The sequence below is a fragment of the Fundulus heteroclitus genome, chromosome 11, assembly GCF_011125445.2.
Source record: "Fundulus heteroclitus isolate FHET01 chromosome 11, MU-UCD_Fhet_4.1, whole genome shotgun sequence".
Lineage (NCBI taxonomy): Eukaryota > Metazoa > Chordata > Actinopteri > Cyprinodontiformes > Fundulidae > Fundulus > Fundulus heteroclitus.
The window spans coordinates 8,046,004-8,273,038 of record NC_046371.1 but is presented as its reverse complement, the minus strand read 5'-3'; the positions used below and the strand labels follow the sequence as shown (position 1 = coordinate 8,273,038).

Below are 227,035 nucleotides of genomic sequence, written 5' to 3'. Positions count from 1 at the left end.
GGCTACATGAGGAAGTTCTGGTCCTCACAACATTCAGAGACAAGGACACCTTGACCTCCACCAGCCACTAGCTGCGGCGGCTAATGCTAAGTAAGCTAGCTATTTTATCAATGTCTGCGGCGTTAAAGATTGTCTGGTATGTCTGCTTCACTTGTTACTAGTTTGAATTACCAGCATTAGGGATAGGGTTTTTCTGAAACCTGAAAAGAAAGCCAAAACAATGTGACAGTCTGTTGCACCTTGACATATCTATTTTTATTTAATCAAACAAGCGAACTAACTTGGGTAGGTCCCTTCAGACCTTCACAATAAGAGCCTGGTATAGAAACAGTGTTTTCTGAAACAAATAAAAACGTTAGGCTCTACGTTGTGCGCTTCAGCTGCAGATCCCTGTTGATACGTTTTCAAATGAAAACATACAGAAAACCTTGTGTTTTGTTTAGAGTGACAAAGTGATAAGAATGTTAAATTGCATTTATCCTGACAACCATGATAAATGTATAATGTAGTGAGGGTAGAGTTTACCCAAGTGATGTTGTCATCATTTACCTCTAAAGTTCTACCCTATTTTTCGGACCATAAGGCAAACCAGATTATAAGGCGCACTAAATATTCTTCTCAAGTGTGCAATATCACTCCGCCCCTCCGCGTACACAGCTCTCTCCTGAGAGGAAGCGCTATCCGTCTCTGTCAGGAGGACAGAGTAGTTGGACTACACTGCCCTGTTTCTAAAATAAGGCCAAAATAAACATAACTTTTATATTGAATTAACTTACCAGGTTTATTGTTGCTAGTGCGTACTCCAGGCGCTGGCTGCCTAAAGGCTCACACATACTCAGGCGTACTGGGAGCTTGGAGGACTCTGCGCTGACTCTCCGTGGATGTTTTACCCTTCTTAGTCGAGCGTACTGTTGCCAACATTTCTTGTGGCAAATTCCTACAATCTCCACCCTTTCTGCCAGCGGGATGAAGCGGTGGAACGGATGGTAAAATGTGTGATTGTTTTAATATTAACACTTAACGGAGGATCATTTATAAAGCTAATAAGCGAGAGTGACGACAAGAGGCAATAAAGAGGTGTTCAAAGGTGTTTAGGCAAGAACAGGTGACATTTTTTCACAAGCAACTGAAGTAATGATCATACAAAAGAAATTGTGATAAGTCGACTAATCGAAAAAAATAAAAGATAGATTAGTCGACTATAAAAATAGCCATCACTGGCAGCCCTACTGGCAAAAAAATACTTTTTGAGCTGAACGTTTGAATTATTCAATTTCAAGGGGCATTTACAGTTTATTATGCTGCCCCAGCTCTCATCTGGTTTAGTTTAGTTCATATAATTCAAGAACAAGATTAGATTAGATTAGATTCAACTTTATTGTCATTACACAGGTACAGGTACAAGGCAATTAAATGCAGTTAACAAGACCTGTGAAGGTGGGAACAGCAGCTCCAAATGTGAAATTGACAGCAAACTTATATACTAGCATAATCTCTTTAACCAAACCCTTAAAAATCTGATAAAGCAGTAACACTGGAGTCATATTAGAGGGTGGACCATGATTTGGCTTTGCTGTTGCTTGGCTGCTATAACCAGTTGTCCTTGTTCTGCACACGGCTCTCGCATCCTGTTCCACAAACCAAGACAATGCCCACCAGGATCCCTCCCACCCCGCCCCTTAAACATGTATATGGCTTAGAATCATTAAAAAACAAAGATTTTTTTTTTTAAATCAAGCTGTCCCTCATGGTTCTATCAGAAAGCCACAAATTTCAATCTCCTTGCTGTTGAAGCTGAAGGGAGGCCTCACAGAAGAGACCATAATCAGCCAATGTTCAGGCTTTTGCTTCTTTTCCATTACTACAGTGGTCTGTCATTTTTGTGTGTGCTGATCCAAAGCTTTGTGTCCTGCTGGTGCTTTCTCTCCCCATGGGCTCCGAGGTGGCAACAATTTTGTTTTGTCCGCTTCGGGCTGTGTACTAGCTCGCTGTGATCAAAACCACTCAGTGTTTCTCGCCCAATAAACTCGCATGATGCACACGAAACACTCAAAGTGCAGCGATTTCACAGAACACACCAGGAAAAACAGTTCCATGGATAAATAAGCATGCACCACTGAACCCTGCGATGAAATGACTCTTAAAATAGCAAATGCATCAGGCTTAAGGCCATCTATTGTCAGGATTCCAGTGAAGTTTCCATCACTCATTTATACTGTGGAATCTCATTAAAAAGACAATTGTGTTTTCTTCATCTTGTGTTTACGGCTCCTTGATACATTTCCTATTCCTGTGTCCTTTTTAGTTAAACTTCTATTTTTAATCTAACCACACCAATTGAATATACTATTTGCATTGGATAGACAGTGATATGTCCTATCTGCACTTTGTCATTTCTAAAACTTTAGGCCATGTCTCCCGCCCCATGCATGGAGCTGTTGCAGAGCTGGAGAGCTCTCTGAGGCTACGTTCACAATGCAGGCCTTGACGCTCAATTACGATTTTTTTGTGAAATCGGATTTTTTTGCGTGGCCGTTCACATTTCAAAATATATGCGTCTTGTATGTGATCTTCTGTGTGAACTGCATTCATACGCCTAAGTGTCCCGCATGCGCAGTAGAGGACGCGATGACGTCATATGTAGCAAGCGTGCTCATTGTTTGCGGACATAAACAGGGATCGTAATGCTGCAGTGTATCTTGCATTCTTTGTTATTCTCCAACAGGAGCATCACATTACCGACGCAATCCTTTGAAGAAGATCGAAAAGGAAGATGGCCAAATTTTAGCAACGTGAGCGGCTTTACTGATACAGACTTCATTCATAATTTTCGAATGACAAAGGCAACCTTTATGTGCGTCTGAACGGATCTCTTTAGCGCTCTCACGTAAAAACACACATCTTCGGCAGGCCATAGCAGCGAGTAAACACGTTGCTCTGGGGCTGTATGGACTTGCAACAGGTGTTTGTTACCGCACAATAGCCAACCTCTTTTTTTTTCATTTTTATTTTAGCCAACCTCTTTGGCATAGGTCCACCGTTAGTGACGTTTGTCAAGTATCAATGACGTACAGGTCGTATGAATGCGACCTGCCCGTACAGACACAGGTCGCATTTGAAAAGATCAGATACGTATCGGATTCAGGACCACATATTCAAGTGGCCTGGGTCGCATATGAAAAAATCCGATCTGTGTCGTTCAGACTGTCATAAAAATATCAGATACAGGTCGCATATGGGCAAAAAAATCGGAATTGGGTCACTTCAGGCTGCAGTGTGAACGTAGCCTATGGCCTCCTTGGTCTTGCTGGTGTTCAGCATGAGGTTGTTCCTGGGAGCGCCACTGTGTGAGTTTCTCTCTGTAGTGGCTCTCATCGTTGTCGGATACGAGACCCACCACAGTGGTGTCATCTGCAGACTTGACAGCCGTGTTTGTGGAGTGGATAGCAGAGCAGTTATGGTTGTAGAGGGAGAAGTGAGCGGAGCTGAGGAGACAACCTTGAAGAGGCACGTTTCCTCATCCTCACCACCTGGGGCCTGTTGGTGAGGAAGTCACTGATCCAGGAGCAGAGAGGTGTGGATAATCCAAGGCTGTGGAGCTTTGCAGGCACCAGGAAAATTTCCTCAGGATTTTTTCTCAATGTCATATGTGTATTAAGCATTCAAAGATGAACAAATTCTCACAACGCTTGAGCTTGGATCAGATTTCCCCCACAGTATTTACGCCACATTTTAATTGACATGGGACCGCGTCACAATAGAATGTGAATTCGTAGGTTTGAAATTAAAACCTCAGGGTTTCGTGTAGTTGGGTTCTATTCAGAGTCAAGTGATATGAAGTGTGGCTCTCTGGGGAGAGTCTCTGAGAGTCGGCGCGGCCATCCTATGTGGCTGTTTGAAAGATGGCCCTGATAATTACAGCCGTTTCAGGCCTTTCTTTGAGCTGAAAAACAGAAATCACATTTAAAAAGGACACAGTCAGGACCCTCACACGCTCAACATTATGTTTACTGTAACAGGCCGTAAATTATACAACCATCTAACTGAAAAAAGCTGCAGAAACAAAGGAAAAGAGCAGGCATGAAAATGTGTTGCAATAAAAAGGGAGCAGAAATTGCAATAAAAGAAAGTATTACAGACCAGAAATGGGGCTATAAATATGATCTAGAACTCTGCAATAACTGGAGATCTTTCTGTTTTGTATAATTAAGGACAGCCCTGAATTTTGTTTTAATGTCTCCGATGCACTTTGCTGCTGTGATGGGGCGAGAAAGTCATGGTTGTGAAACAGAGTGTGAATTACTCGTAGCAATTTTGTAATCCGTGTAACCTAGGTCAAAGTTATGCATCTGTCCTAACAACCACATTACAAGGCCATTACTGGCCCACAGTGGAGTGCATTAGTTGGTTCGGGAACTTTCTGGGAAAAAGTATCAGTTTCAACATGTACCGTGTTGAATCGAAGGTATTTTTTAAAGGAAAATAACTGTAATTAACATTGAAAAAGAAGTATCCTAAATGAAACGTCAGCCTGACCTGCTGTCATGGCAGTCACAAGTGTCCTCTCAGAGCAGTTGTTTTTTAAAATGTAAATTTTCTTTTTTGTTCAAAACATGCAAACATTAAAAAAAAACTGTCTCTCAATAAAAATATACAAAGAAACCGGAGCTAATTATTAGCTTTGCTACACAATTGCAAATACCTTCCTGAGCAATTCATAAGCATTTTACGGTCTAGAATATTTAAAGAAATAAATATTTAGCACACGATTATAAAAGTAATTCAAAACTATTGTCCATGATAAAACATTTACTAAGCTTTTAAATTTTTTAGGTAATAAATTGTTTTGAAATGGGTCTTTACACACATATACAGCCTTAAAAAAAGTCTAGGAAAAACAATTCACCCGCTTCAGATAATTTATTAAAACCAACTCTCAATTTTCATACATCAACCAGCGATCATCAAAATAATTAGTATAATATTACTACTAGCATGAACTCAAAAAAGGACGTCTTTGAAGATACAAATTTTTGCCATGATCAAATTATACTGAGCTATTTTCAGACTGGGGCCGTGCGTGGGACTACTCAACAATCATTACAATTCATTAAGTATGTTTTTTGTTTGCTTTTTTACATCAGAACTTTGAGCTCTGTTTAGGTTATTTGAGTGTTTTATAGAAGCATCCTAACATTTTTAGAGTCCTAGTTTCAAAACGTATAGCCAAACAGATTTTTTTTTACAGCCTTCATTAAAAACTTCTAATCTGTGATGCTGAGGGTTTCTGGATTGTCACAAGATGATGAATATTTCAAAAAGCAGCTTCGTCTTTTCAAATATCCTGTTTGCTCAAGGTTACTAAGTACTTTCAATTAAACTTTCTGGTATTATTCAAAAGGAAGAAATCCAGACTGATTTAGGACAGATAACATTTTAATTACAGCCTGATCATCTCTGAGCCCTGAGCTCTGTTGGCTTGTAAACAAAACTGAGATGAACACAGAAAGGGAGAGGAAGTGGGCAAGTCAGAGCGGCCGGAGTCGTGAAGCTAATATTCACAGAGGGGTCCTGTCTGATTGGGATGTAAATATGGTCCTTACATAACAGTTGACATTAGCAAGCGTCTCATCAACACTGCGTACAAACATGAGTCAGAGAGCAAATATATATTTCAAACTGAATTAAGTTCAGTGAACAAAATGGGAAAAAGTAGCCTGAAGTTATAGAACCAATGTCAGTAACATTTTACAGTGCGTGTATGTTAATTAAAAAAAAAAACACATACACGCCATCATACCCGGAAAAAGTATTTATGTAACACGAGTCGTCATGAGGGTCAAGTTATGAGCAACTCACACGTGGCAAAATGCAAAAACAACATATTTATCAGTAAAAAAAAAATGTAATAATTAAAATGGCAAATTATTAATTTTGTCTTTTTGGATGGGTGATTTTTGTGCATTTAATGGTTACTTTTATACTTTCTTTTTAAAGGGTAACTCACCTCCAAATCACCTTTTTTTTTTTTTTTTTTTTTGCTAGTTTTGGTCTTATAGTGCCGTGTACATATCCTGGTCATTATTTTTACAAATTACTGCAAATTTGTTGAAATCCTGATTTTGTTTCTAAGGCTACGTTCCCACTGCATGTCTTAATGCTCAATTAAAAAAAAAAAATTAAAGCTTAATTTTCTTGCAAGGTCATTCCCATTACTTTTAAAATGCTGCCTATATCTGACTCCAGAGTGAACTGTTTGCGGCTCCAAATGACCCACATGCTCAAAAGAACAATATTAATGACTTCATGCTGCCCACTTTGGTCCAGCAAGCATGGAAGAAATAGGCTTTATGTATTAAAGTGTCCAACGGAAGCTTTTTACTGTGTCAGCGGGTGCTGAAGGGGCAATAAAAAGAAAGTGATACTCTGGCATTTTGCAAAGTTTTAGCTTAACACGGGTCTGTTTGGCTGTAGAGATGCAGCCAGGACTGGTGGGGCAGAAATTTTAACAACTTCACAGAGGCCGACTTTATTCGTATATATTTAATATCGCTTTGCAACGGTGGAAGATTATGACACGCTGCCCCCATTGAAATGCAATACAATGGATTGAGCTGAGCGAAAACCTCCTCAGCATTGCAAAGTCCTCCATGTGCAGGATTGTACACACATTTTGCACGGTCCCTCATCCAAACGGTTCCTATACAAGCTATCTGGAGTAGAAGTTTTGCTAAGGTCTAAAATCTTGCTGTCCCCCAACTGTGCAGCTGCCATGACGTTGGTCCTGCTAATGGTAACTGCTATCACTTCCAGCTGCTGCTGGCGCAAAGTTTTGACATGTGTCGATTGAAAGTTACGTCAAAGATGCATTAAATCCGCCTTGGTGGTTCCCAGTGGAGTCACATTTAAAAAATATCAGATATGAATCAGATTCAGGACCACATATGGAAGTGTATGGGGTAAGATTACTGTCAATAAAAACGTAGGCGTGGATGTCTGAATTTGTAAATATAATTCAGTAAACGTGAACAAGTTTAAAATTTGTATTTGTTCCTTGTTGTCAACTCATACATACATGTGAACTCAGATGTTTTGTCTGTGAGAATACAAGTTTGGAAGTTACAAGTACAAATTACAAAGTTACAACTGTGCAACAAAACAAATCACAAAGTACGAATCAAATTTACGAGTACGAATCTGAAACTCTTGATGAAGCTGTTACACTCCTTACCAGCTGGTGGCGGTAATGCACTTGAAACTTGTTCGCCAGCTGCGAAGAAGACCATTGAGCTAACCTTTTACTGCGCATGCGTAGAAAATGACATTTCAGTAAAGATGGCGGTAAGAGGAAGGTTACCTACACATATGTTTTTATTGACACTTACCTTACTCCATAGATGTGGCTCAAATGTGACTTGAAAAGATCAGGTTTGGTCCAGATGTGCGCATTCCCACTGGTTCTAAAACATCTGACCTGGTCACTTGACCTGCAAAAAAACAGATTAGTGTCACATTTGCCTGCAGTGGGAACAGGGCCTAAAACAGTATGTGCCCTCCTAAGGTTCAACTGCTGTCTTGCAGTGAATTTCAAAACTGTAATGCTATTGGTTCAAAAGTTTTTGTGATGTTACCAGGAGAAACTGACATTGGGAAAAGCAGCAAAGTCTTAAAAAATTAATAAAATGTAGCCACGTTCACATTTTCTTTTTCACATTTGTCTTTGAGGATTTACATCGAGGGTGGGTTACCCTTTAAATACTTTTTACATGTTTTTCCCTTATTTCTTCCCTATCTCTTCCTGTCAAATTACGGTGTAATAATGGCAAATAAAATCTAGATCTAATATAATTTTGGATTTTATTTTAGAAACTTTATTTTAGAAATGCTAAAAATTGCCTAAAGATTAGATTTAGGCTCTATTTACAGAACCATAATCTATTCAAAACGGGACTTTTGTTCTGCTTCCGTTAACACAGAGTAATTCTAATTACAAACCCTGTTCACACAAGTAGAAACTTGAAAACGGTGTAATTCCCATGTTGCACCACTAGTGGTGCTATGTTTTTTAAAACGCAACATACACATGCTTACTGCCTAAAAGCCACCGTAACTAATAAACGTTCGACATAGCAAAGAATATAGTTTTCCTATAGACAGACAGCGAGGTTAAACTGTTGCTCAAGGTGACTTTGAATTATGGCCGCGCCCAGCTGTGGTTACATCCAGAGTCAGCATTTCTCTTCTTCTGTGGTTTCTAAAATTGTAGGAGGCAGTAATGTTGTGTCTGTGAGCATTAATTTCCACCGATTTCTGTCATGAGCCAGAGTGAAGGCTTGCTCATGACCAACAATTTGTTTTTGTTTGTTGACAGAATGAAAATGATTCTAAACTTAAATGTGCCAGGGGTATTAATAGTTTTGGTCTTAACCGTAGTTTAAGACTTATTTTCTTTGTCTTACTGGTTTTTGTTGTCGGGCAGATTAATTATCTGTGTTCGATGCTGATAAGAAAGTAACTTCGATTCTGTGTTTCAGTTTTGTTTGACAATGACAGAGACGTTAAGTAAAGCTTAAAGATTTCTTTTTAATCTGCCCGGCTTTAGCTGCATCAGAGAGCCGTTGGAGGAAAAACGAGACCTGTCATTTTGTGCGCCTTTAATCACTTTTCTATGACTCAGACAACTTATAAAGCCTTAAACACCAAAGCTTTTTACAAGGTCAAAGAAAAACATTTTAATTGTTTGTTAAAACTAAGCTGAGAAAGGATCTGTGCCTCTTTATGCGTCAGACACAGTCTCTGTTATGTTGTCAGTTCAGTTTGTGGGTGGTAAAACCACTGTCGTTTGATGTTTTATGTCAAATCTTCCTAAGATATTACATCCCAATGTGTTTTGTTGCAGTCTTCTAGTTTTTTTTGTTTGTTTTTAAAAACAGCCCTGAAGTCATTCTTGCCTTCTGTGAACCTGTAATATAAAACAGAAAGATGTAAAGTCAATTTAATATAGCAGTTTTTTTCTGACAAGATTGAGTTTGTTCTTGTTTAGACGGATGTCACTGGAGAGAAAACAGTTTCTAATGTGAATAGGCAGAAAACGCTGACACAGCTTTTCTTTTTCTCACTGACATAAAATGTACATTATGTAGATTCAAAGTGCCATTTCCTCGTTCAGTCAAAGACAGTTGCATAACATTTCTCTTCATGGTAATGCTGTCATTTGAGACGTTCCTCTTGGATCTTGGAGTCAGTATCCCGCTGAAGGACACTTGTGACGGGCTCTCTACAATCAGAGCCTGTTTTCATTCCCAGCACGCCACAGCATGCTGCTTTATCAGAACCCCCTTGAAGCCAGATTGCAGCGTACTAAGGCCCGGCTGCTGGTTTACAGCATGTTTAAGGTTGTAAAAAGGAGATAGAAACCATTTTTAGAGCTGTCCCTGAACATGTCAGAGCTCATCACTGGGCTTTATAAACACATCCTCTCAGTGAAGGGATATCTCATCTGTTAAACCTGCAATGTGCTGTGCTTGATGCGGCCACCAGAGGGTTGTGCCTGCCCTTTGGAGCCCCATCAAGCCCCTCATCAGCCAGCACTGAAAGAAACTGTGAGATTAAGCTTCTTGCTCTAATATATGGAAAACACCATTTGGTTATAGGGATTTCCTGGTGAGGAAATCTTAAATTGACTATTGTCACTATTTATTATTGTTAAAAATGAAAACAAATTTTCTGTAGTGTCTTATTAAACAATTAAAGTGTTGGTTATACTGGTAAATCTTAATAAACTGCAATATAATTGAAAATGAAATATGGTCATTTAAAAGTGAAACACACATCTAAGAGCTCTGTCTATCGAACACAGAGGGATATCATTGGTGAACTAATGTTATGATTATGGTTTATAGCTAATGAAAACCCAAAATTCAGTTGATTAGAATATTACGTAAAAACAATTAAAGCAGCACTGTGTAACATTTAGCCACATATGTAACTTTCAGGTTTAGCGCCCCAGAAGGCCACTGGCAACACTGCGCTGTTGCAAAATTAAACGTCTCCTGCCGTGTTTTGGAATCTGATAGCAGACCCTGTGGACCAGCATGTTGAGAAGTCAGCCATTTACTTGCAAAGACAAGGCCACGTTCACCCTTCTAGATTAAATCCTACATGAGAGAACAAAAAAATGTCTAATCAGGTGTCATATCAGTTTTGTTTTTAGTTAGAATGGGTAATGTGACCTAGAGAGCCGCTCTAGGTCACATGACCCATTCAGCAATGAATCCAGCCCTCTCAAGTAGGGCTGTGCATAAAAATCGATATAAAGATTAATATCGATATTTTTAAAAACGATTTAATATCGATATTCTAGCTTTCAATATCGATATACCTCCCAACCTCTAGGGGGTGTTATTGCAGCGCAACCATTACAGTTCACAGCGAAGGAGAGCAAGTGAGACGAATTTGTGGAACGGCCGACAGGATTTTAGAAGCTCCTTTGTCCCTAAAATCAGATGTTTGGGCACATTTTTGGTTTCTGTGACACGTTAAATGCATTGAAGCAAATGCACTTTATTTTCCTGTTAATATGTCTGTGATCAATAAATAGAACATAAACATAATATTTGGCTGATTTTGGTGATTGAATCACTGAGCATTAATTCAAAGTAATAAATATCGATATTGGAATCAAAGCAAGCTGAGCTATGTATCGAGAATCGTATCGTATCGTGAGCTGTGTATCGAGAATCGTATCGAATCGGCTCATCCTAGATGATACCCAGCCCTACTCTCAAGTTACATAGGCAGCCCACACGACGCATTTATAAGCACCAAATGCTGCATATTGAACTCATTTATCATTTAACATGTCTCAAATTAAGCTAATACTTGGGTGAAATCTTACGCGGTGCTGCTTTAAAGAGGATTTTTGATACAGAAATGTTCTGGATATCTTGAGGTCTACACGATCTTGTTAAGGACGTCTTGATAGTTGGGCAACAGACACCCTCTGCAGGCATGTTACGCCAAAAAAGGTCATTGCTAAAGAAGCTGGCTGCTCAGAGTTCTGTGTACATGCAAATGAATGGAAGGTTTAGTGAAAGGAAAACATTTTTTTTTACAAATATAGAAACAGCAGCAATAGCTGTAGTTTTAAGAGGATATGAAATCAAAGCCCATTCAAGAGTTTAGAAAAGATTCACATGACGTGGACCGCAGCAGGAGCTGCAGATTTGAGAACCACCAGACACAGATGTATTCAGGACACAAGATGCAACTGTCACATTCCTCGTGGTAAGCCACTGCTGAACCAGAGAAATCAGAAATGTCTTACCCTGGGCTAATGAGGATAAACACAACAGGACTTTTGCTCAGTTACGATAACCATTGGATTTGGTTTCAAAATCAAGGTCTCAGATTCTGCAGTAAGAGTGGAGAGGTCCAGGGTCCAGGATTGCTTTCTTCTGCCACCAAGCTTTATGAAAAGGCTGATTCAATTTTACCTCTGGACTCTGCACCTGCCCAAACTGCCAAAAGTCTGTATATCAGCTTTAAATGACCAAACTATACATACGACCCATAGTCAGTGTCCGTTGCTGTGGGAAGGGTGGTATGAAGCAGCTGCAAGACTGCAGTTACTTACATGTACATTAACCAGGCTTAATATTGTGACCAGTGACAGGTAAAATGATTATCACTTATTGTTTTATTGTGGCACCCATTAGTGGTGGGGATGTATAGTGGAGTGAGTGAAAGTTTTGTCCTCAAAGCTGCTGCTGTCTTAGGAAGAAAAATGATGAGCGACCAGAAAGGTTTGACAAGGAATCAAATTGTGATGACTAGACAATGAGGCTTGAGCATCTTGACAACTGTCTGTTATATCATTTTCTTCACATGTCCTGTCACGCCTTTTCAGATGTACCATTTGTTAGATTAGATTTGCTTCTGTCTTCAAAGTAAACAGGTTGCATTAATGATATAGGAACCTGTTTTGGGATGACCTTCAACCTAGTGGCGTGGATTAGGTGTACGTGTGCGCTAGTTTGTCTCCCAGAGTTACAAATGTGTTAAAATGGTGTGAGGAAGAGCAGCAAGGGGCAGCTAGCCTTGGCTCCCAGAGACTGCAGAGGACATCAGGCACCCCCCACAGCTCTGGCCATGTTTCTCTGCTCCTGGAGTTGTTTCGCTCCCCACGACCTTGTTGCCAAATTACCACTGCTCCTTTCGCGGACCACTTTGGAGATGCTCTGACCCAGTTGTTTACAGCATCACAATTTCCCCTGCTTCTAACACGTTAAATTGTTGCCTTACTGCCCGATACATACCACAGACCAACAGGTACAATGTACAAGAGATAATTGATTTCTTTCACTTCACTTCTTTGGTCATTGTATTCTGCCTAACTGGTGTATGGCCCCGTGATGCAGCCGCAAACAACCTAGATTTTCACTCATTGCAAGTTTGAATTCCCATTTCAGTTTGGGAAAATTGCCTTTTTTTTTTTTTTACATCTCGTGGAGCCTTGGAGCCTGACTACTCATTAATGCATCCCAGTCTCTCATCCTGGCTCTTCAGTCTGAGTTGGTATGTGCATCACTATATGCCAAAGCGTGTTTGTGAAGTGAGCCCCTCAAACTGACAGCTGAACTATCCACCCTGCCATAATTGAGTTCATGCTCACATTAAATTTAGGAGCGAAAAATAGGGAAATGGGAAAAGAAAGGAAAACACTTCTCACGGCATAATCCGTTACTTCGTTTTTGCCTCCTGACAGCAAGAAGATTGAGACGCAATATTTTATAGAGACTATGTATGAGTTTAGAAAAGTTGTTCTGGTCACGTCAAGCACTTTTAAGATTAGAAGATGACGAGACGTTTCTGCGTGTTTGGAGGCAGACAAATTTTGTTTGGAGTTAGAGGGGGAAAATCTTTCAGGAAAGACGGGACTTCGGATGAAGGAAGCCCTTTTAGAAGTAAGAAACGAAAAGGAAAAGTTTGTTCTTACCTGTAAATCATGCATTTGGGTCATAAATCCAAAAAAAACTTGCTTATGAAGACCATTTGTGGCTCGTGGCTGCAGATGCACATTGTATACGGCTGTCTGATCAGAGCCAAGTCCTTACAGATATACTCGGACTTCCCAAAACAAATAAAACCAGATCCAATCCTAGATCTGTCTCATATCAGATCCAGTCATTAATAATGCCAGTCTGCGCAGACTCTTAAATTCAGCAAGCGATAAATCCAAATACTTGTTTGGGGAACTGAGTATCGCAGCTACAATACCTGTCAAAAACAAAACTCAGACCTAAAAAAAAAAAGTTTTTAAGACAGATATGGAGATGTAGACAGTTACAACCCTCAGGGGAACTATTGTGCCAGGGTTAATAGTATTGGCACAGATCACTCAACTAATAGTGATGATCCACAGTGGATTTTGATTCCCTCTTAGCTGTTCATCCGATTCCTCACTCCATCGCTGCCGGGAAACTGTTTCTTATCTTGTCATGTTGTGTTTTATTATTATTTTGGGGGGTGGGGCATGTTTATGTAACCTGACCCTAGCCAGATTGATATCGCTCTGCCTAGCTTCGCCTAGCTTCACTCACATCCATCTGGGACATCTCCCATAGAGAGTGATTTCTCCAACCAATTTCATAGATGTGACATAGTGGAGAAGTGACGGCTTGCATCGAGGAAGCAAGCGTTAACATTGATGCTTTCTTCCGTGTTGTCCAATCTACCTAATATTGTTTCATTAAAAGAACATCAGAGAACGGCTCTGAAGGCTTTTGTTGGTGGAAACGATGTTTTCGCCCTTCTCCCGACCGGATTTGGCAAGTTTTGTTTTCCGGGACGCGTCCGTGGCGGAGCGGTTAGCGCGAACCATGTTAGGAGGATTTTAGTCCTCGACGAGGTCGGCCCGGAATCGACTCCGACCCGCGGCGCTTTGCCGCCTGTCTTCCCTCCTCTTCCTGTCAGCTCACTGTCAATAGAACGTGTGCCACTAGAGCCGCAAACACATAAAAATAAAAAAAGTTTTTTTTTCCTGCGTCGCTCTCATCAGTGTCACGGGTTAGCTTCGGTGTGAGTGGTTGAAATAGGTCGATAAAGATGACAGACAAGTGACTTATCCAATCATATGCAAGGATTTTTGATATCGCCCAGCCTTCTGAAACGCCGTTCCTTTGGATCTGTTCCAGATGGATGAGTGGAGCTAGGTGGAGCGAAATTCATCTGGCTAGGGTCAGGTTAATGTTTATGCTCAACTTGACAACATTTGTTTCCCAAGGTGGGGTTGTTTCGCTGCTTCTCTGGATGTATTCCCATAGCGTAGTGCAGCTCAAGGGGGCTGTTTGATCAAGCTAATAACAGCTAGCGTTAGCTTATGTGTCCGGAAGGTTTATAACTTCACTGATGCACGTTCAACAGGTTGTACTGTCTTTTCTACGTTGCTTTCAAAACATTCATGTCATACTGTCCTGTGACAGACGCTCTAATTTCAGCGCGTTTTGTCATCTATCAGTGTAACAGGCTTGTCACGTTGAAATGCGCTGGCAAGAACCCTGCATTGATGTAGGCCGCTCTGGTGATACAGTTGTAGGCAGAAAGGGGAGTGGTCTAAACCATGCGGCTTTGTCCAATATCATCTCCCCCCAATGGTGTAAATCATACTCTTAATTCTCTGGATAGTGGTTAAAATGATGGTTCTCTCCATGGTGTGGCTCCTCCTCCCATGTGTCCATCATTTTTACGACACTCCAACGAACACGCGGGGGAGAAATCCTTCAGCCGACACTTACTAACAAATTATATTGTTGGCGCCTGCTGAGTCAGTAGATCGGCAGGAATGAAAGAGGCCTCGGTTTGTGTTTTATTTGCAGCTCATGATACCTACACGAGCACAGAAAGCTGCTGCAGTCAACACAAAGCTGCCCAGAGAGCAGTTAGATGGATAATCAAGATGGTGGTTGGCTTTACAGCTCAATTAGGAGCTGTAATTAAAACACTCAGTGAAAGACAGATAGCATAGATCTATATACTCCTCTCAAACGCAGCAAACCACTGCACAGTGGTGCTCACGCTTAACAGTGATAGATATACTGCTAAAAATAATTAAGGGAATACTGAAAACACATCAGGAAACAAACCCAGTTGGATATCCAAACTGATGTTCAATGGGTAAGGTGTTAGGAACAAAAGGTTGCCGCACCACTTGATGAAAAGGAAAGTAATCAAACCACAGAGGGCCTAACTCTTTCATGTTCTTTAGACTGTGCTGGCAGACACGACAAACCTTCTAGCAATGGCACATATTGATGTCTTATGGTACCAGTGAGGACTCTGACCCTTGTGAAATGCACAACTACTGAAAATCAGTCAAAAAAAAATGTATGTGGCCTCCACCTTCAAAACCATTGCTGTTTTTTTAGGTTTGTCTCATTGTTGCTCCTTTAGTGCCCTTTTTGGTAATTTCATTAACACCAAAAACAGCCGACGTTGATTATTATTAGTTTAACAATAGTTAATTTGAATATCCCATGCCATAACGAGAAAAACGAGCTACTATTAGCCGGTTAATTAGTTGGGCTTTCTGCACAAGTAGACTCAGCTGAATAACAGACATTCTGCTTGTACATTGTCAATCATAGCTTAAATTCAGCTTTCCCTTAAAAGCAGAGATGGGTAGCGCTTCTTCCTTTCTACAAGTGAGGAAAAAGTGTCTTAGCCTTTCTGCCAGCAATGCAGCCGTGTGCAGCAGCAGTTGGGGGTCGGGCATCACTGTGTCGCTCTGTGTTTCTTAGGGCGTTTTCATACATATAGTTTGTTTACTTCTGTCAAAATCAGTTGATCAGTTTATTAACGTGTAGCTTTTTCTAGTGGTTCGGTTTCTTTTAACATAAAAAAACTCCATGTGAACCAGAACCTGTCCGTACAAGCTAGGTTAGAATCTTTTCGTCCGTTTTTTTTTTTTGGTCAGATATTTCCAAAACGGGAGAAGCAAATGCAAACACATGAAGCAGATGCTGCGCTATGAACAAGCAGAAAGCGAGATAATTTAATTGTACCATTAGCTTGTTTCCATCTATTTCGGGCAGATTTACCCAAGAAGTATACTGAATGGATTTAAGAAGATGTCATAAAAGTTGCACAGGGCTTTATGCCTTAATGAGAAGATGCACGACCTTTACACGTTTCTTTAGATTTTCTCTGATGCATCCCACAATGCAGCGCTACGGTGAAGCGCGTAGATCATGCGTCGCTGTAGGTCGTTTGGGAACGTACCGAGATCACCTCCTCCTAACGGTCTGTGACACGACTGTTGCCGCCCGCACTGTATTGCGATTTGCTGTGTTCACATCAATACTAAATAATAAACTGCACCAAGGGCAGATGTGACCTCGTTTGTTTTAAACTAACTAACACCCTCACTGTGACAACACCTATATAGTGGATATAAACACTCCGCACCCCTGTTAAGATGGTTGGGTTTTGTGGTGTAAAATTAGAGAGATAATCTGAGATAATATTTTGATGACCAGGGTTGAATGCCTTGAAACCAGAGGAGGAAATAAAGTAGGATTCACTCTTAATGAAAGGAAGAAGAAAAAAAACAACAACAACAACAGTACCAGGCCTGAAGTGTCTCTGTGCTGGAGGTTAACAAACTAATCAGAGCACGTAGCATGTAGCTAAAACCAAGCAGTGGAGATGGAGCATCGATGCTACTGATGGATGGAGTTGGCCATCACTTCGCTGCTTCACACGGGGAGTTCTTATCGTGAGGATTATAAATAGCCGAAGCCGCCGCAGAGCCTCCTGAATGTCACCCGCTTGGTAAATTGCTCTCTTTACTGCTAGAGCAACAGAGGCATGCAAATAAGTAATTCAAGCACGTCTGCATCCATTATGGATAACTGTGGAAATGAGAAGTCCAACAACAACAGAGATTTATAAATCAGGACCGTGTGCGGCTTCAGGAGGGCCACCGTTTGCATACATTTGCTCTGTGTGTGCTGAAGGCGTTGTCTGATGGGATGATTGCTGCAGTAGTTTGTGGCTAAAAGTGAATTTGCCGGGGATGAAAAGTACAAATCTGTTGGGCACGGTACAATAAATATGTGACTGAAAACGTCATCAACTGATTAAAGTGAATGACTCTAATATCGTCATTTTTATTTACTATTCTTACTCTTTGTTCGTTTTCCCGTCACAGTTCTCTGGTGTTTTTACCCCTTTTGTCTCCTTTCTAGAACCTTTTGTCCAATTTAATTTGAAAATCCTGTCAAACTAAGTCTTTATCACATTTCTCTGAGAATAGTTGTTCATTACTGTGCGAGGTAACCCTCTGACTTTTCTGTAAGATATGATCAAGCTCACTTTAGATACAGTTTTATCCTGTAAAACATTATGCCACATGTAGGTTCTCTCTATTGTTATATTTCACTGCAAGTCATTCTTTATTGTTTTTTTGTTTTTTTTTGCATTTCATCCATTACCATCACAAACCTCCGAGTTGGTTGTTGGGATTTTATTTATTCAGATCAAAATGAAGTGAGTCAGTATCAGAAATGGCTTTCGCTTCGATTACGCTTGGTAGCCTTTTGTGGACTGTCTCTGCCAGCATTGTATTATATGCTGGGGGAGTGGTGGCCTAGTGGTGCTTGCAATTTGAGAAAACTGCAAGGACCTTGGAGCGGTTGGACCCATAGTGGGTCCAATTGCTTGACAAATGGTATGTTACACTGTCAGGCACCTTTTTTTTTTCCTCTTAAGTTATGAGAAATGCAAGACTGGAGTTCAAACAGAGCTGTCGGATGTGGAGTATTATGCATTGACAACGGACTTGTGGTCCAGAGTTCATCTTGCAGTTGGTATGTTATGTCTATGCTCTGCTTGCTTCACTACTTTGCCAAATAGTTTCTAAAATCATTAGTTTTCTTAAGTTCAATCCGATTATAGTTTTAAAAGGAATTAACAGTCAATATCAATTTATTGACACACTCACTTTAAGTTAGAGCAGCTTACATGTGTAATTTGTACATGAGATGTCAAACTTTTGAGATTCAAGTTATGATTAGAGAATTAATCATTGTAATTTATGTAACATGTAAAGAACACAGCTGTTACAATTCATGTTTAAATAGCATAGCTTTATAAGTTGTAAAACATTAACCTGCTATTATTCAAAATATGCATGAATTGATTAATATACAGTTTTTATTACAGCATGGAAAATGCAGTCAAACATAACGGATATATTATTGAGCGTGTCCTGGGTGCCTGCAAGAAGCCGGTCGGTCACTTCTCTCACAGCTGGGAAGTTCAGAAGTGCTCTTGAAAAAGCCCAGAAGGACCTCAATCTACCAACTCATTCCCTGCTTTCAGAATGTAAAACAAGATGGAGTCTAGACAAGTGATGATCAGTAGGATACTGGAGAAGCAGAAGGCTATAAGTCAGGTCCTCTCAGTGGCATTTCATTCCAACTTAGCAAGATATGTCCTGGAAAGTGCTTTACTGATGCACTTTCAGTAGAACCCTGTGTGTCATATATGAAGGCTGTTCTTCACCTACTAAACAACTCGATCTTGGTTGTGCAGGAAGAAGACACTGACCTAAGAAAGCAGGTGAAGGATGAGATGTTTAACTACCTCAACAGGAAATATGGATGAAGCTGCTCAGGAGCTGCTTCATTTCGTCAATGCAGACAACAAGTCCCAAGTCACTGCCAGGGTGACATCGGAGAAGGCGGCGACCCAGGAGACACCAGCTCTCATGGTCAAACCTAAAGTTGCTGCCACATCCCAGGAAAAGAACACTAAAAGGTCCTTGGGCAGTTTCTTCAAAGAAAAATGGAGCAGAGCTGCAGAACAGGATGATTGCTTGTGACCTCTAAAGGATGCTGTGAAAGCAGAGCTTAACAACTACCTTCTAACACCTTCCATAAACAAAGGGAAATCCACTTACTGGGTGGAAAATACACCAATATCTTAGCAAGCTTGCCCGCAAGTATGTCTGCATTCCTGCAACAAGCCTCCCCTCAGAAAGGCTTTTCAGCACAAGTGGAAACATTTTCACTTGCCAACGTTCCTCTTTAAAACCTGCAGCGGTAGATAGACTGGTGTTGTAGGCCAAAAACCTCAAAACTTGAGTGAAGTTTGCACACACACACACACACACACACACACACACACACACACACACACACACACACACACACACACACACACACACACACACACACACACACACACACACACACACACACAAGTTAATTATATTTAATATTCTTTTCACTGTGATTAAAATTGTAATTGACAATATTGATTGATTGATTGATTGATTGATTGATTGATTGATTGATTGATTGATTGATTGAAATGTTCAGATTTATTTAACTGCCTGGTGCTCTGTTACAAAAAAGAAAACAGAAAAATAGATTCCCTAAAATGTTCAGATTTTTCAAATTTGTTTTGTATTTAAGACACAGACGGTGTTGTGATAATTTAAAGGATTAATAATTTGTGAAACTAAATAGCTTGAAGTTAATCTTAAAGTTATAGAACAAGTTAAACTTTTTAAAGTCTTATTACAAGTTTTTAAAGTTGTGTATTGTAAACCACTAAGGAAACTGGCAATTTGCTAATATATGTTTGAAAATATTAATATATTGTGTTTACTTATTTTCTGCTAGATTGAAAAAGGGGATTTTAAATTGCCCAATTATCTGGATGTAGATCTACTCTTATTTTTATAAAAAAAAAAAATTAAAAAAATTTCTGTGAAATAATTCAGTTGATGGATAAAGGGTTGAATGACCTTTTTTCTCTCTCATCGTTAGCTACTTATGTAATTATGAAGCTAGAATGTTCCATTTTAAGATGGAGTACTCATAATTTCTTTGCTTTTTTTTTTTTTTGCCAATGGCAATAAACAAACCTTTGTGGTAAAACATAACTCCCATTTGCACATGATCGAACAAAACGTGTACTCTGGTCCTAGCATCATAAAATATAACTCTTAAATACAGGCAAAAAGGCAGCATAACTAAAACTGTTATTCAGGTCATCTGTTAAAAATTCTTGTATTTATTTCAAATCACAATCGCAGGGTTAGAAGAAGGTCATTTTTTTCCAATATCGTGCAACACTAGTTTCAGCTATTCATCACTATCCCTTTTTTATTGTTTATTGTTTTGTGCGTTTTTGTTTTTTTGTTGTTGTTAATGAATTTGCTCATTTAGTTGAATGCTGCATACTTAGTTGTAGAGTTAATTGGCTCTCATGTTTTGACTGTAAGGTTTAACTGTTGGGTAAAGAAATTCTCAAGTTTTGGAGAGAAGTTGTTTGATTTATGGATGAAGCAAAAGAGGACATGAAGGTAGTTTGTGTGGCAGTAGATGTAGGGGGTAGAGCTAAATGGAGTCAGATGATTCGATGTGGCGACCCCTAAAAGGGAAAAATCTAAAGAACAAGTAGTTTTTTTATTCTGTGCATGTGTGCAGTGCTTACTGTTTGACAACGCCAGCGCACAAATTCACTTCTTAACCTGTTGTTCTGTAATACCACCTAATAAAGCTGGTATTCATTGAACAATGCCTGACAAAGACTGATAGATGTTTTACTGATGATTCTACATAATCAGCTGGGGCCCCAATATTCAAACTTACTAAATATTTGTATTAATGGTAATTATAATTATTAATAGGTACTGATTGCTAAACTAAATGTTTTTTACCTAATTTTGCCTCGATTAAGTTTATGAATCAAGGTCCTCGAATCTATCTATGTGTGTATGTGTGTATATGTATGTGTTTATATATATATATATATATATATATATATATATATAATATGTGTGTGTGTGTGTGTAGATATGTTTGTATGTAGATATGTATGTGTGTATATATATATATATATATATATATATATATATATATATATATATATATATATATATATATATCTGGTTTGTGCACAACACTTAACATTTGAAAAGAAAAATTCAATTCAATTCAATTTTATTTATATAGCGCCAAATCATGAAACATGTCATCTCAAGGCACTTTACAAAGTCAAGTTCAATCATATTATACAGATTGGGTCAGATTATACAGATTGGTCAAAAATGTCCTATATAAGGAAACCAGTTGATTGCATCAAAGTCCCGACAAGCAGCAGTCACTCCTGGGGAACCGTAGAGCCACAGGGAGAGTCATCTGCATTGTACATGGCTTTGCTGCAATCCCTCATACTGAGCAAGCATGAAGCGACAGTGGGAAGAAAAACCACCCATTAACGGGAAGGAAAAACCTCCGGCAGAACCGGGCTCAGTATGAACGGTCATCTGCCTCGACCGACTGGGGTTACAGAAGACAGAACAGAGACACAACAAGACAGACAAACAAGCACAGAAGCACACATTGATCTAGTAATCTGTTCTACATTAGATGGTAGTAGCGGGTGAGCCGTCTTCTCTGGATGATGTCACAGTTAACAGAACGCCAGACCAGGTGTACCTACTATGAAGAAAAAGAGAGAGAGCAAAAAGTTAAAAGCTGAAATGACGACAGTCATTTCAATGTAATACAATGCAAAACTGGAGAACAGTAGACTGAAGAACAGTAGAAATCAGTAGAGTGAGAAAATTAGACCCTGATGTCCTCCAGCAGCCTAGGCCTATCACAGCACAACTATAGAGATAGCTCAGGGTATGAGCCACTCTAACTATAAGCTTTGTCAAAAAGGAAAGTTTTAACATTAGTCTTAAAAATAGATAGGGTGTCTGCCTCACGGACGAAAACTGGGAGTTGGTTCCACAGGAGAGGAGCCTGATAGCTAAAGGATCTGCCTCCCATTCTACTTTTAGAGACTCTAGGAACCAGCAGCAGACCTGCAGTCTGAGAGCGAAGTGCTCTGTTAGGAACATACGGGGTAATCAGAGCTCTGATATATGATGGAGCTTGATTATTAAGGGCTTTATACGTTAGAAGGAGAATTTTAAATTCTATTCTTGATTTAACAGGAAGCCAATGAAGGGAAGCTAAAATTGGAGAAATATGATCCCTCTTGTTGATTTTCATCAGAACTCTTGCCGCAGCATTTTGAATCAGCTGAAGACTTCGAACTGCATTTTGTGGACTTCCTGATAGTAAAGAATTACAATAGTCCAGCCTTGAAGTAACAAATGCATGGACTAGTTTTTCAGCATCACTCCTGGACAGAATGTTTCTAATTTTGGCGATATTCCGGAGGTGAAAAAAGGAAACTCTGGAAACCTGTTTAATATGGGATTTAAATGACATGTCTTGGTCGAAAACAACACCAAGATTTTTAACTTTATTACCAGAGGCCAAGTTAATGCCATCCAGATTAAGGGATTGATTAAGAACTTTATTTTTTGAAGACTCTGGCACTAAGATTACAACTTCTGTCTTGTCAGAATTTAAATGCAGGAAATTTAAAGTCATCCAGCTTTTGATGTCATCAAGACATGACTGCAGTCGAAGTAACTGATTGGATTCATCAGGATTTATGGATAAATATAGCTGAGTGTCATCAGCATAACAGTGGAAATTAATCCCATGCTGTCTGATAAATTTGCCAATCGGAAGCATATATATAGTAAATAGAATTGGTCCAAGGACTGAACCCTGTGGTACTCCACAAGTGACCCTAGAGTTTGAGGAAGATTTATTATTAACATGAACAAACTGGAATCTGTCCGACAGATAAGATTTAAACCAGCCTAATGCTTTTCCCTTAATCCCTACAGTATGCTCAAGTCTTTGTAGGAGAATATTGTGATCAACTGTATCAAATGCAGCACTGAGATCTAACAGGACAAGTATAGACACAAGTCCATTATCTGAGGCCATGAGAATATCATTAGTGACCTTCACCAGAGCTGTTTCAGTGCTATGATGAGCTCTGAAGCCTAACTGAAACTCCTCAAGTAGGTCATTACTTTGTAAATGTTCACATAGTTGATTAGCAACTACTTTCTCAAGAATTTTAGATAAGAAAAGAAGATTAGATATAGGTCTGTAATTTACTAACTCATCTTGATCAAGAGATGGTTTCTTAAGTAAAGGTTTAATAACAGCTACTTTAAAAGCCTGTGGTACATATCCATTTACTAAGGATAGATTAATCATGTCTAAAATAGGGCCACTGATCAGAGGGAATACCTCCTTAAACAACTTGGTTGGGATTGGGTCTAACATACAGGTAGAAGGTTTAGATGAAGCTAAAATTTTAGATAGCTCAGAAAGCTCTACTGCTTTTAAACAGTTCAGACACTGCGCAGGTTCTAAGGATTCCTCCAATGCTGCCTCACTTACTGAGGATGAGGTAATCATGTTTGGGAGGATGCCAATTATTTTATTTTTAATGGCATCAATTTTATTTATGAAGAATCCCATAAAATCATTACTACTAAGAGCTAAGGGAATGGATGGCTCAACAGAGCTGTGGCTGTGGGTAAGTTTGGCAACTGTACTGAAGAGAAATCTAGGATTATTCTTATTCTCCTCAATTAATGATGAAAAATATGCTGCTCTAACTCTGTGAAGGGTCTTGTTATACAACAATAGACTGTTCTTCCAGATTAAGTAGGATTCCTCTTGGTGTGTAGAGCGCCATTTTCTCTCCAATTTCCTAACATTGTGCTTCAAGGAACGCAGCTCTGAATTAAACCAAGGAGCCAGCTTCCTGTGAATAATCACCTTCTTTTTCAAGGGAGCTACATTGTCTAATGCAGAACGCAATGACGAAGTCATACCGTTTACAAAGACATCTATTTGTGAATTGGAAGAAACAACATTGCTGCCATCTACAGGGCATTTCTGCAATACGGAGGATATTAAAAAGGGGACAGACTCTTTAAGTTTTGATACAGCATTATCCGATAAAGATCTACTATAATGGAACCCTCTTTTTGGGGTGGAGAACTCAGTTAGATTAAACTCAAATGTTATTAAAAAATGATCAGATAGGACAGGGTTGTGAGGAAATACTGTTAATTCTTCACAATCAATGCCATATGTCAGAACAAGGTCTAAAGTATGGAGCCGAGAGTGCGTCGGTTCATGCACATTTTGAGCAAAACCAATTGAATCTAGGATAGTTTTAAAGGCTACACTAAGGTTATCACATTCTGTGTCAACATGGATGTTAAAATCACCCACTATAATAGCCTTATCAGTATTTAACACCAAATCAGATAAGAAATCTGACAACTCATCCAAAAACTGAGTGTAAGGGATTGTAAATCACTGAGCTTTATTACATTGACTTACGGTAAATGTAAAACTGGAGGGATTGACAAGCAGGATTCTTAGAAATACGACAGCTAAGACAATCAGAGGAGGGAAGTTATTGGTGAAGTGGTGCAACGTGCTCAAACTATCTGCTGCTGAGTCACATCATGCCGCGGGATTAATAATTAGCTCAGGAAGCCCTAATTGAGGATCTCATTGTCTTAAACAAGCGGGGGAAATCCAGCGGCCAAGCACACGAGAGGAAGTGCTATTTCTTCCTCCCTTTCTGCTATGTTGTCATCAGCTACAGAGCTAAGCTGATCTTTACCTTTCAGAAGAGGAAGATTTATAAATAAATAGATACCCAAATGGTGACTCACCACTGTATGCATTTAGTCTGATTCTTTCATAAATAAAATCAGTGTTGGTTTGTCTCCAGCCTGTGAACAAGCCCCACTCATTATGTATTTGGGTTTATCCATGTGCTTAATTTGCTGATCACACAGGTTTTTGGCTTTCCAGCTTGTTTGCCTCCGTCCATCTGGACTGTACCAACAATAACACGAATGTGATCACAATTTAATTCCGCTTTAATTGAACTGGAAATTGTTGTTCCGCATACAGAATTCTGGCTTCATTCGAATCCAAATGCAGGACATTTGTTTGAAAATATTCTTATTTTGTGTAAAACTTTGCATCCTTCCTCTGAATGCAGGGAGAGAATCTCTTTTTTTTTAGCTTTCAGTGGGGTCAGTATTTTAGCTGCTTTATGGCTTCTGTGCAGTTGTTCTGCAGGCCGAGGCAGATGCATGGCTCCCCGGGGCTGCAGAGGCATTGTACAACGCGCACGTTCTGCGATGACTTCCCAGCGGCTATTCACCTTGGGAACAGAACGTATTATCATAACATATGTTTTGCAGCCGTAGATCTAGAGCAGTTCTCTACGAATACCTCAGAGATGGATTTGATAGATCCTGTTTGAGGTTTATGTGTTATGGCTCGGCGTTCAGCCACAGTGGATGTTCAGTCAATAAATACAAAAACACTTTCTTTATTCTGGCCTCTGCAGCGTCATTGTCTGCAACTAACCCTGACGCAGTGAGTCTGTCGTTCATCACCTTAAGGCAGGGGTGTCCAAACTTTTTCGGCTTGAGGGCCGACATTATCAAGTCAGAAATACTCAAAGCCAAAAAATGAAGAAAATTTAATAATAACAAAGAAATGTATATATTGTGGTTTCTTTTTTCTTACCTACTCTAACAATATATAGTCATTTGAAATAAACAAATTAGTCAGCTTTTCTGTAGTAAAAGGGACGTGTAAATCACTGTAGGTCCAAAGTTTAAAACAGGTTTGCTCTTTTGCTTTATTAAAAGATATTCACCCAATTTGCAATTTTTTTAGGCTCAGTTATAAACTAACAGCATTCCTTTTGGTCTAGCAAGATAATAAAAGGACTTGGGTCAGTATTTCTTTTGAAAAGACTTGCTGTATTTAGTAAATTTTAATAAATCAATTCAAGATGGATTTTAGCGCACCACGTTCTGCGTTTGATTTAAAGATCCCGGCGAGATGTAGTCCTATTTACTATGAAATTAAAGAAAATGTAAGAAGTCTGGTTATTAAGAGATGAATACCTTGGGTTGTACCTAACATTTTCAATTGTATGATCTTAACCTTCTTTAATAATTTTTCCCTAGTTAAAAATAAAAAGTTTCAATCTGCATCAGCCATTGTGCTGGTCTTTAATGAAATATAGTTGGGGGGGGGGGGGCACACACAGTCAACCCAAGGGCCACAAAAGGCCCCCGGGCCGCACTTTGGATGCGCCTGCCTTAAGGCAAGGCAGGCTTTTGTTTAGCACCATTCACATAGAGTAATTCAGAATCAGAATCATCTTTATTTTGCCAGGATTGCACAATCAGTTACAGCGCTCACTGTACAGACATTTATTATACATATATGAACAGAACATTTATTTTTATTTTTTATACATACAGAGAAAAGAAAGGGGAGGTTGTGAAATGTCACCTTTTTTGTTTCACAGCGGTGTAGCGGACTACTCGGGCTGTAAGGTGACCACTGTGTTCATCAGTGAGACATCCTGGGGGAAGATGTCTCTGTGGCGGCTGGTTTTAGCAAACAGCGCTCTGTAGCGCCGACACGAGGGTCAAAGTCTTCAAAGGGCTTTACAAGAAAACAAAGGAACAGAAAAAAAAAACAGCGAAACCGTCAAAATACCTGAACGAAACATCACATAAAAGCATAAAAACACAAGACCTAATCACAGAAAAAGACAAACAGAAAAATCATCATGTTAGCAACTCAAAAGCTGATACATCACTAGAATAAAATGCAATACCTGGCCTTTATGAGTAGGCTGCAGTAGGCTGTAATATTTTCAGTCCTGTTGCAAAACGAGCTGACAGTTTCTGTTGCTTCCAAAGCTGAAGGGTTTTGAAACTAAATGCTACCTTCTCTTATTTAGTTGTGGTCCTCAAAACACTTAATGATCAGGCCTCTGATGACCTAAGGCAGGGGTCTTCAACTCCAGTCCTCAAAGTTCAGTGTCCTGTAACGTTTTATATGTCTCTCTGCTTCAACACACCCGAATCAAGCAATCCGATCATTAGCAGAATTCTAGAAAATTTAAAGAATCTTTGTCATTATGCCACCATAATAACATTTTTATGAGACACCAGCTCAGAATTGACAAAGATTCACACAAAACGCATGTAAGCTAAAAGCGTGCAAATGGTGCTCAGCTTCTGATAAGTATTAGATATTGGAATCAAAAAAGACGGATAGCAGTGACTTTGCATTGTTACTTGACTGCATACCAAGGAGGTAATTCAGCCTTTTGATTCATGTGTGTTGGATCAGGGATGCATCTAAAAGAGGACTGGAATTTTAGACCCCTGACCTAAGGGGACTCAATGTATTTAGTACCAAGACCTGTCAGAGGCGTATAGTCCATTAACATGATTTTAAATTCAGTCCGTTTACAGAGAACCACTGCATAGATTTAAGAGCAATTGTGATAATATTCATTTTCCGGTGATCAGAATTCTGACAAAAGCATTTTGGATGAGCTGCAGCTGCCTCATCGAATTTTATGTTTTTATTGACACATACCGGTTTACTCTCCATTACAATAATCTAAGCTGCTGAAAATAAAAGTATTCACCAGTTTTTCTATGTCCTGTTTCATGAGGAAACCGTTTATTCTGACAATATTTTATTAATAGGATTTAATAGATGGTTAAAATTCAGGTCTGAGACCGTGATGAACCCTACGTTGATGTTTTTTTGTTTGTTTGTGTTTGGGGGTGGGTGCATGCTTTGAGATCTTTTGCCTGATTGATTTTGAACCTTCAATTTCTGGGACCAAAACAGAATAACTTCTACATTAATCTGGAGGAGATTATCACTTATGAATATTATGGAGACACAGACTCAGTTACTGTTGTTGTACTGTAGTCACTGGGTACTATTGACCTTTTACACTCTATAGTTCTCCATAAACTCCACAGGTTAACATGTAAAAAAAATCTCCGACCACTCTGCAATAGTCTGCCTCATCACGACTGAGGATGACTCACACTGGAAAAAGGCAACTAAAAATGAGTCACATTTTAATGAAATGAGTGTATTTGTCCTTGATTTAAGCAGGCCAGTTTAAATGATCTGACAATGGAATAAGATTTTTTTGCATTTAAAATAGGAACAAGTCAACTCCGTCACCTTATTTCAAGTGCAGTATGTCTAATCATGTTATTTTAGGGGTAAAAATACTCATTCCATTGGCAGATCATCTTTTTTACCTGCTCAAATCAAGGACAAATACATTAATTTTAAGAAATCTTTACTTAATTTCACTTCTTTTTTTGCAGTGCAGAGTATAGGCCATGGATAAAGGACTTTGTGGACTGGTTCCAGCGGAACCGTCTCCTGATTAATACAGAAAAAAAACCAAGGAACTGGTGGTAGATTCCTGCAGGCACAGACTCCTATTAACATCCAGGGAATTAAAATCTGAGATAGTGGACTCTTGTAAATTTCTGAGTGTTCAGCTGAACAATAAAATGGACAGGAGTCAGGAGATTTTTCATCAGCCATCTTCTCAGGTGGGGTTAGTTGGAGCAGCAGCTGACCTGCAGCTAAGAGGAATCAATTAGATGAGTTGATCAGGAAGGCCAGCTTTGTCCTAGGATACCCCTAGAACTAGTGCAGGTAGTGGGAAACAGAAGGACTCAGGCAGAAATAACGTCTCTGTTGAACAATGTCTTCCACCTCGTGCATGGAGCTGCTGCAGAGCTGGAACTCTCCTTCTCAGAAAAGCTGCTGCATCCTAGGTGCACAAAGAGGCGTCATCACAGATCCTTCCTCTGTAGCTGTTAGACTTTATAACCATCACTGCTTGAACAAACCCAATAAGATTGACTTCCCTGCTGTTTCTGCAGTTGTTTTTTTCCTTTCTTGTAAATAGTCTGTTCTAAGCTATGCATACACGTTTTGCACATTTTTTAAAAAAAATCATCCTACTTAATTGCACACTTCTTTGACTCTGACTACGCTATTTTTATTAACTATACAGTAAATTTGCTCTTACTCTAGTCTCTTATTCTCATTTTTTGTTATTAACAGTAGTACCCTTGTGTGAATTGGTGTGCTTTCATTTAGCCTGTCACTTTGTTGCTGGTACATCTGACTTCCTCTACTGAGGGACAATAAAGAATATTTCTATTCTACTTCTACATCCATGCCTATGTTTGATGGATAGACGATGAAAGCGTGGACACAACAGTAGTTTGAAGCAAAGTGTTTCTGACCTTTTAACAGGGTCACAATTTAGAGCGTGGGACATCATCATACCTAAAGCTCAATAATCAAGGGGTAACATCCAAAGTGTTTACAAGGCACCATCAAACCATAAAATGGCTCTGTAACCTGTTTAAGCTTCGATTGGTGTTTCTATTGTAAAGAATGACTAAGCATTTTTAAAAGGTTGCGTTTTCTCACCCTTTTGTCAAAACTATTAATAGTCTGGGGAAATATTTGTTCTGTTTTTTTAACAAAGACAGATCAAGGTTTTTCAAATCAAGTGGGACGTTTTGATGTATTATATGTATGGGTTTTTTCGATATAGCAAATGAAAAATGTTACAGAAATGAATACAAACAGGTGGGCTTCTGTGCTTTTAACTCAACCTAATGGAGTATTGACAGAGTTACCGTTGTTTTAAATTCCCCCTCCCCAACTCTTTTCCTCTCTTAAAAGTGACTAAAAACTTATTTGTGAGAGGCCTCACCTCTGGGGACTGATGGATTATTCAGCGAGACACCCGGAGGTCATCTCCAAGAATGTCTTATAGTATTTCTTTGAATCCGACTTTGTTCTACTGTGCTGTCATATTTTTTCAGTTGTCTTTTGTTTGTTAAAGGTCAAATCTGTGAAGTCAAAACCCTGAAGGGCATCCCCCCGTTTGACTGTTTACATTATAGAGTTTATGCTTGACAGCTCAGACACAGCCTGAAACTAAAGGCTTTGGTTCAAACTAAGCTGCTGTTTATTCACACGTTTAATCTTTAAACGAAATGTTTAGGGCACAGAATAAACCACAGGGTGTGATTTTAGTTATATTGTTGTTTGTAATTTAGATTTAATGATTTATGACCTCCATCCATCACTGCTGCCAAGACACAACCTGTCCATGATCATGTCTGATCCTCCTCGTCTCTCATCTTGAGAAATTCTAATTACTGTAGGTGTGACTTTCTGCCTGTGGTGTCTGTTTGTATTTGCCGCATTGGGACTGCAGGTTTTCATGGTGAATGCAAATATAAAAGTCTCTTTTATATTTTGAAAAACTAAGACACTCCCTCATACAATACCTTTCAGTTTCTTTAATATTAACATCTATGTGGGCTTGGACATTTGCAGCTTTACAAGTCTATCAATAATCTTCAAGGGTCAGCTGGTTGATAAATAACACATTCAGATTGGTATAAATAATAGCTAGTGGTCCTGAGAACCGAAAGAATATGCAGAAGAAATCAAAGATACTACCACTTTGATCCGTTAGTCATGCATCCTGTTAAATTTGTCCTCCGTCTTGCTTGGATCGCTTCTCATTTCCTATTGGGCGAACTGGGGAAATTAAGATTTAGTCTCCACCAATGGCCAATAAGGATTTACTGTAATTACCTGAACAAGAAAATTATTTCTCCAGGGCCTGAGTGCACCCCTCTGCAGGTGTCAGCTGTACTTCTTAACTGGAACACTACAGATACTTCAGGTGGAAGATAACACCTCTAGTACAGGCGTCCCCCAAGGTTGTGCTTTCTGCCCCCTTCGGTTTACCCTGATAATCCATTATTACACATTTCCCTGTAAGGTTTGCAGACAACATGATTGTTTGGGGTCTCATTACCAGCAATAAGGTGAAATGTGATGCACTGAAAATTGTTTTTTTTTTTTTCTTAAACATCAACGCTAAGATAAGATAAGATAAGATAAGATAGGCTTTATTGATCTCACATTGTAGAAATTCACATGTCACATCGGCTCAGTAATCAATAATCAGAAGAAGGTGCCAAAAGTAGGACAAGGTGCATTGGTTATATACAGTGTGTCCTCGTTTATACAGTGGATAAAAAAAGAAGTGGATGAGAAAAATAAGAATAAAAATACAAAATGGAAATAAGGCAGAGGATGTCTTATGTGCATTCACGGTGACTTATATACATATGTATAGATCATTATATAAGATTATTATAGTTGACCTTTGCAAAACAGTCGTCCATCAGACTCTTCTGGTACTATGATACTTTCTTAAAGAGGATCCATTGCTAATAAAGCCCAACAACGAATCAGTTCTTTCCCAGAACAAGTTTAGAGTTCAGAGTGAATGCCAATAATGCACTCTTTCTTCAAGTACTGAGGTAGCTTTGTGGGCATGCCACACTGCTGCCTATGTTTAACTTTGCAGTTTTGACGTTGCTTCACCTTCAACAGAAAAAAATATGTGCACTGCATGATGGAAGCTGAGCAGAACATCGGTGCCTTGTTTTCCAACTGGGTTAAAAAGACGGATAAATAACAGCATAGCTAGCCTACCAGTCCACTTTATGCTGGTGAAGATTCTCAGTCATCCAGGTCATGGTCATTCCAAAAAAGAGTAAAAAACAAAGCAACTGGACTTGTTTTCCGTAGTTGAAGACATTTCGTCTCCTCTCCCGGAAGCTTTCTTAATTCAAAAAGTCTGGAGTAATGTGGAGTAACAAGATTTATACCATTGCCAAACAAATGCCTTGTAATGGCTTAGATAACATGCAAATTCAACAGAAACAGGTCCACCCCTTAGTAATGGGCGGTCGTTAAAGCCATTAAGCCAGCAGATTGAACTGAAACTGGTCCACTCCTCTGTAACGAGGAGTCATAAGAGTTGTTATTGGCTTGGCTTAAAGGAACAATGTTTTGATCACTCGTATGAGGGTGAGAGTTAAGGTGATGGTTGGCCGGAATTAATCCTATAGCTGTGTTGTAAGTTTTTGAGAGTTGGAACCTAAGGCCTTCTCCTCTGTTCAATGTTGGTCTTTCTCTCTTAACGTAGATGGCTTCCTTTACACCCCTTTCAAACCATCTGTCTTCTTTGTCCAAAATGTGAACATTTTGGTCCTCAAAAGAGTGTCCTTTGTCCTTAAGGTGTAGGTGGACAGCAGAACCGTGTCCTGAGGAGGTAGCTCTCCTGTGTTGAGCCATGCGTCTGTGGAGAGGTTGTTTGGTTTCTCCAATATAAAGATCAGAACATTCCTCACTGCACTGAACTGCATACACCACTCAGCTCATCTTAGGTTTGGGGGTTTTGTCCTTGTGATGCACCAGCCTCTGTCTGGGGGTCCTGTTTGGTTTGAAATGTACTGGGATTTTGTGTTTGGAGAAAATCCTCTTGAGTTTTTCAGAGACTCCAGCAACATATGGGATGACGATGTTTTTGCGTTTATTCTTTTCACTATTATGTTCTGCAGCGAGTCTGTTGTCCACTTCCTCATTTAAAACCAATGACAATTCATGTCGGCAATAACACCTCCAGCAGCATTGCACTGAGTACAGGGTTCCCCTAAGGATGCGTCCTCAGCTTCCTGTCATTAACCTTATTAAACCATGATTGTACTGTAGAGTGAGCACAGTACAATAAATCTGTAAAGTTTACAGATGTGATGGACTTGGGTCTTCTTGTTTTTTGTTAAACGTCAACAGAGCAAGACATTACCGTTTTCTTCCTGGGGAACACATACCCGGCATCTTCTTCTGATCATCTGTAGGCTGCATGTGAAAACGTCCTTGGGTAAGGACTTTTTAGCCAAAGCAGAAGTGCGTCAGTAGTCTGAATAGTGCCGTCAGAAAGGAAGGAGGTAGGAAAAGGAGCCTGTATGCTTCCTCTCACAGCTGCTTTAGCATAGGAACCTTGTGATGTCCCTTACTGGCACTAAGGAGCAATAAGGAATTCCACAATCCTTTGCATGACATGACGTATAAGCACATGCCACCTTATGGAGATCCACGAAAATGTTTGGAGAGAAGAGAGCGTGCACTTTGTTCTTCATTTTCGAAAGGCTGTACGCCCCGATTTGACTAGAATACCTTTATTTGCGCTTCTTCTGCCACCTGTTGTTGGATGCAGAAAGATGTTTTTTCTCTGCAGTGCCATCTACAGTTGGAAAAAAGACCTGCGGAACCTCAACAGCGCTTCAAGCCAACAAGTTAAAGTCAAAAGAACAATAGATGCATCCGAATTCTCCTTTACATCACATAGTGGAGACAGCTGGAAAGATTGTTGGTGCCTCACCCCTTCCTTCTCAGTCATCTATAATACTTTTTTTTTTTTTTTTTTTTTTTTGCAAAGCAGTTAGAATAGATGATCACCCCCAACCAACCAACCCACCCAATGGTCTATTGCCATCTCAGGGGAGGTTCTGTTGCATCCAAGCCTAAGCAACTAGATGTGAAGATGGTCAACTTCATCCACCTGGACATCAGGTACCTGAACTCTCTCCCCCATGGCATTTAGATGACCTTATTACACCCTCTGCTGCCTGTGGGACTAAAAAGACCTGGCTGTCGCCCCTCTACCCAACTACAGCTTATTTCAAGTTATTTCAGAATAGGAAATGATTCATTGTTAGGGAATATTTTGCTGTTCACAAAAGACCTAAGCGAGTAGTGAAGTTGTGAAGAACAAAGGTCATGTGAAAGTTTTTAAGAAGTCTAACTTCATGCAAAATGAAGAAAGCAATACAACCAGAAAAAAACTTCTTGAAGTAACGCTGAAAGTTTAAAAATGTTATAATGAAGAAAAAGGGCAGAAATAAATGTCAGGATTGGTGTTAAAAGTTGATGATTTGATGAGATACTCCTGTATGGTTTGACAATAGGTGGGACTGAGACATCAGAACTATGCTACAGCTTGTGTAGATTTAATATTCAGATTAATGAACATAAAAATATCATTCAACTGACAGCTCTACTATTAGTATTAGACACATATGGCATCACTTACAAAAAAATTGCCATAAGTAACTTGACCTTTCTAGAGTTTCCAACCATTTCCACAGATGTCAGAATACCAACAGGATTTAGATAAAGGTCATTCTGAAGTCCTTGGTTTATTTTGCTCTGCAGTAATGCTGAACATTAACTCCACAAACTTTTGCCACCGCTTGGATTCTCACAGGATTCATTCCAATTCTGCACACGGCGATCTTCTAAATATCTGAATATAAGCCAGCTTCCCCTTGTTGTTAAAGAAATGACAGGAGTGGGCATTCATTAAACCTGCTAATAGTCCACGTGTGTGCAGTTCACTTCAGCATGATGGAATACAAGCTGCCAACAGAGACTGCCATCAGCAAACACAGCGACAATGCTCATCACTATTCATGGAACAGGCTCCTATATAGGAAAAAAAAAAAAACTGGTGCACGTCAGGCTGTGGCTGCTTCCAAGCTGCAACAAGCTAATAAAAAATCTAGTCTGGAACCGAGAAAACAGACCAATACTGTGGTGATGGATATTAGTTTCTGTGTTCCTACAGCAGAGCTGCTTTAACCTCTGACTTCACTGTCTGCATCAAGTGTCCTGGTGAAGGAGTGTGTAGCATGAAGGGTAGCAAATACACCGCCACGGTAACCTGTCAAGTGCAGGTAAAATATAGCTCACATATAGTCCCCCTCCCATCTAATGGTTTACAATTTTAAGTCCCCAGCTGCCGTTAAATTAAGAGAGGCGTAGGGCTGGGCTGGTAAGAGATTAAAGTTTAGATGCGTTTCCTGGTCGTCAAAGAGCCAACGGTTTTTAATTAGCTTGTTTAACAAGCAAAAACCTTCTATTGGGTTTTCACTTTTTCCGCCGTCATACACAGCTGACTGGCTTCTTGTAACAGCTGTGGGAGAAGGCGTGCTGCTCTTCGTTTGACCAAAGAAAACTGCCCACTGTCTCTGGAGGTTAACAGAAATGTGCTGTAAACCTTTTACAGGTCTGGCAAACATCACTGTTGCATTCTTATGCAGTCTGTGTGCTGAGTGGCAGATTGGGGTTTATCAGTTTCATAATCACTTAACATCATGGTCTGTGGTTGTTTCAGTGTACCAATATTAAAATTTGGGGCGATAATGATATCAAATAATAATATTGTTGTTATGGCTGATAATTAGTATTTACCACTAATTATATATACATTATCCTATTCTTTAGGCACTGAGTAAAAACAACCGCATTGCTGACATTGCTTTAGTTAAACACCCCACAATCCTGCGTTGCGTCACTATCACTGTCACATGACCAAACAATTGCCACATGGCCCCCAAAACCCTGAAACACATACACAACTGGCAACAACATGGATATAACCATTATTGGTAATATCACCCCAGATTTACTTATTGTACCAATACCAATACATTAAAACATGACTAACATGAACCCCTACCTATGTTACCTATAGATGTATATGTATGTATGCATATATATATATATATATATATATATATATATATATATATATATATATATATATATATATATATATATATATATAGATGGATGCATACATGGATGGATGGATGTGTGTGTGTGTGTGTGTGTGTGTGTGTGTGCGCGCGTGTCTCATCAAAACCTTTATTATGGTAGCAAATAATGACAATAAAGATTATTTATCGTACATTCAGAGGTTTGGGATCAGGCTGCTGTAGCAGCAGGTCAGTAGCTGGATGTACCAACTAGTAGCTAGCCGGAAAGCTTTGTCGAATAAATTTTTGTCTGAATTAATTTTGCAGTTTAATTTGTGGAGGCAGCCTATAGTGAATCGCCAGATTAATGATCCATGTGATGGAAACCCGGGCTCTGCGAAACAATCCCAATGATTAGTATATGCAACAGATAGAGTCCTACTAGGGGTGGTGATAGACTGAACAAACTTTACCAGGGAGAATTTTTGGGGATTTACTACCTTTAAGTAACACAATTTCCAGGTGAACTGGACTTTTCCCCTTTTCTTTGAGGATTATAAATTGTTTGACCATTTTGAAAATGTTTTGTAAGTTATCAATTTATTGATTAATTATATTGTAATGTTGATCAGATATGGGTTATGTCACCAGGTGACAGTGGGCCAGCCCCCTCTGAACATGTGACTTACCAACAGGTTTAAATACAGTTCCCTGGCAGCCATCTCGAGTTTGTGCTGATGAAGGCTTAAGAGTTGAAACGTGTTTAAATAAAGGCTTTTTTAGAAGAATCCCCACTTTTTGAGTTCTTTTCCTGCCAGATCTAATCAATAATTTAAAGAGAACTAAAATCATGTTCGTTATTCGGCAAAATAAATGAAAAATAGAGCATTTACATCATTAAGGATCTAAATAAATTGATTTCTTCTACACTTTTGTTGGGGGGAAAAAAACATATCTGGTAAAGCATGCCAGCATTTCAAATGTAAATCTGGATTACATACAAGCTGCATTCCATGAAAGTGTGGAGAAGAAAAGCCCCTGCGCTCCCAGCAGTCCCATTCTCCCCTGGTTATTTCTGAAGCATCTTCTCATTCAGGCCTTTGCTGTTTTATTCCAGCAGAAAACCCCACGTGAATGGCCAGAATGTGAAGAGGGTTTGTGTTTGTGGACCCAGGGGAGTCTGCTGACAGAGAAGCCTCCTATTTCACACTTTGAAAAGTTACCAGGCCTCGGTTTTGTCTGGTCCTGAATAATTTAGCGATCTCTCCACCCTGTTGTCGTGCGTGTTAGCCGTCTTAAAACCGGCACTGTCTGGCTGACCTTGTGGCTCAGAAAACATTCAGACTCCCAGCATGCCTCAAGGCAAGAGAAGCATGTATGGACATGATTCGTTTTCTGATAATAGCTCAGTTCCTAAAACTGCCTGATTTTTGTTCCTGTTGTACTTTTTTTTTTAATTGTCTCTGTACCAGGGTTAGTTATAACACATGCAGATCAAAAATAATCCAACCTTATTTTTCATTTGGAAGTTTGGGTAAACAGTAACTTTAAAAAATATAGCAGCTTTGGCATTTATCCTAACCTTTTGCCACATTAACCCCACAAAAATCAAATTATCTATTCATTCAATTATTTATTCATCTATCTGTCCATTAATCCAGAGTAAGACCCTCCACACTGCCTTCCCTTAGCTTCCCAGCAGCTGCTCAGCGATCATCTGCTGCTTGAAGTTTAAGTTCTGCTAACAGGTCAAGTACATCCAGAAAAACATATGCAGCCCTCTTTATCGACAAGACAAACACAAAAGTGCTGTTCAGAAGAACTTTCACTGTGAGACAGAAAAACTAAATGTTCAATGATTCTACATGCTTTTTGGAAAAAGAGGACAAAATTTGCCCGTGCAAATTCTCAGTTATCCAGGTCATCGCAACAGCAAATAGGTCTAAGTCGGAGGCAATTGGACTGACATTTAGTTCTCTCTAACCCTAACCTGCGGCGACTCCCAATAATTAGAGCCGCCGCAGGTGTAACCGCTCAGATCCTGATTGCCGGTGCAGCACCAGAAGCAGGGATTGACGGGATGGGACTGCAAACAGGTGCTTTTCAGTCAGGACTCTGGGAAAAGAAAGGAATCAATGTTTTTCTTTGTTTATGGACTGCAGAACTATTTATTTTTTTTGTCATTGTTGTTCGGCACTTCACATTGTGATAAGATTTTAGCGGACAGAGCAGGTTAGTCTGTATTGAAAGCTTTAGTTTTCAATACAGACTACAAACAGAAAGCCTATAATTTATTTATTTATTTTCTTTCACTTTCTTTTTTAAGGTATCACATTACACATGTCAGCTTAAATAATAATACATTTAGCACTGGTATCAAGGTGTTACTCGATTGTATCTGTTGCTTTATGTCCGTTGGTTGTGGTGATGGAGCAGACAGAGGACGTTTTATCATTCTCTTCCTTTTATCTCTTCTTTCTTTCACCTCTTCTCTTTCTTTTTTTTCTCTTCTTGTTCTTCCTTTACTCTCCCACTTTCTCCCACCCATTGTAGTGTCCGTATAATTTGAAATTCTCCCTGCAGGAATCATAATAAAGCTATTTACATGCTCAAATCAAGCGGATCATTATGGCGAAAGCTGTTTGCTCCACTTGTGAAAGCAAAATCTGTCGAGCTCTATTTGGCATTAAGATATCAATTCTTATTGCCACATTGCTAGACAGGACACTGGGGGGGAAAAAAAAAAAAGAAAGCGTTAGTTTTACTAGTCAGGCCAGGAAGATGAGTGGCAGGGAAGACAGTCGGACTAAAGTCACTTTCTGAAGATCTTCCAAGTCTTCTTTACTCTGAAAGGTTTATACACTGATTCATTCAATTATTCAGAGTTATTTGAATGGAGACAAGTACAAGCTATTGATTAAGTGATTAAAAGCCCTTTGTCTTACTGATGGAAGAGAAATTCACTCTGCAGGGATTCTTTGTATTAGCTTAGATATGCCTCGTAGTTCAGCTCAGCTTTAAGTATATCCACATGGTGATGGCTGTGTCTCCCATAGAGATTTTAAATAAAAGCATTTTACTATTCCCACTGGAGTTTTCCACCAGTTGTAAATCTGTATTCATAGCCCTTCACTATTTTACAATAAAAAAAATGTTTTGCAACCTTATTTAAAAAAAGGTTAAATTAATTTCCCCCCTCAAAAACTACACACAGTACCTCTAATTACATAGTCAAAGTTTGTTTAGATGTTTTGCAAATGTATTAAAAGGAAAGAACAAACAGTCACAATCACAAGTATCGTCAGCCTTTTTCATCTCATCTAAAACTGAGCTCAGGTACATCCTGTTTTCATTGGCCATTAAGAACCTTCTGGCAATTTGCTTTGATCCATCTGTGGTGCGTTCAGGTAATTTGACATGATGGAGAATGAAACGCACTTGTCTATTGACGGTCTATAATCCAAGCATAACACAAACAAAGACATTAAAGGAATTTGCTGTAGACGTTTAAAACCAGATTGTGTCAAGGCATTCATTTGGAGAAGCACAATAAAACAATTTCCGCATCACTGAACATCCCTAAAAGCTCTGGTGGGTCCTTTATTCAGAAATGGAAGACGTTTGGAACCACCAGGAACCCCTCCCACCCAAAAACAAAGAAATTGTGGAAAAAATGTTGAAATAGAAAAAAATCTTACTGCCCAACCATACTGACAAAGAAACCAACATCCCCCTATCCATCGATAGTCTTAGGACTTTTTTTTTTTTACCTGGGTTGAAGGAATCCTGGATAATTTTGTGCTTTTTGTTTCCACTGCTCTGAAAGGCAGCAGAATTTTTTTTTTAGATGGTGTATGGGAAAGCTTTGAAAAAGCCCACTATACCTCCTGACACCAAAAGCCAAACAAATAAAGCCTGTATCCCACCATTTGTTCTCAAAAGAAGATGGGGTACACACAAATGGCATATGTCCTCTTCCTTTGGTCCATTCTGGACCACAAAAATGATGCTACAATTACCCCGGGGATCCACTGAACGCAGAAGCCTCCCAGAAGCGCAGACGCTCACTGATTCTCTAAAATACACGGCTGTTATATTTTCGACGCTCGTCACGCTGGCTCCACGTCAATCTGGAGCAGAGTGAATCATCCAGGCAGGAAGTCAGTTGATGAAAAGCGAAGTGGATCCAGTCTAGTTTAAAAACAAAAGACATGTGCAGAGTTTGGATTGCATTTTACAATGAAATGTCATAATGTCTTTACCTTCAGGTTCAGCACCAAACCAGAGGATCTCACTTAATACTTGACACCATGGACGACGAGACGTTTATCCTGAAGGTGGAAAATCTCACCATTTTATATGATACCATGATTCCTTTTTATAAAGACATTAGCTAAAGAGCAGACTGAGACGTGGGAAGTATTTGCCTTTTCCGCAGCCTTCATAGAAAATCTACTCAGAAACAAATTGGACATTCCGACATCTTTCGACCTGGGTATTGAAAGAGCTCATCACTCATTGGGACCCAAAGCTCTATCTGATGCCTAACCCCGTTCAATAATAGTAAAGTTAGCCATATTTAAAGTCAAGGATGAAGTAATAAAACAAGCTTGGCAAAAGAAAGGCTTTCTTTTGCCAAGACATGTTAAAACGTCATTGTGAATACGTTGAAGTAAAGCAGGTCCTCAGACAAAGGAAGATCAAATTCCAGACCCCATTCAATGCAATGCAAAATACGAAACCAAAAGGAAATGTGTTTAAACTTCTGAAACCTCAAAAGAAAAAAAAGAAAAAAAACTTCTATAAGGGTTACTTTTTATAATTCTGGCATTTTATGAAAGGGAAATAATGTTGGTAATCCTAACAGACGTAGAACAGGAAAAGTTTAGTCGGTTTTAGTGAAAAACTGTATTTTTATGTATATAGATGTCTGGGCTAAATTGTATATTTAATTTAAAGAAATACAAATTAGTAGTAAAAAGAAAAATATTAACATATTAACAAAATATTGGACTAACTTTCATATTAACCAATATTTTTTTCCAAGAATTATGATATGTTCCATCTCTGAATTTATCCCAGCACTCATTAAGATAAAGCATGGGATACAGATGACCCTCAGGAGACTGGCTTTCCCCTCTGCATGACTCTGTGTTTGATCTCCATGGAGCTCTGCACCAATAATCGTCTTCAATCACACGGCCCCTGAGCCACAGATCAAAGGTGACTGAAGCTGAGTGTAACGGCCAATCATCTCCTCGCTGTCTGTCCAACTGACCGCCAGCACTCTATGACCTATAGAGAAAACTGCATGCTTTTAATCATCGAACATGTCCAAGAAACCTGAAAAAGGTCACAATATGTGCACCGGCCTGAAGAATATGCATTATTCCAAAAGTTTGCAACGTAACAAACACAAATGATCAGATTTCTGGATTTATTTTAATGCTTTCTTCTTTGTCAAATGCTTTCCAAAATATTGGAATACCTTCTGAACCTCTCCACATTTTGTTTCATTACAACAAAGAACTGCATTGTCTTTTATTTGGATTTTCTTTACATATCAGTTTTGACACAAATTTTCTGTTGAATTAACATCTAGATCGTGAGTGGATCACTTAATGCATGAGGAATCTGCTTTGAGCTAATGTACTGAATTGCAACTGTGGCTCTATATTTAGGGCCAATGTTCTGCTGTAAGTTTAACCTCAGCCCAATTCTGAAATAGGTTGCACCAATAATAGGTTGTCTTTCCTGCCCAACTTTGACCAGATTTTGTCTAATCATCATCGATCTTTCATCAACTTTGACTTGCTTCCTTTTCTCTGCTGAAGAAAAAACATCCCTACATCATTAAGTGGCCACCACCATATTTTAAACAGAAGACTGAAGCTCTTTAAGAGTTACCATAGTTATCTTCTTTTTCAAGCTGGAGGAAATGATCAGCAATTCAATGTTTTATATCACTTACAGAAGACATGAAGCTTAAAAAGAGGCTTTAAAAGATATATAATTAGGTACCACACAGTTAGAAGGGTTTTTAAATGTCTTTGAAAGTGTTAGAACAGTGTTGTAGAGATAAAATTACAGAAGAAATAACAAGGGCCCCAAAACAAACCCTGAAGTACACCATAATTAAGTCCACCATATAATAGTTTAATTTACAGTTGAACCATGTGTGAGTACATTTTATTGTATATAAATATCTGATAGACAAGTCAGATAAAACTTTTCCTGTTTTAGGTCATTTAGTTACTTGTTTATATTTGCTAAATTCCAGAAATATTGGATATCTTTTATGACTTTGTTCAAATTAAGAAGTTTGCATTTATTTACTTGATATTCAGTAGATATGCCTTTAAAAATGACATCCTGGGTTTCCTTCCTCACAATACCTGAGCTTCTAGCGCTTATGCAAATCGAACTAATTTTAGTTAACCTCACGGGCCTAATTTAATGTAACATTGAGAATACCTGTATGTACAGTGTAGGTGAAGTTCAGGTATATATATATATATATATATATATATATATATATATATATATATATATATATATATAGATATAGATATAGATATATATATATATATATATATATATATATATATATATATATATATAGATATAGATATAGATAGATAGATAGAAAGATCTATAGATATAGATAGATAGATAGATAGATAGAAAGATCTATAGATATAGATAGATAGATAGATAGATAGATAGATAGATAGATAGATAGATAGATAGATAGATAGATAGATAGATAGATAGATATAAAATTGTTGTTTTAAGCTGTGTCCCAGTGCACAAATCTGCACTATGTATGCTAGGAAGTTCTGCCACATAAACATGTTTGCAAGAGTTTGATTCACTTTTGCAACCCATGTGGATCTCGAGTGACGGTCTGATGTCGCCGGATCATCTCTGTAAACTGAGAAGCTGAAAATGGACCAGATGTAGGATTGGACAGCAGCAGAATTGAGGTGTTCAGAGGGCGAATGTATCTGTGGAGCTTCATTCATCAGAACATCTCTGCAGACTTCTATATGTAAAAGGCCAGTGAACCAAATCTTTTCCAAGCTGGAGCAATCAAAACCGAAGCAAAAAGGAAAATCCCCTCCAGGATGTGGAAGTCCCGGTCAGCTCCAGGTGATGAGCAGCTGTGTAACACCACATTAACTATTTAAATGGGAGGTGGAGCTCTGTGGGAGAGAGAGAGCTGAGAAATGCTGCTGTGTTAATGTGAAAGAACTGCTGAAGGTGTTTTGCATTATGCAGCGTCAGGCTTTAATTTGCCTGCAGAAGCAGGAGCAACAGGAACTCATTGAGTTTGAGGTCAAATTGACAGCACGGCTTCATTATTCTCAGTTTTCTCTGAAGGTCTGAGCCGATTTCAGCTCACATTTAATAATATTCAGTTTTACGTTGCTACTGAAAGCTCTTTTTAGGTGTGAACTTCATTTATGTTAGAGTTTCATCCAAGGAATGACACCTGGGTGCACCATTTTTTCTTTGTTAAAAACTTTAGTTTTTGTGAATACATAGACCTTTATCAACTACATTTTACATTTAATTAATCTGTTTTTGAACTTGGAGTAACCCCAGCCTGCAGGATGCTGCTGGATACACCGTGACGTGTTTTGTAATGTTTTTACAAATTCATTGTCTTTAAAATGTTTATTTTTTCCCTGCCAAGTTACTAATTTACTGAATCGAATTGTATTTAAGTGATGTATGGTTGGATTTAACTAAAATATATTAGCTTCAAATGGTGCAGTTCTGCGAGGAGTTTACGTCCACTCCTTGGGGACATGAATGTTTGACTAATGTCAATCTTATAATGATGCATTTGATCAATCTCATTCAATTCAGTGCAGATTTCTTGTATATTTTCTGTATATGACACAAAGTCAAAACAGCACAAATACATGTACATGTCAAATACACATGCAACATTACCACAGCAACCAATCTGAGAATGTCTAATGCTTTTTTAACATGAAAAATAACAACTCCAACACTATACACTTTGTTTGATAGAAATTAAGTTTTTATTATAAAATATTTTATATAAAAACAGAATTTGCAGTCATTTTAAATGTCCTTTAAGCCAAACTCCTCTGCTGTAAAGAAAAACGAAATGGTAAAATGATTTATCTGCTCAGCAAGAACAAAAGATAAAATAAAAACTTTTACAAATTAAAGCAACAGCAGTTTTTAAATCTTTTGGACATATTTCTTGATTCAAAAGATAACAAACTGCATCCCTGTGTTTTTCTTAATGATGAATTTAGCACTTTCCAAAGAGGATACATTAGCCTATGCTAAATATCTACCTATTAAACCTGTCCTGTTGCTTTGTTTGTGTTAGTTGTTTTGATAAATGTCCGTGTTTAAGATAATTGCTGAAGAAAATTAGTACAACAGATTGTGATCAAATGTAATGAGACCCCTGGGCGTTAGGGGGCAGTGCAGTTCCAGGTTGATTAAAACTAGTTCAGGTCAAAGTACTTCACTAATGAGATGAACCTGTGAAAAACGTTACATTAAACCAACATAAAAATAAGTCAGAGAAACTAACAAGCTTAAGAATTAATTTTCCAGGATCTGAAGAGACGTCCCAGCTGCTGATTTCTGCAGCCAGGAGCCTGAATTCTGCTCTGAACTAAGAGACGGCTCATCAAGCTGTGAAGAGCTCCTGGGCAGGAACAGCTGCACCTGAAGGAACCAGAACCGGACTCCCATGCTGCAAATTTGGCCTGCAGGCAGAAAAATGGACAGGTGAGCAGAGAAGATGGGTTAAAGAGCGCTGTTGGTTCTCCTGACAATCACAGTATTGATTGGCTCTGAGCAGAATCAGCAGTGAAGTCAAATTTGGACATGTATCTGCTTTAGCTCAAGTGAACAGTGCAGATTTTTAAAACCTTTAATAGTTTCAGGCTACTTAGTCCTAAAACGTGTGCAGCAGGTTCAAAAGACCCAAATCAGATTGCAGCATCACTTGGTACTCTGACTTTGGCTTGTCTAGGTAAGCCTGATCTAATTATCTAATTATCCACAGAGTCATTGAACAAACCGTAAAGAAAATTGTAAAAAAAAAAAAAAAAAAAAAATCATTATCATTAGCTACGTTTACATGAACAAAAGTAATCAGAATAAAGGGCCGATCGGAATAAAAACAGCGTCATGTAAACCAGCCAATCAGAATATGATGATTGGTTTAAATTTAATCTGAATGAAATTGTATTCCAAATGTGAAGGGAAGTTTATGCCGATTGATAATCTGATCAACATGCATATAAACGCTTGTCAGGCTCAAGTTATAACCAATGTGGCAAACTGATCCAAGTGCGCCCGACGTAATTGTGACGTATTTCCGTGTTGGTGAGTGGCGGAAATACGTCAGGAAGCAAATACATGCACATTAAAATCGGATTGATTGATTGTGCGGCCGTATAAACGGTACAATCCGTTTATTTAATCTGAATCTTTTTTAATCCGATCGTGAAATTTTGTGCATGTAAACATTGTGATTGTCTGGATAAATCCAGATTCTTATCATGATGAGAAAATGTCCATGATAAACTATACAATAAATGCCCACTGTCAACCAGAGTGAAGTAGCCTTTCTCCTAATTTAATGAAAAGACATGACTAACACTGTTATCAAAAATTCAACCAGTTTATTGACTGATCAAGGAATAAGGTGGATAAATAACTGAAAACTTAATTATTTTTATGATTACCACAGAGGTTGACCAAAGTTTGAGATTCCGACTCAAGTCTCACTTTACTTGTAAAAAAAATTAAATAAAAATATCGTAACTTAGATGTTTGTCCTGAAGACTTTAGACTTCACTGGGACTCGTGGTCTGAGACTAGAGTCTTATTGACAATTATTTTCCTGTGTAGTTAAATGTTAGAGGAAACTAGTATGTGAGCCAGACTGCAGCTGCTGCAGCATGTTTTACTGTGAAAGGATGAGCTTGGTTATAAACCTATGATGTTGGTGGATTATTATGGGATGTTATAATCTGTTAGCTGCAGCTTCATAATTATGACCACATGAATGTCAACAAATGAACATTTAAACTTGGATAATTTCCAAACAAAACAAACGTAACTTGCCTCCGACATTCTCTCACTGCTAAGCTAGCTGCTCACTGTGTTGTAATTTATACCTTGGATTTGAACATCTTTACTATTTAGAACTGAGAAAAAGGTTTTAAATGTGGATTTAGATTCCCCCCCCCCCCAATGTTATTAAAACTTCTCAATCTTAGTGTGAGGCCAAGAACAATTTTAATCTCTTTGTTTCATGAGCATAAAGACCTATATATATTTGTAGTAGGCTAAATCTTACAATCGATCAATTAAAAAAATATATAAATTAGTTTTCAGGAGATTTTTGGATGGCAAATTAAATGATAGACAATTATTACATAAAATGTTACTGAAAAATTATTAAATCATGTAATAACTTAGGCCTCGGTTTTAACAGGGTTTAGATTTCTGACCTGTAAAAAGTTGACCTAGATGCCATGGGTTTGATAATTAAATGATTGCTTCAGTCCTTAGACACTTGAGAGTTAACTTGGCAAATTTTTCAATATTTTTCTGGAACTAGGAACTTCAATATATGGACTAGTCAACACTGGACGGTCCTCGAATTATAATTTGTGAAAACTTGACTTTATTAATGTAAACTAAGAAAACGGGGGAATATTAATTTTACCAGAAACATTACTGACATCTTGTTTTTGTGAACCAAGGATCACCAACATGGTGCCCCAGGACCATATGTGGCGCCCTCAAGCCTGTTCAATAAAATAGCAAAACCCTCAGATGAGCTTCATTTAAAATATTTTTTTCGGTTGCTCTTCCTTTTTTTTTTTTTTTTTTCCTTTTTTTTTGGGGGGATTTTTTTGCGGCTCTAGTGGCTCGCTTTTTCCGAAAGTAGGCTGACAGGAAGGGGGGGAGAAGAGAGGGAGAGACATTCGGCAAAGGACCGCGGGTCGGATTCAAACCCGGGTCGACCGCGTCGAGGACTAAGGCCTCTATATATGGGTTGCGCTACCCGCTGCGCCACATGCGCGCCCTGCTCTTCCTTTTTAATCAAACTTGTATTTACATGGATTTAAAAGCATTAAAAACATGTTTATATTACATGATGTTAAGGTGAGCTCTGACTCTTTACTTGTAGCTCTTCGTGTGACACGGTACTAATGTAGTAGCTCTCAGTTTCAAAAAGGCTGGTGACCCCTGTGTGAACCAAGTAATGTGTATTATCTGGTTAAAGTTGCATTTTAGAAAATATCCTTCAGGTATTTTAGGACAGTCGGCGTTGTTCACCCGCAGGTTAACCAGATATTCCTAATTTTAATATATCGACAGTGTCTGAATTGGTCTGTTTATGTGTTAATACTAATAGTTGTGATTTTCTTTTCTTTACATTAAAGTATCTTGTTGTATTATTATACCTTTTTTTTTTTTTTTACACAAGTTGTATTTTTTTCTTTATCGATATGTTTTAATATATATGTTTGACCAGCATGCTTTCTCTACCCCGTTATTTAGTTATTTTTGTTGATTTGCAGTCATTTTTGCGTTTTTGCTGTTATACCTGAGTCACGGAGTCTGTTTTTCCAATTACAGATCATTTTTAAAACCCACCATCTTGGAGTTTCTGGACCTCTCAAAGATCCGATATTTGACCTGCTAACCGCGGTGAGTCACTTTTTTATGTGCGTGTCAAGACGTGTAAGGCCGTGCGGTGCCATTTAATTACCTGCATTTATAAAACGGCTGGGATTGCAAGTAATTTAGGTCTCGTTTGAAGGGTAAACATAAGGTGGAAAATGTCTCGGATCGGCCTCACAGCAGAGGAGAGTGTGGAGGAGGCGGAGGCTGCTTCCTATCACAGATAATTTAATAGCTGTCTGAGAAGTTCTTGGAAGAGATTAAAGGCATTCAGAAATGTGACGTTGAATGTTTCTCATCCCGCCGTTGTGCAGAGAGGTTTGTTTCCCCGTTACTCGAGGCTAACGGCTGCGGAAACAAAAGCGGGAGACTAATGAGGGGAAAGAGCTTTGCTTTAAAAGTAATCCTGCAGGTTTCGGAGACCGTGGAGGTTTTGGCTTCATGCTGACTGATTCCTTTTGCTGAGGGACTTAACACTCATCAGGTGGCTGATGTCTAATTATAGAGAGGCATGAGTGTGCGTTGTATTAATGTGGACAGTTGATTTTCTGGTTTTACTGTGACTGAATTACAAGCCAGGACCTCAGGATGAATATTAAATTGTTGCTCAGTTTAGCATTTTTAAATAGATAAACCCTTATAACACATTTTCTGCTGGCTGACTGTCTAAATGTACAGAAGCAACCCCTGCAACACTGATTAACATTAAATATGCCCTTCTATGATATAAATACAATCGGCAATGACACAAAAGATGGCAGGAGACAAAATGAGACAAAACAACGACAACATTCAACTGCATGTTGAGTATATTTCAAAATCATATCTTTATTTGGCCACCGGATGTTTTGAACGTTACAAAAGCTCGCTTGTTTTCCCAAATCAATTGTTGGGCGATATGGGTTAAAAATAAGATAAAAAATAATGCTTTATAACCAAATCTGATCAATCAGTTTTGTTCCCTTTTGTTTCATAAAAACAAATTGCAAAAAATATAAAAAAAAAACGTAGTTTTATGTCAATAACCTCAGCTGGGAATTTACCTGAATTCAAGTGGAACATATTACAAGCTTTAAAACGTGCTTAGAAAAGAAGAAGGCAATATATTTTATATATATTCAACATTGCATGCGATTACCAAAACCAATCGATAAAATCGATTTATCGCCCAGCCCTGCTACCAAATGATTTGATCTCTTGAACGCTACATTTGGCATTGCTACCCAAACCTACCAGCAGGAATGACCTAATATGGTCGTATTGTCGGTATTTCTCCAGATCAGTGGCGACGTTTATGATTTGTCTTCAGGTCCACGACTGACCCAGAGGGATTTCCCTGATTATTTCTGTGAGTGTTTCTAAAATGTCCGTCTCTTTTCTTCCTTGAGGTTTTGCTCAGAAAGATTGTTTGAAATTCAAATTGCGGACAGTTGCTTATTAAAGCAAACTGCCGTATCTGAAATTGAGTTAAAGGTTTGACCAAAATCATCCCCACTGTCAATTTGCGGGAGAATCTCGGTGAAAACGCAGACTGAAAGCATTTCACAGTGTGGAAACCAGTATAAAGGCAGAGCAAGGAAGTCTGCTGAAAACAAATCTGGTTAAAATTGGCTCCCAGGTGACCAAGGGGAAAAAAATTAAAGCCGTTTCAGCTGCTTACGTGCTGCATGTTGATGGAGATAACAGCTGCTCCGTGATCATTAAACTGACTTATAAACTGAGAGCGTCGAGTCGAGGGAGCGAAGCACGCCTGGCATTCTGGGAAAAACGGGTGGAAAACCTGCATCAAATAAACAATTTTAAATTAAAACAATATATTCATAAAGTCATATCTTCACTTTCAACACATCAGGTATTTTTCTAATAAATGTCTTGACAGTTTCTCACAGGACGTGAGGAACTTTATTAAAGCAAGCAAACAAGAAAGAAAACATCAAGTAAATCACTTGGCTTGTGGTGTGACTTACACTGCAGACTAAACTTCTTCCAAGAAATTAACACTTGATGTAACTTTGGTTTTATAAGCAATCAACTTGACAAAAGGAGTGTATGTAAACCTCGGTGTGCCGCATCGCAGCAGAGCCGCTGCTCCGCCGGATGAATAAGTCAGCCAAGGGGGTTTGGGAGGAAGAGAGGGCTTCTTTAAGTTCAGCTTTTTATTATTTATTATTTTAGTTTGAAACTGAAGTCTCTTTTCTTTCTTTTTCTGAAGCTCATTCAAGAGAAGCCATGCCACCTACCAGCAGTTAAGTGAACTATGCTTTGCCCATTAAAACCCCCTATACATTTGTTTAAAAAGTCTGCTTCCGGAGCAGTTTTCAGTGGTTTCCTTTTTTTTTTTTTTTTTTTATTTCTTGGTTCATCCCTATATAATGTCTTGATGTGATCCCCTGAGCCATCCCTAGATTACATATCACTTCACTATCACTTCCAGTGTTTGTTTAAGCCTTTTCCCTGGAGAGGAAGTGTGTTTGCAGAGTCTTTGGCATTAACGATGATGACTGTGATAAGATGATGGGTCTTTACTGCTGGGATTTCCTCCAACAGCCGCATCTCTGCTCATATCTGGTCACTTTGGCTTAAATCTGTCTGAACTCTCCATACCAGCTCTGCCATTCCTGATCTACTCTGTGTTTACCTACCAGGCCTGGATCAGAGTGGAAAAATGCTACTATTACAAAGCAATCTGTTTGACCGTCCGTCCGTTTTTATCCATGCATCCCGCCATCGTTTTTCAGGCTCCGTGGCCTGACCTCTGTAGAAATACTTGCAGTAAACTGGTTATGACTTGTTGTATTTGCACTTTAAAAGTGGTTAAAAAGTGTTCTGAGAGCTCTGTAACATTCAGTTAGGAGTTTTATATGTAAAATGCATAGAAACCCTGGTTCCAACTTATTTTATGTATGTATGATTAACTGATCTATAATAAGTTTTTAAAAATTCTATATAATTCTATATAATCCTGGTGATAATTGTCGTGGGGGTTACAGGAGACGAGCGAGGAGCTGGGGGTGCACGCAGAAAGGCGGTACGGGGAGTTAGATGTGCGCAGAGGACTGCAGCCCAATAACCGGGTACGGCAGTGTGCATCAAGCTAACGACGGCTAGCGTTAGCTTATGTTGACCGGGAGCTTTTCTCCCAGACGGGAACTTTACTGACCGTTTTATCTTGCTCTCAAACTTTAAAATATTTTAAAATAAACCAACGATGCTTAGCCTGGTGGAGGGCGAGTAAAGCCTAGCGGCGTACCAGGTTTATAATACAGTGGGGAGGAAAACCTGATTTTATAGTCTTCAATACCAGATTTTACACGCATGTTTATGATAAATTTCAGGAGTCTGAACAGCTGCTTGCTTTAGGTCACTTTAATGCTTCTGAAATATGCCCACACGCACCCAATGGGGTGCGTGTGGGCATTGCAGGGAAGGGAAATACAGGCCTTTTAAATGTGACAACAGCACCCCCTGCTGTTTGGTCTGTACCTGTGGTCAGTAGTCTGATGAATACTATTAATAAACTCCTAAAAAAGTACAAAATTTATTGTAAGTGAAGTATGTATTTTAATATTAATGGCTTGATATTATTTTTGGCATATGAGGTTCATAGCTAGTTAAAAGTTGACTGCAGGTATGAGTCGGGCTAAGAGCTGTTTATATTGTTGGTAATATTATATAGTTTTAAAAAAAAGTGTGGCAAAGTTGAAACTTTGTTGTTCTTATTGTTAGAAACCATTGTTATGTTATAAACGAACCCATATGTGTTATAGATTTTAAAAGGCTTTCTGGATTATCTTCAGAATGACAGCTTAATTAAATTACATTTTTGAGGCATTTTGTTGGGAGGGGATGGGGGGGGGGGGCTGTTTCCTTCTTCAAAAGGGGCACAACAGAGAAGATTTGAGAACCAATGTGTTACTTCAACACGCTGAAGTATATAACATGTCAGTCTCAACTCAAACCAATGCAGGTCAGAATTAACTCACTTTACCAATTTAAGACAAGCTTCCAGTGTTTTCTGAAATTAAGTTGAACGGTCTGTGCAGTTCATTCAGCGAAACGTTGGGGTTGCAGGTGTCTTAAGGTTATTTCTGCAGGTCGGACACCAAAGTTACTGTGGAACTATTGTAAACAGGGGATCATTGCTCAGGTCCAACAATCCTGTTCTCCAAGACTACTGACAGCTGCACAGTTAAAGAGATTAAGGTTTGAGGTGTTGGGTCATCTACCCTGTTCTTTACTAGCTTAATGCTGTTCAGGCTCTCCAGCTGTTTAGAAGTTCAGATCAGTAAAGTCAGCTCTGACGTTCCTCTGTCCCTTAAAGTCATCTGTAGTTTCCCATCACAGGGCTTAAAGAGCTTTAATTTAGCTGAGGCCAAGGTTTTTATTTTCCAGAGAGAGGTCTGAAACATGTCATGTGTGCGGCTGTGCAGCGTTCCTGTTCGTGAACGTTTGTTTGAGCTTTTGTTTATACTGCGAGTGTGCATTTGTGAGTGTGTGTGTGTGCGTGTGTGTGTGTGTTCTGCTGGAGTCTCTTAACCCAGAGTGGATGTCATTTCCTTTCTATAACTTCCCACGCAAACACACACAGAATAAATATACTTATCAGAGCTTTACACACACTCTGTCTCCTTAGAATCTGAAGTTTTCTTGCTTTAATGCTCCTGCTTGTCTCCTATCACCTCTTTATTACTCTAACCCCACTGCCTGCTGGAGTACTGCTGCTGACCAAGTCCACCTCTTTGTGACCAGAGCGTCCCCATCTTCTGATGGCTGCTTCCTGCAGGACAACGCACCTTGTACCAAAGCTCAAATCATCTCAAACTAGTTTAGTTTTGGCCTCCACAGCCGGTCCATCAGCACCTTCAGGATGAGGTGGAACCACAGGGTGCATCGTGGATGTGAACCCATCAAATATTGATCGGCTGTGTGATGCCTTCGTGGCAATACGGCCCAAAACTTCTGTGATATGTTTGACATCTTCTTGAATCTGTGCCAGGAACGATTGGGACAGTTCTGAATGTAAAAGAGGGAGAGACAGTCAGTCCAGGCCTAAAACAAAAAAAAAAGTATCCAGTCGGTCTGTAATGACTAATTAAAGAATGTTTGATAATGAGTTCAAGATTAATGATCAGGATTAAAGTCGTTGCAATGGCCCAGTCAAAGTCCAGGCCTCGACCTGATTGAAACAGTGTGGGGTCCTCAGAGAGCCGTTTAGTTTAATGAACTGAAGCAACAGCTGTGTGCAAAATGACAGCTAAAGAGTTTGCGCTGCTAAAGGTGGCATTGGACGGACTCGGTTTGCCATTGTAACCTGTGTGCAGACCTTGTTTGTTAAAACAGGTGGATGCTGATTCATTTGCTCTCAATTTCCTCTGTCTTCAGGACAAAAACCCAAAAGTGGACTTCAGAAAAGCAGATGAACACCCACACACACGCACGCACAACAGTCCGAGCCGGCAGCTGTAAGGAAGGAGGGAGGGAGGGTGGGAAGGAAAAGTGCCGTTTCACAAATTGCATACAGGCTTTCTGCATCAAGTGTCAGCCCCTCTGCCTGGTCGTCTTCCTCCTGCGACTCGTTTCAACCCCGAAGTCCGGCGCAGCCTCTTAATGTGTCGTGGCGGAGCCGACGCTTCCCGAATGGATTAGAAACTGTCTGAAGTTTTTTTTTTTTTTACCCGCGAATGTCCTGTGATGCTTCAGCGTGTGGAGTATGGCTCAGACGTCGGTTGTTAAAAGCCGACTGAGGAGGTCCCTCAGCGAGCATGTGAAGGACTCCACCAACAAGGCTTGGGATGTTTTCTGGAGGAGCCTGAGGGAGAAACGGCTGTGGGGTGAGTCTGGAAAGTTTGCTTGAAGCAGGTCAATATGAACTGGTTCTGTTTTTGCAATGCAGAAAGAAGGTACCCACTGTCCGCTTCATGTCTAATATGTGTTTCCACAAACATTTGAGAAACAAGAAGTGCAGAAATGGTAAATTCCTCTTAATTGTTCAGAGAAATGGTCCGAAGACAGATCGGATCAGTCTCTATATGATGCTTTAACCAAAATGTGTGTTTTTTGGGGTTTTTTATCGTGCTGGAGTTGGAAAAGGTCAATAAATACGAACCCTCAGACAACTTTCCCCAAGCTCTCCAACTTTCATGTTACAGCTAATGCTTGTTCAAGTTAAATTGCTTGGAAAATTCATGAAATTAAAATTGCCCTGCTCTATCTAAAACCTTGTCTCAAAAAATGAGCAGATACTATCTGTGCTGAGTAACAGCCTAAAAATTTAATAATTGATGCACTCCAAAGACCAGAGATTGGGATAGATGGGGAGAGTTTTAGAAAAAATCCAAATCCTCTTCCATAATTCATCAGCTTGTAAAACTACCTCAATAGGCAGAGCAGAGAGAGAGAGAGAGAGGGAGAAGATGTACATTAAATGGCCCAGGGTCAGGAATTGAACCCGTGACATCTGCGTCGAGGACCATAGTCTCTATCTGGTGCATTTGGTCTACCACTGAGTAACATGCTGCCTTATTAGCACTCATTTTCTATATGATTCTAACATTCCTATTGATGTTTCCAGGTATGGAAACATCAATTTTTATGCATTTCTTTAAATGTCCCAACAACGTATTTTAAACAGGTTGACTAGGCCCATTTCAACATCTTTATGCTCTTCTTTTTCAGTCATCCTGCTGTAGATTGACGGCTCTTTGGGGTCGTTGTCCTGTTGATTCTGTGGTTTGGGCCAAGCTTTAGTTGTCCAACAGATATCCTCCCAGTTTGACTCATTAAGGGTCGACTCGGTGACAGCCGGGTGCCCAAATCCTTATCACTCCACCGCTGCACGCGACAGTCGTTAAGAGGTTTTTATCATTTTAGAAACATCAGCAAACTAAGCTACATTGTTTCATGTCCTGAACTGGAAACAACAGCAAATGCCTTTTGTTGCATCTGCTTTGAGTTATTGTACTGCTCTCTACCCATGCTGTGGTTGCAAGTTGTCCAGATTGCTTCTGCCAGAATCAGACAGGTTTTCACATGAGACTCCAGTCTTTTCCTACATATCTTTACATCTGTAGGTTCTCCTACACATTTTGTACACACATTCCTACACACATTGTCTCCCAGACACATTTTGAAAAATGCCATCAATGTGGGCGGTTCCAAAAAACGTGGCAAATTGTGGAGATAAGCGGTCGGGGTCAGGACGAGGGAAAGTGACATCTGGAAACATGGAGTGACAAGGGCAACATCTGGTGGTTTTGCCACGGATCTGTCTTTTGAGGCGGAAGATATTTCATCTCTGACAGGTGGACCCATCTGAAGTCCAAACTTTAATACTTTTAAACCTGCTTTTGAAAGATTTCTGCTGGGTTTTGTATGCGTTGTTGGATCTTGGGTTGTTAAATGGATATATTGTGAAGCACTTAGGGATTTTTATATCTTGAAAGGTGCTATATAAGGTTTTATTTACTTGTTTGTGCAGATACACATTTGGTCATAATGCATTCCTCCATGTTTGGGGGGAAAAAAAACATATTTGTCCAAAGGATGCTGTTCCACAGGTCTTGTAGTTAAACAAAATGAGCTATTAATTTCTTTATAACCCTTCTTAGATTCACAGGCAGCCACAATTACTTCACTAAGGTTATTGCTGTTGTGTTACCTTGGCATTGTTATCACAAAGCTGTATGCTTTGAGGCGATAATGAGAATACATTGGCTATATTCTATTTAGCGTTCGCTTAGAGCCCTTTCTTATTTTGCAAAAGTAAAATTATGTTGGATTTTGAAACATAAACTAGTTTTTCTTCACTTATACATTTGATTACATTATTTCTCTCTTGATCTTTTTTCTTTATTGGAGTTATTGAATTTTAATCCAAATACTGCTAACAAAGAGTGTTTGATGTTTTTCACCATTGTGGTCAGATGCTGCTTCCTTCTGTCACTCAAACTGTGGTAAAACAGCTCCGAAGTAACCACACACATCTGAACTTGACTTCTTTTTTTTTTGTAAAGAGACAATTTGTGTGTTCACAACATGATGTATAAAGCTGATTCTGATTGCAGGAAGCAGTTGATGTAGATTTGTCGCTATCTCGCCGGGCTAAGTGTCATTTGTTTATTTTATATCCCTTGATGTTTGAGAGCAACATAAAATGGTAAAGTTCCTGTCTGGGAGAAAACCTCTTGGTCAAAAAGCTTGCGACATACTATGGTACCTGGGTAATGGGCTCCGCCCCTCCTTCGAGGAGGCTGAATTGTTAATACAAGGCAGGATGGATCCATGTTTTATTTAAACTACAATAACTAGCTGCTAGCCTGTACATGAACAGGAACAATTAAGTTTTATCTCCATCCATCATGACAGCATCACAGTAAACATTTCTTTAGGATCTTGCCAGTCCTGCAACATTTAAAGGATGGCTCGTAATATTTTAAACTGCAGGAGCTAGCTGTCTTTCAGTGCTACTGCTTGCTAGCTTGTATGTGACCTAGAACAAAAAAACTGACACTTTTGTGTTTTATTTCCATCCACCATGACAGCATCACAACCGTTTCTTTCAGCATCTCACCTAGTCCTGCTACATTTAAAGCACAGGCTATAAGAATCTTTATAAGATTTTTTAACTGGATTAGCTTAAGGTGACCAGGTTTCAGTAAGGAAAACCGGGGACATGTCCGACTCGTATTTGTAGAATTTGCTCGTTGCCAACGTGTTACACTGACAAGGCTGGTGGTGGTGGGGTGTTCATGGTTGATATTTCCAGGGACAGCTTTTGCCAAGGACAAGTCATCCAAAATGAGAACTGTGCATGGCAATCAGGGACATCTGAGCACTCTACAGTAGCTATAGCTGTCTTGCAGTGCTACTGCTTAGTGGCTTGTACGTGGAACAGGAACCTAGAATCTGTTCTGTTTTGTTTTCATCCACTATAACAGCATCACAGCAAACATTTCTTTTAGCATCTTGCTAATCCTGTTACATTTAAAACCCCGGTGTATAAGAGTCACATTCATCTGGTTGTGCGTTAAATTAATTACAAATGGCCTAGCTGTTAACCACATTACTGCTACAGAACCCCCAGAGTGTCATAAATTATGTGACTATGTCAACAAGTATGTCTTCCATGTAATTGGTACCAAGCTACTGCTAATGGCTACGTACCGTCTTCACTTTTTGGGCATGTTTCTGTACGTGAAGTCGCTTATTTGGGCTCTAAAATAAGTGACTATAAACACGAGTTATAAAGAGACCCACTTGCGCTGCTGTGCTACAGTTAAATGAAATATCACTCCGCCCCGCCGTGTACACACATACTCCTTGAGAGGGAGACGAATAAGAACAAACTAGCCATCTCTGACTGGAGGACAGAAGTTGCTGGACTACACTGCCCTATTTCTAACATAACAGCAAAATAAAGTCCACTGTTGTACTGAATTAACTTATCTGTCCAGCAGAAAGCCTGCAACCTTAGCATTCGTTCTGCATTCCCTCTCCCTCTTGAATTTGTCTCCACCTGGTAATAATAGCTACGGCAATATAGACTCTCGTTTGCTTCAGGTCATTACTTCTTTTCTTTTTTTTACGTTCTCTTCCCTCTCGCTGAGCAGAGTATGGGTGGTCCTCCATTTCAACAGAAAATGGCAAGTAGAATGATCTACGGTCGTCTTTGCTTGTTTATACTCCTCCTCCACTGACAACACGTCCTCATATAGAAGTCAGATAGGTACAACGCATGAGGCTGACAAGTTTGTCCCCTTTCGGCTACTGTAATCGAACAATGGTGGCGCAACATGGCATCTTCCATCGGGTGTGCTGTCACCTATGTATTTATAAACTACTTATTCTAAGGTATGAGAACGCTTTAATTTTTGATGCAATTGTTATTAGACTTTGGCAGAATATGCCAGATTTTTGCTAATGAAAAGCCAAATTAGTTACACACTGTCCTTTTTAAAGTTCAGGCGTATAAGAATTTTAAACTGCAGTAGCTAGCTGTCTTTCAGTACTACTGTGTGCTAGCCTTTACGTGAACAGGAACAAATAAGATATTGTTTTACTTCCACTGGCTACAACAGTGTCACATTTATAAATATTTGTTTTAGAATCTCAACAGTATTGCAACATTTAAAGTGCCAGCTCAGCAGCCTAAAAATTGTGCTTAAATGTTTACATTGAATATGGTGTTTAATATGCTGTTGGATCCTAATTTCCGAATCTTAATCAAACATACTCATCAGCTGTCACTTTCAGCTGGTGAATGATATGGCATTACTTGAATTTTCATTAAATAACTAGTTAAAACTTGGTTTCAGCTAATTTCAGCAGTGTTAAAGACACTCTTATAACATTTATATCAGGAAAACTAGCGTTGCACACAGTGAATACAGTTAAAATACATGCTAGAATGAGATCTGATTGTTACATTAATGAATAAATAGTATAGTGTTGAAGACCCTTTTTCTCAACCGTCAGTTTCTGTGCTACGGGAACATCTAAAGTTGGTCCTCCTCATCAGCTTCTTTTAATATTTACTTCTTTAAAATAATTTCATAACTAACAATCCAAATAAGGCCATCCATTCGAACTGTGCATGCAGCGTTCTTCCAAACACAGCATGTGCCAGACAGCCTCTGTAAACCTCTTCCTCATGCCTGAAAGACAGATCACCATCAGAACAAAGTAAAAAGTCTGCAGAAACTGGCTGCCAGGTGCAAAGCTGAAATTAAACCCAGGAAAGGGGGAATTTTTTTTCTTTCAGAGGCTGAGCTCCCTGAAAATATCCACTAGTAATTTTTCATTCTGAACCTTAAAGAGTATTTGCAGATATGTTGACATCCACCGTTTGTAAACATTATTAAAGCCCATCACATCAATATACAGAGTAGGGCTGGACGATATAGGAGAAAAAAAAGCATATAGATAAAATGGAAATCCTCAAAACATTCTAAATTTATATATTAAGTGCAGCCCTGGCCATTTTATGATGTTGCTTAAAGACATTTTTTTAAATAAAGAACACAACCCTTTATTCAACCAACTTTTTTACCAAAAGTGTAAGTCTTAAAAAATTAAAAAAAGTACATTTGCTCTCTGAACTCTTTGAAGCTTGGTAAGGGAGCCTCTGGGTCTGTGTTTGTGATTGGTTGGGAAGGTGTAATAACTAGTATGAACCTGCATGATAGCCTTGAATGCAAAAGGAAGGAAAACTTTTCTATTGAACTTTTTACTGACCCCTTTTTTTTCTATTGAACCACACATCAATCGATCAATATATATCGTTATTGGATTATCATCCAGCCCTAATGCAGAGTGACAAATGTGCTTTTACAATTGATGGTTGTTGGTTGTTTTCAGAATGACAATCTAAAAACCCAGAAGTTGAAAAAAAGATGTCAAAATTTTAATCATTGCTGAAATCAGGGTTCCTGTGCAATCATGAATTTGAAATTTGATAATTTTCTGAGTGCAGAAAATTACACTTATTCTATATCAAAATTCTACTTAGATGAAAATGTAAAAATTCCTGAAATATAAGTGGCTTTTAACAGTGATTTGTAATCATCTTGAGTCTTTGTCAAACTTGTTGATTATTTCAGCTTTTGTGTTACTAACACAATCATTCTAAACTTAAAGTGCAATTACAAGGCTTATTTTTGGACCCCAAATAAGTTTACTTTAAACCCAAATCTTCTTGACCTAGGTTGAGTTTGGATGTCAAACCTAATTTTGGAGTGTTGTTTTAAATGACCTCTAGTTGATCCAGGATAAGCAAGCCTAAAATGTAAAATGTTATAGGTTTTAACTGATCTCACCTTGTCCAGATGTGGAAAATAATGTGAAATGGCCCTTTTTTTATGCTTATTAATCAGAAGCTCCAGCATTGTGTTTTTCTGATTTGCAAGACAAAAAAGAAACGATAACAAAATTCATAAAAACAAATGGTTTGCATTCAAATACCCAAAGAGACATAGAAACTAAGTTCAGAAGAATGTGGTGTTTTGAAATAGTAAAATAAATCATAGGAACCATATAAAAACATAAAATCTTTCTGGTTGTTTCAGTCTTTAAAAAAAAAAAAAAAAAAAAAACAGACAAGGTTCATCATTTAAAAAGTTGACAAAAAAGGTCCTCACTGAGTTTCTTGGACTTTCCACTATTCTTGTTGACAATTCCTTTTCCTGCTGCAAAGAGAAACAACATAGGCTCCATTTCAAGCCTTTTGTAGCATCTTACTTTTTTTTTTGTTTTTGCTCTTGTTGGCCTGTACTCTGTTCAGTCAATCACACAACTTCTGACAACTTTTCTACCCCAGCAAAAGAAAAGCATCCCTTATGCATGATGCTGCCACCACCATTTGTTACCATAGGGCTGTTCCTGTGTTCAGGATGCTATTTGTCCACCACATTTAGGCCAGAAAGTTACATTTTGGTCACGTTCAACTAAACTAAAGCTTTATAAAAATAGAAAAAGCTTCCAATTTTCCATAGTGTTGGTGAATGTTGTGATAAGGATGTAACTTGCAATAAAGAAACACATGTTTCTTTAAAATTAAAACATGCGTTTTAATTCTATTCTGCTTTGGGTTCATTGCAGATATAAACCTCTGAAAGGGAGAAGTCTATTCAGCTGCTTGAAAACAATGTCTTGCAGGTGGAAATGGCCACAGGAACATTGCTGCCCATTCCTTTGCTTGCATCTCAGAGTGGCTGCCTCCGCACCTGCCAGAACCTCATTTTCCTCTTCATGTCCCTCCCCCTCCTTTTCATCTTCAATACAAATGATTGTTCCGCCAGATCATCGTCGAATTCCCCACCGTCTGCCTCAGCGGCGGTGCCCGCTGTACGTTGTCTTCACATCGTCTTTCACAAACAAAAGCCACAAATCTACATACAAATTACAAACTGTCACAAATCCCTCAATTATCAAAACTCGCTGTCAGTATCGATATATCTCTGTTCTCCCCATCACTCTCCTTGTTGCTTTGTTGTTGACATCACTTGAGCAACTTTACTCTATACCTCATCCAGCAAAATGCTGCCCATTCCTATTGGATCAATATGTGAGATTTCCGCCAATAGCAAAGGGGGGTCTCTGTTCACACATTCCCTTTCACATTCTCACAGCTCACAGTAGAGCCGGGGTTTAACATTTTTCTTTGCAATAACATAATTCTGAAAAAATAGGGTTTAATATTTAGCATTAATCTTGAATTACTTGGCTTATTATCACAGTTTTAAAAAGATGGTGTATAGTTTGTGAGTCTCAGTCTAGTAGCTACGTCGTCCCAAATCAGATATGCATCTTTAAAAAGATGCATATTTGTGTTCATGGACCCTCAAGAGCTGATTAATTTTACCAGAATATCTTAAGATTTTCTGTGGCCCTAATCAGCGAGCATCACCAAATATCACCGCAATAGAGAAGTTGAACACGCTGTACTTGCCTAGTTGGAATATTTCTTGCAAAGCAGTTTTATGCAATTCATATATTATTTAAGATTATATTGTGAAAATTATAATCTGCAATATGTTGTGCAGCCCAGCCTACTTATACCTGCTTGCTGTGTCCCTTATGCAGCTTTGTGAACATTTAGCTGGACTCTATAGCTTTTTTTGAACAAAAACCTTCTTGTTACCATCCCATACAGGCACAGAAGTTAGAGTTGGATTCAACATGACAAAATGTGAAGAGCCTTAAGCCTGATTTATGCTTGATGCGTCCGCGAGGTACCTGCGGCCATATTTTGTCGTTTTTGAAAACTCCTAATCACGCTGACAGTCCCATGCGGGAAAAACATGGCGGATGAGCAAGAGCGCCTTCAGGCGGAGGTTCGTAAATATAGACATTATGATTCAGGCCATAAAGATCACTCTGATCAACAAATTAACAATTCCTGGACAAAAATCGCTGTCGCTCTTAGAAGAAAGTAAGAGGCTTTAACATGTTGGAAAACACTGTTTTCTACTTTTACATTTAGTGGGGTGTAGTACGCTTGGTGTAGGAGCAAAACGCTGCCCTCTAGAGTCTAGGAGAATAGTGCTACTTCGGAGGAAAAGCCCCGAGGATCATAAATGCTGCAGATATTGTGTCTACAGATATAGATCGTGTCTGCACGTCTCATTTCCACACAGAACGTACATGCGTCAAGCTTAAACCAGCCTTTAATCCAGAAGAATACTTTTACAGTGCACTAAATGACTGATGCACAGCATACTAGTACTCCTGCAACATGCTCTTCCAACATTGATGAGCAACACTGAGAAGCTTTTCCATTAGTAAACTTTTTTCCAGGGACTAGTAGAAACCTAATTAATGAAAAGCAACTAAGGATCTTGTTAAACTTGATCGTAGGAATACAACAAATTTTATTTTTTTAAATCCCCTTTTACTGTAAATGAATTTCATTACCAAAGAAGTGTAAGAGGCAGCTCGTGTTATAATTAAAAGCCGGGTGAACCTGATGGCAAAACGTATTAAAGCTAAAAATAATTTGGAAAATAGTGACCCAGTTGTTGTTGTTGTTGTTGCTTTTTTTTTTATAAATCAAGCATTTCTACTAAAGAGGTGGATTTTTTTGTGTAACTGTATCTGCTGCGTAGAGAGGGAAGCAGGATGAATGGTTTGTGTTATCTAGCTTTGAGCTGCAGAGCAACATGAGGAGATGTGTTTGCGAGAGAACAAGCCACAACTTCCAAACATGAGAGAAGATGATAAACAGCCTTTACTCTCCCAGGAAGGACCAACTCTGAGTTTTTCCTCTAACAACTTACACATTCAAAAAGTTTACTCCAAATGAAACCTGCAGTTTACATCCTCCCTGAGGAACATGTATGCCACACTGACCCTCAGCTGAACTTCTTGGTGTCATACTTTGTTTGCCTCGATGTGGACATAGTTGGAGGTAAATATTCCCGCGCGGAGGAGGTTGCTGAGGTAGAACATGCCAGAACACTGAAAATCAACAATATTCTCCTGGCAATAATTAAAACCTGAGCCACTTTTTTCCTACAAGTTTCTCCAACTTGCATCTGGTTAGCTTTTTGTTGGATACAGGAGCTAATTTAAGGAGATTTAAATTTACACTCTAGCTGCTACTCTAGGTACAGTAATGATTCTTGCTCTTGACCTTTATCTTTTTTCTTTTTGCTATCTATTTTTGTTTGTCAAGAAATTTGAACAAAGTTAGTTTTAAAAAGCCAGTTTTTGTCAGTAGACAGATCTTATTAGCCGTGTTTTTTGCTCAATGGATCTGGTTTGAGATATTAACGTATACGTTCTCAAGTACAAGAGAGAACATCCGTAACTTTTGTCTTACAAAAATATTTAAATGTATTATTCATTCTAACACATTTACTAAGATATTGCATACCAAAATAGTATCGGCCCATGTTATATTTGTATAACACACTGCAAGATAATGACTTTGCGGTGTACTGCTACACAAAAACACTTCGGCTTTAATGTTGCAGTTCGGTACCTTTTTGATACGCCCAATCAAGTGAAAGAAAAGCTGCTTTTTTTTTTTTTTTTTTTTTTTTTTTTTTTTAAACTTGACTTATTGCTGGAACTGATTAGCTTTTATAGTCTAAAACAAATGTGGCTGACCAGATTTGGTTTGATTTGTTTTTTTTTTCCTTTTTCAGTTAATAAAAATCTATTAGTTATATCCAATGCCTGGACAGTGGTATTATACAACAATGAAACCATTCAAATGGTCAGTGTTGTTATTTGTGAAGTTTTTAATAAAATTGTACCAACATTTGGAACACTGCTCTAGAGTCCAGTGACGGCATCTGCATCTGATGCCTTGCATTGCGCTTGATGTCTGGCTTGTATGCAGTTGCTTGGTCATGGAAACCCATTCCATGACCAAGCAACTGCACACTGTTCTTGAGCTACTCTCAAGGCCACATGAAGTTTGGAGATCTGTAGCGATTGACTCTGAAGAAAGATGACGGCATCTGTATGCGCCTCATCCTCCACTGCCCCTGCTCCTTCATAGCCTCGTGAGACCATCCTGATCTCGCGAGCTTTCAAGGTTTCACTCGCAGATCAGTCTGGATACTCTCCGTTAAAGAAAATTTGGAGCCGTTCACCAAACGAACGTCCAATCAGCGTTGGCTTTAAGGCGGGTTGAGGTGTGACGCAACGGGAAGCGACAGTTCAGTCTAAAGACATGGCGGCTTCAGCCGATGAAACTAGCGTTAGCGCGGCTATCGAGCAAGTTTTATCGGAATTACAGAGCATTTCTTTGCTGAGCTAACAAGCCTTTACCTGCAGCAGCAAGAGTAGCTTGGCTTGTGGTTGTGTTTTTGTCGTCGCTCTGTTACGAGCGACGAGGAATCTGATTGGTTTATTTGGCCCGTCTATCACCAACATAGGCCAATCAGCTAACCAGTATTTTCGCCCCTTCCCAAAATTACTTCAACGGAAGGTTTCCAGATGGATATGCGGAGCAAATCTATCTGGCGGAGTCAGGTAAGCTCCTTCAGCTTGCCTTGTCTAAAACTTTGTGGCTGAGTTGCTTGACTTTATACACCTGTGGCCATGGGAGTGATTAAAACTCCAGATTTTGATTATTTTAAAGGGTGAGCAAATACCTTTGGCAACATAATGTATATGGGGACACTCGTTTGATGCAGCAGAAGAGGTTATTGAGTGTAAAAACACAGACCACTCATTTGAGCTCTGTTTGAATGACCGTAGTAGAGAGCCTTATGTTCTCAACCCAGAGTCTGATCTTGAATATGAAGGTCACGTTACTGCAGTGGCCCTGAAGATGTTTGCAGGACAATTTAAGAATCACTACCCCCTCACATTTGAACCCAGTTAGCATAACAGTCGGTCATGAGTGTGAAGCCAGTGTGAAATACTCACGCTTAGATTTTAGTAAGCGCTATGATTTACTCACTCCATCGCGTGGTTTTATTGTGGGAATCGCATCAGTTTTAAAAATGAATCTCCTGGACAGTCCACTTTGGTACAGGTCGAGGTTTACCAGACAGTCATCAGTGAAGTGACGTCACAGACAAACACAAACCTGCAGATCTGTAGTGTGCTCCCAAAAATAAAATTTTTGCAATTTTTGCATAAAATACCATTTCTGCCGATTAGGCTCTTTTTTTTTTTTTTAGGAAGGCTGAACAAAGTCGGAGACGTCTTGCAGCCAAAAACACATCTTCAGCACTTAAACAATATATATATATATATATATATATATATATATATATATATATATATATATATATATATATATATATATATATATATATATATATATATAGCTAAAAAAAAAGAACAATATCTGTCACTATGCAGAGCAGGTGCTAAAAGTGCCACTTTGTCTCAATTTTGAGCAGAAATGATCGCGCTCTGCCTCACATGACTGGTAGAAAAAAGTGGACGGGTAGTTTACTGGGCAGGGGCGGCACGGTCAAGGTAGGTACTTCCTGGAGGGGGCAGGTAATGACAGCTCTATTTAGACCCGGTCATGGCCGCTCATTTTCCAGGACATGGAGGGGCAGGGACAGCAGAATTGACGAGCATTACTCAGACATGCATGAATCGAGCAAAATACCACTTTGGCCACGATTCTGGTGAAGGAATAGCGTTATAACACAGTTAAAAGCTCTAAAGAGTTGATTTTGCATGGCCCTTTAAGGTTTGACATGTAAATACACATCTCTCTGCAATTTTTTTCCAAATGAAATGATAGGATGCAACAAGTATGCGGTATAAATGTGCATTTGCTCTTTTCCTTTTAGCGCTTTGATTCTGCATTTCATAAGGTTTCCCTCTTGACTCCACCTTATTGGCTGGATGTCTGCCTTCATCGTTGTCTGGATTTCATCAGCAGTATTACCTCATCCTGATCACTGGGACCACATGCCGTCCCTCCTTTCCTCTTTACGGTTCTGTCTTTTTGTTCTCTATTCTCATTTCCTATTCTCTCCCTTTACATTTTCTTTTTTTTTGCCTTTTTATCTAAGCCTACTGCCTCTGTGGTTCCCTTCTCTCCTCTCTGTTTGTCATTCCTTTCACAACATTCATACGTTGTACTCAGGGGATTTCTGTGTGCGTGAGGGTTTTTTCTTCTCAAATCCAGGCTGCACTATGATTTAAAATGGGGAAGGAAAAAAAAAACTTTCCAGATGTGAAATGGAAAAAAAATCCTGCTACTTTAAAAAGAGATTTGGATTTCAGGTTTCTGCACAAAAAACATTAAGAAAGAGAATATTTAAAAAAAATACATTTTGTTATGTTACCCCATCTGCATGTTTCTTTTGCAGATCATGAATATTTTAACGTTTTTGGCTAAATAAATCTTGTATCGGATTTTCTTCTGTTTTATTAACATGGAGTCTTCAGGTAGCACAAGATAAGAAAAAATATTTATTTTCTGTTCTGAATGTCTTTCTGTGAAACCATGAAAGGAAATGTGGCTTGCATACCATTGCTGATCACATTTTAATCCTAATAATTTCTCAACAAATTCAAGATCCATCTTTTCAAAGCTGCAGAATGACTTAAGATGGGAAGAAAAACAACTACATTCAATAAAGTTAAACAATTCACCAAGAAAAAGTTTCTTTGAATGTCATTGGAGGTGTGTAGGTGGACTAAATTTCCAGAAACCTTCTGGTAGCCAGACTATCATTCAACTAGCATGCTATTATTAAAAAACAGCTGGTCATCCGTTTCATGGCTAGAACAAATGCCAGTAGGCGTTTACTGAATCTAAGCTTCCACAATTGGTCCAAACTGGCTTTCTAACTCTAAAGCGGTGGTTCTTGGTCAGTCGTATGTGTATCACTTTGGGATACCCTATATTACCAAAGTATTTTCTCTCCCATCCAAATGATCAAAACCAGGTGTTCTAATTGCTACCATTGCCACAGGTGTATAAAATCAGGCCTTTAGGCATGTAGACGGTTTCTACACACATTTGTGAAGGAATGAGTTGCTCTCAGGAGCTGTGAACTCCAGCCTGGTTCTGTGTTTGGGTCCCACCTGTGTGCCAGGTTTCTGCAGAATCAATTGCTACAGACCTCCAGACTTCATGTGACCTTCAAATTAGCTCAAAAATAGTAGCTAAAGAGCCTCATGGAATGGGTTTCATGATGACCACAAAGGGCAGCTGCAGTGATGTAAAGCACGGCGCCACAGGACTCTAGAGCAGTGGAGGCAGGTTCTCTGTAGTAATAATCACGCTTCTCCATCTGGCAACCTGATAAATCAGTTTGGGTTTGGCGGTTGCCAGTAGATCAGAACTCATCTGACTACATTGTGCAAAGTGTAAAGTTTGCTTGGTCCTCTTTAGTGACAGGAACTCTAAACGCTTCAGCAGACCAACAGATCTTTGACAACTTTAAGCTTTGTGGGAACAGCTTGAAGATCCATAGCAAGATCCATAAAGACATGGATGAGAGAGTTTTCTGTGGTTGACCATGACTGGGCTGCACAGAGTCCTGACCTGAACCCAAAAGAACACCTTTGGGATGAAGATCTGACCTGTGCTACAGTGGCTGGGACTTTCTAGTAGTTCGGTTGGCAAGTTTTCCGTGTTTTATTAGTAGTCAGAGCCAAAACTAACTTTTTTTTCTTGTTCTTGCACAAGAAACACCTTTCTCGCTTCTCAGGGATGGACTGTTGGGTCCTCATAGTTACAATCTGATGCCCTCGCCATATTTCACCAAATCCTTGCTGAAAAACTGTTGTTGGTAGAGCTAACAGAGGGGCCCCAGATCAGATTATGCTTAAGGTCCCATGTTACCTTGACCCAGCCCTGCTTTAGAATAAATAGACTGTTAGTGAGCACAATAATGCATGACGTGTGTTTTTCTTTTCCCTGTCAAAAAGAATCACTGACTAAAACAGAGGACTAATACTAATTATTTATACAGGTTGTCTCATTGAGATCCAATTTCTCTCATTTGCAAGAGAGACCGGTTTTTGATTAAACAAAAAAACAACAAAAATGATATCTTAATCTGCAGTTTTAATTATTCATAAGATATTAGTTGATTTTAATTACACATGTTGCCTCAAAGTATTAACATTTTTAAATTGTATAAGCCTAAATCTGATATTTTTACATTTGGACCCAAACAGCACCGACTGAAGCAACAGCTTGTCTGTGCATTTGACAAGGTTAGTAAACTGCTGACTGGGTCACAGTGAAACACAATGAAAGGCACCTCCAGCACACTGGTTCGGCGTTGAAAAGGAAGCGGGCTGAAAAGAGGAAAAATATACTTTCTGCAGAAGCCCAGGGTCCCATATTCCACACAATTTATTGAATTGCTCTTATTATGTTGGAGGAAATGTGTTTTAGCTCCTTCCAAAGAGAACAGAGGTGAGAGGAGGAGGAGGAGGAGGAGGAGGAGGAGGAGGCCACCTGAGATTCACAGAAAAGGCACAAAATGACTGCTTTTCTCATCTCCTCAAAGTAGATTTTCATAGAGGAACAAGGTGGCAGTAAACCGGGACGACTTATCTTAAGACTTTCAAAAGCTCTCTCTTCTAGCAAAGTCTTGTTGTTCTGATATTTCCATCTCATCTTTTTTGAATCAGCAACACTTTTATAGTAGTGAAATTTGCTTTTTCTTTGGGAAATGTTTTCTCATTGACTTTTATTATAAAACAAAATCAGTGGTGTCAAAGCAATGGCTGGATACCACATATTAGCTGGATAATCCTTATTTCAGCAGTCACAACTGCCCATGATTGTAGATCATTCACACCAGGTCAGGTGATACTTGGTTAGTGTGGATGTGGAGTTAAAAAATGTCCTCAGGTCCCACAGCTTTTGAATATAGCTTCTTTCTTTGGGCTTGTGTGTGTGTGTATAGCAGCTTTCGATCTCTTTTATGTTGGCACCTCCTGTCTATGCAGGTCTTGTTCTAATAGCCAACTGCTTATAGGAATGTCCTGGTACCACGTTGCTTCTTGCAGACCTTGTTAAAGGAAGCCCATTGGAGTTCACTTTGAGAAATCTTGTTTTTTTTTTTGGGGGGGGGGGGGGGGGTTCCTGAGTGCTGACTGCTATTGTGACTTCACTGTTTGGTTAGATTTAAGCCTGGTTTATGCTTGACGCATCCGTGATGTCAGCGCTGCCATATTACGTCATTTTGGCTAACACATCCCTCTGCGCGGCACAAAGTTTCCGCACCGCGCTCTTAGGAAAGTTACTAACTACGCAGTAGAGGTGGGTATTGCCAAAGAAGTCACGATTCGATTTGAATCACGATTCACATGCCACGATCCGACTCTGTCACGATGCATCACGATACTTGAATTATTGCGATGTATCGCGATGCACTGCGATATTTTCACTGAACACTGTTAGAAAAAAATACAGCCATTACCAGTGGCTGACTGGCTGTGTATGATCTGGATAGTGTCTTCAATTGATACATAACTGAAAGAAACTGAATTCATACATAGCTGTATTTATTGAAATGACTTTAGGAGGTAGTGCCATGAAAACAAATATTACTGTTACTGGACACAAATATTACTATTGTAGAGTGGACACACTGACAAAAAGTGCTTAGGATTTATAAAACTTAAAATAACAAAATAAGGATAATCAGTGCCGTTTACATGGCCTCAGTGGTCCTTTAAATCAATGAAGTTGTATTCCACTTGTGTTTGGCTGATGTTCGCCAACCATTCATGCAATTTTATTTATTCATTTTTCTAAATGAATAATCGATACTTGGCGTCAAGAATCGATGCAGTAGATCGCGAAAATTAGAATCGCGATGCATCGTCATGACAATTATTTTGCACACCCCTACTACGCAGAGAGTCTAGTGCAGAAAAACATGGCAGGCGCGCAATACCTCTTATAGACGTCTAGTGGGGTGTGGTACGGTTGGCGTAGGAGCACAACGCTGCCCTCTAGAGTCCAGGAGAATAGTGCCTCTTCGGAAAAGCCGCGAGGAGCATGAATGCTGCAGATATTGTGTCCGCACGTCTCATTTCCACACAGAATGTACGTGCATCAAGCATAAACCAGCATTTGAGGTCCCCAAACAGAGGCAGAACAAGATAACCTTTTTGTTACACTTTTTCAAGCCTCTTTTTAGTGTTATATGTTGAGTTGTACCGGTTTCACGTGAGACATAACTGATGTTTTCATGCAGGAATCTTGATGTTGAGGCTGAGACTTAATCTCAAATAGTTTGTCAGATCCAAACGTTTTTCAGCTTGTGCCTCCTGCAGCTGCCGGGACTTAAATACAACGATTTAAGTCAGTGACAGTAAATCTTATTGTGCCCTGCAGTGGCTTATGTTTGGTTTTAATGAAGCCCTCCTGAGTGTGTTGTCGTGCTGCATTCTGCTGAAGGCAGAATTCAAACCAAAAGACACGCCATGCTCCGCGTTGCTGTTTCCATGCCTGCAGAATATCTGGATCTCGGCTTTTTGTTGCTTCATGCTAAGTTTGCCTCCTTCAGCATCAGAGCCCACCTGAATGTGAGGCTCAGTTTATTTCTGAATCCATGAAAGCAGCCTTGATAGAGTCATCATTTTAGCATCTGTGGCTGAATAACTTTCCATTTCACTGCTCAGGGGGGAGAAAATCTGTTGTATCTCACTTCTTTTAAAGTCATGTTGGACACATGATAACAGTGCAGGCGGTAAATTGGCTGTGATATTGTGACAAATCAGCGCTGTGTTGTTGAGGTGGATGGAAAGCAGGTCTTCATGCATGGTGCTGCCCCCTGAACAGACCTCATTTTCTCTTCTGTTTGCAGGTTTACTCTGCTGCCCGATATAAAAAGCGTTAGTCATGAAAAAAAAATGTTTTTTCTTTAAGGTTTTATTATAAAATGGCTTCTTTTAAAAAAAAAAAAAAAAAAAAAAAAGTCTTCTAATAGCTTAAGCAGCCAGAGCAGTTGTGGACAAAAATATAAACCGATTTAACTCTCAAGCAGTGAAACATTTCGAATAGCTTTACAAAAATTTAGCACTGACAAGGAAATATCCCAAATACAGAGTTTGAAAAATGACAGAGGAAGGAAAAGGTAAAATAAAAGTTAAAAGCAAACCATACTACCACAGGTAGTACAGTTTGAGATTAGCTCAAGTGCAGAAGTTTATTTTACAATATCACTGAAAGCAGTTCATGAAAGTTAATTTGACTCTGAGTTTTAAAAGTTTTAGGCCCAATCATTTAAACACAGCATGGTTTATAGACTCTTATAGACTATGCCCAGTCGCCATAACAATTGTAATTTATCCATTTATTATATTTTAATGTTTCCTTGGTAGGCTGAGTAGTGTAATCCCAGTCATATGAGCACACTTTCCAGTCCATGGGGACCACCAGCTCTATTTGGAGTGGTAGTGGCAGAGGTCACCAACCTTCTTTAAAATCAGAGCTAATTCATTGTTGTTGTGTCTTACGAAAGGCTACCAATACTGACCTTTTTGAACTAAAAGAATAAAAGGTCACCTTAACTTTATGTAAAATATATTTTTCATGCTTTGTTATATTTATTTTTGAATCTCTATAACTGCAAGTGTGAATAAACGGGAAGAGGAACAGAATTAAATAATGTTTTACATGCAGCTCACTGGTGGGTTGTGCTGTTTTTAGAACAGGCCTGTGGGCCCCACATTTGGTCCTCAGGGCACCATGTTGGTTATCCTGATGTAGAGCCTTCAAAATTTTAGACTGAATCTTGTGCACTCCTTGTGCCTCTCTACCGAGGGAGTTTTTAAAATAAACTTATCCCAAAGGAAAAGTACATTAGTAATTGGTATATATTTTCTCCATTTGCTAAAGCAATGCTTGTTATCTATAAACCTTATAGCTTTGAAAAATCTGTTTCCCTTCAATGTTGACCCATTTTGTAATGAAAATAGATGTTATGTAGGCTCACTTGTACATCACTTTGGTTTTTAAAGCGCTTTAAAACATAAATGATGATGATTGGGGAATTCAGCAGCTAAGTTGGATATGTGGGCTGTTCCCAAAACCCTCTCTGGAAATGTCAGGCATCTTTTGGTGGTTTGTCATCATTGGAGGCGATCTCAATGCAGAGAGATATTAGGATGATATCCATCCCACAGCAGTGTGTGACCAAGATAAACTTACCAGATGTCAGGCTGTTGTGACTGTCCCCAGAAATGTCCCCAATGTCTAAATAAAAAAAAAAGTAAATGTCCCTGATTTCAGCATCATATGATGGATAAATAAAGTTGCACCCCCCAACGATTAAAGCTGTGGAAGCACAGTTATCCTGTCAGAAGCAAACTTTATTGTTCTAGATTTCTAAATGTTTCTTGTTGTTATCAATGCACCTTTATTGTGTTAGGAGAGTGACCTTTTGGTGCAATGCCTGTGATCTAAAAACAGCGTCAAGTTGACAGTAGCTATCTTTACATGCACAAAATTTCACCATGAGATTGAAATGTATCTGGATTAAGAAACAAAAAATAATCGGATTGTACCGTATATATGGAACCACAATAAATTAATCCAATCTAAATGTGCACTTATATGCACCTGACTTTATTCAGAATAGAACCATATATGCACATTGATCAGATTATCAATCGGCATAAACCACCCCTCTCATTCAGATTACAATTTCATTCTGATTGATCTTAATCCGATCACAATATTCCGATTGGCTTGTTTACATGACGCATTTTTATTACGATTGGCCCTTTATTCCGATTAGTTTCATCTATGTAAATGTAGCTATTGACAACGCATTGACCGCACTTATTTAATTATTTAGAAATGATTATATATTTATGTTCTGTGTTTTTATATATTGTTTCAAAATAAACTTTCTTCTATTGTTTTTAAATGCAGACATTTCAAAATAACGCTTTTGACACTGTAATCATACCATAATGCTGCAAAGCTGTGATATTTTTGCCCAAGGGTGTCATACAGTCAGAATCTAATACCAGCCCATGCCTTTAACTGTGACACCAAAGATGGATTATAGTGGAGTTGTCAAAATAAGTGATGCTTCAATATAATCGATACTAAAAAGGGAACTATTCAAAGATATAGATATGCGTCAAACTCTATATAAACTCTTTGTGTTGTTTAGAGAAACTTTCTCAGGCATACAGACAAGAACAATACTGATCTTTGAGAGCAACATAAAAGGCCAGTAAAGCTCCTGTATCTGCGACAGTCTAGTTCAGTGGAAAAGTTAACAAAGTATGAAAGCTCCTTCTTTTAGATTTTATTTGTTGTTTACTTGTTGTTTTTCCCCAAAACCTAAGCCCTCTTTCTGCTCAAGTCATTGAAGCACAAACTAAACAAACAAAAACATGTTTCACAGTATAAATAGAGCATGAAGCGTTGACACAATCTGTTTATTTGCTTATATATATTTTTTTCCTTCAATAATGTCATGTTTTGGGAGCGGTGGTCTAGTGATTGGAGAGTAAGGGTCTTTCATCCTACAGAGGCTGGAAGGTCTGAACGTCACTGCCACTCTGTGTCCCTGGCAAGACTCTTAATCCCAGTATGCTACCCAGTGCAGATAATGAATTTTATTGTAATGTATGTTGCAATAAAAAATAAAGATGATTATTATTATTATTATTATTATTATTATTATTATTATTATTATTATGTAAAGGCACAGCTTTTAAGGAGGGCTTTTGTCTTGGAGAAGACAGACGAAATCCAGTACTGGTCTTTGGATACCAGCAGGTAAAAGAGGGAGAGTTTGGAGAGGAGAAGTGTCTTGTTTGATACAGGTGGTGGTTGCTCCAGCTGTGACACTTCTACCTTTAGTTACATTTCACAAATTATTATGGAGCTGAATGTTTCCATGTATGTTTCTATGGTCTTTTTCAATGCTGTGGAAAAGGTAATGGACTGAAAGGCAAAAAGGATGCAGAAGAGATGCACTCAGTAGAAAGAAAGTGTGCTTCAGTTCTTCTTCTTAATTAGCATATTTTGACCATTTTAAATTTTAGTTTGTAATCAAATTAAAACTAAAAATAACTTGCAGTAATTTTTTTTTAATTCTTGAACATCATTGACCTTTAACAAGTATGACAGTTATTTTTTAAAGTGAGGTCTTTAAATTTCTGGTTTTAAAAATGTAAATAAACATTTCTGATCTCTATATTTTACAAGTCATTTTCTTGTCACATCGCTGTCAACCAATTTCTGAGAATGAAAATGGAGTTATGGTGTTAAGGAATCTCAGACTGCCTCTTTATACAGCTGGAAGTTTCGTGGCCTTAAAAGGAGTTGACCCGTCGGGTGAAGATGAACGTTTGTGGTCGAGTCTGTGTTTAGAAAGCGTGGCAACTTCAAAACAAAACCGTCACCTAACATCATTTCTCAGCTCGAGGGTCACCAGCTCTGTAAGCAGTTAATTTTCAGATGTGCTGAGGTATTTTCAGTGTTGTTTAGTGTATGACTTCCAAAGTTATCTGAAAGGTTATTTTATTTTAAAGTTTTTCCTTCAGATTTTAAAAAAATAATTGGAAATTGCATTACATAGTTTGAGAGGAAAAATAAATGAACTGCTGAAGAGGAAATCTAAGCATCAAGTTAAAACCTTCTGAGTTTTGTTACAGCATCTTAAGCTAATGACTTAAGATGAATCAAAGTAGCTGTTGGTCGAGCTAACAGCAGCTAATTCATGTGACGCCACCTGTCAATGAACCTTTTTTTTATTTTTATTATCTGTACATTGCAACTTGTGGTTGCCTGAGTTTTTTTGTTTTTAGCTATGATCAGTTACCATGACTTGGATTTTGTACAAAGCGTTTAATATGTAAAGTAATATTTATATTCCTTTGCCTTTGCTCAATGCCAGCATGAAAACATCTTCTGCAGTCTGCAGTAAGCATTTTAAGTTATATATTTTAAGTTGGGTATAAGCTTGCTATTTTAACTTGGGCTTCAACATTGATTTGATCTGGGGTTACCTTGAAATAACTTCACTGACATGATTCACAACTCGTTTGGAAAAATGTTTTTGCTTTAATGTTCGTAGATAAGGCAAAATGGCTCGTTTTTTTTTTTTAAACACTGTGAGCTTCACTATTACGATTATAATGTGTTTGTCGGTATTAGAGCAGCCTGGGGTACACTACCACGTGGATGGAGCGATCTTACAGTTTTCGTCACGTCAATTGTCATGTTAACAGCTATTAAAAGTGAATACAGCAGCTACACAAGCTATTAGCTAGTAAGAGTCAAGCTAAGGGTTACCTAAGCTAATGGCTAGTCTGATTCAAACCTACAGTTACTACAGCTGCCTGGAGCCATGTTTATAGATATTAAAGCTTAAAGCTATTAAATATCAAGATGTTCAATATTTGAGTCATGCTAACAGCTGCTAAAACTAACGGTCTACTCAATTTAACAGCTACTCAAGATAGCTACTGCCCCAAGTCAAGTTTACCTTTGTTCAAATTAAGTTATTCAAAACCAGTTTAATGGTGGCTTAAGATAACGGCTAATAATTGTGAAGGTAAATGTCCGTCAGTCAAGCTAACAGCTAGGAAAGCTGTCTGCTACCCAGTTAGATTAACAGCTGTTGAAGCAGACATTTACCGGTTCGGTTTAATAGATTTTATGTCTACCTGCTACTAAATCTCAAGATAGTTGCTATTTAAGGTACTCAGAAGATGTTTACAGAAAAGCTTGTAAATGTCAATGTAACAGATATTTAGCCAGGCTAGTGACTACTTATGATAACGGTTAGTCAATCAAAAACAGGAGGTCTGCAGGCAGGTGAATGAATACCTTTGGCAACATAGTGTGTGTATATTCTATAAACCACTACAACGATTCTACTATAAAGATGACTACTACTATGTTAATTTTCTGTTTTAATCATAAGAGTTTATGGACAATACTCTAAATAAATGCTAATATTCGGCTGTTTTCCTGCTCAATTTCAACAATCTACAGTAACAAGTTGACTGTCCGCCACAGGTGATGTGCCTGTTGAGATCCTGAGTTTCTTATTCACCTGGAGGACACAGAGTGGGAGACAGATTCCTTCAGACAAAAATAAAAGCAGCTCAGAGTCTGAGTGAAAGCCCTCGGCTGTGGTCCCCGAGCGTCTCACAACTTCAGCTGAGTTGCATCACAATGTCAGAAGCAGCTCCTGAAGGCTGCTGGGAGAAACTTTTCTGTATTATCTCTTCTGCCATCATTTTGATTTGATAAGACAGCACACAGCAGCTTCTCTCATCAAAATTATTCCTGCTACATGATTGTTGTTTAATTATTTTGTTGTGAATAGCATTTTTTTTGTTCTGTTTTTGAGGCACCATTATTTCATTTAGGATAAGGTATCTTTATTGCAACTTTGCAGACCTCTGTTCATTTACACCATTTTATTTTATAAAACAGGCCGACAGTAAGCTTATGGAAAGCCTGGACCTCAACAATACTGAAGTTTCTTAACTATGTTTGATGGGTTTGAAAGCCCAGACCTTAACAGTACTAGAAATTTTTGGACTTTTCTTAAAGACCTAGTTCATAACAGGAAACCAGCCAGTTTGAATTCTCCCAGCAAGAGTGGTCAAATATCCCGTCAGAATTATACCAGAAGCTTGTTGATGGTTACAAAAACTAACTGGTCAAGGTGAGACTGGCTAAATGATTTGTTACAAAATGTTAAAATGGCAAATAAGTGTTGCCGTTAGATAATTACTGCATGAGTAAACTCAGTTGAAGTCATTTAACTCAAACATTCACAATTAAATTCTTAAATAAGCATGTCAGAAGACAAATCCTCTGGTCGCAGAAAATATGGTAATCTTAAGGGTCAAATTATTGGCATCAGCAAAAAAAAACCTAAGGGGGTTGCTTGAAACTCTAAAAATATAAGAACTGTCCAATTCATTGTTTAAAAACTGGAAGGATAAGAACCTTTTACTTTGTGGAAGAAATGTGATTGGGGGAAAAAAATCTTGAATGATTGGGATCTGCAACTACTTAAACATTTGGCAAAATCAAATCAAAGAATAACAGCAGACCCCATGGCTATGTTTAATTATAAAAGTAAAAACACATATACAAAAATAGTGCAAGGGGGGCTGAGGAGATTGGGGCCAAAAAGCTGCATAGCCATTAGTAATCCAATGATCAGTGAGACCGATTAGAAAAAAGATTCAGTTTGCTATGGACAGTAAAGATTGGACTATGGAGCAATGAAAGGAAGTTGTTTCATCTGTGGAGTCCAGAAGGGTGGTACCATCAGCACATCATGTCCTGTTGGGGGAGTACTGTGATCTTTCGGTTGCCTCAGTTGATCAGGTCAATGTTGAGCAAAGTCGTGTCCAAAGAGAGGATCAGCTGACTACCTAAATATTCTGAACAACCAGGTTATTCCATCAGCACTGCAAAAACACATCTAAAAATAAGTAAAATGTTCTTAAAATTAGTGTGTCCTTGATTTGAGCAGGTAAATAAGATTACCTGTCAATGGAATGAGTATTTTGACCCCTAAAATAAGATAGACATCCTGCACTTGAAATAAGATGGAGATGAGTTGTTCCAATTTTAAGTGCAAAAATCTTATTCCATTGGCAAATCATTGTATTTACCTGCTCAAATCAAGGACAAATACACTAATTTTAAGAACATTTTAGTTCTGTTTTTGCAGTGAGTGAATTGCTTATGCCCTTATAGCATGGTCATATACCAAGATTGGGATATGCCAATGCATGTTGGGCTCGAAAGGTTCAAGAGTGGTTCAAGGAGCTAGAGGCGTCGTTGAGACACCAAAGAGTCCAGAACAGAAACTCACCAAGAATCTTGGGGACATGCTGGAGAACAATTTGTGGGTCATCTCTACAAGTTCTTGGTGGAAAAACTCTGCTGGGGAAATAAATGTGACGTTGCAGGATCTCAGACAAATAGTAAAATGCTGGAATGCATGATACGATCAAAGCTAAAGGTGGTCCACCAAAAAGAAAAGAGGGTGTGTGTAATTTTCTATTTGAGTCTTTGTATAATTCTGGCCTTGTGTGGATTTGGAAAAAATAAATTGTATACCCAATGCTTGGTTTTAAAGAAATATAATCACTCGCCCTGTGAAAGCGGATGAAGATAAATAATAATTAAAAACCCAAACTTAATAATGTTAATCCTTATGAGGAGTCTGGGTTAATTTCTGACTGAAGCTGTGTGAGTGCATCCGTATGCAGGTACTAAACTCTTCACTCTACCGAATGTGAATTATTTGCTGTTTCCATGCCTGGAAAACCATTAACCATGATCTCCCTCAGGCTCCAAAATTGTTAGCCACCCATGGCATTGGTTAAAGAAAGACACTTGCATGGTTTAAAATGAACTCAAATATGACGGACAAAAGAACCTGAAGGATAAATCCGGGAGACTTGGAACAAACAGTGGTGTATTGTTGGATGTATAACAACTTATATTTCAGTCATAACAAAACCTGCTCGCCTCTAAATTCATTCGCATCTCACTTCAGCTACAGGAGACTCAGCCCAGCTCATCACTGGCCACCGTTGTTCTTTAGAAATGGTTGGTGCAGTTGGGGAAACTTTTACACACATTCCCAGATCTCACTCAGCGGAAGATATTTGATATCTACATTTGCTACTTGCTCTTTCTTTATGGACTAAATACTAGCACTCATATCTGGCTGTTTTAAAGCCATAATACATGTTGTCTAATGGAGCAGCAGCAGCTTAGGAAATGTTTTGAAATGAAGATAACACCATTTTCTTTAAAGCCCTATCCCACTCATAACAAATTGCATTGAAATACGAGAAGAAATGATTTAACCTAAAACAATGTTATTGTTGCCATCGTACTTGTAAAGCATTTAAATGTTTTGCTTCTCTTTCCATATACAGAAACATCTCAAAGTTTACTAAAGTATATTTTTTTTAGTTTTTTTACCATATACATTTTGCTGCCTTTGCCTGATAGTGAAACATCATGAAAAACAATACAACATATACTGTTAGGGAGGTTTTATTGAAAACAGCTAAAACCAATTCATTCCTGCTAAATCTAAAGAATAATAAATATGGTACATTTGACATTTTTTGTTGCACAGTTAAACCCTCACAAAATTCACGGGCTGAGCATGAGTGAATTCAATTGAAAAATACCTTATTTATCCCAAAGGAAAATAAAATAAAATTAAGAAAAATGAGATCCTCAACAGCTGCAATGATAATTTGGGTGGGATATGCACCTGTTGGAGGGAAAACTGGGTTTGGACAGATTGTGGGATCACAGGATCACTCATCACTCATCTACACTACAGCAGAAATTACTTCTGCATGTGTAACAGCGCTCTGCCTCAGCAGTGACTGAAGACAGGCTTCCGACCGGTGCAGCCATTTATTATCTCACTGCACTCAGGGTTTTTTTTTTGACAGACCTCAGTTCAAAAATAGTTTATTAATCCCAAAGGGAATTTAAACATAACCCGTATTATCCAGGTTTCCTCAAAGAGTTATTATAGATGCTGATGGATGTGGGCAGGAAGGATGTCCTGTAGCGCGCGGTATTACAGTGGCTCTGGAGAAGCTTCGTATTAAATGACAGTTTGATGAAGAGGATGCTTGGGGTTGGAGACAGTCGTCTCCAGTGGTTCCAGAAGAGAACCAGCCTTCTTTATCAGCTTTTTGAGCTTATTTGAGGGCACGTTCACACTGCAGGGAAATGCGTCTTTTTCACGGCCGTGTGAACGGCCCTATTCCGATCTTTTCACCCCCCGCAAAAAAATCAGATTTGTGCCACTTCCATATTCGGTACTATTTCGAATATGAATTAGATTTTTTTTCAAAGCGTTTGCAGTTTGGATGTTGCATTTTACCCATCTTTCACGTCACTTTCCTGTCTTTCACTACACGTCCACACCCGTGGCAGCTGGTGCTAAAAAAAACTGAGGGGGGCGCACACAAACAAACAAATGAAAAACAAACAAAACAAATCTTAAAAAATAAGATTTGAACATGAATTTTGCCCTCCTTTCCTTCTGCCCAGCAAATTTCTCAATTATATTCTTGTTAAAGTCAGTCATCTCTGTGACTAGTCTTTTCTCCATTGACAACATGGCCAATGCATTCAGCCTGTCCTGAGTCATTGAGTTTCTCAGAAAAGTCTTGATTCTTTTCAGAGTTGAAAAGCACCTTTCAGCTTCTGCTGTGGTCATGGGTGTGGTGATGAGGATCTTCAAGAGCGTGACAGATTCTGAAAAGACTTCTTCTAGATAGTTTTCCTGATTTTAATAACATTTGCTGCCATTTTTTAAGGCTGTGTTATGAAATGTGTTACAGCATTTTTGTGGGACAAGATTATACAAAATTCAGTAACCAAATGGTTTATTCCCCATTACCCATAAACTTCAGTACAACTTAAATAATAAAATATCTTGCTGACAAACATTATATCAACATACCTACACAGCATAGACACAACTAAAGGTATTTCTAACTACAACGCACATCTTCCTAATATATTAAATAACATTACTATAAACCAGTGTAACAGTGATTTTCCACAACAACTCACCTCTGCAGCAATCCTTTCATGGTCTTCTACACTGAGTATCCAACGCTTCTTCACTGGCTGACTACTACCTACACTGCTTTGTCCAACCATGGAGTGGAGAAATCACTTTATCCAGTTTTTTTCTTCAAGTGAACGCTTTGTAAAAGCATTTTTTTGTAAAGACAAAAAAGAAGTTTCTCTCATTTTGAAACTACTCCACTTTGTGAATCGACCTAACGAACTGCAGCTGCGTTAATGAGTCGAATCGGGGATTGTCCAATCACACAATGTTTTTAAAAAAATTAGCCAGTACTGACACTCTACCAGTAATGACACAACAGAATGGGTGTGTCCGGGACGCAGAGCGCTGCACCCTGTGGAAAACCTTAAATAACCAATTAAAAGTCAGCCTCAGATCACGTGCTTGCCCAAGTTGCTGCGCCTACATTCACTCCCATTAGACCGGCGCCCTGCACATAGGAAGTGTGCACAATGTGAGCAATTAAATAGAATTATGTATTTACTATTTTAATAAATTCTAACATGTCTATTGGACACACAGTATGAATAAATACATTTCTAAGTACTTTGCAGTTCAGAAATCATTTATTATCTAAACGATTTAAAGGGGGCGGCGCCCGAGCGCCCCCTACTGGCCAGCCGCCACTGGTCAACACACAGTAGTAGCCGTTAGCGCTCCGTAGAAGACCGTTAATAGCTGTGCTGCTTTCTTCTTACCTTCATCTTGTTATGAAGTGGTTTTAATATTGTCGGCTCCCGTCACTCAAAAGCTTTCTAATAATAACAAGGGGATATGCAGGCCGGTATCTGCATTTTTCAATTTTTTTCCATTTTTTTTTTTTAAACAAAAATTTGTTGTAGTTTATTTATTCTAGAAACAATTACATTCACCATTACTTCTGTAAACAGTCTCCTTCTGTTATCTGCGCTTGTGGGTTGCTTTGTGTTCTTGAGACAGAAGACTGCAGAAGTCTGACGGCCCCATTTAATAGTAGTATGGCCGTGCACCTATAAATTAAAAAAATAAAATCAGAGTGCAACAAAAAACAATCAGAAGACCTGCAGTGTGAACCTAGCCTTAGTCACTGCTACCCCAACAGATGGCAGAAGAGATTGTAGTGTCAACACCAGTCTTATAGAAGATATACAGCAATTTGCTGCCAACACCAAAGAAGCGAAGCTCCCTCAAGTTTAGTCTGGTCTGTCCTTTGTTGTAGGCATCTTCACTGTTTGTCTGCAGTCTGTTGTCCAGGTGAAAACCAAAATTACATGTTGGTTAAATTACCTTGAACCTAAATCTGCCAGAGGTATGAATAATTTTGGGGTTAACTATGTATTTAAGGTGGTTTTATTTAAGGTGTTTTCTTTTGGTCCTATAATGTTGAAAAAGCTGAAATGAGTTTTCCTTTAACTATCTTTCGTCTATCCTGGGGTGGTGGGTTGGACCGTGTGCTGATCTACTTTTATTATCCAGTTCTGTTTTTTAATTGCTGTGTAAAATCCGTGTCTCGTTTATCAGTCAGCAGTCGAGTCGTTTTTCTTCTGGCTGACAAAATGAAACCAAGGAGTGGGTTTTATGGGATGTCTCCTTAGAGGAAAGCAGGATTACAGCACATCAAAACGGGCTGCAAGAAGGTGGAGATGGTGTTTATCTGCGCAGCTGTAAACTTGACACAGCAAATCCAAATTTAATCCAGATCAACGGTACATTCGGTACTCTTTCAGAGTGCTGTCACACTGTAGGCTTAGGATTACTCGTCTCCTGCTGCTTCGTCCGTGTATATGTGAAGCTTTCTGCTTTTCTTTTATACCTTCACCAGGTTTAAATGTGCTTGTCGTCGATAAAACGGAGATTCAATTCCTGTGTTTTTCATTGAGCTTGTTGGGAGGTGTTTTTTTTTTTTTACAGAAACAAAAGGCCATTCAGGATAAAAGCCATAAGATGCTGATTGTCCGCCTTCACAAATTTCCCCTTCTGCTCAGTCTTGCTGCGGGATTACACATTTGTGCAGCAATGTTTAAAGTTAAGGGAGGTTATCTAGCCCCTTTTTAAAAAAAAATAAATAAAAAATCTTGTTTACATTTATACATCACAATTTATATGTAAACTATTTCCATAAATGAACTGAGTAGAGAGTTTTTATCTGTGTATTTGCACTTTTGGCTGGGCTGGAAGTCCAGCAGGCCAGCAGATATGGAGAGCAGTTACTTGTTTTACAATAGATACGATCAGATGCAGTAAAGATGAAGTAAAGATGACTAAAGCAGCCAATACCAAGAGGAAATACTGTTTAGGTGCTCAAATGATTTATTATGGAAAGAAATACAAAAAATATAAGTCATATGGCCTGTTAACACATTTATTAGATCAATAACAGTAATGATATAATTCTGTTACAATTTATATTTAATTGATTAATTCTTAACATTTTTCTTAGTTCTTTCCTTTTACTTTTCTAGATATTTACTCCCCTAATTTTTCAATTTTTATTTTATTTATTTTCCCTATTTAAGTTAATATTTTACATTTTTGATAATACATTTTTTAATTAATAATGAAATTTCTAATTCATAATCAATTTAGTATTGCATAAACATTTCAATTAGATCTTTTTATAATCTTATCAACTTTTATTTGCATTTTAATTTGTGATTATGTTAATTTGAACGTGCATAACGCTAGTTCCAGGATTTTTGCTGATGTCTGCCCCCATATGGCAGCAAGTTGAAATTACACCAGTGTCGTGCACGTGCACAGGAGAAAAGGAAAAGCATCTGCCGCTGTGACTTCACAGGTCTTTTGTTTAGCGGCGTAGTGTCTTTTGAGGTAAGGAAGTTCTAAATATTTAAATTAGCCCGTCGTCTCTCGCTAATCTATTGATTACAGCAGAGACTCAACAAAGTAGCCAGGTGAACAAGGGTGCACAGCGCTTCACGCACACGCCCAAAGAAACCATGTGGGCATCACTCTCATAAACTGACTAATCGAGCCTATAGAAGGAACTGCAGTACCGTATTATTCGGACTATAAGTCCCACTTCTTTTCATAGTTCCCGTTCCTTCATAGTTCTTCCCTTGGTGGGGGGCAGATTTCCTGTGTAGGCCCCTCTCGGGCACCTTTACTTTGGGGGTCCCTTTGGGCATCTGGGGTTTTGGGTCCCCTGGCACTGGGCCTCGGTGCTCTGGGGGTCTTTGGCTTTTCACAACCACTATTGAGCATTTTCCCCAAGGATAAACCTCACAGGTACAAGCACACTCACAAACAACTACAGGAGCTTGGTTTCAGGTGCTTAAAGATTCACTTTAAAACAGAAAACATCTACTTTTATCTTCAGCTACCACATTATGCATGTCGTATTAAATAATACTACATATACTTCAGTGATGGTATCAAGGTGTTTATTGTATCTGTAATACTGTGTCCATTGGTTGTGCTGTTCTTTTTATATCTCTCTTTGCAGGTGATAAAGCAGACTGAAGACGTTTTATGATTCTCCCCCTTTTATCTCCTCTTTCTTTCACCTTTTCTCCCTTTTTTTTCTTTTCTTGTTTTTCGTTTCCTCTTCTACTTTCTCATTGCGGTGTCCATACACGTGTGTTTTATGTTGCTCTCAGACATCTGTCATCCTGTTAGCTTAGCAGGTTGCACTGCTATGCTAACGCTATAACTTTCAGTGTAAAGGGCCTTTGAAATGTGCTGATGAGAATTTGATTAGTTGGAGTTGCTGGCTTGTTATGCTAGTTTACCCCATTCAACGTTCCGTGTATGTTCCATATTAGTTAGCTAATTGTGGATGCAGCTGTGTAATTGAATAAGTTGCCTTACCAGATTAAATGGCAGTTTTTAGTCTTTGATTGTGTGAAATAAATTTCTAAATAAATGTGACTTATAGTCTGGTGCGACTTATATATGATTTGTTCCTCTTAATGACACATTTTCTGACTGACGCAACTTATATTCCAGAGCCACTTATAGTCCAAAAAATACGCTAAAAAGAGGAAAACTCATTTTAAACTTGAGGGAATTGTAAGGGCATGTATTGGGGGGAAATACATTATATTTAACTTCAAAACTTGTGCCATGCACCTTTTTATAAAGGTTACCTTTTATAACAAAAAATAATTTTTTGCACATTTTTTTACTTCCTTTTGGGTCTCTACTGTTTCTAGAAACAACAAAAAGAATAAAAGAATACCTAATAATTTAAACAATATTGGGAATGCACAGAAACACCAAAGGTGAATGTTAGAAAATACATAGCTGAAAAATAAAAACGTTTGAAAAAGTATCAATTAAATACAACTTTGACTTATTAAATTGCAAATTAAATACAAAGAGGTGCTATTGACAATTAAATCTTTTGTTAGTGAAATATAAAATGTAATATTTTGTGCAGTATCTAATTTATCAATAATTGGCTTTATCATTTGTGCTGAAAGAGCAGGATTTGAGTATTTCCTTCAGTATTTATTTTTACTTTTGACAATTGTAAAGTCTATAGAGCTCCTGCAGAAATGGCTACTTAAAGATTTATCAAGGGAACAAATTCATCTATAAAGAATATTGAAAAGTGTAAGTACATTTTAGAAAGTGGTTCTAAAATAGAATTAGAATCAAAAATGGAAATGAAGAGCAGACAAAAAAGGTAAAGGAAGAATAATAGTATTAGTTCGTAATGGAAATAAAAAATAAATTAGTTGGAAGTTTTCAGGTAGTTGTCATGTTTACGGTAAAAGGTTTGGTTTAGTTATGATTATATGTTTATAGTATTTTTGATTTTGGCAGTTTTGGTATCCTATAAGCATACACTGTCGATTCCTTGAATCCCAAATTTAACACTTGCTCACAGTCTATTGTCTTTCAGGGTTTGAAACGTTGTGGTAAAAGATGCTCAGCTGCTTACTGTGTCTGTTTTATTGTCTGCCAGGGATATAACGTGTTTTTATTGGTGCGTTTTAGTGTGTAGTTTTGTGGTTGGCAACAACAGGCCCACGGGGACTGAGAGAATCCAAGCAAGAAATATCAGCATCCGAAACCTCTTCTGATCCGTTTTAGTGAAAATCTGAAGACATCAGACGCACAAACCTCTGCAGACACGTTGAACTTTAGAAAAACATGCCGCCCCGTCATCAGCTCTTTTTATACCCCCCTTTTTTTGTTTCTTGGAAGTACCTGCTTCGGTCTCTCACGTTGGCCGCCTCTGCCAGGCGACATTCAATTTGCAGTTAGCCCACTTTCCATTTGCAGTTAGCCGGCTAAATGTGAGGCTCCGGGGATGTTAGGAGCCGAGGGAAGCTGAGCCATCGTTGTCGCGCTTCATTACCTCACTTGTTTGCCCTTGGGAGCTTAAAAGTCAGTGGAAATGTGGAGCTGTGTGAAGAGGATAAATTTGGGGAACTTCTGCTCTTTTAAACATTTCTTACAAGGAGTGACTAGAATATGCACACTGAAGCTGTTATATTTTTGGCTCATATTTGCCCAGAAAAAAACTTTTTGCAATTATGCAATTTGAAGAAATTAACCTGCAGCTTTGCACAGGAGACATTTGTGGTATTTTATTCTCAGCTTTTGGCTTTTTTTGTTTTTTTTCTGCCTGGTTTTGGGTTCTTGATTCAGAGCTGGAAGCCCTTTTTTTTTTTTTTTTTTTTACTTCTGCTCAAACTCCACCAATTGGCTCAACCACATGAACAGGATGTCCTTCACACATCTCTGCTTGAATCAGTTCTGTTAAATTATGAGAACTACAGAGGTTTGAATGCATCAGGAAACCTGCTAAAGGACAAGCTCCAAAATGAACAGTTCACTGTTTTTAGCTTCAAAAGGTCAAGCATGGATCCTTAGTTTTTGTGTTCAGGTATGCACTGATGAGGAAAGGGATTAATTTGACTGATAAACAGCACAAAACATGGAAGTGGTTTGCGTAACATTTTGACTGCACACAATTGGCAACCAGGTACTGCCTTTTAAATCGAGTTCAGACTTTTTTTGTTTTTCAGGGTCTGTAAACATAATATTTTTCCAGAAGCAGAACCAAAGGTTGATCAATCTTTGCTTTGACGGAAAAATACTTTTGGAAAAATGTGATAATGGGTTATTTCAGATCTTTCATGCATAAACCTTTGAAAATGGAAGATATAAAGAAAATGTTAATTGAGTTGTTGTGACTGATGGTGGTTAGAAAATTTGTAAAGCCATACAGACTTGGACCCTCTCTGGTTAAGGACTGATGAGCACTAGATGCAGGAAACTTGCTAAACAAATAGCCATAGGGAAGAACACATGTGATATCTGTTATGTTCATGTACAGCATTTTGAATTGTTTTGTTACTGAAATATGCTAAACAAATTAACTTGGCTTACTAAAGTACCCTCAGAAGGTCACGAATGAAGGAACTTGATGTTTTTGCCTGAAGCAAATTGCACTCAATCTCTTTTGCATTTCTGTTGTAATTGTAAAACATTGAGTTTTCAGAAATGCTTTTTTTTTTTTCTACATACACTATATTGGCAAAGGTATTAGCTCCCCTGCCTTTACTCGCATATGAACTTAAGTAATATCCCATCCTAAGTGTTCAGGATGACGTTGTTCCAGCCTTTTGCTGCTGGAACAGCCTCAACTCTTCTGAGAAGGCTGCCCACAAGGTTCTGGAGTGTTTATGGGAATTTTTTTTACTATTCTTCAGAAGCACATTCATGAAGTCAGACACTAATGTTGGACGAGAAGGTCTGACTCTCAGTCTCCGCTCTAATTCATCCCAAAGATGTTGTCTTGGGTTGAAGTTGGGACTCTGTGCAGGCCAGTTTTGGACATCCAGTTTTTAATGAACCTTGCTCAGGTGCACAAGATGGAGAAGCCTGATTTGTTGCTCCAGTGAACGCCCCTCCACTGCTCTAGAGTCCATTGGCACCGTGCTTTTCATCACTGCAGCCGACGCTTTGCATTGCACTTGTTGTATGACTTGGATGCAGCTGCTTGGCCATGGAGATCTTTATGCATTGTTTTTGATCTCATCTGAAGGCCACATGAACTTTGGAGGTCTGTAGCGACCGCCTTTGAAGAAAGTTTGTGCGCAGGTGGGATCCCACAGAACGAGGCTGGAGTTCACTGAGTTCCTAAGAGCGACCCATTCTTTCATTAAAGTTTGAAGAAACAGTCTGCATGCCTAGAGGCTTGATTTTGTACACCTGTAGCCGTGACTTCCATCATTTGGATGGGTAACAAGCACTTTTGGCAATAAAGGTCTGCCTAAAAAGTGTATCAGACAGCTGCAGCTGATCCAGAACGCTGCTGCCCGTGTCCTCACTAAGACTAAGAAAGTAGAGAACATAACCACAGTTCTGAAGTCCTTCCACTGGCTCCCTGAATCTCAGAGAATAGACTTTAAAATCCTTCTGTTAGTCTATAAATCCCTGAATGGCTTAGCACCTAAATCCATCACAGACTTGTTATCAGTGCTTCAACTCTCCAGACCACTCAGGTCTTCTTGCTCCAGCCTACTCTGCAGAACCAGAACCAGAACCAGGACCAGACATGGAGAAGCAGCATTTAGTTCCTATGCTCCACCGATCTGGAACAAACTTCCAGAAAACTGTAAAAGTGCGGAAAGCCGGAGTTCATTTAAATCAATATTAAAACACATTTGTTTTACTGAAACATCATTAGTTCAACTTTGTAGTCCAACTGTTTTTAATTTTTTGTTTCTACATTTTATTCCAACTTGCTTTTATTCTGTTTTATTTTCCTATATTTTAATCATGTAAAGCACTTTGCATTGTCTTTGTACTGAAATGTGCTATACAGATAAATTTGCCTTGCCTAAAGTGTATTGTGAGATGCCAAAGGATTGCAAATGTGAAAGATTTTTCATGTTTTTCTTGACAAAAACATTTTTTTTTACCCCAAAAAGGATATAAAACATGTCCAAGCAAAAAAGTACTATACACTCATCTGGCTGACCACGCCCATTTTAAGCTCTGAACTGTGCATAACACGTCAGGGGTGCTTGGAGAGTAAAAATGAAAAACACTTGATAATTTATTCAATATGCAAAACGCTGCAGTTAAACGCCGCAGTTGAACCAAAATATCATTAATATAAAAAAAAATTTAACTTGCTAAAATTGTGAACTAAAATTCATGAAATGTAGTTTTAAGAATGAAAAAAAATAGATAAACTCTCATATTTTCAGGTTTAATTATGATACTGAGAATTTAATCAATCAATTGTTTGGTATTGGAAGGCTACTAAAAGTCCCAAATTATTATCCAACTGTTACAGTGTATTCATGAGAAAAGGCAGAGAGGGCATCAAGTTAAGGAGCAAAATAAATAATCCCAAATTTCTATCCCAAATTATTTCCATCTTTTTTGTATCTGTAATATAAAGCAATAACAGATATTTGTCTACAGTTTCCATTTAAAGGCCTCAGATCTCAGTGCAAATCACATGATGTGCAGCTAAACAATGAAATATTAAAGAACCAAGGAACCAAGGAAACTTTTTTGACTAAATAATATTAATATGTATATATACTTTTATGGCAGCAATTAGGAACTTTTATGACATCAGAAATTACAGCTTCACTTAGAAGTGTTCATCTACTGATTAATGCGGGGGAAACCTCTCATTCCTCTCCTTCCATCCTCCGAATGTTGATCTGAACGCACAGCCACAGGGGAATTTCAACACAGTGCGGCATCAATTACATTTTAACAATTTATTTTAGCAATTTATTAACAACTCATTTTAATGTGGGCGTCATGTGTGATTTTTTTACCTCTGCTTTTCACATTTATTCAACTTCTCTCTGAATGTTTCTCAGTTTTTTTGCCTTTTCTCCATGGCTGCCACGTCACCATGATGAAAAAACAACGATCAGCTGACCCATTTCTAACACATTAACATTCATGAGCTGCTTTGCTTCGACAAATTGTTGAATCTGGGCGTGTAGAGGGCAGAACATGAGGAGGAACCAGGTACGCAAAGGTTCAGGAACAGCTGTGATCTATAAAGGGAAATTGCATGCAGGTGTGCGTGCACATGGTTTATAAACCTGACTATTTATTTATGCGTACTCCATTTTCTTTTTCACTTTTAGTATGGATTCCATGCAAAGTTTTATAAATGAGACCCCAGATCACTTTACGTTGCAAATAAAAGTTAAAATTTAAGAAGTGGCATGGATAAGCTCTTGCATAATCAGTGCTTTGATCAGCCACCTCATCATGGGGTCATTGTCTGCAGCTCCTGCTGTAATGGACAGAGAGGACTCCAGAGAAAATGTCTCTGAATCTGGCCTGGCTGCCTTCTCTCTGAGCCAGATCTTCATCATGATCATTAGTGAATAATGGATGGCTAACGGATAAGTTTGGCCTCCATTCAACAGCGTTGAGTTACTGCTGGGAGCCATCGTGCATCCAAACCGGAACAAAGAGTAGAGTAAACGTTGTCCATCCAAGTCGAAACACAGGTGTCCAGAAAATCCAGGGGATAGCCAACTCCAGTCCTCCAGAGCTACTATTCTGCAACTTTTAGACGCATCCTTTCTCAAAACGCCTGGATCAAACACCTGAACTCCCTCCTCAGCATTTAGTCACTCATCTCTGCAGAGTCCTGGAAACAAACCATTCATTGTGTTTGTGTTTTGGTGAATTAATGCGTCTAAAAGTTGCAGAATATTTGCTCTCCAGGACTGACATAGATTACATCTGACATAAGTTGACTTTTAAAACTGTTAATTCACAATAAAGGTGCTCCCACTGAAACGTTATCCTGCTTTAGACAAAAAGCAAACTAAATCTGACACTCACTGAACTGTATTGACACATTCACCATTTTTAAAGCACTACAAGCACACGTCAGCTGCCACTGCCAGAAAGGTCAGATAGTAAATTTTGAGTAACAGAATATTTTATCGGCTCTTTATTTGTGTATTTATTGCTTTTGTACCTGAAATTCATAATTTGGAAACTTCCTGTCAGGAGCAAGCTCCCACAGGATGCCTCCAGTTTTGTTTGGCAAAGGCTTGAGGTTTATATATACTTTGCACAAAAAGTAAGGATGTTTGTCTGTGGTAATTCATTTCTTTGTTGCAAAAATTGCCTACTTGGCAATGACTGAATAAACTGGACAGCCTGTTTATATCGGTCTAAATCAGGGGTGTTCAGAGCAGGGTTCGTGGGCCATCTGTGGCCCCTGGACTGATTTTATGCGGCCCCCAACTCCAATTAAAGAAGGATATAAAATTGGCCCATTTGCACAGGTGGTGTTTAGTTGTTGAGACACAGCTTTTTTTATTAACTTACTGATAAAGGGGAAGTTTGAGATGGGCCTGTACTTCTGCAGTATTAATTTATCTAAATTCTTATTTTTCAACAGTGGTTTGATGTTTTTAGAGACTGGGGAATACACCTGACAGAAGGGACGTGTTTATTATCCGAGTCAAATCAGATGTTATGACAGGCAAAACTTTCTTAAAGAAAGCTGTGGGTAGGACACTTCCAAAGGTAGCAAGAGCTGGTTCAAGTACCATGGTTTGAATCCTTTTCTCTGAGATGTTCAGAGCTTGTGATACGGATTTGAAACACTAGATTTTATATTAGGGTATCAGAGTGAAGGGGGCTGAAAACAGATGCAAGCCGCACATTTAATTTTTTTTCCATTAAAACCTTTGAAAGCCATGATTTCTCATACTTATCCTCCTTCTATAAAACTTTGTTCTACTTGGTGTTGGTTGGTCTACTACATAAAATCCCAATACGATGCCTTAAAATTTTACATTGTAACGTGACGAAATGCTGCAAAGCAACTCAGCGTTCTATCTTTACGTACAAGGAATCGGCCGTCCCTAATGATGAAAGTGCTTCTGATTTTATTTTGAGACGTAAACGTGAGATGGAAGAGGAAATGGTTGCGGTGTCGGGGTTCAGCCTCTCCCTCTGCAGATTATCAGCTGCTGTGGTGTGAACGTTTCCAGACGGAGAGGAGAAAAAAACAAAACCGGGGGAACTCCATATCACTGCATCCGCGCGAGTCTCATCTGTTACGCAACCGCTTTTGTCACGGAGGACAAACTCGGCCCGTCCAATTTCTGTGCTCTCGCCTGCAAAACCTCCGTGGTGAGTCACGGTTCAGTGGTGTGTATTTCAGCCTCGGGTGACCCTGTCTCATTCCAACACTCACCCTGACTTCGTCCTGGAGGCCCGAACGGTGAATTAAACATTCAGGTGAGTGTGATGTGATGTGAAACCCTTATCTCATGGCTCATTTCCACTTTCTGACTGAGAAGAGAGAACATTGACTCACCTGGTCTGATCCTCGCAAATGACAGACGCAGCTTCTCCAGCTCGCGGAGGACGAGGATCATTGAGGTGAGTCCGAGTTTGTGGAAGCCATTTTCCGACCGGGATCTCATTACTCTGTGATGTGGCCCCTTTAAAACCTCATGCGTCCCTGCAGGGATGGACCAAATGAGGAGGAGGAAAGAAGAAGCTGGAAGCTGAAAAGCAATCTCTGCGTGTCTGAGTTCAAGCTTGCCGCCCCAGCATCGGTTTCAAATTAATGCGTCTTGAAAAAATAGAAAAGAAGACCGAAAGAAGAACAGTTTTATTTCCGTCTTTTAAATGGAAAAAAGCATCATCAGATATAAAGATTTCATTGTTACAGCTGTGCAGGCTGCTGTCTGCAGGACGACTGACCTGTGAACACACCCGAGGCGCCTGTCACTTTGTTTTATTTACAGTTTGTCACATGGTGTCAGTCCCATTTTGTGGTTCATTGACACATCACTGCCCTAAAACAACAGAACCTCCAGAAACATAAATCCCATTTAAACCCCAACGGTTATGTTTCTCCTGACATGAAACGCCTAAAGCTTAATTGTGTATGTTTTTTTGTTTTTTTTCGTTTTCATACGTTTATTTTAACAGGCATCCTTTTTGCCGAATTTTTAAGCGCAGGTACTGGGGGTTTAGCGATTCATGAAAATCATGATTAAGTATGTTTAATATATAAAAAGTGACCCTGGAGGGTTTAATTTATTTTTATTAATAGATTGAAGTAGTATGCAACAAGAAAATCACTTGAAAATGGTCAATGTTGCTTCCGGTTTAAAGAAAAAAATAAGATTATGAATATGTTTAAGAATGAAAAAGCCATTTTGATTTTAAGCCAATCCAGTGATGATCTACAGCACGCTAGTTCTGCAATATCATCAATCTGGGACTGCTCTCATCAAATCCATTTGGGAAAAGGAGGGACATTCAACAGAATTCTCTGAGCTGATTGGGTGAAGCGACACCTGGTGCTTGCCTACCAATGGTTGGTTTTAGCCAATCACGTTATCAAATTAAGATGTAAACAGCGTATGCCATGAGAAACCACAAGAAGTTATGTTCATCAAGGCTTTTTTTGCTGTTCTTTGAAAGAATAAATCGTGGATTCTGACCAATCAGATGTGATAGCAGCAGCTACGCTCGCATCTTCCTGTGCAACAGTGTTTATATTGTGGGCTCAGCAGCTCTTGCTTTTGTCGCGCCGGTATGTCCCGCCTTAAACCGCATTACTGCAATGTGATTGGCCCGAACCGTTTATTGGTTCAGACACAAACAATTGAAGCCGGAGTGGTACAAGGTGGATTCTCGTATGCTTGTGAGACTGGCTTGATGCGTTAAGTAGTCGTCTGCAATCTGAAGGTTGTGGGTTCAATTCCATTTAATCCTTGTCATATGCCAATGTGCCCCTGGGCAAGGCACTTCAATTATATATATATATATATATATATATATATATATATATATATATATATATATATATATATATATATATATATATATATATATATACAGCCTAAAGTTGTTTCAGGTGACTTATTGAGTGTAGACAGAGAAAATACCTTATTGCTGATAAAAAATGCAGACATAAAGTTTTAGGGTTAGGGCCAACTTTCATTCTCCACCGATCCCTCATGGGGTCGCTGGGGCCTCTTCGAACATGTGTACCACCACACCCCTAGTAAATGGAGAAGTGCACCGTTAATTTATAACATTTCTACAGGGGTTGGATTTAAACGTAAAGCCCGAACAAACCACAGACTGCAGGGGAAAGTTATCAGATAGCTGGACAAAGAATTGGATGAATAAACAAAACAACAGAAGACAGGAAAGACGGATAAATCAACGGATAGATTGATGGACGGATAAAAGAAAAATGGTCAGACGGATGGACAAATGGATGAAAAGACAAATAGAAATTTGGATCCACCCAAATGAACAAATAAAGAGGTGGACGGACAGATGGGGAGGTATATTAACAAAAGAATGGATGGAGAAACGGAGGAAACAATAGACCAAATAATATTCTTTGGGATGAATGGACAAATATGGTTGATGATGGATCAGCAAACAGGAAGAACTAGAGAGGGACATGAATAGACCAATGGCAGGACAGGCTGATGGATGGATTGAGGGACAGATGAGCAAACGGAGAGATAGACACCACTTACTACAGTTTTAGGGCTGAACTGCATGTCCAATCCTGCCCTTTAGCCTGCTCTGCATCATTTCACGCTCTACAGCGAGGACCCTCTCCAGTGACCTGGTGATAAAGTTCATAGAGTTCACGACTGCAGATAAGCTACCAGACTTTTTATGCATACTATTATTTTAATAAACACTTTTTCTTAAAAATGGAGTCCACTCCTTACACGGTTGTTTTAGAAAATGAAGAGAATGTTGCTTGACAACAACAAAAATAAAGACTAAATCTTCTGACACAGTTATGCATGCTTGCATTGGCTGTAGAGCTGAATTGACAGAGATGCAAAGTCCCTGAAAGCTTTTTTTTGTTTCTTTTAATGACATGTGAGCTGTGACAGAATGACTGACTGACCCAAAGCAGATTCCTCCAGCCGCCCGTGGCTGAAAGTTAAAATATGCTCCAACTCTTTTCCCGCCCCTCAGGAACCCAACGTTCATATGTTTGTGACTGGTCTCGGGCTGAAACGCTCAGAGTCTGGCTTTCATGATGAGCCAGTCATTTCTCATTTTTTTCTGGGCGTCCAGAGCTGTAAATGTTTGCAGGATCAGTTGGAACCGGGAATCGGTCTGAGCCGCAGGAGTCGACAGGCTAGTCAGACAAAATTAAGAGCTCTGTAGCTCTGACAGCTCGTGCCTCGCAGCCATGACACAATCACTTTTTCCCCCTCTTCACAAGATGGTAAGCAGCTCTCTGGACTAAAAAAAAAAAAAAACAATCACCATGATGATTTAGGGTAAAATCCTAGAAAAACGTCTCTTATCTCAAATCTGACAAGAAACACAAGCTCTCCAAAAAAGCACTGAGGCACAGATTGTAATAAAGTTTAATAACTGATAAAAACAAGCTGCTGCTCCATCTCCCAGGCTGCTCTCTTAACTAATGAAAACACATTTCTGTGCTTGCAATCAGCAGAAACTGCAGCCTAGTATCAGCTCTAATGCAGAAGATAGCATCATGGCTGCCGTAGCTCCAAACAAATTAGCTTATTAAATTTCAGTCAGCGGGACTCACTTTAATGGCAAGAGATAAGTTTGCTTTTCACACCCGTTAGATAATATTTTATTAGTCAACAAGCATGGAGGAGACGAAAAGAAAAAGCAGGTGGTGTTGTCCGTGGATCCTTACTTAATCAACTTATGATCACTGTTTTGTTTCTGGTACGAAAAGCAATGTTGTAGAAACAAAAATGACTGATTTTGAATTGGAAAATTTAAAAGTTGGATTCACCTTCAGAGGTGTTTTAATGAATTTTGGACTAGGGGTCCAACAGATTTCCCTTGTTTTTGCGATATCAGCGATACTTAAACGTGGAACCGATCTTATCCGCCGATCTCATCTACCTCTGCAAAGGGGTGAAACCTGTCCTCTGTTGCTCTGCCGTGAGAGAGCGCTGACTGACAGACCCACCAACCAGGTCACGTGCACGGTTAGACGAGCGAGGTCAACCAGCCACGTCGTCCGTTTGGCAGTATCATGCAGTAAAGTAAAAAAGCCAAGGATAGCAATCTGCAATTCATGTAAGTCGTGCTGAAACCGCAAACAAAACTTCTGTGTTGCTTTCTGGATGTTCTCGACACTTTAGCAGCAGGATGCCAAAAGTGTGACTATATGGGCAAATGTTAAGGGGTCAGTTTGTATTGATTTTGACACAAATTAGTATATTTGACTAATTAATATATCGCATTTTTAAATAAGTGCTTGTCAAATAGTATAGCACGCCCCCTAGGGGAGAGTGTGGAGGTATTGCAGGGAGGACGCACAACAGCCTCGCCTGTTTTTTTGTCTAGAAAATCCAGGCCCTCTAAATGTGACAACAGCACCCCCTGCTGTTTGTTCTGTAGCTGCGGTCAGTGGTATAATGAATTCTATTAATTAACTCCTAAAAAAGTAACGGAAGTTTGTCTAATATTGATGGCTTGATATATTTTTTGCCCAACTGAGTCTTATAGCTGATTAAACGTTGACTGCAGGTACGAGTCAGGCTAAAAACCTTTTATATTGTTAGACTTTACTTTATTATCATTTTGTCACCTTATTGTCATTTTGTACGTACAGGTATTTGTATGTAATATTATTATTATATTATATTATCATTAACATTATTACAGAGTGCATAAAGAACTAAATTTCGTTGCATACAGCTTACAATAGTTAATATTTATATAGTTAAAATGTGTGGCAATGATGAAACGTTCTAGTTGTTGAAAACCAGTGTTATGTTTTAAATGAACCCATATATATGTTATAAATTTAAAGGGATTCTGGGTAAATTTCAGAATGAATCCTTTAATGCATTAAAACAGAAAACATTACATTTTTGACCCATATTGTTGAGATGTGGGAGCGGGGAGGGGGGGCTGTAACATTTTTCCTCCTTCAAATGGGGGCGCAACAGAAAACATTTGAGAACCGCTGAGTTATATCAACATATGAATTATTTTGACCACCCTAGTCCTATCTGAAAAATTGCACTGAGTACTGCAGAAGTGGAGCAGTAAGTATTCCTGCCTGCCAATTCACAGCTGAGTCTATATAGTAAAAACACAGTGAGCATGGTAAATAATTGAAACACAGCTCTTAATTTTTTTTTTTCAGCCGTTCTGTGCTGCTGCTGCTGTGTCTGGGATCATTGTTCTGTTGATGACCCAGTTTGGGTCAAGCTACAGCTGTTAAATGACCTGATACACATACTTAGGTAAATGACAACTGCAAGGATTGCAAACTAGCCCATACCATCACCCCTCCACCTCTGTGCTGGTCAGTTGAAATTAAGGCTGGACGATATAGGAGAAAAAAAAGCACATCAATAAAATAGAAGACATATTGATGGATATCAATAATTATCAAGAAATTCAAAACATATATTTTAAGCAGGGGCGGTCCTAGACAGGGGCCAACAGGGGCCCATGCCCCTGCAGAAATGGCCCTGGCCCCTGTTATGGCCCCTGTACTAAAAGCATGATGTTAAATAAACTTCTCATAACTGTTTGCAATGGCAAAGAAACCATAACTGATTGGTCACTTTGTCCAATATTTTTTTTACCAATACAGCTTTACTCTAAAAAGAATTTAAAACTTAAGATGTTTCACATTTAGCTTTAGCCATATTGAGCAGGGGGCAAAGTTTTCAACTACTAGATCAGGGGTCTGAAACCTGCAGTTCCAGAGCCACAAGTGGCTCACTTAATATTATTACACAGTTAAATATTGCCATTTTACTGTTCTTATTTTTTTTTGTTCTGTGCCCCTGTGAAAAAACATTGGCCCCACCTTGGCCCCCATGGTAAATTTGGTCCAGAACCGCCCCTGATTTTAAGTGCACCCCTGACCATTTTATACTGTTGCTTAGCGACCTATTTTTAGATACAGAACACATCAATACTGAATTCAAACTCAACCTCTTATTCAACCAACTTTTTACCAAAACGGCAAGTTTGTAAAAAAGAAAAAAGCACAAAGCTCTCTGAACCCTTTGAAGGGGGCGGAGCTTGGTGATGCAGCGTTCCTGGGTCTGTGTTGTGATTGGTTGAGAGGATGTAATGACTGTAAAATTAACCTACATGGCTCTAGAATGCAAAACGTATTCTGTTGAGCTTTTTATTGACCCTACTTTTTTTCCATTACAGATATACATCTATCGATCGATATGTATCGTTATTGAATTATCGTCCAACCCTATGTTGAAATGCAGCGGTTGTTCTTTACCAGGCTCTCTGGGTCTCTTTGCTAGTTATTAGGATGATTGGCAGTAGTGTTAATTTTTTTTCCTCATAATCTTTCTTTCTGTAATATAATGGACTTCAAATAGTTTGTATAGAGCCTCACATTCCATCCCAGGTTGATGGTCAGCAGAGGTTGCATCTCTGAGATCATTGCGGGTCTTTCTCCTCCTTAGCGTTGTGTCAGCCAACAGCTGCATGCTGCAGAGCAAAATGTCTGGAACCTCTGGTATAATTTAGACACTAAATATGTTTTAGCGCTTTGTTTTATTGCTTAATTCTGCTGCCAGACCAAACGTTATGCCTGGCCGTAAATTATTTGTCCTCTCCGTCTCTAATAAATCCAGTAATTCTCCCGATGTCACCTCTGCAAGCTGCGCAGCACCATGAAAGTTTCAACCTGTCTGAAACACATTTGGAGTCTTTGGAGAAGAGTCTTCAGATGTGACACATAATTTCAGACGTCAGCGGACAGCTTGCCGCCTGCAGATGTTTTTGTCTTTGAAAACAGAAACGGAGAGATGACAGAAGGAGGCGGAGAGACGGTATTAGAGGGTGGATTTTTGTTATCCCCGGCCTGCAGCGACATGAGTGTTCTTGGTGATTTCTGAAGAAGACGACTTGTATACAACATCCAGGGTTGGCTTCAGAAACTTTCTGTCCTGACATGCACCTTTTATAATTTCACCCCAGGATCGACGTGATTGGAAGAAGAGTCTCGTTTCTGCCAGTTTTTCTAGGGTTTTACTCCCCTCCTGCTGTTTCACATTTTATTGCTTTTCTTCACAATCAGACCAGCCGCCGTAAAACCTACGTCATCGATTTTTCACGGCTCTCCTTTACTTTATTTCTCATGTGTGAGGAAGCCGTCTCTGCAACAGTGCCTCCGAGGGATATTCCTGCCCATTCATCATACTTGTCAGATTAAGTTACTACTTAGATCAAACCTACTTTTCTTTTCTTTTATTCTAAGCTTTTTACATGAGAATGGCTTATTCTTCATCTTCCCTTTCGTCCTGCAAGCATAAAAATAAGATGCATTTATGGCTGGGTGGCCAAACTTTGTCTCCCCCCATTGCTCGTTGCTTCTGTAAGCTGTTTTCTCCTCATACACACCAACTCCAGCCGACCTGCTTATCCAGCATTATCCGGAGCCGCAACGGCCCCGAAGCAAACAGTTCCTGGCCTTCCAGAAATCCATCACGCCGCCTGGGCCCGTTATCTCACAGAGTGGGGAGTGGGGGGTTGGGGGGGGATGCAGAGGAGAAATCAGGGTGGTCATAACACAGGCACGACGGGAAGGAGAGATAAACAGGGAATCGAAGAGGGGCAGATCATCAAGGAGGAGGAGATAAGAGTGGAGATGTGGAATGAAGTGAGAGAGGGGAGTAAAGGAGGGAGGGGTAGAAGCAGCTTTGGACCGGGGATGGGTCGGATGGAGGCTGCAGACTGAGAAGGCGAGAAGATAAGTGGATGATAACCATGAAGGAGCTGCAGGGCCAATAGAAAGACAAAGTTTTCAAACTGCCCCGACTATGGCCGGATTATACAAACCGGACAGGATATAGTGTTTGGATCCTACTGAATCAGAGCAAAGATGATAAACCTAATTATCTGATTCGTTAACTGATTAGGTATTAAGTTCATCTCTACTGAGGTCAGAAATAAAGGTAAATGGTAAATGGCTTGTACTTGTATCGCACGTTAACTAGTCCAACGGCCCCAAAGTGATTTAGACTACAGTCTGTCATTCACCCATTCACACCCTGACGGTGGTGAGCTATGTTAGCAGCCACAGCTGCCCTGGGGCAGACTGACTGAGGGCGCCACCAGGCCCTCAGTCCACCGCCAGCAGGCAATTCAAGTGTCTTGCCCAAGGACACAACGACTGAGACCGTCGGAGCGGGGGATCGAACAGGCAACCCGCCAATTGCAGGACTAACTCCATATCTCCTGTGTCAGGTCTACAATTTTTGTATTGAAACACAGTTAAAAATCTCAATTTGTTTTTAATATTACATAAAATACAATACACAATTGGAAAAAGATTAGCATTTTTTTTACTGTTGCAGGCTGCGTAATGTTCACCGCAGACTCTATTATGTCTGCGACATGAGCTCAGAGTGAACCTGCTCTCATCTGTGAAAAGAACAGGGTGCCAGAATAAAGTATTAAACGCCAGTCAAGCTCTGCCTGTCTCCTGGAATCTCCTCCATGCCCTTTAGACTGCATTGGTAGACACCACAGACCTGGATAATGATACGTAATGATGTGCCATCCTGGTGGAGTTGGACTGCCTGTCCAACCTCAGTAGGGTCCAGGTAATCTCCTCATGCTACCAGTACTGATACTGACACTGGTCAGGCGCAAAGCTACTAAAACGTTGGGGTGGAAATCGCCAGCTTTGTCACGAAATCTCGCTTTGTTTGGATAACGATACGATAGTTGCCGATATAACAAATCTGTTACAACTTCCAATCGGTATGATGCAATATTATCTGCTTATCTAACACAGAAAAAAACTCTCAGCTGAGGATGAAAAAACAAACGACAGAGTTTTTGCAAACTCTAAGGGATTATTTTCCCTTATTGTTGGAGCAACAGGGCACAAAATGTGTGGTGTTCGGTTTTTTTGTTTTATTTCTCCTTAATGATCATTACCTTTTAATATGCTATCAAATGCCTATTTTCACTGGTGAAACATACTTTTGTAAAATTGTGTACTTAAAGGATTTTAAGTGCCATTATAACCCTCCTCAGATTAATGGGGAGAAACTATTGCGCCTCTGTAGAAGGAAAGCTCCCTGTTTCTGCTGCAGTATGATTTGTCCCTATAAATGTACTTGTTGCACTTCTTTACACTGATTTCCTCCCCCTGGAAGTTTCCGTTTTGCTCTGCTTCCTTTCATTGCGTCTGCAGTATTTGTACAGTATGAAGGCCCCCGAGGGCCGAGCAAATGCAAGGCTGACATGAAGGGAAGCACGCTCTAAATATCTAAACGCACACAGAAAGGGGAAAGCATTTGCACAGAGAAAAACAGTTTGAACTGAACTAGAATGCCACTGGGAGGGAGAGACGGTTTCAGGCTGAGCGTTGCAGTGGCACAGATAAATAAAAGTGAGGCGCGATGACACACGAAGAGCGTACTCCGGTGTCTGCAATGCGACGGTCAAATCAAGATTTTTACTCCATCTGGCATCCAACCGAACTCTACATGAAGTCAAATATACAGTTATTTTTAAATGTTTGTTTGTTATACGTTTGTGCAGTTGGTAGCAGTTTTGCCTTTCTGCAAGAAGGTCTGGGGTTCCAATTCCATCTTAGGCTGGGAACATGTCATAATAAAAAACTTTCAGTGACTTAAATGTCTGAGTTGCACTATTTTACATTTTATTTGGAAAAAAATCTTGTATATTTATAGGGAATAAGTTTATTTTTCTAAACATGAGTAGTTCTTCAAAAAAAAAAAAGTATACCAGCAGGAATCACTGAGAGAGAAGAAAATCAAGTTAATTCACTAATGTCAGAAGTTGCTCTAATCATGTGCTTTTTAATGACTTGTTCAGACCTCCTCCAAGATGAAAGAGTTCTAGATCATACGCCCGCAGTGCTGCACAAATTTGAATTTAGAGTCAAATTTATAATTGATTGCAAACTGATAAAAGAAATGGAGTTGGTTTTCTAGCACAAGTCCGCTTTTAAGCATAGTCCATATATTATAGCCCAGACCATAAAAGGTAATGGTCTGGGCTACAGGCGGCCCATTCCAGAAACTTAGTGTTATCCTGCTATATAATTTATTTTTTTTAATGGATAAATGTCTGTTTTTGGGATCATTGTCCAGTTGAACTATTCAGTTGTCTCAGTTTAATACATTTTAATCAGAGGTAAAGAGGAAAACAGCTTCTGCCTTTTTCTTCATTATGCTATCTTCTTTATTTCCACTATTACGCTGATGACACTCGGCTATATTTATCCATAAATCCTGATGAATCCAATCAATTACTTCGACTGCAGGCATGTCTTGATTACATCAAAACCTGGAGGACTGCTTTTAAATTATGACAAGGCAGAAGCTGTAATCTTTGGACCAGAGTTCTCAAAAAATAAACTTCTTAATCACTTAATCTGGATGGCATTAAATTGACCTCTGGTAATAAAGTTATTTTTTACCAAGACGTGTCAATTAAATCCCATATTAAACAGGTTTCCAGAGTTTCCTTTTTTCACCTCCGGAATATTCGCCAAAATTAGAAACATTCTGTCTAGAGGGTGATGCTGAAAAACTAGTCCATGCATTTGTTACTTCAAGGCTGGACTATTGTAATTCTTTACTATCAGAAAGTCCACAAAATGCAGTTCAAAGCCTTCAGCTGATCCAAAATGCTGCAGCAAGAGTTCTGATGAAAATCAACAAGAGGGATCATATTTCTCCAATTTTAGCTTCCCTTCATTGGCTTCCTGTTAAATCAAGAATATAATTTAAAATTCTCCTTCTAACGTATAAAGCCCTTAATAATCAAGCTCCATCATATATCAGAGCTCTGATTACCCCGTATGTTCCTAACAGAGCACTTCGCTCTCAGACTGCAGGTCTGCTGGTGGTTCCTAGAGTCTCTAAAAGTAGAATGGGAGGCAGATCCTTTAGCTATCAGGCTCCTCTCCTGTGGAACCAACTCCCAGTTTTGGTCCGTGAGGCAGACACCCCGTCTACTTTTAAGACTAATCTTAAAACTTTCCTTTTTGACAAAGCTTATAGTTAGAGTGGCTCATACCCTGAGCTATCTCTATAGTTATGCTGTGATAGGCCTAGGCTACTGGAGGACATCAGGGTCTATTTACCTCACTCTGCTGAGTTTTCCTACTGTTCTCCAATTTGCCTTTAAAGTTAAAAGTTTGTCAACTTTTAACTTTGTCTTTTTTCACTTCAAAAAAGGTACACCTGGTCTAACGTTCTGTTAGCTGTGACATCATCCACGGGAGACAGATCATCCACTATTACCATCTAACATAGAAAGTACTCCTGGATCAATGTGAGCTTCTGTGCTTTCTGTGTCTCTGCTCTGTCTTCTCTAACCCCCAGTTGGTCGAGGCAGATGAGCGTTCACACTGAGCCTGGTTCTGGTTCTGCTGGAGGTTTTTCCTCCCTGTTAAAGGGGAGTTTTCCTCTCCACTGTCGCTTCATGCATGCTCAGTATGCCATCAACAATGCAGACGACTGTCCACTGTGGCTCTACGCTCTTTCAGGAGGAGTGAATGCTGCTTGGAGAGACTTGATGCAACCTGCTGGGTTACCTTAGAGAGCAAACTTTTTGACCAATCTGTATAATATGATTCAATTTGACTTTGGAAAGTGTCTTGAAGTGACATTGGCGGTATATGAATGAAATTTAATTTAATTGATGTAATGCAGTACCATCGTCACCAAAACAGTCCCACAGCATGATGCTTCCACTGCCGTGTTTCCCAGTTGGTAGACTTTTTTTCTTAGGTTTCAAAGCCTCAGCTAGACTCCTCCAAACATACTTTACAATAGTGTGGCCAAATAAATCTTTTTTTCTCTGTGGATAAAATGTTTCTCCAGGAAGTGTTTCTCCATGAGGGACGGTCTAGATTTAGGTTGGTCTTGGAGCAGGGGCTTCTGGTCTACACCGTCTCAGTTCAACAGGATGTGAAACTCCATGAGTTCCTGACTAATGCCTGACTCCTAAGAAAAGTACTTTTTCTTATCTGAGAGAAGATAAGGGTATATTTCCAGATCTTGGTAATGAGATCCACTCATCCAACTTCCTTAAAGGTGTTTGGGCAAATTCTTTCAAGTTTGTTTGGAAATGGCAAAAAAAAAACTTTCCCAATTTGTGTAAATATGTAGTTCTCCTCAAAATATCTTCACCAAGTTGATTATACTTCCCTTTTCTTCTGAGAATTGGTCAGATCTGGAAACTTCAGCACTACTTTCTAAAATATTTAGGTATATACATGTATATATCTGTGTATGCATGTGTAACTTCCACCTGTGTGTATTAGAGAAAAAGACAAACTTGCCAGCCAGTAGGTGTCAACATAAGGAAATGTTTTTCCTGACGTTGAAACATTTTTGTTTTATTTTTACAGTACATTCTTAAGCCAAAATGAAATCAATGTTTTCCCCAGAATCTCAGTCAACAATGCATCAATAGGCTAAAATTATTTGACGGCTATTTGGATGTGGGGAACAGTTTAGCAGAAATGTTTTAATAAATCTGGATAAAAAGTACATTCTCTTAAAAAGAAGATAAAAGAAGGGATCGACAGATGGCTGCAGGATGTCAACAAAGCAAACACTTTAGCCTTGTATTGTGATAAATTCAATGTTTCATTGATCAAACTTCCTTAGTCTCATCTCATCTAATGTTATCAGATGACAAAATAAGTCGTGATTTTTATTTGACTGAATTTAGCTGTACAATATTCATAACTAAAAAATGTTTTATCCGCTCTTTAATGTGCCGACAAGAGACCGCCTACAGATACATGGCTTTCCTCTCCGAGAGTCATTAAAGGTCCCAGCAGCCCTGATCAGATTTCAGACTCAGCCGAGTGTGATGACACAGATGATCTGCAGCTCAGCCCGGCTCTGAGCGGCGCTCAGGCCTCGGCGCATGGCGCTCGTCAGCAACCCCTCATCGTACCAGTAAAAGGCTTTCCCACCTGGGACTGGAAGCATTAGCGGCTAAACAGAGCATCAGGGTCAAATCCCTCCGCGCTGTTCGCCTAGCTCGCGATCTGAGTCCAAGAGGCTTTTCACGAGGATGTCGGATTAGGGAGGCTACTGAGACCAAATGTGTTGTGACATTTCCTCAGAGCCATAAAGATGAGTTCATGTTGAACAGGACGACCGTCCAAGATGTTGGAAGCCGTCGGGGCAACAGATTCTCTACGCTTAAATTGATGAAAGTGTTACAATTTTATTTAGAGAGGGTAATTTTTTTTTTTTTTTTTGTCTCATGATTTTTAATTTTGACTCATGGTGTGAAGGGTGAAAACTTTCTAAAGACACACATGTGTATCTTGGGCTGAAGCACAAACACTGGGACAAAGGACTAAAGTTGAGCAAAAGAAAGTAAAGTCGACTTTATTTTCCATTTTAGCTAAAACCCAAAGATGTTCTTTGCTCCATATTTTAACACACCAATGCCGTTTTGGCATTTTATATCTGTTATGTAGAAAGTTATCTATGGAATACAAAAAAAGTCAAATGTATAGATATTTTAGTTTAATTGCTGAGTTAATGTGTCTTTTAATATAGATTTGTAGTATAGCATGGCAACTAAAGGGACAGAACATTAATTGCAGGTTTTCAACTAATAATTCTTGTTTTCAGAACTAATTGATTTAAAACATTTCAGTTTTATTTATTACTACGAGGAGATTTGTTGCTTCAAATCTTGCAAAATCAAAAATAGTTGGCCAGTTTAAGCTCTTTTTCTGAAATTGACAACATTTAGGACGTATGTATTGTCGTTTTGTTCAGCACCTTGCAATTTAAATTGGGTGTTAGCTTTCCTGGGCAGAAAAAATATGCTGTTGAAACTTCTGGTTTGTTGGGGGCAATTATATTTAGAGGAACTCTTAAGGGCTCTTTGAAAATGTTTTGCATCATAAGAATCACAAGGCTTTTTGCTTTTAATCAATGTTCAATCGGTGTTCAGAGAACAGGCTCACATTTTCACCCCAGGTGCTGAAGCATAAGTTTGTTTTTACACCAACTTACTGCACAAACAACTCTGTGTAAAGAGAAGGATGAGACTTTATTGTCTCTAGCTATAATGGGAACACATTTATTTTTCCCATTTGTAGCAGCAGCACAACTTAAATAGGTAACACGTTTCTGTCGGTCATGCCAGAGTCACAGCTAAGTATCAGCTTCCCTGTGTTTTTTTTTTTTTTTTTTTTTTTTTTTTTTTTTTTTTACGCTCCAAGAAATGGATTTTCTGTCGTTTTAGTTTTTTTCTCTCTCTCTGCATCACTTCATTCTGAAGCAGACCTCTTATGTCCATTACTGCGCTCTAAAGACCGTCCACAGGGACAATCTGACACATGTCACTCATCTTGTTGCCTCAAGCTTAGGGAGAAAAAGCCCAGTCCACTGCAGACTGTGGCCCTTTCCCCCCTTTCTATTTAATTTGTTGGAAACAAAACATCTGTTACGTTCTACTGTGTGCAGCTTTAGCTTTTAAACAATTAAAAACGGATATTTACATACGCTGTGTAAAAAGGCAAATTAGATATTTCTATTCTCAAAGTACCCGTTTAAATGTTTTATTTCATTCAGGGTTCTAAAATTATTTCTGTTTGCTGTCTTTATTATTTTCTTTACAGTCAGAAGTTTGCATACCTTTCCTTACCATGCAAAAAGGAAACTAAAAGTACAATGTACTTGAAATGAGTGTAGTTGTCCTTGATTCAAGCAGATAAATACATTTATCTGGTAATGGAATAAGTATTGTTACCCCTAAAATAGTATAATTAGATAAACTGCAGTTAAAATAAGATGAGTTGTTCCTATTTTAAATGCAAAAATCCTATTCCATTGGCAGATCATTTCAATTCAATTCAATTAAATTTTATTTATATAGCGCCAAATCATGAAACATGTCATCTCAAGGCACTTTACAAAATCAAGTTCAATCATATTATACAGATTGGGTCAGATTATACAGATTGGTCAAAAATGTCCTATATAAGGAAACCAGCTGATTGCATCAAAGTCCCGACAAGCAGCATTCACTCCTGGGGAACCGTAGAGCCACAGGAAGAGTCATCTGCATTGTACATGGCTTTGCTGCAATCCCTCATACTGAGCAAGCATGAAGCGACAGTGGGAAGAAAAACTCCCCATTAACGGGAAGGAAAAACCTCCGGCAGAACCGGGCTCAGTATGAACGGTCATCTGCCTCGACCGACTGGGGTTACAGAAGACAGAACAGAGACACAACAAGAGAGACAAAAAAGCACAGAAGCACACATTGATCTAGTAATCTGTTCTACATTAGATGGTAGTAGTGGGTGAGCCGTCTTCTCTGGATGATGTCACAGTTAACAGAATGCCAGACCAGGTGTACCTACTATGAAGAAAAAGAGAGAGAGCAAAAAGTTAAAAGCTGAAATGACGACAGTCATTTCAATGTAATACAATGCAAAACTGGAGAACAGTAGACTGAAGAACAGTAGAAATCAGTAGAGTGAGAAAAATAGACCCTGATGTCCTCCAGCAGCCTAGGCCTATCACAGCACAACTATAGAGATAGCTCAGGGTATGAGCCACTCTAACTATAAGCTTTGTCAAAAAGGAAAGTTTTAACATTAGTCTTAAAAATAGATAGGGTGTCTGCCTCACGGACCAAAACTGGGAGTTGGTTCCACAGGAGAGGAGCCTGATAACTAAAGGATCTGCCTCCCATTCTACTTTTAGAGACTCTAGGAACCACCAGCAGACCTGCAGTCTGAGAGCGAAGTGCTCTGTTAGGAATATACGGGGTAATCAGAGCTCTGATATATGATGGAGCTTGATTATTAAGGGCTTTATACGTTAGAAGGAGAATTTTAAATTCTATTCTTGATTTAACAGGAAGCCAATGAAGGGAAGCTAAAATTGGAGACATATGATCCCTCTTGTTGATTTTCATCAGAACTCTTGCCGCAGCATTTTGGATCAGCTGAAGACTTCGAACTGCATTTTGTGGACTTCCTGATAGTAAAGAATTACAATAGTCCAGCCTTGAAGTAACAAATGCATGGACTAGTTTTTCAGCATCACTCCTGGACAGAATGTTTCTAATTTTGGCGATATTCCGGAGGTGAAAAAAGGAAACTCTGGAAACCTGTTTAATATGGGATTTAAATGACATGTCTTGGTCGAAAACAACACCAAGATTTTTAACTTTATTACCAGAGGCCAAGTTAATGCCATCCAGATTAAGTGATTGGTTAAGATGTTTATTTTTTGAAGACTCTGGCCCAAAGATTACAACTTCTGTCTTGTCAGAATTTAAATGCAGGAAATTTAAAGTCATCCAGCTTTTGATGTCATCAAGACATGACTGCAGTCGATGTAACTGATTGGATTCATCAGGATTTATGGATAAATATAGCTGAGTGTCATCAGCATAACAGTGGAAATTAATCCCATGCTGTCTGATAATTTTGCCAATCGGAAGCATATATATAGTAAATAGAATTGGTCCAAGGACTGAACCCTGTGGTACTCCACAAGTGACCCTAGAGTTTGAGGAAGATTTATTATTAACATGAACAAACTGGAATCTGTCCGACAGATAAGATTTAAACCAGCCTAATGCTTTTCCCTTAATCCCTACAGTATGCTCAAGTCTTTGTAAGAGAATATTGTGATCAACTGTATCAAATGCAGCACTGAGATCTAACAGGACAAGTATAGACACAAGTCCATTATCTGAGGCCATGAGAATATCATTGGTGACCTTCACCAGAGCTGTGGTGAACTCTTGCCTGCTCAAATCAAGGACAAATGCACTAATTTCAAGAACATTTTACTTACTTTTAATTCCCTTCTTGCAGGTAGAAGTGCCTTTATGCTGCATGACTTAGGAAAACATTTTGGGCTCCTTCCACAAGCTTCTCACAATACTTTGGAGTAATTTTGGCCCATTCCTCCTGACGTACTTTCTATAGGAGAGAGGTCAGGGCTTGGTGATGGTATTTCATCCACATAGAACTGTATAACTACATAAGAATTATTTTTGGATCATTTCTAAAGCAAGATAAAAGAATTCAAATTTAAGGGTATTATTTTACATGCATATAAATAAATGACAGGTTCAGACTCATAAACAATCTGATAAAATATTTCAGCTCAATGCGAAGTCATGATAAAAACCTTGTGCAAGAGTGTTGTCAGCGTGTGAAATGTTTTCAAAAAGTCGGAATTTCAGAGATATTTCACTACAATATAGAATATAGAAAACTCAGCATTTGGCTAACGGCAAAATATTTTGGCCATGATTGCAGGCAGTGTTCGCTCACTGAGTTATGGTGTGGATGCAGTCTGGACATGAATCTGTTTTTCATTGAGTACAAATAAAGGATATATAATTCTGATAAATGATGAAAACTAATTTGTAAACATTTTACAGCTGGTAGCCCACAGGTCTGATTCAGATACAAGGTTTATTCACGTTTCCACGAGCAGAGTTCAGTTGTCTGGTTCCACTGAGGAGTCTACATTAGCCTCCATCCACTGTGTCTAATTGTTCAGACGTTGGCATGTCGGCCTCATTTCAGTCTGTCCTGAAAATGGATTTTATGGCCAAATGCAGGACGCCAAACTCCGCCAATGGTTCAGGTAAAAAGAGGTTTCCTCTCTTCACGGGCCAAATGGAAGTGTTCAGTAGTGCTGCAAGGTGAGCGTTCCCTTTTTCTTCCTCACTCTTCAAATTCGGATAGTTCCAGTAATGGAAAAAATATCTCGCATTATTAGAAAGTGGGTCAGCTTAAACTCACACAAAAATTAAAACAAATAACTTCAAAAAGAAAAGTACAAACCACAAGGAAGTTGTTTCAAGTGAACTTAAAGAAGTTATTTTAAAAAGAATCTTAAGCTTTTCAGTCAGATAAACCCTTAATCAGTCCCTCAGTATGTTGCAATGTTTGTTTGTTTTTGGGTTTTTCAGGGGTGGGGGGGGCGGTTGTAGTCTAAAATTACAGATTTTTGTGGCACCTTTTCCAAAAAGTTGCAGTCAAAGTTGTCAATTTTTTAGCCTCTTAAGCCCAGCAGCCCCCAGTTCTGGGGTAGGAATTTAACCTTTTTTTTCTAAGTCCCTTTGGTAAACAGCAGATCCACAGATCATCTAAAATTAAACCAACATTCTTTAAAGATTCTTTAAAAGGAGTTTGTAATTACTAACCGAAGAATGATTAGATTTAAGCATGTTATTTTGAGTAACAACAGAAAGAGTGGGGATGGGGGTCTAACTGTAAAACGAGTTGAAAGTCCTGCACATACCCCCCCCCCTCCAAAAAAAAAATAACATGACTAATACTTAAAGTGCAAATAATGTTTTCAAGTGCTTTCTTAAAATAGCACCCTTAATCCAAATAAAATAAATCAAGTCCTGAGGAATTTTCAAAGTGCAAAAGAGGAATGTCATTGTTTATTCAAGTTAACATGAACTGCAGACACAGCAATGGAAAATCCTAATGAACATCTCAAAATTGCTTTTTGCAACAAATGATTTAAAGTGTTTAAATGGTTGCGTTCCTATAGGAGGTCTGTGTCTGCAAGGTGAGCCTTAATCCTCCTTTTCCAGGGGTGCAGTGAGTATTTAATCCACATCTACATCTGGGATCTCATCAAGTAAAACGGCGACAGGCTTCTCCACAAGGTGTGCTCAGTGCTTCCCTTTCCTCTCTGCTAAATTTCTGCTAAACGGGGGATTTTTCCCCCCCATTGATGACATTTTCCATGAGGAGTCTGCATGGAGCGGTGATCTCTTTTGGAGGGAGGGGACGTTGACTGCAGTGTAGCCAGAAAGCCATTCTTCACAAACCTGAAAAAGGAAATGGATATGTTCAGTACTTCTAAATGCAATGCGTCTGTTTCATTTTCCCACAGCACTGTTCCCCTTTTTAAAAATGTGGAATCGTATCATGCTGTATTTTTTTTAAACTGATTTATATTTTAATTTATTTGTTACATTCTTTCTGAGGGATACCAGAAGACCCCTGGTACAGCACACAGTATAAGACATAGATAAGCATAACTCTCTAACTATTTAAACATAAATTTATTACATTTTCCCAATACGGATATTTAACTCAGTTTTTCTTTCTATCCTTAACGCTGTCAAAATAGCTTGCCGTATCTGTGGTCCTCACTTTTCAGCCATTCTCATATGTTTTGCACTGGGAAAGTGATTTTAAAGTGCCAATTTTAGCCAATTTCCGTCACTATTCCTCCATGATGTTGCATGTGTTGCATGTGTTGCAGAACAAATTTCCGCCACTTTAACATAATGCTGCGGGACACTGACATACTTTGGCCGTGAAGTTTGCTGGCAGGTGTGGTCGTTTAGTGCCACACATGTTTTCATCCTGCAGATTTGGCTTTGAAGTCGTGAAGTGAAGTGAAAATAAAATGATTGGTCAAAATTGAGTGACTGGCCAGAGAAGAAGAAAAATACTCTAACATGATTGGATGGATTTGAGGTGACGGGTGAAAATTACAAGTCCCCACAAAATCTGTGGATAGTGATCAAATTTGCATCAATGGTTGCGATCACAACTTCCTGTAGGGAACACTTAACGGGTTGCTTTCCTTTCTAGCATAATTTTCTTAGTTTTTTTTTTTTTACTTTGCATTTAATTTTATTTATATCAATAGTTTTTTTCTCGTACAGTGCCTTCCATATTCATAACTTTAACTTTTTCACCTTGTCTCATATTTTTTTGCCTGTTCTTCAAAGCTCAGTAATATTTGGTGGAAAGTATCTATGAACGTCTGGACTTTGACTAGGCCACTCTAACATTTCATTCTAAAGCATTTCACTGTAGCTCTGACTGTTTAGGGGCATTGTCCTGCTGGAGGGTGACCCTTCACCTCAGTCTTCAGCAGCCTCCAACAGGTTTTCTTCAGTGATTGTCCTGGATTTAGCTCCACCTGTCATGCAATCTGCTCTTGTCTCTGCTGAAGAAAAGCATCCCCACAGCATCAGGCTGCCACCGCCATGCCTCAGTGTGACAGTTGTGTTGTCATGATGAGCTGCTGTCATAGTTTTTTTTTTTTCTCCACACATAGCATTTTACATTTTGATCCCTTCATGGCTTGTAGCAACCTGTTTGTTCCTATCAACACTGGGTTTCTTTTTAGTATTGTTCAGTAAAGCACAGATTTATTGAGAGCATGACAGCTAGTTTCATTCATAGATTCTCCCACCTAAGCTGTCCATATCTGCAGCTCCTCCAGAGTTACCTTTCACCCCTATGGCCACCTCTCTACTTAAGGCCCTCCTTGCTCAGTTTCAGTTTAGCTCCAAAGCCCTTACCCCCAAATGTCAAATCCTCCTTGACTGCTCCGTTCCGTTTACATACGTGCATTTTGGTCCAACGGAGCAACTACAATGTTTTTTTTTTTTGTTTTTTTTTTATTAATGAGAACGGTTCCACATTCGGGCTGCACAGTGGCGCAGTGGGTAGCGCTGTTGCCTTGCAGCAAGAAGGTCCTGGGTCTTTCTGCATGGAGTTTGCATGTTCTCCCTGTGCATACGTGGGTTCTCTCCGGGTACTCCGACTTCCTAACCACGGTCCAAAAACATCACTGTTAGGTTCATTGGCCTCTCTAGGTGTGAGTGTGTGTGTGTGAATGGTTGTTTGTCCTGTCTGTCTCTGTGTTGCCCTGTGACAGACTGGCGACCTGTCCTGTACCCCGCCCCTTGCTCATTGACAGCTGGAGATAGGCACCAGCAACCCCAACATGGATGAAGAGTGACGGAAAATGGATGGATGGATGGTTCCATGTTCTCCGTGACTTCTCTGAACATCAGCGGACATGATTTCCGTCGTTCACCGTCAAAATACGGATAACGTATTAGACACCCTAACAGATAACATAGGGTAACGAGAGATCGGTAACTACAAATTAAAATATTCCCAATAAAGTTGCCCATTTAATTTGAATATTGGATGGAAACTACTGTTTTTTCACCAAACAAGGAAGCGGATCTGTCATTTCTCTATATTTTTAGGCTGAATGGCGATATACGATATTTATCTTGATATGTTTTTCTTTTCATACAGTAATTATACGTCTCACAGGCTGTAGATACATTTACATTTGTTGCAAAAAGTTGCAATATTTTTAAAATCTCGATATATTGCTAAGCCCTAGCTGCTTCCTTGGCCTGGTGATTTTTTTTTAAGATATGTTTATTAGTTATTTCTATATTTTAATACAAGCAAATAATAAATCTGAATAAAATTAAACACAGTCACCACAGCTCAAATGTGAAGGCGAAATAGGAGAAAAAAAATGCTAAAAAAAGAAAATTGACTTTGAAAAGGAAAAAAATGATATAGATTCACACAGATGGTAAAAAGGACGCAGTTACATTATAGAAAGCCCCGCAAGAAAATAGCTGCAATATCCAGACCAACATATAACATAAAAGGGTCCCATATTTCATGAAACACATTCTCTCTATTGTGTATTTTAGTTGTTAGGTAATCTGATGACACACGTAATAGAGATTTTAATCTCAATGGCACTTCCTGGTTAGATAAAGGTAAATGGATAAGATGGTAAATACATTTTTTGTAACCTAACCCTGCTTGAAATTTCTCAACAACTTTTCTCCCTGACCGGTCTGCTGTGTTCCTTGGTTTGGTTCATCAAGGTTCTCTTAACAAACCTCTGAGGCCTTCACAGAACTGCTGCATCTATACTTTGATTAAATTGTGGTGTAAAAATGTTTATAATTTTGGCTCTGTATTCCTCTTTTTATTTGTCTAAATTATTCCTGCCCTCATGTTTCTTTATAATAACTTTTATCTCTAAATGATTGGGTATTGGACTTAAAAGTAGCAAAAAAAAAAGCAAAGTCCAAATGAAGAACTTCATAACATCTGGGGAAGTGTTGATTGAGAAGACTTCAGTAGATTTTAAGAAATCCCTGAGAGACGGATAAAAGACTTTTGCACAGATATTCAACACGATTACAGCTTGAAGTTAGAAACATTGACAAAGATTTGCATTCATGATGCTGAGCAGCATAACAATGGATCACGGGAGTAACACCACCTCCATATTCAGTTACTGATTGATGCATTTTCCTTTGACTCCTTGGACGACTCCCATCCATCGTTCCCTCCTATCAGACGTCAATCTCTCTCCTGCTTGTTTTTGGGTTTTCTATTCCCATCCCGCCATCCGTCCGTCTTTGCCACCGCAGCTTATTCTCCTCTTCCGCGCCGCTGTTCTCCTATGGCCTCTCTGCTCATAACTTTAATGTCATGATCTTTAGCAGCAAATGATTTTCAATAGCTGAAGGTGGCCTGACCTTTCTGTCAAAGCCTTCTTTCTGAAGCGAGGCAACTTCTGAGAATCGGCCCCTGGCTTCAGTCTCTGGCGATACCTGGATGCAAACTTTATGTAAAACGGCTTGGAAATGGCAGAGTTTATGAAGGGGACTAAACAAGTTGCAAAAGAAAGTTGAAGTCACTGAAATTGTTTTACGTAAAAACTTTCTCCAGTTTTGGCCGCCACAGATGAAACAGGAGGTCGAAAAACAGCCGCTTATTTGGACCGGTGCAGTTTTAGTCGTGTTGTACCAGACAGGAAGAGCCGGTCTGCTGCAGGATGGTTTATACTCACCAACGCTTCCCTTCCTCTTCTTATTTTGGCTTTTCCCTTTCAAGGTCCGCCCCAGCAAGTCATTCATCTCCATTTAACCCTGTCGGTCACCAGCACCGACAAGGGTGGTCATTAACTCGGCCCTCGACCGATCCAGTATGGTGGTCATGTTACTGATTTGGATGGTAAATCTGGCAAATGTTTTGAGCTGAATGCCATTTCGGACGCAACCCTCTGTGTTTGGGACTGTCTCAAAATATGAAACAGGACACTGTGCCCATTTTTCCAATCAACTATTTAAAATAAAGTCTGTAATGTGTGCAAAGTTTTAAGAAAATGTGGTTATGTTAGTTAAATATCTACCACCAGGAGGCAACTGATAATTTTGGTTTGTTAAACACTTGTAGTCTTTCATATTGTAGGGTCAGCTGGTCTATATGGAAATAAGAACTGTTAAAGGGTCTGTTATGAAATATTCATAAAATAATGACATTTGAGCATTTTTCATTATAGGGAATTTTGCCCTGGCGTCACAAATTTGTCACGTGACTAACTTGTTGGCAGAAAAATAAAAAATGGCCACCAGCGTTGATAACAACTAAGGCTTGTATTGTAAGGTTATTAATCATGGTCGTGTCGTGCTGTGTGATTGGCTGTACTAACAGATTCAACAAATATAATCCTAAAAGTTTTTACCGGTTTCCCGAGAAACCAGATCAACGAAGAAAGTTCTGGATAGCGGCGATAAGGCGAAGAAAATTCAATGGCCAACCGTGGGAGCCTGCAGATCATGACCGAGTTTGTCATCTGCATTGTGCGACTAATCAGAGAAATAAAAACTTTTACAGCGGTTACATTCAGCAGGTAGACACGCCCATGACCACCACCGCCAGTTTCCTTATCACCGTCTGAATACGCGCTGAAACCGCAATTAACTGCACCTGCCTGAATCACAATGAAAAGCATTGCAGCTCTGTGAGTGAGCATAGTCAAGAAATCGTGTCTACCACTCCCCCTCCCCCCCAGCAGCAGCAGCGGAGGCTGTAGCAGGGTGTGGGCGTGTCATGCGCGTCAGTGCTGGTAGAGGTTCAGTCACGACACCATGAGCAGCGCTGTTTGTAGGCGCTGCGCGATCGATTTAATCTTGTAAATAAAACTTTCGGCCCAAATTAAATTTTCCCTCTACAGACGTAAACAACGTGAAGCGAGGAGAGAGATCAAAGATGTCTGTTTCCCTCCTGCTGACTTCTCCCAGATCCGTCTGGTAAATGTCACCAAATGTTAGGTCAGGCCACGCATCGGGATTTTTGCTCCAGTGTTCTGTTAAAGTATATGGATCGGGCAAGGAACATGTACCAGTGTTGTACAATAACTTGATCTTATGTCTCTCTTACGCATCTGAAGGTAGGGAGTTTGCATATGCGGAGAAAGGCATAACATCTTCATTCGATTTCCTCCTCTTTACACTCCCCGCCATGTTTTGCCAACCAGTCAGCGCGCAGGCTTGCTTTGTGACATCACACAAAGGCTTTGCGAATAAGCCTTTTGTTTGGCTTCTTGGCTCATCAACAACACACAACGTTTTCAAAATTACGCTGAAATTAGATCATGAACGTAACGGTCCTATGTGCTAAGCCAATAGTACAACACAGAAAGGTCAGTAAAGGTCTTGAACGTGCATCAGCGAAGTTGTAAACCGCCAGGACAACTTAAGCTAGCGCTAGCTGTTATTAGCTTCATTGACAGCCTAAGGACGGGTTCTGTTGTGGTCCATACAACGCTTCGCTGCGTGAATGCATACTGAAAAAACGAAGCAACATTGTGTTCAGTCTTTGTTGTCTATAAGTTATAAATTCAATTAATTTTAAAAAGTGGTACAGGAGCAGGATATAATTTTCGCAAGCCTAGAGTGCCCTCTTGCGACTATAGATGGTAATGTTTACCCCTTAGTTCATGTTGGTCAGTATGAATTAACATTTAACATTGTGTGTGCGCATGGGATATATATATATATATATATATATATATATATATATATATATATATATATATATATATATATATATATATATATATAACACACACGTGGTGGAACCTCAGAGTACATATTGTATCCCTTCTAACAGGTTTGTATCATGAACATTTTTATTTAGAAATGTGTTTCCTCATTGACAATAATAATAATAATTTGTTCCACTTGTCTTTCCTCATAATGCTTTTCGTCATTTTCTGCATAAGAGTCATTAACCTTTTATAATAATGGCGAAAACATTGTATGGGGAAGTAATGATGACACAATAAAGGAATCATAAACGCAGCTTATCCGAGTAAACCACCTGTTTTACATGACTGAGATGGTTGAGAGGTAGTTTTTATGTAAATGTTTTAATGTCATTATTTTTCAAAGGACAAACAACTTTCCATTATTACCTGGGAAAACACATTATGCTGTGTTCTCTATCTTCTAGCACTGGGCCAAAAAGCCAGTAAAACAATGAGAAATGTAACCATTATTGCCATTCTGTACTAAACTGCCTGGAGCCGCTGGCATAAATCTCACCCCTATCTCTGGCCTTGCAATTAAAAACAAATTAAATCCATCTGAACGGAGCTGTAAGTAAAAACATGCAGAACTGATCTAATGTTATTAGCCAACACTGTTTTCACAGTTAAGTAAAATTTACTCTCATCAGTCAGAAAATAAAACAAGTCTATTTTTATTTTTGAACTTCTACACCGGCAAAAGGCAAGAATCTCAAACAGTAAAATATGTTTATTGACTACCAGGGTTGTTGAAGTGTTTAGATTTACATACAAAGCGGGAAAGCAGTTCAATAAATGGGACTTCTGACTTATTTTTTACTGCTTATTAACCCTTAGGTGTAAAGCACTAAGGATAATGAGCTAACAACAACTTTAAACATGACTGATGTAGAAAGATGTTTTTTTTTTTTAAAGAAGGATCACTGTTATGAATTTTACAACAAAGGAATTTGTAAAATAAGAGTGTTAAATAAATACTTTTTTAAATGTATGCTTTAGAGCTTACACAAATTCAGACAAATTAACATTTAGTTCCAGTATATCACATCTTAATATGCAGATTTTTGCTTTAATAAAAGGTTTCTGCTCTTTAAAACCTGATAATTCCTGACCTACTGAAGGATCAGGTTACCTTTAGACGTAGATCTCATGAGTTCCTCTTAATTTTATCCCCCATGTCTGAGACCTGACATTTTCAGAGCCTGTAGCATCAGCTTTTTTTATGCTGGCAGCATGAATAGATGGATGACCAGGGCTTGAACCCTTTTCTCATCTTTAACTAAGCAGAGCAACACTGGAGGTTGAACAAAAACTGTTTTCGAATGCATTGGCAAGAGGTTATGCAGGCAGTGGCACTGGACGGATGAAGAACAAATTACTATTGAATATTTTATGCCATCTATTGGGAGATTAGTGCAAAAGTTCATCCTTCTAGTTCTTCCTGGATGAGTTTCGCTGAGCTTAAATTTTAAAGGATGGTATAACAATTTTGGGCATGTCTCAACAGCTGGGAGCCTGTCAGTGTTTCTGGGAGTTCAAATCGGGGGCATGATTCATGGCATGATTCTGGAGACCTATGGCCCTCGTGTATAAAAGACTGCTCGGCTTCCTCAAACAGCTGGAGAAGTGCATTTTATTGTTACCTTTCTTAACTTAAAACTCTTGCATGAACCAATAGTTAATCCAACTATTGAGTATCCTCCTCTGTCAACTATGTTTTACTTATTTATTTCTCTTCTCATGCATTTTCTGGTTAGGGGAAGAAAAAAAACAGTTTATACCCAGAGTCAGAGTGAGAACTTTAAGATCTGGGTTCCCTACCTGATGTATTATTAAAGTTTTTGACTCAGTGGTACTCGTGCTGCATTGTGTTCTGATGTTTTCTTGGATGTGTTTCGTTATCTCGCCTCTTTTGGTGCAGAATCCTGAAAGATAATCCAGCTGAGCAGCCATCTCACCAGCTGGAATAGATGCCTTAACTCTCTTGGATGTGAAAGTGGACCAAGAAGCAGTTTATTTACAGTCTTTGATTCCTTGCAGGTTTCATGTGTTTCTGCTTCTTGGGTCCAAAACACTCCGGATCCAACTTAGCAGATCTGACAGAAAATCAATTCGCATGACGTCCGTAGCCATTGGTATACGTTGAAGTGAATTGGGCCCGTAACTTTGTCTCTGACTGTCCGAACATGATAGACCAGGGTAGAGATGCACCGATGCAGTTTTTTCCAGTCCAGTACAATACCAGGGCTGAGCGTATCGGCCGATGCCCGACACTGATCCGATACTGCTGTTGAATAAATAAGCCTTCTGAACCTTGCCAACTGAGTGACGTTATCAGGCTTGAAATAAACATTGTTTAAAAAAGTTGTGCATGTTCTTTAGCATGTTGCTTTTGCAGGTGCTTATTAAAGTTTGTGGTGTTGAATTTACCAACCTTATCACCCGCTATCACAACTCATCCATTGAAGATGCTGCATGTTGCAATCAGACTTGTTGGGGTATCAACAAGCAGACTTGGCTCGTTCCGGCACTCGCTCCATGTTGCTCTGTGTTTGTTCATCGCTAGCTGCTCTGAGTGCTCTGTGTCCCCGCCATTACAAACATAGATTAGAAGTGACTAGCTCACTGTAACTGTATTGCTGTGTATGTGATATTAATTAAAAAGAGAAATTACTGGATCAAAATGCTGGATCGGCATCAATCATCCGATATCTAATCCAGCTAATTAGTCAATATCGGAGGCGATATCCGATCCGGGTATCAGATCATTGCATCTCTAGACCAGAGGTCTATTTCTGTCGGACCTACACATCAATTTGGGTCATGAGTAAAAGACATCCACTTTGGGGAAAATTTCCAAGTAATATCTTCTACACGCAACAGAACCAGTAGGCAGCTTCTGGTGGGGTTGTTATACACATATTTTCCCCAAATGAAAAGTGAAACGTAATCTTCTTTGAGCTTGTTCAGGCAGCAACTGCAGCTTCGTGATTACTGCCAAACAGGCTTGTGTTATGCTGTCGGGATTTCCGGTATCTGCTCTCGTGTGAATACCTGATACCGCAGTTCTGTCCATAAAGGGAACCTCTAGTGACAGTCTGTGTGTTTTGAAGAAATCACATTGAGAGTATGGACAGTTGGGCACACCTTTGGTCACATCGAATTGTTTCAGATTATCAAAGATAATTGTAGTAAATACAAAATGTAGTGGATGTATAGATGGATGGACAAAATGTAGTGTTGAAATGGTAGAGTAATTTAGATAGTAACCAAACCTGTCTAAACAAGTGTGAAAAAGTAACCTCTTATAGCAACTGTGGTGCCAGCAACTGCCAACATGTGATTGTGATAGCTGCTGAGAACTTCTGGCCCACTTTTGTTTACAGAATAGTTTTAACTGAGACACTTTGAAAAGTTTTCATGCATGAAAGACTTGTTTAAAGTCATTCCACAGTATCTCAATTGGATTATAGTTGTAGCTTTGACTAGGCCACCCAAAATGAATTCCTTGGAGAAATTTAGACATAGACGTGTGTTCTGCTGCAATAACCAAGTGCTCCTGAGATTAATGTATACGCTGATGTTCAGGCCCTTCACAGAAAGGCTTTATGTATTTAACCGCTTTCTGTGATGGCCTGTTGGAGAACTTCATTAAACAGAACAGCATCATGAAGACCGATTAATACAGCAGAACAATCAGGGATACTGTTGTGGAGAAGTTTGATCTGTTACAATGAGGCATCCTGGTTCTAAAGAAGCAAAACAGCCCCAGACCATGAAACCACCACCATGGTTGACTGTTGGTGTGACGAATTATTTCCTTTTAAAACAGTAAAGCACGTCTTCCAAAAAAACTCTGCAGCTCATCAATTACACAGCAGAAGTTCTGATCGTTTTCCTCAGCCAGAAGTGCAGCATCAGCCCCTTCGTCTTGCAGCTGTACCAAGTGACCTCCTCCTTTAGGAATGTCAGTATAAAGTTCCTGGACATTCACATCTCTGACCTCTCCTGGACTGTCAATACCTCCCACCTATGAAGAAGGCCCAACAACGGCTCTTCTTCACCAGGAAACTTTCCATTAAGCTGTTAAAAAACTTCTAAAGAGCTACCATAGAAAGCGTTTTATGTCTCAGCATAACAGTGTAGTGTGGGAGCTGCACAGTGCAGGAGAGGAAGGATTTAGGACTCGTGGGAAGAACATTACAAGAGATGCCATCTACAGGATCTCGACATGGTTTGTGCTGCATGTACCCAGAAAAGGGCCAGACATCATGCTACAGATCCCACCCACCCAGGCAATGCACTGTTTGTCCCACTTCCATCAGAGAAATGATCCAGAAATATTAACTCTAAAACTAACAGACTTAAAAACAGCATCTTTTCCCCAAGCTGTGAGGGCCATCGCCCCCTGCAGAAAATCAAAAACATCAACCCAGTTCATAATCTGTTGCATGTTGGTTACACAGGTTTCTGGTGAGGTGTGTTTTTGTGCACTTAATTCTCTCAAGGACTGTCGCTTTAGACATCCGTGCAAATTGCATAAAATTCTGCAACTAAAATTATTGCACAGTATTGCAGACTGTGAACTGACCATTGACTCAAAAATGAGTCCATTAGTTGTAAAGGACTATTTGTATGCTTAAGCCCCTCAGGGAGTGCTGTTGGCCAGAGCAATCGTCTCTTAAAAAAATAAAAAATAGACAGATCATGTCTTGTTGAGTCTGTATGTTACATGTAAATATCTACAATCTGAGCCGATGTCTGCCTCATCAAAACTTTCATTATGGTGACGTATAATGACAATAAAGCTTCTTGAATCTTGAAACTTTTTTTCAGACGCCAAGGATAAAATTTTGAATACAGAATCTGCCTTTGATCACCACTTTAAAAGGTTCACAGACAGAGTTGTCAAGTCAGGCTACAGATATTTGGGTAGTTTAGCTGATTGTGTTGTCTTTTACCCTACATTTAAGTTTAGGCTTTTTATTTCAGGATTTTTGTCATGTCTTTTTGTCATTTGAATCTAGAAAAGATTGGTTGCTGCAACCTTTCTGTCCACTTTGGACTGCTGTGTTATGTATATGTAGGCCTCGTCTGAGTGTTTACGTGCTCTTAACTCTGTATTATTGGGCTTTGAGTTTCATCACTGACTTTTCGTCATTCTCGTTAGAATGGTCCTGCTTATCCATATGCGGGCTAAGACTATGGCATATTCTTGTTTATAAGTCTGATGTTGGTCTGCATCGGTCTTACCTCTGAAACTTCCTTCATCTGATGGGTTCAGGGCTTCACACCTTCATTCTGAGAACAATTTGTTTTTCTCACTTCCAAGGATGCTGACAGAGGTGGGGAGGGGGGTTAGCTTTTATGGATGCTGCTCCCTTTGGCTTTAACAAGCTGCACAAAGACTTGAAACTTCCTGACATGGTCTCACTGGAGGCGTTTTCAAGAAAATATGACTTGGAAAATGAGTGACTTGGATTTCAATACTGTTTGCAAATGTTTTCCTGAATTTCCTGGTTTTTAGAGCTTCATTTTGTATATATGTCATTTTAAACAGATGTGTTGCTTCTGTTTGACTGCTGCCTTAAGAGATTTTCCTGCTCTTATTAAGGTAAAATGAAAAAAAGAACCAAACTAAACTGCCATACTGTTTGTTTATTTATATATATATATATATATATATATATATATATATATATATATATATATATATATATATATATAGATATATATATATATATATATATATATATATATATATATAGATAGATAGATAGATAGAGATATATCTCATTTAATGTTTTTGTTTTGCCATCATTTATGAAATTACGCAACGTAAAAGAAAAATGCTGATACCTCACCAGCTGTTTATGTGGATAAACAATGTGGTTTGGCCACGAGTATGAGATTGAAGTAGTAGAGGTTACAATGGCACTGTAGGGGAGGTTAAATAGGGTATGAATGTACCTGTAGCCTTAAAACTTTAGATATTAGGAACTGGAAACATTAAGAAAAGAAAACTCATATATTATGCATTCAAACTGTTATCTACAATGTTTCAGCCTTGTTTCCCAAAGGCTTGAAAAAGTTAACTGTAATTCCACATACTTTGCTGTAAGATAAGACCATTTTCATGTCCATGTACGGTTTTATAAATAACTAATGAGGTGTGTTTTTGTGATTGAGTCACACTGGAGATCAAAATAGATTTTGTGCTTTATCCTAAACGAGGCCAAAGATTTTTAGTTGTACTACAAAAAGCACATAAACCTAGCTGTTTCACTTGTGCAATAAAGGATTAATGAAGCACAATTAAAGAGTATTTTTGGAACACTGGAAAGTTTAAGACAGAAGCTGTTTACAGGAAAATTATAGGAATTGATTTTTCTGTTTTAATATTTTAAATTTAGAAGGTATATTTTACATCTGAACTTTTTTAAAGGTCACACATTTGCAAACGGTATTGATCCATCATTAGAACGGGAGATTTCTTATTATTAAGTCTGGCATTAAAGGCAAATGTCAGAGGGATTTTAGCCCCAAAGCTCGCGTGCTGACTCACAGAGGCAATTAAGATGGCAATTAATGTACTTACTGTTCCAGCGATCTGGAAGTTTCAGTTCCCCAGCTTTCATTAGTCTCTCTGCGCCTCATTATGTTCACTGTGATCCATGCAGATTGACAGCAGCACTCAGGGATTTCTCCATATGAAGTGTAAAAGCCTTGCCCTGAGCATTGCCTGACATATGCTCCCAGAACCTGATCAGAAATATGACAAAGCAGTTAATAGTAGTCTGTCTTCACTTTGCTGTGCTAATATAGCTTTACTAATCCAGGAAATTGTCTTATGTCGGATAATTCAAACGGTGATTATATTGTTTTTAAAAGCACATGGGAAAAATATGCCCTTCACAAGCAGTTTGCAGACATGGTCTTAGGCCAGATAAGGTTAGAGTGCCTTCTCCGGGTTGGGGAGGATGTACTGCCCCTAGTGGAGGAGTTTAAGTATCTCGGGGTCTTGTTCACAAATGAGGGAAAGATGGAGCGAGATATCGACCGGCGGATTGGTGCGGCGTCTGCTGTGTCACTTTTAAGCATCCACATATCCTATCAACGTATTATTTTTAGAAAGCTACTTTGTGGATCAAGAGATTGGTTGGACGCTTTGAGCAGCTGTAGTCTCTCAGAAACTGAAGATTCAAAGCACAGCTCATTGTCCATGAATGGTCCTCACTTCCTGCAGGCAGCTGACCAGCAGTGCACAGCTACAGGTGGCTTTCCAGCACTTTATCTGGCATCACATTACTTGGACTTTTAAAAGCGTTGGGACCCTTTTTAAATGTGGTAACCAGAGGTTTCTAGTCAGCAACACGGAGAGGCGCTGAGACAAAGTGGATGGATGCACTAACTAAAGACAACAAAACGAATCAACAGCAATGCTGAGTTAATGAGAGGTTGAAAATCAAAGGAAACAAAACTAACGATTAAAAAGGGAGATTGACAGTGAAGGCAGATTCCTCCTTCCTCAAGTCAAGTGCTGCAAAACCCAAAAAGCAAAGTCCCATCCTGGGCCGGCGGCCAAACTCTGAGCCCCTCCACTCTGCCTCCAATTACCAGCCCTCCTATAACCTAAAATTTACAAAACCGCAGCAGATTCAGAGCAGCTGCAGAAACTGTATTTTAAACATTGGCAGCGTAAACGCGAGGGGCCGTTAACACCTCAGGAGTGGATTATGAATCACCGGGAACACAGCAGTCTAATTTAATCTTGTTCCTGAGGTATCACTCATTGTTCCCATCAGAAGTTTATGGGACTCAGGAGAGGAGTCCCAGTCAGAGGAGCTGGAAGGTGGAAGGTAGAGTTAAGTTTCAGGAACAAAGTCGTGAGGAACGTGAAGTACAGCTTGATGTCGCTTCTCTTACTCCAAGCTGTGAAATGGTTACGATATCTGATCTCTGTGCACCACAGACATGACTTGAGGCTTTTTTTTTTCTCGTTCTTATCATGTGAGGTGTGAGGCATCAAATGAACGTAACTCTTAAAAAGTCAGTTTAGCAAATCCCAGCAGAAAACTCAGGGTGATGTTGAAAGATTCAGTTCAGGTTTGTGTTGAACCAGAGAATAGGCCGATTTTCCAGCTCGGCTGAGAACTTGGAAATCCCATTTCTTTTTAACCTGTGAATGCACCGTTGTTAAGTGTCCAATTTGGCCTAGCAACACTACTTTTTTTTTTTGGTATTAGTTTTAATACCTTTAACTTTGTTAGCAGCTTTTAGGGAGTATAATGGGATGTAACTCTGTCCATATTTCCATCAGTCTTCTCATCCATCTTTCCATCTAATCTTTTTATCCATCCATCCATCTTTTTATCCATCTTTGCATCCATCCATCTTATCTTTTTGTGCATCCTTATACTATCTATAATTAGCAAAGAGTCCCTGTCCTTCTACCTTCTGTATTTCAACTCTGAGGAGTTTCTGGACCAGCTGTAAAATGATCTCCTCAGTGAATCCTGAATTCTGCTCAAATGTGTCTGAAACAACTTTTCTACAAAGGTGTCCAGAAAAGGTTTCACTCTCTGGATCTGCAAAGACGGTAGAGACATACCCTAACAGTGTTGTAGGCCGTAACTGCATTGAACTGTGGTTCTACAAAGTGTTGACTGAGGTGGTCTGAACACAATTTTTTTCATGTTGAAGAAAAAAAAAATACATATTTTCTTTTCCACACTTTGTGTTGGTCAAACAGAACACATTGAATTTGTGACAAAAAAAAGTTAGGAATGTTATGGCAAGTCCAGCTTGCTACAAATTCAGAAAGAATTAAAAACTTGCAGTAATAAAATGTTGTCTGCCTCAGTTAGGCCAGCAGGTTGCACTGAATCCTAACTAATTTAGTGTCCACACAGGGAATCTGTCATTGGATAAAGATCACATTTCGGCTGCCAAAAAGCTCAGCAGCTGAGGAAATAGTTGTTTAGTTACTGCTAAAGATGAGGAAACCGTATCAGGCCTCTGCAGGCTTTAAAAAAATCTGACTGCTGAAAGAGAGATGGACCGGATAAAGAAGCAGGTGATCAGACGCATTGTTATTCAGGTGGGAGACTTAAGTCATATTCCTGAGAGCTGACAGGCAATAACGCTGCCCCCCTGAGGAAGGGCCCGTTTATCACACAGGGATTTCCTGAAGAGGAGGCCGCGGTCAGAACGGCGCGTCCAGAATCATCCGGTGGATCGCTGCGTCCTGGGCGGAGACTTCCTGCAGTCACGCTGCGGTGACAAAGTCTCTGACATGAGGAAAAACCTCCTTTCTGCTGAAGGCCGTGAGGAATGTAAGCCAGGAATCAGTCCAGTTTTAATCACAAACAAATTCTGTTAAATAGTTTTATACGAGCAGTAGCTAATGGACGGAGACCCATCACATTACTCTGCCTTTTTCCTCCACTCTCAGGAGCATTTTAGTGTTTTTTATCTCATTACCTTTGTTTTACGGCAAATTTATGAGATAGCTGAGCCGCGCATTGTTGCTTCCAGCACGAGTCAGCTCTTTCCCGCAAACAGACTGAGAAACCCATTATATGTTACCTGCCCTGCACCTGCAGGTCATAGCAGCTATAAAGACTGATTCTCTTTCTCAGGAGCCGATGGAGACAAAATAGACCCAAAATGGGAGGGATTCTCTCTCTGTAGAGATGCATACAGTTCTTTGGACCCAGCTTGGTTTGTGCTAATGTGGCTTTTGGGCCAGTTTTATAGATGGATTCAATGCTGGGGCAAGAGTCGGTTCCTCTGGAAAATTCGGACTTCTCCATCTAGGCCAGGAATATGATTCTGACCCATTCAGAGGAATTTGTTGGTGTCTTGTGTAGAAGTGTATTTGCACCAAAAACATCCTGTACAGCCCTGTGGGTTCGGTACACCCGTGGGCGAATCCCGCTTGGTTTTATACCTGAACTCATGCAAGATGTTTATGTGGAACTAAGTGCATAATACAACGTACTGTAGGGAAAGCTTTAAAAAGTGACTCCCAGCTATCACTAAACTCTGTTTGGGATAACATTAAGGTTTCACATGCAGCTACAGTGGAGGAAGAAAGTTGGACCGAACCACAACTTTATGTCAGCGTATGCATTTTTCAAAATGCCACGTAGCTCTCTTTGCACTAAATTTACTCAACAGAAACAATGGCAAGCTCAATGTAAACATTACAGGAAATGGAGAAAAATCAGCTGACATCCAAATGGCTACCTCTAGCATCCAATGTGCCCAAACCCCATGTTTCATAAATGAGATGCAATCACCGGTTGATGAGAGGGGATTTACCCACCAGCTGTGTATGCTGCATTCAGGTACTGCTGGGACACTAGGCTGTCAAAACATCAAAACAACTCGGAAGTGATTTAAAGGTTTTATTCTCAAATATGAGCATAGTCTAATTAAAACAATTCTCAACACTAACATTGACCATTTATATTTTAAGTTTTACAACATAAGAAGCTAATCTCAGAAATGGGCAAAGATTATTTTTCCCCAACTGACCAAATAATTTTTTAAAAAATTTTTTTTGATGGATCCATACCAAAAACATACCGAACTGTGTCGTGTGTACAGTTACACCCCTACCGCTGACAACAGACACTGACCGCTGTGGAACCGTAGATTTTCACGGACATTTACCCATCATTGCTCTTGTCAAACCCACTGAGGTCCTTATTGTGCCCATTTTTTCTGCTTCTGACATCAACTTTGAGGGTAAAATGTTTATCTGTTATCTGACTTATCCCCCTCCAGTTATTCTGGTGATAATGTTATGCCACATTGGTGCATGTTGCATTCAAAGCTTTTAAAATACAATCCAGGGAGTGCTGTCTGATTACATTGACCTAAATCAGAGTTTATCCATCTGATCAAACACACAGCTGAGTGAATATTTCTCAGACTCCTCTTTCGTGGCGCCTTGTGCTCTTAGTGCCAACGTTTTTTTAATCATCTCTTTCTTAAAGCACGTGCATTTTTCATGTCTCCTGGCACTAAGTTCAGCACATTGGAGTAAATGCTACCCAGCCGCTTTTCCGTTTGTATCAAATTCTTCCCCCGGCTAAAAATAAACCTTCAATCCGCGGCGTCTCCTCAGTGTCTGCTCAGGCCTCGCTTGATGTTTTCAGTGTCTCTTCCCATTCCACGTCACCCTCTAATCACATTGTGCTAGAAGAACATTGAGTTTCCATATATGGAGTAGGGGGGGTCTCATGTAGATGGGCTGTTGATGTCAATTTGACTGTAATTTTCTGCTCAGAAAATAATTTCCAGAAGAATGAGTGTCAGCATGACACATGAATACGACGCACCTTCACAGGAGACGGAGTGGGAGCGGAGAGAGGAAATTCCACAGACACTCATGGGGGGTGGAGGGGGGGGGGGGATTTCTTGTCTGTGGATAAACTGGGAATAACTGGAGTTGATGCCAGTAAGAGTCATTTAGACCCATTACTGAACAATTTGTTTCGTCTCTTTCTGACTCTACATCCCCAATTCCAATGAAGTAGGCACATTGTGTAAATCCTTTTCAGCCTATATTCTATTGAATACACTACAGAGACGAGGGATTTAATGTTCAAATTGTTAAAGCGTATATTGTTTTTGCAAATATTCACTCATTTTGAATGTCATGTTTGCAACATGTTCCAAAAAAGCTAGAACAGGGGCAACAAAAGACTTGTAAAGTAGAGGACTGCTCAAAAAAACACCCCACAGGTGAACAGGTTAATTGGAAACAGGTGAGTGTAATGACTGGGTATAAAAGGAGCATCGCAGAAAAGGCTCTGTCGTTCACATGCAAGAACGGGGTGAGGTTCACCGCTTTGTGAACAACTGTGTGAGCAAGTAGTGCAACGGTTTAAGAACGACATTTCTCAACGTACGAGAAATTAGGGGCCAAAAGCCAACATTGAATACTTGACCTTTGATCCCTCAGGCAAAAAAAAAAATCATTCTATATTAAGAATTATGTATTTATTAACATGTGGGCTCAAGAACACTTCAGAAAACCATTGTCATTTAGCACAATTGTGTAATTTAGCATAGTTTATTTATATAGTGCCAATTCACAACACATGTCATCTCAAAGCACTTTACAAAGTCCAATTCAATCAAATCATACAGTCAGATTGGTCAAAAAGTTTCCTCTCTAAGGAAACCCAGCAGGTTGCATCAAAGTCTCTCCAAGCAGCATTCACTCCTCCTGAAAGAGCGTAGAGCCACAGTGGATAGCCGTCTGCATTGTTGATGGCTTTGCAGCAATCTCTCATACTGAGCATGCATGAAGCGACAGTGGAGAGGAAAACTCCCCTTTAACAGGGAGGAGAACCTCCAGCAGAACCAGAATCAGGCTCAGTGTGAACGCTCATCTGCCTCGACCCACTGGGGCTTAGAGAAGACAGAGCAGAGACACAGAAAGCACAGAAGCTCACATTGATCCAGGAGTACTTTCTATGTTATATAGTAATAGCGGATGATCTGTCTCCCTTGGATGATGTCACAGCTAACAGAACGCCAGACCAAGTGTACCTTCTATGAAGAAAATGACAGAGAGAACAATTAACAATTAAGTTTGAATAACAACAAACAATTCAAATTGGAGAACAGTAGGAGAACATCCCAGCTTATTTAATCAGGTGAATGCCAAGCCTCATTGTGCCAGTGTTACCACAGTGTGACTTCATCGTAAAGGCACATTGTTTTTCGCGGAAATGAGATGTTCAGACACAACATCTGCTGCATTTATGCTCGATGCGGGTTGTCCTCCGAAGTAGCACCATTTTCCTGGACTCTAGAGGGCAGTGTTGTGCTCCTACGCCAAGCCTACTACACCCCAGCATGCGTAAAAGTAGAAATACAGCTGTTCGCAATATTTTAAAGCCTCTTACAGCGATTTTTCTCTAGGAATTGTAACAATTTATTTTATCACAGTGATCTTTATGGGCCGAATGATAAAGATGCTTTTATTTCCAAACCTCTGCTAGAAGGAGCTCTTGCTTGTCCGCCATGTTTTACCACACTGGACTGTCCGCTTGGTTAGGAATTTTCCTCAGGGTGCGGAGCGGAATGGTAGCCAAAATGACGTAATATAGCCGCGAGGACCAAGTAAGAATGGGAAAGATTTCCAATAAGGAAAGGAAATGTGAGATAAACATGCCCCTTTTCCACAGCCTGGTTCCAGCTTTTATGTAACGTCTTAAAGGTATCAAATTCAAAATGAGTGAACATTTGCAAAAAAGAAAACAATAGTTTATCAGTTTGTATATTAAATATCTTTTGTATTGTGTTCAATTGAATACAGGTTGGAAAGGATTTGCAAATCATTGTATTCTGTATTTATTTTACGTTTTAAACAACGTCCAACTTCACTGGAATTGCTGTAGATGGACATTTATGACAACAAATAAAATTTTATGTTGTCTGCTTGGAAAAGACCTCTGTTTGGACCATTATATAGCTAACTATATCCTCCTTCTGCATCATGAGTTTTTTAGAATAAAACTGATTAGTTTCAGAACAGCATCCTGGCCCTTATGTTTCCTGCTGAGGCCGACGGCAGCCACAACAGAGAGCGATGGCTCTGTTCCTGCACTGGTACTCCTGCCAGTTTTTCTTGTCTTTCCCTTTGCTCGTGAATTATTTATCACCGTGTTTTTCTAATAGATGCACTGATTTCTGTTACTTTGTTTCGGTTGAGCTCATCACTAACAATGTTTTTAATAATTGCCCAAAAAAAACTGAATTGCAAATCTATTATGTTGTCTGTCCAGGTTTCTATCCACTAAACTTGAGCTTAAAGCTCACGTGTATTTTGGGCTTTAATGATTTGTTTGAAAATGTTGTTTTCCAGAGTGAAATATTTATACGACAAATTAGAGATCGTTACTGAAACCAACAAGTTTCAAGTTCTTTTTCCTACTCCATACAGGGTTGAACTGATAAATTCAGACTCAAATATGTTACTTTATAGCAGGGATGTCACTATACTAGAATATTAAACTTGATATCGATACTTACAAAAAACACTCAGTTTTCAATACCATGGGAGCCCTATGAAAGGAAAAATATTTCTTTTTATAAAGAGCAGTAAAAGACAAATTAATAGTTCAGTCAGTATTTAATACAAGCGGTATAATGAATTATTAAAATATGTGCCTCCTTGTTGTAAATTCAGCTTATTGTAAAAAATTTAGCCCTACATGTTATGTAAAGACCCTTTTGATACAGGTTTGTAAAGAAAATAGCTGCTTATCTATTAATCATTGATCGACAAGATCAGTTAACTTTTCATTAACTAATCAATCGATAACTTGCCTCCCTTTTGTGTGTTTACAACCCAATCTCAATGAAAGGCATGTAATATTTCTGTTAAATAATCCTGTTAAATAGGAGACTTCAGCTGTTATAGTTATCTCACTACCTCACTGTTGTACCTGGTACCGCTTTAATGTACATCATATCCATATAAGTCACCTTAAATGTACATAAGTCATTTTAAATCTGCTTTATTTCTCGCTTTTTCTTGATCCACTGTATATATGTGGACGCACTGTATATACCTCATGCACCTTTTCCTCCTTTTGGCACCTTCTTTTGCTTATTGAGCCGATGTGACACGTGGATTTCTCCACTGTGAGATCAATAAAGTCTATCTTATCTTATGTGTTTACATAAATCGCTGCTGCATCTTGCATCTGGATACCGTGAATAGCTCACTGTCTATTTCCCCTGCATTGTTTACATTGTTACATTGTTTTGACATTGTTTACATTTCAATTGTTTACATAAAATCGCTGCTGCATCTTTATCCTGAAAATTTGTGCAGTTTACTGTGAGTTTTCAAGCTGTGTGCAAACGAAATTTTGTTCTGTACGCACTTTGTGCATACAAAATGACAAATAAAGCTGTCTTAAGTCTAAAGTCTATTCACGTTGGTCCACAGGGCTCCACAATACGTTTCAGTCCTATGTTTTATTTGGCCTATTCATTTATATTGGCTTACAACCAGGTCACGTGACTGTTATTTTTATAACCGTCTTTCAAGGACGGTAGACGACTTTCCCTTTATTAGTTTTGCCAAAGATTTCAGTGCGTTCTCAGAAAGACTGGAGGCAGTTATGTTGCCAAGGCCGTTGCTAAAGAAGCAGCTTTTTACGTCACCGATCTGCGCCGGCTTGCGAGTTCATAAAAAAACTTCACGATACCTCAAGAACAGCGTGCTCGCTCTCCGTGTCTTTCTTCATGGGACTGTCTGCATGGCTAAGAATTTCCGTAGGAGTGTGGAGCGTAAATTTTTGGCCGCGGGGGAGGGGCGTGAGCCGAAATGACGTAATATGACCGCACAGACTTCGCGGATGCATCAGGTATAAATCGGGCTTTACTCCTCCAGCATGCCTCATTCCTTGAGCTCTTTGCTCTGCCATCTAAGAGCTCAATCTTTCTCTTCTGCCTCTAAACTCTTTTCAGCTGCCAATGTCATCAGAGCTTAAATTTAAATTTTAAATGAACTAGGGGTTCTTTTTTTTTTTTAAGGGGTTAGCATGGCCGTTAAACCAACAGCTGCAATAATTTTAAAATAACGGATCATGAGGGTGTTTCTGCAATTTGAACAGGCTTTAAGTCATACATACCGACTTAGATATACTATATCGGCTGGATATTTGATCACCGTTCATCTTGGCAGAATGCACATTGGCTGATTTCCAGACCAACCCGTTCAGCTTCTTTAGAGGGAACTCTTTGTTCTGGAGCCAGAATTAGAAACGGCCACTACTCGAGGTGAGGTTTGCTCCTGGGCACATTGTTCCAGTTTAAATAAAGTAGCTGGATGGACCTGATTGGATCTGTGTTGCGGTGGGATTTCCCGACGGGAACGTTTGATCGTCTAACAGTAGCCTGCATTTATTGTTGGCACTGGAAACTGGATCCAGTCCTGATTAGGCAACAAGATGTCATTTATTTATAGAGCACCTCTGTGCTTTAAAATCCACTTCTCGACAGATTGTGCACTCATAAATTAGTCCCGGCTCACATGTGGTTGTCAGAAATTGGAACGTAATGATGCATGAACAATAATATTGCAGGTGCTGGATTAAAAGTGAACTAAAATGAGGCGAAGTATTTGTTTTTCGATTTCTTCAAACCTTTTATGGTGATTTAGTGTGGAGGATAATGGATTTCACAGGACTTCTAACAATCTGCAAATAGGAGAATAGTTTATAGCGTGTGTTTAAACCCTAAGGGAGGGATTTGGTTTCCCGGTTTAATTGCAACTAAACCCTCAGAGAAATCTCCACACAGCTGCAAGGGTGTGTAACATTTGCCAGTCTTGGATTTATGTCCATCAAGAAACATGACTTTTCTTACCCAACTATCTATCTGAGTTAATCTAAAGTTAAGGCATATGCAGTAGTTTAGGGTTAGGAATTAAACATGGCTAAGCATCTTGAAGATATTTTAGCCAGAAGCTAAAATATAGTCTATAAATAATGTTGCCATGCATAAACTCATTTCAGATAAAACCCTGAAATAATTGTTAATTTTAAATATTTACTTATGTGTGTTATTCAAAAGCACATTTGAGCGTGGGATTTATTCAAAAATCCATTGTTATCCATCTGATATAATAATGTTTGCATTTATATTTAAAGCTGCTGTGAACAAGATTTAAATGTGGTTTAGTTTTAGTTTGGTTTTACACCCTGGACAGGTCTCCAGTCCATAACAGGGCTCAAACAAAGATAAATAAACATAAAGTAGTTAAGATAAAAGGCCTAACCAACCTGGCTGTATGCAAACATACTGACAGCCATAGTAGCATCAACTACCATATAGTGTTTGTGATAACTGGCATTTTGGTCACTGTGGAGGAACTTGGACCCACTTTTCTTTGCAGAATTACAGCCATATTAGAGAGTCTCTAACTATGAACAGCTTTTTAAAATCAGATTTCTTGTGAGTGCTGTAACCAGAGCCAAATTACCTGATTGTAAACACAATCCTGGCTAAATAAATCTGATTCTAATTCTACAGCCTCTGAATTGGATTGAAGTCCTTACTTTGACTAGGCCACTCTAAGATATTTTTTGTTTTGTTTTTTGGCTTTTTTAGCTTTTTTTGGATGAAAATCAACTTTATTTGCCAAGTTTGTGGGTACAAACAAGGAACTTGACTTCAGTTTCCAAAACTGTCAATGTAAAAATGAACCACAATAGATAACATAGCACTTTACAGGGATGTAAGAACAGGAGCAGTATGTACAAGAGAGGGGTTCTGGGTTCTTTTGTTACCTGTGGATGAATTATTTGACGTGCACTTGGAGTAATTTTGGTGAACTGGCCACTAACGGGAGGCGTCAGCATTTGTCAATGTTTTCTATTTCAATTGTTAATAATTGTTCTCGCCATAGTCAGCTGGAGACCCAAAGTCTTTAAAATGGCTTTGTAATATTTTTCAGTCTGTGTTCTTTTTCAGTCTATAACTTGGTTTTCTCATCAGTTCTTTAATTTCCTTTAGCCATGACATAATGTGGTGTTGTTTGGGATCTTTCAGCCTGCTTGGTGTTGCCAGTCTGGTCCTTTTAATCAGGCCTGGCTGTGGTTTGTGAAACTATACCAAAAAATTTAGAAAATCAGTTTTTTTGACATTATATTTTCACACAGGACAATGTTTCTTTAAATTATTTTTTTCTTTTATCAATAAATTATATCACCAAAATATTCCCGTGGGCCAACAATAAAGGAAATAAATAGTTTTTGACTGCATTGTTGTTTTTTTCTTGAATTGCGTGGTACCTGCTGCCAGGCAGGTATTATATAAAAAATGTTTTATATCCAGAAGCATAACTCTTGAGCTCTCTCCCTACCTGGTTGGAGAAGTCATGTTCAGTATTTTAATGAATGGACAATAACAACAAGAGAAAACTTTGGTTAATATAAAGTTTGAAGCTTGTTAATTGAATGGAGGCAGCTGTTTGTTACAATATTCCCCTCCAACTCCATATCCGCCGTTGTTGACATAACAAGCAGAAATGGCCATTTGGGGATTTACTTGATGGATTGCTTTCTTCTTACCATGTAGTTATCTTCTCCTGGAGTTCATCCCCATTTCCATACTAAGACCCAAACATTACCATACTGTCAGCTGTGGTTTGTTTTTGATGAATTACCAGTCGGCAAAGCAGAGAGGAAAATACGAGATTGGGGCAAATGTGACCGTCTTGAGCACGTTTGTTAGTAAAACCGGGATTAAGGAAGGAAAAGAGTTACCTTTATTTGGGGAAAAAACACCTCAACGTTGAGGAATTTAATGACGTGAATTGGTTTTATCGGTTGTTAGAGAGCTAATATGCGAATCCAGACTACTGACGCTTTGTCTGTAATTGATACAAGAAAGTAAATAGATAATCTGGCAAATGTGCTCGCACAGTTTAACAGCCATCCTATCCCAGCTGAACGTCAGCAAGCAACTGCACTCGCTAACGTTCGGCTGTGAATAAGGCCGGGGACGCTGCCAAGGGTCAGCCGAGCTCCTGGCACCATGCTGAGAGATGTTATTACTGGGCTTTCAGCACCATTTCTGCTCCAAGTTCTGTTAAACACCAGTTGTGATGGTCGGCTTTGGTTGCAGCGGTTGGCATCCTCCTCTGACTAAAATCTCAAGGTGGAGACCGCTGAAGGTAAAGGATTTAAAGCTGGAGACCTCAGTGGGAAAGTGCCTATAAAAGAAAATGACTCATTACACACACATTTCTACATTTAGTGTTTCTTTCCTTTACTTTTGGCTTGCAGTTAATGAACACCACACAGAATATAAACTTGAACACCAGAAAAGACCAATAAGCATTTTAACACAGAAATGTGGGCCTGCTGTGGAGTGTGCCCATGTATTATATAGTATATACTAAATATTTTGTCTGGGCTCGATTTGAATGCATTACTGCGTCGATGCAGGGTGGCATGGTGGGATCAGCCTGTGGTTTTGCTGAGCTGTAATGGAGGCCCAGATGCTTTTGATAGGGACCTTCAGCTCTTCTGCATTGTCTGGACTGGTGTGTCTCTTCTTCTTCTGGATAATACACCATAGATTCTTCACAGCTGTGGTCTCAAACTCAAATCCTCAAGGGCCGGTGTCCGGAAACTTTTAGACGTGTCCCTCGATTGATACGCCTGAATCAAATGGCTAACCTGCCTCAGTAGCATGCAGCCAGGCTCTGCAAAGCTCTGCTAATGCTAAGCTGCTAAAGCTGATATGTAAGGCAGTCATGTTCAACCAGAGATGAATGTGAAAGTTGCAGAGTGTTTTATAACTGAACTCCTCAAAGGGGGAGCTCAAAAGAACCCAATCATTGGGCTGTCTGTGTCTGTCGCGCTAATAACAGCTAGCGTTAGCTTATGTTGTACGGGAGGTTTACTGCTTCACTGATGCAGATACAGGAGCTCTACTGACCTTTTTATGCTGCTCTCAAACATCGAGGCATCAAATGTTTTGACAATGCTACTATATACCATCTTTAGTAGCATTGTACATTGTAACGTTTGTAATTATTGCAGATGTATATGGAACATCTGCCCATGAACATCACTAAATGCAGTGTTGATATTGCAAAGCACTGCCTGGAGAACAATAAATATTAGGTACTTATACTGTATAAATCCCATATTTTTAGGCTCTCTGTGCCAGTAAACCAGATCCATCTTTTTCTATAAAACCGTGTTGTTCAGATGGATGTAATGATGTTGATTCGCTCCAGCAGCTGGGGAGACTAGTAACAGCAGTGGGAAAATAACTCTGCCGACTTTAGGATGTGTTTTCTTAGGCTGTGGGTGATCCCTGCTCCTTTTACAGTTTTTCCTTCCACTAAACCTTCCATTAACGTGCTTCGATACAGCAATGAACATCCAACTTCTTCATCAATTACCTTTTGTGGCTTACCCTCATTGTGGAGGGTGTCAATGATGCTCTGCTGGACGACTGACTCCCCATGATTGTGTGGGTCATAATAAAACATCTTTGTACTTAAAAAAGTTGTTTTAAACAGTTTTTTTGCCATATTTTCAGAGAAACTGCATCTTTGATCTTAATTACGGTTACTGCTGTATAAAAACATTTTTTTTTTAAAGAAATGTTTTTGTTTTTATTATTTTTTTTTTTATTTTTTAGTAAGAAAATACAATTAAATATGTGGCACTATGTACAGTGAGCAAAAAAAAGAAAATCAAAACAATGTCATCCTTTTTTATGAAAAGAAAAAATAAATTCAACATATAAGTCAACAAAATATTTCCTTTTCTCAATTAAGTACAATGAGGTGAAACAATAAGAATACTAAGTATTTATCAACTCAGAAAATATGTCCAGTCAATCGTATTTTAGATTGTCCAATTTTCAAAATATTTAGAGCTCTTGAGAGGTCCACAAATATCCTGACAAAGTTATTTATCAATGTTTTGGATTAACCTTGCCTGCGTTTTAATTTGATAACGTGAATGGCTAAAACCAACCTTTGGTAGGCGGGCATTAGGGGTCGCTTCGCCCAATCAGCTCAGAGAGTTCTGCTGAAACTCCCTCCTTTCCCCAAACGGATTCGATGGAAGCTAGATTGATAATGTGCAGAACTGAGAGTGCTACACATTACTAGTCTGGCTGGCCAGGTTAGTTTTGGATCGTCTTCAGTGATCTTGAAGAAATCTGTAAACCTGCTTCCAACGGTTCAGTGATTAGTCCTCGTAACGTTTGTAATTATTGCAGATGTATATGGAACATCTGCCCATGAACAGGATTGCTCAAAAGGTGTGGATGATTGTTTTGTTGTTGTGTTTTCCTTTTCCCACTCCTTTTCTTTCGTTATGACCCTTTGAAAGCTCTCAGTGGTGTCTCTAATCCTCTCCCTGAAGCAGGTGCAAACCAGTGTCTGGGTTGGGGGCATGCCAAGGCCCGCTGGGCTTATAATAATGTGGGGAAAACCCTGCATTTCTCCTTAGCTCAGGTAGGACACCTCTGTGGTTCAGGAGAGGCTCGACACGTGGAGTGTGACACTTGTAGCCCTGTCGGGGATACGTCTGTGTGCTGGCTCTTAAGGTTCTGATTCTAGCTGCCATCAAACGCTTGAATGGGCTTTCCTTCACAATAGGGCTGCACAATATGTTGCAAACTTATTATTATTTGAACATCACTAAATGCAGTGTTGATATTGCAAAGCACTGCCTGGAGAACAATAAATATTAGGTACTTATACTGTATAAATCCCATGTTTTTAGACTCTCTGTGCCAGTAAACCAGATCCATCTTTTTCTATAAAACCATGTTATTCAGATGGATGTAATGACGTTGATTTGCTCCAGCAGCTAGATAGACTAGTAACTATCTGGAGTCTATGTCTGCAATAAATTCAAAGCAGTGGGACAATAACTCTGCCGACTTTAGGATTAATTTTGATCATATGTTGTGTGTTTTCTTAGGCTGTGGGTGATCCCTGCTCCTTCTACAGTTTTTCCTTCCACTAAACCTTCCATTAACGTGCTTCGATACAGCAATGAACATCCAACTTCTTCATCAATTACCTTTTGTGGCTTACCCTCATTGTGCAGGGTGTCAATGATGCTCTGCTGCACGACTGACTCGCCATGATTTTGTGGGTCATAATAAAACATCTTTGTAACTTAAAGAAGTCGTTTTTAAACAGTTTTTTTTGTAATATTTTCAGAGAAACTGCATCTTTGATCTTAATTAGCTGTAATGGTTTTCATCTGCTGCAATATGCTGTGGAAAAATATCACTCTGTGTATAATAAATCTCACATTTTTAAGAGGATTAGCCAAACACATTATCGTTTAGGTGTTTTTATTATTTACTGAGATGATTGCATGTGTGATACAACTCCTGCAAAACGTCTAATTACAGCGGTAGCCCTATGTAATAGTAATAATTCACTGGGGTATTTATCTGCTATATCGTCAGTAAATGAACTCCTATATTAACGTCTTATGACTTTACAAAAGAGTGCAAGTTCATTAACAGGTCTCGTAGATTTTAGCATTCACGGACGCGTCGTTTACGAGGGTTTCCTGTCCTGCTGCATCGGAAATACCAGAACCAGAGCCTCTGAAGCTTGATTCAGATTAGACGACACACACGCACAAACAGACTCACGCATTCACAAACCCCGAACACACCCCGCAGCACACACGCAAGCAGCTGTGAACGTGCAGCGGGCCGAAGCACGCGAGTGTAAACAAATCCCCTTATACTGTGGCCGCCTCGCCCACAAACAACACAAGACGCACCGACATATGTGTGCGAACACCGAGACTCCCATCCGCTGGGGTTATTGTTGGACTCTTCCTCCTCTGCAGCCCGACAGGCTCTGGCTTGGGAAGAGGAAATGCTTTTTGTGTAACTCTCGCAGAGAGACGGAGGAGCCTTTGTGTCGGCAGAACAACAGGTCGGCCTCTGGGATGCTGCATCAATCCTTATTTCTAACAACATCTTTATACCAGCTGGAAAATATGTCATCTGGACCTCATGTTTATGATTTGCCCTCCAGAGCTTTTGGAAGCAACTGGACTGGACTTAACCCCTTCGGTGTTGCTGAAGGTCCACTACTTGGTTCATTTTTAGTTCATTTTATTTATAAATCCACTAAATTCTGACCCACGTTGAGTCACTTTAGACCAGCGGTGTCTAAAATGTGGACCGGGTGCCATTCATGGCAACAATGGTGGAGATTTGACCGACTAGCACAGGCAGTTCATGGGTAGCAGCAAGTATTTCTGAAGACACAGTGACCCATGTTCTGTTTTTGTTGGTGAAAATAGCCAATGACACAAAAAGGTCAGATATTAGATGCCTTTTAATATTAGGAAATTACGCTGCAATAACGGATCTAAAAAATAAGTAAAATGTTCTTAAAGTTAGTGTATTTATCCTTGATTTGGGCAGGTAAATAAGATTATCTGCCAATGGAGTGAGTATTTTGACCCCTAAAATAAGATAATTAGATATAATGCACTTGAAATAAGATGGAGATAAATTGTTCCTATTTTTGGTGCAACAATCTTATTTCATTGGCAAATCATCTTATTTACTTGCTCAAATCAAGGACAAATATACACATTTTAAGAACATTTTACTTATTTATAGTTCCGTTTTTGCAGTGTAATTAGATTCATTTTCTACAAAAGATCAATGTTTCTGTCATTAAAATGTCGAATATTTATTGTCGAGGATGTAAAAGTAAAAAAAAACAGGTTTTTGTATAAAAGGTTAATATTTTTAGTGACCTGCAGTACTTTCAACTTTACAATTTCGGCTCAGGTTGCGAAACGTTTTGACTCTGAACTGAATACCAAAAATACAAAATTTCACTCTACATTTGTGAGATTTTTATTTGTAAAAAATTAAAACTATACCTCGTTTTATTTTTGCGTCACGGCTATGCACTGATTTCTTTTGAACAGGACAATTAGATGAATGTTTCATATTAAACTGCTGAGCATAAAAAACATCCACTTTATCACAGCTCTGCCAGTTCCTCTGAACAGCTGAGAGTTCTGCTGAGGATCCCAGATGTCTCCATAAATTATGGATGTAAAATCTGAGAGTAAACATTCAAAGGAACCTGTTCAGAGAAATCCTGCTGTTCAGCACGAGTACAAAAATCGGATGTTTCTGTGAAATATTGCTCCTTAAACACATGTTTGTTTGTTGTTTTTTTTTGTTTTTTCTAAAAGAGCCAACTGTGAAAGATCTCTTAGTTCTCATCAGGAAGGAGATGGAACGTTTTAACCTCTTTTTTTTTTATGCTCCATGATGCTGTAGACCGAGAGAACTCCATTAGTTGTTTACATGCTGCCACTTTCTGCTTCTCCACTTGTCAATTAATGTGGCAGATCCCACGGACCGCTCTCCTCTCCTCTAAGGGGGAGGCATTCCCATTTAACATCCCATAATCAGACACCTATGTGTCGGAGGAAAGGCCATTAATGATGGCAGTGTTCCTCAGGTGCAACCTTCATGAATTACACGTTATTGGGGAGCAGGAAGAACTTCATCCCTCTCATGCAGATGTCTGATTATTTTGTCCGTCCAAAGTTCACTTTATTTATTACATCATTCTGAACTCCTGACATCCAACTTTATTTGAAGAGGAAACATAAAGACTTCCAGCTTCCACCAAACCAGAGGTCATTACCGAGTCCCGGCTCGCTCTTTGATCCGGTCATGCCTCAGGGAGGGTGCGTCTACAGCGTTTCACAGATATCATCTCCCAAACTCACCCGTCCTACCAACGACCTTTTTTTTTTTTCCAAGTCTCAGTTTGAAAGTATTTCCAGTCTCCTCACATGTCCACTGAAAGTGCTCCCTTTGGTTATTTTTAGGAAGTGCTCCTCCCTCGTAGCCCTCCTCTGGTGCTCGTTTTGGTTCAGACCCGGGCCAGAGGAAGGGGAGTGGTGGCGAAAAGGGGAAAATCTTCAACAATGATTTCATTATCACGATGCCCAACGCGAGCGGCACAACTGGAATTTACCACTCCGCCTCTTGACATCTCTGGATTTATGACTTTCCCTCTTTGGATTCCGCTTCTTGTAAACCTCAACTTTTACTCGTATCGGACATGGAAACCTGTTGAAGTTCTTTCAGAACGCCATGCTGATCAAAAGTGAGTACGCGAATGGTTCGAGGAGATAAAATCCTTCATTATGTCGCCTCATTGATGGCAATTAACTATTAATTACTGCTCGGTGGTCCTCATTAAGGAGATGATTGGCCGTAACGAGCAGCTGATTGGGCTTTTAAGGCTCCGGGGCTGCTTCAAATAAAAAAATAAAAACTTATCTTGAAATTAACACTCTTACGTTGCGCTACTGTGGCATTAAGTGGTTCTTGATTCATGGGGCTGAAGAATGTGAGGAACGTTTCTGTTTGAAGGTTGTGGGCCTGAAAACATGAAGGCTGCAGCTTCTGCTGAGATAAAAGGTTTCTCATCGACAGGGAGGGTGTAGGATTTAGTCTGAATGTGCATGGGTTTCCCTAAAATGTGACGTGATTTTAACAGAACTTTAGTTTTTGTTGGTCACTTTCGTGGCTGGGATCTTATTTTTGTGGCCCTTTTTCATTAGGAGCAACGTTGGAACCATTATTTCCTAATTATGTTAATGTGATTTCTTTTTTTCTGCACTCTGGCAGAAATGTCCGTCTCTACGGCTGAGTGACTTATTGCTTCAACATTTAACTTAAATAGTTTTTTCTTAATGATGGCTGGTGTTGGGCAGGTATACCCTTCCCAAAAACTGGTATTTTAATGATTAAACGTGCTCTTTGGTGAGTTAAATTAGTAAGTAGTTTAATAGCATCTTCTCAAAGCTTTTCCAATCTGATCTCAGTTGATTTATTTCTGTGTATAGTTCAGGTCAGAAGTTTACATCCACTCTTTGTGGGTATTAATGTAATTAATTCAGGGCTCTCTGTGGTGTGTTTGAACTCGGCTGCATGAGTTAAATAAGACTATTTGCCAGAGTAAGAGTATTTTTACACCTAAAATAAGATAACTAGATGGCCTGCACTTAAAATAAGAACAATTAATCTCCATCTTATTTCAAGGGCAATAATATTTTTCCGTTAGCAAATAGTCTTATTTGCAAGCTCAAATCAAGGAAAAATATCCTAATTTCAAGAAAATTTTACTTTTAGTACCCTTTTTGCAGTGCGGAGTGATATTACACACTTGGGAAGAATATTTAATGTGCCTTATAATCCAGTGTGCCTTATGGTCTGCAAAATTATTTTCAGACTTGGTGTAATTTTTGTTATTGTGTCATTTTTATCATGTAAATGGAGGAAGAAAAAGCAATATTGGCTTCAAGAATCAGCCCCCAAAAAAATCAGCAGCACCTATTGCGTATCTGCTCAACCGATGTCAATATAAGCCCTAAAAAAAAAAAAAAAAACTGCGTCGGTTTGTCTCTCTGTATGAGATTACCAATAAATTGAAACTTCTGAAACCAGTTGTTGACTTTAGAAATAATTAGTGTTGTTGTGTAATATTTCCATTAATCAGTCAATAAGAGGCTGAAATTAATGTGACCACGATGACTTGGTCATAGATAATTGATGAAGTTAGAAAAATAAAATATTTTTCCAATCTGCTCAGTGGATACTCAGTTTCCCAAAATGAGGTAAAGCACGTTGTCTCACGCGAAAAACATTACTTCACCCTTTATCTTCAAACTCAAATTAATCATAATTCATTTAAAGATATTGTCAAACTCCAGACTACCAGAGGACATGTTCATATATATTTTTTTACCTTAATGGTTAAAAAGATGAAGAACTAAAGTTTTAGGTTCATTATCAGCATAACAGATGGTCCAAAGCAGTCATTACGGGGAAATATCTGAGGGAAAAATACAGCCTAATAAATCCTGAAAAACACCCGGCCGACCATGAAATGTTTAGTCACAGTGAAGAGACGTCCCCTGATGCCTTAGGTTTTATCACATTCAAATGAAAACACATATTTCTTGGTTATCCACTTTAGCAGTGGCTAACCTTTGCAATTTTCTGCCGGTTGGCCGAAGAGAATAAAACTAATTATATAGAGGAAAAAATTACCCAGGCTGAGGTCCAATAAGGGCAGAATAATCACTTGTTTATGGCAAATAATTTGCATATAATGGCTTTGAAAACAAATAACTCTAACTTTTATTGCTTACATAATGGAAACAATTGTATAGAAAAGCCTTAAATATGATGTTAAGACTTGTTTTGTTACAACTGCATAGTCTGGGTTTGTTTTAAGTACAGTGGAGGACTTCTGTTACTGCGGGCCTGTTTCTCTTCCTCCGGATAGAGAGCAGCCATGTTCAAACAAGCAATTTCCTCCCGGACCTAAATCAGCGTTTGAAGGGCATTTTACCTTCAATAAACACGTCTCTAAAAGTCTTCGTTGAGATTATCTTAATAAAAAAAAAGCTTCCAGCTTCTTCATCTGGAAACAACAGCAACTTATACCTATTTTAAGGATATAATAGTGAAAACTTTCAGATACAAAATCATTTAAAATAAATGTGTACTTTTGTGTTCAGTTTTCAAGTCCTGAATAAAAATAAAAATAAAACTCAGTTTAAAATAGATGACCGAGTCCAGCTGCCAAAAGAAATAAAAACAAATTATTTAAGTTGCTTCGACGGTTGTTTTATGTACAGAACTTGGTCTTTGGTAAGTTCAACGTATGCAAAACAAGCTGTTGGTACTAAGGCTGCACCATCTGTTGTGAATATATTGTCATCGGAATATCAGTGTGTGCAATATTCATACCGCATTTTAATATTACATTAGCATTTTTCATGCTAATGTAATATTTAGCCAGTTGGAAGTAGTCTCTCTGCAGCAGGTGCCGGACACACCGGAAATAAATGGCACAGCTCCCAAATGCTAAAGGTCACAAAGTGATGGAGAAAATAGGCAAACTATTTCAACTGATATCATTATCGCATTATTTGCCAAATATTATCATTATCGCAAGATTTTCTAATATTGTTCAGCCCTAATTGGTCTTTTGATAGCGATGTGAAATATATTCCACCTTTCATTGCAGCAGCATACTGTAACACTGAAAATGATGAGATATCTCACCTTCAATTTGAGTACATATATTCACAATTACCCTTCCCAAAAACCTTTTGGGAGTAAGCTGATCAGACTATGTTTTTTTTTTTTTTTAAATAATCTACTACTTCATTTAAAACTGGAAAGACCAGAGAGGCAGGTGTGTTGATCTACCTACAAGAAAATGGCTAAAATAAAACAACTGAACTGTTGGTAAAAAGAGCCTGGATGAGGTGCAAAGTTTACCTTTTCACCACTTTCAGAGAGGAAACATCAGTGAACAGTGGCATCAGCAAAACATTAAGACACAGTTTTTATGCCAGAAAAAAAGCCTTTTCTGTTCTAACATCACAATTGTAAACATGAGGAGTTAGCTAATAGCTAAAAGCTACTGGGACTTTAACTGGAACTGTGAACTTTGGGTAGATGAGTCTAAAGTGGAACCAACACTGAAGGAGGATCTAGGGTAAAACAAAAGATACAAGCAAGCACCAAATGTCTTCTGTTTAGTATGGTGGAGGATCTGTGATGCTGTGGGCCTGGTTTCTCAGTCAAATGAGCCAGTGAACAACATACCTGAACAATTTAAATAACAATCTGATATTTTATGTTTAACCAGATTCAAAACCAATCTTGTCCCAAAGAAATCTCAATCAATCTTTTACTTTACCTCTGGGATCCCAGCCTGAATAAATGTACTCAAATGAAAGGTTGGATTTTTGAGATTGAGCATTTACTGCTTTTTGCTCATCTTGACGACAAGTCAGAGAATAATTTTTATAGTAGTTTTTACGGACAGACCCATTTACAGCATCAATTATAAGCCCGGTGACATGTTTGAATCAGCTTTTATTTTATTTTTTCTACTTTCAATTGGCTAAGGCTGTTTACGTGTATTTCTGGTAATAATTTCTAATAAGGTTCTTTAAAAAAAAATGTGAGAATGTAATTAAATATATGAGTTAAAGGTACGGTTGCCGAAATTTTCCGGAAGTTTCCCCAAGTCCCTTTTTGAATAAAACCGTTCCTCAGGGGGAACGCATGAAAAAAATCTCTCAAATCCATTCTTTCTTTATTTATTTCTAATGAGGCCTTCCTCTTCTCCTCATAAAAATTAACGTGATTTGCTCCTTGTTACTCTCAGCCGTGTTCAAAGTATACTGTGAGAGCAGCGGAGCTACAAGGAACAGCTAACACTGAAGCTAACTGCTAAGCTAACTGCTAAGCTAACTGCTAAGCTAACCGGATACATAAACACTAGAAGTGCGTAGGTGCAGCAAGCAAGCAGAAATTAAATTAAATTAAGAAGAGCAGAGTGACTGGCATGTGTGACAACCAATAGATAAGGCGATACCCTGGAACTTGAGGTTCAGAGGGTGAGAGCAGGATCAAAACTCTGACAAATTCCTGCCCTTCGGACCAAACGGCAGGTATTGGTGAGAGTGTTTACAGGTCTGCAGCTGCCACAGAGATTGATTTTTTTCTTTTTTTTTTTTTTTTTCTTTTTTTTTCTGAATACATAATGTAGAAATTACTTTCAGGATGGAAGGACAGTTTTATCTAGTATAACAAAAAGTGTTTCTGAACAGGATTACGAACTATAGCTTGAAATAGGAAATGGTGAGTTTAACTCATTTTTATTTATGTAGCACCAATTCACATCAAATACCGTGTTAAAACACTTTACGTAGAAACAAAAGTCAATTCAATTGACTAATACGGACAGATTCTAAGTCTGTTACATCCATTCAAATTAGAGCCTGGCTATCAAACATTGCAGTTAAGTTCAGTTTACTATATAAATTGATTATAAGGTTTTCTATCCATGGAGACCTAGCAGCATTCACTCCTCCTGGATGAGCGTGTAGCCACAGTGGACAGTCAGGAATTCCTCACGTTCTTTTAATTATTTTTAATTCCTGGTAATAAAGCATTGCTGTAATTGAGTTTATAGAAAAGATGTTGAAGGCATTGATGGGGGAAAAAAAACAATGTTGCTGTTATTTTCTGTGAAGATGTCTGTTCTGTTTTTGCACTTTTATCACTTTTCTCATACCTCATTTGCCGACTGACAGCTGAGGAAGAAGTTTATTGCAAGGAACATCCAAGCTGGTGTTAAAAGGTTTCTGTTTTTTGTAGTAATTTCTTTTTTTATTACACTTTTACTTTTTTTTTTAGGTTAGGGTTTAATTGTTTCACACTGGGGTAATTAATTACAGCGAGGGACGCAGTCATTTGGCACTTCATTTAAATAAGAGTCAATATTCCGCATAACCTCCAGTATCTCCTCTTTTCTTCCAATAAAGCTTTCATTAACCTTCTGTAAAAGCCAGCCTAGACAGGGGGATTTTTTTTTAGAATCCTTGTTTATTTTCTAAGTCATAAATATAGCATCCTTTATGAATTACGGTCAGTTATCGAAGATTGTCTGAAGGTTGTTTTAAAGGCATCATCATTTTATGTTAAAGCAGTGCAGGTTTTTATTTTTATCCTGGTCTTGGTGAGTCAGAGTTTAGTACCTCACCCTCTGGTCTGTTGTGACTCATTATAAAAGCACTTCATCGCCAGACTGACTGGACTAAAATAGAAAAATCGTTGAAACTGTTTAAAAAAAAAAGCAGGGAAACTTTGGTGCTTTAAGAACTGAGCATCTCTGGGATTGGCCCTATGGAGGTCCTGAACTAACCAAGTTAAGAGATGGTTTACATATTGCATTTATCTATATATTGCAGCTATTGCACCTCAGATTATAAATAAATATGTTGACGTTATCAGTTTGCCTTAACAGCAAAACATGATAAAAATCTTAGAGCCAGATAGATTCCAAGAAAGAAAATAGATGTATCTTGCTATTTAAAGCGTGTGTTCAGTGTTTTTGAGGACTGTGATGATATATTACAATGTCTGAATGTTTCAAATCAAAGACAAAATGATCTCTACTTTACATTTTAAACTACCTTTTCTATCTTACCGCCCACTTTGGCGGCCTTTTTTTTCCGAAATGTGTCTGGGGTCGGGGTCATGCCTTTACATTGAGCTGAGTTACACTTTAACTCTTGGATTTTGGAGAGACTGATGGCATTTTCAGATACTCCATGTTCCTTAACAGACAGAGGTTGAAAGCTCTGAAGAATAAAATAGATCACTTTTGTTGTACTATGTTCAGTGTTCCTGATACCTGCTGAAGTCTTGCTCTCTCTCGCTCTTTCTCAGCCAAAATGACTCGTTCACTTCTAGACATGCTTTAGAAAATTGTTCTTCTTATAAAAATGGCTGCTTCTTCTCCCTATCTCCATGTCTTTGTTTAAATTACCTAATTGATGCTGGAAATAAGCAGATTTTGAGTCTTCTCCATCCTGTAGCAGTGTCTATATGGAAGCGTGTGGGTGTCACCACTGTGTGGTAAGCACTTATGTATGGTGTGTTCACTGATTTAAAAAAAGACAGGATTTTTTTTTTTTTTTTACGGTTACCAAATGAAAGCAGGACGTGAGGAAATGGAAATGTGGGGATCTGAAGGCAAAGGGGCAAATAAACCCAAACAAACCCAGATTTGTGGCAACTGATGACCTTCTATAGAGTTTTATAATTTCTAGACAGAAAACCTTTTCACGCTAATATCGAATCTATTTTTAAGACTCTAAATTCAACATATATCGATTAACTTGTCCACAATATTTAATTGGCTTTCTGTTTTATATGTAATCAAATAAACTTGACTTAGCTAAAATAAAGCCTATAAATCGAGGCACATTGTAAAGCTGTAGCTCGGTAAACATAAAATCACAAATCAATGAAAGATGTTTGATGAGACATATTGATGGTTTCTACATGAAATGCACCGTTTTGTTCCTTTTAAAAGCTCCTTCTCCTAACTATCTTGTTTACTCCCCGTAAAGCTTGGGTCCCCTGAGCAGCGTAAACACCCAGACATAGACGGCCCATCGAGCACGTAACCCCGCTGTCCACTCTTTCTGTCCGTATCCACACACACGCTGTCCAGCTTCCTGCTTCAGCCGGGTGGAGTTGTCCTTATCGCACAGCCATATCTCTTATCTGGGCCCTGAGGGGCCGAATCACAACTTCCTCAGAGACAAAGTCATTTGAAAGGGGGAAGAGGCTGTGGTCGTTCTCAAACAGAAGCCGGCCCGATACCATCGCTTACGTAAGCGCAGAGCGGAGAGAGGCCGGAGTGTTTTGCTGCTGAAGTCTTTCACCAAGCAGTGGAGGCTGAGAGGAAAACCCCCATTGTTGTTTCTGACGGTTTGGGATGTTGTGTTTGTCACCGGGCTCATAATTGATGCTGTAATTGGGTCAGACGTGGATTAGGTTTAGTCTTTAATCTAGGAGCAACTTATTCCTCATTACCTGCTTGGTTCTCAGGGAATATTTGCGTCCTTTTTTTTATCCATTGTGTATTAATTATTTTTCTGAAATGAGTTTCTACCTACAGAGACTTGTATTATTATTCAAAGTTGTTTCTTTCTTAGGGCTTAAATTCTAATAAATCACAGGAGACCTATCTTTCTGCTCTGATGTTCTTCCCTAAGACCTGGTTAGCCAACATATGGCCACTGAAGGGAGTGATTTAATTTGAATTTTTAACAGTATAATTATAAGTCTTTGAAATCTTTGGGGATAAACAGACTTGAGCCTAAGTGCTGAAACTTTGAGTTTAATTTGCTAGCCCTCTAAACAGGGACGTAAATACAAGTGCACCTCAGTATGTTAGAATATCAACAAAAGTTAATTAATGTCAGTAATTCTGTTACAAATTTCATTCCTTAGACTTGGAATAATGGATTTCCAGTGTTTGTTTCTGTTAATTTTGATGATTCTGGCTCACAGACCAGTATTGGGTCTGGGCTCCTTTTGCATGAATTACTGCATCAAGCTGCTTTACTATCGACCTTCAGCTCATCTGTATTGTCCGCTCTGGCGTGTCTCATCTTCCTCCTGAAAGTGGAAATGGATAGGTTACAAATCTTACTGGAAAATAAAGTCTTTCCACGCAGGTTTTTTTAGATGAGCTTTGCTTGAAAATCTTATATGCGCACACTTTTCAACCTTTCTTTTCTTCCACTCAACTTTCCATTAATTGGATACAGCATTCTGTGAACAGACAGCTTCTTTAGCAATGACTTGTAGTGACTTACCATCCTTATGGAGGGTACCTGGGACCATTGTATACAGTTTTATTTATTAACATAATATTTCTGCATTAAAACTTTGTGTATTGGGCTTACATAATTTTAGAATTTTCTGAGAAAGATTTTGTGATTTTCATAGTTATTAAATTTAACTGAAATAGTAATAAATATCGCCACGTAATGCATCAATGCCATCTAAACTGTCTAATTAACTCTTTGATAATGTTGTAATTAGGTGGAGATGCACCTGTAATTTTATACCTTATTGTTAAAGAGGTTAGACAATTGTCCTGGTTGGGCTATTGGGATTTTGTTTGTCTGTTTGTTTAGTGTTTGAATAATTAAAAAGGCTTTGAAGGATGCATGTGTGGTAGCATCTCAACATTTAACTGAATGAACCAAATTCAATAAATTGAAACTTTTCTCTGAACTCTGAACTTTATCTTTGAGGTCCGACCTGATGGTTCGGATTTTTACTAAGCCCTTTCATTGTTGTTGGTTTTAACAAGAAGAACATGTCAAATAATGTAAATGCAGGTTCCTTCTGAAATTAACAGAAAAGTGAGGCTTTACGATATTTCGTTCACCTCCATCTGGTTATTAAATCCAAAGTGCATCAAAGCAAAAGCTGCTGGTTGATGATTCATTCACTTAAAGTGGTGGGAAATGTTGTTAAAAAGCAGATATTTCAGTGTTATTTTTCTCCTGCCGATCTTTTATCGGTCTTCGTCGAGGCTAATGACGCTGACTTCCTGTCCCAACAAGATTTACCACGAATGCTGCTTCTCTAAGCCAACATCTTCTGTTCCCTTTAGGTGGGATTTTTGAATCAAAGCAGAAAATTGGTTTAAACAACAAACTCTTTCAACAAGTGTCAGTCACCATCCCAGGACGAGAGGATGGGATTTTGCACGTTAATAATGACGGATCAGGGCGACGTTTAGAGTAAGAAATAACTGGTTGAGGGCTTGAACTGTCAATTTACCCTGAGATTTACAGAAACTCTCGCAGACATGGCAACCTGGCTTCTCTGCGAGCGCGCTTGACCCCTTTTCAGCCTCAAACATCCCATCCTCAGCGCAGCACGCTGCTACCCGCTTCTGTGAAGGGTCAGAAGAAATAAGCTGCTCCTCTGTGCTGTGTTTTATCGCTCTGCTGCAAGTTTTCTCCGCCCGCTCTGCACGCCTCGTCCTCTCCCGGTGTTGTTTTTTTTTTACGTGCAGCTTGAGTCTCTCTGCAGTGTTTACATTTCTGAGCCATCTGCTTTATGCTCTTGTCCTGTTGAGCCTCGAGGTGTGGATGGTGGGAGGGGAGAAATGGAAAGACCTCATCCTAAGACACATTTCCAACCTGCTATTCTGGGAATCTCAGCTTTCTTTCTGGGGTTTTTAGCTAAAGTGAAATAAAGAGGCAAAGAAAAGAACGAGGGGGGAAAAACGGCACTCAAGAATTTGAAGGACAAATATGTCATAAGAAAAATGCTCCATTATCTGCGGTAAAGAAATGCCCTGGGCTTTCTCCTCTCAGCCGACTGCAGGATTGGTATTTTTTTCAGGGAGAGCAGCTGTGGACAAGTATGTTAACGTAGCTGCAAAAAGCCTCGTGAGTCGTGTCTTTTTAAGCAGTTTCATGCTTCAGGTGCTGACCTTTTACTTTATTCTCAATTAGAAGTTGTAGGTGTCGGTTTATATATATATATATATATATATATATATATATATATATATATATATATATATATATATATATATATATATATATGGTGTCTTGTTCACAGGTGATATTAGGATGGAACCAGAGATGGACAGACGGCTGAAATAAGCTTCCTCCGGAGAGCAACCGGGCTCAGCCTTAGCAATAGGATGAGGGGCTCTGTTATCCGGGGGGATCCCAAAGTTGAGCCGCTGCTTCTCCGTATCAAAAGGGGGTGGCTTTTGTTTGGGGCCTTTCTGGGCGCGTCCCACTGTGAGGAGACCCCGGGGAAGACCCAGAACTCGCTGGAGGGACTATAGAGCCCGTCTGAGCTGGGAATACCTTTGGGTCCCCCAGAACGAGCTTGAGGATGTTGCTGGGGAGAGGGATGTCTGGGTTTCTCTCCTGGACCTGTTGCCCCCACGACCCAATGTCTCAAAAAGCCTTCCTGCCGTGAGCGGTCATGAACTGGAAGCAGAGGCACCATCAAGAGCAGAAATTGGTTTAAAAAGATAAAAATATTACAAACTTGCTATTTTAAACCAGCATTTTATTCTACTGATTAGCACAGTCAGTGACAATTGCATTACTAAGAACACGGTCTGCGTATGTGTTCACCAGAACATGATGCCATGCAGCAGATACAGGTTTTCCTGGCTGCGTGGCAACGGAAGACTCTAAACGTAACACTCAGGAACCCGTTTTCTAATCACACAGCTTCGTATATCAAAGATTTTGGATCATCATCAAGTTTTACTAGCCTGAACTATCCTGTTACTAATATAGACATAATAGAAGCAGATTTTTCTGGAGGTGATGTCATAAACACGGCTCGTTATCTCAAGTCTATTTTTAGTCGACTCATGATTGGAGCTGGATGTCAGGTAAAGAGGAGTTATTACAGTGTTTTCTTTTAAGAGTCAAATAAATATTAGCTCTCTTTGTTTCCATTCTAAATCCCAAAATGTAAACTAACTTTACCTGCATCTGCATCAAGTATTTGTTGGGAGCATGAAGTGGTTCTAATAAAAATGGGGCCGTCTTGCTTTGTGTCTGCAGAGATTGAAGCCAAGGAGGCCTGTAATTGGCTGCGAGCTGCTGGCTTCCCTCAATATGTGCAGTTATTTAAAGGTAAATATGAAGTTTATCCTGTGCTCCAACATAAGGAAAACATTCAGTTTTCCCTCAGGGGACCATTTGTTGCTTTGTGTGTGTCAGACTGCAGGTTCCCCATCGACACCGATGTGGCGAAAGATGATCACAGCTTCCTGGATAAAGATTCCCTCGATTCACTGTGCAGGTAACAAATCAACCATTTATTCCCAACCCTGTTTGTGTTTTTTTTTTAGTGTTCTTGTTTTTAGTGGTCTGACATTTTAAGGTCGAGCTTTCTTTTAAAGATGCAAATAACCAAAAACAACTATTCAGCACTTTTAGCTAGGGATGCTGGATTTTATGTTTCATTCTTTGCTCCAGAGGACATTTTTGAAAGTGCGTTGCCCAGTTTGTCAAAAGGCCAAAATCTGCCGGTTCCCAGTTTCCAGCCGGATGGTCACCTTCTTGTAGGTGCTGGGTTGATAAAATGATTTGATTGATTATTTAGAATTTATAACTTCTTAAAGATTTAATTTTTGGAAAATCTGGATTTCATTTAGCAAATGCAGTCATTGGACTTCCATGAAGAGAATGGCATGCAATGCTGAATGTATGTTTAAGAAATATATTGTCCAAATACTGTAAAGAGGAAAAAATTTTTACCATAATACAGAGCACTTTAACTCATTTACCTATTTTAAGGTAGGTTAAACTTACACAAGTGAAGTGAAGCCTAAGTTTAGCTCATGAGCAGCAAACATTGTTTACAGTGGCAGGGCGGCCATCTTGTTTTACAAGCATGTTTCACAGCTTGGATTTAGTTGCACTTTCAATTTAGGTCAACTTCCAGACATAAAAGCAAGTTGTTGTTTTTTTATAATTTCTTTCTGTGAAATAAAAAGTAGGGCAAAAAATCGATCAATCGCATTTGATATAAATAAGTCGGACATTTTAGTTTTAAGCCATGACAGCCAGCCCTACCTTTTAGTTACCTCTGGTAACCGGGGGACTTCTCAGTACATCTTTGAGAAGTGGAGTAAAAATCTCACATGAGGAGCAATGAGGTAAATAAAGTTAATCTGATCTGCATGTGGGTTTTTGAGGTCTTTAAGGAAGGAGCTTTTATACCAGTAGAAAGAAGGGACGCTAGGAAAAAAGGTGTGGAACCAGCGCTCCTGAGGATGATAAGCCTTGTATGAATTAAAACTGAAAACCTTGTGGAGCCCGAACAATAAGCCATTGTTCTTTTCCTGCTTGCAGGCGGTTGATGACCTTAAATAAGTGCATGGAGATGAGGCTGGAGCTTTGGAGATCCAAACGCAAGGTGAGCGTTGGGAGCAAACCTGAAAACTGAGGGCAGAAATAATCTGGATGCTGAGTTTTGGAAGCCGGTAATTAACAGTTTGTCTTTCTGCAGGGAGACGACTGGGAAGAGGAAGACTATTGCGCCATCAGCCCAAACTGGACCTATGACAAGCAGACCCAACAGTGGCGGCGCATCAACTCCTCTGAGGAGACACCGGGGCCCCGGGACCCGTCGGCGTGCGACGACCACCAGGACGTCTGCTCCGTCCACAGCTCCAGCAGCACGGACAGCGAACGTCACGATGGTCACCGAGAACTGGTCCCCACCTCAGCGGCCGTCCCCACGGATGAACCGGAGACCAGCCGCAGCTCCTCCCGCTGCTCCTCCACAAACAGGACCCCGTCCCTGGACACCTCTTTCAGCGGACCCCCGTCCCCCTCCGGGGGGTCGTCCACTGTAAGTCTGGATGCGGAGGTTTGTTTCCCGGACAAACCACCGAGGAAGAAGTGCACCACCCTGCTGAGGAAGATGGAGAAGCTGAGGCTGAGGCGGGCGGGCGGCGGCCGCAGCGGGACCCGCCGGGACATCAGCGGCCCGGTTCTGGTCCGACACAGAGAGAGGATGTACAGGCAGCTTCACCCGTCAAGGTGAGGAGACTGTTACCTAAACTGAGACGATGTTAAAACCAGCCGGAGCCGTCCCTGAAAGACTTGTCCTTCCTCACCGTCTCCAGTCTGCAGGTTCAGCCCAACAGCCACTCGTCTTCGTCGCCCTCATCTTCGCACACCATGAGCAGCGGCAGCAGTAGCACCAGCCAATCGGAGAACAGCAGCACCGTCAGCACGCCGAGCCCCGTCACCCGGGTCCGGAGTAACTGCAAACGCTCCAACAGCGGGGTCGGGATGCAAGGCGGGAACCAGACAGATGCCGAGGTGAGATCCTGATCCTTTTTTTTTTTATCCCGCCGCTGAACTTCTCTTCCAGCTTTAAACCGAGACCTAAAAGCTCCGTTGGACCCTTTCAGGTGTTTAGGAACCAGGTCAACAACAACAACAGCACCAGCCAGGAGAGCGTGATCTTCCAGGTGCCCCACGGACACAAACCGGGGACCTTCCCCACCTCCCTCGCCCACAAACACATCCTGTCCCCGATTATCGACAGCACCTCCGTCAACTGGAGGACCGGCAGCTTCCACGGGTGCAGAGGGCGGCCCGGGAGCAGACGGGGGGGCGCGCCTCCTCTGGAGGGCGGAGACAAAAACCCGGGGCGGATAAACGCGCTGGATCAGCGGCTGAGCGTCTACGACAACGTGCCCGACGACGCGCCGCTGTCTGAGGGCGACGGCGGAAGCGGAAGTGATGTGGAGCGGATCAGTGAGGAATCAGAGGTGGGTCACAGAGTTCTGATTCTGGACCTTTTTATCTACGGAGTTAAAATTCAACACATCATTTTAACTGAACTTTAGAATCAGTGAAGTGCAGAAGACATTTTGAAGGATTCCTGTGGAGCTACTGTCCAGAAATATTTGAAAACTCAGATGATTGACTTTCTGGTTCTTTTTTGCAATTGCAAGCACTGAATTTTGCCCTTAATTCTTGTTTTATATCATACAGGAATTATACAGTCTAGGTGAACGGCCATAATGGATAAATCCAGTGGTTTTCCAACTTTTTCTGTTTCACCCAACTTTGAAGAATGCAAAATGTTCCCCCATCCCAACAAGATAAAAAAAAATTGTTCTCTCCTCTAATTTAGGATTACCCAGAATCCCTTTTTACATTTTACAACAGTTTCTAATAACTGGTATTTTTCAACATTGCCACATTTCATAAACTATATGATATTAACAACATAAAAGGTTTTATTTTGATGCATGACTGTAGTCAGAAGAAAGGATAAAACAACAATGTTTACTGTCTGCTGATGCAGAATGTTCCCTCGCTAGAAAGATCGCACGTTGCGTTTGGCTAGCCATGAACCTCTTCAGCTAATATAGACCAGCTATAAATATGGCAATACAATATCAAGACTAACATAAAAGACAAAATACAGTTACCTTTCAGGGATTAATGTCCAAAGACATTCATGGCCATGTTACGTCAATGTAGTGAAGCCTTTGCACTGAAGATTTCCCAGAATCCCTTGCTACTTATACTACTGACTGCAGGTACAGATCAAACAGCAGATGGTGCTGTTATCCCGTTTACAAGGATTTATCTGTAAATTCTCCTCAGACCTTTTTAATTGTTACGTCTGCGCTGTGTTTTATGGACAAAAAAAGAAATCACTAAACAGACATGGTAATTCTTGACACCCATACCCCCCGTCATGCCTTTACGGTCCCCCTAGGGGGCGCACCTTACAGGTTGAGAGCCACTGGATTTACGTAAGAAAGAAGAATCTGTTGAGTCATGGTTTGTGGTTGCTATGGTGATTCCCGCCTCTTTTAGAGAGCAGAGCCAGCGATCACAAAGTTGAGTTTAAAGAGCCGCTGTGTGTAAAATATGCGTTGGATTTAAATAAATCTGGCATCTTAAGCGGGGGTGATTCTGGCGAACACACGTGTACGATTTTGTGTGTCCACATTGTTAGAAGATTAGAAGCACAGTTTGAATTGCCACCCTAAGCTGTACAATAAGGCTGTTATTTGATTTGTGTAGATAATCGGGCTGTACGTTTCGTCCCTTGTGATGTTAAACCAGTTGTAATAAAAACAATTCAGAGCAACAAATCCATTGGGCAGAAGCAGATTTGAGTGATTTTCTTTGAAAGTATAGGGGAAAAGAAGTGTAATTAAAACGCTTGTTTATAGTTTATACCCTATTTGACTTCTAAAAAAGAAACTTTTTACGTTTTGGAGAATTTTTTTAGTATGAAACACACAATGTTTCAAGACTTGTTCAGTATTTTTAGAGTCCAATATGGCCCCAATCTATATAATCTATTTCAATAATCTATTATACAATAATCTTTTTCACAAGACACCTTAAGATCTGTATTATATACTTTAAATGCTGAGCTTCCTTACAGTTGGAGCTGATAAATATCAGGCCCATAGTGCATTCGGATCCAAAACAGTTGAAGCGAGAAGATACTTTTCCACCCTTTGGCTCTCCTGCTGTGCTTTTAAAAAAAATCTTAAATGAAACCCTATACTAACAGCAGTAATTCAATCATGGATATTGACTCTGGTAAATTTGACTCCTTACGGAGTTGGAGCTTTTCTCCATAAAGTCTGAAATATCAAATTCCAGTTGAGATTGAAACTGCACGGCCGTCTCTGACAACTTTCATCAATCTCTTCAAATGGGTTTCTGAATTATGAAAGAGGCTGCTTGGAATGAAGGTTGATAAAGAATTTGGCAGCGGTGGGCGGGAGAGTAGTTATAAAACATTACTGAAGTTTTCAGGAAATACCTTTTTATTTCCCCCAAGCTTGAACTTGGAGAACGTGGATGTGGCGCTCTGAAGGCTCTCTGCACATTGACGGGGAATAATTCAAAGCTGCTCTGCTCACAGGTGAGTCCACTGATGGCAGGTGAAGACGTCTTCTCCGCCCTCGACGGCGTTCTGGAGCGAATCAGTGACCTCCAGCAGCTCGTTGTCTCCTGGTCTGAAAACATGTCGGAGGACGATTGTCAGAGAGGTTCCTCCTCTTCCTCGCACAACTCCCCAGCCCATGGATCCTCTGCTCCTTCTCCCTGCCCTTCCTCGCCCAGCCACATCCACCTGGAGGTGCAGCATCCAGAGGAGGAGGACAGCTCCGAGAAAGTAACCGAGGAGTCCAAGGTCAGCGGATCATCGCAACCCAGGAGGAGGTGAGTTTAATCTGAATAAATCCAGATGCAGTTTCTGAAAAATCACTTACAGCTTACTTTCTGAAACATTAGCTTTTCGATTTTGTAGATTTTATACACTACTCTTCCAAATTGACAGGTTACTTTAAAGACCTTATAAGTCACTTTTCAGAACTCACAGTTGGCTTTCCGAGACTGACGGGCTACTTCTCAGAACTTGTATCTGACTTTTTGGGACCTATGAGCCACTTTCCTAAAGTTACATTGTAGTTTTCATACTTTGCAAGTTAGTTTTCAGAACGTTACTTTTGGGAATTTAGGCGCTAAATTTCTATACTCACAGGTACAAGTAACTTTTCCAAACTTCCACGGTACTTTTTGGAACTTAAAGGTTACTTTTTAAAACTTGAATCCTTCTTTTTAGAACTTACAGATTACTTCCTAAAACATACGATGTTGGTTCCCAAAAAGTATCACTTTTCATAACTTATACGTTTGTTTCAAATAGTACCACTTTCACAAACATTTAACTTTAATCATTGGTCCCTTTATGAAAATTAGAGGTCGGTTCCAGAAATAGTCTAAAAAATTATCATATTTAGTACGTTTTGATGATTTACATGTACTTTGCCATACCAACTTTATTTATAAAGCGCTTCAGAACAACCACAGCTGAAACAAAGTGCTGCACATAACTGCAAGCTATGAACATACTTGCAGTTGTAATTTTAACTCCTAAATAAAGAGCATTCTTTTTTATGAGAAATTTTTTTTTGACCTGGTAGAAAAAAAAATCTATATTAAAAAAAAAAAAAAAGCTAAATTGCTGATTGTGTCTAGTAATCCTGGCAGGAAACCGAAGGTTCTGATTCGGTTTTGGTTTACAGGATTTAAATTTTCCATAGTTGCATTCTTGCATTTTGTGGCATTTATTCGTTTTAGGCAGGATGTAAATGAAAAGCTTTATTTACTGTGTGCTGCATTAGACTGTTTAAACATTTTAATACAGAAATGTGGGCATGATAAAAACTGTTTAATACATGCTTAAAGGTTGTTGTGTTCAAAAGGTACTTTTAATCTGACAAACGATTATTAGTAAGCATATTTTGATTTATTGACTATCACCTTTATGTAGATTAAATGAGCTTCAGTACAGGCCTACAGCATGTACATAATTAGGCTTTAATGTCAGATCCCTTTAATTAACGAATAGACAGGGTGGAGTCTGGCAATGGTTGTAATCCTTTTCCACCTTCATAAATGCAGGGACTTCCCGTTAACACAATAATACACAATATAACCATAAGATCTAATTAAATTAAAATCCTTCAGTGAAAAACAAAAAACAAAACTGTTTCTGTCAAACAGATTTTCCTTCAGATCCAGTGAAACAGTAAATCCTGCCTATGACTTGTTGAGCAACAGCATGTTGAGCTTAAAGCCTTTTTAACAAGCTTTTTTTTTGTGTTTGTTTGTTTGCCTTCCTCGTTGTAACATTGATGCTTTCTCCGCTTTTCCTTGACGCAAATCTCCTTTCACAACAAGTCTTCGTTCGCAACATAACTGCGATCGCAACATTTCTGCTCTGAGATGCGTGTTTTGTGTCCTGCAGGGTGAGCCGACAGCTCTGCTGGTACAGCAAGCAGAACCGGGCCCCTTTGACCTCCAGTCCGGGTCTGGAGAGCCAGTTGGCCTCGCAGATCCTCCGGCTGCAGAAACTGTCTCTGCTCAAACTCACCGCACTGATGGACAAACACTCCCCGTCCAGCAAGCAGGGATGGAGCTGGTAAGGAGCGATAAGGGCTGGGGAGGGCTGGATGGAGTAGATGGGTTGGTGTTTGAGACCCATAGCTGTGTGGAGAAACTTCTTCAAGCAAACAACTGTGGGAAGGAGGGCAGTTGGGCGGGTGGAGGGTAAATATTTCAGGCACACAGTCATTCATTATTCATGACTCAGGTGCTTGGGCTGAAAAAACACAGAACATCAAGAAAGAGAAACTGCTTTCCATGTGCCTGAGCTGGGCCTGTTCTGATTCATGAAATTTTGCAAGAGGCAGCTGTGAGAAATGTTGGTGTTTTTTTTTTTTTGTTTTTTTTTTGCACCTAGCAGGTGGAGGGGGCAGCTGATTAAAATTCAGAGCCAGGTGGCAGCTCAGGAGAGAGGAGAATATCTGCAAAAGTCGAACAAATAGCACCGAGTTCAAAGAGGAAAAATCTCCAGAATGGGAACCAGAGGCAGGAAGTGTTTTTAGTGGCAAACACGTTAATTGGTTAGTCTCGCTTTACCCACATTTAACTTGAGTTAAAGCGTGCCAATCATTGACTTAGAGCCCAGTCTGCTCTAATTGGCCAGCTTGGGAGGTCCTCTTACATATGTAATTAGATGCCAAGTGAGCAGATACCACAAACTTTACGAGGTATTGCTTAATTAGTTGCCAACACAAATGCAGCAGCGCAATGAAGTTCTAGACACGGTGAAGTTCAGCCAGAGCGTCAGAATGAGGGTCAAGGGGGATTTAAATGACTTTTTTTTAAAACAGGACATGGGCGTAGCTGCCAGACAGGCTGCTCTGAATATTTCAGAAGCTGCTGATCTACTGGGATTTTAACGGACAACACCCGTCTCTGTCCAGGACGCAGAGAAAATCCGTGGCTGAGGTCCGAGGAGATGACCTCAACAGGGTCATCTCCTCCGATAGAAAAGCAACAGCAGCAGAAATGACTCGTTACCAACCAAGAGACGCAGAATACCGTCTGAGCACAACATGCCGAACCTTGGAGTAGTTCACACTCATTTGTAGAATACAATTCTACAAATGAGGAAAAACGTTTCCTGGTCCGGTTTGGCTCAGTTCTAGCAGCGGCATTTAGACGGTAGCCGAGGTGGGACGAGATGTTGTTGCGTTAAAATGCCACAAGATTTCTGATCAGTAGGGGCGGGCCTTTGTCGTATCCTTGTATCGTTGAAGCAAAAAGTTTCTTATTGTGATAAGAACTCTGAGTTTATCTTGACAATGATAAACTTAAACTAGATGTGTCTGAAAACCCCCAAAACAGCCAGTATTGTCAGGATCGTTCCTTTGGCTGTTTTCTTCACTGTTGGTGTTTTGAGAGGATGAATAAATAAAAAAATCTAATTAAATGCAGTTATTTCGTGAAGTTTGCCGATAAAAATCACGCTTTCTTATGTAACTAGTGTCCTGATGAAACGTATTTCTAATTTTGTTTTAATATGTTATGCTATTACATTTTTGTAAGGACAGTATTTGTGTTTATTGGGCTAATTGACATGCAGTCAGTCACCTAAAAACCTGCAAGAAGCTGTAAATAGTCTTTTATCGTCATTTTTATCACTATCACTATAGTACAATATACCATAGTAAAATTTTAAGTCCGCCTGTACAAACTCTATCAATATCTGTCAGCATGGGGCCTTTCTAAAATAAGTGTTATTTAATATGAGTGTTTGAGACTCTTATTTTGAAGTTAGAGAAGGGTACTTCCTGCTTTGCCACCTTCTTCTGACACACTGCTGATGGAGCTGGCCACAATCTCTCGCCACACCAGCAGTGCTTATCTCCAGCGGTCATTGGGCGACAAGCATGGTCCTCCCTGGACAGGTCGCCAGTCCATCACAGGACAACACAGAGACACAGCGGACAAACAGCCATGCATGCACACACGCGTACTCGTACCAATTAGAGAGACCATGTGACCTAACAGCCATGTTGTTGAACTGTGGGAGGAAGCCGGAGTACCCAGAGGGAGCCCATGCATGCACAGGGAGAACAAGCAAACTCCGTGCAGAAAGACTTTGGCTAAGAATTGAAACGTTCTTGCTGCGAGGCAACAGTGCTGCCATGTAGGCCCAGTTTGTGATAAATAAAACCTTTATATAGCAGGACAAACTTGTCTCAACAACACGGATCCGTCCTGCAGGTAATGATCACTGTGTCTGATTATTTTAGCAGCAGCAGGAAGATTTGTTGCTTTCTGTTTTGACTAAACTCCTTAGATCGTGTTGCATATTGTTATTTTAGATTCGGGGATGCAGGAAACTCTGGAAATGTTGAACAAGATCATTAGAATGTCATAGCAGCCCGTGTCTGTGGATAACTAGAGCAGCTATAACTCTACGTCTACATAGCGTTAGCATATGACTGATTTGTTGTTTTTAAAGCTCTGCTGTTGTGTGAAACTCCAGCACTGTGGTAATCTCTGCCCGCCCAGCGGTTTTCTCTACTTTACTGGCACGCTGTCAGAGTGAAATTTAGGTGAAAACGGTGACAGCTGCTGATGTCTGGAGTGATTGCTGCCGTCGTCTGTCAGTCAAACACATATCTGGTTGTTTTGACGGCACTTTCGCGGATGCTGGGAAAGTAAAAAAATAAATAAACTTTACTCAACTTTCCGCAGTAAATCCATGCAAAAGACCCTCGTTCCCCGCGCCGCGTGCAGCTCAAAGTCAATGAAAAGCAGGACGGTTGAAGCCTGACAGCCTGCGTGTGAATCTCGCTGAGGCGGACGACCGGCGTTCCTTTTAAACTCGTGGAGTTTGCGGCGTTTCTGGATCCCAGCTTCTGTCTCAGCGGCAGAAACAGCCCAGAGCGCTGCTGCTTTCACTCCAAAATAAGTTTTACAGTTTCCTCATTTTTGTTTTTTTGTTTTTTGCCATCTCATTGCATCACCAAAGGTTTGATTTCAAGATGCTTTCGGGCTGTTTGTAACACCTGGGCAACACATTCTCGATGCTGACTCTCCTCACGTTGTTCAAATCTTTCCCCTTTGCAGGACAGAAAGGAATTCTTATCTTGAATATAAATTAGATTAATTAAGCACCTTTACCATAACACAATAAAAAGCTGTTTACTGTATAGAGGTAAAAGTATTCTAAAAGTATTTATTTGAAGCTGTTACGTATTTAAAAGAAAAAAAAGTTTTCATTGAGGCTAAATATTCAGTTATTTAAACTAAAAGTGTTTGCCCCCTTACATATTCCCTATATTTTTGCCTTTTAGGTCTCATTTAATGATAAATACAGCAAAGTAAAGATTGTAGTAAGGTTTCTAAATGCTAACTTTCTAACAAAGTATTAAACACACAAATAAAATAAGCCAACATGGCGCGATAATTTATTCAGAAAACCTTTATCTACAATCAAAGTGAGCTACTAATGGACAACGCCCCTTTAACAGAAAAAAAGCTGTCCAAACCAACCTGGTCCTGTGAAAATTTAATTGCACTGACATCTGGTTGTGAGAAACTCAATACATTCCAAAAATGTGTTTAATCACAGGTAATCCATGATTTAAAAATACGAGGTGATTGCTTTTCCATGTAATTCCAGGTTTATTTGTTTTTTTCGCCTCTTTGGAAAACCATGAAACCATCATTTGAAAACTGCTTTTTTGCGTTTACTCAGTTTATCTTTGTCTGATATTAAAATTTGTTTGATGATCCCAAACATTTAAGTGTATCAAAACAAATTTTTCACATCACTGTAGATGTCAAGTGATGAGTCTTCCATACAATAATGTTGGACATAACATGACATTTTTTGGTTTAAAGATCTTTGTTAGGTTTCATGCAAAGTTCTCGTTCTCTGATTAACTTAATTCTGGGTTTTGCTCAGCTTTAGGTCATAATCATAAAAATGAACAGATATGAAGAAATTGTGTATATATATGATGATGGCAAAGCGATAAAGGATGAAACATTGGGGGAGAAATTCATGTTTATTTTAATGAAGAGCTTCCTGGGCTCACATCGTTTATCCTCCTTGTTTGTTCTGCACTAAAATGACTGTTTGCGAATTTAATGAGATTCATGTTTTGCCTCCTACACTCAGCTTTTAGTTAAAGTCCTCATACGAAAAAGACAAATTCCTGTTTAATAATATTAAATAAACATCCATAAACTCTACATGTTTACTTTGCAGAACATTTGTGTAAACACACAACCTGCTTGCTTTATGCTTTAGAAGAAAACCAATTAGATTTTTGCACAGGGAGTTACGCTCAGTGAGATAAGGCTCAATGTGGGAAATGAGCATTTAAACCCCTCCTGAAATTACTCCTCGTAGATATTCGTCTTTAATTTTCAGGATCAGACGTGTGTTTGGAGGCAGACAGAGGAAAAAAAGGCAGCAGGTTGAAAACAAAGCGATTTGGCTCCTTTGATTCACTTCTGTTTCAGCATTTCAAATTGCTCAATTTTTAGTACAAAATATTTACATGTGATTCTGCTAAAGAAAACATTAAGTAACCATTTGTTGTGTAAATATGCAGTTTTTAACAGGTACGTACAAACAATGAAGTAAAAACTTTTCCGCATAAAAAATAGGAACACACTGTTCCTTCGTCTCAAAAGGGGTACACCTTAGATTCAGTTTTTTTTCCATCTTTATTCTTTCCTTGGAGGGTGGGAAAGCAAAATTATAAGCAAAACCCTAGTGTGCAAAAATAAATTGATCTCTGTAAACCAAAATACCAGGAAAGAGTTCAAAATACAAACTTACACTTGTGTTATATGTGAAAATGGAGATTTTAGACAAAACCGAGATAAATGTATGAATTTCAATGCTTTTTATAGAAGTTTGCCTCACTTAGAATGGAGATTGGAAATTGCGGGTAGCTAATCTACAAAAATGTAAAAATTACAACCCGCAGCTACCATAAAAACTACAAATGTAGTCTGAGATGTCAAAAACTATGGAATAAATTCAAATTTAAGCATAAATGTATAGAATGTTTAGTGGAAAATTAGCTAAGATAAGCTAATTCTTTGCCAATTAGCGTGCTAACAATGCTAAAGCTAGGGACTTGTTGGTGATTTTAATTACCAAATGTTTGTCAGAAAAAAATTTATGAACTTCTTTCAGTACTCTACATGATTTCAAAGAATATCAGAATAATTACTACTGGTGTTTATATTACGGTAGTTGATTACACAGATGGAAAATGGAGGCAAAGCTAGATTTTCATTAGAGGTTTAAGGTTTTGGGGGGGGGAAATACTGAAAATCCCCTGTTTACCAGTTACATTTCTAGATTGTTCAGCATTATAAAACCCATCAAATGCAACTCTAACTCACTAAGAGGCTTCTTGGTCAACACTTCTCAGCCCATAGTGATGTGAACCTGTATATGTAGAAAAACAGCAACCACAAGAGATGGAAGATATTTATTCAACAAACATACTTTATGCCCGGAAATTCAGAAAATTAAGGTAATTGCATTTTTCATATCTGCAAGCGCAAAATTTATTGACTCATTGCACATTTTTGGACATAAATTAACAGTTGAAAACCAAAAGTAATTAAAGTGAAAAAATGAATAGTAAAAATTGTCCCTTAGGCACTCTTTGGCTTAATGTTCCTGCAGAAGAGGAGCAAGAAGAAAAAAAAAACTCAATGGTTGAATAATCTATTCAAGTGTTATCATTTCAGCGACTTAATCACTGATCCCAAAGTGAGAAGTTAATGATTAAAAATTCAGCAATTAACTGCTGATTGGGACAAAGCGTGGCACTCGGAGGCACTTTCCTCAGAATAGCCCATTTGTTTCCGAGAGCCACTCTTGGATGTCGTAGAAAAAACCGGAGGGATTTGAAGAGAGCCGGTGCAGTACGTCCGCTTCAGAGAAAGAGCTGACGCCAGCACGAGAAAGGCTTCCATTTCTGATTGTTGGAAGACTTTAGGGCTATTTTAACAATTCATAACGTTGTTTTTACGATTAATAATGTCAGAAGCTTTGGAGAACACTCACCAGCACCAACTGTGAAACAGACCAAAAACATGAAGTCATTCAGAAATTCTAGTCTCTTTGATAAATGTCCGTGTTTTTCCTCCAGTGCTGATTAGAGCGGCACACACATTTCAGCGATCGCTGGGGATTTATGTAATCAAAAAGTGTTTATTTTGGCTTTTCCTTCAAAAGGAAACGGATCGGCCAAGTCAAGCTTTTTTTTCTTTCTTTTTTTACACTTGACTTACAGAGATCGCAAATTCCCAGAGCCTTTTCCAAACAGCTTCACAGTCCCCATTAATTTCCAGAACTTTTCCCTGTACACACTGCTGGATTGCTTCCTTCTTCACCTCTGGGTCTAATGGGGCTTCTGGATTTTTGCAGGACTGTTCCTAAAACTCTGACCAAGACCCAGATGACAACAGAGGGGAAAGAACAGCAGGTGTTCGGGGTTCCTCTGCTTGCCAGTGTCCAGCAGACGGGAGAACCGCTTCCTCCCTGCATCCTCAGAGCGCTGGTTTACCTGAGAAACGAGTGTTTGGACCAGGTAAACGGAAGCGCCATATACGTATTATTAGAAGTCAGGAGCTCTACTGGATATTTTATAAATGGATGAGTTTAGGTCACCAGTGGCCAGTTTAAATAAGGCTTTGAAATATATTGTTTTAGCAAGACATTTGGAGTGATTTTCCGTTTGTTCAGAAGGACAAACAAAGAATGGAGAAACAGGCCAGGATAAATTAAAATTCTCATGTTTTCCGATGTGTCGCCTCTCTCAGTTGGGTCTTTTCCGGAAGCCCGGGGTGAAGTCTCGGATCCAGTACCTCCGAGAGATGGTGGAGTCGGACCCCGACGGATTTTCGTACGAGGGTCAGTCGGCTTTCGACGTGGCCGACATGGTGAAGCAGTACTTCAGAGACCTGCCCGAACCCATCTTCACCAGCAAGCTCTGCGGGACATTCCTCCACATTTACCAATGTACGTGGAAACATATTCTTTACACAAGAATCCGGTCTTTTACTTATATAGGTCTTGAGACACTTGATCAGATTTTTTTTATCCCATATTCCAGTTTGTATTGGGATATGCCAGAGATGCTGGGAAGCAATATTATGTGTGCTTCTGCTGTCAAACAGACTGTAATATTAATAATCTCAAATGGAAGGGATTTAATATTTCAGTACATAAAAAAAAAAAAAAACAGATACAAATCTAGGCGTACTATGATTTTTATGGCAGTTTTCTTGGTCAGGTCTCCCTTTACAACAGATTTCTGATTTCAGTGCACTTCCTGGTTAATTAAAGGTATAATAGCATGCAAATTAGCAAAAATTGGCACCACACTGACCACTGGATGGCAGCAGGGTGATTCTAATACAGTCCTTGGGGTTTGAGGCAAATTTGCAACAGTCGTCTTTTATTTGGTTCAATTGCAAATTCTGTGTGTAACTTGTAAATATTGTAATAGTCCAGCAAAAAAGAGAAGAACTTGCTCTGCAGCAGCAGGCTGTCCACTGACAGTAGGCCTCTGTAACAAGCTCCGCCTATGTTTTTAATCTGCTGAATATAAAAACAAATTCCAAATATTAAAAATGTTTATGATTCATAAGATGATTATCTTGATTTTGGGCTGTAACCTTAAATGCAGCATGTTAAATGATCAAAATTATAATGACAGCTCTAGGGTGCGTGAATCTGGATAGAGTGGAAGTCTGGTCCAATAACCAGTCTAAATTACAGACGATTTAAAAAAAAAATTATACCAGTTTTAAATTTATTCAAAACTGAAATCATAGATTTGGCATATCATCTTCTACTTTAACCTTTAAATCTTAAACATATGAGCTTCATAGTAAGGCGCCACACCTACATTTGTTTATTTGTGTACTTCCACAGCACCATTATAGCGCCACTTAAAGGCCTGACATAATTAAGATGTTTCAATTCATTTATTGAAATTCAACAACTGAATTGACAAATCGTGTTTTAAAATTCACAGATTTTTTTGTAAAACTGAAAGCTAGTTTCCTTTAATCTTACAAAGCAAAGTAACCTTGCAGGTGTGCTGCTGTGTTTTTCCTTCCAGACTTTCCCAAGGATCAGCAGCTGGTCGCAGCTCAGGCGGCCATATTGCTCCTTCCTGACGAGAACAGGGAGGCTCTGCGGACGCTGCTGTTTTTCCTGCGAGACGTGGTGGCCTGCGTGGACGAGAACCAGATGACCCCCACCAACGTCGCCGTCTGCCTGGCCCCGTCTCTGTTCCACCTCAACACCATAAAGAGGGAGTCCAACGCAGCCAGGTGAGCCAAGGCCCCACAATCTGGGTTTAAGGAGCCAGTTCTGAGTTTAACTTGCTGTATGAAATCCTCAGCAGAGGATGGGAGTGACTGGAGGGTGCGAGGGTATCTGACCCACATTGTCCTGTTACATAAGTCCTTACAGCAGTTATATAAGAGCCCTGCTGTTTGCTGCCTCTCGGTGGGTTTGCTTCAGCTTTGGCCTAAAATGAAAGAGGATGAAAATCAGAGGAATTCTGAGGTTTTTCTCTGACTTCTTGTTCTGTCGTTTCAAATCAACAAAATGTTTCACCTGGACTTTTTTTTTTTTTACTCGGGTTGTATTTTAAATGTTTGCCTTTTCTTTTGCTGGAGTCAAAAATAATATGACTATGAAACATGTTAAATTACAGATCTGTGAGTTACTAATTAACCAATTAATTGGCCAGTTAAAAACGAATTAAAGAGCAACCATTTCAGTGTTATCCAAATGAAACCTTCGTTCCTCCGACCCGATATCCTCTTAAGACCTTTGCTTTCTGCTGTTTGAGCCACTTATATTCATCTTCAGCTCTTTTCCCATTTATCATATCTAGCTGTTTAGTTGTGACAGAAACCAGATTCTTCTCGCTGCTTTTGTTGCATCAGAAGAGGTCCTGTTTCTGAAACAGCTCTGTTCTCAAATCTGGACCAGATCCGGCTCTTTCACTGACCTCAGTCCTTCAAATGAAAAGCTGTTGGCTCAATTCAGAGAAAAAAAAAAAAAAATTACATAACCTCCACAAATTTCCCTCTGGCCTCAACTTCCCCCCCAGATATGAAAGAAAATATGTGGCCGTCATCAGCTTTGAGCTAAAAAAGGAATGAAGCAAAACAAAGCTAACGGCTGGGGAAATAAGGATATTCAGCTATACGTACTAAATTAATGCACAACAGAGCGATAATTCTGAGCGAGAGAGATCTATATGTACACACATATATATACATTTAAATATATGTGTGTATGTATTTTCAATAAGGTACCTGATTAAGAAAACCGTTTGAAAATAACCTTTATGCAGTTATTCGAGCTTTATTTTGCCCAGATTTCTGTATTAGAAATGTTTTTATTGGTCAGTTCTAACCTTAAATGTTTTGTTTTCATTATGTGAAGGTAGAAAATCCTCATGATAAATAGATTTGAGTTGCTGAAATAAAACTTTTCAATCATCATTGTCATCTAAAGAAATGTTCACATATGTCTATAATTTGCATTTCCCTGGAAAGAGGGCCCATTAATTGATAGCAACGCAAATAAACACTTTAATCATTAAAAACAAAAGAGAATGCAAACAATATATTTTTATTTCCTAGCTGAGGAATGTTTCCCAAGTTTAAGAAATTATGACCAAACTACTCTCCCTTAAAAACTAACAGCACTTATCAGACATTTCAAGCTCTGTCTGGTTGTAGCAAAAAAAAGCCTCCATGTAGCTTATAGAGTTTTATTGATCAAGTAATGACCCAAAGTCTAAACATTATAGGCAGCTGACAGCAAGAAGCAACGGGTTGGGGAGGGGAAGCAATAATCTAACCATAAAACCAGGGGAAACTCAGACATTTCTTCTAAATTTCAGTTATTGGGAAACTTTTGTTTGCTTGTAAACATTAATTCAGCCAACCTGATATGCTTTTTTTTAAAACTGCAACGCTTGTTAAATGTTTTTTCTGGACCTTTAGCATGCATATCCCTCCATGTCGGACTTCCTCCTCTCCTTTCCTGGCAGAATTTACGGCTCCACCTTATTTCCGTTCTGCCTCTTGTCAGAAACCTGTGGCCCATTTTGCTCCTCGTTGTTTCTGATGCCGTCTATGAAGTTTCCTTCATGTTCTCGTTTCAGAACATTTGGCCTCTGAAACGTGACGCTTTTTAAGCGCTTGCAAAAAGGGAACTAAAAGTGCAATTTTCTTAAAATTAGTATATTTTCCTTGATTTGAACACCTAAAAAAGACCATTTGCCAATGTAATGAGTATTTTTACCCCTAAAATAAGATAAGTAGACGCACTTAAAATAAGAACAATTAATCTCCATCATATTATGTCATGTGCAAAAATCTTATTACATTGGCAAATCATCTTATTTATCTGCTCAAATCAAGGAAAAATATACTAATTTCAAGAAAATTTCACTTACTTTGAGTTCCCTTTTTGCGGTGTACCTCCCGTTTGCTTCTCGTTCCGAAACATTTGTAAATCCATTTTTAATAAACCAACACAAAATAAAAACTCAACAGTGATTTCTTCCTATAAATCTACCAGGTAACTCCAGCAGGTTCAATTCAATTCAATTCAATTCAATTTTATTTATATAGCGCCAAATCATGAAACATGTCATCTCAAGGCACTTTACAAAGTCAAGTTCAATCATATTATACAGATTGGGTCAGATTATACAGATTGGTCAAAAATGTCCTATATAAGGAAACCAGTTGATTGCATCAAAGTCCCGACAAGCAGCATTCACTCCTGGGGAACCGTAGAGCCACAGGAAGAGTCATCTGCATTGTACATGGCTTTGCTGCAATCCCTCATACTGAGCAAGCATGAAGCGACAGTGGGAAGAAAAAACACCCATTAATGGGAAGGAAAAACCTCCAGCAGAACCAGGCTCAGTATGAACGGTCATCTGCCTCGACCGACTGGGGTTACAGAAGACAGAACAGAGACACAACAAGAGAAACAAAAAAGCACAGAAGCACACATTGATCTAGTAATCTGTTCTACATTAGATGGAAGTAGCGGGTGAGCCGTCTTCTCTGGATGATGTCACAGTTAACAGAACGCCAGACCAGGTGTACCTACTATGAAGAAAAAGAGAGAGAGCAAAAGTTAAAAGCTGAAATGACGACAGTCATTTCAATGTAATACAATGCAAAACTGGAGAACAGTAGACTGAAGAACAGTAGAAATCAGTAGAGTGAGAAAAATAGGCCCTGATGTCCTCCAGCAGCCTAGGCCTATCACAGCACAACTATAGAGATAGCTCAGGGTATGAGCCACTCTAACTATAAGCTTAGTCAAAAAGGAAAGTTTTAACATTAGTCTTAAAAATAGATAGGGTGTCTGCCTCACGGACCAAAACTGGGAGTTGGTTCCACAGGAGAGGAGCCTGATAGCTAAAGGATCTGCCTCCCATTCTACTTTTAGAGAGTCTAGGAACCACCAGCAGACCTGCAGTCTGAGAGCGAAGTGCTCTGTTAGGAACATACGGGGTAATCAGAGCTCTGATATATGATGGAGCTTGATTATTAAGGGCTTTATACGTTAGAAGGAGAATTTTAAATTCTATTCTTGATTTAACAGGAAGCCAATGAAGGGAAGCTAAAATTGGAGACATATGATCCCTCTTGTTGATTTTCATCAGAACTCTTGCCGCAGCATTTTGAATCAGCTGAAGACTTCGAACTGCATTTTGTGGACTTCCTGATAGTAAAGAATTACAATAGTCCAGCCTTGAAGTAACAAATGCATGGACTAGTTTTTCAGCATCACTCCTGGACAGAATGTTTCTAATTTTGGCGATATTCCGGAGGTGAAAAAAGGAAACTCTGGAAACCTGTTTAATATGGGATTTAAATGACATGTCTTGGTCGAAAACAACACCAAGATTTTTAACTTTATTACCAGAGGCCAAGTTAATGCCATCCAGATTAAGGGATTGATTAAGAACTTTATTTTTTGAAGACTCTGGCCCAAAGATTACAACTTCTGTCTTGTCAGAATTTAAATGCAGGAAATTTAAAGTCATCCAGCTTTTGATGTCATCAAGACATGACTGCAGTCGAAGTAACTGATTGGATTCATCAGGATTTATGGATAAATATAGCTGAGTGTCATCAGCATAACAGTGGAAATTAATCCCATGCTGTCTGATAATTTTGCCAATCGGAAGCATATATATAGTAAATAGAATTGGTCCAAGGACTGAACCCTGTGGTACTCCACAAGTGACCCTAGAGTTTGAGGAAGATTTATTATTAACATGAACAAACTGGAATCTGTCCGACAGATAAGATTTAAACCAGCCTAATGCTTTTCCCTTAATCCCTACAGTATGCTCAAGTCTTTGTAGGAGAATATTGTGATCAACTGTATCAAATGCAGCACTGAGATCTAACAGGACAAGTATAGACACAAGTCCATTATCTGAGGCCATGAGAATATCATTGGTGACCTTCACCAGAGCTGTTTCAGTGCTATGATGAGCTCTGAAGCCTGACTGAAACTCCTCAAGTAGGTCATTACTTTGTAAATGTTCACATAGTTGATTAGCAACTACTTTCTCAAGAATTTTAGATAAGAAAAGAAGATTAGATATAGGTCTGTAATTTACTAACTCATCTTGATCAAGAGATGGTTTCTTAAGTAAAGGTTTAATAACAGCTACTTTAAAAGCCTGTGGTACATATCCATTTACCAAGGATAGATTAATCATGTCTAAAATAGGACCACCGATCAGAGGGAACACCTCCTTAAACAACTTGGTTGGGATTGGGTCTAACATACAGGTAGAAGGTTTAGATGAAGCTAAAATTTTAGATAGCTCAGAAAGCTCTACTGCTTTTAAACAGTTCAGACACTGCGCAGGTTCTAAGGATTCCTCCAATGCTGCCTCACTTACTGAGGATGAGGTAATCATGTTTGGGAGGATGCCAATTATTTTATTTTTAATGGAATCAATTTTATTTATGAAGAATCCCATAAAATCATTACTGCTAAGAGCTAAGGGAATGGATGGATCAACAGAGCTGTGGCTCTGGGTAAGTTTGGCAACTGTACTGAAGAGAAATCTAGGATTATTCTTATTCTCCTCAATTAATGATGAAAAATATGCTGCTCTAACTCTGCGAAGGGTCTTGTTATACAACAATAGACTGTTCTTCCAGATTAAGTAGGATTCCTCTTGGTGTGTAGAGCGCCATTTTCTCTCCAATTTCCTAACATTGTGCTTCAAGGAACGCAGCTCTGAATTAAACCAAGGAGCCAGCTTCCTGTGAATAATCACCTTCTTTTTCAAGGGAGCTACATTGTCTAATGCAGAACGCAATGACGAAGTCATACCGTTTACAAAGACACCTATTTGTGAATTGGAAGAAACAACATTGCTGCCATCTACAGGGCATTTCTGCAATACGGAGGATATTAAAAAGGGGACAGACTCTTTAAGTTTTGATACAGCATTATCCGATAAAGATCTACTATAATGGAACCCTCTTTTGGGGGTGGAGAACTCAGTTAGATTAAACTCAAATGTTATTAAAAAATGATCAGATAGGACAGGGTTGTGAGGAAATACTGTTAATTCTTCACAATCAATGCCATATGTCAGCACAAGGTCTAAAGTATGGAGCCAAGAGTGCGTCGGTTTATGCACATCCTGGTTCTGGTTGGTGTCGTTCATGTAAAATAAAACAAACTAAGAACACAACATGCTTCCCTGGTGACCTTAACATCGAGGCTCTGTGTTGTTGCTGTAGATCCGGTCACAGGAAGCACAGTCTGGGCCGCCCGGACCAGCGGGACCTCAGTGAGAACCTCGCTGCCACTCAGGGCCTGGCCACTATGATCACTGAAGCCCAGAGACTCTTCCAGGTACTCCTGAACTGAAGATTTAAAAAAAAAAAAACAATTAATGTTTTACAACAGAAACGTTTCTGAATAAACTAAACCGTCTCCGCAGCTCCCGGAGTTCTGGCCCGGGCAGAGTGTGACAGAAGGTTCCTTTGAAGGAGGCGATGAGGAGCTGGAGGAGAGGAGGAACGGGCTGCTGCAGAGGACCCAGCAGCTCCTGAGCGACGCCCGAGAGAAGAGTGGAGGCTGGGAGAACCAGCCGGCTCCGGAGAACGTAGAGCTGGCCTTCAAGAAGGTGAGCAGATGGAGGGTAAAGACTGTTTTTACATCACTATAGTACGTCTTTTCACTAGAAAACACTTAAGATGACACTTTGCTGAAGTGTAGAGTGTAGGACTTTTATAACGGTGTAAATCTGCTGTCCCCTAAAAATAACTCAACATTGACGCTAATGACTGAACTGCTGGTACAGCCCTCAGTCAGCTGTTTTTTTTACATCTCTGGTGTGAATGGGGAGCAGGCGTGTTAAATTCGCTGTGCTTATACGTCATGTCACGCAAAGGATTGTGGGATACCTTAGTCAGAGAATAGACTTTAAAATACTTCTGTTAGTCTATAAATCACTGAATGGCTTAGCACCTAAATACATCACAGACTGGTTATCAGTGGATCAACCCTCCAGACCACTAAGGTCTTCTGGCTCCAGCCTGCTCTGCAGAACCAGAACCAGAACCAAACATGGAGAAGCAGCATTTAGTTACTATGCTCCACTGATCTGGAACAAACTTCCAGAAAACTGTAAAAGTGCGGAAAGCCTGAGTTCCTTTAAATCGAGATTAAAAACACATCTGTTTAAAATTGCCTTTGAATGTTCAAGTTAAACTGTTTTTAATGTTTAATGTACTTTTTTTGTTTCTACATTCTATCTCTATTTGCTTTTATTCCTATATTTTAATCATGTAAAGCACTTTGCATTGTCTCTGTACTGAATTGTGCTATATAAATAAATGTGCCTTGCCTGAAGGCTCCTTAGCTCTGGTAAGGGCTGTCTAGATGTTCCTATGCTAAATTAGCCGCAAGAAGCATACAGGCTACTTCTCCTCCCTCCTTCCTGACTGACTATTCGGACAGCACTTATCATGGCGACGGATGACGCATTTATGCATTGGCTAAAAAGTCATTGCTCTAGAAAAGTATTCGGATGGAGCATGTTTAGCTGTTTATCAGGACAGGATCATGATATCTAACCTGACACAAGCCAGACCAGTGTTGCCAACTCCTCAGTAAGGAAAGTAGCTATTGGCTGGTCTAAAAGTCGCTAGAAGTCGCTGAATGACGTCATCGCCTAATTTGCATAATCTGCCACATGATGTGATGTGCATATTATTGACGCTGTGTGAGAAAAAACCTCGTTAGAGAGAGACAAAAAGTGAGTAAAAACACTCAGAATATATATAGAGCTACTTTTTTCTGTCTATTAATGTTTATTTATTATTATTATTTTTATTTTATTTTTTTTATTTTTTAATGTTTATTTTATTACAATACTAACCCTCCTCCTTTACCCGTGTTTGAGACCGGCAAAATGAACCATAAAGAGAAACTATGGCGGAGTTACAAATTTTTTCCTTTCAACTTTTTTTCAACATTTTCTTTTTTCTCTTGTGGTCCACTAAGGAGCCTACAAATCACGGTAAAACATGAACATGTGGCTGTGTGAATCAAATGCCGTAATATATTTAAGATAAAATATTTCAAATTCAGTTATTTATGATCAACCTGCGCCGTCAATCCCGGCGCATGTGCGCTTTATTTGCAGTCTGGACGCTGACGGTAAACATGCTGTGGCTCTGACTGCAGCGCTGAGAGGGACTCCTGCGGGAGGGGGAGAACGGGGGAGGCGCCCCACGGCAGCACCTGCCGCTGGAGGACAAGAGTATGAACGATACGTGCTTTCACGTCAGAGTCTCCAAAAGTCGCTAGATTTGTCGCTAGTCGCTTTTTTGAAAAAGAGTCGCTGGAGGGGTCTGAAAAGTCGCTAAATATAGCGACAAAGTCGCTGAGTTGGCAACACTGAGCCAGACGCATGTCGCTCCGCCTAGCTCCACTCACATACATCTGGGACACCGCCAATAGAAAGTGATTTCTCCAACCAATTTTATGGTCTGGCCAATCAGGACGCAGGGCTGGCATTTCATAGATGTGACGTAGTGGAGACGCGACTATGACATGAGACTGTTTTGATAGCAATGGCGGCTCGTCGAGGAAGCAAGCGTTAACATTGATGCTGCTATTTCTTCCTTGTGGTCCAATCTACCTAATATTGTTTCATTAAAAGAACATCAGAGAACGGCTCTGAAGGCTTTTGTTGGTGGAAACGATGTTTTTGCCCTTCTCCCGACCGGATTTGGCAAGCGGTTAGCCGCTAACAAGCGGTTAGCCGCTAACCGTTAGCGCGAACCATATTAGGAGGCCTTTAGTCCTCAACGCGGTCGGCCCGGGATCGACTCCGCCTCGCGGCGCTTTGCCGTCTGTCTTCCCCCCTCTTCCTGTCAGCTCACTGTCAATAAAACGCATGCCACTAGAGCCGTAAACACATAAAAAAAAGTTGTTTTTTCCCTGCGTCGCTCTCATCAGCGTCACGGGTTAGCTTCGGTGTGAGTGGTTGAAATAGCACGTCGATAAAGATGACAGACAAGTGGCTTATCCAATCATATGCAAGGATTTTTGATATCGCCCAGCCTTCAATAAAGGCAATTCCTATGGAGAGGTCCTAGATGTATGTGAGTGGAGCTAGGCGGAGCGACATGCGTATGGCTTGTGTCAGGTTACATGATATCAGGTTGTCTTTTGAAAAACAGACGCATGTGTTATGGCAGCATTAGTCTCAGCGACCAGTAAGAAGTGATTGAATTTGACTTTGTAAAGTTCCCTGAGATGACGTGCGTTGTGAATTGGCTAGTTAGTTAAATAATATTAATTTGTTTTGGTGAAACACTTCAAAACAATTTCCTGGGGTTTAGTTCTGGGGTCAAGCGGCTTTTGTTTTATCAGCTTTATGTCTCCAGTCGGGCTCTTCTACCCATTCAGTGATTATCACGGCGCCACTAGAATCCTTTTTCTCTCTGTTCGTCCTCAGATGACCGACGGCTGCCCGCTGTGGATGTGGCGAGGCGCTGTGGAAGTGGACGCGCCGCAGCAGGACCTGCTCCACCGGCTGCTGAGGGAGCAGCAGCTCTGGGAGGGAAATCTGCACCGGGCTGCCGTCATTCGGACTCTTTCCAAGGACACGGAGGTGTACCGCTACACCCTCCAGGGCCGGGGCCACGATCTGGGCTCGCAGCCCCCGCAGGAGCACCTGCTGCTCAGGTAATGAGGCAAACCGGGCCCCCGAGCTGCACCCGCTGAGCGGCCAGGACGGAGAAGTCACCGTACCCTCAAAGTGTCAGCTCGAGTCAAACGAAGCAGCGCGGCTTTCTTTTAGAGGGTTGATGAAAGTTTAAACACAGCCTAAAGTCAGATGAGACATGACAGTATTTGTGTTTTGGAGTTGGACAACATTGCTGAGCGCCGTTTCAAGTTCCCCATCTTTATGACAGCTTGCATAAACTTTAAATTACCCCCTGAGAAAAATGGGAAATCACAACGGTGCTGGAAAAATAGAGAAAGAAACAAGACGATGCAGCGATGTCCTCAAGTTACTTGGCTCTGTTCGGTAAACATGATGGGAACTAAAAGTAAGTCAAATCTTCCTGAAATTAGTGTTTTTTTTCCCTGGATTTAAACAGGTAAATAAGACTATTTGCTAACGGAAAAAGATTTTTGCACTTAAAATAGTTACATTTCATCTCAATCTTATTTCAAGTGCAGGATATCTAAGTATCTTACTATACACTGCAAAAACTGACCTAAAAATAAGTGAAATGTTCTTAAAATGTGTGTTTTTGTCCTAGATTTGAACAGGTAAATAAGATTATCTGCCAGCAGAATGAGTATTTTGACCCCTGAAATAAGATAATTAGACATCCTGCACTTGAAGTGAGATGGATTGTTCCTATTTTAAGTGCAAAAATCTTATTCCATTGATAGATAATCTTATTTACCCGTCCAAATCAAGGACAGATATACTCATTATAAGAAAATTTTACTTTTTAGTTCAGTTTTTGCAGTGTAGGGGTAATTGGCAAATAGTCTTACTTAGCTGCTCAAATCAAGGGAAAATACATTCATTTCAAAAAAATTTACTTTTAGTTCCCTTCTTCCAGTGTAATGTTTATGGAATAAAATAATTAGACTATGAAACAAGATTAAAAACCACTCTGATGTGGAAGAGAGGTGAGCTGCTGCTCAGGGCTCAACCTGACAAGATCGGGACTGATAATGGAATAAAATACATATATAAATGTACCTTTATGGCAGCTTCATAAACTTTAAATAACCCCCTGAGAAAAATGGAAAATCACAACAGTGTTAGAAAAATAGAGAAAGAAACAAGACGTTGCAGCGATGTCCTCAAGTTACTTGGCTCTGTTCGGTAAACATGATGGGAACTAAAAGTAAGTCAAATCTTCCTGAAATTAGTGTTTTTTTCCTTGATTTAAACAGGTAAATAAGACTATTTGCTAACGGAATAAGATTTTTGCACTTAAAGTAGTTACATTTCATCTCCATCTTATTTCAAGTGCAGTATATCTAAGTATCTTACTTTACACTGCAAAGACTGACCTAAAAAAAAGTAAAATGTTCTTAAAATTTGTGTTTTTGTCCTAGATTTGAGCAGGTAAATAAGATTATCTGCCAATAGAATGAGTAATTTGACCCCTAAAATAAGATAATTAGACATCCTGCACTTGAAGTAAGATGATGGACATGGATTGTTCCTATTTTAAGTGCAAAAATCTTATTCCATTGGTAGATAATCTTATTTACCCGTCCAAATCAAGGACAGATTATAAGAAAATGTTACTTATTTTTAGTTCCGTTCTTGCAGTGTAATGTTTATGGAATAAAATAATTAGACTATGAAACAAGATTAAAAACCACTCTGATGTGGAAGAGAGGTGAGCTGCTGCTCAGGGTTCAACCTGACAAGATCGGGACTGATAATGGAATAAAATACATATATAAATGTACCTTTATGACAGCTTGATAAACTTTAAATAACAACGAGAGAAACAATGGAATATCCCAAAAACCAAGATAAACAACTACAGCCGTCCTGCTGTCACACGTTGTTGATCTGAGGAAACATCCAGGGAGTGGCTCAGACCCAAGACCGCACTAGGAAAACCCTAATTAAATAATAGAAAACTAGAAAAACTACACGTATTTGTTTTGTAGACATGACAGAAAAACTGTCAAAGAGGGTATAACAGCAGAAAATAAATGAATAAAACACTTTAGAAATATCTGGATGAGAGATTGTTTAAAGAAACCTGACCGTTTTCAGACTAATTTTAATCATGAGTGGTTTTTGAGAATAATTCTATCAGCTTTACGGATTAAAAATAACTCTTCCTCGCTGTAAACATGTTCTGTTCTTCTCCTGGTCAGAACCTGGCAGGCCGATCCGTCCCGCGGGCCTCTGTACCTGTCCTCCACGTCCACTGAGTGCCCTGAGGTCCAGGCGGAGGGGGTCAGGGCCCACGTCCACAGCTGCCTCTACCTGCTGGAGCCCACAGGGGCCATCAAGACCCGCCTGACGCACCTCTGCCGGACAGACCCCAGGTACCAGCGAACGACGACACGTTACAGATGCTAGTCAGTGAAATCAGAACGAGCGAATCCCTCAGCAGGACACAGTTGATCAGATTATTTCCATGTTTCTACCAGACATGAATGCCTTCACCCTTTCATTTCCTGGACCTCGATGCCGCTCCGTCCCTCCTGTGGATTCATAATATTAGCTGCAGCATCATTTGGGGGGGCTTGTTATTTTTTTTTTTCTAAGATGAGACGGCAGATCCACAGAGTCTCAGCGGAAATTAAAAGTGTTGTGGATTCAGTGGGGGAAAAAAAAGCTCCTTATTTAGTTTTCCTTCCACACACTCGGGTTACGTCGTCTTTATCTGCACTGTTGCTGCTTTAACCCTGATTCATTCAAATACATTCTGGCTCTTTGTGTTTCCAGCAACTCATCCTCATTGTTTTAGCTGAATGTAGGAGAAAACAAAAACTGCTTTTTAGCTCAACTACAACTATTCCTAAAAGTCAGCATCTCCCTGATCCTGTCAGGCCTTTATTGGATGATTCATTTTCTGTTTGTTAAAAGCATTTGTTGCAGATGCCGTTACCCTTTTAAGCTGCCGTCATGGTCAGATATTAGCCTAAAACCGATGGCTTTAAAACACTTAAAGCAGAATCTACCTCCTAACTGTGTCTTTTTTTTTCAGGGGACGGTCTCAGGACTGGCACAGAAAGGTGAGCGGACGCCTCCTGGCCTCTGGTCTGTTGGCCATCAGAGACTCCTTCAGAGCGGACTATAAGGAAACTAAAATATGAGTCTTCCTCCACCGTACCTGCCTCCGTGTCCCGAACATCAAGCGATGAAGTTCCTCTGAAAATGTTTTTGGCCGCTTATGAAACGCCACTTCCTGCAGGCAGAGGAAGAAGCAGGGGAAATAACCCGGCTGCCCTGGACAAAGACAGGAAATGAGGACAAATAACTGCAGGAAACAGACATTTAACCCCTCCCCTCCCTCCCAGATGCTTTGCTTCAGGGGATTTGAACCAACAGCCGCCACAAACAACAGAGCTAAGACATTAGCTGAAACACTAGCAGACCAGACTGAAGAATCTGTTCGGTGGTTTCCAGCACAAAGTCCGACTAATCGTGGAGGACGAAGGACAAGAGTCGGGTCCTCCACCTCCAACGTCAACGTGTCTGTCCCCGTCCCAGACTCCACGATGCGCAGACTGGGACCTGATTTTTATGTACAGGCGCAGCTGAATATTTCCAAACGTGTTGTGAAGACGGGCGACTTCTAGAACGAGGCGGATCTGCAACGACAAAAACAATCTAAAAGCCATGCTGTGGTTATTCTAACTCCTTATCTCTGATTATTTAACTTAATGTTAAATCCAGATGTTTTTATTTAACTGTCAGCTTTCAGAAAAAAAAAAAATGCGAGGCCTAAATTAATCAGTGCCAAACAGCTAATTAAAACGTTTATTTCTCTCTGAACCCGCGTCTTGGTTATTTTTTTTTTTTTTTCCTTTTCCCTCCTCCTCCCCCTCTGAGACCCGATTTGGTGCCAAACAGATTACTGACGGTAATTTCAGAGGAAGCTGGAGGAAACAGCAGGAGGAGTGAAGAAGAGCTGCGTCGCTGAGGAGAAGGAGATTAATACTTCTGGCAGAGTGAAGACTTCCTTTAAAAAAAGAAAAAAAAAATGACAGTCTTGCATTTTTCCTGCTCACCGCCCACTTCTGTCATTTACATAAAACACATTTACATTTTTTTTTTATTCATCAATGAACTATAGACAGTTAAGGTGAGAAGAAGTCCTGGTAGCGGCGAGGACTACACGGTGCTCTATAAACAGGAGAGATAATTTATGCTAATTCCAGCAGAAGGGTGTGCGGGTGTTTAATTCCTGAGAGGCAGAAATGTGCTGCTCCATCTGGAGTTAAACACCATGAAACGAACTGTGGCTGAACTCCAAGGTTAAGCATCGGGTTCAGGAGGTGGAGACCGAAGAACAGCAGAAACAAGTTTTTTATTTAATAAATACCAGCAGTAAAAAAGGTATAAAGTACCTTTTTTTCTCCTCTGAGTGAACTGCAACGTTTAGGCGTTTGCAAAACAACTCAAGAACTGTTTTAAAACTGGAAGAAACGTGCAAAAGGTTCAGAGATCAACGCCTTGCTCAAGGTGGGACAAGACAAAAGTAATGAATGTTGGTAGGAGGTGGAAACAAAGTTATCAAATTTATAGTAAAAGATTCTACAACTACGCCACCTGGTGGTCTAAAACCCTCAACTGTGTGTAGAAGATCTTCAGAAAGACTTGGGCTCCATCCAAATACCCTTAATTATACCTCCTAGCTCCTGTTCCTTGACCTTTCATTGGGTCAACAGTAAGAACTCTATCATGGGGAGGAAAGGAGCTCCGGACTGCTGTGCCGATGACGACAGCCTTTAGCCAAAGCAGAAGTGCGTTAGCGGCCGCCATGATAAGTGCTGTCTGAATAGTGCAGTCAGTAAGGAAGGATGTAGGAAAAGAAGCCTGTATGCTTCCTACTGTGGCTAGTTTTGCCTAAGAACCTCACAACGTCCCTTACCGGCACCAAGAACCCTTCAGGTATCCCACAATCCCTTGCATAACATGACGTATCAGCACCTGGATTTGACTAGAATCATCCGTGTGTGTTTCTGTAACGTAATGACGGAGTTAAAGGCTGTCCGGATTCAGCACAGCAGTCTGAAGCTCCTTTCCTCCCCATAATAGAGTTCTAGCCCCATTTTTATATCCCTCTCTGCAGACGTAGAAGCAGACTCCGAGGATGTTATCTTGTTCTCTCCTTTTGGCACCTTCTCTTCCTTTTAGCATCTTTTTCTCTTCACCTTTTCGTTTTCGCGTCCATTCAACATGAAATCGTCTCCACCATAGTCACCTGACATAAACTAGTAAAATACTTTTGCAGCCGGGCAAACCTGAGAATACTAACAAACTGGAGGCCTTTGCCCGTGAAGGACTGGGCTACGGTTCCTCAGATACCCGACCAGAACCACATCTGGAGCTGCTGAGTAACAACGATGCTCAGCATGAGGTGGTTGGACAACTTTGATACCATAGTGGTCGTTAAAAGTGGGATTTTTGTGTTTTATTCAGAGAAACTACTTGAAACATAAGCTGCACTAAAATACATAACTTGTTCTGGGTTGACCTCTGTTGCAAACAGCTGCTAAGTTTTAGATTTTGGATAACTTTGAAGAACTTACTGTGAAAGACGAGGAGGCCGCCGCTTTGATCTCTCAGTGCTGAATATTTGTCTTGTTTCAGATCTAGTGGAAGGTTAAAAAAGACAAAGTGTCAGCAGGATTAAGACAAACGTTTTAAAAAAAAAAAAAGAACAAAGATCCTGAAATTACACCCAACATCAAATATACACACCACAGATTAAATCGGCCAAAAAAAATAAATAAATAATAACTTTTTAAATACCCCAGGGAATAACAAAATTTAATTGCCAACTGTTTGAACAGAACTGGAACTGAAAAGGTTTTGATTCATGATCTGCTTTGGACTTTATGGACTTAATGCAACAAGACTTGATTTAAAGCGGTGGTGTCAAAACTTTTTGCCAAAATCATAGAGTCAAAAGCACTCGAGGGCTTCACTTATTTTATGTATTAATTTGCCCGTACAGTCGTATGGTTGTCAAATAACCAACGCTGCAGTGCGTTAAGACTTAACTAATTATTTAAGCACTCTGAATTCAGGCTCTCATATGTTTGGTGACATTTGTTGCTTTATGCAACATAAAATCTTAGAAAATATAAAAGAGGTGGGAAATTTGATAAACTACAGCTAAGTTTTTTTATTGCCAAAACAGAGGCAACCTTTTAATATAAACCTTTGGTTTTGATATGGAAATAATGAGTGTTTTTTGTTTTTCTTGTAGCCGAATAGACTAATGATTTGGGGTCTATGTTTGCTATGATCCTAAACTAGAACGTTTTAATTTTTCTCTGCATTAATTGTAAGCTATATCATTATCACCACATTTATCACTGAGGATTGCTGTGACAAGCAGCCACAGAGATACAAACTCTGCTCTTCAAAAAACATCCAAATTCAAAATGGCTGTCGTCAGGACATTCATTACATAAAGAGTGTGATTTTTATCACTAAACTGCACAATAAAAGCATTTAATCACATTTTAATTGATATTTACTGATGTTCTCAAGGAACCAACATTGGAGAAAACAGTACAAATAAATTTTTTCTGACAATCCTGTGTTTTTTCCAACATTAATTGGAATTTATCGTTACCAAGATCCAAATTATTAAAATAAGACATTTTTTACTATGATGATAAACAGTACATTAAATAGCTACCCCCAATTCATAAATTAATTTATACAAAAACATTGTCTGCCATCCACTTCATGATTATGCACTACTTTGTGTTCGTCTATCACATAAAATCCCTTGACAAAATGTGAAAATCTTGACTATCTTGGTAATGTGAAGCACAAAGCAGGCATTCGGTTACTAAAAATGTATAAAATGTTGACCTTAGTTGTGAAACGGCAGCATTAAAGTCAGCAGAACTGCATTAAACTTTCCTTTACACTGCAAGGCGTCGCCCCCTTGTGGCCACCAGGCAGAATGTCGCCTGAAGGCTCAGCAGAAACCTGCTCTGATATTTCTACAAACTGCGACCTTTAAAGAAAAGTCTTTGTATAAAGTAAATTCATTTATGAGTGGAACTGTGTATTTACCTTTTTAATCTCAACTAGCACCGCCAGGAGGTCCCAGGAAGCTGCATCTTCCTCATCTCAGCCAACTTCCTCGTCTCCATCCACTCCTCCGCAGGAGGTAGCAGAACGGCATTGTGGGTCTTTCTCCTCAAACAGAACACCATCGTCAATCTGCAGCGCAGAAAAGTCTAATTAAAACCCAAGACGGCCCTTTGAAAGCCCCGTGAATGTTTCATGAAGCTGCTAGGAGGTCCTGAGATGAGCTATAAGGTCCTGGGACATATGGTGGTGTAGATATTTCATGAGCCTGAAGAACTCTAAACAACAACGGTGTGACTTGTGAATCACTGCTTCATGCAACTTTAATACGAGTGGAAGTGTAACACTGTCAGGTGGCAGAAGCAGACTGAACAATTAGTGTCTTCCAGGCAGCCTCGGAGTGTCTGTGATTTATAATTAATTTGGAACGGGATTGTCTGCCTCGCATTATGAAGTTCTGCTAACAAAGCCGCTGTACTCACAAAAGTCCTGGAGGAGGAAAACTGCAATTTCCCCGTTTTATTTTTATTATCTAAAACGCATCCCCGAGTCAAACACGAGTTTCTGTACATCGGAGACTGGGATGCAGAGCGGGCTGGGAGGACGGTACTGGAAAAAGCAATTAGTTTAAATGCACGCAAACAAATGTTACTAATCCGTTTAGGTCCCTGTGTGAAGCCCCTCCATGCACAAACGTTTTCTAAGGGCTGAAGTTTGTAGATGATGAAAAAGTCTAAGTTATGGAAATCAAGTATAGTGGGAGGAGAAAAAAAACGGGAGTTAGAGCAGATCAGACAAAACAGATCTGAGGTCAGTGCGGCACATCCAACATTAGAATATATCCTGATTTCACCAGAAAAACAAAGATGAACAAACAAGGGGACAAATATAAGATGGATTATAAAAATGTGACTCTACTGTAGCTTTAAGGCTGCAAGTCATGACTTACATAAGTTCTACTATGATACCGGTGGTGGAATATGTTAAAAAGTCTAAAAAAAAAGGCATTCTTACAAACTAAACTGTCATCTAAAATTAACATGGCAAGAAACCAGTCAAGCTCTTACAGTTCAGCACATCTGAACTACGCCGCCTGACTAAACTATTCACACCCCTTGAACATTTAGACGTTTTGTCACATTACACAGACACAAACTGATTTTTACGTGACGGACCAGCACACAATACTGCTTTACCGGAAGCTAAACAGTGGAGGGTTTTCTAGGTTTCTTACTAATCAAATTCTGAAAAACAGAGTTGCATTTTGTTTTCACGTCTCTACTCTGATAACAGACGAACGTGGAAGAAAGCGCTCCGCCAAACTTTTATTCTGTGGGGGATGATTGTTCACGGCTGGGTCAGGGAAGCTTGATGCTGCTAGAAGATGGTCAACCCTGGAAGAAAACCTGTTATGGGTCAGAAAGGACTACAGACCAAGGTGGCGCTTCATCGTCCAGAAGGAAAACACCCCTAAACATGCAGGAAGAGCTACAACGGAACGGTTTTGATCAAAGCATAACTCTGTTGGAATGGCCTAGCCAAAGTCCACAAAGCAATCTCAGGCAAAACTTGAAAATCCGGCTAATAAAGGTTCCTCCATGCAATCTGACTGAGCTTGATCTATCCTGCAGAGATGAATGAGCAACAAAGATGCTTCGCTAAGCATTGACTCAAGGCGGTTTGACAACAAATGCAAGCCACCGTTTTCAGATTTTAATGTATGACAACCATCCATCACTACTTAGTGTTGGTTATTGTCAAACTAAACAAATAATTTCCCAAAGAATTGCCAAACTTCACAGATTAATGGCACTTAAAGCAATATATTGATGAACAAATCCCATCTGCACTACTTTGCAAACATGTTTAAGTACAACAAGAAAATAATGCAGATCAATTTTCTGCTGCTGCTCTCGACCTCTTTATCTTCAAAAAAGTCTAAGATTATATGGACCAAGTACTTTATACTGCTGGATTCATTACTTTAAATATGGAATTTCATAGCCTACCTGTCAGCTTATTGTGGGACTGCTTTGTTAAGACATTCATCGACACAGCAAACAAAAAATGTAACAAAAATGAAGAAACCGTAAAGGGTTGTGAAAATCGTGCATCATTTGTTTACAACTAGTTCACAAATGAATAGAACATTTCCAAGTCTGATACATTTGTGAATGCTTAAATCAAATACCATACCATTATCAAATAGTACAGGATTGTAGATGTTTTGCTAGGGCTGGACGATAGAGGGAAAAAAAGCATATTGATAAAATAATTTTCAATATCGATCAATATGATTTCTAGCAACAAATTAACATGCATTTTAAGTGCAGCCCAGGCCATTTAATGCTGTTGTTTAGTGATCTATTTTTAGATACAGAACACACAAACAATTCAATCTAAACCCTTTATTCAACAAACTTTTTACCAAATTTGAAAGTTTTTTAAAAAGAAAAAAGAACGCATGGTGTCTTAACTCTTTGAAGGGGTGGAGCTTGGTTCATGGGTCTGTGTTTGTGATTGGTTGGGAGGATGTAATGATGGTGATATTAATTAACATTACAGACTAGAATGCTAAATCAATGAAAACTGTTAATCTAATTTACTTTTTTTCTATCATCGATATACGTTATCGATTGATATATATTGTTATTGAATTATTGTCCAGCCCTAGTTTGTGCAGCTCCTGACAGCACATTTCTCTTGTGTCTTCCTGCCACAGTTCTGGCAAGTCACCCGCTCCAATATGGCGGCGGAGATAACGTATCAACTAGCCATCGGGTGTAGCTAAGTCGAGGGCTGAACGTTTCCATTTCGTTAACGTCCACCCTAACGGTCGTTAGCTTGCTGTCTGTTAAGCTAGCCTCAAAGTAAACGTTTCAAGACAAACTTTAAAATATTTAACAAACCTGTGGCATTTATCTGCATTCTCCTGACGAGGCGGCCTCTTCTCTTTGCTGGTGGTCTGTCGTAACCAAGAGACATTTTCTCCACGAAATGAAAATAAACATCCGTCTTTGGGGGCTTTTTAAGGTTTAGATTTTTTAACCAATTAATTTTTGCTTCCTTATCCTCTGGGAGTCGATGGAGACTGTAGATTCGCGGACAAGGGCAGTCAGCTTTTCTCCTGGGTTCAAGGCACTCGTTTAATTTCCTCAAACACGGACAGCCCTGAACTCCAGGACATCTCTTTTCTTCATCCAAGCGCTACTTTTACCCTTTAGCTTTAACCAGAGACTAACGTAAACACCATTCCCCCCCGATAAGATCAAACGTTTACCCGTCTGAACTACTACTTCCGGTGCGCGCCGGAAGTTTCGCACCTGTTAACAATGGCGCCCAATGGCAACCGCCTCCGGAAAATTGTGGATAGTGATTCGCAATTAAACACCACTAATATTCAGGAAAAACAAATCAATATCTACAAAAACATTTGCTTTCCTTACCTGCTGTATGTTGTGGATAGAAAGATGGCGTCCGAATCCTAGTTGTGGGAACTTGATGCCTGGGAGGCTCTGTAAACTCACCAAAGATGACACCTTAACTTTGTGAATGTATAAATACCCTTCAGCTTTTTTTCCACATCAGTAACCAAATGTAGACTTTCGGACAGTGTGTACACCCTGAAACCAATCAAAGCAGCTGTGGCTTTTGCTGCTGTCATCATGGCGCTGACCTTCCAGAAGCTACCTAGCCTTCTGATTGGACTCTTTCCTGCCTCATTTCAGTGATTAATTCACCCACTTTAAGTAACAGTTAAAGCACGACTGGGTATTGAAGTGTGGGATTAAACTGTGACATTTCAAAAATATTTTTTTTTTCTTTTTCAAAGAAAATGTTGTATATTTTGGGATAAACTGCAACCATTAATAAACAGCAAGGGACAAGAGGGAAGCACATTATTCATTCTAACTCTTAAAGAAATGTTTTCCTTTCTGACGGAAGTTTTCCTGGGTGTGTCGCCTGGGGTCCGTTCTTCGTACGTCGCTAACTCAGTTAGCAGGATTTCATTGTTGACGATTTGGCATGATCTTGGATCGTTTGGTTCTTCGAAAGACATCCTGCACTTGTTGTCATAGCAACATGTGCGCCAGCTTAAGCCTGCTCGAGAGCAGGCTTATTTCATGTAAACAAGATTAGATCACGGCTGTATAAGCGGAGGAGATGAGGAAGTCTGTCGTATACATGTCCATTTTTACGACAGCAACCTGCTGCAGAAGATGCAAGAATAATTTGCAGAGTTTTTCAAATTAATCGCGTATTGCGCAATAGACAGGATCCTTTAGCGCAGCGCGACAGTGTAATTGTAGAGAGATTTTTCTTGGTGGCTGTTATAAACAAACAAACATATCATTTAACATTGGCTTTTAAAGAGGAAAAAGTGGTGTTGGAGCCATAAATCGAAAATATTTAAGTTATTTGTATGATGGTTTGCTTTTTATTTTTATCATATTCAGTAAGAAGATTTGTTCGGGCCATTTTATTGTGAAGTTTAGTTTACTTTGAAAGGCTTGCTTCCTGTCGAGCCGTATATTGTATTAGAAAAAACTATGGATGGATTATCTAGACACGGAGCAATACAGTTTTACCGTGTAAACTGTGGATGACTTGGAAAAGGAAGGTTTTCATTTTTTATGGATAAAGATTTTTTTTGTTAAAATTCCCAGTTTGCACGTTAGTTCCCGTCTCTAAAGAATGACACTGAAATTTAGATCTCTTGACATAACAAATGCCTTTTTAAAATAAAGTGTAATAATTAAAGGCTACCATTTTGTAGAATATTCTTGTATTTCACTTTTACTTGTCCCCATGTTCTAGTGGGTCCCGTGGAGGCTCTGATATAAAAGAACAAAGTTAATATGAAATTATTAAAATGCAAAAATTCATACTGTAGAAAGTGATAGGAACATCTACCATGGACAGTATTTATGCATTAATTTGTCTGCTACTTTTGCCAGCCCTCTCTCCTGGCTTAAGCAGACTTTGAGGTGTTCCCTGTCGTTTTAATTAATGACTCAAATTCGGCATAACCTTCCAAGCTCTTGTTCTGCTGGGAGAAAAACTGTGGGCGTTCTTTGGCCATGCTGAACAGCCAATAGCAGCGCTGCTGATCATTGTTTCTACTATCGATACATTTCCCCTTTTAAACAAACGCATGAACGCGCAGTTGTCTCAGATAACTCAATCCAGCCATACTAATCATAAACAACAGGTGTGTTCGAAGAACCCAATTAGCCGGATCATGATTAGCCGGATGAAATCATCTTGGATGTGTCATTTGATCTTGGATGTTTTAAGCAACGTACGAAGAACGGACCCCTGGACTTTACATGTTCCCCACCTGCATGTGCAGGCTCTCTCCGGTTACTCTAGCTTACTCCCACATACAGTCTCTATGAGCGTCTGTAGGATAGTCGTTTATCCTCTGTGTAGAATGGGGACAACTTTCCATCCTGAATTTGAAGTTTGATGATCAGTTGGAGTAAACTCACAGGGAGGCTGAGAGTTGTGATCCCTGGATAGCTGGAACACACACCCGCTGGTCCCCATTCTTAAAAATTATCACAATTAACCTGCCTAGAACCCGGGCCGTCTCAAAGATAAAAACAAAACAAACAAAAAAAACTCAGATTCAGATTGGGGAGGCCAATCCTTCCAATCACCCTCCCTCCATCGTGCAATCATTACCCACAGGGGCACTGAAGTGAAGTCCCCCAGGACCACAAGGGAATCCCCAGATGTCACCCCTTTCAGAGCACTGTCCAGAGACTCCAAGATGGCCAGGAAATCTGAACTGCTGTTCAGCACATAAGCACAACAGTCAGAACCACCCCCTTTTGAGGAATACAGTTCTCTCACTAAGCCAGAGGCTTGTGAGTATTCTCACACCTGCCCGACACACCTGTCCCTGGGCAACCCCAGAGGAAGAGAGTTCACCTCCTGTCTGGGAGCTGGTTGCAGAGGCCACACTTCCCAACTTTTTTACTCTTGTCTGACTAAAACAAGAAACAGTTCTGGTAGATTTCTTTCAAAAGATAAATAAAAAAGATTAGATATAAGTACGTTTACAATTTTTTCAAGGCCATATAATTAATTACAAAAATACTGCTGCAACTTAGCAGGTTGTGTAGCAGCTATAATGGATATTGAAATGGGAAGTGCTTGGTGACCATCCATCTGTCCTGTACCCGGTTGTCTGAGCAGAGCCTAAGGGTAAGAGGAGAGGGTACACCCTGGGCAATTCAGATTTTTTGATGGTTGGAGGACGAGAGGAAATGTGATAAGAAGCAGGAGTGCGCAGAGAGAATATCAAAACTTCACATTGAGAGATCCAGGTCAGATTAGAAACCAGGACCGTCTTGTTGCAAGACAACAATGCTACAAACTACACCACAATGCAGCATGGAGATCTGATTCATAAAAAGGGTTGTGACATTAGGAAAAGTTCTTGCTTTTCTAACTGGGAAGTAAACAAAAAAATTGCAGTTCTGACAAGTAGAATGCATCAATAAACCCTTAAACATTTTCCAAAGGTAAAAAAAAAACAATGTTGGACAAGGCATGTTGCAGCAGTGGAAGCCAGCTTCAGAGAAGTGGTTGGTATCAGGGAGAGGTGTAAATTACCTTCTGATCTACGAGTGTAATTGTGCGAGACTCAACAGCCTCTGCAGTTACACCTGGGGTTAAAATCGAGAAAAAAAAGAAAAAGACCTTGGCAGCTCTTGTTTGTTTTGCTTAATTTGAGCAGGTGTTGGGCGACCTTTCATTTCCCCAGGTGTAAAAGCAAATCCTTCAGGGCTGGACATATTTATCCAGGTGTTGTCTCCAGGGGTAAATTTGTCCTGAACGGAACTGCAGTCTGTAATTTCCCTCCTCTTCACACCTGATCTGAAACGAGGAGGGAGACCTTTCTAAAAGCTGGTAGCTCAGACAGTTGTTTTCCTCGGCAGAAAGGAAAATGTGAAACATTTCAGTTTTAGAATGGTTCTTTATTAAAAAAACAACAAAAACAATCCTTCACCTGAGATTTAATTTAATTAACCAGACTTTAACATTTGCTTTCTGTATGGATCGATCGGATAGATTTGATGAGAATTTACAGCCCAGTGAGTGTATAGTCAGAACCGCTCTTGTTTCAGCTGAAGTAGGGGGGGGGGGGGGGGGGGGGGGACTGGATTCACATCCTATGGACAGGGTTGATGCCCAGGATATCGAAGCCTTTGGCCATGATGGAGGCAGTGGCTTCACACAGCAGCATCCTCCACATGTTGATTTTAATCACCTCTCCTGCAGACAAACAGAAGCAGAGTTATTGTTCTGCTCAGAATTTCATTAGGCCTGCTGTTCAGAAAGTTTTGCCTTTTAAAGTTGCGAAGAAACAAAAACAAAGCGCAAAACCGTGTTTTTTTATTTTATTTCTTGTGCAACTCTGTGGAGCCCCCTGCAGTTTACACCCACAACAACGCTACCCCTCCACACCTTTAATGTTTATAGCATGGGTGTATTAAAAAAAACATTAATCACAAAAAATGTCATTGTGATTATTTTAAACAATAAACTAAGTATTAAATATTTTAATTCAACAAACTAGTTGACTTTTTTGTGGCAAAGGGACGTGTGCACCCAAAACTTAAAAATATAAAAGGTCAAATCTTTTTTTATTTATTTATCTTTATTTTGTGGCATCCGCTGCCTTTATTTGACAGTAGGGTGACAGGAAATGGGGGTGAGAGAGAGGGGGAAGACATGCAGCAAACAGAAAAATGTAGTCAATTCTCAGCAATAAGAACAGGATTTGGGCCACTCAGTTATATTTGTTGCATTTAGCCAAGTTTAACTAATTAAAAGCAAATCTGGGAGAACAAAAGTCTGCTTTGGAGTAAAAGTAGATAGATGTGGCTCTATTTACTACTGTGAAATTTAGGGGCAAAAATTAGGTTGTCAAAACACAAACATGTTACATCTAGCATGTTCCCCAAACTGGTCATTAACAATATTCCCTAATTAAAAATAAAATGTCTCCATCAGGATCAACCTCCTTTGCAAAAGGGCCAAATTTGTACAATTCTTAAATTGGAGTCAGGGACCACACGAAATCAGTCCAGGGGCCCTCAGGTCACACTCCTGGTTTAGAAAACCTTTCAAGTCTACCAATCTATACGTTTCTGGGATATGAGTTCAGAGAGCAAACCAATGTTTCACATCAAATTTTAACCTGAAATCCGATTTTCCAGATTTTTGGGTCCTTCAAATTGAAATAAAAAGAAAAAGAAAATCAAAGCTGAGAGTTTTACCTTAAAGCGAAACTGTGAAAATGTCATTTACGGAAAAAAAAAAAAAATGTTTTCCTAAATAGATTAATAAAACCCACCATTTTTTAGAGGCTGTCTTAAACGAGGCTGATTCAGAATAAAACTCAAGGGTTTTTACACACAGCGCTGCATATTTATAGGCAACAGCAGGTCTTATTAATCCTGCTTTCATTAGACAGGAAAACCTGTTCTTTACTGGGAGTTTACACAGCATAAAGTTGATGCACAGGTGGGACCTGTTTTTGGCTCAAATGTGTCTAAACTTTGCCAAGGTGTGAAGGAAGACCCAAATTGTTGCTGCCCGATGAAAGGGAATCAAGCCTGCCAAAAAACGGAAACTGCTCAAACACCAGTGTCTCCGTCCACAGGGAAGCTAGCTTCAAATGGACTTAACGAGAGACGAGCCAAAAGCCTTCTGGAGAGAAGATTCATGGTTAAGGCGAGATGAGGATGATGCCGTTTGGTCACCATGACAAGATGGAGGTGTCAACGCGAGGCTGTCAAGCCTAAGAACACGGTACCAACTGTGAAGCACGGTGGAGGCAGCATCATGCTGTGACGCCATTTGTCTGCACCGCACAAAGAGACTGGAATAAGATAAGTAAAAATGTTTATATCTGTAGCACCTTTCAGGATAAAAATTCTGACAGTGTTGCATTAAAAGAAGAAAAAACACATTTTAGAAACAAAATAAAAAAACAGAGAAATCACATAACAGCAAGTTTGAAAAAATGGCTTTAAAAAAAAAAAAAACATGAAGTACAAAGATCTTAAACTTGGAGCAAAAGTGCTCCAGTCTGCGGGCAACGATGGCAGAAGGCGTCACGCCTTCAGTCCTGACAGAATGATGCCAAAAGCTTTCTGATGGGTATAGAAAGCACTTAGTCCAGGAGAAACAGCCTAGTGAAATTTTATACTAATATTTTTTTAACATGAATTTATGCTAGCATGCATATGTAAATTTAACCCTGTGCAGAATAGAGGAAATCCAGGATATGTTCATCTCTGCTCCTAATTATTGTTTATTAAAATAAACAACACAGGAAAATGTAGACACACGTTACACATTCTTAGTTTAAAACTCTTGGTTTTAAATTCTGTACATACAAATGTTTTTTTTTTTTATATATTCACCTGTGCACTGTGACTTTCTCCTGCATTGTTTACATTTCAATTGTTTTACTTTTAAATCAGTGCTGCACCTTATACTATATTTTAAATCTACGGTAAATTACAAGCTGTATTCTTGCACTAATGCCCTTGCACAATCAATTTCTGCACAAAGAAATGGTTTTAAAAATACTCACCTGTACACTGTGACTTCTCTTGCATTGTCTACATTTAAATTGCTTACTTTTAAATCACTGCTGCACCTCATACTGTAAATTTAATTCTAATTTTACAAGCTGTATGCAACGAAATTTCGTTCTGTACGCACTCTGTGCATACAAAATGACAAATAAAGTTGTCTAAGTCTAAAGTCTAACATTTGTTTGTATATTTGAATATTTTCCTATTGCTGAGCGGTTATCACAAGGAGTTTCACCGAAGTGATTCAAATGAGTTGATATCAGGTCCAAACATGCAAACAGAATCGGGTTAGATTCAAAGTTATTGGACCGACAGTAAAAGTGTGGCGGCCTCCTTGTAGTTTTTAGACCTTCAGACACAGAGGAAGCAGGAGTCCTTAGAGTCAAGATTAAAAACACAAAACGGTCAAACATCACCAGAGAACATGACAAAAGGTCAGCAGCATCAATGAGAAACGTAGAGGGACCTGACAAACTCATTAATACAGAAACCGAGGTATAAAATCAGACCTGAATCATGTGTTTATCCTAAAATTAAAGCATTAAAATGTTCTGAAACCACAATAAACTATTAAAGGCTGAACAAAAGAGCCAGTAGAAATGAAGTGAAACGTTCAGGCCGATTGCAGAGATGAGAAACGAGACAAATGGTCAGGCACCGCCATACGATCAGAGGTGAGGAGAAGTCAGATTTAACGACGCCATTATCGGCTGACACAAAATAAAAATCATGACCCAAACATTCAGAGCACGAAAAGCGTCCACCCCATCAGGTCAGAACCGCGTGACGGAGCGGAAACCCGGCAGCCCGTAAACGAGCAGCAGCGGGTGCGTTAACCAGAGCGCTCATTAAAGGGACATGAGCATCGAAGGCCAAAGATGGACAGCAACCCCGGCGTGTAATTTACACAAACAAGGCGACGCATCAACGTGAACAGAAGAACGGCGCTGGATGTGCAAAAGAGACGCCAAAAGTTCAGATTTTACACACATCAATGCTTTGCATGAGTTGCTGGAAGGAGTTCAACGAGCGAATGAAACACAAACACAGATCATCCTCAATTGGATCTGGTTGAAGGAAAAATGACAGGACAAAAACCCTTTTATACATCTAGTTTAAATTATTTGCAGCAAAGCAGTTAGGCAGGACACGCCCTCCAGTTTAAACAAGACATCAAGTTTTTTAGAGCTAAATCACAGGTGCTGGCCTTCAATTGCACCTCTGATGTAAATATGGGATTGTCCAAGGAATAATGTCCTCTGCACAGATGGGACCAAGGTAGAAATGAAAAGCAGAATATTTAGGAAAGAAATACTAATATTTCAGCATGAAGCCCTCATACCACCTGTCCAACGTGGTGGAGGAGGGTTCTTGGCTTGCACTGTGCCCTGAGTTGCCATGCATGCTAACAGTATTGTTATATAGGCTAATGCTAACTGATTTTCTTTCCTTTTTTTCTTTTTTTTTTGAAGAAAAAAAATAGGAAAAAGAAAAGAAAAAACTGATTTTCACAGCCAGGTATTGTTGTTTTCTGGTTCTTTGAGCTAAATGAGAAGCTCTAGCCCAATTGTTCATACCAGGAGAATTCATTTTAACTCAATCATTAACTCTTAGATGTCAGCAAGTTTAGCATGCTATAGCCACAGTATGTTGTGGTTTATTTCAACAGTTTAAAACTGCAGTGTGCATCTTTTACTGTACCACGTGGTGAATTTCAGGTTAGCTTGCATCTTTTCTACAAATGTGAAAAATTACAATAATAAGCTTTGAAAGTTGCCTTTCGCAAGTCAATAGTTAGTGTTAGCATGATAGTATCAACTTCGGACCAGTTATACTGTGTGTTTCCCTAGATAGGAACCTCACAATTTTCCTTTTTTTTAAATTAGACCCAGGCATTTTCAAAGAGTCTGTATATGACATTATCACCTCTGGACATGAGCATTACCAAGCTACTGTTGACGTTAGCATTAGCATACTTTGTCAACTTGTAATCTTAGCATGCTAAAGTTACTGTGAAGTGTATTTAAAACAGTTTAGAGTTCAAATTTTTGCACTAAACTATAATTGTGCCTGGTGATTAATTTCTAGTGTACTTCTTAACATAAGTTCTAAATGTTGGTTCAGTTCTTTTAGAACAAATGTAAGTTCAGCATTTTGTTCAGCTAAGTTTTCTAACTTAAAAAACAGATAATTTTTTTCTGCCCCAACATTAAACCTTAAATAAACATGTACAGTTTATCTTCATCTTCAAGATTAAAGCATACTAATTGCTTTCAGATAGAGAAAAATGCAACAAAAAGCAGCTTCCTACTGGAGTTACAGCTTGTGCACTGAGAATTAGCATAATAAATCAGCTTTAAGCCTGAAGTGCTCACACTCCAGCACGGCAGGGATAAAACACTTCCAGGAAGAAGGACTAACATACGGCGCACAGCTTTTAGTTGAAACCCCACCAGAGTGAGACCTCCTGCTAATCTACAGACTCACTTCCAGAACGCTAAAACATCTATTTTTAAAACCGAACAGCTGAGGACAGTTAAAGAAAGAGGATAGAGATCTGTAGATCTGTTACTGCTTTTTTTTTTGTTGTTACTATTAAAACCACCAAAAAGCTTCTCAGATTTTGCCAACAAAATTCCATCATCTACTTTTGTTTATATTTTATTGCCATTTCTTTACATTTAACCCATAATCCATGTCCCCAGCCTTTTTGGGGAACACACAGAAAGCTGGAAATGTTATCAAATCTAAGAGGGGAGCCTATATAATACACAGAAAAAAAACATTTGCAGACTTTCTGCGCTTAATTACTCCTCAGTTAGCATTTATATGTTAAATTGTCAGGACGATTGGATGGATAAATGGATGTAAGACTGAGTTGGACATATTGGAGGGACATATGGAAAATTTGGTGGAAGGATGATTGAAAGATGGACAGACGGGTTGAATTATGAACCGATGTACAAATTTTTACAACACAGACAATTTGATCACTGCAAAAAGGGAACTAAAAGTAAGTAAAGTTTTCTTGAAATTAGTACATTTTTCTGGATTTGAACAGCTGAATAACACTTTTTGTCAATGGAATGAGTATTTTTATCCCTAAAATAAAATAAAAAGATATTCTGCACTTGAAACAAGATGGAGATGACTTGTTCTTATTTTAAGTGCAAATATCTTATTCCATTGGCAAATAGTCTTATTCACCTGCTCAAATCAAGGAAAAATACAAAAAAATGCAAGAAAATGTTACTTATTTTGAGTTCCCTTTTTGCAGTGTTAAGGAATAAAGCCTGGAAGTAAATCTGCTTCCATGTGCCTATTCTGGAAAATCCTTAAATCCCTGATTTTTCCACTCCGTATGGTATCCCTGCAGTTTGTATGCATGGAGGCTCACCTGTCTGCCGGTCCTTCTCCACACAGTAGCAGCTGTCGTAGAACTCGGTGAAGGTGGTGGCGAGTTCGTACAGGTAGTCGCACAGCGTGTGCAGCAGCAGGTCATCCAGGATCTTCTGCAGGATCTCCGGGAAGCGCAGAATGCACTTCCCCAGCTTCCACTCCTTGTCGTGGTCCAGCAGGATCTCCGTGGTCTCCGCTGCCTTCTTGATCAGGGTCTCGTCGAGGTTGGCCAGCCGGGCGATGGACCTGATGAGAGATCAAAAAGCTAATGGATATATTTCAATGTCGTAACATGAATACGTCCATTCACTGTTAAGCATATCCAAAAAAACGCATAATCTAGTCTAAAACCCAAATAAATGCTCCGATCAGATTTAGGGATTTCAGATTTTGTGTCTCATTTCCTCTGACTCATGAGAGGTTCATCCGCCCACCCTGAGCAGGCTATTGATTGACAAATCCTCACCCCTCCCTGCTTGAAAAAACCAACTACCAGAAAATCAATCTCTGCCGGGCACCTCGCCATCCAGATTCCTACACCTCCAGGGAGCTTGGAGAGGAAAGGGATCAGCATCGGGGAGACTAATCCTCTGCCACAAGCAGTGAAAGTGTACTGAAAGAGGGACGTTTTCCAACCGGACAGAGAGGAGAAAGTTAAAATATTGTACTTTTTAAAACTTTGGGATTTCATGATAAGCACAAAGAGGGGATTTAACAGAAGAGTAAAGCTCGTCCACACGTGAAACCTGAGTGAAACTCGCTCAGAGCAGCGAGGTTACGTCAAAAAGTAGACGTCAGCTCCTTTCCTATTATACGAGGCCTAAAAGAGACGTTTCTATCTAATCATCATCAGCATAACATTATTTTGAGCTACTACTGCTTTAGTTGAACTATTCTTTTACCAAAGTAAAATTATAATATGACAAACTATATCAATGATTCTTTTATTTTTTATTTTTTTTTTAAATCAACAGTTGTGTGCAAAAGCTTGATTTTTACTTCTCTTGGCATAGTTAGTTAATTTAAACTGGCTGGTTTGCTGGCAGATGTTTTTTTTTTTTTTAAAGTTTAGTTTAATTATCCAAACTGGGTCCAGGTTAACCTTTAGGTATACGGCTGGGCGATATGAACCAAAAATAATAATATTTTTAGGCTGAATACCGATATATGATATTTATCTCAATATGTTTTTCCCTTTCATAAAGTAAAAAAAAAGAGGAATCTTTGAATAAAGTTTTATCCAAAATGTCTCACAGGTTAATTTTTTTTAGATAAATATGAGAAACAGCTGAGAAATAATCTACTGGAATACATAAAAGCATAATTATAACGCAAAAAGGTAATTTTTCTTTCTAAAAAATATCGATATATCGCTATGCCCCATTTAGGTCTTCACACTGCAAAAAGAGAACTAAAAATAAGTAAAAAGTTTCTTGAAATGATTGTATTTGCTCTTGATTTGAGCAGGTAAATAAGATTACTTGCCAATGGAATGAGTATTTTTACCCCTAAAATAATATAATTAGATATATTGCACTTGAAATAATGATGGAGATGAACTGTTCCTATTTTAAGTGCAAAAATCTTATTCCATTGGCAAATAGTCCTGTTTACCTGCTCAAATCAAGGAAAAATACATTCATTTCAAAAAATTTATTTTTAGGTCTATTATTGCAGTGCACCTACCTGGATTTGTCAAACAAATGAATATCTTTCACTTAAATCTGAGGTGTTTTAGTTGCCACACGTCTGACTTGGATAAATAGGTGATGGACAGGCGCCTTGACGGCTGCTGAGGAGGTGTTACAATGATTTAAATCATGTGTGCTGGAGCAAAGGGACAACTAAAAACACAGGGCAGTGGGCCCAGAAGGACCAGGACCGACGAGTGACGCACCGCAGCAGGAACTGATGGGCTTAAACCCTGTAGTTGTTCAGAAAATGGCCGCAAAGGACTTCCCTAACTTGTAAAAACACGAGATTCTCCTTGGATCTTCACCGGGTCCATTGGACTTTCCCATTTCCCTTTTCATCCTACCAGAAACCAGCAGCCATCCTCAACCTGATGCTCAAACAGGCAACACATCATAGAAACTCCAGCTCCTGAAAAAGGTTAGGTGAATGTTTGTTCACATTAGAGCCTGTTTGAATCATTTTAATCATGTGTGGAGCAGAGACATCTCTCAGTAACAAGCAATTATTCACAAAGGAGAGCTCAGCCAGGTGGACAGAGCATCTCAACCTAAATGGGCACCATTACTCCAGTTTCCACCCTCTTCTTCCCTTTTTTCATTTGTTTTAAAGACAACTGCACTGCAAAAACGGAACTAAAAACAAGTAAAATTTTCTTAAAATTAGTGTATCTGTCCTTGATTTGAGCGGGTAAATTGGACGATCTGCCAATGGAATAAGACTTATGCACTTAAAATAGGAACAACTCATCTCCATCATCTTATTTCAAGTGCAGGATATCGAATTATCTTATTTTAGGGGTGAAAATACTCATTCCATTGGCAGATAATCTTATTTACCTGCTTAAATCTAGGACAAAAACATACATTTTAAGAACATTTTACTTATTTTTTTATCCGTTTTTGCAGTGTGGGTGTCCTGCTGTAAAAGACAGATGCTCAAAGAAGTGCTGAGAATGTCACCTGATGCGGGTGAAGGCGTAGAGTAAGTAGGCCGCCGTGTTGCCCCGGTCGTCCAGCATCTTGTCAAAGGAGAAGACGTAGTCGTTGATGCGGTTGTGAGATAGGTCGGCGTATTTGATGCAGCCGAAAGCGACGGCTCTCTGCGCTTTAACGAGCTCGTCTGCAGTCAACACCTGCAGAGACAAAAAAAAATAAGCTCATTATCATCAATGAATGGACGATCTGTATCAGTCTGTCATGACTGAAGAGTGAGTTGCATCCCACGAAGAGTCGAAGCGGTGAGCCGAGTTTAACCCCAGTCATTAGTTCACTGAACCCGAGGCCGGGATTAAAACGGACTAATCTGAGTCTGACACCGCAGGGAGCGAAGAGGAGGATTAAAAAAAAGAGCAGCTGGAAAATAAAAACCTGCAGTCAAGCAGAACATAGACTGAGGAAACCATGTGACACAACGAGACAAGAAATAATAAGGCAAAACGAGGACAAAAGACGGGTCATCAAACAATATGAAAGAACCAGAGACCCAGAAAACGCTGAGTCATTGATTGCTATCATGATTCCTGTGTTTTGTGGGGAGTAGCTACACGCTGCCGCACTGCGCTTCGTTACAGTGGAGAAATTAAGCCTCAAACTAACAGACGTTATGAGAAAAGTTTGAGTAGTGTTGAAATTATTTAACTGTAAGTGACAGAAGCCGTTTTTGGCCACAGCTAGCGTTATTAGCAATCGTTAGCTAGCGTTAGCTCATGTTGCTCAGGAGTTTTATAACGCTCAAACATCCGTGTAGAACCTACCTCATCTTAGGCGATGATGTTTGATAAAAGCCAATTTTGTGGTTCTTGTCTTCCTTTACTCTTACTTCGTATCATTTTTTTTACACTTTTTTGTACATTTGATACCTCTTTTATACCCCAGGTTGTTCTCTGTTTCATTGGTATTATTGGCTGTTACTTATTAAAAACTGTTAAAACTTGCCGACTCTAATTTCAGCGTAACTTTGACGACTTTCAGCATAATTACGATTAAATGCGTTGGCGGGAATCCTAATGACGTGTGGCTGCAAGCGGAAAAACTTAAGTCGGAGATTTTCTTATTCCGTTTCAGCTTCCTGATTGTCGGACAGTAGAAAAAAAAACATGGATGCCCACACGAAAGCAATATTGTTAAATGTACAAATACAGCCAACCTGAGTCTCGGGATGCTTTTTAAAAAGTCACATTTTATAGCAAAAACGTTGCCTTTTTTTTAAGCTGTGCTAAACTGTTGAGCTGAACAGGCATTAAACCACAACAGCGTTTCTGGAATCGTGGATATTAAGGAGCTACGGAAGATGACACCCAGGTTTCTTAAGGTGATTTGGAAAGGGTGGCCAAAAAAGGTAAGAGTTTGCCTGATCATAGAAGTTTTACCTTCAGGTGCGATAATTAAGACTCTCCGTTTTGTTCGCATTTAGTACTGTACATAAGAAAACTAAAAACATTTTTAAAAAAAATCTGTACAACCAAATAGTAGCGCAATCAAAAGGCTGAGATTATTGCTGGGTTTTAAAAAGCTGAATAGAGCTAGACTAACAAACAACGCCAACCTTCATCAGTTCCTCATCCTGGTCTTCCTTATTGGTCTTGTCTAATCATTCAGTTTGAAAACAGATCAGAAAACTGACATTTGCTCACCTTAGAAAGCAAGGTCTTAAGGTTACTTCTTTTTTTTTTTTATCCAGTATAAACCCCGGCTGGTAACGATGCGGTTCAATCTTTTAACCCCGCTCCAGGGGCTTGTATGACCTCTCTGCAAACTACGCGTTTATCCATAATTGATCTCTTTTGTTTTGTTTTTTCAGCACAAAAGAAGAAAAAATATCTTCAAAAGCTGAAGAAGAGGCTGCAGTTCTATTATTTATCAGCTGATCGGTCAGAGACCTTTAGGTGTGACCTCATGTCGTCAACGATAAAGTAAAATGTGTCAGAGATGACTTAAGTCAGACTGCTTCATGTTACATACGGTAGGTCTATGCTGACTTAGATCTACAGATCAATGTCAATGAATGGTGGTCGGATGGAGCGGGAGATGGATACACACACTGGGTGTTGAACTGTTGTGTTGTAATTAGGCTAAAAACGCCTAGCTCTTTATTCACAGACCCAATGACCGACTTTTGGTCACGAAATACGGATTGTGACCCAAGAACCAGATTCCGTACACGAGCGACTGGAAAGTATCTTTCTTCGGATGATGGTTAAACTCTGCCTTAGAATAGCTGCAAGAAGAGTTGCTGCTCTTTCTTATCAGAAACACTAGGTCCACATGATTCGAGCATACGACTAGGATCCGTTCCTTCAATGGGCTTTCTGGGCACATCCCGTATGGAGAAGACCCAAAGACGGATGGTTGGAAGAACAGTAAAGTAACTGGACGAATAGACGGAGGGTAAATCAATTGGACATTTGGACAGACTGATGAACAGTGGCAGAAAACATAAATGATGAAACAAAAGCTAATTATTCCAAAAAAGTAAAAAACAAAGCAACTGGACTTGTTTTCCGTAGTTGAAGACGTTTCGCTTCCTCTCCAGGAAGCTTTCTCAATTCAAAAAGTCTGGAGTAATGTGGAGTACCAAGCTTTATACTACTGCCTAACAAAAGGCCTTGGCAGCAGTATATAGCTTGGTCCTCCACATTACTCCAGACTTTTTGAATTGAGAAAGCTTCCTGGAGAGGAAGCGAAACGTCTTCAACTACGGAAAACAAGTCCAGTTGCTTTGTTTTTTACTTTTTTTGGAATGACCATGACCTGGATGACTGAGAATCTTCACCAGCAAAAAGCTAATTATAATCTGTTCAATTATAAACGTGTCCGACTTCTGATTTTTCAGCATTCCCATTTCATTTAGGGATTTATTTTGGGTATTTGCCTCCTAATTTTAACGTTTCAGCGGTCAGATGAGTGTTTATGTTCAGAAACATGTGACTTCATGGTGGTCTCCAATTTGTCCTTAAGAGATTCTCCTTGGGGTGAAGCCCGCTGCACCTGAGGCCCCCATCAGTGCATTGTGTCAATCTTCATCCCATCAGATTATTTCCTCATACCCCTCAATTAAAGTCACACCCCTGGCAGCATCGATGTGCAGCAAGAATGTCAACCATACAGAGGCAAATGGAAGAGTCAAACAACGACAAGACAGCAGAGTGACGGCAAAAAAAATAAAAATCTATTTTTTTTTTTAACAAAATAATTTCATGGGATTTTTTCTGTAGGAGGAAAAATCAAATACAGGAATTCTGACTGAAGATGGATTTATATTGAAGTAATTTGTGTTTTAATTATCGACCCCGAGCGGCCACTGCTGCTGGATAGACACTGGCACATGGATGGACAACAAATTGGACAGAGGGTAATTAGGATGGAGAGACAAAAGGTAAAACCGGAAGGATTGTTGGAAAGAAAGTCAACTGGACTATGAGACAAATAACTAGGAAAGTAAACCAGAGAGAGAATAAACAAAACACTCTGACAGATAGCAGGTAAACAGGACAGATGGTCAGACTCCATCAAAACCACAGCTATCCTGATCGGCGTCCAAGACAGATTAACGGTTTAGACTTTAAAGTATTTGTACTCGGTTTTTCCAGAATATTCCACAGGGTTTTTAAATCACTAGAGCATTGATTGCACTTCCACACATCTAACTCTTCTGTGTAAAAGGTCCTTCTAGTGACAGGCGGACAGATGAGCCCGACTTTAGCTGCCGCTGCCTTTCATAACTAAATCAAAAGAGCCCGAGGCATCCCGCGATGATGTCCGCTCACATCCAGGGATAATCCATCTTTCATGATAATCCCAAAGACTGTCAAGGTCTCACCAAGGGCACAATCGCAGCTCTAAGTTTCATTTTCATACCTGTAAGTAGGGGAGATTATTTCAACCTGCGCTTCAATTAGTGACGCAGCGTGTTTCCTGTCCGACGTTCAGGTGTTTGCAGCAAAGATTTAAGCTGCAGGGGGAGCAACAAGCACGAGGCGCTGACCTGGTTGGGTGTTACCTGGAGCTCTGGGTGCAAAAATCAACACTCGTCAACCTCCAGCTGCACGGCTGGGATTCAGATGCCGAGACGGAGCTTGCATGGAGACCGATGCCAGCAGTTTCCCTGCAGGCCCACCTCGCGTGGCGCTCTGCTGGCTTCCTGGGTCCGTGCCCACGTCTACCATCTGCTAACTGAACCTCATTAAAACCGACTGCAGACATGGACTCCAAGAATCGCTGCTAAAGCTTTACATTTGATTTGCACTTTTTCTTCCTTGTGGACTCGAAGCCCAAATATACACAAGTCCAAGACAAATGTTCATAGGGGTGTAGTAGCCACAAACCCCATAAAATCTGACCATTCACACCGATTTAATGGTTTTATTCAAATAACATGTAGCATGCTTATTAAAGAGTCTTAAAGATGACATCTTCCTGAACCTGTAGTGGTCAGGAGAAGGATGAAGGCCTGTGAATATGTGTCCATGCGAAATTCAAATTTTTTTTAAATAATCCAGGATTAGCAACAGACATTTCTGTATCTACAATGTAAACCTGTTTTTTTTTTAACTCAGCTAGAATGAGCACAAGTATTTCATCAACAACAGGGGCTGCAAAACGTTTTACTACATGGGCCCAAAACCAAGTCAAAAGCATTCGCGAGTCACAAATTATGACTTATTTATTAAAAAAATTAATAATAACATTTCATGAACAGACTGTGGATGCAATATTTTAGTGACAAATATGTAATTTTTTTAAGAGAATGGTTGTTTTTATATCATTGTAGATCGAAAACATAAAATAGGGCTTTTGGGGAGGTTGAGCGATTTTTATTCTCGTCTCAGCAAAAAAAAAAAAAAAAGGATTTTTTTTTTTCACCCTATGAAATGTTTGCTGGATTAACTAATCTAGCAAACATTTAATACCTTATTAAGATCAATAAATGATTTAGATGCAGATAAGAGCGTAGCCATGACTGCTTTGGAGTAAATGTAAAAGCTACTTTTTTCACAAGAAATTAAAAGCCAACAAGCAGTTTAATAAGACATCCATGATGTGAAGTAAAAAATTATTTTTATCCCTCAAGTCTAAAAAAATAAATAAAAATTTTTTACTTTATAATTTAATCCTAAATTTTACATTCTTACCTCCAACGGGCTCAGCTTTAGAACCCTAATAAATTCTTTAAATCAAATAAAAACCAATATAAAAAACACTAAATTCTTCAGAATTAATTATTTTTTTATCTTTTATATAAGATTAAGGATTAAAGCCTTATTTTTTCCGTACTCATCCAGAGCCCAGAATAAACAGATTATTCACTCATTACACACATTAACATAATTTAAAGCAGCCAACAAACAAGCCATGAAGGGACAAACATCTTAAGGACTAAATAGATAAACTGGGATTTTTTTTTAATTAAATACTGAAAATGAAAGTGATTTCTATTCCTACCCAGACCTGAAAAGCAGTTAAACCTAATACGATACGTTTGGCATTTTTACAGAAACTACATGAACCGTCGGCTCTGGCTGGGACCCTTAAATCGCTCTCATCTCCACCAACTTGCTCCTCCGCTTCAGTCCAAAAACTTATTTTATTCAGAGACAAACAAAAAGCAGCTTCTCTCCTCCAGGTTGTCTTTGTGGGAGCTTTTTTATTTATTTTTTATTTTTTTAACTTAAAGCTTTTCCTGGGATTTGGGTCCGCTGAGGGTCTCTCTTGAGAGTAATTCAATAAACCGGCTCAGATTTCATAAAACCTCTAAAGGTTTGTCCTTCAGTTGGCGGGTCACAGCTCCCTGGGAGATATGATTTATTGTGCTTTAGAGGCGCTGTGAAACATTCAGAGGTTTCATATCCACTGCAGAGAGACACCGCGGTTAGAGTGCAACAGAGTTATTCTTTCCACTCAAAACTCATTCTAGGAAATTTGGTTCAACAACACGATAAATATGACCGACTTAGAGAGTTTTTGCATCCAGGTAAAGCGCCGATTTCCTCGTTGCAGCTGCTGCAAAGGAAGCTGATGCAGAACCGGGTAAGAAGTAAAAAAAAAAAAAAAAAAAAAAAAACTAAACGCATCAGAAGGAGCTTCCTTGCAGCCAGACTGCAATAGTATGGGGTTGTTTCCACGCCTTTGGCTAACTTTATCCCACTCAGGGTTCCCACACCTTGGTGAACATCAAATTCAAGGACCTTTCAAGGACTTTCCAGGACCAATTTCCTCAAATTCAAGGACCACACGTGGCGGCATTTACCTACTGTGACCGCTGAATAGGTTATCATATTTTAATGCAATGCAAATTCAATATAAGACTAAACAGCATAGAAGTTGTTGGGTCAGAAGCAATGCAAGAAAGTGGACTTAATTTATAGCCTACATTGATATTGATCATATTCATAGCCTACATTTATATCCACAGTACATGCCCATGCCATACTACATTACATATAAGATGTACATTAGCCTACCGTTTCATGGCATTTTATGGAAAAAAGTGCAGCATTGAGATGTTCAGAATTATATCAATTTGTTTCACTTACTTTCATCTTTGATTAAGCTAGTTTTTGACTTTGACTCTGAAAAGTCGCTAAACATAGCGACAAAGTCGCTGAGTTGGCAACACTGCGTGAATGTAATCTATTGGACGCACGTAGGCCTAAACCGTAGCCTACCAACTAACGAAGAAGAGCGAACGTACTTTTGGAAATTAAATGTCTGCGGAATCAACATAATTTTAAAAGATCGCGTGGTAGTAAAATAATGTCACATGAGTCGTCATCCGTGTGAACTTTCAAACCCACAAAAAAAAAAAAAAAATCAAGGACTTTCAAGGACAAGGTGTTTTTTTTGGCTGTTTTCAAGAACTTTCAAGGGCCTTGAATTTATTTTTTCAGATTCACAAACTTTCAAGGATTTCAAGGACCTGTGGGAACCCTGATCCCACTTCATTGACGGCAGCATTACCGCACATAAATTCAGGAGGAATGGCAGAGATGCTGTCTTCGAGACCCAAGCTGTTCCTGGGACAATCCTGGAGAACTACATCTTCCACAAACTCCGAACCGGCGACCACAGAAGAAGAGAGTAGGGCGAGCTTCTCTGTCTGCAGTCTGGAGGCGCTACCGATTACTGAATGTTGTAGGACAACTTTAAGGGAACTTCAGAAAGAAACTGCCGAAATCGGGATAGAGTGAAAACTTTTCCACATAACAGAACATTTATTGGCAGCTTTCCCTTAGAGCCGGCATGTCCAAAGTGCGGCCCGGGGGCCAATTGTGGCCCCTGTACTGATTTTGGGTGGCCCCCTAGCACAGGTGGCTGATGCAGATAGAAGATATTAGTTTTTAATTAGGGCAAAATGATTACAGAAATGTTAAAATCCTACAATTAAAAATGTTAAGTACAACACAAAGTATTCATCTTTTAATAAACATACTTTTGACATTCTCTCTAATTTCATAGTAACATCTATCCTTTGGTGCATTAAAATTTGCTTTGAATTCAATTATTAAAAATGGCTAATTGCTGCAAGTGTTTTCAAAGAACAACCGACCCAAATACTGTTCTTGTATTGCTTGGCCAAAAAGAGTAAAGTTTATTATTGTTAAAGGGTCAAATTAAATTATTTAAAATTATTTGCAAACTGGATGACCATCTTTTAATACAACAAATGAGCAAAAACCTTTTTAAAAATTTGGATCTACAATGATTTACACGTTCATTTCCTACAGAAAATGTGACAATTTTTTAAAAAATGATCATATTTTGTAGAGCAGGTAAAAAATTTATTTTTTTTCGCTTTATGTTAATTTTGTGGCCCTCATGTTCCTTTGACTTGACAATTTTGGCCCATGTACCGAAAAGTTTGGGCACCCCTGCCTTAGAGGCTTAGACTTAGACAAACTTTGTAATTTTGTTGCATATAGCATACGACAATGGAATGAGATTGCAATTGAAATAAAATAACATTACAATGTAGAGTGCAGCAGTGATAAGAATGTAACAGTGAAGGAGTTTTTGTTTTTTGTGCAGAAGAATGTTCAACCATGTTTGTAGTGCATATAATTAAACAAAAAAAAAAAAATCATAAAATCAATCAAATCAAATGTTGGTAGTGCAAAATAATGATGGTGCAAAAATGCAGTAAACATCCGGTTGTGTACTTTTAAATTTAAATTGCTTAGAAAAGTTCATTATCGTTGGCAGTGCACCATAATGATGTGAAATGGCCTTTTTTTACTGAGGTGCAGTAAAGAAATTAAGCAAATCGGTCAAAGTGGGATAGCAGACTGGAAATGTGGGGACATGCGGCAATGGCTTATGGGTCAGAGCTGCCTTCCTGTATGTTCTTAAGCTTTTATCGTCCATGTGACTTCATGCTGGCCTCTGATTGGTTACTTAAAGATTCTCCTCGGGTTGCGGCTCTCTGCGCCCCGTTACCAATCAGCGCTTTTTGTGTCATTCTTCGTCCAATCAAATTAATTTGTGATACCTGGAAATCGAAGTCACCCCCCCTGGTAGCTTAGACGCGCAGACAAGAATGCAACTCAAACATACGGATGCAGACGATAATAGTCAGACAACAATGATAAGATTAGGTCATAATAAAAAGAAGGATAAAGGGAACCTGGACTGGATTGGACTCCAAGAGACGTGATTTCATGTTTGTTTTTCAGCCCAATCTAGATCTGGTTATTATATAGAAACAAAGAGTTGCAGCTTTCTGGATGGGAGCTTCACTTTACTGAATAAATTTGCCTTTAATTTTCTTTGTATTGGATTCTGGTTCACGATGCATTCAATGACAAAGGGGAAACCAGACTTTCAAACATGCATCGTTACAGACACAAATCTGTCTTAAAAAATTTTTAAGCTACAGTGAACTCAGCGTGACTTAAACTTTAGACCGATTAATTTCCCCGACAACAGAAGGTTGGCTCTCGTTAACATCAAGAGGAAGAACCACGTCCCAGAACACACCAGTGACTGCAGCACACCCAACGGTTCCAGGTTCTTTTCATTAAAACACAGGTTTAATGAAAAGATGAGCCGCTGCACATCCAAAAAGGCGGCATCAGTGCAGCCGTGGGTTTAGAAAGGAAAAAGGCGAGAGATTAAGAACCCAAAAACGTGTCTAAGTCCAGCTGAGCTCAGCAGATAAAACCCAAACTTCTGGTTCGGCTTCAGCCCCGCAGGGCCGGCTCGGCTCGAAGAATTAACGGCTGCCGCAGAGCGAGCGGGTCATTACCGTAAAAAACTCAGCCTCGTCGGGAGCTAGCCGGAGGCCGAAATAACGAGCTGCCTGCTTGACGCCGTCCCGGCTCTCACTTAATGGGCGCTTATCAAACATTTAACATCCCACAGTAAATATTGATACAGAACTAAAACAATACAAGCTGAAATAACGCCCACCATCGCCCCAAAGGCACCGCCAGCACAGAGGGAAGGTTTGGGCTTCTGAGGAGAAACCTCCTATAAATGATTGGAGATGAAGGGGGGGGAAGAAAAAAAAAACTTTTACGGGTTTTAAGATGTTTAAACTCTATAAATTCTCAGAGCAAGTCCACAAACATTAAACGGGAATTTCTTGGGATAATATCGAGAGGAGGATCAGAAGGCCCGTGTCTGACTTCTACTGTTCTGTTGTTAAAAACAAACATAAATCTTTGCAGCAGCAATCTTCGCGTATAAATAATTAACTCTTAGCTCCACAACTGGATGCCAACAACTTGTTGGACTCGTCTCACCTTGTCCCGCTCCTTCTCCTTCAGTTTGTCCATGGATCTCTTCAGGCCCTCCTCCAGCAGGTCCATCAGCCTCACCGTGTCTCCGGATCGTGTCTTGAACTTCTTCCTGAGCAGCAATAATAACAACAACAAACGGACCTCAGCGGCTAACAAATGAAAGACGAAGGAGTGCTGGGAGTTTCAGAAGGGCCTCAAACAAAAACGTTTTATCATCAATTTTCACCTATAAACAGTTAATTAGTAGTAAACTGAAGAAATCTACCCTAGCTCACCTTAGCTGCTTTAATCAAAGTCCTACACTGCAAAATCAGAACTAAAAATAAGTAAAATTTTCTTGAAAGTAGAGTATTTTTCCTTGATTTGAGAATGTATTTATGATTATATGCCAATGAAAAGAGTAATTTTACCCCTAAAATAAGATAATTAGATATAATGCACTTGAAATAAGTTGATGGAGATGAGTTCTTCCTATTTTAAGTGGAAAAATCTTATTCCATTGGCAGATTATCTTATTAATCTACTCAAATAAAGTACAAATAAACTAATTTCAAGAGAATCTTAACGTTTTTCTAATTTAGTTTAGTCTGTTTTGGCAATAAGGAATGATCCATAACTTCTGTACCCCGAAGTTCTGAGCAACATTTATCTATTCTTTGTTCATGTTTTAGCATAAAGTATATAACAAATTAACCTCAGGTAGGACCAAAAGTGATCAGAGTTTGTCACAGGAGCAATAAGTCAGATATTTACTGTAAAATTAACCAAAATTATTCTAATTTCTCACCCTAGATGGAACATTCCCTATAAACAATCGGTCCTCTCCATCAATAATGTCTTAATCACGTTTTTCTCCTTTCAAACCCAGAGCTACGGTCCAGAACTACTTCAGTTCAGAGTGTAGCCCGTGTTTACTTCCTGGTTCCTGAGCCAATCATATGAGAGTTCCCAGGGTTCTTGAAAAAGAGTGCAGCATTTGGTACTTTATGTTTTTTTTTTGTTTTTTTTTATTGTCTTTCTTTTTTAGATGATAGCCAAGTGGAAGGATGAACAGATGATGTGAAAAAAAGAATCAAACTAGTAGAAAAAACGGATGGAAAACAGGGCGACGGGTGGACAAAGTATTTATATTAGACAATAGGAGCAGGGATAAAAACTGGAAATCTAAATAGTTTTCTATACTGATCTGAAAAATCCAGAACCAGGGTTCTGCACAGGAACCCTGGAGCATGACTAACGTATCTGTGATGAATAAATCTAATAATCTGGTTCAGGTTTGCGTTCCTGTTTTATTTATCCATCCTGAAGCTGAACCTCGCTGACACCAGAACTGGAGCTGCTTCCCATCGACCAGCTAACTTTAAATTATTAGCTAACTTTATTCTCAGTCCCGTTGAACCCGGTTCATCTAGCCGACACTGAACCGGCAGCTGAAAAGCAGGAAAACAGGAATGGATTTTACCTAAAGTCTTGGGAGGAGGAACCAGCAGTTCTTTACCAATCACAACAGCACAGGCCAATAGAGGAGAGATAAAAAGTTAGCACACAGCTGCTTCAGCTAGAAACCACTGATCAGGCCAGAAATCTGGGTGTAGACTCAGACCTGAACCTCCAAAAGCAACTAAAGACAATTAAAAAGTCGGCCTTTGATCAACTGAAGAACATCTCCAGGATTAAAGGACTAATGTCTCAGAACTAATACATGCGTTTATTTTTAGTCGAATTGATTACTGCAACGGTGTTTTCACAGGTCTGCCTAAAAAGTGGGTCAGACAGTTGCAGCTGATCCAGAACGCTGCTGCCCGTGTCCTCACTAAGACTAAGAAAGTAGAGCACATCACCCCAGTTCTAAAGTCCTTACACTGGCTCCCTGTATCTCAGAGAATAGACTTTAAAATACTTCTGTTAGTCTATAAATCCCTGAATGGCTTAGCTCCTAAATACATCACAGACTTGTTATCAGTGTATCAACCCTCCAGACCACTCAGGTCTTCTGGCTCCAGCCTGCTCTGCAGAACCAGAACCAGAACCAGAACCAGACATGGAGAAGCAGCATTTAGTTCCTATGCTCCACTTATCTGGAACAAACTCCCAGAAAACTGTAAAAGTGCTGAAACATCTTTTAAAATCAAGATTAAAAACACATTTATTTAGGATTGCCTTCAACTGTTCTATTTAAACTGTTTTACTGAAACATAAGTTCAACTTTGTAGTCCAACTGTTTTTAATATTTGCTTTTAGTTTCCATTTTCCCATTTTGTTTCAGTTTTTCTACATTTGATTCCAACTTGTTTTAGTTTTCTAGGTTTTAATCATGTGACGCACTTTGCATTGTCTTCATACTGAAATGTGCTTTACAAATAAATGTGCTTTGCCGTCAACAAGAAGCAGAAACTGCCCCTGGTTCCTACACACAACCTGTTCAGGGATCAGATTTCAGACTCACTTGTCCTCCCCCAGCACCACCCCAAAGCCGGCGTGCTCCACCCGGGTCACTTGCGGGTCGTACCAGCCGATCATCTGTCCTGCGGCGAAGATCACCTGGAAGTGCGTCCCCTGAAGGAGGAAAGCACACAGAGAGAGGACAGCCTGAGCTCAGAATCTGGCTGGAAAACCAGACGGTTTGAAGGATGCCGACATTTATACAAACAGTTTAACTTAAACTACGTCGAGCCTACTACCTGCCCGCTGTCCGTGACGTAGATGATGACGTCTGCTTTCTCCTCGAAGAGCCGCTGATGCAGCGCCGCCAGGTCCGACGTGTCGTAGGTGTAGCCTCCGTCGGACTTGACGACGGTGAGCGGGATGGACTGACCCGGGACGAAGACGAGCTTCCGGCCTTCGTCCAACTGGACCAGGCCTGAGGAAGACGTAACGGGAGGAGGAAGATGAAGGGTTCGGGATTAGATGCAGGAGGTCAGATAATAAGTCATGGGGATATTATCTTAAAAGAGCTGGGGAAATAAAGTGAGATAAGACCATATAGTTAAGCTAACAGCACCTCCTGGTGGTGGCATCGAGTATCTGCACGTCCCTGTTGGGACTTTAGCCGATCCGGATAACTTGTCCCGTTGCTTGTCTTTTATAAAACAGCTCATTAATTTATGGTTTGATTCTCCCTTTGGTTTATTCTGTGATTGTGGAGGATCGCAGTGAATAGAGACGATTTACAACCAGAACAAATAATATTATTTATCCTAATGCCCCAGAAAACCGATGCTGTAATATTTCATCTAAACCAGCAGCTGGTGATACTAAAAAGGGGAAATAAAGTTATGGATTCAGGGAGAAATCGTCAGCTGTGATTTCAAAACAAACTGCAGCAACACAACAGACAGCTTCTGTTTTTTCCTGACACTAGTTTGACGTTTTATTCTCGTTTAAGTTCGGCTCTTTCACTGCGTTTGTCTTTGATTTGACCGGCGTGAGAACTTGGTGCCTCGTAAGCGGCATCGCCACTTCAGCACCGGAACCGTTTGCTGCTTCCAGTCTCACCTTTCTCCTCAAACTCCTTCACCACCCGGGTCATGCGGTCCTGGTAGAACGACTCGCCTCTCTCGATGATCTTGATGTCCAAACAGTCGTAGACCCTCTGAAACTCTGAAATCAACATAATGATGTTATTGTAGCTCAAAGACGCATCCATAACCTCAGTTTTCTTTTTATCCATGCCACGCCGCATCGATGCAGTAAATTATGTAAAAGGGAGGCCATACCAAATATCGACACATGGAAAATAGACTTTTCAAAGATTGACAATTCTGTCTAAATCATCTGGAAGCCGTATTCATCATAATTACAAGAAGCAAAAGCTTGAAATACTTCACTGTGTGTAATATGTATTTGTACCAAGGTCTGGGTGAATACTCTATTCTGATTGGCTGCAGTGTGTACGTTAAAAAGTGTTATAGGACTCCCATTAAAAAAAAAAAAAAAAAAGTTCCAGTCAAATAGCCTGATTGTTATAAATTACTGCACTGGCTCAAATGTTAGCCGGTAGCGGTGAGACTTCTGTGTCGTCCATTAATTTCTGAAGACGGACACCTCGTCGGGCATTATGCCTTAAATATATCAGTTTAACTTTCTGAAACCAAGGACAAAAAATATTGAACTTTTAAAAGACATTCTATTTTTTTTTGCTGTCATTTATAAACTATGCAATCTAATTTAACAACATATTTTTAATATTTAATCGCCTTGCCAAAAATGGAAAATAATCTGCAGTGAATTCATATCCTGGGGCCGCTCTGTCAGCGAGTTCAGCAGGAAGAAATAGGGCTGGATGATAATTCAATAATGATTTATATCGATCGATAGACGTATATCGATGATAGGGGAAAAAAAGTGTCAATTAAAAGTTCAATAGAATAATAGTTTTCTTTCCTTTTGCATTCTAACCATGTAGATTAATACTACAGTCATTACATCCTCTAAACCAATCACAACGCAGACACAGGAACCAAGCTCCACCCCCTTCACAGAATTCAGAGAGCTGAACTCTTTTTTTTTTTTTTTTTTTTCTTCTTTCTTTTTACTAAAACTTGCAATTTTGGTAAAAAGTTGGTTGAATAAAGGGTTGAGTGTGAATTCAGTGTTTGTTCTTTATCTAAAAATAGGTTGCTAAGCAACAGCATAAAATGGCCAGGGCTGCACTTAAAATCTATATTTTGAATTTTTTGATAGTTATCTTTGTCGATCAATATGATTTCTATTTTTTCAATATGCTTTTTTTTTATATATCGTCCAGCCCTAGGAAGACGTTGGACGTTCAACACGCTGAAGGGATTCAGGCAGGGAACAAGAATAGAGAAAATCTGCCTAGTGACAACAGATAAGAATTTCTGATTGGCTTATTTTTCCCCCCTACAACAGGATCACTGTCAGACGAAATTCTCTACTATTCTCTACTATAAAATGTTTTGTTTCTGATGCCACTTAGCGTTCACATTGGTTCCCAGACCCAGTCTACAGCATAAAATGTGTCTAATTCGTCTTTTCCAAAAGAGAAAAGCCCACCTGTCCTGGAAACGTCACAGATCATGTTCCATGCTTTGATGAAATCGGGTTCTTTGCTCTGCAGCCTGACGACGCACTGGTACGCCCGCTTCTTAAAGTCCTCGTCCTCGTCGAAGCGCTTCTTTGACTCCTGGTGGACGAGAACGAGGGGAGGGAATCAAAACTGAGTGAACAGGCTTGTACATTTTTATGCGTCAGGTTAAAGAGACTCTTCACTTCAAGCTTAGCAGGAAATATTCTGGCCTGGAAAACAACGGCAGTGAATTAGAGGATGGGGTGGCGTATGAAGGAATCTAACTTTAAACCCTAAATTAGCGGCACCCTAAACTTTATTCCCACTGTAGGCTGTGATGGGATTAAAGGAGCAAAAAAACACTTTAATCCTTTATAGATAATTTTTTATTTTAATTTAAGCTGATGGTAAACAGGACTACAGACATCCAGTGAAAAACTGACATGGGGCACAAATGGATAGATGGAAGGAAGAAAGAACGGAGGGTAGGAAGAAAGGATGAAAGAAAGAAAGAAAGGATGGAGGGTAGGAAGAAAGGATGAATGAAAGGAAGAAAGAATGAATGAACGGATCAGAGGAAGAAAGGAAGGATGAAAGGATGAATTAAAGGATGAATGGAAGAAAGAATGAATTAAAGGATGAATGGAATAAAGAATGAATTAAAGGATGAATGGAAGAAAGAATGAATTAAAGGATGAAAGGAAGAAAGAATGGATTGTAGAAAGAAAGGACAGATGGAAGGAAGATAGGAAGGATGGAAGAAAAAAAGAAAGGATGGAATGAAGAAAGGACAAATGGAAGGATGAATGAAAGGATGGTAGAAAGAAACGACGGATGGAAGGAAGATAGGAAAGATGGAAGGAAGAAAGGATGGAGGGTAGGAAGAAAGGAAGAATGGAAGGAAGAAAGAATGAATGAAAGGATCAAAGGAAGAAAGGATGGAAGGATCAATGAAAGGATCAATAGAAGGCTTGAAGGACAGAAATACAGGAACAGATCATCGTGGGACCCAGAAGGTCGTTTTCCTGCTTGTTCAGTCAAATGTTTCCCGTCTCGCTGCTCCAGAAAAATTATTTTATTTCCAGCAACAACAACGTTCAACTGAAGAAGATAAAGAAGATGATTACCTCATCCCCAGTAAGTAAGGCAGCATTGGAGGAATCTTTAGAACCTGCGCAGTGTCTGAACTGTTTAAAAGCAGTAGAGCTTTCTGAGCTATCTAAAATTTTAGCTTCATCTAAACCTTCTATCTGTATGTTAGACCCAATCCCAACCAAGTTGTTTAAGGAGGTATTCCCTCTGATCAGTGGTCCTATTTTAGACATGATTAATCTATCCTTGGTAAATGGATATGTACCACAGGCTTTTAAAGTAGCTGTTATTAAACCTTTACTTAAGAAACCTTCTCTTGATCAAGATGAGTTAGTAAATTACAGACCTATATCTAATCTTCTTTTCTTATCTAAAATTCTTGAGAAAGTAGTTGCTAATCAACTTTGTGAACATTTACAAAGCAATGACCTACTTGAGGAGTTTCAGTCAGCCTTCAGAGCTCATCATAGCACTGAAACAGCTCTGGTGAAGGTCACTAATGATATTCTCATGGCCTCAGATAATGGACTTGTGTCTATACTTGTCCTGTTAGATCTCAGTGCTGCGTTTGATACAGTTGATCACAATATTCTCCTACAAAGACTTGAACATACTGTAGGGATTAAGGGGAAAGCATTAGGCTGGTTTAAATCTTATCTGTCGGACAGATTCCAGTTTGTTCATGTTAATAATAAATCTTCCTCAAACTCTAGGGTCACCTGTGGAATACCACAGGGTTCAGTCCTTGGACCAATTCTTTTTACTATATATATGCTTCCGATTGGAAAAATAATCAGACAGCATGGGATTAATTTCCACTGTTATGCTGATGACACTCAGCTATATTTATCCATAAATCCTGATGAATCCAATCAATTACTTCGACTGCAGTCATGTCTTGATGACATCAAAAGCTGGATGACTTTAAATTTCCTGCATCTAAATTCTGACAAGACCGAAGTTGTAATCTTTGGGCCAGTGTCCTCAAAAAATAAACATCTTAACCAATCACTTAATCTGGATGGCATTATCTTGGCCTCTGGTAATAAAGTTAAAAATCTTGGTGTTGTTTTCGACCAAGACAAAATTAGAAACATTCTGTCCAGGAGTGATGCTGAAAAACTAGTCCATGCATTTGTTACTTCAAGGCTGGACTATTGTAATTCTTTACTATCAGGAAGTCCACAAAATGCAGTTCAAAGCCTTCAGCTGATCCAAAATGCTGCAGCAAGAGTTCTGATGAAAATCAACAAGAGGGATCATATTTCTCCAATTTTAGCTTCCCTTCATTGGCTTCCTGTTAAATCAAGAATAGAATTTAAAATTCTTCTTCTAACGTATAAAGCCCTTAATAATCAAGCTCCATCATATATCAGAGCTCTGATTACCCCGTATGTTCCTAACAGAGCACTTCGCTCTCAGACTGCAGGTCTGCTGGTGGTTCCTAGAGTCTCTAAAAGTACAATGGGAGGCAGATCCTTTAGCTATCAGGCTCCTCTCCTGTGGAACCAACTCCCAGTTTTGGTCCGTGAAGCAGACACCCTATCTATTTTTAAGACTAATGTTAAAACCTTCGTTTTTGACAAAGCTTATAACTAGAGTGGCTCATGTTACTCTGAGCTATCTCTATAGTTGTGCTGTGATAGGCCTAGGCTGCTGGAGGACATCAGGGTCTAATTTTCTCACTCTACTGATTTCTACTGTTCTTCAGTTTTGCATTGCATTACATTGAAATGACTTGTCATTTCAGCTTTTAACTTTTTGTTCTCTCTCTTTTCTCTTCATAGTAGGTACACCTGGTCTGGCGTTCTGTTAACTGTGACATCATCCAGAGAAGACGGCTCACCCGCTACTACCATCTAATGTAGAACAGATTACTAGATCAATGTGTGCTTCTGTGCTTTTTTGTTTCTCTTGTTGTGTCTCTGCTCTGTCTTCTGTAACCCCAGTCGGTCGAGGCAGATGACCGTTCATACTGAGCCCGGTTCTGCCGGAGGTTTTCCTTCCCGCTAACGGGTGTTTTTTTCTTTCCACTGTCGCTTCATGCTTGCTCAGTATGAGGGATTGCAGCAAAGCCATGTACAATGCAGACGACTCTCCCTGTAGCTCTACGCTTCCCCAGGAGTGAATGCTGCTTGTCGGGACTTTGATGCAATCAGCTGGTTTCCTTATATAGGACATTTTTTGACCAATCTGTATAATCTGACCCAATCTGTATAATATGATTGAACTTAACTTTGTAAAGTGCCTTGAGATGACATGTTTCATGAATTGGCGCTATATAAATAAAATTTAATTGAATTGAATAAACCCATTCATGAAAATCTCATCCTAGAAAAAAAAAAAAAAACATTTCCATCTGGATCAGCTCCACCTGCTGGAGGGACAACTTCCTCCCATTCCTGAGCTGCAGCTGGGGGCCACGGCCAATCATCACAAGGGCCCCAGTGAGATGAGGAAGTTCCTGACACACATTCTTCAACCCATCGGCCCCTTTAAGCGCTTAGCCACAATAAACCAAAATTAAAAGTGTTAAACGTGCTGCAACGACGCGCACCTTATAGAAGGCCTGCAGGTCACTGATTGGAGGAGACACGGTCAGGTAGTCTGGGAATTTATCCTGCAGGTGAGCAATCAGCATCCCGAACTGCGTCCCCCAGTCGCCGACGTGGTTCAGCCTGCCGACGTTCAACAAACAGCGTTACGCACACGGAGACTCGTCCATGGGGGACGGACAGCGGCGGGGGGCACGGCTGACCTGAGGACGTCGTAGCCCAGGAACTCAAAGAGCCGACACATGCTGTCCCCGATGATGGTGGAGCGCAGGTGGCCCACGTGCATCTCCTTGGCGATGTTAGGAGACGAGAAGTCCACCACCACCTGGCCAACGAGACAAAAAACAAAAAGGACATCAGTGGGGCACAATCTATGCACTGTAGCTCTATACCAGGGGTGTCCAGAGTGCGGCCCGGGGGCAATTTGTGGCCCTCTGAATGCTTTTAGGCGGCCCTCAATCACTTTTAAAAAGTTGAGTAATTGATACAAGGCCTTCCAAAAAAAATAAATAAAGGCAAATTAAAAGGTAACATGTAAAATGCTATTTTTTTTTTTTATCTTATCTGCCATATTTTTCCTTTTAATTAATAGTAAAAGGCCACAAACGTTTTACCAAAAGGCAGACTTGGGTGCACCCATTTATAAAGATCAGTAAAATAAAGCAAGAATGAGGCCAAACCAATCCTGTTGCTGAAAAGACAAAAAAAGGATGAATGAAAGGACGCATGGAAGGGAGAAAGGACGCATGGAAGGGAGAAAGGACGCATGGAAGGGAGAAAGGACGCATGGAAGGGAGAAAGGACGCATGGAAGGGAGAAAGGACGCATGGAAGGGAGAAAGGACGCGTGGAAGGGAGAAAGGACGCGTGGAAGGGAGAAAGGACGCGTGGAAGGGAGAAAGGACGCGTGGAAGGGAGAAAGGACGCGTGGAAGGGAGAAAGGACGCGTGGAAGGGAGAAAGGACGCGTGGAAGGGAGAAAGGACGCGTGGAAGGAGAAAGGACGCGTGGAAGGGAGAAAGGGACGCGTGGAAGGGAGAAAGGACGCGGGGAAGGGAGAAAGGACGCGTGGAAGGGAGAAAGGACGCGTGGAAGGGAGAAAGGACGCGTGGAAGGGAGAAAGGACGCATGGAAGGGAGAAAGGACGCATGGAAGGGAGAAAGGACGCGTGGAAGGGAGAAAGGACGCGTGGAAGGGAGAAAGGACGCGTGGAAGGGAGAAGAAAGGAGACGCGTGGAAGGGAGAAAGGACGCGTGGAAGGGAGAAAGGACGCGTGGAAGGGAGAAAGGACGCGTGGAAGGGTAGAAAGGACGCGTGGAAGGAGAAAGGGACGCGTGGAAGGGAGAAAGGAACGCGTGGAAGGGAGAAAGGACGCGTGGAAGGGAGAAAGGACGCGTGGAAGGGAGAAAGGACGCGTGGAAGGGAGAAAGGACGCGTGGAAGGGAGAAAGGACGCGTGGAAGGGAGAAAGGACGCGTGGAAGGAAAGGCGCGTGGAAGGGAGAAGGACGCGTGGAAGGGAGAAAGGACGCGTGGAGAGGGAGAAAGGACGCGTGGAAGGGAGAAAGGAACGCGTGGAAGGGAGAAAGGACGCGTGGAAGGGAGAAAGGACGCGTGGAAGGGAGAAAGGACGCGTGGAAGGGAGAAAGGACGCGTGGAAGAGGGAGAAAGGACGCATGGAAGTGGGAAGGACGGTCGGAAGGGAGAAAGGACGCGTGGAAGGGGAAAGGACGCGTGGAAGGGAGAAAGGACGCGTGGAGGAATGGAGAAAGGACAGCGTGGAAGGGAGAATGAGAAGGAAGCGTGGAAGGGAGAAAGGATCGTGGAAGGGAGAAAGGACGCGTGGACGGAGAAGGAGCGTGGAAGGGAGAAAGGACGGTGGAAGGAGAAAGGACGGTGAAGGGAGAAAAGGAGCGTGGAAGGGAGAAGGACGCGTGAAGGGAGAAAGGACGCGTGGACGGGGAGAAAGGACGGTGGAAGGGAGAAAAGGACGCATGGACGGGAGAAGGGACGCTGGAAGGGAGAAGAAAGGCGCATGGAAGGGAGAAAGGACGCATGGAAGGGAGAAAGGACGCATGGAAGGGAGAAAGGACGCATGGAAGGGAGAAAGGACGCATGGAAGGGAGAAAGGACGGAAGGACATAGCATGCAATAATATCTCAAATCTAAAATGATTTACAGATTCCTTTTCTACAGTAATCAGACTAATAAGCTTGTTTCATTCAAGTATTTTGTGTTTAGTTTATTAGGTAAAAATCAACAACAACAAAAACAGAAGATTTTTGCCATTATGATAAAAAAAAAAAAAAAAAGGTTTAATTTTGTGGCCCCTGAGTACTTTCCAAGTGAGATCATTGGGCCCCCCCGGCAAAAAGTTTGGACACCCCTGCTCTAAGTTAAGATTTATCTACTGGGCCTCATGGCTTTGGTTAAAGCTCGCTCTGAGGACGAACCTTCTTCCTGGCGGCGAGCGGCGGGGGCTGAACGCCGTTCAGCAGCAGGCTGCTCAGCAGTTTGGACACGAACGCCTTCTTCAGGTGGATGTTGATGAAGCCTGGAGGCAGAACCGACAGAACCGGATCCGAGCGAGGAAACAAAAACAAACACACGGCTGTAGGGGCTGATTTTTACAGACAATAAAAAAAGTCTGAATGAAGCAGTTTTCACAAAGAGCAAAAAAAAAAAAAAAAAAAAAAAAAAAAATGTTGATTTGAAGAGTGAAAATGTAAAGAAAACCAAAGAAATTAAGTTCTGAAGGAGTTCTGAAAAAGGTCGGTTCCCAGGACTGGGCAGGACTTACGAAAAAGGTTCAAAAGGCACCTACAACTGTTTTTGATTCACAAAGTCTTCATTTATTTATGCTTTTTTTCAAGTATCTTGTTTTTTTTTATTTTATTAATTTTTCAAAGTATTCCCTTAAACATATTTATTATCAACTGAACTTAGATTTCATTATTTTATTTTATTTTCTTCCATTTTCATTTGAGCCCAGTGAGTTTTATGATTCTACTTTCATGTTATTTTATTTTCATTTGAAATTACTGATGTGTATTTTAACGTTGAAATTAAACTCAACTAAAATAGTTACTGATAATTATATTTAAATGATTTATTTTAAAAAATTATGGTTAAATAACGTTTAAATTTAATGCAAGGAAGGACAATAAAAATGAATACATTTTGGTTTACTTTAACAAAATGTAAAAGAGTAAACTTTAAAATAAAATAACTATATTACCTTTAAAGATTTCTTTTTTTTTTAGTATTTATTTATTCAGCTACTTAATTTTCAGAAAATAATTTAAAGCCTTTTCATTAAATGCAATGACATGTATTAAACTAAACACTATAAGAAATAGAAATTATTCAAATGTTTTATCTTAATGTATTCTGGTTTGTTTTTGCTGGTGAGTCTTTAGCTGCAAAAACAAAAAGGCTAATTTAAAAAAGCTAGACGATTTATTAAAAATTAGAAATAGTAGAAAAAGTACATTATCCATAAAAAAAAAATCATAATTGTATCAAAAACTACTTCTATTTTTAATTTTCTTTTCGATTTCCTTTATTCTTCAAAAATAACATGTTCATAAATAAATTAAGCTTAATTTACGTAACATTTTTGTAATAACAGCAAAAATTAAATCATGGAAATGTAATAACTGATGTTGGTTTATAATATTTCTGTCTTGTAAGATTTTATATTTTAATTAAAGTTTAAAAATAATTTTAACAGCATTTAAATTATTAAACCCCTAAATAGAAACACAGATTAAAGAAAAAGTATCACAAATCAAATTTTTATTTAAAATAAAATATACCAAATTGTTTTAAATTTAATTGTTTTAAATAAATTGATGCATTTCAAAAAATAAATAAGTTAATTTACGTACCATTTTATTTTAACAGCTGAAAAAATGCAAAAAAAAGAGTTGTTTGCTAAATTACCCACATAGTCAAATTTTATATGATAGAAAAATATTTTTATTCCAACTGAATAACTATTTATTATGTAAGACGTGTTTAAAATAGTTTACTTTCATGTATGAATTATAGGATTATTTTTTGCATTTTCTGATAAACATTTTAAAATAAATGAATTCAATTATTAATTACTTGAGACAAATAACTAATCCAGGATAGAGTGTATTTACATAAAAAAAAAAACAATTGAATTGTTGTTTTTGTTTCCAAGTATTACTGACTCCTTAAAACTGAATTAATTTCAGTTTCATCTTTGGTTCAGAATAAAATAATAAACCAACATTGACGTGAAAAGTGTGACAGATAATCATCGAGAGGTTTTATAATCAGGCAGGGTCCTGTTCCTACCGGGTCCGGCGATCTCCGTCCTCAGGACCAGCTCGTTATCCGGCAGGTTCTGGACGATCTTCTCGGCGATTTCCCTCGGGTTCACCTTCGTCCCCTTCGCCTTCAGCATCTGTCGTGAAAACGGTCAGAGGGGGTTTGGATTAAAAATGAGCCCAGGTCCTGAAGGCGGGGACATCTCTGAGTCTGCTCCGCGGTGGATGAGACGTTGGGCAGTACGGCAGAGACCCACCTGAGCCATGGCCATAGCGCTGTTGCACTGGTAGTCTCCGAACTTGGCCTGCTGGTTGGGCGTGACGGCCAGCGGCGGGTCGTCGAGCTCGGGGAAGGATGCCCTGATGGCCTCGCCGAAAACATCCTGCAGCCGCTGGTTGATGTTCAGCATGGATTTACCGCAGTGTGTCGTCTCCTCCTGAAGACTCTGCACACAAAAAAAACACCAAAAACAGCATTAGCTCGATGACCGACGCCGCACACTGGCCTGACGCAGACAGACTGCAAAAACAGAACTAAAAGTAAGTGAAATTTTCTTGAAATTAGTGTATTTTTCCTTGATTTGAGCAGGTAGATAAGACTATTTGCCAATGGAATAAGATTTTTGCACTTAAAATAGGAACAATTGATCTCCATCGTCTTATTTCAAGTGCAGGATGTCTAATTATGTTATTTTAGAGATGAATTGTTCCTGTTTTAAGTGCAAAAAGCTCATTCTATTGGCAAATAGTCTTATCTACCTGCTCAAATCAAGGAAAAATACACTCATTTCAAGAAATTTTGACTTATTTTTAGTTCCCTTTTTGCAGTGAGGCGAGCTGCCACCCCACCCGCTTCATGACGTTCAGGCGGTACTTGAGTCTGGCGTTTTCCTCCCGCAGCTCTTCCAGGCGCTGCGACGGCTCCGCGTTCTGAGGGTTTTTCAGACTCTCGACCTCCGCAGACAAACTCTGGATCTCCCGCTCCTTTAAAGATAACAAATAAGAAATAAGAAAAATAAGGAGAAAGAAAGAACAGGGTTCCTACAGCATAAGGCAAGTTAAATTTAAGACTTTTTAATGCCACTTGAAATATAAAAAGTTAAGACCAACTTCACAAGATAAACCTGGTTGCGACAACTTCACCCAAATGTTTATTTTAACATAAACCATTACTTTCTGGCCCAGTAGACATGTTTACACTACAAAAAGGGAACTAAAAGTAAGTAAAATTTTCTCGAAATTAATGTATTTTTCCATGATTTAAGCAGGTAAATAAGACTATTTGCAGTTTAGCACTTAAAATGTGAATATTCCATCTATCATCTTATTTCAAGGGCAGGATATCCAATTATCTTATTGTAGGGGTCAAAATACTAACTCCATTGGCAAATAGTCTTATTTACATGCTTAAATCAAGGAAAAAAACATTAATTGGCTTATTTTTGCTTCCCTTTTTGCAGTGTAAATTTTTGAAAAACATTTCATATAGGAAGAAAGCTAAAAAACACAAATTACAGATATATTTTTAACAACTACTGAACTGAATTCACAAACTTTGTTCTGTTCCCTACTAAAATAAACTATAAATCAGTTTTAAAAACCACAACATAACCAGTGTCAACTCTTTTTCGCAGCTATGGTCCGGCCGCAACAGTTTTTATTGGTTCCACAATCCGGGCGGAACCAATAATGGTTACATTGAGCCGTTCGGTAAATTAAAAAATTACAATTGTGTCAATTATTTTACTGTTTGGTAAGGATTACAAAAATAAAATTCTATTTATGACCTGGTAACAATTTTTAGACCTAAGAAAGATTGATTTAAGACATTTTAATGCCAATTAAGGCCTTTATATTACAGAATTCAATGCCTTTTAAGACTTCTTAAGGATCCGCAGGAACCCTGAAGAACCGAAACAAAAACACTGTTCGTCTTATTTTTAAAAACATGAAACATTCGGCCCAGTAGGTATTATTACCCCTGTAGCTTTTTTCAGTCACAACCACGAACAGAAATGTCTTTTATTAGGATGTTATGTGACGGAGAAACACAATGTAACAGCAAATAGTGATATGATCCATGGCTTTCCTTAAACAACAGCTCTATTAAGACCAGATTTAATAGTCTGCCAAGAGATTTTCCTACCTGAGCTGTGGATCTTTGCAGCTCCTCCGCAGCTCCCTGAGTTAATAATGTTCAATTGGACCGGCCATAATCTTTACAGATTTATATGAGGTATTGCAGACCGCTCTTTGAGATGTTCCAAGCTGGTTTTGCTCCATTACCAAAACAAAATCTAAAATAAAATACATTGAAGTTTGCAGCTGGAACGCAGCGAAGCGCTTAAGGAGGTATGAATATTTTCGCAGGGTGTTGTGGATGAAAGGAGGACAAAGGAAGCAAACCAGAGGCGTCGCCCAGATCAAAGTGCAAAGAACACAACAAGCTCCAGTTAGACCAGCTGCTTTATTCATGACTTAAAACAACTCGCACACAAGAACAGGAGGTGAACTTTACATTCTGAAATGATTTCATGCCTTCATAAATACCAACAAAGGAGTTCTGGTCAGAGTGAAACCAAAAGTGCTTTTCTCTTTGTCAGTACTTGGGACGGGCAATCAGTTAAGTTATAACCTTGACCTTTAAAATATGTCGTAAATCTGTTCGGTTTGCTTGAACATTACTAAACATGGTTTAATACTTAATATACATTGAAATTCACTAAGGAGTTAGATTAAAAATCAGAATGAAGCTCATTGAAAATATTTATAAATGTTTTTTACCTTTGTGATCAGAGTAAAAACAAAAAAAAAGTCCCATATTATTACCAGAAAAGGTTGACATTACACTGTTGGTTAAAAAAAAAGCCCAGAATATCATCTTATCTGTTCAATTTTTATTTTTCACGTCACATAAAAGTTGCAACTCCTCCTACAGCCACCTGATGGCGCAAAGAGTCTTCCTATAAAAACTGATTTTAACTCGAAAACGAAAGGCAAAAATAAGTACAGAGTTTATTTAACTTAAATGACTCGTTAAATAATTGGAGACAACATTCTTTTTCAATTTAAACCGAATATAATATTGTGTTAAATTCAGCATAGAAACCAGTTAAATTAATTATTACTGTTTACATGTTAATTTTTGTATGTATGTATTTTTGTTTTGTACACACTTTCGACATTCTCCTTAATTTCATTGTAACATCTATCCAATGACATTTAAGTACGCAAATGCAGACTTTGGTGCATTAAAATCTGCTTTGAATTAAATTATTAAAGTTGGCTAATTACAGCAAATGTTTTCAAAGAACAACTGACCCAATACAGTTCTTATATGGCTAGACCAAAAAGAATTCAGTTTATCATTGTTAAAGAGTCAAATTAACTTATTCAAAATAATTTGCAAACTGGATGACCGTCTTTTAATACAACAAATGAGCAAAACCCGTTTTGTATCAATTTTGGATCTACAATGATTTACAGATTAACTGCCTACAAACAATCTAACTTATTTATTTAAAATCATAATTTGTAGAGCAGGTAAAAAATTGCTTTAAAAACAAATTGTATTCATTTTTTTGGCCCTCGAGTTCCTTTGACTTGACAATTATGCCCCATGCACCGTAAAGTTTGGACACCCCTGATGTAAAGCAACGCTGAATAAAGAATAACAAGTTAGATTTGTTTTAACCTAAAATCACCATTTTATAAAGAAACCAAAGAGCCGAATTTAAATTTCAAGTGTATCGATTCGTAAAATGTAGATAAAGCACTTTATCGAGCTCTAGTTTCTGAATATAAGCAGAAAAACTTTAAAATTGTAGGTTTTTTGTATGAGGTTTGGCGCGGTGTTGACGTGTCCCTCACAGGCTGGTGCTCAGCTGAAGCCGTCAGCCTCGCGGCTAACATTAGCATCTCCCGTCATAAACCGGCGGCTCACCTGTTGCTGTAGCCGGGCTGTGTACGCGGTGACTGGATCTCCCATCTCAAACGCCGGGGGTAAAGTATGCTTTCGACTATGGGCTCAATCTCGTGGCTGATGAAACAAACTGCATGAGGAGGAGGAAGTTCGGCACTTTCTTTTTTTTTTTCATGGAATTTAGTTGCAGCTGCGCAGCGCCACCTGCTGTACCGGAGTGAGAACAGCCATGAGCTGAGCTGGGCGAGTGTCTTTGAGACAACTATATATAACTATAAATAAATATGAAGAGATAAAAACGTGTAACAGCAGAAATACTCACGGTTTAATAAAATAATCTATTTAATATTAGCTTTGTGTTTCATGAAATAAGATGCAGAGTATTATTGGCTCACTCTGCTTTGCACATTGGAGGGTTCCTGAATGAAAATCACAGCATCTAATTAACGATTTAGTCTAGACTTTAATGAGGCCACTCAAAATTTAAAAAAGAAAAGCATCTCAAAACGCAATGCATCATGCCCCACCACCTCTATGACTTTAATGGGGAGCGTTGGCCTAATGGTTAGAATGCTGAGGTTTGAATCCCACAGAGTGCCAGTCTGGGATCTGAGCAAGAACCTTAGCACCATGCTCCCTTAAAAAAAAGGGATGGGTTTAATTGGATTTATGGACTAATTATCAGTCTTTGGGCCTCCAGTGAACCACAATGAATGATGAGAACCATATTCCCCAAACTGAAAAAACATTGACAAGGGGTGAACCTTCCCAGGAGAGGCTGACCTACCTAACAGCACTGCAGGCCTCAGTAAAAAGTCCATAATTCAACAATGACAGACTGGGTGGCATAAGGGCGGCACAGTTCCACATTTCACAAAAATACAATCCCCGAGATTTTAGTTAAAAAATAAATAAAAATCTAACGTAGCTTTTCAACGGCATACAGTAAAACATGGTGGTGGTGGCATGATGCTCTGGGGCTGCTATAGGATCTAGATGCTTTGCTGGATTTCTGCTGTCTACCAAAATACCCTAGAAGAAGATGTCCGCTCATCAATTTATGACCTTAAATTCAGGAAGTAAAGAAAACCAAAAGGTCCAAAGAAACACTTGGAGATCTTCAGAAATCCGATGGAACTGCTGATCAAGAACACCGACATGGAGATCTGGCTCCACCTGAGAAGAAGTGCAGCAAAATTGTATCCAATTTTGTCATTTTAGAAATAGAAAACAACCAAAAACCTGATCCTTTTAACCTGTAACTGCTTGTATTTTGCAACCAATAATTAAAAAACACAACAAACCCAATAATAAGAGAAGAACTTTTTTTATTTTTGTTGTGAAATTACAAAACATACCGTTTGTGTTTTTATTTTTTTTCTACTGTCTTCCATTTTTTTGTTGCTGTTTTTGTTTTCTTTTCGTGCTGGTGAAATATTTACAACTCTTGTCGACAGTTACAGTGTCTGAGAATAAAATTCACAGCTTTTCGGGACTTTTGATAAAAAGAAAGAAACTGCAGGGGGGAAAGAAAAAAAAAAAAAAAAAACAGCACACCCGAATCACAAAAGTGCAATAAATACATGCCGTATGTTCGTCATAGCCGTCAGAAAACACGTCACCTGGTGCATCAGCAGTCGTAACACGGATTCATTAGAAAGCAACGTAAAAATTAAACGAGAAAAAGGAAGGGGGGGAGAAAAAAAAGCTGCAGTTATACACAAACTACACGATTTACTATGATTCCTTGGAAAAGCCTACATTCCTTCATCCTGGTTCGGTTTGGTGAACATCAAGTCTGTTCATGGTTCATCGGTCTGCTCTACAAGTCTGATCACATTCAGACAAAAACAAACGTCTCTATATTGCTCCCAAAGAAGCGTGAAAGTTAAAGACAGAAAAAAATAAAATAAAAGGTTTAAGTTTATGCCACAAGTGTTCAGGGGGGGGGGGGGGGGCGACAGTGACGGAGCGTTGCCTGGAAGGCGTCTGATTCCAGATCCCAAACCTTCGTTCCTGTAGGGATCAACTCCTGTCTTCCTGTGAGAATTTTAGATTGACCTGTAATCTGTTCGATCCCGTCTGATTTATCCTCTACGTAAAGAATATAACACTTGTAAATTTTATCATTAACGTGGAGCAGCTGTTTTACTTTCTAAAAGCTTCCTAATTCTTTGATGCAGTTTATTTAAAACCGGTGATGAGGATAAAACATCTGGAATGGCTGTAGCAGCAAGGCATCAAGTTTTCACGTCATTTCTCTAATGAAAAACAACCTGAACTGGAACATCTGCAACATCAAAACGCAGAGCAGAGTCTGTCCACCACTAGGGGGCAGCAAACACCACATCCAGTAGATGGGTTAATGGGATTTAAAGTGGTTCATGTCTCCCTGGTGAGTGTTTGCTTCATCTTTAGGCTGCACCTCCTCCTTGGAGGAAGCTGTCGCTACCAGAAGGTTGCTGGTTAAAGGGAGGGTTTAGATCTTCGTCAAAGCATCGTTCTGTACAGCAGTCATTGGTGAATGATCTGCAGTCGGAGTTTTACTGAAAGGAGTTTGTAGAAAAAGAAAAGTCTCCCTGGTCAGGCCGGGTCTTTTAACAGAACGGACTTCAGTAACTTAAAATGACTCAAACCCAGATATTTAAAACACAAAATGATCCATCCATCCATCCATCATCTAGTCAATTTACCTTCCATCCATCAAATCTACCTTCCTTATATCCATCAATTCATCCATCCATGCTACC

The 227,035-nt window shown here is 39.4% G+C and overlaps 2 protein-coding genes and 1 long non-coding RNA gene across 5 annotated transcripts; 1 reads left to right on the top strand and 2 right to left on the bottom strand.

Annotated features, from left to right (window-relative positions):
- The first annotated feature begins 43,841 nt into the window (after positions 1-43,841).
- Positions 43,842-178,653, top strand: si:dkeyp-23e4.3 (rho GTPase-activating protein 7). 3 transcript variants are annotated; one of them, XM_021321968.2, is made up of 18 exons: positions 43,842-44,047; positions 46,922-46,993; positions 150,701-150,772; positions 150,860-150,941; positions 151,997-152,060; positions 152,154-152,689; positions 152,776-152,974; positions 153,067-153,429; positions 155,562-155,860; positions 157,452-157,625; positions 163,968-164,130; positions 164,363-164,561; positions 165,670-165,883; positions 171,377-171,491; positions 171,580-171,765; positions 174,610-174,839; positions 177,024-177,197; positions 177,863-178,653. In XM_021321968.2, the coding sequence occupies exons 5-18, from the start codon at positions 152,004-152,006 to the stop codon at positions 177,969-177,971; spliced, it is 3,018 nt and encodes a 1,005-aa protein (XP_021177643.2). In that variant the 5' UTR covers positions 43,842-44,047; positions 46,922-46,993; positions 150,701-150,772; positions 150,860-150,941; positions 151,997-152,003; the 3' UTR covers positions 177,972-178,653. The 3 variants fall into 3 exon arrangements, with proteins under 3 accessions (XP_021177643.2, XP_012728862.2, XP_012728863.2); XM_012873408.3 differs by lacking the exons at positions 43,842-44,047; positions 46,922-46,993 and adding an exon at positions 52,637-52,797; XM_012873409.3 differs by lacking the exons at positions 43,842-44,047; positions 46,922-46,993 and adding an exon at positions 139,513-139,851.
- On the bottom strand, positions 176,957-185,196 carry LOC110369194. The gene is made up of 5 exons (XR_002428797.2): positions 184,848-185,196; positions 181,921-182,070; positions 180,414-180,476; positions 177,989-178,063; positions 176,957-177,356 (listed from the first exon to the last, which is right to left on the bottom strand). It is a non-coding gene; the product is annotated as an uncharacterized LOC110369194 (long non-coding RNA).
- Positions 185,197-188,949: 3,753 nt separating this feature from the next.
- rars1 (arginyl-tRNA synthetase 1) lies at positions 188,950-224,451 on the bottom strand. The gene is made up of 15 exons (XM_036142802.1): positions 224,307-224,451; positions 221,213-221,347; positions 220,621-220,809; positions 220,392-220,500; positions 218,516-218,616; positions 216,270-216,391; positions 216,069-216,189; positions 212,407-212,536; positions 210,886-210,990; positions 210,072-210,250; positions 209,837-209,946; positions 207,394-207,499; positions 197,615-197,787; positions 194,959-195,206; positions 188,950-189,225 (listed from the first exon to the last, which is right to left on the bottom strand). Exons 1-15 carry the CDS (start codon positions 224,349-224,351, stop codon positions 189,116-189,118), a joined length of 1,983 nt encoding a protein of 660 aa, XP_035998695.1. The 5' UTR covers positions 224,352-224,451; the 3' UTR covers positions 188,950-189,115.
- Positions 224,452-227,035: the final 2,584 nt, after the last annotated feature.

Excerpts from the sequence above, each read along its gene's own strand:
- rars1 (XM_036142802.1), bottom strand. The coding sequence starts at position 224,351 with ATGGGAGATCCAGTCACCGCGTACACAGCCCGGCTACAGCAACAG. Across the intron at positions 218,617-220,391 it reads GACGGAGATCGCCGGACCCG|GCTTCATCAACATCCACCTG; the intron begins GTAGGAACAGGA and ends TTCTGCCTCCAG. Across the intron at positions 216,392-218,515 it reads CGCTCGCCGCCAGGAAGAAG|GTGGTGGTGGACTTCTCGTC; the intron begins GTTCGTCCTCAG and ends CTCGTTGGCCAG.
- si:dkeyp-23e4.3 (XM_012873408.3), top strand. The coding sequence starts at position 52,677 with ATGGCTCAGACGTCGGTTGTTAAAAGCCGACTGAGGAGGTCCCTCAGC. Across the intron at positions 152,690-152,775 it reads AGGCAGCTTCACCCGTCAAG|TCTGCAGGTTCAGCCCAACA; the intron begins GTGAGGAGACTG and ends CACCGTCTCCAG. Across the intron at positions 164,131-164,362 it reads GAAACGAGTGTTTGGACCAG|TTGGGTCTTTTCCGGAAGCC; the intron begins GTAAACGGAAGC and ends CGCCTCTCTCAG.